Source organism: Typopeltis vanoorti, chromosome 13, assembly GCF_054136105.1.
Source record: "Typopeltis vanoorti isolate ZY-2024b chromosome 13, IOZ_Tvanoo_1.0, whole genome shotgun sequence".
Lineage (NCBI taxonomy): Eukaryota > Metazoa > Arthropoda > Arachnida > Uropygi > Thelyphonidae > Typopeltis > Typopeltis vanoorti.
In genome coordinates this window covers 66,780,242-67,068,599 of record NC_143561.1, presented here as the reverse complement: position 1 = coordinate 67,068,599, position 288,358 = coordinate 66,780,242, and the positions used below count along the sequence as shown (strand labels likewise).

The 288,358-nt window shown below is 34.8% G+C and overlaps 2 protein-coding genes across 5 annotated transcripts; one reads left to right on the top strand and one right to left on the bottom strand.

Moving 5' to 3' along the window:
* Window positions 1-97,538: 97,538 nt before the first annotated feature.
* LOC150100243 (tyrosine-protein kinase Btk-like) lies at window positions 97,539-250,483 on the bottom strand. 4 transcript variants are annotated; one of them, XM_090402576.1, is made up of 18 exons: window positions 250,432-250,483; window positions 234,897-235,133; window positions 226,782-226,877; window positions 210,952-211,033; window positions 196,402-196,593; window positions 184,792-184,835; window positions 183,462-183,542; window positions 166,463-166,527; window positions 160,963-161,028; window positions 158,488-158,616; window positions 146,310-146,506; window positions 135,624-135,688; window positions 132,442-132,548; window positions 128,443-128,531; window positions 120,869-121,067; window positions 113,745-113,863; window positions 106,428-106,585; window positions 97,539-97,658 (listed from the first exon to the last, which is right to left on the bottom strand). In XM_090402576.1, exons 2-18 carry the CDS (start codon window positions 235,104-235,106, stop codon window positions 97,584-97,586), a joined length of 1,974 nt encoding a protein of 657 aa, XP_090258702.1. In that variant the 5' UTR covers window positions 235,107-235,133; window positions 250,432-250,483; the 3' UTR covers window positions 97,539-97,583. The 4 variants fall into 4 exon arrangements, with proteins under 4 accessions (XP_090258702.1, XP_090258699.1, XP_090258700.1 ...); XM_090402573.1 differs by lacking the exon at window positions 250,432-250,483 and adding an exon at window positions 249,692-249,907; XM_090402574.1 differs by lacking the exon at window positions 250,432-250,483 and adding an exon at window positions 248,493-248,510.
* Window positions 250,484-250,580: 97 nt separating this feature from the next.
* On the top strand, window positions 250,581-281,903 carry MED7 (mediator complex subunit 7). The gene is made up of 2 exons (XM_090402884.1): window positions 250,581-250,765; window positions 280,451-281,903. Exon 2 carries the CDS (start codon window positions 280,562-280,564, stop codon window positions 281,213-281,215), a length of 654 nt encoding a protein of 217 aa, XP_090259010.1. The 5' UTR covers window positions 250,581-250,765; window positions 280,451-280,561; the 3' UTR covers window positions 281,216-281,903.
* Window positions 281,904-288,358: the final 6,455 nt, after the last annotated feature.

The following is a 288,358-nucleotide window of genomic DNA, read 5'->3' as shown; positions in this document are numbered from 1 at the left end:
AAGTCTTGATGACACTGTATCTTTAAGAAGGGAGCCGGTATGTAGATGAATGATATACCTGTTAACATACGTTTTCGATACACGAAAGCCAAAAATGAGCAGTTTAGGTTCACTTTGGTTGTGAACATCAACAAAAGAAATAATAATTTAAAATTTGCATTTCTTTTCCAAGGTAAAATGATTCTAAGATAAATACAATTGATTTTTATAGAAACACGTTGAGTTCCATTTATGCATTCTTTCAAATTGCGAAAACGTCATCGACATAACGGGGTACATCTGGATAACTGAAGACGAATGGACTGGGATAACAGTTCTATGTGTTAGGTATATTAGATAGTATTTGGCTGGTGCGCGGGAAGGTGGGGGGTAGGGGTGGACAGTAGGATGCCCACTGCAAAATTCTCTCATATTTTTGTTTATTTTTTCATGTAAAATAACCTGACAAACTTTAAAATATTTAATATGTGCATAGAAAAATCTTCAGATAAAAATTTTTCAAAGCATTTCCCAGAGATATATGAGTGAAAAAAACAGAGGCGATAAACAAGTCTATTTTTAAAAAAAAATTCTATGCTACAATTGCAATTCTTTATTATGTGTGCATGTCTTTATTACTACAATACGCAAAATAGTTATTTGAAACATTAGGAAATTGGGGAACATAATTTCGTAATAGTGTATATTGGTTTAATCTACTATATTGCCTTGCATCTGGTGATATCCATTGTTTGCGTGTAAATTATATTCGATTACTTTTGATTGTTTAACCTTTCTTCTCGATGCTGATGATTCTATGCGAGATTGGCTATACATGCCAAAAATTACAGCGTGTTTATTGACACGTTGGCTCGTTTGTTTGCTTATATTTTAAATTCTATTTGGTCCGATTTTTCTGGTACAAATTCCTGATTGAAATTAATTGAAACTGTAAACCGTTCGACTTATTTTAATATGAATCTTGAATACTAAATTTCATTAAATTTTGAGCTAGTACCGAATTATTAATACGAGTTTGAGCATCTCTTCAATGAAATTGAATCGATTGAAACCAAGGACTCATTGCGAGAGGGCATTGTACTCTACTACTACACTACACATAGCTCATCGTCTCCGCTACCTAATTCTTCAACTATAAATAACGTCATATACCCCCCCCCCCCCACACACACACCACCACAACACTATTTTTGTCTGTAAAGTGCTTGTGTTCTAATGGGCGATTTGTCTGTATGCTGGATGAAAAATGAGTTTCATCCAGCATACATAATTTTTTTCTCCCGAAACATAATGAGTTTCGGGAGAAAAAAACATCCAGCTATCGAACTTAGGTCTTTTCCAATTGAAGGGCGCAATTTACCATCGTTCTAATTGCGCTACGGAGGCACCAATTTCCACACTTTGCTCCTTTGTGTCTCTGTGAATTGTCTGAGTGAAACAAAATGATGAATGGATCGACAAAATTTTGAAAGGATTCCAAATCTCAAATTTCAATAAAAGTTTTCCAGACAGAATTTATGGATATATAGACAAAACGAATTCAATATGCACTTATGCATTTTGCTAAATGTATCTGGAGTGATGGAGTCTATTAAAAAAAATCAGCTAATGTCTTTTATTCTCGCATAGAGAGAGTAGGCGAGACCGTTTTAGCCCTGTTTAACTTTTGGAGACTGAATCTATTAATGTTTTATTATATTAAATGAAGTAATGATTATTAAAGTAATAAAAGGTGCAATTCGAGTTAGTGATTTGTATTATTGACGAATTTTGACTTCTTCTTCTTCTTCTTCATCTGCAGCTTCGCCCACTTAAGTGGGGGTCACTGTTGATAATGAGTCTCCTCCACATCCTCCTGTCTTGGGCTGTCACCACATACAAGTTCTTCATCCTCAAGTCCTCTTCTACCAGCTCCCTCTATCTCTTCTTTGGCTGCCCACGCTTCCTCCTTCCTTGCACATCCATCTGCATGACTCTTCTTCCCACATATTCGTCCTCCCTCCTCATCACATGACCAAACCATCTCAACCTTGCCTCCTGTATTTTCGCTCCTAAGTTCGTAACTTTCACTGTACCCCTGACATAGTCATTTCTCAGATGATCCTTTCTGGTCACACCACACATCCACCTAAGCATTCTCATCTCTGCTACTTCCATCCTGCTGATGTTATTTTTCCTCAGGGCCACAGTTTCTATAGCATATGTCATAGCTGGCCTCACTACTGTCCTATAGATTTTGCCTTTCAGATTGATCGGTACCCTCTTATCGCATAACACTCCAGCCATCTCCCTCAGTTCCTCCAACCCGCTTGTATCCTGCATCCCACTTACTTCTCAGCTCCTCCATCTTCCACTGTTCAACCTAAGTATCTAAAGTCTCTCACCTTCCTGATGACATTTCCTTCCAGCTCCAGATATGTCTCCTGTCAGCCGTCCACTGTGCAACACATATACTCTGTCTTACTTCTACTCAGTCTCATACCTCTCTCTTCCAGTACTTTTCTCCATCTTTCCAGTTTAGTTCCCGCTTCTTCTCTTGAATCTGCACACAGCAAGATGTCATCTGCATATAACATTGTCCAAGGCGCATCTTCTCTCACCTCCTCTGTTACCACCTCCATCACAATATTAAACAGAAACGGATTTAATGCTGACCCTTGATGCAAGCCAACTGTTACTTGAAAACTTTCTGTCCGTCCCAGACAGGTCCGAACACTTGTCTTCACATTTCCCGCACCAACCTGACATATTTCTCCTGAATCTTCTTCTTCCTCACACACCTCCAGACTTCTTGCCTTGGCACTCTATCGTATGCTTTCTCCAGATCAATAAATGCCAGATGCAGCTCCCTTTGTTTCTCTCGATACTTTTATTGACGAATTTTGACGAATTTCAAAATATAATTTTCATAAATATTTAATAAGAGATCGTTAGCAATACCGGTTCTCAGATGACATTTCAAATGTTGAATCGCAGTCATTTATATTTCTGTCACGAACGTCTTTAATCTGAACTTTTAAATGCATTGCAGTTTTCATTTTCCACTTCATTACACCGAACTAAATACAGGAAACTTCATTTAACGAAGCGGAAAGAGATTAAAAGGAAATATCTGTTTCAGATAGATAATGTAGTGTATTCTCCCAGCAAAAGCAGATTCACTTTCTCATCGTATTTAATTAATCCTCTAGTTTATCGAAAGAATGTTAAAGAAGTAAGGAATTCAACTTTCTGATTAAAATTCTTATCAAAATAAAAATTTTGCTACCATCGCAACTATTATTTAAATCTTCGAAGAGCTTAGTCAGTTTCATGCGAAAACCAGACGAAATTTAATTACGAATTCTGAAACCACTGCAACGCTCCCTCCCGGGAATTCAGTAAACAAAGGAATTACTTATGAAAAATTATTGTTTTTAATTAATAAACTCTGGTAACTAAATAAAATTTTATTTGAACGATCGCCTGTAGATTTTCAACATACGAACATGTTAATAATGAAACATGAGTGTGACAAATAACAAGGAAACACAGGATAAAACTGACTGTATAAGTTTTGTTATTTTTTCTATTATCTGATTGTATAATAAAGAATATCAAAGAATAATAAACGTTAGTGCAATAAATATCATAAAGTTAGATAAGGTATATCCCTTATCTAACTTTATGATAAAGGTGTATTACTAATTAAGTTTAATAAATTAAACTTAATTAGCAATAATTTAATTTTTTTTTCAAATCTACGAAAATACATGCATTAAATTTGCCCTCAAAATATGTAAGTAATTCCATCCCTAAAAATACCTGGGTTTTTAACCCCACAACTGGACAAAATCTAATTTTGTAATATTACCAAAATAGTAGTCAGGATTAGGAACTTTATCGCTTTATTAGGAACTTTATTAGTAACTAGAATTTCGCAGAAATACAATTAACTGCAGCGATGATGAAAAGGGAAAACAATTGCCTACCCTCAAAGAGTTAGGCTTATACAATGCCAGATCCCTTTTGGGAATTAAAATATATTAGACGATTTATTTATTATTAATATAGTGTAATATAAAGATAATGTATAATATTTTCTAATCATTTCGGATTTTTTTAGTTTATTTTGGTAAAATTATTTCTTGCTATTAAGTTTATAAGGTCACTAAATTACAGCACTTGAACAAGCTGTCACTTCTTTGGCTGTGAGATAGTTGGAGGTATAATGAAGGCAACTCCGCGGAGAATCCAAAAGCCCTTATAAATGTGTGGTTAATGGGATTACATTTCTATTTCGATAAGAATAATTTCTCTACCTTGGAATGGTTTCTGCACAGATGTCATTAAGCACCCTGTTTGATCTCAAGCATTTCTACGTTCAGCTGTTGTCCATATTACTGTTGATATCTGATATAGCTGGAATTTGAAGAATGTGAATCTTCTCTAAATAAAAGAATTGTGATAAAGCTACTATAGAAAATAATCTTAAAATAATGGTAATAGTCACAGAGCAAAAGAGCCTGACAAAGGAATTCTTGTATGACTGTATTCAAGGAACTGGAAAGTGTTGCTTGGGAACTTTTCCATTAAGAAAGAGGAAGAATAATTATGGCAGGTTGACACTGGTAGATAATTATGGCAGCAGAGTGAGTGTTGCAAAGGATATTGTGGAATTATTGAATGATCACTTTATCAGTTTACATCGTAATGGTGTGAATGATGCTGCACAACATGTAGAAGGGGTCAAGAATTAGGAGAATTAAAGGTGAGAGAATCACATATATCAAGTATTGCTTGGGTTAGATGTTATGTTAATAAGGATGTGAGATCGGATGACATATCACTTCGTATTTGTGAGAAATGTGCCTAGACCTTTTTTGCAGTGGATAAGGGTCCTAAGGAGGCAAAATAGTGCCACTCCACAAGCATGGTTCTAGAAGTTTCCCATTATAAATAACTGCAGTTGAAGTCAATGTGTTGGAGATGAAAGAATACAAGATTCAGTTGATGGACATAGTCTTCTTTATAATAGTCAGCATGGATTTGTAAAGGGTAAGTCCTGTTTCGGTAATTTATTTGCATTTTATGATAAGGTGACAAGTGTGTTAGATAAGGGAGAATCACATACAGTGATATTCTTGGACTCTGCAAAAGCGTTTGGTAGATTACCACATGATAAGTTGGTGTACAAGCTGCAGAGGATGGTAACTGATAGTATTTTGGTTAGATGGATTGGAGATTGGCTCTCTGAACGATACCAGCAAGTTGCGTATGACAGAGCAGAGTGTCAAAAAAGGAGGGTAACCAATGGCGTTCCCCAGGGCTTTCTTCTTGAGCCCCCTGCTGTTTAACTTTGCATATCAGCAAACAACTGAAGATCCCCCAGTCGGTCCACATGAATTAAAGTTGGGGAGAATTATAAGTAGCACTGCTGATGTTAATTCCCTTCAGGAAGATTTGAATAGACTTTTGACTTGAACAAAGGAGTAGGGTTGTAGTTTTAATATTAATGAGTACAAGATGTTTGGAGTGCAGATATATAAGGCTGTGTACTATATTGATGGAGCTGTACTACAGATAGTTGATGAGATTCGAATTTTAGGAATGATGGTTGACAGTAGATTGAAGTTTAAAGGGCATATTGCAAGTACTGCAAAGACATCGTAGTGTTGCAATGATAAATACACTAACATGTAGCGATAAGGAGGTGGTTGTGCTACTGTATAAAGCACTGGTTAGACCACACCTGGACTATTGTGCTCAGATTTGGTCACCCAATTTACATTGTAAGAGGGTCTAAAGAAGAATGAATTAAATAGTATCATGAATCTGGAATGCTGGCTATGGAGAGTGGTTGAAGAAATGTGGATTGCAGAGTTTGGGGGGGGGGATTTTATCAGATTAATCCAGAGGGGGGGGATTATGAAAAGAGCAGAAGGCGAGAGGGGAAGAACCAGAGGTCATCCCTATAAGTTATGTAATAGTCTGTTGAAGAGGGGAGTGAGGAGTAGATTTTTATATGAAGAATTGTGATTGAATAGAACGCATTACCTGAATATATTGATAACGCATGAAGTGTTAAGGATTTTAAGATTCAATATGATACTGTATGTTGTCAGTTGAATAAACCTCCTACGATGAGTCTGCCAAATATATGGAAGGTGTAATAGTAATAGTAATAATAAAATATTTATTGAAGACAACAAAACAGGGTACAGTATATTATTTCACGAAACGTGCAAATACCAGTGAAGAAATAACGGCATTCTATCGGTTTAGCATTTATTATTCAAACTCAGAAACAGCAGAAACGATAATTAAATCGTAATCATTTGCTGTTTGTTGTTGTTGTTGTTCTTCCTAGGTAACAGTGTCGCAGTTAGAAAACCGAAATGCAAATTCGAGAGATAAGAATTTAAATCACGGTAAAGATCCAAAGGATTATTTTTTTGGCATTTCATTCTAATTGCAAGTGGTCGATCACAGCTAATGGCGGAAGGTTTTTTTGTGGTGCAGAATAAAAAGATAAGGCTGAGAATATACTCATTTAACAGCATAATGATGAATCGTGGAATCCGATGCCTTAGCAGTAATTCTGAGCATCCCACCTCATCTATAAATAGTGATGGTTTTACTTATTCAAGCCATAGTTCAGAAATCAAAAGCCACTGGCTCTCAAGCGATTCCCTCATTTGCATTGCTTTCAAGCACCACTTCCTTAGTACATCAGAAGGGCATTTCTTTACGTGCTTATTACATTTATTAAATGGAAAAATCCGGGTTTGAATTCGTATAGGGGTATCCCCGAGGAGTTTTTATATTTAATGAAGACTGACCCAGTGCCATGGTTTTTGTCTCTGAAACTCGTGTTTTCCCAGCCTGAGAATACGTGTAACTAAGACGCTGAATCCTCGTAATGGTATGCCGGCTTATTTATTTTATTTTTTATTTTTTTTAAAAGTAGCAAACTACTATTTTGCAACATTATCCACAAGAGAACAAATGTACACTAATATCGCCGATCCTAAATTGTGCCAGTGAAGCATAATCGACAGGTTATCACAGCAGTGCTCAACTGTTGTCATTTCGATGATCCAGAGAATTTCTACCAAGCCATATAAAATAAACCCATTTACGAAATCTCCTAGAAAACAAGCCAGTTTAAACAAAAGCAAAGAAATAAGAAATCAACTTGATGTTTTATGAAATAAAAACAAAAGAAAAAAAAAAGAAAGAAAGAATAGAAAAGAAATAAGAAACCAGTTTGAACCACTATTTTAGGATATGCGTAAAAACATCGACTTCGTCAAACCAACAAACAAACATCACCACAGAAGAAACAAGAAAGAGCCACCATAATAATATCACGCCATAAAAAAAACTGAAATATTAGCTAACGAATAAATAAAAAAAATTTTTTTAAAGCTTCATATGTTGCTATCGTGAAAATCAAAACATGACAAAGCGCCAGCTTTTTTTGCATAGAATATGTCAGTGCAGTAGCTTCCTCATTAAAGGCTCTGTTTCATTGCTGTGGTCCCAAGCGCACTCGGATTTAGCTGAACTGGGAAACATGCAAACTTTTAGTAACCTAATTAGTGACCTGAAACTCAATCGCCTACAACGCAAACAAGATGAAGATAATAAAACTGTAGAATGACCACATTCATGCCATCGTCCTTTAGAAAAATAAATTATTTGCTAATTAATTAATAACATATATGTTTTCTTTATTATTAGTTTTGTATTTGACTTATAGAGGATCTATTGGAATGCTCTGCGAATTGATTTTAATTCTGAGTGACATGAAGAGTTTCCACACTGAAAATATTATTATTTAACACAAAACAAACTTTGGGTACTCATGTCTTTTTGTCACGAATCGCTATTTCTCAATCCAAAATTATTAAGTTCTGCAGAAAAATGCAATCAGATACAAATTGTCAAGACATTTTGTTGTCAGATACTAATTGAAATATGACATATATATATATATATGGCAGGTTATTTATTTATTTTTTTCGTTTTGAGCTAACACTATGATTGCATTAAAAAAATATTTTTACAAATATGCAGCAGCATTCTTTCCTATTTATTTCACATTCTGTAGCCATTAATTCTGAACAAATTCATGGGGAAATTTTTTTCCCTTGGGCAAGCTGGGAATTAGGTAATCCCGAAACACTGCTTTAGACGACGAATGGAACTTTTAAAGCCACTTGAGACTTCCAATAAAAAGAACAACTTACTCGATCTTTCAAGTATCGCCTAGAAACGTAATATTTGACGATCTCTATTTCAAAATTGTATAGTATCTGTATGCAAATTAGACTACACAGAGAGACCTCAAACATATCTGAAAAATAAAGGAAAAAGTTATGAAAAGTCACTCCACCATTTGGAGACCTGCCAATTATAATTAGCTTTCACCGATGTGGATTACATTGTCTGGCTCAATAGCAGATCTCTTCGCCAACATTAGTGACTTTTGGACACATGCCATGGACAGGTTTAGAGAAACCCCTGTGGTCACTGTGAAAATTCCAGACATTTGATTGGGTCCGGTATAGAAGCCCATTTACTAAACTGCCATCTTATAGTCTGCCTTCCATCTATTGAAAATTTGATGGTCGTTATCTATATGGGTCATTCATCTCCATAGTATAATCGCAAGGACCCCCCCGAGACATACTAATCATACTCAAGTATGAGACTGGTTTAACTCACTATTATTTGTTTTAATCTGTCTTATACTTGAGTAGAAGAATTTTACTCCTGGAAACTCCGTTTTTCATCCTGTAAATCAGAATACATATCTATCTTTATTCATATTGTTTATATGATTATACTGTAATTTAAATTTATATTATTATGATTAATAATAATGATTATTAATATTATAATTATTTGTTTATTTACGTTAAAGTAGGTGGTAACTTTCATACCGTAAAAGCTGCGGCTTCTATAAACTAGTAAAGAACTGTGACTTGTAAATATCAAAATACTGTGACTAACTACTTAGTGGGAATACTCAAGTTCCAATTTCTTTCCCCTCAAATGTTTGATTTATAGATTATGTTCGAAAGTCATTTGGGGATTTGAATTAATAACCCAAAATATTTGCGTGAATATTTGGTTTCACTTAGGTTTAGTTTGCTAGTCGATCATAACTGTCGCTTTGAAACCATTCGGTGGCATCTCGCAAAGCACCACCACTAAAAATTTAGCATATCGGGGAGTAACAATCCGTATGCAAAATATAAGCTTATTTGAAAGTGAACATGCTGATCGTACAGATAACTCATTTGTTACATTGTTTCAAAGTGTGCTAACTGAAAACTGCATAAAAATGTTGATTTATAGGCATATGTAGATTTTAGTGCATTATTTATTTAAAACAAAACTTCCTTTATTGTTTTTCGTTGTGTAACTACAAGTATTGTTTTTATTCAGTTTACCCATTAATTAGTTGGCTGAGTGGATCGAGCATCCGCTATCAACAGATTCCGGTTTCGAATTTCACAATGGCAATATTTGTGAATGTCTAAACATGAATTTTGTCGTGCTGTGTAAGATCACCTTCTTTACCAAAGGCGTGAAGTTGCTTGAAAAGTTTCGTGTGTGTGTGTGTGTGTGTGTGTGTGTGTGTGTGTGTGTGTGTGTGTGTGTGTGTGTGCGTGCTATACAGACCACACTATTGGTATTGGTACCACACTATTGGTATTGGTACAGATATTGGTACCTTTATCATGTTGAAATGCTTCGTGTACAAGTTTTGTAAATTTTATCAGGCCAACTCGATTCAATAATGAGAATGATAGTGTATCAAACTAACTTCTAAGTAAACCTTAAACTCTGTTTTAATTCATATTCTGTATTAATATATTTATAAATAATGTTACTGCAGTAATATTGTTTGGATTCAGTGACCCAGTAAAATCTTCTCAAATTAGAGGTGGTGACGTTGGAATGAGAAACGATCTAATTTTTATAAACTGCTAAAAAAATGGGGTGGAAGAATTCTGTAACGTTCCTTATAGCCTTACGTTAGGCAATTTCGAATGGGCGTTTGCATGAATATATTACAGGTTAGGAGTTTTAATCACTCTCCTCTGCATGTCCTTCATGAACATTACCCAACAAGATGCGGTCTTTACTATAGACATATGTAATTCATCTTCTCAAATCCTCTGGACGAGTAACACATTTCACAGCAATGACCAGATAAATGAACAGCATTGCAGCATCAGAGTTCGCGATGCGTAAAGAAGCTCTGTGGCACCAAGTGGTCTGGCTCCCGTTAAACGTAATGATATCTCTCTGGATGCGGTTCAGGTGGTAGCTGTGGCGTTTTATGAGGAGATTTTATCGACCTATTTTGAAGCAAATGCTCCCTGAGATACTTCACCCACCGTATTCTGTGATGCTAGGTTTCCGAAACTAAACAAGCAATGATACTCTACACATCAAGAGATATCTGATATCGGATGCCAATGCTGGAAGGCTAAAAGTTTTATTAGTAATCCAGGAAACTATTCTAGTGAATTACCCTTCCTGGAATACTACACATATCGTGACCAAATAACAATATAACATTCAATGGAGACTGGAGAAAAATCCGTTAATTTGAAGAAATAACGGTATAGTTTTTCAAATATTGGTGATCCAAATCTCAATAACAGTCCTTGAGTATTGGACCTTTCTTTACAGAATATAGAAGTCCTTATTCATGTAGGGGTTACGTTTATTTATTTCTACTTATATTTGGCATCTTTATTTATCTTTTGCCTATTTTATTGGTGATGTGGTATTATAAGTTTAAATTATTCTGCATACTAATTAATATAGTATGCGAGTATCCGCATTGTATTTTGTGTGAATTATAAAATTTGTATTTTTATAAGCCATTTTATTCGATCCTTTATGAGCGCCAGTTAAATTCCATTATACGTGTCTTATCCCTGGAGTTTTTGCCTCATGACAAGTTTCATTCATTGCCGATCGCTGTTCTAAGTACTTTCTTTAACATATGGCTTTTCCATTTCCCCTTTAAATATCGGCCTGTCACAGCCGAGTAACTTGGCTTCTTTGAAACCTAATTAATGCTCTGACGTAGAGGTTAATTTTTGTCATTGTCAAAGCTGATAGAAAGGTTCTTCGTTTCCTAGACCGTATTCGAACTAGATCTTTCCGAGTAAAGGGCGTTATTTATCGGAACTAACTGAGCTAGGGAAACACCATATTGTTTCTCAGATAAGGATGTCATAGTTATATATCCGCCACTGTTTTACACAAATAAATAATATTTTTTATGTTCTCAACATAAAAATATTTCTGCTTGTTTGCAGAAACAATGTCTGCAAACAAGCAGAACTCCATTTTACAGTTCTAGATATCTAACAATCCTAGATTATCCAAATGAAGTGTGGCATACCACGCGTCGCACATATACCTGACTTGCAGAATACCACAGGCAACTTTTATTGCGTCTGTTATATGCATTGTCACTATACAAGTTTACCCTTTTTATACCTATTGTTGTTGTGTCCTCCCTCCCATAAGTTCGTTTTTGTAATTTTCCTGAAAAAGGTAATTGGAATCTGGATGTCTGTCGAAACGTAGAAAATAAATTTGATTTAAAAATTTGAACCGCAGCCTGTTGGTTTGAGAGTGCATACGCTAACTGCTAGCCAGTTAGGCTGGCTACGATTAAATGATGATGAGATCTACTTATCCAGTTTTATCTCAAATCATAGGGAATAAAATTAAATTCCAAAAAATACAAGTTATTAAAAATCTTTCAATAATTAAAATATTAAGGCATATTTTATCAATAGTGTAATGTCTTATTAATAATTTTTGTATATGCTGATATTTACTGAAATAGCGATATTAATTATTATATAATAAGAAAAATTTATCGATATAATTAATCTTATCAGTCTTAATCTTGGACTCAAGATTAAAATACTATGGCAGTAGCACATCAGGAATACTTTTTTTTCGGGGGGGATCTTAGAGTCTAATAAAATAATTTTTATTTTTCAAAGGCCTTTTCTGGAAAAAAGAGCACCTGAATTAAAGAGTCTGGCAAATTAATATACGAAATAATCCAATACTGAAAGATATCACTACGTCAGTACTCTTCAGAGCCTAACTCGGTTACATCTCCCAACCTCAAGAACTTTTCGCAGTCAAAACTTAACGCACATCACGTGGGTTTTCATTTTCTTTCTTTGCGCTTCACGTTACGATAATTACATGAAACTTTCGTAGGGGCCACTTAACCCATTATTAATCCCGCCGCTGTTTTCTAGTAATCCTGGTTGCCACGTTTGTAGCTTGACTCATTAGCGAGGTTATCAAACAGGATTTCGATTGTGTGTGTTCTCCCGCGCGAATTGGGATTCCTTCTCTCATGAAGAAATTAATTAAACTCGGAAAATGGTTGCTATGCAACTGTTTAATGGGGTAAACCCTAATTAGCCGTGTTACTTTCCACCACTGTCTATCCCCGAGAACTAATTATCTTCTAGTTCCTGGAGTGGATTTTTAAAGCTATACAAAAGGGCTAATAATCGCCTTTGGTTCATCAGTGGGTAGAAAATGCCCACGTCCCCAGAAATGTAAGTAATTAGAACCTCCTCTCAGGTGCTTACCGAATGGGAACGACTACAGAAAATTTTCCCGAGGTGTTTACAATTATTACAGCAGTTTATTTTTAAAAAGACGGTTCTAGAAACGACACTTTTATCTATTATGTAGTTTCACTGCAGTATTTTAAAACACTACAATACTTTTGCAATTTTTAATACAGTTTATACGCCACACCATTGAGCATGCGACGATTCTGGAATTATGCACATGTGAATGACGTGATTGAAAGAAACTGTGCAAACGCACCGCTTTTATCAGCCACCTCGTCTATCGTTCTTTTTATCTCGCGCACATTGCTGTAATAAGTGTGTGTTAACTCCGATTACAATATGGTGTATTTTTATTGTTTTATATTCGTTAAATTGGTTAACTCGGTAGCAATGTCGTTCTTTGGTTGAAAAAGATGGGTTAGAACCCCATCTAGGATTCGTCGAGCATTTATAAGGACCTTCCATCTGAAGGTTTATCATAAAAGTGTTTTCCTCCAAGAATCTAGAGGATTTTTGTTTTCAAAAAAAAAACTCTCTAGACTCTTGGAGGATAAATAGATAAATGGGTCCAAAAATTCATGCACTGACAGATATAGCAAACTGTGAAGATAAGATTTAAATACCCTGTGATTACGAGAATTAAGTTCAAGAAATGGATTGTTGTTGTTACTTTACTTACGGCCGAAGCATAGTGTGTGTGTGTGTGTGTGTGTGTGTGTGTGTGTGTGTGTGTGTGTGTGTGTGTGTGTGTGTGTGTGTGTGTGTGTGTGTGTGTGTGTGTGTGTGTGTGTGTGTGTGTGTGCGTGCGTGTGTGCGTGCGTGCGCGCGTGCCTTTCTGGTTTGTCTGTCTTCTTGGATGAAACATCCGATTTTCCAGATAAAAAAAAAAAAAAAATACCATTATATTAGACTGCCGGGAATGATGGAATTGGAGATGATATATACTTATCCAATGAGAAGTCCCCGAATTCAGAAGGGACTGTATTCCGAAGTTAGGTTAGTAAATCTTCAGAACAAGGCCTATGTAGCTCAGTGGAAATGGCATTTTCTTTCTAGTCGCCGACTTGAGGAAGTTTTTTTTCTAAGTCTTTCTTCGACCGGTTCCCGAGTTAGTCGATCTCTGGCACGGGGAAACGGTTTTTTTTTCTCTCCCGGAAACTTGGGCTTTTCGTCCGTAAACTCAAGAAAATCTACCATAGAACTCACACCATTTCAGACAATAACATATCGTGTTAAAGACCACGAGATGACAGCACTTGTTTGTTAGTCTCTCCACTGGATTCCGATTAAAATTAATGATAGTCTTGGACCAGCTATCTCTGATTGGCTACCGGTGGAGATTGAACTGCCCCATCAGCCTTCAAAAGTGAGATAGGACTTAAACAGTCTCGCCTACTCCCTATCAAGGAATAAAAGGAATTAACTGATTTTTTAGTTAGTAAATCTCTGAATTTGAAAGTCAGTTTTCCGTGGAAATAATGTTAAGAATGGAATTAGGTTCTCAGACCAGCCTACAGAAACCTAACACATAATTTGAGCTTAAACAGTATATATTCGTGATAAATAATAGTAGAAAGCACCTTGTTAATAACGGGAAAAAAGACAAAGCAAACCGAATAAAAAAATGCTGTTTAGGTGCGTTCGTAGCGAACAGACCTATAAACGTCGCCCGTCTGTCTGCTCGTCCGTCATAGAACAACTAGAGAATGGAAGAAGGTGATTATGATTTCCCCTATGAGAATTTCCCTCTGAGTGTGATGTTCCACGTAGCAAAAAGTGCCCTTAGGCTCCGATCATTTTAATCACATCCAGTGAATATAATATCATTCTGTGCTTCTTGCTTTTTGTTTAAGTATTAAATGACACTGTAACATATCTTAATGTGTTGCACTCACTTATTAATTATTATTTTTAGAATAAAATAATAATTAACAAGCCGGAGGGATAAACATATAAAAGGGGAACTTCTGTGTATGTTCGTAAAAGTATAATGGTCTTTTCTTTTAAATATATTTATAGGAACTTAGATCTTGAACAACCGAGATCTTAAACATTCAATGCTGAGCAAAATTATAGCTTCCTTTTCTTAAACTTTTCATATCTTTATATGCATGTCAGTATTAGTGAGATTATCTCACTAACTGACCACAGCCTGCGCCTTATATTTCACAAACAGCAAAACAAAATGCCAGTCTTGTTTTGTGTCGGAGACATTGGGCTAACAAGATGGCGCACATGGACGTATAGCTTGAACGACGAGTACCTAAAAAATAACTTAAAGAAAACTCACTCACCGATCCCTCGTAACAAGCTTCAATTTCCTTTTCCAGGGTTTCGGAAGCTCATAACAGGGCTTCCAGCCAACTTTTCATAATCTTCTAATTAGATTGGACTATGTCTACCATATGAGCAATAAGTGAGTAAATTATTCACCATAGAAGGTCTTCTATGATGAAGACGAATGCAGAACAGTCTGCATATTTTCTATTCGGCAAAGAAAGACAAATCAGAGAGAGGAGGAGGGAATTCAGATATTTTAATTGACATTAACCATAAACTTTATGAAAACAGTTTTTGCTCGTTTTCTTCGATTAATGTAGAATTCGTGACATCAGAGATGAAAGGATACACCGAAATCGGGCTTGAATCGCTGTCACCAAAGATGGACTTGTAAACAACACCAGAAGCTATAATCAAAAGCATTCATCTTTCCTCATCAGGGCCACACACAACGAGCAGTGTATCGCATTTTCACTCGGCGTCGCTTCTTGTTTTCGCTGACCTATTTTTGTTCAGTGAGCTGTAAAACTCCGACTGACAACAAAGAAGACGATTACTTACATCTGCCTCATTCTGGTTGCAATTAAGTGACAAAGAAATCTCGTCAAACAGAAACATTGTTTGTCACACAAGTCAGCGATCCTCTGACTATGCGCAGTAAGCAGAGAAATCCAATAGACAAAAATGCATTTACTGCGCAACCCTACGATTTCAACTTAAACTCTCCCCTTCCCCCCCCTCTCCCGTTTTTTTTTTTTTTTTTTTTTTTTTTTGTTCCTTTTCTTTTCTGTTCGGGTACGGGAAATTCCCACGGTGTCCATTTCATACAGCTCTTTCGATCGTGGAGGCCTTTCTTTAAGTCAGCTTTCCTATTTTACTGGTGGAGTGGGCGTTAGGTGTTCGCTGAGAAAACCAAGCAAAAACTAATAAAAATAAAAATAAAGAAAGAAAAAAAAAACTGAGTACGTAAAGAGAACGTAGATGGCCTTAGAGAGCTCTGCTTCTACTCCGTCGGTTCGCTTGCACGTTTTCTATTGATTACTCTGGGCAGCGGGTCATGAAATGTTTCTTATTTGTGTTCGTTCTTACGTGTTTGTTAGACTGAGTGCACGTTTTGTTCATTGGAGAAATGTAAACGTGAAAAATGATGTTGCTTGTCTTGCAGCGGGTACAAAAGATGGCGTTAAGAATATCAATGCGGTGAATATGATCGTATTATGCCAGAGGTGGGCATTAAATAAACAATTATATTATATTTGTTGAAAGAAATTTGCTATTTCTGTCCTCAAACTCGTCAGTCCCTGTAGATATATTGCAAGTTATTATTATTGAATTAAAGTGGCTCATAGATGGCGCCATTCGTCATAACAATAAATCTAACTCCCGTATGTTCTACTCAGCTGCGTTTGTGATAATATTCTGATACGTTTACGGTTTCTAAAAATGAGGTGAATAATACGCTTTATAACGGCCCTTCCTTACTCCCAGACTACGGCTGGTGTGTAGCGCGCAAATGCATTATTTATTTGCTCATTCACACTATAATGTCGAAAACAAGAGTTGCATATCCATATTATATGGAAGAGAAGCTAAATCGTAACTCACGTTTTTCATCCCTCATACAGAAAAATCGATTAGAGAATACACGTAATTAACAGGAATACAATTAGTGGGTGGTAGTAGCGTGTTGTGTAGATGATGATAGATAGCGGCGCACTGTGTACATAAAGTAACTGTGTATTTGTTTTGTGTATATTCCATGCTATTACAACTGGATAAATAATAATTACGCATTTTCTGTTTAATTGCATTTTTCTTTTATTGCTCGATTTTCTTCTATTGACAGTTCACGTGCTGTAGGTGAAGTTTTCTATTTTCTGAGGATCCGTAATTATCCTCCCTTCCCAAATCCAAGAATCGCCCATGGACACACTTTGCGGAACGCTAGTCTAATTCATGTTTGTTTTTATACCCACATTAACTAAAACAAAACAAAACAAAAATTCTTTTGTTTGCTAAACATGAATAAAACTTCTTCCATTGTGATATACACTATGTTGACAAAAGTATTTGAACACCTTACGTGCTATGCAAATTTCGAATGTTAACTATATGCAGATATTTAGGGAGTGTCTCCTTAAGTCTAGTAATAAAAGGTGGGATGTGCTGCATGTTTTGCGCTGTTCTCGATGTCAAAATGCCACGTACGTTCAGCTGAACTGATAGACTTCTAACGTAGGATGGTAGTTGGGTGTCACATCAATAGTTTTTCTGTCCGTGGCATTGCTACCCATCTCAGTACACCGAAATCCACCGTTGATTATGTCATTCGTAGATAAAAAGTTGATGGTGCTACCATAGCAGGAAAACGCACTGGGAGGCCACTAATACTCATTGACCAAGATCGACGAGCTCTGTCTCGGAATGTTCAAGCATCCCGCGGAGGGCCTCGCAGTCAACCTGGAAAATGCTGCAGGGACATCTGTCAGCACTAGAACTGTCTGTCCCCTTAACGCAGGGGTCGGCAACCTTTTTGGATTGAAGAGCCATTTTTAAAATTATATCTGTTAAAAAAAATTTTAGGGAGCCGAGCCGCACGCAGTGATGAGCAACCAATGGTCCGCGGGTTGCATGTGGCCTTCTCAGATTTTTTGTGCAGTCCACGGTGTTCGTTTTGTGCTGCAGATTTAGTATATTTTAATTAAAAATCTATTTTATGAATGTTGATTTTTACATGGGGATTTATTTGTGCAGGTTAAAAAATTAATAGCTAAATAATGGAAAATAAATTAATACTTTCTTATCAAAGAAAAAGAAAATATTCTTTATGTGGATCGAACCGAGTATTTGATTTACTATTTAATTGATTGCTCATCACTGCTTTAAATTTAGAAACTACATTGAAAAACACAGGGGTGGCATGTTCACACGAAATTATATGATATTTTTAAATATTAAATAATGAAACAAAGATTTGCTCCTCCTTACAAAAACATATGCATAAAATCCAATGACATACCTATTTCTTTAATTTTTTTTTTTAATTTAAAATATCTTCTTAGTGCGACTTTTGCTGTTGAACTTCTTGGGATAGTTTCTCAATATGCGGCGAATACGCCGTAATTTTCATTTTCAAACATGACGAAAGACTCACGTTGTTTAGTAGGTTTCTCAACTTACTTTTAATAAAATTCATTTCAGAAAATATTTGCTCACAGAAATATGTCAATCCGAAAATCGATAGAAGCCCAAATGCGTATGTTTGAAATCACTGAATGCAAGTGTCCGGTAAACAATTCCATGTCAAATACAATCTGATCTTGCTTTTTAAGATCTTCTATTTCAGACCTTTTTTTTTTTTTTGTATTACAACGGTAGATTTTTGTCTTTCCAACTCCTCCAGGTCAGCTTTAAGATTTCTAAATTGTGAATTCCACAAATCCTGGGTTTTCAGGTCCTCTAACTGAAGTTGAAATGCAGCCTCATCAATTCCAGCAGAAGGTGAAAAATTTAATTCGGCAGGATTAATTTCAAGCGGTCGCAATAAAAATGACATAGTTGTCTTGTTCTTTCTAAATTCCTCAAATCTCCCATTAAATGCAGATCGCATATTTACCACAATTTCTTTGAAAAAGGTTAAATTTATGGAATTATTATCAGCTTGTTATTGTTGATATTTCTTCAACGTAGGAAAATGTAATAATGTGCCTTTCTCTAAGTCTGTCGCAAACAAATATAATTTTTGTTCAAACGAAATCACTTCTTCTAAAAGCAAACTGCTGTATTTCCTTTTGCCTGTAGTTTCTTATTTAGTGCGTTTAAATGAGAAGTCATATCCACCATAAAGTAGAATTTTTGTAAAATAGAATGTAAAGAAGGATTATCGCGTATGATTTCAAAGAGTTCAAACATGAAAGTGTTAAATTTTTCAGCATCGCATGTACTGTTTTCGATTGTAAAATATCCTTGACTTAATGTAAAATGTCCTTAATTTATTGCAAATGCTAAATTTAGGGTTTTTAGTTTCTAATTTAATAAATAACATTAATTTTGCATTATTCGAAAATAGATTGTTTAATAACGAAAAGAGCCGCAATTATTCATTCAAAGAACCGCAGGTTGCCGACCCCTGCCTCAACTCCAAACGATTTGGACTGGTGACCAGGCTCGGCCCGAGGCAGGGGAGGAATGGGCGAATGCCGCAGGCGGAAAACTTAGAGTTTATGCTACAATGATACTGGAGGCAGAAAAAATTTTTAAAAATATTAAACTTATATATACATATTTATAAAGATAATTATATTTCATTCTAATTATATAAGCTCCAAATAATTATTTTTATTTTGATAATCCCTGGAACCAGTACCGTCGACAGGGTGTAGTATGCAGGCAGCCTGCCTCATGGCTCTGCTTGACACTCGGGCGCTCGCATCTGATCTGACAGATACATGCTAATTGTTCACATGAATATTCTTTAACCTATCTATTGTATAGGTTGAAGGTCATGAGTAGCTGCGCGTGAGTATATTACGAGTACTATTTTGCACTTTTGTTGCTGTCAGTTTGGTTTAACACGTATTATGCAAAGATTTGACCTTGCAGAGGTCCCGGCAGTTCTGATAGATACTTGCTAATTGACATAGATATTTTATTGTATAGGTCATGACTAGCTGCGCATGCGTATGTTACGAGTGATATTCCGCACTTTTTTCTTTTTTTCTTTTTTTTTTGCTATCAGTTTGGTTGAACACGTTTTTTTTGTAAAGGTTTGTGATGTTTGATAATAAATTGTATCTGAGAGATACTGCGAGCTCCGATGTCAGTATAGCTCATAAATATAAATATAAATGGTCAGATTATTCATATGCTGAACAACAATATGAAAATACGGCGCAGAATATTTATTAGAAATCTCGTAATGCTTTTAGTGTCAAAACAAATAAAAAGGCGTTCAGAAATCTCTACAGGTGTGAATAGGCCTTTACACCTGAAACTTCATCAATTTCAGACACAATTTGAAGGAAATTGTGTCTGAAATTGACAAAAAAAAAAAGATGTTTTATGTGCTATGCATCCAAAACGAGTCGCTTATCAAAATATTCTTGCAAGCATTGTAAAAAGCATTACGCTTTCAGCATAGCAATATTGTTTGCGATGACTGTTATGACAGTTTTGTAAATCCAACTATTGAAGATTCTAATTAATTAATGTTAAATGCATTTGTTTAGTTTTATTTTCTTTCATTATCGATGTTTGCGTTATTTTGTAACAAAAATTTTTATTCTTTATATTTCTTTGTTTCAATAATTTCTAGATTGTACTGAAAATAAATAAACCATCATGTATTACTGAAATAGAGACCCAAAGGCTTATTTATCATATATGTCCTCTAGAACAGCGCTTTCCAAACTGTGGGCCGCTATCCCCTTGGTGGCCGCAAGTTTTGTTGAGGGATAATGAAAACAAATTTTAAATGTTTTAAGACTAAGTAGTTCTTTTTTTTTTTAATCTTAAAAGAAACGCATTTAATTTTTATTATTTATTATTTTTTTATGTTATTTTGTTATATTTTAATGGAAAAAATCACATATTGGTGTTCTTTCACAAATTTTGCTTCCTGCGTATTTCGGTGCTTAATGAATATTAGTAAATATACGCTTATTCATATAAGTTTCATTTCAAAGGTATTGATAAGAAGCACAAAAAAAGCTTACAAACGCAAAATCTTGAATATAAACTGTGTTGAATATAAATACAATAAATATAATAATAATATATGTCTGTATTACGATTTTTTTTTTCGATGGGGGCGTGAAATATTTTAATTTTTCCAATGGGAGGGGCCTTTACATCCATAAGTTTGGGAAGCATTGCTCTAGAAGATTTGCTTTACATTTATGGAAAATACTATATAATATTTGGTCTGGGGCTTGCTCAACCTTTACTACGAGTTTCCCATAAGGCACTACTTATACTTGCATCCGCCGAAACTTTTAGTTTCTATATATTCGGCATCAAATTCTTGTAGTTTCTATATTCGGCTATGAAATAATGTTGGATTCAATATTCACTTAATTTGTATCATCATGTATTATATTTGCAGTGTTATTTCTTTATGTTTTTTTGCATTTTAGCACATACTAGTAATGAACGTATCTCTCAGATATACCCGCGTCGTACGCTGCAAAATTACTGCGAGCTCCTGAGTGTTAATAAGGGCACTCGTTCAGCCGTACGAGTGCCCTTATTAACATTCCATACGAGTGCCCTAATTATCACTCGTTCGGCAACAATATTTTACAGAAATACAGCATTTAGTTTACTAAATAAAAAAGGCGCCATTTCTCATTAACAGTTAAATATGTGCTTATTATATTTTATTAATGAAAAAATTATAGTCACATACTAAAACTAAACATTTTAGAACCCACTTATTAGATACTGAAGGAAACAACCCATAAAGTATCATACGAGTGAATCTCATAAGCTTTTATAGTCTATATATATATATATATATATATATATATATATATATATATATATATATATATATATATATATATATATATATATATATTAAATTATATTATATTATGCAAGAATTCTCCTCGCTCCCTGCAGTAAACAATATGCCCTCCACAACAGCAACTATACAGAAACAAGAAAAACAATTACTTTTATTATGTCACTGAATAAGGTTCACAGACATCTGCAGACTGTGTAATATATTTCTCAACAAATAGTGCAATTACAGACAACTGGGAATATAAACACTAACTAATGAATTACATCTCCCCTCCAAAAGAAACTGCTATATAGACCCAAGCAAAACCACATGTTGCCGATGCAACATCAGGTTTTGCTTGACTACTACCCCGACATGAACGTGTTAAAACTAAGAAATATATAGTGAATGCATTTCGGATATTATGGAAATCGGTTTAAGAGAATTAGCATTTCCATTCAATTGTTGCTTTTTGTTTGGGTCGCGCGCGATCTTTTGTTAATACCGTACCAATCATATGCACTTCTTAATAACTGCTTTTTCTCTATTGGCCTACAATCACGCACATCTTTCACTTCTCATTAGTAATTTGTCAAGGATTGTTCATTACGTATCTCAAGTCTTAAAATACTGTCTTAAATTTTGTCTTAAATAAAGTCTTAAATTTTGGTAATTTTTGCTTGATATAATGGGAAAGAAGATGTCTCTATTTGGATAGATAATTTTGACGTTGTGCATAAGGAACTGCTCTTGAGGACAGAAGAAGTGATGGAGAATAGAAGCTTCTTGGTAAGTCATACTCATTTTCAGTTTTCTTTTCTGAAGTGTTTAAGCGTATTTTGATAAGGTACTTGGTAATAATGAAAATTAAAGAAGGGGTACACGGATATCTGAAGTTTCAGAACACTGATCTATCCAAATATTTAGTCTGAAATATTTGGATTGTGTATATTACGCTGTTCGTTTTCTTAAATTCTGATTCAAATTTGGACAGACGAAACAGCGTGATATGCAGTTACATTTTTTTTCAGCGTCATTTCAATTTTGAATGTGAAACATATTGAGTGTATTGTGTATTCTTTGTTTAAGTGACTTTGGACCATTTTTCACTTTGTTTTTAATTGTGTACTTATTTTCGATTTTTGATAGACATAAAATTTTAAAGATAATAGTTTATAATTGTAAACATATTAATCAGAGGAGCATTTTTCTAAAATGCCAAAATCGCTCGTGGTAGCATACTTTACGTCTTACATTGCCCTCAATAATTATAGTTTACCTTTAATTATCAAATTTTCAAATTATTGTATAAATTAATTTTTTTGTAGTAAAAATCCGTAGAAGGCAACTGTTTTAAATCGATTTTTTTTAAAATAAGATTTAAAATCAAAACAAATCATTAATATATTGAGTAATGAAATTAAAAAAAAAAGTATCTAAAATAATGAATACTAAGTATTTTTCAATAATTGTTGATTGCACCACTGATATTTCGCGGCAGGAGCAAATGTCCTTAATTGTAAGATATGTTTCTATAAAAGAAAAAAATGAAGAAACCCAAGATATTATACAAATAGAGGAAAGATTTCTAGATTTTATTAAAATTAATAATACAACAGGAAGTGGTATGGCTGAAGTAATTTTAAAATTATTAGAAGAAAAAAACTTAAATATTTAAAATATCCGTGGTCAGGGGACAACGGGTCAAATATGAGTGGGAAGAATGCAGGGGTACAAGCACTTTTAAGGAACAAAAATCCTAAAGCATTTTTTGTTCCCTGTTGTACGCATTCCTTGAACTTGGTATTGAGCGATGCAGCAAGCTGCAATGTAGATAGGGTTTTATTTTTTCACATTATTCAGTTAATCTATAATTTCTTTTCTTCATCGAATCATCGATGTGAAGTTCTTCTAAACCACGTCCAACATTTTACTTTAAAACCTTTATGTACGACGTGATGGGGAAGTCGCGTTGAAGCGCTGTAAAAGCAATACGAAATCAAGTAAAAAAAATACAAAAAATCATGAAGCTTTAATTTTCATCACAGAAGATGACAGCTTAATTGGGCAACAAGGCATTAAAACAAAATTGGAAGCTAGTTCGTTAGCAAAAAAAAAATAATTCTTTCAAGTTTATATTTGGCACATTTGTTTGGTATGACATTCCAAGTGAAGTCAGTGCATCTAGCAAACAATTGTAAAGTATCTCTTGCAATATTATGGAAACAATGAAATCATTAGATGTCACGAAAAAATTCTTGACGTCATACAGAAGCGAAAATAATTTTTTGAAAGTTAGCACCAAGCCCATAACTTTGCTCTAAATATTGGACTAAATGCTGATTTCCCAACTAACGACAGCACACGAACTCGACATGAAAAAACTCAATTTGATTATGTATGTCCTGACGAATCAATTATTAATTTTGAGCGACATTTTCAGATTATTTTTTTTAATGTAATTCTTGATTCAGCAATAACATCAATTACTGAGAGATTTGAACAGCTAAATAAATATGAATCAATTTTTGGATTTCTTTTTAACATTGGTAACTTAAAATTTGATAATGATACAGTAAAAAAAAGCTTATTTCGACTTAGAAATTGTTCTGTCTGATGGTGATCAAAAAGATATTTCAGCAATAGATTTATTAGATGAATTAAAAATATTGTCTCGGAAGATATCATATAATTATTCTCCCAAAGAAGTATTAAATCATATTAGTGCAAATAACTGCATAAGTCTTTTTCCTAATATGTGCACATCACTACGAAGCAAGTGCAGAGCGCAGTTTTTCTAAATTAAGACTTATTAAAAATTATTTGAGGTCCGTAATGTCCCAAGAGAGAGAGAGATTAGATGGCTTAGCCACTTTATCTATTGAAAGTGACATAGTCAAGACATTAGATCTAAAAGAAGTAGTAAAGTCTTTTGCCGAAATTAAGGCTAGAAAGGTTTCTTTTTTTTTTAAATAATTAAAATTGTTAATTCTTAATTTAGATTTCTTCATATTTGTTTTGTCATATTTAATGTGATTTATGTAATATTTATAAATCACATTAAATATGATTTATATTTAATAGGCACATTAAATATAAAAATATACGATTTATATTTTTTTATTTATTATTATTTTTTATTTATTCACTATATATATATAATTTTTATGTATACATATACAATTTCGACCGAAGGGCGGGGAAAAAAAAATCTTGCCCACACTCAAAAATTTGCTCGCGCCGACGCTGCTGGTGACTTTTTCACACCGTTCCTGAACCGTAGATGATTGGTAAAGGGTTCTGTAGAACGACGAATCATGCTTCCAAATGTTTCATTCTTTGAATTTGGAAATTACCTGGGGAACGGTTCCGGCAGGACTGCATCGTTCCAACTGTCAAGTTTGGCGGAGGCTCGGCATTGGTATGGGGGTGTTTCAGCTGGATAGGGCTTGGACTTGGCGGACGTGCCCAAAACCATGATGTCTGATGGCTATCTGAACATCCTAGATAACTTGATGCTTCCGATGCCGTGGAAGTGCTTCGGCAGTGACTATTGCATGTTTCAGCACGTAAATGCTCCATGCCATATTGCACTGCGTGTCCGAGACTGCTTTCCATAAAACAGTGTTGAAGTGTTGGACTGGTCGGTTCAGAATCCAGACTTCAAACCCATCGAACATCTTTGGGGCAAATTAGAACGTCGAATTCGCTCCAGATCACAGCGGCCGTCATCAGCATCAGCAATGGGAGTAGCTTTGCACGAAGAATGGAAAAATATTTCTGTTGCGACGTATCAAAAATTGGTTGAAATCATTCCCCGAAGGGTAGTTGCTGTCATTCAGGCCAAAGGTGGTCCCACTCGGTATCAGAAATGTAATTAAAACGCATATTTTACCACAACTAGGTGTCCAAATACTTTTCTCAACATAGTGTATAGTTCCTCAGAATACTTTATCTTTTAATGAATGAAATGTGTATAAAAATTCTTTCGATCCGTAATAGATTTCGGGGGTTGGAAACTCCAAAATCAATATGGCAATGTCCCAAGCTGCCCACTTTTGAGTGATGATTTTTTTCTGCAAAATATATTCTACATTTTCGTTTATTGATTTAAACACTATCGAAATTGCTCATTGGATAATCCCATGAATAAATGCATATTAATTCCGTTTAATATTAGTGTCCCTATGAACGACAATAATGTTGTGCCTTTTACTAAACACGCTGTGCCTTTTACTAAGCATATCCTCATGGTAATGTTATAGTTTCATTTCTCCGATAATGAGACGAGCCAAAACCCAGACAAATTCAGTTCTGATAAAGTATGAAATATATGAATATTATATACTCGTGAGAATGTTAATGCTCGGCCATAGTTTTTACTCTATAACTGTACAACACTACTAGGAATTATGTGCAGTTTTCTAAAGCGGAAATTTATCGCATACTGCATTAATATAAATGAATCGGTCTGTTCTGTTCCTGATCAGAGGATTCAGCAAACGATTTGTGTGAATCCAGCGCAATTTACTCCGCCATACTCGTGCCTGAAACCTTTAATGATTAATCTAAACTCTTGAAGAACTCAGATTTATTCCAACGAGGCAGTACTTGTTTAAAACTGCCAAACTCTGTTTCTGTACGTTTGTTAAAGATATGTTAAACAACAGCTTGACTAGTCGAAAAACCTGAACTTCCCTTCTCATTCTGAGTTTCTTGCTTTGGAGTTTTATGAAGATGAAACTGTAAAATCTAGTTTCGAATCTCATAAATAACATTCCACATTCCATAAATAACATTCCTTCTGCATGAATGTATCAATCATTCTTTATCTTTTTTTTTTATCTGGAAGATTTCTCCGACGTATTTATTGACATGGGATGTTCTTTCTGACTATGTAGTGAATGCAAACGAGACTTTACCGTTTTTTTCGATCTACATCAACCTTCGGATATATTGAAAAGTATGCGCGATGATATATTATGTAATATTTTCCCCTCGGATGACAAATTCAAGTTATACTTTTATTACCGCTAGCCACATCATCTTGTGGCTGTCATCTAGATTCACTGATGACGTCATCCGTCTATTTTCGCACTCAAACGGGAAAAAAGCGAAGATTCCTGAATGCTGTTGTTTTACTCGACAATATACCATAACTGCAACGAAAATATTTCTGCAGCATTGTGATTACAATATTCAATACCGATTTTCTTATACGTAAAATAATTTTAAAATATGAAGTAATAAAAAAGTCATTACATGGACTGCAATTCGATTTTTTACGTATCTTAATATTTACAATTATAAATATCTGTCTTTTCTAAATAGATTCACAATGAATAACAACACTGCACTACTCGAGAGAAAAATTTGCCAACAATAGGATGACGACAAGATCTGTGTCAGATAAAGTAAAATCGGTCGCTTACAGCGCCACCTCACTGGTTTAGTTATATATTCATTCGCTTTAATTTACGTATAAAAATAGATGTTGGTGTCAAAAGACTCAAGTGTCACTCTAGTGCAGACTTTGATGGAGTAGTCACTCCGGGAGCAGTGGAAATTACTTTACAACTTGTGGTGGTGACGTTTTAAAAATTTTTCCGGTAACATTAATAAGGTGAAATATAAAGCCCGGGCAAGTAGCTGCTTTTGTCCGTGTCGATAAAGGGAAAAGTCTGTCAACTACACAAAATGTTCGCCGAGCGCTTTCATTAACCCAGACAGACGCGATCTGTTCGCCTTCATATATAGCTTACCAAGGCAATAATATATCATTAAGAACCTTCATCTTTCTTCGTCATCTTGTGTCACTGAAATAACGAATGAACTAAGACGTTGTTTCCGCCTGATGTCCCTTTTTGTTCCAAGGCAACGCACGAAGATTTTCTCTCACCCGTAAAAGCGGTAGAAGGAAAATAACATCAGGTTTACCCTGCATCTGACACGCTATTAGTGTAGCCTTAACAATCGCCCGTTACTATCCACCAGGCACCAGGAGACATCATTAAAATTGTCTGCATCTTTAGAGATTGTCTTGCATTCATTAAGAATGCCTTTTGGCCTCAAACTTCACTGTTTTGTTTAATCTTTTCTTAGGCTTATCTTGGTTCGATTAATATCCCGTTTGCAGCTAAAGTAGACTTGACTCGGAGTTTGTCGCATTGGAGGTTAAAGAGAACCATTACGCTATAAAGTGGGAGGACGAGTTGATGATAAATGTGACAGCTCCAGCTGTTTGATCAGTGTTTATCTGAAGCAAGGAGTGTATCACTCATGGGTAGCGGATGTCCTCGGATAGGGGTTGTCACTTCGGGATCATATAATAAATGGAGGGGGGGTCTTTCTTTAGATTCCTTCTCGCTAGCGGAAAGAAACACATTCGGTTACAACGCATGCAGAAAGAAGAAGGAAAGAAGAAGAAGAGAAAAAAAACTAGTGTTGCTCTGTGATTTAATCTGTTGTGTGTCAGAGTGATGTATCACACTTTTGGGCTATGAGGTCCCGATAGACTGGGTTTTTATCCCTTTTGACACTAAATATGCATGATTTCGGACGTGCATAAAACAAAAACAGGACTCACATATTCACATACGATGAACTATTTTATTAGGAATCCACATGTCCACGAATACAACTCTTGGAATGAAGCGTTGTCGAATTTATTGTGATGGCGATAGTTGTCGCCATCCGGCTAAGTGCATCAACTCGATCCATAGAACTGAATGTCTTTAACGATGTCAGTAATGTTGCCTATTACTCTGCTACTTTGCCTAATTTGCCGCGCAAGTATAGAAACTAATAGAATTACTGATTCCACCATATTTTTTTTTTCAAATTGGTAGTTTTGTTATAAGTGAACAACAACATTGCTTTCAAACCTTTCAAAAGTATTTTTTGAACTACAAATCGTGACTATTTATTTTTAATTGCATTTATAATCAGTTGTAAACCATATCAAGCAAGACGCACCTTTGCATGCCTCTCTGTCGTTCATGTGCATCTTTCAACAAACTTTTTTTGTCTTTGTAGTGACTGAATGTTTTCAAATTAGATATGATCAATATATTTCCTCAGAGGCTCACTTTAGTGAGTACGGGCGTGGCAAACTCGAGGTACCTGATGCTGAACCATGCCTTACTTCATGTAATATACATCTGTTATATTATCTGTAGACTGGTCCCTCCTCTTCCTCCCTTGCTTCTTTCTTTCTTCTCTTCTTGCTCCTTCCCCCGAATGCTATTAGAGTATTCGAGGGGAATCTTTCCTATTTTGCTGTGTCATTTCGTCTTGTGCTAACAGGACATTATCAAACACTAACATGATCAGGCCATCAAAAAATGTTCATACCGCATCGTCCGTCGCGCGGGTTACCAAGGGACGCGTTCGGGTTTTAGGCTGAGGGACCCGTTCGAAAAATATGTTACAGTCTCCATTAGACACCACTCCTCAGCACTCTGCTAGAGGAAACTCCATCAATGGGCCCGCTACCCGTTTGGGGAAGCGCAAAGAAATGGTTCTGCAAAAGGACAGAAATGGCAACGACAACGGCACCAAACTATAGCTTTAGGCAACTGGAACATCTTCTCTCTGACAGGGAAGGAGTTGGATCTGGTCGAGAAAGCCAAGAGCTACCGGCTAGACTTAGCCGGGCTTTCTTTGACCAAGAGGAGAGGCTCTGGAACTGTCGAGACCTGAAGGGGTGGAAGCTCTACTACTCTGGTGCGAGCCCGACAATGTCTGCTCAGGCGGGTGTGGGGGATACTCACAAGCCCCCAGCTGTCAGACTGTGTTGGTGAGTGGATCCCATTGGGGAGACGGGTATGTGTGTTAAGGCTTCAGATGAAAAACCATGATTTGGCTGTGGTGCAAGCCTATGCACCTAATCTGGAGTCAGAATATTCTGCCTTCCTAGAGGGAGTAGATGCTGCTTTTGACAGGGTGGCAGACATGGAATCAGTCCTGCTAATGGGTGACTTTAATGCACATGTTGGAACAGATGACCAGACATGGAGGGGTGTGGTTGGGAGGAACGGCGTCCCTGACCTTAACGCGAATGGGTTGAAATTATTGGACTTCTGCTGTACTAATGGCTTGTCCATAATAAATTCCTTCTTCCAGCACCGAGAAGTCCATAAGTATAACTGGTACAGGGCTACACTAGAACAAAGGTCTATGATTGACTTCTTTGTAGTCTCAGCAGACCTATTTTCCTCAGTGTTGGACGTTCGCGTGCCAGATGCTACCATCAACGCTGGTAGGCCTAAGCAGCTATATCACATGAAATGGGAGGCATTGGAAAATGAGGCTGTGAGGAAGAATTTTGAGATGACATTTTCTCCAGGTTCAAAGAGATTCCCAAGCATACTGCAGATGTTGAGGAGGAGTGGAAGCTGTTCAGAACAGCTGTCACTGCCTCTGCACTCATGCTGTGGCAGAAAGCGGCTCGGCGTGGCAACGGGCAGTGAGAAAAGGACACCTTGGTGGAACCAAGAAGTCCAAAAAACTGTCCAGGCAAAAAAGGAGTCCTACCTAACATGGCTTAGGGTCAGGTCACCTGAGATGCGTTTGCGGTATGCTGAGGCACGAAAAGCTGCTGCTGAGGCAGTAAAGACAGCAAAGCAGAAGGCTTGGGAATCCTTTGGAGAAAGATTAGACTCATCCTATGCAAATGCAAACACAGTTTTCTGGCAGACTATCCGCCGCTTTCGAGGGAGGAAATCGTGCACAGCAAGGGCAATTAAGGTGCACTTTTAACAACCGAGAAGAATATCCTCCATAGATGGAGGGAATGCTTTGAGAGCCTTCTTAACCCGGATGACCCAGCAGTTGTGGACATCCAAGAGGTGCAGATCGGGGCAATGGCTAGTCTCACAGCAGAAGAGGTCCATTTAACAATAAAATCGCTAAAATCGGGCAAGGCTGCTGGCGATGATGAAATACGGCCCGAAATGCTAAAAGCCTTAAATTGAGACGGTATTCTCTGGCTGACTCGAGTGTGTCAGGCTGGTTGGATATCTGGGCGAGCACCAAAGCAATGGCAGACAGGCATAATAATAATAATAATAATACCAGTCTTCAAGAATGGAGACCAGAAGGATTGCAGTAACTATTGTGGAATCTCTCTCTGCTCATCCTGCCTGGGAAAGTGTACGCTAGGTGCTTGGAAAGACGGTGCAGGAGCATAGTTGAGTCAAAGTTCCAGGAAGAACAATGTGGCTTTCGTCCTGGTAGAAGCACAACTGACCAAATTTTCACTTTAAGGCAAGTCGTTGAGAAATCTTGGGAGTATGCCAAGAATGTCTACACATGTTTTGTGGACTTGAAGAAAGCATATGACCGGGTTCCTCGGAATAAGCGTTGGCAAGTATTACAGGAGTATGGAGTGGTTGGCCAACTATTAGTTGCCATCAAGTCCCTGTATGAATGCCCAGAGTTTTGTGTCAGGGTAAACAGCGCGAGGTCTGAACCTTTCACAATCTCCGTTGGCCTCCATCAAGGGTGTGTTCTGTCACCCCTCCTTTTCATAATATTTATGGACTGGATTGATAGGCACAGTCGAGGCAGTGAGTGTGTCAGAATTGGAAGATGTAGCATTGGACGTCTGCTTTTTGCAGATGACCTAGTTCTGCTTAGCTCTTACATAGATGACCTCCAGCGTACCCTGGATAGGTTTGTAACTGTTTGTTCAGACGCCGGAATGAAGATCAGTGTGCCCAAAACTGAAACATTTGCGGTCTCAAGACAACCATCCGAGTGCACTCTACATGTAAGTGGAATCCCAATCAGGCAAGTGGAGAAGTTTAAGTACCTTGGGTCCATATTCATGAATGATGGAAAATGGGACGTAGAGCTAGATACTCGAATTGGCTTAGCAAGCTCAATATTGCAGGAGCTTGGCCGTTCGGTAGTATTGAAGCGGGAGTTAAGCCAGAAGGCAAAACTGGCTGTATTCAATGCAGTCTATGTCCCCATTCTCACCTATGGTCGTGAGAGTTGGGTAATGACCGAAAGAATGCGGACACGAATCCAATCGGCTGAAAAGAGGTTCCTTCGAGGGGTTGCGGGGCTGACAAGACTCGACAGAGTCAGAAGCTCTGCATTTCGGGAAATCCTGAATACTCAACTGCTGCTTCTCCGTGTTGAGAAATCACAGTTACGTTGGTACGGGCACCTGGTCAGAATGCCACAAGAGAGGCTCCATCAGCAGACCCTCTTTGCCCAGCCAGAGGGTGGGAGGCCACGTGGAAAGCCAATGACTCGCTGGATAGATTATATCCAAAACCTTGGATGGACGCGTTTGGGAATCCCACCAGAACACCTGAGCTTGGTTGCAGAGGATGGTGACCATTGGAAGTTCCTCTTGCAGCTGTTTCCCCCCCCCCACAACCCAATTAGGAAAGGTGGGCCTTGAAGATGATATAAATACATACATACATACATATGTATGTATGTATGTATGTATATGATCAATATGTCAACTGGAGAAGGTACTGTGAGCCTGGTTCCCTGCGCGGGTTGCTTGACTAGAAAAGTTCTGATAGCCCCCCCCCCCTTTTTTTTTCTTTTGAAACACCAATCAGTTTTCGCCGATTGCAGCATGGTTTTCTCCAAAAATTAAAAAATAACGACAGAATTTTGAAATAATTTTTGACCAGTCTTAGACAACATATGTAACCACTTTCGTCCAAGAAACGTCCGTTATTGCCGATAAAATAATTTTAATTAAATATTATAATATTAAAATTTGGATAACTTAAATATAAAGAGCCAATAGGCTTCATTTCGGCGAAATAAATATTATTTAAATTAAGGGGATATTAAATCCCACATTGTTTTAAAACCGAATAAGAAACTCAAAGATTGCAATCAGAGTTTCATGCCGATTATTTCCATAATGTAAAAACACATTGCCTAGGAAATGTATGCTGTTATTACATTATGGTGGGAGGTCACTACCGAGACCGGTTTCAGCCTTATGAATAAGTAAAGCCGTCTCTAAAAATTCGAACGATTCCTAGGCCACTCAATTGTGGGCGAAAGACCGTCCATCTCAGCGTTGGCTCCACTCAGTGATGGCCTTCCACCAACCACCACCACCACCACCGAGCAGAACCGCTCATATTTCGAAGAAAAACATTCGCCGACAAAGCCCCTCACCGGGCCGGGCCGGACAACACCTTCACCGGAGACTCAAATTGCTCCCTTAAGGCAAAAACCTTAAGAGAGTGAACTCATATTAGCCCTCCACCGGTTTCAGCCTTATGTGTAAATAAAGCCGGTTCTAAAAATTCGGACGATCCCTAGGCCACTCAATAGTGGGCGAAAGACCGTCCATCTCAGCGTTGGCTCCACTCAGTGATGGCCTTCCACCAACCACCACCACCACCACCGAGCAGAACCGCTCATATTTCGAAGAAAAACATTCGCCGACAAAGCCCCTCACCGGGCCGGGCCGGACAACACCTTCACCGGAGACTCAAATTGCTCCCTTAAAGCAAAAACCTTAAGAGAGCGAACTCATAATAGCCCCCCCCACCGGTTTCTTTATTGAGGCTTCATCAGTGAGTAGCTAGAACAAATTAATACCAAAAGGTATAGCGAAGAGAACTTATGTACCCTGCTATACGAGTTGTCAAACAGGTGCACCCATTAAGTCTTAAATATAAAGAGCCAACAGGCTTCATTTCGATGATATAAACATTATTTAAATGTTTGAATTGAATTTAAATTTTTAAATTGAAACTCTCTGATTCCAGTCTTTGAGTTTCTTATTCGGTTTTAAAACAATGTGGGATTTAATATTCCCTTAATTTAAATAAAATTAAAATTTGTAGCAAGTTTAAATTATTATAGATACGTAATACACGTAAAATAAGAAAATTTAATGGATATTTGGTCTAAATAATGTATTGTTATTATAGTTGTAAATGTGGAAAAGGCGCTGATTGTTTAGCGAACCAATAAAAATGTCGTTAACTTTACTCTTCAAAGCAAAACAAAATTTGTGTGTGTGTGTGTGTGTGTGTGTGTGTGTGTGTGTGTGTGTGTGTGTGTGTGTGTGTGTGTGTGTGTGTGTGTGTGTGTGTGTGTGTGTGTGTGTGTGTGTGTGTGTGTGTGTGTGTGTGTGTGTGTGTGTGTGTGTGTGTGTGTGTGTGTGTGTGTTTCTTTTTGGGCAATTTCATTTTGGTGAAAGGCCCAGGTATGGATTTGTTTACTGTTGAGAAAAAATTAACCTCCTTTCACGTGATAGGCTGCGATATAGCTTTGTGTGAAAGAAAAGTTTGACGCTATTTGAATATGATGGAATTTTAATATCTGAGAAACTTTGACATTAAAATGACACACATCAACAGTAATACTTCGCAAGCCACAAAATACTAATATTTCTTGTATGATGTCTGGGAACAAATTGGCGCAAGTTTCTCTTCGTGTCACACTATGAGAGGTTAGTCTACGTCTTGGCGAATTCATTTAATGTGTGCATTTAGTCTCCGTTGAATTTCACAAAAAAAAAAAAAAAAAATACATACACGTTTACTGAAGGTTAGTCATCGTTTTCGGGAAACTTAAAAAATTCTCAGAATTTAAATTCCTTTTTTTTTTTAAATTCGTTTAATTTATTTACCTCTGGAAAAATTAAGCAAAACACGTAAGTAAAATGTCAATAACAAAAAAAGTGTTCTTTAACATTAAAAAACTTTTTTTTAAAAAATGTATGGTAATTTCAAACAGTAAAGATTAATAAACCTATATAGTACTCGTAGTAATTTGTGTGTTCGTTATGGACTCCCCCATTAAGGGATTGTAAACCTATGGTACAGTGGGCTAAGTGTTTTTTTATTACTTTTTTATTTATTTTACATAATCTGGAATTCCTACTCCAAAGACCAAACATGGAACTTTTTGCAAGTTTGAGGTCTCCAGTAAGAGGGGTGGTGAGTAGGGAAATAAGCATTTCCATTTCTTCTTTTCTAAAGTTTCAAAACAGTCTATTCCGACATCCCATCCTCCAGATAGCATACTGGAACGAATCTAATAGTAATACTATATTTAAAAGGCCTCCAGGTCAGCTTTGAAATAATTGGCAACCTGTTCTTCCGTAGTATACCCGAACGACTCTGATTTGGCTTCCTGTTATAAAATCGAGTGATATTCATCACTTAAGGATTGGTAAAGAATTCTTTACTGTATATTCCATGTTCTTCCCAATTTCAAATTACGTTAAACAAATAACCATTCAAAATTTGATCACAATAACAAATTAAGCCAAGAGAAACAGATTACACGTGGAGAAGAAAGAAAAAAAAAAGTGCAAATCTTCCAAAAACTTTTACATTCACTTCGCAAATATATGCGCTGCAATTTGCAGAATCATACCTAACAGAAATACAACTATCCCTTCTTTAGTCACTCTTAATCGCACTTTTATCAATGGAAATCCCATCAGAAAGATTCCAACCTAGAAACTCTTTCTTCATCATCTAGGAGTAAAAATCTTTTTTTTGTGCCATCGTATTAGATTCTTTTGAATTCCTTATCGCTCTCCTAATGCTACCAAGTGTTGTGAAAATGTTGATTTCTTTTCTTTTTTAAAATCGAAAATGCTGAAGAATTATCCATTACGATTGCACATAAATTGTTCACTTGCTTACTAAAGGAATAAAAACACTACTCTCTAAACATCCCCTGTCTCTTTCTCACCAGCAATCCTGTTAATTATAGAATGAATTCTTCTCGAATGGAGATAACACTTACATGGCTACTCTTAGTCACGTGTTGTATGACATTATAAAATTGTGAAGTGACCTTTGCAATAATGTTTTTGCATTATGGGACACTTAAGGCAATTAATGTGAAATGATTAGCCCTTATATACAAGCAACCTAATCGTGAAGATACCTCAGGCGTAGACTTTTGTTTACCCTATTAGTATAGGATTAAAACAAAATATAGTTTATCGTCAAATATAATTACGAATTTGCTAAAAGCACCTAAAAAGGAATGACTCTGTATTTTATTGTAAAGTTTACATTATTGTGAAGTAAAAAGACACTAACTGCAGTTCGCTGATCTACTACATATAAATTCGTGGTTACCATACTATTTTGTTCATGTTATATCTTAATCGATTTTTGCAGTATGTTACTCGTCTTGCTAGTACTGACATATCAGACTGATATCAGCTGGGGCTCACACAGGGCATCGCGGATATTAGAATGGCCGTTTCATGCGGGCAGTTACCAATCCTTTCAGTATACTGTATAATACTTGTTGATGCATACACAGGGCCCGTTCAATCTGTCCAAATTAAAAGCAGTTAGCAGATAATAGTGCAAAATTAATTACTTTGATCCATTTAATTAATCAGATTAAAATCCCTTACGAAAATAAAATTCACTGTACCCCCTCTCACTTGGAAAGGGGGGGGGGGCTTACTAGAAGAGACCCTAAGATCTTTTGGCATATTTCTTGATCAATGAAACCTGTATCGGAAACTTTGCATAATTTATTTAAACGCACAACTTTTCAAATTTTCTTACACATGATAAGATTATACATCCATACTTTAATAATCTTTCGTGCTTGTGTGATTACACTATCTACGAAAAATTAATATTTATGCAGGCTTCATTGTACACAAAATAAATGTCGCACAGCTTGGATAATTACTTCTTCCTAAGTAAAATTAATCGCTGCTGATATCCTCATGTATTCCCTAAGCCTTTAAACCGAAGTGGAGAGTGAAGATCTGTTTAATTAATAGCGTCGACTTATTTCTGTCGGAGGTCTCTTTAAAATGCAACAATTTAAAATATTAAGTGAACTCTTTGTTTAATTGGTGTTTTTAAAATAAAAAAAAAACGAAGAAAATAGACATAAACTGGTCATATTTATAGCACATCAATAATGACATTTTCCCCGATATATTTGTTTGTAAATTAGCAAGAGAACCCGAACATTCATTGACTCCTTATAGCAATCTTTTAAGTAGTCATTAATTTTATATGAAATTGCGCTATAGAAATGGTGAACTAATGATCTCGCGACTGTGCCAGAGAGAGAATGGAAAAGCTGCGAGTGTATGAACACTTTCTCCTCAAAACAGTCAATTAGTGGCGGCAGGTTCTCAGTTTAATCTGTTCATTAACGACACCTATGGTCTCTAGAGGGCACAATATTCTCACTTAACGGAACCAACTGTCATTTCAGCTAATAGGATATAGCAGACGAGAATGCCACCGGTCGCCTTGGTTACACGAGTGTCTTGTGTAGTTAGGTGAATATTATCAGCAAAGCAGGTGTCATAATTAATGTTGCGGAAGTCCAGCAATCCAGCTATTAAAGTTCCAGCAATGAAAATGGTACGATCTTTTCTTACAATAAATCGAAGATGGAACCAGAATTCTAGTCGGTCGTTATAGGCTGAGAGACACCGAAAAAAGAAAGCTAGGAAACATGTAAGGAGATTTACAGTTTAGTATGCACACAGTGAGAGGTATTGCAAACTAATTGCGCTTTTTTTATAGTTTTATATATGAGTTTTCCTTTCAAATTTGCTCATTCAAGCAGTAAAGTAACTGCGTATGACAAAATAAGGGTTAAAATCAAAATGCAGTTTTGAACTCTGTAAAATAGAGTAGTTTCGATTTTTTTTTTTTTTTCTGCATTGATAGATTACACAACCTCCAATAGATGAACATAAAATATTGCGAGTATTACGCGCTATTAAAATATAAAGAAAAGCTTGTAACGTGAATTTAGAATAAATAGCTGACAGGTGCGGTAAGTAAATTTATTACTTTATTGAGACGTATATATGGAATATGGAGAATACTGACGGGATTGGTCACGTGTTTTTTTTTTTTTTTTTTTTTTTTTTGGATCGATGAGATTGTCTGCTGCCAATACTTTGAAGTAGTGTGTGTTCAGCTTCCAGTTTAGCCAAAAGAAAGAAAAAAAAAATGATAGATAGGCAAAATCCTTTTAGAGAACCTTCATCAACACAACCCGTGTATTTACCGATTCATCTCCTAAATCATTCCGGATAGCCCTTTTGTGAACTAACCATCTGCTTCCCTGTGAACAAAGTGAATGTCTAAACCCAGAAATGAGAGTGCTCGCTGAAACACATCTCAAGAAATCGATGTGAAGCTCATATCCTGCTATTGTCTCACCAAAAAAGTATAATCTGCTTTTATGGTTTCTTGTATCCATGTCTTCGTAGCCGCGCGCGCGGCACAATTTCAACCCACACGTGAGAAACTCGATGAGAAAATTTATTGACTTACACGAAACCACTGCTCGAGACACGACATTACCCTAAACTATGGGACTTGTGTTTAATATAATTTTAAGCATTGGCCACTTCCTGCACCGTCTGTAATGTCGCTCCGGACTCACTGCAGGATCGTAAAAAACCAGACGAGCTTATAGCTGTGCAAACAGTATTACGGAATGCCTTCGGTAATGGGGTCGAATTTATGAGCGAAGGAGAAACCTATCCCGTGGGTGAGGCGTGTTCAGGCTATTCATCACACGTGCGTCATGAAAATCGCATATGACTATAGCTACACAAATGCTAAGGGCTAAAGCTTGTTTCATTAGTACGCATGTGCGAGTCAGAATTGTCATAAAGAGAAATGTGAATATTTCCAATTCTTCTTTCAGTTTTTATTTTATCTGAACTGTCGTTTCGTAGACGCAAATATGCAGAATATGGGAGGACGAGAAGAGGCGTGTTTGTAACTTACTTTTTCGTTTATACCAGAGTTTGAAAACTAGGCCCACGGGCCATATCTGGTTTTGTAAAGCTAAGTATGGCTAGTTGAAGACTAATATTTTTCTGATGTACATATTCTTTGTATTTTAAATGTAATTTGAAAATAAATATTGGTTTGCATAGTAGGGTTTATTTCAAATAGTTTTTAATTCGAAGTTACTTCTACCCTAAGTAACATCCAATACAAAAAATTAAAGAAATTTCGATATTTTTTAATTTCTTCTTCGTCCCGTCAGATATTAGGCCTAGTGACCTGTTACGGAGCTATCTTTAGCCCTATCGAGGAGGGTGTGGCGAGAGCTGCGTGTATTCACGGGACCAGTTTTCCTGTTTGCGGGAGGAAAACCCCAGATAAACTGAGGAGAAAAACTCTTCTGTCTACGCCCAAGACCGGCTAACTTGGCTATGTCTGAAAAAGATCCTTAGCTCCTCACGTCGGCGACGGGAATCGAACCCAGGACACTCTTTCGCAGCCCAGGCATACGATTGCGAAGCGCATAGGACATTTCTTGATTTATGTTATATAATTTAAAGTATATTGGAGTCGAGATTAAACACCTTTCGGTGATTGCCATTCAGTTGTCGTGGCACCTGATGTAAATAGAAGGAGGCTATCTGATGTGATGGAATAACTGCTGCTGAAAAAATCAACCAAATTTATATAGGTCTAAGTATGTTTCGCTGTAATTTTAATTATAAACAGTTAGAAGTAAGCAGATGTTCATTGCTCTCGGGTCTTGATGTTTTTTTAATTTTTTAAAATGTAATTCTTTGTATTTAGTGAAGCTAAAAATGTCAAAAAATAATTTACTACGAAACGCATTGGAATTATATTGAAGTATCGATTTGATTATTTCATGTGCGTATGATACATCTTTTTATATAAAATGCTAATTCTTCTGGGGATAATTTACCTGTTTTATGCTCTTCTTGTTGAGGAGGTTATAGGTCTTTTTTTTCTTTTTCATTCTGTCTTTTTTTTTTTTCCTCGCTTGGACAGCAAAGCGAAAAAAAATGTACTTTTGTCATTTGCAAAATCTTATGCTAAAAATACTTAAGATTTCTCGTAAAATTCGAAAATTCCTAGTAAAAGATACCTTAAATCCTTTTAAAAATTGAGAAGAACCGACTTAAAGTGTGTTTATTACAAAAAAAAAAAGAGTTAAGGATTCGAATGGCAGCATTAATTTAATATAACTGAAAATTGCATTCAGGGATAGTAGTCTTCTTCAAGGATAGCTTTCTTCAACCGTTATTGACTCACAGAAACATATTAAATAAGTAACAGCGAAAACATTCAAGCCAAAACACATACTGATATTTCAAAAAAAAAAAAAAAAGCGTCTCATCCCTCACTCAAAAATACATGGGTAAGTTTCTGATATAAATCATAATAAGAATAATCGACTGGTTTTAAATAATTCATTTCATAGGCGAAATGGTTGTGTTTTGTAGCTATGTAGGAAATCAGTATGTGCTGGATGTTGTATACTTCGCAATATTAGATTACGCCTTATAACAGCAGCTCTACCTATCGATCTATTTTCCTGCCTTTTAAAGAGCAGACCCTTTTCGTATTCCCGACACATACACACGCACACAACGAACTCTTCACACAGAAAGGGAAAACTTTGCACCTGTTATATTATTATTATCTTTCATGCTAGTTCCTTGCATCGACAAATCATATTAGACCATCGTAACACAACGTAGCGTTGCCTTTCTGTCCTCTCAAAATACAGTGTTTACTTGCAAAGATAATGGACTTTGGTAAACACAACATGAGATTAAAGAAAGCGATCTTCTTTTTCCGAGAAAACAAACGCACACACACACATTGTAAGTTTTTGAAAGAGAGTTTGAGAGAGACGTGGAACTACATCGGCTCTTAAAAGATTTCTTGGAAAAAATAAATAATTTAGAAACATTTACGGAATTTCCGATGGGTTTTTATTTTAGCAGATAGAATGAAAACCTGAAAATACTGTAGAATGTAGCATGAATATGCTACATTCTACAACACAAAGCAGTCTCGTACATATTGCATGATAGTAATTAACTTACTAGAGAAACCAGGTTGTGTTTTCATTGGCTCGGCTCTGCATTGATTCATTTGATACCGCTTAGTATTGTTTTCTTTGTTGACGGATTACCATGTTTTTTTTTTTCTAACGTTGACCAACAGTTCGTTATTCTGTTGATAATTAATCTTACAATCGTACCTTATTTTGATAAATGTTCACACATTAAAATTCACTTGTGGTGGAAGGAAAAAATAAAGAGTGGTGAGGGAAGGAAATATTGGTGAGACTGCACATTGCAAGTTCGTGATTTTCGTCTTGTTACGCCCAACATATAACACAAGTTGGTTGCATGATTTTCTGTTTTAATTTTCAATTGAATTGCATTTCATTCGCACAACTAGAATTTAAATCAGGAATAATCCTGAAAAATGAAAGTTGGACTGACTTTTGCGCTAAGAAGAAGAATGTTATATCACGTGCTTGTGGTTTCCGTGGCAACATTAGAGTCTGCGCATATCCATCTGCGCAACACGATCATCGGAAAATATCGTTGATAAGTTTTTTGTTTTTTTTTTTAATGTTTACTATTCTGAGCTTGCTGATTGATAGTAAATTAAGTAATTATTTTATTTTTGCTATTCGGTAATATTTGCTAATGTGTAAGCGTCAAAAATTGTCCTTTCAGCGCATAGCCGCAGTTTATCAAGTTTAAGCACCTCACACCTCACACACACCGTCTTTATACCTCTTTGTTAGAAAGTATTACAGCGTTCTAAACGGGGGGTGGGGGAAGGTTGAACTTAAACCACTAATGATGTTGACTTTAGTGTGAGTAGTAACAGAAACTAGTATTAAATAATCTTAAAATTGACAGGCTTTGATTTTGAATAGTGCGAACTAATATAAACATGATATCACTTGTATTATTGAAGTATCCTATATATCGAAATCAGATCTATTGTCCAATTTTGAACAATAATATGCAGTACTTTTATATCGCCACATGTTTCAAAAGCTGAGAGCGAGGCTATTTAATTTCTTAAGCAAAAATTGTGGTACAATAATCTAGTCGCTTCAGAAAAATTGTGGATAATTTGATAGCTTGCATAAACAAATGCAGGTACAGTAATTTAAATTACAATTTGGATAGCCAAAGTGCATTAAGATGATACTTTTTGAAGAAGCTCTCTCTGCTTTCCAGTAGCAAAAGTCTTCGGAAGATAATATTTCTGATATGCAGGCCAAAGTAAGTGACTTATTTACATTTAGATTGCTACTCGAACTAAGCTTACGATTAAGATGTTAATTCCGTTCTTCAAGAGTAAACGTTATTTTAACTTTTTTTTTTTTTTTTTTTTTGCTGCTTTCAAAAGCCTTTTTTTAAGAAAATGGTAGTCCGAGTATCAAGTTCAATCCTTTCTTCTCGTTAAGCAAAGCAATTTTCACAGTATTAAAGTCGTTTTAATCTTTACGCAAGTTACCCAAGCGGAATAAAGAAATTCTGATTAACCTGGCGATTACTGCGGTGATCACAAGGTTAAAAAAAATAGTGGTAACGGTGCGTTTTGGAAAGTATCAGCAGTCAAACTTTGAATGGAGTTGGTTTTTCTAATTTTAGAATAAATTTTCAAATGAGAATTGCAGCATTTTAGATTTCTAAAATTTTATTGTTGGAATATCGTCCTAAATTGCTCAACTATGCAACACAAACTTCAAGTAATGCAATAGATAGCTTCGATATTTCAAATAGTTAATTTGTTTACTCGCAGACATTAAATTGGGAAATGTCTATAAACGTTTATTATTATTATTATTATTATTATTTCTTTCAGAAGATTTATTTGGCTTTAATTTAAAAACAATAGTTTCCTTTGCTTAATTGCATATTATTGATATTTTTATTCCCTTCAAAGTTGAAAATATGCTTTCGGCGTTCCTAAAATTGCCAGTATATTAGCGACGAAATATTTTACATTCGAGGAAGTGTTCAGATTTGTCTGCTAAATAAGTCTTATTTAATTAAAATCTAAAAATTTAAATATAAACAGATCACGCAAGTAACAAATCAAAAAATTACTAATATTTTATTAACTAAAATTTAAATAAATTCAGTTGTTAATAATAACTAGATTTAATAGTTGACAGTATCCATTCAAATTATTTAATAATGAATGAGTCGTAACTTGAATATACTTCACACTCTTCGTGACACAGCTTCGCATCCCATACTTTGTAAACCACCACGTAATCTATCTTAAGATAGGGAGATGATGGGAATTAGCAACGCATGCATTCGTAGCGCCTTATCTATATAATTTTCATACAGTAACGTGAATTCATTATTACAACATAAATTAAAATTAATCTTGATTAGACGTATGTCTCAACCAGCGACATTTGTGGCTAGATGGATGCAGTTCTGCCATTTTACGTAATCTACTGCATGCAGTCCAAGCAAAATATAAATTATATAATAATTATTAAATAAAAGAACAAGTTAACTGGCTGTACCCGATAAATCAGATCATTTCAATATGACATAAACGAAAAGACATAATATAATCGACGAAATAATAATGTTCTATAATCATCATTTCTATAGCTTTTGTTCGTTCACCAACAGCATGGTTCGAATTCATGTTTTTGGCTTTTTTTTCCTCCCTAATTCAGAATATTAGTGGCACCAAACTAGTCTGTATACAAGGTAGTATCATTTGTGCATTGAGCACGCTCTGCATTCATCCCAGCACATGGAGCTGTGTTTACGTAGCGCTTAGCCCATGCCTTTGTTTGTTCGTAGATTAATAGTGAACTGTTTACTTTCGTTTCCCTGGGATTTCTACCTGCACGATTAAACTGTGCAGGAAAACACATCGAGGAACCGAGGCCCATTGGGAGCTCGCTTCATTGCCAGAGAAACCTTTCATTTGTAACCCACAAGAGTAAAACAAAACAGATCGATGAAAATCCGTCTCTGTTTTAGGGGGATACCGCTGTCTTCATAAATAATAAGGAAGTTTTCTTCCTATTTGGTGTATTTTAAAAGAAGAGACTGCCTTTAAAAATAGCTACAATAAAGCAATATTTTGATTACGGTTTTTAGTTTTGTTTTTCATGTGGCAGTTCATCTTCTTTTAAGTACATGCATTAAAAATAATCTCTCGATTTTTTAATTAGTGAACCTTTATTTGCATTTTTTTTTTTTAATGAAATATGTGTATTTTTTCTTTTGGTTATTTGAAACCGACCAAACGTGCCTTGTTCAAAATAAGCATTCTGTGTATTGTCACAAATAAGTCTGTTGATAACCTTTAAGTTTGATTCAGAATTTGATTTTTATAAATTTTACACGTGTGTAAACAAATTCTATTTTTTAACTTTCGTCATGGAGAAAAGTTAAACCTGGAAATTTTTTTAAAATAAGGAGCTAGTTATATAATTACAACATAGATGGCAGCACGCTACTAATACAAATTAGAGTTCGGCTCGTAGGTTTGTAACTGCTAACTTAATATATAAATTTGAGGTTCACTCATGCGACATCCACATGCAAAGCCGCTTATATTTTTATTTCCAAGAAAACAAAATTTTCGAACAGCCAGGTTACTCAACCTACATGCGGGAGGGTACAGAACCTACAACGCATTAAGCGCCTTGTACTACTACTAATTATAGTATGTATGTTAAAGATACCAAGCAATTTTATAAACTTGATTTTAATCCTTTTTCCAAGTAAGCAAACAAGCATGTAAGTCAAGTTCGCGCCTAAAGTATTTTCAGGTCTGAGGCAACTCGTGATCACTTTCCTTAGTATCTCCCATAATGCAAAGCACATCTCCTTGCGGACATGTATGATGCTATGCATTAAGGAAAGGCCACAACCCAGGCCGGTTTCGACCTTTATTGAGGTCTCATTAGTGGGAGCCAGACCCTGAGATGCCAAGGTTGAAGTAATGCAGAACTTATTAATTTTACCTATACAAGTTGCCACAAGGTACTTTGACCTTATTAAATAACAATCTCAGGATGAGAGAAAAATGTAGAAAGTTTTTTAAGTTCTGCATTACTTCAACGTTGATTGGCACTACCATGATTTGCCTAGACTTGCACTACGTGCAGGCGCAAACTTGACATACTTGTCTGTTTGCTTACTTGGGAAATAGGATTAAAAACCAAGTTTATATAAAATTACTTGGTATCTTGAATATATAATATACCCAAGTTAAAAACTTTCTACATATACAGGGTGTTCGGGATAAATTTGACATATTTATAATTAATTATATTTTTCCGTAAGTTACATGTATTAACACACACTTCTCTTCATTTAAAAGTTTGGACCCTTCTTCATTCATATACAAGATGTCAGAAAGGATGGATAGCTGGAACCCACCTGAATCATGGAAGAGAATAACTTGTATCATGATGATTCGTGCCCGCCATCAAAATAAGGATATTACGACTGCTGCCCAATGCTCCCTGAATACAGTAAAAACAATCAGGCATGAACTAGAGACTTGCAATGGTGACTACAAGGATGTAGCAAGAAGAAAGATCCCTAGCAGACGATCTGATTGCGTTCGTACAGCAGAATTCCTCGCAAATCTGCAGGAACAGGTGTTGAAGAACCCTGGCATTGGAATTCGGGCTTTGTTCGTGGAGTTGCTAACTGTAGTCAAGCCCTGGATAACAAGGGTAGCCAATGGTAGGCCGTATGTATGGCAGCAGGATTCGGCCCCTTGCCACACCTCTGGGAAAAGTCAAAAATGGTTGTCTGAAAATTTCTACGACTTCACCAGTCCAAATGTTTGGCCTCCAAACTCCCCAGACCTTAACCCCATGGATTATTTTGTATGGGGCGCAGTTGAAAAAGACACCAATCGCACTTCCAGTAATACAAAAGCCCAGTTAATGGATAAAATTAAAACAGTTTTTGCGGCCCTTCCCAGGGAGACTGTAGCATCAGCTTGTTCGAGGTTCCGAAGCAGAATTGAAGCTGTGATCGATGCTAATGGTGGTTATTTTGAGTAAATCTTGTTGATAGTATTGTAATTAACTCTGCCTGTAATGTTTTTTTGTCAATTCATTAAATTTAATAGATACAAAGAAGATTTTCTTTTTCCTTACGAAACTGTCAAATTTATCCCGAACACCCTGTGTGTATATATATATATATATATATATATATATACACACACGGTGTATATAATTATTATTACGTGACACCTCCAAGGACTCATTGTGGGAAGACACACTACTCCACAACACAGTTCACCGTCCCCTCTACTACGCTACTGCCATCAACACACAACGCCATCTACCGGCCGCCACCAACAGTATTTTTTGTTTGTAATTGCGCGTGTTCTCACGGCCAATTTGCCTGTATGTGGAATGAAAAATCCTGCTGTATATCAATAATTGTCTAATTATATGTCTAATACAAATTAGTTTACATTTCTGTATTATTAGCTAAGTTCGGAAAAAACTATTTAGAGCAAAACAAAATGAAGTAGATGGAATATATACCATATATTCCATCATCTTCGAAGCTGCTAGAATAAATTTTATGAAGAGAGCAAGATTAACGGTTATTCTTTTTGTTTTGGTGGATATCATAAATGCTATTTTCCATTTAATCTCTCGGGCATTTGATCTTGTTCAGCGGTCTGTTTTGTGAGGATGTACTGTGGTAATGGTGCATTTTCCACAATTCGTATTTTAGTGTTTGGTCGCTGTTTAGATATTTTACGTTCGCGCGGAAGGTTATAGAGCAGTGAAAGTATGAGATGCGCTCTCATAGCTAGACTGTATGAGTTGTTGAAGCGCTTTACTGCGTAGAAGTTCCCAAAGTGTGGGCGCTTGTGGTTTATGAGGAGGAGATGTTGTGAGAGAGTTTTCTGTTTTAAATTTAATTGCCATCGAATTCAAGCTCATGGAGTATTCGCGGTTTTAGAACGTAAACAACAGTATACGTTGTTTACGTTCTAAACAACGCATACTGTTGGATAAGGAGGTTTTCGACTAATAAGTATAATTAGAAATAAACTGAGTTTTTTATTTGGTCGTAACTGACCACAAAGATAATGAAACCTACGAGTTTCGCCACTAAAACTTGTGGCTTCTTCTGGGTAAAAAATAAATAAATAAATAAATAAAAATAAAGGCAAACATCACGTTACTAAAACAAGCTATGTAAGAACCGTTATAATCCAAATTTATAATTTATGTGTTTTTCCCCGGAAGAAGAACTATGAGTTTTAGTGGCGAAACGAGCAGGTTTCGTCAACTTTGTAGTTAGTTACGACCAAATAAAAACTGACTTTATTTCTAATGTTTAAGGGGTGTATAAGGTATGAAAGTGTGGGTACCTTTTGATGTAGAGAGTTGAGGAAGATCACATTGAGTGTAAGGTTGCCAGACGACTTTTATTTCAAACAATCCTTTATTTTAGTCAAACCGTCCTTTTCTTTTATTGAAAAGAGAAAATGATACAATTTGTCCTTTTTCATTTTTCACTGCCTGTGCCTCGTAATGGTAGTGGCGGATTTCAGTAATAGGATTCCAAAAAAGTAGTACAGAATATGTTCAATGTTTATGATTTTTAGCCATTCAACGAGTACGGTTTTTTTTTTTTCTTCTGTTTTTCTCCTACCTAAAATTGCTTTAACTTGTTGTCAATCAATGTACTAAACTTGCATTAAAATATTTGGATCAATTGATGTTTTTTTATTATTCATATCATTATCATTCATCATCCTTATATATATTAATCCATAAAGGCCGTAGTTTACCATTAAATAGTTTAAATTCTAAATTAAACTAAAATTTGTAAATATTTATAGCCAATATGAAAACTATAATTTTAAACGGAAAAATAAACGTGAGATTACCTTTTTTTTTTTTTTTTTTTTTGAAACAGTGTTTTCAGCAATAATGCGAAGATTTTATGAAGGGTGTTTAAGGTGGCAATCTATAAAGCCCAGATATATTTAGTGCATGATAGTTTTGCTTGCTACAATGACAGTTTCCATCGTCGTGAATTCAGTGATATTGTATTGATGGTGCAGAATGTGCGATTCCGCGCGATTTTGATTAATTAGCATTTTTTCTGTTTTGGTGTTATTTATTATGATTGAATTAGTGTAGAAATAAATCATTAAGAGACGCCGTTTGTATATTCATGTATCATGGCTTTACATGGAGAAGCTTGAATATATTCAGATAAACACGAATGATATATGTGGCTCTTCTTAAGTTTTATTGCGGCTCAACTAACAAATAAAAAATATTTATAATTTTTCTTAATTTTCTAGCAGACATGGGGCAATCACCTAATAAAGTTTTTCTGAACGATGATAATAATGCAAAAAAAAAATCTAGGCAAAGCCAAATAAAGGGGAAAAAAAGCGATGTTTTTCTCTAAAAATCATCGATGTTTGTTTTCCATCCCTAATAATTTTGCTGCTCGAGTGGTCAATGTTTTTAAGTGACTTGATAAAATTTGCTGTTCATATGCTGTTCGGCAATGTAGTTATATTTATATTACTTGTCATAAAATTTAAAAAGATACATTACTGAATTTCGTACGTCTTATATTAATAAAAAGGTAATAATTTAAATATTAATATTTTATTTTTAAAATTTTATTTTTAAAATTTTATTTTAGAATATTTTGCAGCATGACTCTTGAAAATAAATAGAAGCTGAAGTATAATGACGAACATAGAAATTTTAAGGAAGAATGGGAAGAAGAAGACTATGCTTTTATTGAGAAAAATGGTAAAGCTTTTTGCCTCATCTGTAGTTCAGTGAGCAATTTCAAAGTAGGGAATTTAAAACGTCATTATGAAAAATTGCATGACGAGTTTTCGTCTCAATATCCAGAAAAATCTGAAATACGAATTAAAAAGCTTAAATCGTTGAAATCTTCAGTTAATAACCAAATTAACTTCATGACAAAAAAAAAAATACTGAAGAATCTAAAACTGTAATAGAGGCTAGTTTTAAATGATCATGGAACATCGCACGTGTAAAACGGTCTTATACCGAAGGAGAATTTATTAAGCAAAACATTCTTGATACAATTGAGTCACTGGACCCTAATAATTCAAAACTTTTAAAGTTCATTACCGACATTCGTACCTCAGGACATACAATTGAACGTCGAATTTCAGAAATAAACGTTGATTTATTATCAAAATTAGAAAACGATATAAAAGATTGTATAGCATTTAGTTTGGCGCTTGACGAATCAACTGACTTTACGGATCAACCACAATTAGCAATTTTTATTCGTTTCGTTCTTGAAGACGGAGTGACGCGAGAATAATTATTAGATTTAATAGCATTAAAAGATAGTACTCGTGGCGTTGATATTAAAGAAGCTTTTGATGTTGCCCTTAAAAAATGTTCCAAAAAGTAAATTAGTAAGTGTGGCTACTGATGGAGCAGCAGCAATGGTGGGTAAGAATGTAGGATTAATTGGACTTTTAAAAAAAAAAGATGAAAGCATTCCCGATTTCATTCCAATCCATTGTGTTTTGCATCGAGAACATCTTGTTGCAAAACACTTTAATTTTGAACATGTGTTTACACTACTCATAAAAATCGTAAATTTCATTTGGACCAATGCAAAAAAAAAACCACCGTCAGTTTCGAAATTTTATTGATGAACTTGATTTGAATGAACAAATAAATAATTTATCGTTGTACTGCATAGTGAGATGGTTATCTACGTACGATGTATCGAACAAATTTGTAGCTTTATTGGAATCTATTGTCGAATTCCTAGATATAAAAAGCAATCATATCCACAATTAAAAAACAATGAATGGATCCAGGACTTAATGTTTTTACCGATATAATGGAACATTTACAAAATTTCAATGTGTCGCTGCAAGGCAAATACAAGAATATTTCAGAATTGAGTCAGAGCATTTTTAGTTAAAAAAATTACAACTTTTTTCAAAAAAATATAAGCGAAAAGACATTCAATCACTTTCCACGTTTGAAAAAAGCGACTTCAGGATGTGATACTCTTCCTACAGCCATCAGTAACTATCGAGCAAAATTAAACAACCTGTTGAACGATTTTGAAGAACGATTTGTAGAATTACAAGAATTAAAACCATCTATCGCATTTCTATTAAATCCATTTGAGATTGATGTAATTAACAACGGTCTCCCGCTTTTAAAAAGCTTACTTCCTGGAACAGCATCAAGAGAAATGGAGTTAATAGAAATGCAAGAAGACGAAGGTCTTAAAATGTTACATAAATCAGTAAATTCAATCAATGAATTTTGGAAATGTGTACCTACCATAAAGTACAGCCATTTAAAAAAAGGCTGCATATCGTTTATTATCAATTTTTGGATCGACGTATGATGTTGAATCACTGTACTCAACAATGAAATTTGTAAAATCCAAGTATCGTTCTCAATTAACAAAACAACATTTGAAAGAATTAATAAGAAGTATAATTACTAATTACAAACAAAATTATGAAAAATTAGTTGCGAACTTAGAAATCCATAAACCTTCTACTAGTAAAGAGTAAATAAAAAAATGTAAATACATGTAAAAAAAAAATGTAATAATAAATATAATGTTTCAAAAACTCTTTTTTCCTTATTTCTTATAAACGATATTGTATTTATATGTGTACGTATATGACTGACATAGACCTTTTGGGATGTGGCTCTTAACGTAAGGTAACTAGGGCTCTTGCTGCAAAAACTCTGACCACCCCTGATATATAACATTCGTGTTTATCTGAATTCGTCATTACCAACTGAACTACGGCGATTCATCTATTCGGATAATATGGTTCTATTTGACAGATAGTTCATGAACCAATATAACTTCCATCCCATCCCATTGGAATACAATTTGTGGGCAGTATTGATGTTAACGTGTGTTCTGGTTAGATCTAATAATAATAAGGATTCTATAGTTCGCCTACCGTTTGTAGGTTCCTGCTTCGCGTCTTTCCAAGAATAGTCGATTCGTGCTGAAGGGGCGAAAGAAATGAAGGACGTCCGAATTGGTCGCCAACACGCGAAATCACGTGCTTTATAGGTCAAATTTTCCACCTGTTATACAAGTAGCATAGTTAACTACAATAATCATAAAAGAGAAGTTAATTTTCCGACCGATAATAATAAACAACTCATCCAACTATACGGACTGATTACCCTATTATCGGAATGGATTCTCCTTTCTCTGAGATGCGCAGAAGTGTCGAAGGATCCCTAATCGGTGGGCGAACTATACTTCTGCTACTACTACTTGATCAACGAGCTGTGGAGGAGTTAACCCTCACCATTAGTACTACCAACAGTATTAAAATAGGCTGTAGAAAAATAGACTTTCTTAAAGTGAACTGACGGGAAAAAAATCAGTTTTAATGCAGTTGGACGATTTTATGTGCCATGTTACGTAACTCTATCCCATGAAGTGCCCATTTAAGTGTAATGCACTTAGACTTATTATTTAATGCAATTAAAATCGCATATTCTTTTTTTTTTACCGTATTTTGTAGTAAAGTACAAGGTTCAACTGATAGGTTTGGAGTGGAGGAACTGTGTGTGTGTGTGTGTGTGTGTGTGTGTGTGTGTGTGTGTGTGTGTGTGTGTGTGTGTGTGTGTGTGTGTGTGTGCGTGCGCGCGCTTAAAACTGTATATTTTGAATTTAGCAGAATCAACGCTTGTTCAATATTAAATCAACAAGCGGCCCACAGAACTTTCTGAATTGTATGAAGAATATTTCAATCTTCAGCTAAACGTGATCTGAACTAATTTTTAAGTGTTATAGGTAATTTAAAAATGGCTTAAATCAACCACTTTTGATGCGAATAATTTCACAATCTGTTGGGTGGGATAATATTAAAATAATTTTGATTTTATTTTAATTTTAAAAATAATAAAATCGAACAGCTGCAAACAGATTAGCACGTACTACGGTTTAAAAAAAAAAATCGTAGAGGGGGCTGCATAAAGTGAACTTGAGGATCCCAGAGTTTCCGATTCTTCAGTTGAGAGATATATAATTCCTAAGAAATTAAAATTATCCAAAAAATTAAAGAAAAGAGAAAGAAAACTGTTCTTGTTTAAAAATCTTGCTTTATCAAAAGTCGATTGGAGGTACAAGTTCTATTTCGAGTAAAACAACAATTCACGCAAGAATGTTTTACTCGAAAACATTCTTGCGTGAATGAGTGAGTTTAGTAAAAGATAGGTTATCTGTTTTTTTCACCGAAACAGGAGGTGGTGGTTTTAAGAATTTTATGTTTGTGAAGTGCAAGATTTCTTAAAATTGAGCGACAGATAGAGATTCATTTTGGGGGAATATATGGTTCATTAGTTTACAGAAATTTACAAACAAACCCTTTAGTTTTTATTTTTAATACGATCCGCTTTTTGCTGTAAATCCATTGTAATTGGAAAAAAATATTGGGATCAAAAAAGAAAAAAAAAAAAGAACTCATCACCAGGCTATCGTAAACGTTAAAGCTTGGTAAAACTTAACCACTGGGATAGGATAGGAGAAACTAATACGAACATAACTTTGAGCTGCACTTGTTTCTTAACACTGCCCAGGGAATATGTAAGGGTTTCTTATATTGTGTATTCTTTAGTCTTCCTCATTTACACCCACAACATGAACAGAAGGAGAAAGTTCCGAGGTTTATTGGTAACATGATCACGTAGATGTAGAAAGCAACAGAAAAATATATTTAAAAAAAAATACATTTGTTTTCTCTTGAGAAGGATGCTTTAGTATTCTGGTCGAGTGTCTTGTTTTCTGGAGCAGCACCTGCCACTAGGTGCTCGAAAAGATGTTTTCTTGTTTCTTGTCTTAACTCTCTCATACGGTAGATTGTTTGTTAAATAGAAACGCATTTCCAAGTTCTCTTGTTTTAATCAGTCTCCTAATCGGTGTGCATTTGCGATCTTTCACAGTTCCATGGAAAGTAATGGAGTTTAAGTGCAAGACATTAGTTGGTGTATATCTGGCCGGGAGATTTTGGTAATGACGAAATGATGTAGATCGAAGAGTTTGATTTATTAAGAAAAGCCCTACATTTACTTGTCTGAATATTCATTGAGCAATCCATAAAAACGCGCTTCAGTAAAGTAAAAAACAAATAAAAAATAAATATAATGCATTTCGTATCGTTACGTGTTTTTTTTTAAAATTAATTTATTTATTATTGTGCTTGGTCTGCTAGTCGTGTGTATTTGCTACTTGATTTATTAAACGTTTTCGCTTGGCACAACTTGGAGAAAATATCTATCGATTAGGAACTAATTAAGCCACCAACCACGTTATAGGAACGCATCCGTAATTCCAAATAAAGAATATAAATAATCACCTGATCTCGTCTTGCAACCACGAGTGAAATTAATAGAACAAACAAACCATGTTAGTTCTATAACGAACATAATTTCCAGTTTCGTAGCCAAAAATATTAGCATCAATCACATAGATATATGGTTGAAAAAGAAAAAAAAAAAAACTTATAAAGATGTCCACATTATATAGAAATATTCATTATAATTGCACAGAAAAACATAGTCCGATTCACAGATGCGAGAACCCTGGCTGGCACAGTGCCAAGAAGAGTCAATTCATGTTGAAGGGGGAGAAAGGAATAAGACAATGTACGAATTCGTCACCAACACGCTAAATCACGTGCTTTATACATAAAATTTTCCAACTGTTGTACAAGCAAAATAGTTACCACTTTAAAAACTAGAATTTTTATAAAAGAAAAGCTAATTTTCTGACGTATAATAATAAATACTCATCATTGATTACCCTATTATCGTGATGGATTCGTCTTCTTCTGCCATGCGCAGAAGTGTCGAGGGGTCTCGCATCTGTGGTCGGACAGTACCAAATATATGATTATACTTGAATCACGAAAAATGTTTAATCCAAAATCAATCTTATTTCGAAACGGGTTCGTTTATTATTACTCTCTGAGCTCATGAAAGGACGCCGCTGTTAGATTATTTTTTTAGATTTTGAACTTAAAAGAATATGATCTTCTTTGAATTAAAATTGGACTTTATCTCAGCTGAGAGTCCATATGGGAAGATTTGCCGACATCTCTTATCGCATCTTTGGTTGCAAAGATCTAGATTCCAATCCCGTCTATTACTCAAGAACCTTTTATTAGGACTTTTCAATCCATGGTGAGTTGGCCAGTCTCATACGGAGGTGGAGAGTTGTTCTCCCAGAAACTAGGGTTTTTTTGTCCCTCAAAATAGGGAAATCGGCCCCGTAAACACACATAGAATAGTGTGTGTGTTTACGGGGAAAGGACAAGGAAAGTGATAGGAAACCACCTGGTTCTATAATAATTCTTTAGTGAAGTATCATTGCTACCCAACTAACCATTGGCCTGAGGGAAAACATACAAACCAGCCCGAGAACGCACAGTTTACAAACAAGAAAACCTGAGTTTCCGCGAAAGGGGAACCTTTCCATCTTCGCGATAGATCCGATACATCCCCTTCTCCAGAGAAATGCTTATAAAGTTTTCTTGCATAATGCGACGTAAATAGAAATCCAGGTCTTACCATTCAGTTGGCTTCTTTGCTAACAGTGGTAGGGAAGAACACAACTTTTGGTATCCCGAGTACAAATAAGGCGATCCGTTTGTTGTTATTCCTTTATTTGTAACTTGGTTTGTTTTTATTTTGTAGAATGCAAATATTTGAAACATAAATACAACAATGAAAAGAAATTTAATACAGTGACATTTGTGTAATATTTTTGTCATATGCTCTTTAAAAAAAAAGAAACTAGGTCCATTGTTGAGGTCCCTTTTCCTACTTCATTGATATTATTGACAATTGTGTCTTATTTTTCGGCTAGAAACGGGAAAAAAAAATTCATATTTTCTTTCTTTCCGAACCAGTCAGAAGATTTCATATCAGTTGGATTCTGGGTGGAAGGGGGAAGTAATTCATGTAGGAAATCGGAAAGCTATGTTGTGAATTTTCAGTTTAATAACAAACTGTTTTTGTGTATATTTTGCCTGTTTTTTTTTTAAGTGTTGAAAATTAAAAGTTTGAAATAAATTTTATGAATGAAGTAAAGTACATTAAAATGCAACGCCATTTATGCCCTTGAAGATTTAGTTTTCCAAGAAACTGAAATAAGTTTCTCATTAGAAAATTGCGTAAACCTTGGAACAACTTACTTCCGATTAATATTTTCTCTGAGCTCGAGCGGTGACAACTGCTTGCTCTGCTTTCCTTCCATTCATCCTCCTCAAATCTACAGCGGTAAAGAGCTTAATTTCATTGCAGTTTTTATTTTCTGACTTAATGTATTTTAAATCAACTTTAAGCCTTAAAACTGTGATGCTGTTTGAATTTGTTAATAGGTTTTATTTTTATTTGCGTTTAAAATCGAGTTTAAATAAAGTTATAAAGTGGGATTAAATTTGAAGCCTGTGGATTATTTATTTCCGTTGGTGCTAATTATTTAAAGAGAAAAATTCTTAGAAAAAAAAATATAGGAAGAGAAACCGGAAAGGATTTACTTGCAACGTCAAATCAAGTTAATAATTCAAGATTTGTTCCTTATTTAGAGACTTTTTACTACTAAGTTAACCTATTTCGAGAGTTCCGGTTGTTTGTTGAAATCTCAGCGAAGATCGAAATGTTCCCACAAGTAGTGAAACTCTTAAAATCGTCATTGTTCTTGTTTTTAAGTTAAACACAATGCGGCTAGTATAGCGTGTTTGTCTCTTAATGGTTTTTCTGAGCCTTTTGCCTGTTTTGTAGAAGAGAAAAACTAGCTTCCAAGTACTGTGCTGAATTGGAAGCTAGTTTTTCTCAGGACTTTTCATTCAAAGGTGAGTTGGCCAGTCTCATACGGCGGGGGTGGTGAGGTTTTTCCTCCCAGAAACGAGGGTTTTTCGTTCCTCAAAATAGGTAAACCGTCAATATTTAACTATCTCTCTTAAAATAAAATTCCCTTAGGTACTCTATATTCATTGAAGTTAGCCGTTCTTTCGGAGATGGCATGGTTTTTCTTCCTCCGGATACTTTTTTTTTCATCCCCCCCCCCCCAAAGAGCAAACCTGAACAGATGCAATTTACCAACAAAATATACTGGCTTCATAGCCCTAGTTGCTCTGGCTGTAACCCAAACCAGCCCAGTCAAAAAGATTTATTCTCTATATAAATGATCTATCTTGAAGATTACTCGCAGGCCTTGGACGACTGTAAGTCAAACAGGAAAATCTCGCACGACACAGATACGAGAGGAAGGAACTAATGAATGCAGAAAAAAACGACGTGTCCTTCAGTGATTTTGCAGATTAGCCTGACTTGCAGTGAGTAGAAAGTTAGCAAATGTGTAGAAAGGATGTCCTGCGTAAGAACGAATGGAGTTAAGATATTTTATCAACTACTCAAGTGAGATGAGTCTGATGTAAACAGCAGTTTAACTCGGATCTACTAGAGGTGGACCACTTATTGAACAATTACAGATACCAAGCTCGTCTTTAATATTTTCGCTAAATATGAACAACTATTTTGGTTCTTCCGCTAAAATGGCAGTCAGTTCGATCTTTTTTTCAAAAAAAAAAAAAAAAAAATGATGTGTAGGTTTCATATAGGATTAATTGTCAATAATTATTTATGGTAAATGCTTCAGCATCGCCTTTCGTTCAGCCAGTGATTTGCAGCAGAGAAAATGGAGATTCTGGAATGAAAGTCGAATACTTTTAAAGTAATCGTTTAGAGTTTGAAAGCCATAGTGACAGCAATTGAATTTGACAGAGTGAAATAACAAAACTTTATACTAAAAACGGTAGAAATAGAGAAGTGAAGTATATGAATAAGATGTCAAGTTTAGATGACATATAGCACATGCAGTATATAGTCATTTGTGTGGTCCTCGAAACGGATATAATATAAATCCACTAATGTCTTTATTTCACTAAAGGAAATAGGTGATGATATTCTTTTAATTTTCTTCTTCTTTTTCTTCCTTTCCAGGCTTATAGGCCAAGTGGCCTGTTCCGGACTCAATTCTATCTTTTTAAGGGTTTTCCTCTGCATCGAGTACCTTTTGGGTGGTAATTTAGAATTTGTTTAGGTATTCTGCTTCTATTCATTCTTAGTATGTGTTCTTTCCATTTTTCTCTATAGCAAATAACTGTTTCATTTAGGTTGTTTTGTAATTCCAAGTTTTTTTTCTGATTTCGCTGCTTTTCATTTTATCGATTATTGTGACTCCTTCAGCTCTGCGCAGAAATTTCATTTCGGATGATTCCATTCTTCTTTCATCTGCTTTTTTTATTGTCCATATCTCACTGCCATAAAGTAAGGTTGGTTTAGCTACAGTATTGTAGATTCTTATTCGTATGTGTTTGTGTACATAATTGGGTTAAAATTTTTATTTATAATGTCTGTTACTTTTAAAAAGTTTGATAGTTTCGGTTCTATATTAGCTCCATTTTCATATGACATCGTGCATCCTAAATATTTGAATGTATTTACTTGCTCTATTATTTTGTTGTTTTATTGCTATTTTGCTTCTTATTGGATTGGCACGTTTGAAGCCATGACTTTTGTTTGTTGAAATTTCCATGTCATGTGTTTTTATCATATTATTTAAACTGTATGATGGTTTTTGTAGTTCATCTTCATTGTTTCCAAAGATTATTTGATCATCAGCAAAAAGTGGAGTAGCTTATATATTGTTACGATTAATTTTGAATCCTCCTCCAGTAGTTATCTTCCATTCTTTTATGATTTTATCTATGTATATATTATTTTATTATCTTGATATATGTTAAATAAGGCTTTAGAGAGTGGGTTTGGTACTTCATATTATTCCAGGATTTGCCATAGTTTTTTTCTAATAATTTTATCAAATGCTTGGGTGTAAGCTATAAAAGTTATGTGTGTTTCTATGTTCACTTCTCTGTGTTTTTCGATTAGCAATTTTAACGTAAATGCAGAGTCTATGCAAGACCTGCCTTTTCTGAATCCATTTTGTTCTAAATTTTGGATCTACCATAAGTTTAAGTTTATATGCTAAGATTTTGCGTACACTTCATAACAGGTAATAAGTAAGCTGATGCCACGATTGTTACAATCAGATTTGTGTCCTTTTTTGTAGATGGGGATAACTATTGGTTTTGTCCAATCTTGTGAGCATTTTCCTTCTTTCCAGATCATATTATAAAAGTTAAGTAACCTGAGCGAGAATTCAAGTCCCGCATATTTAATAAGTTACAAGTTTATATTATCTTCTCCAGGAGCTTTCCTGTTTTGCTTTGGATTGATGGTTCTGCTAATTCTTCTTGAGTGATGTTTTCCAAGTTGGTTACAAAGGGTGGTTCTCTGTTTTGGATATTTTCATCATACCATAAATCTTGCTAGTAATTTTGTCATGTTTCTATTTTAATAGTATTAATATCTGCTTTTTCTCTAATTTCATTATTTAAATCTTTAAGGATTTTATATGCATTGGGTCTTTTGAACGTACAGTCTCTCTCTCTAATTTTGTTACAAAATTGTTCCATCTGTTTCTGTTTATTCTCCTGCATGCTGCTTTTGCTATTGCTTTTTTTTCTGCTGTATTCGATTTTTGATTCTATTGTTTTCAGGTTGAGCCAGTTTTTATATGCTTTTTTATTTTCTTCAATGATGCATTTAATTTCGTCATCCCAGTCCCTAAGGCCTCTTTTTCTTTTCCACTTTTCCTTTGTCCTTAAACTTTCTTTTGCGGCTTTTGTCATTATGATTTTTAGGTTTGATCATTCTTCTTCTATGTTCTGATTTTCTTTTATACTTAATATCTAGTTCTTTATTCTTTTTCGGTACAAGTCTTTAATACCATTGTCGTCTAAAAGTAACTTTGAAGGATTCAAAATTTCTATTTTCCTTGTACTTTTTTGTTGTTTTTCATCTTGGTTTCCATTTTCTCTTTTAATTTTAACTATTTCAAATCAGAAGGTATTCAGTTTAGTACTTCTGTTACATTTTGGAAGAGAAGCGAACAACAAGATATCAGACAACTGCCTTCGTATGCATTCCTTACGTATTTATTTGCATGTGTTTATGTGAATTCTATCGATTTTGTTGTTTCGGGATTAAAAACCCAAGTTCCATTTCAGAAGGTTAGGGCTGCACCAAAGATTGACTTAACTCTGGAATCGGGGAAAAATATACCATCAAGCTACGTAAGCACTCTGAATTCAATGGATATAAAAAAAAAATTCTCTTTTTGCAAGGAGTGTTTTCTTTTGTTGGTTTTGTGGGGAATCGTACTAAAAGAAAGATTTAGGTAGCGATGATATTGCAGGCCAGTTAATGACACACAGTCTGGCACAGTTAGAAATTCTCTGGAAGCTTCACAGATCCTTGCCCTGGATTACTTACCGGATCCCTACATTTGTTGTGTTGTTGTTTTTGGAATTCATGTCGAAACAACTAAGGCTATGAGATCGGTGTATTATGTCACGTAATGCGTATATTTTTTGGCCGCTTCCACTGTTTTACAGGATGAAAATTGAAACTTTGAGCCCAGAGATTCGGAATCAAAGCTTACTACCTGAATATGATTTTCCGAGTAACTCACCGATCTCCATAGTAAACATGTTCGTAATATCCTTGAAGGATACTGCTCTACCTGCAAGAAAAAGGTAGAGATAGTGAAGGTGGATCTTTTCTCTTGAGGCCAAACTTGGATTATTCATTTCAGGCCTACGAAAAGCAGATTTGTCAATTATGGCTTGATCAAATTTGGCATTCCCTCCAACTAAGTAGGAAATATCATTTACTATAGTCTCTCTAATATGATCTTGTATATTGCGCTTCATTTTTCATTTGTAATCCACTTAACGTTTGTATATGATGATATTAGTTTTTCTTGACTATTATTATTATATGACCGTATTGGAGGCCGGAGATGCATTGCAGGGGGCAGTGAATAGCACAAAGTCTACCGTAACACTACTTAAACTCATTTACCATCTGCATATTTAGCATTCTTTAATGATGCCAAAGAGTGCAGATGATAAATTTTCACTTCGCTCCTCTGCCCAACTTCCAGGAACGGCTCTTAGTTCTACTCTTTGGAAAATCTCTCTCCAGTCTAGCAAATACCTCTCATCAACTTATGCGTTAAAGCCATATTATCCCTCCTTCTGTTCAAATTCGGTGTATCCACATAGCCGACACTCTACACCCTCGATATCATTTTTGATATCCACATCTGTACCCTCTTTAGAGTTTCCTTATCCCTTCGAAATTCAGGCGACTCGATCTGTGCAAAATTGTCCAGAGTGGTCTAGTTACAGCCGAACTGCTGCATCGTTATCTCTGCTAGTCAGTCATCTACTCACAATTGGAGTAGTCATCTGGGTTATCTTCAATACTTTGCGGTGATCTTTAACTTTCATTACCGTACTTCCAGAGAATTTAAACATAGTATAACCTTCCATCTGTGGATCGTATTCTCTTAAAGTGCTAGTACATCTCTACCATTCTAATATTCCACTCACCTGCAAAGAACACTCTAGCTGCACTTCATTTACAGTATCGATGTTAAGATTGAAGTGTAAGGATAAAGTACTGGGTGTTGGAGTTTCTTTGTAACCATTTGCCTCCTTGATACTGCTCTCCCCATACACACCACTTGATATCTTTCAGAAGCGAATTTCCAATCCGATCAGCAGCCTGATATCTAAACCCATTTATTGCAAGGCAGATATCAACTTTGACGCAGCGATCTGTCAAATGCTTTTGCCAAGTCCAGAAACCTCACTGCATATGCATTTTCTTCTTTATCAGTCATTCTTATTACATTGAAATTGCTAAAACAAGACCACGGTTACCAAATTCACGTTATCCTCTATAAATAATGCTACCTTTATCGGCTCAATTCTGAATAAGACGTACTAATTTCTTTAAAATGTTTCCCATGCTGAGTGGTAAATAGTTAAAAGCTTTCACTGTATCTCTTATTTTATCCTCTTTATGCTTCAGCGGGAGTCATTGATTTACAAGACTTGCAGTGAGCAACTAGGTGATTGTCACAATCAGATCCTTAGTACATTCCTTCAAAACACCATACATTCGTATGAAGCCCGCCGCCTTGTTAATATCAGAATACTTAGTTTTCGAAATACACCCATTTCATCCACTTCCGGTCTCTCTCTCTCTCTCAATCCTCTCCACTCCCTCCAGGTGTAAACCTGTTTCTCCAATCAGAAAGGTGATTCATCCAGTCATTTCTCTTTCTGGTAACCACATAACAGAACTCCGTGGGATTTTACTTGGCTGCAGTGCTAATCTCTTCTCTTAGCTTCAGCCTTATATTCTGCATTGTAGCTGCTCTCCACATCTCTCTTTATACTTTTTTTCATAGCTGACTCATAAACTATTAATTTTTCTCCCTTCATGTTTCAGCTTTCCAGCTTCTGTGTTATCCCAACCTGACATCATCAACCTGGCTCCTTCGCAATTCCACACAGATCCTTTTCTCCTTGAGAGTGTTGCATGCCTGCTTATCTCCCATGTCAAGACTACTTTATCATTCTCACAAACACGGAATAAGGATGGCATCTCGTCACATCTGTTGCCACAATCAAGGTCCAAACTCTTGATCCTCATACTATGGTGGACACGAGAGATTTTTCAGATATGGAAAATAAGGAAGGTACAATAACACCCTTGGAAACTGTGCAAGGCAGTGGTGAATAAGACGGTGAGAAGTATTTTTTTTTTATGTGGAGATTGATGGGTGAGCGAAATGCATTATGCTGTGAATGAGTTTAAGCTTCTGAGTCTAAGTTGCAGGTAGGAGAGATTTTCCGTTAAGTCTGTGGACTTTTGTAATATACGTGTGTATACTTCTTTCACATTCCACAGAGGTTTTATGTTCATCAACTCTGCGTTTGGTTTGGTTTTCAGAACATAGACTAGTCGTTTATGCATTAAATTCAAATGAAATAAAACAAAATTCTTTAAATATCCATTAGCGTTATTAGGTAATATTCAGTTTTTCTCATTCAGAAATTTCCAGTAAATGTTTTGGCCAACTGGCTATTTGTGTGCTAAATTCGCAGTTAACAGACTGCTATCTCTTAGCTGCCGACCTTCATTACTGTATTTGACACATACAGTAAACACAGTCGTTATAGGTGGATCGGATCGTTTACATCGAAGTCTCCAGTGACTGGTGTTTACTGCGGCATGTAGATACATTGATAATCCTGAGAAGAAAACAGAATTAAGTGGTGATTATATATTTGTATGCGAGTAGCTACGATAAGTAGGAGTGTGCAAGCGCAAAAAAAGTATTTCTTCTTTTTTTCGCAGGGAACAATGTAGTTCCCCTGCGAGTGGAACAATGCAGCTAATTTATATAAATCAGTATCTTTTGTGTTAGCTTGAAAACAGTATTTCTTCAATTATTTTTCAATAGTGCTTTGAAAGTGTCATGTGCAGTGGAATGGATACGTGGATTGAATCGTGAAAATATCAGGTATTTACTAATTGTTAATACAATCGGGTTTTTTTTAAATATTTTACTAAGTCTTAGTCATTCTTGTGTATTATTTATTCGTTAGTTTCAAAACTCTCTGCTTTTAATGATTTCATTTTTACATTACCGAGAAATTTTAATATAATTGTTTTGATGGCGTAAATGATCGAGGTCAGTATTAGTTATGAGCAAGATACATTGCTTTAAAACCAAACTATAAGATAATATACTTTATTGATGGGTGAATTTGTGTGACTTCAAATTTGGCAACAACCAGCCATGCTGACTATTCTAGAACCCAACAGAAAGTAATAAAAATAATGCGTTATATGCATTTCTACCCGGTCCGTGAAAATTGACTTCTTGTATTTGGGCACGATTTTTGCCAACATATATATATATATATATATATATATTTTTTTTTTTTTTTTTTTTTTTGTGGTTGTTTCCTCTGTGATCACATTACCAGTCGCTCAATTTCATTCCTTCCTGCTACAGTACTTTCCATTAGGTTAGCGTAGTATTTAGTTTTTGTAAATGAACACGCTATCTGTCACTGACATTTTCAAGTTGTCTGTGGCATTGGCCTGTCTAAGGAAGATCGTGGTACGGTGGCATGTTCACTGTTGAGCATGCCACTTTTTCCCGATGAAATATCTGAACTGCGGTCATGTTGCTAACCGTGAAATAGCCTGAATGTAACTATGGTTGAATGAGTTTCGTAGTGGATGCTGTGGAAATTGTAAGAATTCGTATCGGCTTCCGTGAGAAGAAAAGTAAATTGATCAAATCTTGATGTATTACGGTGCAGTTCATTCCCTGGATCGTCCCTCACAACTATTTCATAACCCCGTCGTCACTTCACTACTTTTTTGGACCTAAGCCAGTCATGCATTCCATCACACTTCCTCTCCTCCCCCCTCCAAAAAAAATCTAAATGACGGTCTTTGTTACAGCAACAGATTCCGTATAATCAGGGGTTTTATACATCAGATAAACGACATTTTTGTGCTACTTGTCGACATCCTAATAACAGAAAACAATTTATTATTTTCGGAGCCATTACAATGTTTCTACTTAAATCTTTTGTTCGTAATCGCCGAAGAATTTTGATCTCTTCTTCATATTTTCTTACAAGACGAGCATTTTTCCATTTTCGCATTCCAACAGAGCTCTACGTTTTTAGAATATTGAACTGTTTTCATTAGGAAAAAGAAAACCAGAACGTTCTCTTAAACGATTCAACGATGACTTCTAAGGCCGGAACAGGCCACGCTAGGCCTAAATCCTTGATACGTATGATGATGATGAACTGTTTTCATTACTCCTCTACTTGCAAACCAAGTCTGTTCAAATCCTACTGTGGAGACACTACATCATTCGCTTTTTCCTTTTGAGATTTACTTCACTGTCAGGCAACTAAATATTTTTCCCTGTATCGTTAATATATAAACTAGAAAAACAGCTGGACAACCCCCTTCGACTTCATATTTCCCCCTTCCTGATAAAGGAACCTTTAACGATGTCATGTTTAAGTCTCATCTGAAATCTTATTCAGTTATGACTTTTGGAAACTTTTGGCTTCCAATACTGAGTAAGCATCTGGAAAAATGCCGAAATCTGATTTTTTTTTTTTTGTCGTCAACGTGCATTTAAGCTGCACTTACATACGCTACTGCAATCATCACATGTGAGATGGAATGGGCACTGCAACTGACTGTCGTGTCTTCGATTGTCGAACTTGATGCTGGAATTACATTTTTTTTTTTTTTTTAAGTTATAACGAAATAACTTTAATAACAATAAGTTTCTCATTGTTCATTGCATGTCAATAGACATGCATGCAATGAACAATGAGAAACTTATTTCGGTCCCCTTTACTGCATTGGTCCATATCGTCAATATTGATCTGTTATAATTTGATAAATATGGACAAAAACTATTCGTAAACAACGACCTTATTCTAAAGTGCGTTCTCGTTGATCTGAAAATAAATAATTTTGCCTGTCACTCACTGCTAAGAGGCGGCGGCGGGGGGAGGGGACTGTCTCCTGCGTCTGAATTTTTCATGTTATTGATGGAATGTTTGATACTTTTCTTTGTAGTCTATCTGGTAAACATACATTTTCTCCCTCTCCCGGTGTGTAAGTTGACCATGAGTTGCAAAGGTAGCGACTTGTTAATATCACGATAAAGAAAGAATGCTTAATAATGAAAAAAAGAAGAAAAAAAACTGACGGTATTACTTAACTAGTCTGTAAGAATGGATCAGAATACGAAGTGATTTCAGCTGCTGTCTCCGTGTTTGTTTGTTTTTTTTTGTCACAAAATTGATAGTATTTGCCACATACTTCCCTTTCGAAACTAGATTGTCGAACATTGTACATGGAGAAATTGGCGAATACCGTTTTAGTTCCGAAAATCGTGCACGCTTCATCTGTCAATTTTGAAATGCGATTTTCATACTTCCGAGATGATGTTCCTCAATTAAACTATAAGATTGATCTTGCTAAGGCCTGGAATTCCTGCCCAATTCATGGTGTGTGAAGAGAGGGTTCATTTATTGATTTGTGAGCACATTTGGGTTTTTTTTTTTTTTTTTTCTGATTTCATCTTTCATATTGCAGTCTTTATAGATTTGCATTGAAATTCAGAGAACGTTCATAAGATTCCACATGAGGGTGGGGGTCTCAGTACAACAGATTTGTAATAGCAGGATGTAATGTTGAAAATGCATTATTATTGAAAAGTAGTGCGGAACTCGCGTGTTATTTACACATGCCCTGCATCGTCCACGAGATTCGCATAGCCTTGAAATGCTCTGCCAACAAAAATTTCTTTCGGCATGTTTTGAACAACAGTTGGGATTGGCATTCGCTGCTAAAGCTATGCTTAACATGCTCTGTAATGGATTAAAATTGGATATGAGATTTCTACAAGACGACGTTGAAAGTTCCCTTGTGAAAATGTCTTCATCATTGACTAAACTTCTTAACCTTAATTTAAACCAGTCTCCATTCAAACTGCCAGTTTTTTGTTAAACCAGGTGGCAGTATCTGCGTAAAATCAACAATCTTGCGTTACCACATTCAAGAAGTCGCTGCCTTTTTTAAAAACTTGGAATCCCGCCTATGAGCAGTTGAAAACCTACAGTATATTACTCATGGATGGACCAACGGCTAGTTATCCCAGTACACTTGCTCTTGACATCAAACAAGGAACTTTTATTAAATCGCTTCAGGCTTCCTCTAGTAAGCTGAGTGGCAGTCTCAAACTGGGCAGTAACATTTCTCTGTCACACGAAGACGTTTACAAACAAGCATGATGAGATTAGAATACACAGCCTTGTGGCTAGACAGTGCGTACGCTATCCACTTCACAACCACTGAAAAAATAATCTCCCCCTTAACACTCACCTGCCAGTTTCTACAGATTACCTACTTTTGTATTCTGCTTCTAGCTAAGTGTCTTTTATAATGTGCCAATTACGATAATTACTTAAATATCCTGCCACTGAGGTCCTACCGATAACGTTTCCTTGGCAAACTGCCCCAGTGCCAAAGCGTTTCTGCTCCTCTGCATCTGTCTTTGCTCCACTCTTCTAAAATGCACTGTATCCCCCCCAAAAAAAAACATACTAATCAATGAGTACACTAATTAATAGGCATTTTCCTCATGTTAACTGCCTCTGAATCAATCCCGAATAACTAAGGCGATGAGGTATTACGTCATCTGTTAATTATATGGAGTGTTAATGATAAACACCCACTTTTTACGTTCAGGGTTGCTATCATCATTTGGTAACTTCATTACGATTTCCTCTTCTGTTACCAAAGCGAACGCTTTATCTTTGTGCTGCCTCTTATATAACCATCTTAAAGATCTTACGATAATCGATACTCTTAATCTAGAAAGCATTTGAAGTTTCATTTCATTTGTGATATTTTTGCAAACATTATCGAACAGGAGCTTAATCGCAGCGTTATAAGGAAATTATCGTATTTCTATAATTTATAAAAAACGAAATATGCTTGTGTTTTTTTTTTCTTTTTTCCTTTTCATTCTTCGCCGTCTAGGTAACGTTATACAATTAATCCTGAGCATAAATTTGTTGCATTATTTTGCGAGAAATAGCGCATAACAACATAGAATAATTTAGTAGGTGTTGTTCAGTTATGAATTACTTCGCGACAGAGAAAATCATATTAATCGTTTGCCTGCTTCTGCGTCTTTTATTGCGTCATTAATAATAGATTAGCACGCATTTCACCTGTCGCTAATTAAAGAATGCTATCTCGCTAATGTTGCGCTTCAAGAAATAATCACCAGCCTTTTTCCCTTATCCGCTTGTCATTCTACTCGAATAAAATATTCAAAATTATACTTACAAAAGAACACACTTTGTCTTTTACTGATGGATACTGAACAAAATCGTACATAATTTATTAATATGCATTACTTGTAGAATCATTTCAGGCTCATTAATCCTTAACAAACATTAATTTTTTACGATCGTTAAATTGTCAACAATTGTTAAAAATAAATAAAAGATCGTGTTTGCTCGTGACGCTATACATATGAATATTGAACAGTATCGGTTAAATACAAACTAGCGGAAATCCATGCATAGTGAATAACATTTCTATTACTGAAAGCATTGGTACTTTAAAACTAGCGAAACAATTGCGTATTGGAAGTTATGGTTATAAATGTATCCAAGATGTTACATTTTTTCTCCTCTAAAGGCAAACTATTCCACACACTCACTGCTCTCTGGGAGAAGAACCTAGCTCTTACCTCTTTGTTGACTGTGAATAACCTTAACTTCCATGGAATGCTCCCCGTGTTCTCTCCGCACCTTCCATATAATGAAAAATTTCATCAGGCGATAACCTGTAACACCCATTCAAAAGTTTATAGGCCCCTATCATATCACCCCTCTTTCTCCTGTTAACCAGAGTCTGTAATCCACATGCTCGTAATCTTTCCTCATAATCTAAATCCCATAATCCGGATATAATCTTTGTAACTCTTCTTTGCACCCTTTCCACGGCTTCTTTATCCCCTTGGAACCCAGGAGACCAAATTTGCACACAATAATCCAGGTGTGGTCTTATCAAAGCCTTAAAGAGGCAAAATGACTTCCTTATCCTTACATGCGAAGGTTCGCTTCAACATCGCAATTATCCTCTGAGTTGCATTTGCAACATTTGCTATGTGACCTTTTGAACTTCAAATTCCTATCCATCATTACGTAAAGATCCTTAGCCTCATCAGTTTCTTGTAGCATAACCCCCACTATAATAGTAAAATAACGTTGCAAATATCATCACGCCGAAGTGCATAACTTCACACTTACTAACATTAAACTGATGACCACTTTCATTTGCCCAAATTTCCAGCCTATTCAAATCATTTTATAATTGCTGAATATCAGTAGCATCCCTGATTGCCCTGCCTATATTCACATCATCTGCAAACAATTAAACATAACCCGTTAGATCCCTTCTAATGTCATTAATGTATTTTAATGCCCAAATTACGTTTTAGACTCGTTACTCTGAGTCGAGGTTTTGACTTGTATGTAATCTGAATAGAGAACACTTTAGAAAATTGACTGTTTAAAAAAGGTATATTAAATCCAACATCATTTCAAAGCCGAATACAGAAACTATAAAAGTTTCGTGGGAAAATTGACCAGCGAGTTTGCGGGGATAGACTGCCGCCATCCTACGAGTTGCCTTAGCCGCAAGCTCTCTGGTCAATTTTCGGACGAAACTTTTATAGTTTCTGTATTCGGCTTTGAAATGATGTTGGATTTAATTTATGTAATTTTGCATCGCCGAAATGAAGCCTTTTTGGCTCTTTATTTTAGTAAATATTTAAAGGAAGTTTTAAAAGGTTTTTAAAATTTTCGTGACCAAGACAACTTTATGGAATATAACTTTGGTATAATAGTTGTGTTAATATTGCACCGCTTTTAAAACGACGAACTCGACCCAGGCAGGTATATGTTTTATTGGTACTTTTTATAGTTTCACTAGTCTGACAGAACTGTTTCTCAGACCAGGTAAAAATCATTTCAATATTATGGAATCTGATGTTTGAAAATTGTATTTTCGAGACTTAAGTTTTTAAAGGCAAACTTTGTTTTTGCGTTTGGCTATAAAACAATGGATATTATCCTATATTTTAAATCTTCGATACCAATTGTGAAGCCATTTTAGTCTGGGTATGAATAATTTTTTTTCTTTATATTTTTTCATAAACGCTCAAAAGGGACTGTTTAGAACCTTATATTTAATTTAACTCCCCCTTCCCTCTTTTAATAAAATGAGGCGAAATCACTAAACACCGTCTTTATTATTCTTTAGAATGGTTTACGTACTTGTTTACTTTTTTTACAGCCATATACCGACGAAAGGTTACGCTTGTAGTTGTTTGGTCTGGTCTATTCTACTCTGCCCCAACAAATGAACTGGAAATCTTGTCCAGAAAGCAAACGTGACTATGCAACTCCACTCGTGCATACCGCCCTGTCACGCTACGAAATAGATTGGAATTTATTTTGAAAACTAATACGATTAATGTAAGACTAACCCTTCATGACAGAACCAGATGTCGTCATTTGTAGATCCCATCATCCCATGCAATCCCGTAATGCACTGGAAGAACAAGGCATGCCGTTTGGTTGGAAGAACTTTCATTTGATTTCCTTTAGAGGAGCATTGCAGAGCATTATCAACTAAGTTGAGTAGGTCTTATAGAGGTAGAAAGGTTTTTTCACGGAGCTTCCTTCCCTGAGAAACAGTGGCGAAAATATGCAGTTGATAGCCCTTGCATAGTAAAGTTCAACTTTCGTCGTATTTTACTTGGATCTTTTGACCTCAGACTTAGTAACACACGCCTGGCGTTGGTACTCAACTGGATTTGGATCTTTCAATATCTGAAGCATATAAACACTCAATACGTATACTGTAATTCATTCATAGCAACTATGCGACGCGTCAAAGTTGAATGCTACTCAAAGAGGTGGTGGGGGGGGAACGATGATCACAGTCATTGCAGACTTATTTTGCAGCGAATTTATAATTTTTCAATTGAGTAATTAAGCTCTCACCAGATACTACGCACCACTCCGCTCCCAGATAACTTGAACACCTGATGAGGTACGTTTTTTATGGTATTTCCCTAAAACTTGGGCAGTTACCACTCTTGCCTCCCCACAAATTAAGGTTCAGACTATTTATCCGCTAACATTATAGCAAACATATCTTTTAACATGTCGCTATTTGCTTATTTGTAATATTAAAATCGTTTACCCTCCTTGAAGAGTTTTTTTACCCATTTCTCATGTTCACTCCTTCATGATCGGTGTTGGGTCCTGTTACAGGTGGTTTTTTTTGGAACTAGCACAGCAGTTTGGATAATGATTTGATATTTGTAGAGCAATGAAGGTGATGGCGGGAGAGCGTAGTTTTTCGTTGATTGGCAATTATGGTTTCATATTCATCGATACAATTATATCTTTGACATTAAGATTATAGTAAGCGCAGTTTTTTGTATTTATAATTGAGGGAAGAAACTTTGCTCTTGTAATATAACTCTTCCATCCTCGCCGACATAAGACTAGAAAATATTTTTCCTTTCAATATTTTTATTAATTTCTATTTAAATTAAGCCTCGATGGTTACGATGCACGCTAAATAAAGCCTACTTCCTAAATCAGCTACTTCATTTGCGTAATATATATATATATATATATATATAATAAAGTGGGCCTTCCAGTAGTATGTTGGGCTTTGTTTGCTATTACAGAGCACTCTTTGGGCTGAAGTTCACGGCACACCAGTGGCATCACCTCTCTGCTGGTAAACTGATTTATGAGAACGCGTGAGTTGACTAGCTGATCCTTTCTGACATCCGAAGATGCATCTCGAATACGGAAGTCAAAGCGAAGAAGGTAAACATCAGTGGAAATCGAGTCACACGTGTCTTAAGAACGTACACACGTGACGAAAGTGCAAAATACAAGAAAACACTTGAGGGATTGTAGCAGTTAGCGTTGTGTGGACAACAGAAAATGAATCATTCTGAAAATATCACCAAAATGGAATTTTTGACGTGTCTTAGACAAATGTTCGGTTTCTTTCACTGTTCAGATGTTAAAATGAATTTCGGTTATTATTTTTTAAGTGTTCGTTTCTAAACATGAATGGCGCTGCATGAAAGTGAGAATTATACAATTGATAATGCAAGATTTCAAGAAAGTAGTTTTTTCTTCAAGACGGCTATTAAAGGAACATCTCTCTTGATTTGCCTAGAACATACACAAAGAATTCGGTTTTTGTCCTCAGTAGGAGTAGTTCGGTAACAGATCATTTTCCTTTTCATATTTTCGTAGCGGTTGAATCTTCGTCTGTGGCATTTATTAAGTCACACCCATGCTAAGAGAAACCAAGTCTCGCAGACAAATGTTTCAGAATAATCTCGAGTGCGATTTGATTTAGAGTGCTGAGGTAAGAAAAGAGAACTCGAATATTCACGAATGAATCGATATTGACAGATTTATAGTAAATCAGTTTAGTCCGAAACCGATTATTAGCGTGAGTGCTTTTTAATACGTGTGTTGTCATGCTCTTTCCTATAATACTTGGAAAAACGATTGTGTTTAAAGATAAATGCTTTGAAAAACGTCGCAGTGAAACCATAAAAAATAATAAAAAAAAAAAACCATCGGTAACATTGACCGAATAAATAATTTAACTGGAAAAATTACTTCAAATTTGGTCGAAGAAACAAGTGATCATGCTACCGATGATCACTTGTTTCCTCGATCGCTTTTTTTCGACTACACAGGAGTTAACCAATCCCACAGTAGCAAGATATTTTGCATATAAACCTTGCTGCTGTATGATACCGATTAATCATCTCTCATAACGTGTGCAGATCAGCAAAAGACTTGCAATTTAACATTCAGTCGTCTTCATATGCTTCTATATAATGTAAACAACCAACCACTCTTAAAATCGATGGCTATTGGCGTGTTTCGAAATACAGCTGACCCTTGAACAACGCGAGGGTTAGGGGCTCCGATCCCCCGCGTTGTTCGAAAATCCACGTATACCTTTTGACTCTCCAAAAACTATCGAAAACATAAACAGCGATTAACACATATTTTACATGGTATGTATGTATTATATACTGTATTCATACAATAAAGTAAGGTAGACCGTAAGATGGATCGTATATCTGTCAGTACCTACATGAGTATTGTCTTATATGACACAAAACACTGTAGATGCTATACGTATTACTAATAGTAGACATAAAAAAATGAAAAGATAATGTGAAATTCATATTTATTTACATGTATTAACGATTCATGCATTGATAACGAAGAAGCAGCAATTGGATTGCTTTATGGTAGGCTAGTGAACTCGATACGATTGCTTCACGATAGCCTAGCCTATATACTAATGGATGAATCGTTATAAAATTTTTATTTTATGCTAATTAAACTAATTAATAAGTTAATTTTATGCAGTTATGATTTAATACTTCATCTTACATTTCTCTCGATTGCAAATGACCATGTACGTGTTTCTTTGCGTAAGTTTTGATAAATTTTAACTTTTTTTTTTTATAATATATTTGTATGGTAGTAAATGATAAAATAGACTGCTGGCTACATATATTTTATGCATTCATGACAAACCTAACTTTTATCTTATTTTTTTCGAAATTTCTAGGCTACGCGGTTCTTCTGCGAGTTTTTTTTTTTTTTTTTTTTTTTAATTGTCACAAATCTCCAAAAATGTTCCCAATATATATTTATTCAAAATAAAATAAAACAAATATAAAAAAAAACGCGTATAATTGAAACCGCACAGTTCAAACCCGGGTCTTCAAGGATCAACTGTATATTCGTTTTTGTCTAACTAAAATGTGTTTTAGTTAAGATTCGAAAATGTGTTTGAACCTTTTGTTGGTGGACCAAAAAAAAAAGCGTGCATACGCTAGGTTGAATTGTTTTAATCAACGATCATTTTCCATATGCATCGCTGATTAATTTAATTTTCTGGGGTTTTTGTCGTGTTTTATTTAGAATTTTAATTCTATTGATTAATACAAAAAAAGACGGTTAGCACAAAGTGTTAACTTAAATCTGCAAATTTTTGCCTAGAACCTGTTAGTATTTATCTGTCATAAAGCGTGTGAAAATACATAGCCAGATTCGTTTCACTCTTGTTTTTTTTCTCTTCTTCTTCTTCGTCTATGGAATGAAGTAATTCTTGTACACCCTTAAAATCCCTCAGTACAAATCTTCGTGCAAATATCCTCGTGTCACTGACTTCTCTTGACAGATTATCAGGGTGTAAAAATTAATCACAAATATTGCCGAAATGAAATTCCTGGGAGGTAATGGCTTCCTCATGCCGTAAAATGTTTCAATCATTTCAATCCCGTAAAATATGCAGCAGCTTGAAAGACAAATGATGATGTCCACTACAATTTAGCGTTTTAAATATTTCTATAATGAAGACAGTTCAAATATTGGATTCGCTGTTTAAAACGGCTCAATCATAAACTTTTCTAAGCTCAATTCAGAATAGCTGAATAATCTGTACAAAAAAAAAAAAAAAAAAAATTAAAAAAAAACCTCTACCGGTTCTCATCATGAGAAACAGTAGTATCCTATCCCATTCGAATAAAGCGATTAGTTGTTTACGCCAGCAAGAACTATAGAAATATTTATTACGTGACAGAAAACCAATTGGTAAATACGGTCTGCAGATGTATAAGATGGCTTTGTCGGTATCAAAGCTGCACACGTTCCGAGAATACCATTCGGCCAAGCAAGGATGTCGTAATGGCGCATGGTTTGGACATGCGGTATTTTGTGTTTGGCACAACGATCGTAAATAATCGTCCCCAGAACATCGGGCAGATATAAAGGAGCGAGCAGTGCGGAAGTAATACCCTTCTCAGCTGTCATCGAGAGCATCGCACTTCGCTAGACAGGAAAAGTTCGTGCAAGAGCTCAACTCGACGGAAGATTTTCCGGATAATTTCTAAGACGAGACTCAACAGAATGTGCGAGAATTTCCCCCCGTTCTGTAAGAAGAACACGGACGAACTCTGTTTCTTCCCGACGTCGTACATGTGTTCCGTTAATTGGCGATTCGGATTAGTTTCAAGCGAAGTTTATTTTTAATTAACACGCTGGTGACTTTTAATAATGCTGACACGTTGACTCGTGCGTTTTGCAGACTAAGAGTGAAACTTATTTTGGAGCAGAGACAAAGAAAGAACATTCAGTTATCACAAGCGTTGATGCAAAGTACGTTAATCAATAGCGTTAACGAATTATTCCAGAAATGGAGGAACAGTGTAGGTTGCAGCGTCAAGTGAGGAGATTTTATAGGTAGATATGGGAGAAATTTTTCAGTACATAGTGGGAAGGGGAAGAACAAGAGGTAATTCGTGGAAGTTGAATAAGATTTTGGCCAACAGAGGAGGTGAGGAACAGATTTTTCTCATGGAGAGCGGGATGAGTTTTAGGAGATGATGTAGTGCGATGGATTATCCCTGAAAATTGTTTCTTAAGTGTAAATAAGTCCATGTAGTAATATGATTTTTTTGTAAATTTAGTTAGTAGTAATGTTATTTGTCATCACAAAAAACCAGTGATTACTGTTTTTTCTCTTTTTCTTGATTTGTGTAAGCAAAAAATATTTTTGTTTGAAACTCCATTCCCCCTTTCAGATTCAAAACTAACTGGGAGTGAAGCCTGAGAAATTCCCTGTCAATAAATACTTTTGTTTCTAGTCAAAGACTGATGTCAATATTCTCGTGACAATAAGTTTGGTTTTGCTCACGTCATTAATATCGATTGGTAACTCAGAGATAAAATGATCGCCACTACTTGGATGCAAACATCTTCATCTGTATCCAAGACGGCTTGCTACAGGCCTATAGTTCTGCGTCCCTTTACCCACAACTCATTGTAGAGCACATTTTCAGTGGTGTACAAGTATCCATAAATATTGGATACTTTTACATTTCATCTTGTCCAATTTTTATGTATCCATAAAAATTGGACAAGACACCAAGGGCTAATGTACTCTTTACAGATGAGTTTTAGTTTTTCTTCCTATTCTAAACTAGAAAAAAGGGGATTGTAACTGGAGAACGATATTGCAACATAGTTCTTCAATGTCATGTTCGATTGTTATGTGGTGTTGTAGGCAAAAAAATTGATTTTATTGATACAGTGCCATGCCACATCGTACATGAGCAGTGGAGATACTTCTGGAGACCAAGGATATTAATCGAATCGAGTGACCAGCACTCTTCCCAAATTTCAATCCCGTAAAACATATGGGACACAATAGAGAGACACATTGCTGCTCAAAAAACAAGGCCTTATCCTTGCTCTGAAAGAGGAGTGAGCCAGTTTGCCTCAAGAACTCGGGAAATATTGATAGGAAATGCAAGCACTAGAAACTGTGCAGAAGAGAATGAAATGGGACAAGGCATTAATCAGTCTCAACACTTTCCTCTATACCGAGTTGAGAATTTTTAGGGACTCTTAAGGATATCACACCAAAAAGTGAGCGTGGCATTTTAATAGTTACACAAATTTCTGATTTTTGTTGAGTTACTAGCAATTACAAAGCAACATAATGCCTTGGATGAAAGAACTTAATTTCTTGGATGCTAAAGAGAGTTTGGCTCTTGTGCCCACCTTTATTGATAATCTCCCAAGCTCACATTTTATCTTCATGACTTCTTGAGAAGATACTCTTCCCGTTTTTAATCCAATCCAAAAATAACATCATTTTTTATATTTTGTGTTTTTCTTCTTATCTAGTGGTTCCTCAAATTATGTTTTTGTAGCATATCCTGCAAGATACATCAAAATGATCTGCAGCTGAATTATGGATGTTTTCAGAAAATATCTAAAATTTTGTTGCTGTCCGAATTTTTAACTTCTGCTGTACTGGAAAACATCGGTAAATGAGTCTGCCACATAAAATCAAACTACTGGTTTGCACTAAATCAGAAATTGGAATCCAATTAAGACTTTCAGGATGGGATTAATCATCTCATTGCTGTGCTTCTGTTTTTGAATCATGATTATTGTACAAATAATTGATTCAATTAAGTTTAAAGTATTCTTTTTAATATTATGTTTAAATCTATGCCCATTTACATTAATTTTCCTTAGTTATATTGTAATTCATATGGTGGTACAGAAAAAGTAATTCTAGTATTCTACTTTTCATAATCCTCTAGCCACTCTTCACTTTGGGATTTTTCTTTTCTTCAATCCAGTATTACTTGATTTTCTCTTTTGAGCCATTCATTACTTTTTTGATCCCCTTTTCTGCCCTAAGACCCTAAAGCAGTTTATTTTATAGCACTGAAAATTAAACACTCTCCATCTGAATCATGGCCTGTGTTGCTTAAGCGAAGTAAGATAACCAAATTACCATTCACCTGTTTAACTTCACCATATTAACCCTTTAGGGATTTCTTTTACTCATTCTACATTTACCCACCATTCATAAATTTCTGAAGCAGTGAGCAAAGACATTCATTACAGCTTCTTCCTGGGATTATTTATGTAATTGCCTTATTTCCATCATTCATTGATGCATCCTCTAAAACAGCATTTCTCAAAGTTGTGGTCCGTGTCCACAAGAGACACGGACCACAAAAGAATTTTATTGGTAAATATTTTTTTTTTTACTTTCTAAATTTTTAGATATGGTTTAGAGTATGATATATTAAAAATCATATTAATTAAAAATTCGTTCATTATAGTTTATTTAATTTCAATATAATATGCATAATACTCTGCCACATGCTATATATCTTGCCATGCAAAGATACTATTATTATATGGACATTTCCATGGAGTCTGAAGACTCATTGCGGGAGACCCAATCTATCCACACAATATCTACTGTACCTCTCCTTGAACCCATTAACAGACAAAGCACTCACAACTGACTCTGACAACCCATTGCACTCATTCACAACTCTCCAAGCAAAAAATCTAGTTCTTATTAACCATACCTTTATTCAACTTCCAGGGATGACCCCTTTGTTCTGGTCCCTCTAGCCAAGTGCTGAAACAGTTTCCTCTGCATCAAATCTATAAAACCCTTTAAGCAACTTAAATGTTTCTATCATATCCCCTCTTTTTCTCTTATCAACCAACTTCTGCAATCAATCCATCCTCATAGAGAACATTCCAAGGTCACTCACCTCTGATGCAATCTACACATCTTCAATCTATCCTCATAGGGCACATTCCACAGGCCACTCACCATCTTAGTCACTCTCCTCAGAATCCTCTCCACTACTTCCTCATCCCCAAGAAACTCAGGGGACAAGACTTGAGCACAGTAATCCAGATATGGGCATATCAAAACTTACAAAGAGGAATAAAAACTTCTTCCTTATCTCTACTTGTTAATGTATTCTTCAATAGCCAAGTAATCTTATGTGCTACCTTAAGCAATATGTCCTCTAAAATTTAGCTGTACACCACCCCTAAATCTCTAGCTTCATCTATTTCCTGAAGTATAGTGCCATCAATGTGATGTACGGCTTGTAATCTATTTATCCCAAAATGCATAACTTTACATTTCTCGGAATTAAACTGACACCCATTAACTTTCGCCCATACTAACAGCCTATTTAAATCGTAATGCAAACTTTCCACATTGCTTTAACTATTACTCTACCTAATTTGCATCATCAGCAAACAATTGAATATTTCCTTTCAGGTTATTTCCTATATCATTTATGTATAAATTAAACAGCAATGGTCCCAGCACTGAACCTTGTAAAACACCACTAGTCACCTCGATTCTTCCCCTCCATATATGACTTTTTGATATCTGTCCAGCAGCCACCCTCTTATCCACTTAATCAGTATCACATCCATCCCCCATTTGTTCTAATTTTGTGTAGCAGTTTCGTGTTAGTCTGTTAAATGCCTTTACAAAATTATTGTGTAGCAGTTTCCTTTATCCAACTGAGCTGTTATTCTATTATTATAAAAAGTTAGTAAATTATTAAGGCATGACTAAGCCTTCACAAAGCCATGTTGACCATCATACAGTATCATATTTTTATCTACCAATTCTTGAACTCTTTTTTACCGATTTTTCTAGTACTTTTACCACATCTGAGATACTGATTGGTCTATAATTTGCTACTGCAACCTTAGAACCTCCCTTATGCAAAGGAATTATTTTGCCCTCTTTCCATTTCCCTTGCACATTCCCACAGACCCCTAGCTGATATCCCATCTAATTCCATAGCTGCATTTACATTGAGATTCTGCAATATCCTAAGAACCTCCAATTCATCCACCTCTCTTCCCACATTAGTGTCTGTCACATAGGTTAAAGCAGCAACCCCACTAGAGTGATATACCCTTGCAAAGTGGTCACTCAGTAACTCGATTGTTTTGTCTGCTTCTGTCTCCTCGTGACCATCATCATTAATTAAGATTAATTTTTCATAGCCATTCTTCCTCTTCTAATTTGAAGAAGAAGAAGAAGAGGAAGAATTCCTATGAAAAATTACTCTTAATTAATGATTAGTGATAACCTTGGGCCATCTATCTCTGATTGGGCACCAGTGGAGATTGAACTGCCCACTCAGTCTCCAAAAATTAGATAGGGCTAAATGGCCTCGCCTACTCCCGTATACGGGAATTAAAAGGCGTCAGCTGGTTTTTTTTATTTTTTTTTTATTCTTCCTCTTGCTTGCTACGTAACAAAAGAACTCTTTGGGATTTCCTTTGGCCTGCTCAGCTAGGTTCTTCTCATAATCTGATTTTGCCTTCCTTGCCATGATAGTCACCTTTCTGTTTATATACAGTCCACAGCATTTTCTTCTTCTGCAGCTTGTGCTTGATATTATTCATCCATCTAACTCCTACATGATTAACCATCCTTGTCTTAGGTATACAATTTAATACTGCTTGCTTTAGATGACTCTTAACTATATTCCATTCACTACTAACATCCTTATCCTGCAGCATTTTATGCCTTGGTATAGATTTAAGCTTTTTCCTAAGCATGCCATAATCACCTGCCTTGTAGTTCCACAAATACCCTTTCTTGATAGAATATTCCTCAAAACAATCTTCCAAGTGAAGACTACATGGTCACTTTCACCAAATGGAGGGAACGTTGTTGCCTTGGTTATGGATAGCTCTTTTGATCCTATGACCAGGTTCAATACTTTATCACTTCTAGTCCCCTCCATCACAGGCTGCCTTAAGTAATTATTTCTTAGCAGGTGTATAAATTCTATATCCTTCCTGCTATGTGATCTTTCTTCCTTCAAGTCTCTATCTTCATAGTTGAAGTTCCCCATAATAATCACTTGACCCATGCTCATTGTACTAATTTGGCAATGCATGTCTTCCAGATCATCTGTGGAACTCCCTGCCTTATAGCAACAACAACTGTATATTTTGTCATACTGGCCTTAATCTCACACCAGATTGCTTCAAATGAACAGTCGTCCTCCTGCCTGTCTCCTATTTTTTTTTGGCTGCAATTCATCTGCTATTATCAACATTAATCTTTCCCCATTCTATCTTCTGTATCTTCCCTGAAAATACTAAACCCTTCAACATTCAATTCCTGCGACTTTCTGGTGTTAGCCAAGTCTCACTAATGCTTATAACGTTTGATACAGCTGCATTAACCAATGCCAAAAACTCTTTCTGATACTTCTGGCATTAGTATACAGAAACTGTAGTTTTTATATACTAATTCAATTTTACTTTCTGAATTGACTACCCTATTCATTATTTTTGCTTGAGAGACTAGATTCCTCACTTGGTCATTCTCATGCTCACTCTGTATTCTGAGAAATGCTGCTCTAGAGGATTATTTTTAAATGAGAGATATGAACCTCATGTGAAAAAGGTATTTACAGATTTTCCATTTCCCCCCAAAAAATCTTAACCCCGAATTTGATTCTTCCATAGGACACATGATTTAATATGCTAACATTGAAAATATAGGAATATAGTGAGTAAGAATTCTCAGCCTGTAGAAATATAGTGGTACATAAATCAGTTAAACTGAGAAATGCACCAAAAAATCTTATCCTAATTTTCCACTGAAAAAGATTAAGGTTGTATATGTTGTGTCAGTTATTCCACAATTTTGCACTAAGAGGTGGCATATGAAGGTTTGCCTCTGGTTAGGACATGTGACCTATTGGTAATGGATAGGATGTAGAGACCATTGGGCCACCTATGTGGGCTGTAGCCAAAAAAAGTGAGAAATGCTACTCTAGAGCAGTGGTCTCCAAACTTTTTTGATCGTGTACCCCCAAGACAGAAAAAATAAATGGCACATACCCCCAATTGATTGAGCAAAAATCTATTGTAATAAGTATTATAAAGAGGAAATATGCCTTGTATCATCATATAATAATTAAACACGCTAGCTATTTTTACACATTCTTTTTATTATTAACAGCTTACATAGTTATTACAATATTTAATGTGAACAATGGCCTTGCATTTCTTTCATAATTTCTTGAAATTCTAGTTTGATGGCTTCTGATACTGCGGTACATTGCTGCTTTAAATTATCTGCAATGATTTCTATACATCTACCAATAGTATTTGCTGATAAGGGAATACATTTTAGTTTATCTGCATATTCTTTTCCATGGATTATTTCTACCATTTTTATACCAGTTGGGAGTACAAGTGTTTTCCCCAATGGTGTGTGGCTTTTGGTCTTTTGCAATTAAGAATTCAACCTCAAGAGATGTCTCCAAATATTTATTGTTAATTTTAGTGAATTTTTTAAGTTGTTGGATTGAGAATTAAGTCTTCAAACATCTTTCAAAGAATTGCAAAGATTTGTGTTCATGTTCAGGATGTTTAGTTTTTAAGTGTCTTACTAATAATGATGGTTTCATACTTCCATTACATAGCATCTCATGACACAATAGACATGTAGGACGAGGTTCATTGTTGACTATCGTCGATGCAAATCCCCATTTCAAGTAGTCTTCTTGATAATTTCGAACTTTCTTGGGCAAGGTTTTGTTAAGTGTCAGATTAATGTTTTTATCACTTAATTTGACTGATAACGAACTTGTTTGAATAGAAGAATCAATCCTATCTTTTCCTTGTTGTTCATCTGACGTAGAAGTACTATCATAATTATCTTGAATTCAGTTTCTTTGGAGGAAATTTTTTTTAACCATTTATCCATTTTGTGAAGGTTAATTTTATAAAATTTAATTTTGTAAAATTTAAATATAATTCATTTACTACTGATAATATCAAACACTTTTTAAAAAAAAAAAATGTAAGCAATTTTGATAATATTGATTCACCATTTCTAGTGTAAACGTAAAAGCACAAAAAGGCATTGGAATTGCACAGAAACAATATATATATATATATATATATATATATATATACTAAAAAATCGTTGAACTTACTACTAATAGTCAAATAATTAATACAACTTGGTGTCATCTGTAGATAGCAGGATAACTAAGCAATTTTCCTTCTCTAGTTGGGCTTGTCAACACTAGGATGCTCTACAAACAGTGGCAATGATAAGAAGTAAGAGATTTACTCCCTAGCTTTAAAAAACATGACAGCTTTGCCACGGACAATTGTGTGTGCAAAGTCGCCCAATGTGCACTACTTGCAAATTTAAGTTTACAGGATCTTTATAACATCTTTGTCTATATTAGATATATGTTTAATTGATGAAAGAAAGTAATATTCTTTATCTTTAATTAATTAATTTTTTTCCTATCAATATAACTTTTTTTGACATACTCCCCCACGTATCGACTCCCGTACCACACTTTGGAGACCACTGCTCTAGAGGATCAGTATTTTTAAATGAGAGATACGAACTTCCTGTGGAAAAAAGTATTTACAGATTTTCCATGTCCCAAAAAAAAAAAAAATCTTTCCCTGAATTTATCCTAATTTTCCACTGAAAAAGATTAAGGTTGTGTATGTTGTGCCAGTTATTCCACAATTTTGCACTAAGGGGTGGCATATGAAGGTTTGCCTCTGGTTAGGACATGTGTCCTATGAAAAATCTTTCATAGGACACGATTCAGTAGGCTAAATGAAAATATAGGAAAAATGTGGTCCTAGTGTTTTTGAATTCTGAACTGTCAGAGCTTATTTTTACAAAGTTTTGTTTACATAGCAGAACGACTCATTTCCAAAAAAAGGAGTTGTAAACAATGTACTGATTATAAGCTCATGACACAATTAAATTTTATAAATGATTTAAAGATCTTCTCTTCAATGATTATGCATTTACCTGTTTCGGCTTCACTGATCTTCCTCATTCTCTATTTTCACCTCTTTTGGTAGCCGATATCTTTCCATCCTAGATGTTTTTTTCCCATTTCTCTCTGTATTCCTTGATATTTTCCATTTATGTTATAAATACTATCTATCTAGTTCTTTTCTGATGTCTTCCTTTTTTATATGGTCCAATTTTGTGCATCCTTTGTTTTTGAAAATCTCATTCTCTGCAACTTGTATTTTACTTTCATCTTTCTTTTTAATCATCCATGTTTCTGATCAAAGCCTGTGTAGCTCAGTGGATGTGGCGTTTGCACACCACCACGCTAGGCCGCACGAAGGAAGTCTTGGTTTCGAGTCTAGTCGGCGACTAGAGGAAATTTTTTTAACCTTTTTTCGACCGGTTCCCGAGTTAGTCGATCTCTGGCACGGGCAAGCAGGTTTTTCCTCCCGGAAACTCGGGTTTTTCGTCCTGTAAACTCAAGAAAATCGACCGTAGAACCCACATTATTTCAGACATTAAATATATTTTGTTAGGGTTAGAGACCACGAGATGGCGGCACATTTGAGCCGTCTCTCTTCACTGCATACCGCTTAATTAGTGATAGCCTTGGGCCATCTGTCTCTGATTGGGTACCAGTGGAGATTGAACTGCCCACTCAGTCTCCAAAAGTTAGATAGGGCTAAATGGCCTCGCCTACTCCCGTATATACGGGAATAAAAAGGCGTTAGCTGAGCTGATGTTTCTGATCTAGCTAATATAATAGTGGCCATTACTTCGTAAAAGTTTAGTTGTTTCTTGTATTGTTTTTTTTTTTTTTATTCAGTGTCGTTTTAATTATTCCAGATTTTATGAAATTACTTTATATTTTAGATATATTATTATTCAGCCTAAATAATTACTGTGTCATCTGTTCTGTTTTATTTTCTATAACTATTTTTGATCTAACATGATCCTGACCTTTAAATGCTATGACGATTGTTTTCTTTTGTGAAAGTTGTTGGCTTATTTTGTTTAATTCGTAAACTAATTTCTGAAGGTAATCTTCATTGTCTTGTAATATAATCTGATCATCTGCATACAGCATTGTATTGATAAGTTCTTCTGGTTAACTGGATACCTTGTTTTATTGTTTTAATAATCTGATCTATATATTGTTACACCTGATATCTTAAGAATGTAGAATTCTCAGCTATCATGTTGTAACATGAAAAGAAATAAATTAAAAACCCTGCAAAAAAAGCTAATAGCTAATTTAAATGAATTATCTAAAAGAAAAGGAAATATTCTTGCATCCAATAAAATATAAAGGTGTTTGGTTGAACTAACTAACAAAAAGAAAGAATATATTAATGTTGTAATATGATATAAAAGAGAAAATTTATCTAAGTAAGACAGAAAAGGATTAGTCATAAGAAATGGTATGTGAGAGGCTAGAGATTAAATTCATAGAAAAATTTTGGAAAGGGGACTAAATTAGATGCTAGCACAAGAAAAGCAACAGACAATCGCTTAGGGTCAATTCCCGGATTGAGACTTCGTTACAGGCTCGCCGATCAAATGACGTTTGGCAGAAAAAAATGCCACCCTAATTGGTCGGTGAAGTAAAAACAAGTAGGGGGCGGAGAAAAGAAGTTAAAGAGGGTGCCGTTAGGAGAGCAAGTATAAAAGGGTTGGAACCCCCCCCCCCATAGGGCTTTTTGGTTTTTGTTTTGGTTCTGTTCCCGAGGAGTTCTCTACGAGCTCCGTGGCATAGGTTTCACGCGGTTTTCCTGAGTGGAGATTGGGGTTATATCTCCGTCGTCACAACATGGAAACAAAAGTGAGCGGGATTTCGATTTCCAGATTTCCTATGTAAGAAGCGAAGAATGCCATAGAGTCAAAGAAAAGGAAACATATTCTTTATGTTTCAACTTCAGTGACAACCACAAGAAAGGGAAAGCTATAAAGATATCGATATCCACGTCGCGAGTCGCACAGCCGTCATATAGATGATTCAAAGTGTGTCCTGAATTACGAAAGTTTAAGACTGTGTAAGCATAGTTCAACTCCAAAAGGAACGTAGGAGTAGCAGATTATCGGAGAGGTTATACCAAGCTAGTTCAATCAGAAAAAGGTAAAGGCCCATATGAAAAACTCAAGAAAGAAAGGTACTGTAAAATATATCTAATGTTAACAAAAATTTGTCTGTAATAAGTATCATTATTCTAATATGGAACTGTTGAAGTGACCAAGGAAAATTTATACTAGGACTTTAGTATCTGACAGAATATATTAAAAGTAAGCTGGCTAGTGTTAATGTTATGTGAATAATTAAGTGTCCTGAGAATCTTGCATGTCTATTGTAATGTATAGGAAAGTTAAAATGTCATAGTTGTGTGTTTAGTGCAGAAAAAGGTTTAATCTACTTAAGTATGAATAGTTAAATAGTGTGAATTAATCTTATTTGTCTATGTCAAATGAATATACGTGTTGAATGTGTATGGCGGCATGATCGTAATACTAGTTGTGTTAGTGCAGTAAATGGTTTAGTTAATCTACTTAAGTTTGAATAGTTAAATAGTGTGAATTTATGTGTTGAATTGTTATGGCAGCATGATCGTAATACCCATTATAGGATCATAGCCTAATTACTTGTAATAAGCTAATGTTAGTTTGTAAGTATTTAGTTTAGCATTAAATTGAGTAATCACAAAAATTGAATTGTACCATGTTAAGGAATTTGATAAAAGAGTTGTCTGAAATTGCTGTCCAATGCACCACTTGAAAAATACGAACCTAATCACGCAGGAAATTAATGTGTTAAGAAACGAGATAAAGTGTCACGACTGCAACATTGTTTCACTTTCAGACATATTTTAGTTCTTTCTCCTTGTTTTTGTATATAATATCTCAAACTAAATATCCCAAAAGGCACAGTATAAATAAATACGAATATTAGGGGTACTAAGGGGAGAAATAAGTATTAGTAAAATTTTTGGTGATATCTTGTGCGTAGATAATAGAAGAACATAGATAAGAGGAAATTACTAGATAGAATAAAAATCATAAATTGGGACACAACAATATATATATATTGAACAGACTTGGAGATAAGCTACATCCCTGTCTGACACCCTGATTTATTCAATCTCCTCTGTGAATTTATTACCTAACTGTATTTTTGTATCTTTAGCTAAACTTTGCATAGCTTGGATACCAAATGCATTGGTATCCTTGTTGTTTCATTATATTCCATAGTTTTTCTGTGTATTTTATCAAAAGCATTCCTATAATCTATAAAGGCCATATGAGTCTAAATTAAATTCTTGTCTTTTTTTTCAATAATTTTGTTTTGGCACATAAATAATGTCTATACATGATCTTCCTTGTCTGAAACATTTTGTTCTTCTGAGAGTAGATTGTTTGCAATACTTCTAAGTCTTTTATTCAGATTTTACTGTAAATTTTGTAACATGTGTTTAATAAACTTATTCCTCTGTCACCTTGCTTAAATATAGATATAATTGTAGCTTTTAACCAATCTGATGAAACCTCACATTTCCTCCAACAGTTATTTATTAATTTTAAGATTCTGTGATGTAAATCCAACATATTTCCAGAGCTGTGTTTACGCTATCTAATCTGGTTGATTTTCTATTTTTTGGTACCTTTTTATTGCTTCATCATCAGTGCTTATTTCATTATTTTCTGTTATTAAATTTGGGTCATACCATAAATTCTTATGTTCTATCCATTTTCTGTTGATTTGTGCTGTATCTCTTTCTTCATTGTTTAATTTCCTTAATATTTTGTAGGCTGTCTTGTCTTCCATATATGTCTTCAATTTTATTAATAAATCTGTCCCAAGAATCTCGGTGAGAGTTTGTACTATGGTTTTAGCTATGTTTCTTTTGTTTCCTTTGTATGTTTTTGAAGGAGTGATATGTATGCCATTTGTTTTTCTTCTATTCCTTTTTCTATATTTGTGTTCCATATTTTAAATATATTTTTATTTCCAAGTATTTCAAAGACTGCTTTATAGATCATCTTTATTGAAGTTTTCCATTCTTCTATATCTTCACTGATTTGGGCTTCTTTTAGGTAATCTGTTAATCATGACTGATATAGCATTCTAAAGCTTTCTTCTTGTAATAGATATACTTTGTATACTTGCTTTCTTGTTTTTTTTTCTTATTTACTTCCTTATGCAAATATGCTTTGCTGGATTTCAAACCAACACCTTCAGGACAAAACATGATACAGTTTGCTTGCAACAATTCAAATTTTAACAGACAAAAGATTTAAATCCTAATTTGGCACCCTCTAATATTGTTATAAAAGACAGTTGTGTAGGAGTTGATCTTAAGATGAGTCTTCCGAATTTTTGGCAGATTAATGTGGCCATACTTGTTAAGGTCATGAGAATGCTTCATAGCCATCACTGACTCTAAAAATGGTATTTCTGACCTGTAATGAATTCTGTGTAGCACATTTAGTTTTCTTCCATCTAATCCTGTGTGATAGGATGTTATAGCATCATTTGCCAATCCTGAGTTGCCATAATAATGGTAGCACATTTTTAAACAGATCTGTCTGTCCATAGTAAGGTCAGTCACAAGAAACTTCATACACTTCAGGTTATGCTATAGGATGGAGGTTGTTCTTAGGAGAGCAGATCAACATTCTACTTTGAATGTGATATAAAACTTACATATATTCTAATAATATATATATTATTAGAACTTGGCTATCTTTTCAGATGTACCTTGAATATATGGAATGGTGTTTTGTTTCTGTTTGTCTGGAAAGGGACATGTAGTATTTCATCTGTTTTCGTGGGAGCTGGCTATTGAATAAGAAAGTGTGGCAAATATAGTTGAATTCTTTTAAATAAATTTTATAATACCAGAATTAACTCAACTAAAATATTATTTTGTAGTATAATTTTTCACCTGAGTATCAAAGGCATCTTCAATTGTGTGTGTGTATATATATATCTTATTTTTTAATAAGTTAGGAAATTTAATGACTTTGTAAGTTATCTTACATGAGCTAATTAAGTGGCACCTTTTGGAATTGTCAGTTATTGTTCTATTAGCTTAGTACTGAAGGTGCCTTTTGATACTCAGGTGAAAATTATACTAATAAATAATACTTTACGTGAGTTAATTCTGGTATTATAATTTATTTACGTGTGTAGAGGCTTAAGTGCTGTGAGGAGGACATCATGTTGGAGGCTTAATGGATTTTTTACAACATTCAAAAAGAATTAAAATAGAATTTAATGCTTCCTATGTTTCGTCCTAGTCACTAGGACATCTACGGGGATTACAAAAACACTTAATGTAACATATACACAAATAACAAACAATACTAAGCCCAATCACGTGGGTGACACTAAAGTCCTACATAGGTAGAGCGCCCTCTAAGGGCAGTAGTAGGTGGCCTGGAATGTAAGGTGGGAACTCTGGTGATGAGTGTTTCCCAAATCTTCGGAAGCTTAATGCAACCGTATTTATTGAGAGTTGCTGCTGCTTCTAAGAAAAGTCTCTCTTTCTTGAATTTGCTGTGGTGGAGTATGGTGGTTTTCTTCCATGATACGCTGTGGGTGGTGTCCAAAACATGGTCAGCCAAGCCTGAATGGCCATAGTTGTGTTTGAAGATGTAAGACTTGTGTTCCTCCAGACGGATGGATGCTGATCTGCCTGTCTGTCCAAAGTACGCCAGCTTACAGGAACAGGGTACTTTGTAAACTCCAGGCAGAGAGAGAGGAGGGAGCTGATCTGTCGTAGAACAGATAAGGGTAGCAAGTTTGCGGTGGGGCTTATATGTTGTGTGTAGGTTGTACTGTTTTAGTATCTTGGCTATTTTTTCGGATGTGCCACGGATGTAGGGTATGGTGATGGCATTTTTAAAATCTTGTTGACGAGAAGGATGGGGAATAGGGGAGGAGTTGATTATTTTTTTGATACTGTGATCGCTGTAGCCATTGGAGAGGAAAGTGCTGTGTATGTGGTTAAGCTCAGTAGTGAGGGCGATTCCACTGGAACAAAGATTGTGGGCTCTCTTGGTAAGAGTTTTAATAATGCCATATTGTTGAGAGGGGTGGTGGTGGGAGAGTTTGTGAATGTATCTGCCTGTGTGTGTGTGGGTTTTCTGTATACGGTGAAGGTAAGTGTATCATTAGGCAGGCGTGTGACTAAGGTGTCTAGGAAGGGTAAACAATTGTTCTTTTCCTTTTCCATAGTGAACTGGATTCTTGGATGTAGACTATTGAGATGACCGAGGAAGGAGTCTAACATGTCTGGGCCATGAGGCCAAATAGAGAACACATCATCTACATATCTTAGACAGATAGAAGGTTTGAGTGGGGCTGAGTCTATGGCTCGTTTTTCGAAATCTTCCATATAGAAATTGGCAAGAGGGGGGGGGGGGAGGGAACCCATGGCAGTTCCCTCTATCTGCTTGTAGATTTTGTTGTTCCAAGAGAAATACCCAGAGTTAATGGCAAAGGAAAAGAGATGTAAGATGTCAGAGGGAAAAATGTTTTCTAAGAGAGATAAGGTGTCAATTAAGGGAATATTGGTAAACAAAGAGGAGATATCAAAGCTTGCCAATATGTCTGTCTTATTCAAGGTTAAATTTTCTGTGAGGGCTTTAAAGTGGGTCGAGTTTTTTATATAGGAAGGGGACCTTCTGGTGAGGGGGATCAGAGAGTTGGCCAGCTGTTTAGATAGTCTATAGCAAGGTGCATTGGTGGCATCTACTATAGGCCTGAGTGGGGAATTGGGTTTGTGGATTTTTGGTAAACCGTATATTCGGGGTGGAACAGGAGTGGAAAGGTTTAAGTTTTTTTGTGACGTCAGGGGGCCAGGAAGATACTTTTTTGAGTAAGATTTTTAGTTTCTTGTGTTTTTGTGGGGTCGTGTTCTAGCGGGATGTAGGTAGCGCGATCGCGGAGGATAATGTTCATTTTACGATTGTATTCGCTGGTATTAAGAACGACTGTGGCATTACCCTTATCCGCTCTGGTGATGACGATACTTTTTTCTTTACGTAGTTTCAGGAGAGCCGTGCGTTGGGCATATGATAAATTACTTTTTGGCGGCGAAGAATGCGCGAGGATGTTGGCTACGTCAAGTCTGATGTTGTTAGCTATCTCAGACGGTAAGCGACCGATTCCATGTTCGATGTTCACCATTACGTCAAGCACCGGCACTTCCTTCGGAGGGACGGCAAAATTATGGCCAAGGCAAAGGGCGCTGATGGCATCGTCGTTGAACCTTTTGGAAGAGAGGTTTATTACTGTCTGGAGCGGTTGAATTTGTGGTTGTGGTTTGTTTTTCACAAGGTTGCTATATTTCTTGATGTGTTTATTTTTTATTTTTTGGAATTCTCTCTGTGCGGAAGTTTCCGAAATGCCAGAGAGAATCGACCAAAGTTCAGGGTTAAGAACAGTGGAGAGCTCTGAATGTAAGGAGCCAATGGCAGCGTTCGTCACTGCGAGGGTAGCACGTGTAGAGGCAATTTGCTCGCGGAGTAATGCCCAGCTGGCACGGTTATATATACGAAGTGCTTTTTTGGAATGGAAATTAATCTTCATTTTAACGCAGTTTGGTATCACTCTTGTATCCGGACATCGTTTTAAAAAGGCCAGCCTATTTAGTTGCCTAGATAGTCGTAGTTTTGACTTACCGTATTGCTTGGATTTGCGTGCTAATTCTTCTCCATGGATGATTAGAATACGTGTGTAGAGGCTTAAGTGCTGTGAGGACATCATGTTGAAGGCTTAATGGATTTTTTTACAACACTCAAAAAGAATTAAAATAGAATTTAATACTTCTTATATTTCGTCCTAGTCACTAGGACATCTACGGGGATTACAAAAACAATTAATGTAACATATACACAAATAACAAACAATACTAAGCCCAATCACGTGGGTGACACTAAAGTCCTATCTAGGTAGAGCGCCCTCTAAGGGCAGTAGTAGGTGGCCTGCAATGTAAGGTGGGAACTCTGGTGTTTCCCAAATCTTCGGAAGCTTAATGCAACCGTATTTATTGAGATTTGGTTGGTTTTTGGGAGTTGCTGCTGCTTCTAAGAAAAGTCTCTCTTTCTTGAATTTGCTGTGGTGGAGCATGGTTTTCTTCCATGATACCCTGTGGGTGGTGTCCAAAACATGGTCAGCCAAGCCTGAATGGCCATAGTTGTGTTTGAAGATGTAAGACTTGTGTTCCTCTAGATGGATGGATGCTGATCTGCCCGTCTGTCCAAAGTACGCCAGCTTACAGGAACAGGGTACTTTGTAAACTCCAGGCAGAGAGAGCTGATCTTTCGTAGAATATAAGAAGGTAATGCCACAGTCGTTCTTAATACCAGTGAATACAATCGTAAAATGAACATTATTCTCCGAGATCGCGCTACCTACATCCTGCTAGAACACGACCCCACAAAAACACAAGTTAAGAAACTAAAAATCTTACTCAAAAAAGTATCTTCCTGGTCCCCTGACGTCACGAAAAAACTTAAACCTTTCTGCTCCCGTCCCCCCCGAATATACGGTTTACCAAAAATCCACAAACCCAATTCCCCACTCAAGCCTATAGTAGATGCCACCAATGCACCTTGCTATAGACTATCTAAACAGCTGGCCAACTATCTGATCCCCCTCACCAGAAGGTCCCCTTCCTATATAAAAAACTCGACCCACTTTAAAGCCCTCACAGAAAATTTAACCTTGAATAAGACAGACATATTGGTAAGCTTTGATATCTCCTCTTTGTTTACCAATATTCCCTTAATTGACACCTTATCTCTCTTAGAAAACATTTTTCCCTCTGACATCTTAGATCTCTTTTCCTTTGCCATTAACTCTGGGTATTTCCCTTGGAACAACAAAATCTACAAGCAGATAGAGGGAACTGCCATGGGTTCCCTCCCCCCCCCCCCCTCTTGCCAATTTCTATATGGAAGATTTCGAAAAAACGAGCCATAGACTCAGCCCCACTCAAACCTTCTATCTGGCTAAGATATGTAGATGATGTGTTCTCTATTTGGCCTCATGGCCCAGACACGTTAGACTCCTTCCTCGGTCATCTCAATAGTCTACATCCAAGAATCCAGTTCACTATGGAAAAGGAAAAGAACAATTGTTTACCCTTCCTAGACACCTTAGTCACACGCCTGCCTAATGATACACTTACCTTCACCGTATACAGAAAACCCACACACACAGGCAGATACATTCACAAACTCTCCCACCACCACCCCTCTCAACAATATGGCATTATTAAAACTCTTACCAAGAGAGCCCACAATCTTTGTTCCAGTGGAATCGCCCTCACTACTGAGCTTAACCACATACACAGCACTTTCCTCTCCAATGGCTACAGCGATCACAGTATCAAAAAAATAATCAACTCCTCCCCCATTCCCCGTCAACAAGATTTTAAAAATGCCATCACCATACCCTACATCTGTGGCACATCCAAAAAAATAGCCAAGATATTAAAACAGTACAACCTACACACAGCATATAAGCCCCACCGCAAACTTGCTACCCTTATCCGTTCTACGAAAGATCAGCTCCCTCCTCTCTCTCTGCCTGGAGTTTACAAAGTACCCTGTTCCTGTAAGCTGGCGTACTTTGGACAGACAGGCAGATCAGCATCCATCTGTCTAGAGGAACACAAGTCTTACATCTTCAAACACAACTATGGCCATTCAGGCTTGGTTGACCATGTTTTGGACACCACCCACAGGGTATCATGGAAGAAAACCACCATGCTCCACCACAGCAAATTCAAGAAAGAGAGACTTTTCTTAGAAGCAGCAGCAACTCTCAAAAACCAACCAAATCTCAATAAATACGGTTGCATTAAGCTTCCGAAGATTTGGGAAACACTCGTCACCAGAGTTCCCACCTTACATTCCAGGCCACCTACTACTGCCCTTAGAAGGCGCTCTACCTATATAGGTCTTTAGTGTCACCCACGTGATTGGGCTTAGTATTATTTGTTATTTGTGTATGTTACATTAATTGTTTTTGTAATCCCTGTAGATGTCCTAAGTGACTAGGATGAAATATAGGAAGTATTAAATTCTTTTTGAGTGTTGTAAAAAATCCATTAAGCCTCCAACATGATATAATTTATTTAAATATGTCTGCTCATGGTATTTCCTTATTGAAACACATAGTTGAATTTTGTGAAAAATGCTGCACCATTAAAACAAATAGTCCTGGCTCTATGTGCAAGTGTTTTTAGAATTCCATACTCTTCGGATGGATGATGTGATTGTTTATATAGATATCTTCCCTAAATGTGTTGGCTTTCTATAAATAGAAAGATAGTGAACTATCTGAAAGGTGCATGGCTGACATGTCAAAAAAAGGCAAACAGTTACTTGATTTCTTTTTCTAATGTTAAGTGAATTTTGGGATGTTGGCTGTTAAGATAAGTTACAAAAGACTCCCGAGTATCTCATGGGGACAAATGGAAAACACTTCATCAGCAAAGCATAATCACCCAGAGCATAACAAGTAAAATCTATTTGCACTGCCATTAATTTGTTTGTAGATTTTTCTTTGCCAAATAAAGTACCATACATACATAGTAAATTTGAATAATTCAAAGATGTCAATGGGGAAAGTTTGACTTCATTAAACCAAGAGTGTCTGTTATTGGTACATTAGTAAATAAGGAAGTGACATCAAAACTAACCATTGTTTGAATTTACTAGTGATATGAAATGGCTGCATTAATCTGCCAAAAATGTGGAAGACTGTCATCTTAAGATGAACTCCTACACAACATTTGCAATATTTCTTTTATGCAACATTAGAGTCCCAAATTAGGACTTCCTGTATGTGTTGGCTTTCTATAAACAGAAAGATAGTGAACTGACTAACATGTCAAGAAAAAGCAAACAGTTACTTGAATCTTTTTCTAATGTTAAGCAAATTTTGGGATATTGTCATGTAAACTGTTTTGTTCTGAGGATGCTGATTTAAAATCGAGCAAAAATATAAAACAGTTAATAAACATGTTTTTATAATTTTTGTAATACTGTTTCAAAAAAAGTTATGCATTTGCTGTGTACATTGGTCAGGTTTCCTTATCTGTATTCTTAGAGATAATTCATTTTGTGGTTTGCAAAACAAAAAGCAACACACATTACCTTTTTATTCCCCTGCATATTACTGTAGATGCAGGCATTCCATCTTATCCTATTTTAGAGTTGCTGTGTATGACCACATACATGTCATTCATTTGCACCAATTTTTGCTCTAATGTAATAATGAGCTTCTGCTTTTTTGTGCTCATAATGTTTTATCTCCTTTTGTCCATTTTGTTAAGGGCACTTTTTAAAGTCTAGCATCTATATTCGGTTGTATTTATATGTGAAACCAAAATTCAAAATCAACTTTGGTGCAATAAACAAAAGACGTGTCACAGATGTCTTTGTATGTTAAGGGGTTAACAGCAGAGTAGGAATGATTAAAACAAATCATGAAAACTAACATGTATTACAGCAGGCAACAGCATGTGCTCACACAAAGATAAATAAACAAGTGCAGACTGAAGTAGCAGCATCTAAAATCCTAATAGTAACCTCAACTGCAGCCTCATATTAACTGCATTTTGGTTCGCATTAAACGTGACCTGGTATTGCTGTATGATTTGCGCAAAATCAAATATTGTATTATTTGAACTTACATTAATCACAACTACTGTTTTTTTTTTTCAAGGGTTAAAATTAGCATTATGAATGTATTTGAAATGTTAATCTTTTTTTCTCATGTGTAATGTTTTTCTTATCTAATCAAAAGATGCTTAAAAAAACAAAACTACACTTATTTTCATGTTTATTATACATAATGCATAGAAAAATTTTATAAACAGATATAAAAAAAGAGTACAAAGTGCAACCCTAACCTTTCCACTTTGTGCTCTAAAACTGGTGACTTTGTACTATAAGAAACATTTTTATACAAATGTATAGCGACCTGAAAAAATACATTTTTAAAAATCATCTGCACAAAATATTACCATATACAAATGTACACTTCTCTATAAGGAATGATTTCAAAAGTAAAAGTAAAAACAAATAATACTAAAGCATTAATTTATATTTCAACTTGTTAAGAAACAACAGACTTCTCTAAAATACTTTTAGTTAAAATGTATTATTTCCCATGGAAAATATTAAATTATTTTTGATAAAATTAACATTTTTAATGGATTCATATTTCACATTTAAAATTAACTTAAAAAATGCAATAGCTCTTTATATTTTTGATACAAGATTCCAAAACCTTCATAATAAAAACTTCTAAAAATATCATCTGGAGGCACTGAATGGGGATGAATATAGCACCATAATATTTGTGAAAAGTTTTTTTTTTTTTTTTTTTTAATTTACTTATAGCTATGCTTTAAAACTGGGAGCATGATTTTTGAATGGAACAATTTTATGAATAAAATTTTGTACTAAGAGAGAGAGAGTAAAACAAACTGCTTGCCTTACTATATAAATCCTAAACAACATTAGTTAGCTTTTTCACAGATTTTTGACCAATAACTAGAAAATGTTTTGGGCAAGCAGTTTTATTCGCATTTATTATTGCCAAGCTGAACAGGCTGCATTATTCTGTTTTAAAAATTAGTTATCCTCATGGATTTATTATTACATCATTATTTCCCAAAGCTAAAAAATGATAAATCTTCCAGTTTGACTGTTTTCTATGTCTGTCTGCTGTAGATTAGACTGCATGAGTAAAAAATTTTGTAGATGGTTTATATAATTGTCTGAATATGTCATTAACCAGATTTGCAATCAATATGTTGGAGATGTAATGTGTGCATACAAAGGAATAAATAAATCCCATTACCATCCTAGTGGATGGTAATGGGATTTAGTTATGTTTAGTTATACAGGCAGCAGCAGCATCATATATATGGATGGACCTCGAGTACCATGTAGTTGGGTGTAATTACATCCTTTCATGAATTAGATGTCCAGAAACAATCGTGGCAGTTTTGATTTGATTCAATCATAGTTATCTGTATATTTGCTCAAGGAAGCAAGATTGTTGATGAAGAGTGCATTTTTATAAATAGCAGGATAATCTTGTGATGAGATGACAAGATTATCCTGCTGTTGTATCCTCTCCCTCCTCTCCACAAAAAAAAAAAAAAAAAAAAAAAAAAAAACTTAAGTTTGAATGTGTAATGTCTACATTTTTAACCAAATGGTTGACACAGGTCTGCTAAAGCAAGATATGATGAAGATCCTATTCATAAATGTAAGAATGGTCATTGCAAAACCATTTACAGTAGAATGCAATAAAAGTTGGAAATGTTGAGAATTGAATTACTTTAATTCTCAACAGCCACAAGAAAACTGTGCTATTCCACTACTGATAATGTTAATTTGATTTGAATTAGACTATTGAAAAACAACCTTAATTGTATTCATTTAAAATGGTAGCACTTCTAGAAGAAACGAGTACAACTCATATCCTTGGCAACAGACAATTAGTTGTATAACATGGAACCTAAAAAAAAAAAAAAAAATGCAAAATTCCATGCTAATATCTTAATTGCTCAAATGAACAGGAACCTGTTATTATCAGACTGGAATTTGAAAAATACAATATATAAAACTCAAACATGCAGAAAGTGATCACTGCAAAAAAATTCAGTGAAACAAGTTGAACACAACAAGATTGATTATTAATGAATTGCTTGCAAGTGTCTTTCAAAAAAGCTGAATTGTTATAGCAAAACAATTGGCATTTATTTTTTATTAGTATTGAGTGTGAATTTATATGAAATGCCTGCGTACATAAGAAAAACATGCAACTTTCGCATAGGCTTCAAATAAGCTTTTTTTCTCAGCGTTTTGTTTTCAGATGAAAGCAGTACCATATTTCCATGTATCACATTCATTACAAGAATATTCAATTGCTGTACTAGTCTGAAGACAATCACGTTCAATTCGCCAAAGCCTATTGTTCATATATTTACAGTATATGAATAATGGCTGAACTGGTCTACTTTGGTTAGTAGGATAAAAGTAAATGATATTAAGAACAATAGATGATGAATGCTCCCAAATCACCATTCTCTTGTTTTTAATGACATAATTGTGTATTTAGCACACTGAAGAGCTAGTATAATATATCCAAAATACTTATAAATACTAGATTATACTGTACAATAATTAATGTTTTAGATATTCTGAATTGTATGTACAGGTTTTGTATAACAGAGAAAAATAGCAAAAATCTGAGCAGTTAAGTGTTCAGATTTAAAAAAAAAAAAAAAATGCAACTATTTTTAAAGTTAACGTGAGTTATCAAATTGCTAACAAATACACATTTCATCATAAAAATAAATAAAATACCACAAGTACTCGTCATAAATATTTCATAATTACTGTAGTTCACATTAACAGAATGACATAAAATCATTCTCCTTCTTTCAATAATACACGTTAACATGATTTGAGTACAGAATATGGAGTACATAAATTTAAAAAATATATTTGCAATCACAATTTCTCCAAAGCCTATATTAAACTATGATTAATGGCTAACTAATCTACTGCCAACATTGGTTAATATGAAGAAACATTAAAACATACTTTATCAAATAAATTGAGCACTGTATCACAGTTGTAAAAAAAAATAAAAAAAGAGTATTTATGGAGGAGAAAAATGCATCGTAACTATAAAAATGACTTAAAATATAGTGACTGAAGTGGAATATATTTAAGTTTTTATATTTTCATTTAAAATTCATGAAGCAATGCTTTAACTGTGACTTCAGACATATTTACAAGTGATAATAAGTAATACTATTAATTTGCAAATTAGTATAACATAAGATGCAGCTGTATTTACACTTTTTCAACAATTATCATTCACAAAAGTAAACTAACATTTTGTAGTTCTATTACATAAAACATGTTTATGAATCAGAAGTTATTCATGACTTACATATTAAAAAATAACTTGTTTCTCCCTCCTCCAACACAGTGGGAATGCTTAAAGTTTGTCCATAAATACATTAACTTTCATTGCAGAACTCAAGACCTCAGGAATAGTTTATAGTGTATAATTTGGCTATAGTGAATTTTTAAAATAACAGTCTAGAGGACTTTCACCAGGACTTAAGTGTGATGATATAATCACATTTGCTATAGTGAATTAAACAGAACTTCAGGTATGTTGTGTAATTGAAAATATTCTAAATGTTGAATTTCTTTTAAATATAAATATATAATGAAGGATGAGTATAAATTGCTTTTCATTAAGAAAGAAATGAGTATTTTCAAATATGAATGTGAGAATTTTCTATTTGAGTAAAACATACAGAGCCTACCATAATTAGCATAATCAAACAAGGTTGAACAATCTATTCTTATAAGAATACACACACACTAAGAATGTCATGAAACCAATTAAAAATTATTGCAAGTTGGCTTTTTAATTAATATATATTTAAAAATGTGCCTTTTTTTTTTTACCTGTAAACTATACTAATTAGAAATTTTATTTCAACAGGTATCTATTTGTATGCCACAAATTTTACTGTGTAACTTGCATTATATTTTAGATATTTTTGCAAAATATGCCAAAGGAAGTGCAGGGTGATATGTAAGAGATGCTAACTGGGACACCCCCCCCATACTAATCAATACTTGCTGACGAGAATCCATTTTAAACGATTGCTTACTGAATGTGCATTTGATCCCATATGCAACTATGAGTGGGATCAAATTATAATCCTGCTCTAGAAACATATGTACTATATATGGAACTCTTCAAGTATCCACTGAGTGTGGGTGTAGTTGAGTATTGGCTATTCAAGATTTTTTTTTTTATTAAGGCATAAGTCAGCACCATAATAAAATGAAATAATTATGAATTATTTAATAAATTCAGTACATTATTTCATCTTATTATGGCATGAGTTAATACTGTCAACACAAATATCATTAATTACACTTTTTTTGATGAATATACACTGAAGAATCAATTAATTAGTTTGGCAAATTAATATTAGGAAGAATCTTTGTTTGGATACCACAATATTAAAATTACTTCAAATGTGTAACACAAAGATTTAAATAATTCTAGAAAAATAAAGTATAACTTCAATGTTATTAAGCTTGTGATTTTTAAGTAGAGATATAAGAAATATTTATTGGTCCTATTTACAACCGTTAGCAAAAGCCCTGTGCTTTAATCTTCCCATCTATCATAATAATTTCTCAAACAAGACATTCAAAGTCTTGTTGCGCTTCAGTCTTAAAACAAACCTTATTTAAAAACAAACAAAATGAATATTTTTCTGTATACCAAAGCATGGCCACCATTTACACTACTTGGCTAAATTATCTGCATTAATTTATCACGACATCAAATAGGAATAAAATCCAGTCTGTTCTTGTTTGAATTTCATATTTTAGAGTGAGTAAATTTTTCAACCATCTTTATCTTCTAGGATCTTCTCTAATTGATACTTCAGATTGCGAAAGGAAGGCCTATCATCAGGATGCTATATTAAAGATAACATCAATATAGTTTAGTGTTTCTCAAACTTCAGATATCCATGTACCCCCTTCTTTACCAAAATAATAAATAAATTAAAAATATATTTTATTTGAAGTTAGATTAACATGTAAACAAAAAAATGGTTTATTTTTAATGGAACAAAATTTACAATGATACTATAAATTTTTACTTAATTTAAATAATTTTTCATCAATGAGAGAAGTGAAATTGCTTACGGTAGGATAAAATTAAAGCATAATTTGGCTCTCTAGTTAATTTCAATCTCAGATGCGATTCGGCATCTAGAATGTGGTTCCTCCTCTTTGTCTTAATATCTTCAAGGGCAGAAAATCCAACTTTGCATAGATATGAACTTGGAAATGGAAAATTGTCTGCTAATTCAGGTAATTAATTCTGTATTTGTAGCCAAAATGATGGTAACTTATTTTCGTTGTATTTATTTTTTTAGGACACCATCAAAGCAAGTTCTAAAAGTTGTTCTTCTATTAGTGACAGACCATTTTAGTCTAAATTTGTTAATATTGAAAGGGTATCTTATCCTTCAATATTAATGTCCAATTCAGGGAAATACTTTTCTAGATTCATTTGTAAGCTTTGTAAATACTGATTTACAAAGCTTACTGATAGTAATTTTCACATAATCAATTTGTTCATTTGAACTTGCCAGCAATTCGTGAAGAGATAGAAACGCATCAAATTCTCCCTTACCAACCCACTTTTGCCATAACTTCATCTTAGACATGAAATATAGAAATTTCCTTGCCTTGTAAAGACAAATTAAGATTATTTAATACAGTAAATATATCTGCCTATGCTGACAGCAATTTCCAATTATATTCAATTCAAATATTTTCAATTCAAACTTTTCAAGAAAAACTTGTAGTTCATTCAGACGTTCAAATGAACAAGTAAGGACTTTCCACGAGAAAGCCAACAAACATTGGTACAGAAAAGAAGTGGAGTATGATTACTTCCCATATCTTTGCAAAGTTGAGAAAAAAAGTCTGTCAATTAGAGGACTGCTTTTAATATAATTTATGATATTTACAGCTTCATCCAGAACTTTTCTTAGGTCTGTAGACACCATATGTGTAGCCAACGCCTGTCGCTGTGTATGCAGTACTGTGTAGACTTTGCATCTGGTGCAACAGCTTGAATTCTTGATACAAGCCTTTTTTTTTTTAGATTCAACTGTGGATTTCACTCCATCCAGGCATCTTTCAACACATAAATGTATTTATATTGTTAAATATTTCTTCTCCTGTTGTATGTTCTGGCAAGGGCTAATAAAAAATAAAAGGTTGTCATGAAGTTTTTGATTTTTTTTTCGTACCTGACGAATACTAATGATTTGCAAAATTTGTAATTGCAGTGGATTCATCGACTTAACGCATAATAACGACTCTTACGTATATCAGATAATAATGTTTGTTTTATATTTTCAGCTATTTCAGTAATTCTTCGATGAACAGTATTATTTGAAAGGCAAATCCGATCAAAAGATCATTTTGCATTATCTCCGTTCATAATTTCTGCTTATATTTTTGCTGCAGGCTTGACCAAGTTTCACCAATTGTTTCCACTGCCCCACTAAAGATTTCTTATTTTCAACTTCTGACATGACCAGCATCATTTTTTGAGATTCTTTTAAATTTTTTAGTTGGAAAAAATTCTACAGCTTTGTCCTTATATTCGTTGTTTTGATTCAAAATGGTGATTTAAATTAGATGGTTTCATGCTTTCATTTTTAAAAGATTCGCAACAAATGACACATAATGGAATAGGTTCCGCTTCATTTCCTGTCCATGAAAATCCACATTTCAAGTAATTCATATCGTACTTACGAAGTTTTTTCATCTTCTTTCTAGTTGGTTTTTTAGAGATGTCAGACAACACACCCTTATCAATTTCATTTGATCTAGATACAATATCTATGTTTTATTGTTGCTTTTAGATACTTGTATCTGCTGTATTGCTCTCTTCTTTGCATTTTATAAATCCATACTTAAGAATTTGAAAGCGAAAAAAATTATAATCTTTATTATAGGTATTATAATTTCCATACATTATATCACTGTAAAAGTAGTGCAAACCTATTACTCGTTATTTGAAATATGATCAAATAATGAAGCACACTGATTAATATCTTCTTAACTGTCTGAATTACATCTACTAATGATTCATATAATTACTTTTTTTTTTTTTTTTTTTTATCAGTGGCTATCGTATGCTCTTCGCATTGTTGCAGGCTCGCAATGTACATTCATATACAAAGATTCACGAGTGATCACCTGCGAATTTGCAAACTATTCAAATGAAGCAATTATCACAATCTGAGTAGGAGAATTCGTACATAATATATAATTAAGAAATATATACATTTAAAATTCTTTTTTCTTAATAATTCCATGCATTAATGATGCATAGCTGAAAATTCCTAGAGTTTCTTACAGATGTTAATTTGTTTTTGAGTGATGAACTGAAGAGAAATAAGAATCATATTTTCTACTTGGCGGACTTATTTTCAAAATTTAATGACGTACAGACTGTCTACAAGGTAAAGATACAAGCAAATAGAAGAAATGAGTGGAAGGAGGGTGATTATTATGGGAGATTTCAACTATGGTCGCATTGATTGGAGTGAGGAGAGGACACACGGGAGGAAGGAATTGGATTTTATGCGGTTATTAAGGGATAACTATCTGCGACAGCATGTAATGGAAAATACTAGGGGTCAGAGAGTGCTTGACCTAGTAATTACATCTGAGGATTTGGCTGTAACAAATATGACCACATTGCCACCAATCGGTGAGAGTGATAATAGGGTCTTGACTTGGGAGGGGGCTAAAGGTGTAGAATTTTCAATTAAGACAGGGTACATGTGGAATTATCAGGCTGGAAAGTATGACAAGCTTAGGAGTTTGATTGGCTCAGTGCCATGGCATGTACAACTGCAAGGACTAGAAGTTGATAGTGCATGGGAGGTAGTTAAGAAGTGCTTGCATGAAGCAATGGCTGACTGTATACCTAGAGTCCGAATAATAAATCAAGTAGGGGTTAAATGGATGAATAACACCATTAAGCTTGAGCTGCAAAAAAAGAAACAACTATGAAGGGAATTTAAGGAGAAAGGTGACCGGCAGGCACATGAACGGTATAAAGCGCAGGCCAGAAGGGTGACGAGTGTGGTAAGAAAAGCAAAAAAGGATTACGAAAGAACATTAGCCATGCAGGCTAAAGAGAATCCTAAACAGTTTTTTAGATATGTAGCAAGTAAAAGGAAAAATGTACATGGCAGAATGATTTTAAAGAATGCCGATGGTAGGGAGGTAACTCAATCAGTTGAGATAGCTGAGTTGCAAAGTGCTCACTCAGTAAGAATATATCATCCAGGTGGTGACATTGCAGAAACGAATAAACCAGTAGATTATACGGGAATTGTGGTGAATGAAGTGGAGGTGAGTAGTCTATTGCATAACCTCAATGTCAATACATCTGTGGGATTGGATGGTATACCAGCTCGTGTAGTACGAGAAGCAGCTAAAGAATTGTCAGTACCCTTGACCATTTTGTTTAATTTGAGTCTCAGGTCTGGGTTAGTCCCGAGCGGGTGGAAGGAAGGGAAAATAGTTCCACTGCATAAAGGTGGTTCCAAGACTGCTGTTGTAAATTACCGACCGATTAGCATATCAGGAATCATTGTCAAGGTCTTAGAGAAATTAGTCAAGAAAAGAATACAGGATTGGATAGATGAAAATAGGATATTGTATGGGGGACAACATGGTTTTGTGAAGGGTAGATCATGCCTCAGTAACTTGCTCACGTTTTATAACACAGTGACACAGTGACAGCTGAACTGGATAGGGGTAATGGGTTTAGTGATACTACTGGACCTTGCCAAGGCCTTTGACAGGATACCACATGGAACCCTAATCAGTAAACTGGAGCAGATGGGGATAGATATAAGGTTGGTAAGATGGATAGGAGGGTGGTTGAAGGAGAGATACCAGAGAGTGGAGTCAAAAAGACGTCTTGTGACTAGTGGAGTGCCGCAGGGCTCTGTTCTTGGACCACTGCTTTTCAATTTGTTCATCAATGATGTTGGAAAGGATTTGAGAGGAAGTGTTCACTTGTTTGCTGATGATGCAAAGTTGGGTAGAGCAATTGTGAGTGCACAGGATGTCAAAATTTTACAGGATGATTTGGAGGACTGGGCTAGGAAAAATGGATGTCAGTTTAATGTGGCAAAGTGTAAGGTTATGCACTTTGGGGTGAAAAGAATAGCAGCAGTATATCGCATAGGTGGAACCGTACTCCAGGAGATTGATGAGGCCAGGGATTTGGAAGTACTGGTGGATAGGGAGTTGAAGTTTAGGGGGCACATTGCAAAAGTAACTAAAACAGCTCACCAAATCACTTGGCTTATGAAAAATACTTTAACATGCAGAGAGAAGCAAGTTGTTGTTCCTCTGTATCGAGCCTTGATAAGACCCCATCTGGACTTCTGTGCCCAGTTATTGGCACCAGGGTTTCTTCGTGATAGGGAGGAAGTGGAGAGGATCCAGAGACGAGTGACCAAGATGATAGCAGGTCTGTGGAATGAACCTTATGAGAATAGGTTGAGGATTTGTGGGTTGCAGAAATTGGACGATAGGCGAAGTGATATGATTGAGACATTCAAATTACTGAAGGGTTTTTATAAGATTGATCCAGAAGATATTTTTGAAAATATGACTGGTGTTGGTGGGAGGACTAGGGGCCATGCATGGAAGCTGGGCAAGAGCATGGTTGACAAGGGTGTTAGAGCTAGGTTTTTTACTTGGAGAGTGGTGAATGAGTGGAATAAGCTTCCAGAGTCTGTTGTGGGTGCTATGACCGTGAATGAGTTCAAGGCAAGATATGATAGATACTGTGTAAATGTTGAATAGTTTCCAGACATGATGTTAGGGCCTCCCTCGATGAGTCTGTCGACTCCTTGGAGTTTCCCGGAACAATAATAATAATAAAAAAAGATGTTGAGACTATTCAAGCTCGGACGATTCTTTTAGGTTTCCAAGCTAAATTAGCGTTATTTAAACCATCATTGTTACGAAAAGATTTTCAGTACTATTTAATCTACGGCAATTGGAAGTAAAAGATGAATTTAGAAATATACACAAAACATCTTCAAAATTTGAGCGATTATTTTAAATTGCACTTTGCAGATTTTGAAAACATGCAACTTTGGGTTATCACGCCATTTTCTGCAGATATTGAAAATATCGAATGTAACTTATTGAATTGTCAGTTGATCTTGAAGCTAAGACTCATTTTAAAAATAAGATTTTAAGTTACTTTTGGATGAATATAAATGTTGTAGAAAAATATCCAAAACTTTCTGAGGTGGTACTCCTCTTTTTGCTTGCATTTCCAAGCTCGTACATGGTTGAAGCTGGTTTCAGCTTTAACCATGTACGATATAGTTTGCTGATGATACAGCATTAGTATACACCAAAATGACCCTTGAGGATCTAGAAAATTGGATTAACCATGATATGTTGAAACTAAATAAGTGGTTTAGCAACCATGGTCTTAAAATTAATACCAATAAAACGAGATATATGTATTTCATGTTAACAGATAAACTAGATCACAATATAGCCATAAAATAAAATAGTGATATCCAAAACTGTAGCTTAGTAAAAAAAAAAAAAAAAAAAAAAAAAGCCTTTGGGCTTCCACACAATAGTGATCTGAAATTGAACTCTCATATCACATTTTTTTAACAAATAATTTGAGGTTTGTGATTAACAGAATATATTATGTTAAAAAATTTGTAAATGCAGCATTCATAAGATGCTTATACTATTCTTGGGTAAATTCCTCACTGCAATATGGTATCCAATGGTATGTTAGTACCCAAGGCAAACAAAGAAATTTTTCATAAATCCTTAAATGCTTTGAATACTTAGCAATATGCAGCTACAGTAAACTCCCAAATGAAATAAAATCAATAACTTCAGAAAAACATCAGGACTAAATAATGTTGACAAATTTAATTTTCTAGTAAACAGTATGGCTACAGCCATTGGTTACACACAAAATAATTGTAAAAACTCACTTATTTTAAACCATGAAAACTATCTGATTCTATTGTATGTATGTATATATATATAGGAAAATATTTTTATTTTTCTATAACAAAATAATCAGCCCAAAATAAATGTGATATGTAAAAATGAACAGAAAATATGATAGTAATATGGTCTGGACACAGTTGAGAAAACCTTACCTGGCACAATGCTAAGAAGAGTCAATTCATGTTGAAGGGGAGAAAAGAATAGGATGATGTACGAATTCATCACCAATATGAGAAATCACGTGCTTTATTACATAAAATTTTTCGATTGTTATACAACCAAAATACTTGCCACTTTCAAAACCAGAATGTTCATAAAAGAAAAGCTAATTTTTCTACCCGTACACCCTCTGTCCAAAAAGAAACTGAACTTTTGATAGAAAATAACACACAGGCCAATTATAATTATTCAAATCAATATACTCTCCCTCAGCTTCGACACAGCATTTGGCATGGTCAATTAATTTGTTAAATGAGTTTTTATATCGGTTTTTGGGATACTGTTGAGGATCGTGGTTACTGCCACTTTTCTTTCCTTTCATCGGCAAATGAAGTCGGGGGAAGAGAAAGAAGTCACAGGGTGCTAAATCAGGTGAATATGGCAAGTGATCCAACACATAAACTTGGTTTTTGCTCAAAAACTGTTTCACAATGTTTGAATGATGAGATGGTGCATTATCATGCAAAAGTAACCAGCTGCCCGCATCACTATATTCATGCTGTACGTGACGAATTCTTGCTATCAATCGCTTCAAAACGTCGAGATAAAACTCACCATTGACGGTTTGGCCAGGCAGAACAAATTCTTTGTGGATAATGCCCTTGGAATCGTAGAAACAAGTCAGCATAGTCTTTAATTTAGACTTCTCCAAGCGACTTTTTTTCGGATGCCCCTCTTCTGGTGATCTCCGTCAGCAACTCTGGTGCATTGTTTCGGACTCGTCACCAGTAACGATCATTTCAAGGAGGTTTAAGTCCTTACGAGCAGTTTTAATCAGGTTCTTGCAATGCTCAATTCGATACATTTTTTGGTCATCAGTCAACTTCTGGATAACAAATCACAAATTCAATTTACAAAGGCCCAAACTCTCAGTCAAAATGTTGTGCACAGTTGATTTTGGAATCCCCAATTCATCTTCAATCAATCTCATGGACAATTTCGGGTTTTCTTTGATGAAATCACACACTTTTTGGATGTTAACTTCGCTCAGTCCAGTTTTTGGATTGCCCTGCTTTTCATCATCCTCAAGCGCCTCACGACCACTTTGAAATCACTTAAACCACTCGTAAACTTGAGTACGGGATTAAGCATTCATCACTGTATGCTTTTTGAAGCATTTGATGCATTTCAGTAAAACGTTTACCAAGTTTAACAAAACACACTGTCAGTCATAAACAGTTGACACAACACTAATGAAGGTTGCCGTTTTCGACAAGGTGGCGCCACTAGTTCTATTTTTGAAAAGCCCTGTTTATAACAGAGGATGTAATAATAACAAATTCATCCTATTATCGGAATGGATTCGCCTTCTTCTGACATCTGCAGAAGTGTCAAGGGGTCTCTGCGGTCGAACAATACTTGAAATGTATATTTATAAATATTTTGCATAGGTGATGAGATATTCAGTTGTTTGCTGATGATTCAAAGTTGGGTAGAGTAATAGTTAATCAAGGTTATGTAGAGAGCTTGCAGGATAATTTAAATCGGCTGATAGTATGGTCATTTGCTAAAGTAGTGAGGGGTATCTCACAGAATTACTTGTTTATTGAAGAATACAATAACAAGCAGATATAAGTTATCATTCCACTTCATAAAGCTTTGATATGACCACATCTGGATGACTATGCTGAGGTCTGGTCTCCTGGGGATGAATGAGGACATGGTGAAGAGGATTCAGAGGCGAGTGATCTGTGGAATGCTCTCTGAATATTGCAAGAGTTGGTTGACAGGTGGGGGATATAACAGAAACATCTAAGTTACTTAAAGGATTTTATAGGATCGATGCAGGAGAAATGTTTCAACACTTCTCTAGAGAGAGCAAAAAATCTGGTCCTCACACCCTTGCTAACCCAACTTCCATCCCTGGAAGTTGGGTTAGCAAGGGTATGAGGACCAGATTTTTTGCTTGGAGAATGAATGGAATGGGTTGCTTGAGTCAGTTATAAGTGCTTTGTCTGTTAATGGTTTCAAAGAGAGGTACAATAAATATTGTCGTGATAGGACTCCCTGGAGGTGCCCATGCAATAATAATATACTTTCAACCATCTGGTGGGAAAGAACTTATCAGAGGATTATCAAATATATCAAAGGATTCCTTCTTTCCTCTTACCCATACATGTATTGTAGGTAGGAGGAAAGAAGGAATCCTTTGATATATTCTTGAACAGCTGAAGGTTGTTGTAGTTTTTGAAGAAGCCAGCATTGTTACAAATGCAAAAAAGTTAGCCTGTTTTTTTTTTTAATAATTAAATATGCACAAAAAAGACTAACAGCATCTTTTCTAATTATTAGATCTGAAGAGCTGGCTGAGAACATGAGTATTTTAAAATTTTGATTCTAATTGATCTAAAACACTATGTAATTCAGAAAAAAATAATCATAATAAAACATGGGTAATAATTATAGCTATTTACCTTTTCCCAACAAGATTTCATTGTAATATAAACTTCTCTAGGACAAATCTTAGGTCGTTCTAATCTCTGGCCTCTTTGGACTTGTTCCACAACTTCAGCATTGTTTGCACGACCATATGGCATTTTACCACAGGTAAATACCTCCCACATGAGAACACCTTTCAAAAGAAAAAAGAAAAAAATCATTGTACAGAAATAATTTCTGCAGTAATGAACAGATTTGAAATGCTTTAGATGTTATAACTAAGTATCTACTGCTGACTTCTCATTTAAACCAAAATCAATTTGAAGCTGAAATGGGTAAACATCATTCTCATGGTTGTCATGTTAAGTAGAGAGTGGAATAATCTAATTTCTCAGTTTTGCACTCATGTTTATAAGCTACTAAGATCCTTAGGACTGCAAGAGTTTTTTAAACTACTTTTTCTACTTTGCTTATGTTGTAAGCAAATTAGAAAAGTCTGCACTCTGCAACAGGGTCATTCCATTGTGATATCATAATAAAATTAAAAGCTTTGAAATTTGGTATTTTGAAAATAAGTTACTTGGATATGTTTAGATGAAAGAATCCCCCCCCCCAGCATCTCATTAATTATGGTCATTTTTATTTGGTGGATCAAGAGAATTTTTATAATTTCAAAGGGTTTAAAAATTAATCACAGCTTATTTCCAGATTGTCCAATTTCTGATTTTACTGCTATTTTAGTGTTCAAGGTGTGTATGTATTTTAAGACAACCTAACTGTTTTTTAAAGATGGCTCCACCTGTTTTAGGTGTTCTGATGTTCCTTTTTTCCACATTTTGTACTCAACTCCACAGGCCCCAGGTTGAATCCAAAAGTCTGATTTTATATATGCATGCCCAAACTCACTTTGACTAAAGCATTTCTTCTATAGAAAAAAAGTTCCCCAAAGTTTGCAAAAACTTAAAAATGGCTGACTTTTGAAGCCAAAACTGATAATTGAGAGACCAAATAAAAATTTGAATGAGAGCTGCTCTTAATAGGCAGTTATAAAGCAAAATTTATTTGTTTTCATCCTTCCAGCCTAAACTGCCTTTTGAAAATGAAGAAAACTGTAATTTTTGTTACATCTTTAGTAAATCCACCTATTAACTTTTTTTAAGGATCACAAATGGTGTGTCATGTGACAATAGCAAATGATAAAGTAAAAAACTGCATGAATGCTTTGCTTAAAAAGAAAATATCAACATTTATTATTATTTATGGGCACCTCTGTAGAGTCCAAAGACTCATCATGGGAGACCCAATCTATCATAACTCTCCTTGAACCCATTTACAGAAAAAGTACTCACAATTGACTCTGACAACCCACTCCATTCATCCATTCATGAGTTTGCCTGACAAACAGAAACCAAGCATGTTAGGAGATATTGATAACTTCCAATCATAGATGATAAATCCCTGGTTCCTACTGAAGGAGAGACATGCAAGTGAATAACTGATGGTTCCTTGATATGATAGCAAGTTGCCTTTCATATAAACATAATTTCTGTATCCCAGTCTATGTTGATATGTGGCAAATGAATGAATGATATTTCTTATCAGATCCCCCCCCCCTTTTGTGTGTGTGTGTGTGTGTGTCAGTATCGCATCACTAAGATATTCTTCCTTATTTCAAAACTTTTGATAGTCTAACATATGTGCAGTAACCACATGAACAAGAAATTCTGTACAGGAAGAAAGGGCAATCAAAAACTTTACACGAGGAAATACAGACGTTAGAATACCTGATATTTGAGAATGTGCATATATAGATCTATAATAGTTTTTACAATGGCTACATGCACAATTCAGAAGGCATGATCATAAGGTAGAATTCTGGATGACTGGAGTAGAGCTCTTTCCTATCTATAAAAAAAAAAGGGAAATAAAATAAACAATGTGATAATTAGAGGAATACCTTTAAGTGTACTGTAGAAATTGATCTATATTCAAATACTGACGACTTGCACCAATTATGTTTCTGAATAATCATGCTATAGATTAAGCCATCTATTCTTCTCCCCTAATTTTACAGTTCTATCTCCATACCTATATATTTAGTGTTTCATTATGCTATATAATTTTCAAATAAGTTTCTTTACATATATAAAAGTGGGGCTTAAGGGTCAAAGCTGTATAACTGAGAGGAGACATCCACATAGCCTTTAAAGGAATGAGGAGAACCAACCAGGGCTTCTGACCTAATGTCCAATCCTCACCTTCTCGTGGTGCACCCTGTTGGGTATCTACCTGGATACTGAATGAACGTGGGCTGGCAATTTGGGATTTAGCCGACCAAATTGTATCCTTATCGGCTTAAACCAATATAGAAAATGATGGTACAACATGACAAAATTTCATGCCGACTGGGGTGTCGCCCGGTTAAACAAGGCCCCCGTTGTTTTCGCCAGGGAACCAGGCCGAACAGCGAAAAGTCAGCTACTGGAACAAATCTGAAAACCCACCCCAACTCAACATCACCAGAGTTAAAGATCGGTACTATCAACATAAGAAGCCAGAATGGCAAAGAAATGCAGCTAGCTGAGGAATTAGATAAGTACCAGATCGACATAATAAGGGTGACTGAAACAAAAGACCAAAACTGGTGAGATCTTTCAGAGCAATAAATACAAAATGTTATATTCAGGCAATCAAGGAAAAGAAGGAGTAGCCATAGTATTCATCAAAAAATACGAGACTAATCTTCTTTGAATGGCAGGCAGTCTCAAATAGAGTGATGTGGGCAAATATCAGAATGGGGAATTGGACAATGAGATTATTTGTGCCTATGGTCCCACAGAAGGGTCTACGAAGGTAGAAGTGGAGGAATTTTTTGATGCTTTAAAAAAAAGCAACTGACACAATGAAAAAGGAAAAGTTGGTCCTTGTTAGGGATCTAAATAGCAGAGTAGGAAATGACTGTGAGACATAGAAAAATATTTTGGAGAAAAGAGTAAAGCTAATAATAATAATGGCAAATACCTGTTGGATTTCTGCTCAGGACATGGATTGGTTATTACTAACACCATGTTCCAACATAAAAATGTGCAGAAATTCACATGGAGAGAAGAGGCAAGGAATAAGAAAGTCTCATTGACTATGTTATTGTTGATAGTGATGTTTTCTCCCTGGTGCAGAACACCAGAGTGTACAGAGGATTTGAAATTGGAAGTGATCACTATTTAGTCTTGAGCAGGATAAAATCTAATTTCATATTGAAAAGAATAACATGTAAGAAAGTTTTAAAGCAAATAAAAGTTGAGCAGCTCTCAGATGTGAACTGTAGACTAAAATACAAAGATTATTGACGAAAAAATTAAAGAGTTTGAGAACAGAAACCAAACCTTGAAGATTCAGTGGCAATCCTTGAAGAAAACCCTGATTGATTCAGCCAGAGAGGTATGTGGTGAGGTTGTCTGCAAGGATAGAAAAATCAGAACTCCATGGTGGACACAGGAAGTTAAAGAGGCAGTGAAGGAAAAGAAGAAAGCATATCAAAAGTTCCTGGCAAATAAGTCAGCTTGTGCTATTAGAGAATACAGAGACAAATGTAAGAAAGTGAAACACTGTGTAAAACTAGCTAAACAAAAGTCATGGGAAGAATTTGGCAAGAACATAGAAAATAAATATCAAGAAGGTGGTAAGATATTCTGGAGGTTGTTGAAGAAGCTTAGAAATGGAGGAAAGAGTGCTATAAAAGGAGTTAGAAATGATAAAGGTGATATGAAAACAGGAGAAAAAGATATCCTTGAAGTATGAATTACTTTGAAAAACTGCTAAAAGAAACAAGCAGTGATGATAGCACACTGGCAAAAAAACACTGACCATGCATGCAATCAGGAATACATATCTATACTTGAAGTAGAAAAAGCCATCAAAAGCTTGAAATGTGGAAAGGCAGCAAGAGAAGATGATAATTCAACCAGATATGCTGAAGTATGGTGGTAAAGAAGTCTCACAGTGGCTGCACTGCATAGTTCAGAAAGCCTAGACAGAGGGATGAATTCTTGATGATTGGAGTGGAGTTCTAATAGTACCCATATATAAAAAGGGAAATAAAACTGAATGTGAGAATTACAGAGGTATTTCCCTACTGAGTGTTCCTGGCAAGATCCTTGTGGAAGAAAAGCTTGGTGAAGAACAAGCTGGATTCAGGTCAATTAGAGGCTGTCAGGATCAGATCTTCACTTTACGACAAATCGTTGAGAAAGCATGGGAATATAACAAAGATCTGTATTTAAGTTTTGTCGATCTGGAAAAGGCATATGACAAGGTGCCAAGAGAGAAGTTATTCAATACTCTACAGTTATATAGTGTCAATGGGCATTATATCAAGCAATACTTAGTCTTTATTTGAGTTGTAAGTCAGTAGTTAAAATTGAAGGAAGTACAGGAAGATGGTTTAATGTTAAATCTGGTGTGAGACAAGGATGTACATTATCTCCTCTGTTATTCATTATCTATATGGATCACATTATGAAGGAAAGTGGTATTAAACATGATATCAGAATTGGAGATGTTAATGTCAGCTCTTTGCTCTATGTGAAAAATGTTATATTTCTAAATAAATCTACTACAAGTTTACAAGATTCCCTGACTAAATTGAATAACTGCTGTAATAGATATGGTATGAAAGTTGGCATTAAAAAGACAAAGACAATGAAAATAGGTAGAATTGTTGAAAATGTCAACTGTGTTGTGAACGGGGAACCTGTGGAACAAGTAAAACATTTCAGTTACTTAGGCACGATTTTTACTAAAGATGGTAAATTAAATATAGAAATAGACAACAGAATCAGCAAAGCTGGTATGGTGGGAAGTCAATTGAATAAATTCATATGGAATAAGAGAGAAATTAGTCAGAACACAAGACAGTTTCAAACCAGTTTTAACTTATGGATCTGAGAGCTGGGTCAGAAGTAAAACACTTGACCAAAGACTAGAGACCGCAGATATGAGAGGCGTGAACAGATGGCATCAATTGCAATATCATATTAAAAACGAGGATATTAGGAAAGACCTTGACATTGTCAGCATCCAGGAATGCATTAGCAGAGCTAATCTCAGGTGGTATGGTCACTTAAACAGAATGGGCGAAGAAAGATTAGCAAAACAAGTAATCTCTGCCAGGCTGGCAGGAAAATGACCCAGAGGAAGGCCAAGATATAGATGGATTGATACGGTACAAAGTGCCTTAGACGATAGAAATATAAGATCTGATAATGTTGGAGTCTTGACAAGTAACAGACTGATTTGGAGGAAAATTGTAGATAGGAAGTTAGTAATGATGTAAATTTTTCATGTAGTACATGTAGTACTATCATATCCTGTATACCCCTTGAGGGTACATATCAGGAATTTGATGATGACATATATAATATTAGTGATCCTTCTGCTTCCTCACACACACTTTCATAACCTTAAAACATGAGGTCAAATTTTTTCTGACATTAATTACAAAATATTTGCAAAGGCAGAACCTAACATATTTCAGTCAGAGATTCAGACATGCCAGAAAACTTGGAATCTTGTTCTGGAAGGTCAAAATATATCTTCCCCATTAATCAAGTTATGTTTTGATTTAATAGCAGTGCTGTAAGGGGAAACAGCGGCAACAAATTTCCTCGGCTACAATCACACAAGAAATTACTATTCATACCTATATATTGTTTTTTTTTTATTATGGCTAGTACCAAAAACAGCAGTTTACTTCATAAGTTTAAACTGTCCAGCACTGAAATAGAATACAACCATTTTTGGAATGTTCCTGTGTTTTTTACTTGATAACAATCAGTTCCATAAACACTAGAACTGACTAGTCAATCAAATAAAAAACAAAAATCAACAGTGAAGATATACACTAACTTCTCAACAGGAACTTAAACAAATAATTAATCCACTGAAAATTACCATTTGTTCCTTATACTTATTTTCTTTTTCTTAAGGGAATAATTTACAACTCCCTCCCCCCTCCCTTTCTATCCTTTTCCTTTTTACAATAACTCTCTCTCTATGTATTCTTTCTCATGACTGCTTCATATCACAATAGAGCATACACTGTATTCTGTGATTTGTGAATGACATGACAACAACAAAAGAAATTTTCAGTAATGATAGACTGGATGTTTATTAGTAGTGTGATACAGTTTTTCTTTTCCGCTTGATGACTATTTCATGTATTTAGTATTAAAAAAACTTAAAAAGGTATTTTAATTCCAACAATGTAAGAAGGCATGTATGTTTTCCAATTATATTCTTGTTGCTATTAAATGAAAGCTGTTTTCTTTTCTTCTGTGAAATAACTGAGGTGTAGTTGGGCTGAACAGCCTTACTAGTAATTTATCAGTAGCAAAACTACAAACACTGCTGCTATATTTTTCTTGCATCAGCATATCATGTTAACAATTATCAACATAATAATTGCACACAACTTTTTTATTTTATTCCTTAACTTTAATTCCTTGAGAAGAGGCTAAGGAAAATTGTGGAAGAGATACTGAAAGAACAAGCTAAGTTCAAGCCAAATAGGGGTTGTGAGGATCAGATTTTCAATTAACTACAAACTGTTGAGAAATTTCATGAATATGATGAATCTGTACTTAACTTTTGTAGATCTGAAAAAAGCATATGGCAATGTGCCAAGAGAAAAGCTTTTCAAAAACACTACAATTATACAGAGTAATACATGGTCTATATTTAAGTCAGCAGTTAGAAATAAAGTGCTTCAATGTGAAAGCAGGTGTAAGACAAAGGTGTACACAATCTCCACTCTTATTCATTATCTACAAGGATCACATTATAAAAGCTGTGTGCATTATGCAGATGCTGTACTTCTAAACAAATCTAGTACAAGGTTTCAGATTCTTTAACTAAATTGAATAACAGCTGCAATAAATCTGGTATGAAAATCAGCAATAAAAAGCCAAAATTATGAAAATTAATAGGAACATCAACTGCATTCACCATCACTGGCCTTATGTTTAATATATTTTAGGGAGAGTGGATCAAAGGTTAGTAACTTTCTGAATTTCTAACCTCCACTAAAAATCATTCAGAAATGACTTCTCTTAGCAGATGGATATTAGATTTCAGGACCACTAAGCTTTGATACTGGTAAGGGTTACACAGCAAGCACCACACATTAACACTAGATTTGAAATATGGTACCAATAAAATTAATTCTCTCTCATTTTCTGAAGTTAAATTTGGAGAAATTCTCTTTTAAATCCACAGAATATGTTACTTGACATTTTAAAATCTTTGTTAGATTCCAGTAGAGAATAACAGATAAGATGCAAATCTACTGAACTTACCATATGCCCAAACATCAGACTTGCTACTAAATCTTGTATAGCCTAGGACTTCTGGTGGTGCCCACTTGATAGGAAACTTGGTTCCTCCAGAACTTGTATATTCATCATCTATTACATACCTATCAAATAACAATCACAGAAAAATGGAAACTTCTGTAGTCTTTAAAAAAAAAATTTTTTTTTTGAAAGCATTATGGAATCAATGATTTTCTATTTTAAACTACTTAACTAAGAAATGATTAAACAAGTAGAAAAATATTTAATCATAAACTATTAGAACCATAAAACATTTTTTTTAAAATTATTATTACAGGACTGGTCTGAATGGTATTTGTTCATATGGCAGAGACACTAAACCATCGAAATCAACATTCTGGAACTTCTTAGCTCAAAAAACCCTCCATCCTCCATTACACAGGACCTCTGGTTACACATTTCTTGGTGGAAATGCATCAACTATATGGAATAAACCTGATACTTAGCAAACTAAACTGTATTTTGCACTAACTTACAGTGCGCACAAATATGACCTAATTTTATCATGTCCTACTGAATAGGGTACTGCCTAATTAAAGTCTCCTGTTTTTATCATGGATACCAGGGTACATTATGGAAAAACTGCTACTGGAACAAACTTGTATTGTTCTAACAGACTAATGGAACAATACAAGAAGGCATCAATGGAAGGATGGAGCTAGCAGAGGCATTGCAGCAATGCCATATTGACATGATAGATACCAAGATAGACTAAAACAGATAAGAAACTTCTAAATAATAACTAAATGATGAAAGGAAGTGAATGTAGTATTCCACTTGAAGACTGGAAAAGCAGACAATTTCAAGCAGAATGAAATACGCATTTGAACAATAAGACTTATTTGTGCCCCTTCAGTAGTAAGTATTATTTTAAGTATATAGGAATTTTTTTAAAAAGAACTGCTGATAATTCTTGAACAGCTGAAAAAATTGCTTGTTAAAAAAACAGAAATAAAATGAATCAAATGAATTTATATAGAAAGTTCTTGAAAATTTTCAAAAAAATAAAAAATAAACAGCAAAGCTAATCATGATAAGATGCTTATGCATAAATTTATCTACTCTATAATATAAAATGATAAGCTTTCAAGGAGAACCGGCCAACCAATCAGGAACTGGGGGGGGAGGGAGGCAGACCCCCTTTCGAGTGTTCAAAATATGAGTCATCAGAATTCAAGGAGAACCGGCCTACCAGTCTGGAACGGGGTGGGGGGGGCACTGTAGGGTGGTCCTCCTTAGAGTTTTCAAAATTCGAGTCATCAGAATTCAAGGAGAACTGGCCTATAGTCCAGAACTCGAGGGGAGGGGGAGGCAGCATCCCCTTTGAGTCATCAGAATTCAAGGAGAACCGGCCTACCAGTCCAGAACTCAGGGGAAGGGGGCAGAGTTCCCCTAGTTAAACTATAAATTGCTATCCAACCAGCATTTTTCAGAACACAAATTACAGCTATTGTAAAACATACAATTCAGTTGTTGCAAAAACAATTCAAACTAACAGAAAAGAGCTAATATCCTATTGTGGCACTCTAGGGACTAGATAAAATGAAGTTAATACAGAGAAGTCATGCTATACAATCCAATATTCGCTTGCTTTGGACAGAAAAACGATATGTTAATCTGCCTTGAAGATAAAAACTACATTTGCTATCATTAGTATGGCAAGTCACAACTGGCAGACCATGCTCTGAGATTAAAGGGAAGAAAACTGCTACACAAAGTCACAATTCTGAAAGGCTATATTTTTAGAATCAGTACAGCAATGAAGCACCCACTTAACCTCAATAAGTATAGCTGCATTAATTTGCCAAAGACTTGGGAGGCAGCATTCCAAGACATTTATCCTGACTTCTCTCATCCAGCCTCAAGCACATACCATGATACAACACTAGTACCTTTCCAGTTACATTTTGAACTGTTTCTGCAGCAATCTAATAGTGCTGTGTTTTAGTGCTCTGATTAGGACATGAGCATGTCATTACTAATATGTTCTGACATAATTGTGAATTTATGCATATGGAGAATACACACAAGAAAGGTTACATTGATGGTAAAATTTTTGGACTGGTTCAGAATACTTAAAGTTATTTGAAGTGGTAAGTGATTATCATTTGGTTTTGAGCAGAAATAAAAATCAGTATCATATTAAAAAAACAAGGAATGTTTTAATAATAAAGTAGAGAAGATTTCAGAAATGTATTTACTCAAGTATTAGGGGTTGGGGGGGGGAGAATCTTCAAGGATAGAAAAATTGAAACTCTGTGGTGCACTCAAAAAGCTGAAGCAGTGTCAGGAAAGAAGAAACCACATTAAGAATTCCTTGGCAAGAAAGTCAGCATGTGTATTTAGAAAACACAGAACAAAAAATGTAAAGAAAGCTGACTTATGTGCAAAATTGCTAAACAAAAGTCATAGGAAAAAAATATAGAAGATAAATATCAGGAAGGTAGCAAAATGTTCTGGGGGGAGGGGGTTGAAAAAGAAAAGAGCATGGTATATAATCTTTCCTCCTCATTGTAAAAAGAATCGGTTGAGATGACATAAAAGCTGAAGAAATGGATATTTAAAAAATTATTAAATGAGACAAGTCCATTAAGTGTGTCTTAAACTGTGTTTCAAAATGCTATAGTGTTCCATGAAAACTTGGGTTCAGAAGAGCAAGCATATAACCATTTATAACATGTATTAGCCCTATTCACTGAAAATACCTTTCGTGAATAGGGAAAATACTGTTTAACAAAAGTGTGTGCATGTGTTGCAAGTCTAGCATTGCTAGAGAACCATGACTCACTCACCAGTTATGGCAAAGTGAAGGCATTAGCATTCACTGTAATTATTAAATTTATTTACCAAAATATGAGTAAATACAGAAAGTTATATTTTTTAAAAACAACAGAATTTAGTGCATTACCGAGCATACACCATCAATGAGTGATCGAAGTATGAATGTAACTACTACAGCTTGAAAGTGCAGAGAAAATTTCATGTAAGAATATCAGAAGATTGCAATTAAATTTGTGTTTAAGGAGAATAACTTAAGATCTTTGAAAACACTGACATGGGTAATGAAAATGGGTTAGTTCTTAAAGCATCATTTTTGAAATCCCTTTGCACTGTAAAAAAAAAAAAAAGCTCTATAGAAAAGGCTTGTTATGCCTTGCAATGTTGGAGACATGCTGTATAATGTTAAGAGATAAATTTGCTAAGATAACAAAAATATCCTTTTCTTCAAAAACATAATTAGAACATGAAATTATTTTATCTTGTCATTTTATTATAACTGACAATATTAAGCTATTATAATTAAAACAGGAGGATAAAAAAACTCTTCAGATGCAAAGAATTGAAAATGACTGCTATAATATGTTAATGGATCAAATGAATGAGTCGGAGAAGAGGAATGAAAATTACAGTTCTAACCAATATAAAAATTGATTAGATTGATCACTTGAAAAGATTGTTACTGATTTGATTACTATTTTGCTTCAAGCTGTATCTTTTCAGTTTCATCAGTATAACAATCTTCTATCTATGAATGAAGATGTCTTGGCAAATCTTTCCATAAACACAATATTGAAAAATTTCATTAACAATTTATCACTTGATAAATTTTGGATAAAAATTCAAAGCAAATACAGGCCTGTAAGCGAAACAGCAATCAGGATCCCACTCTCTCTTTTCCTTCAACATACTTATCCATAATTGGATGCTCAATAGCAATGCAATCGTAATGAATCAGCAAAATAGGTTGAATTTGATGCCAATTTAAGAATGTAACAAACATTACACCAAACATCGATAATCCATGTTGTTTATTTTTATTAACATTTATGTATTTAGTAATTAATATTTTTGATTCACTTATTTTTAGAACAGTTATTTTACTTTATTATTTGTAATATTATGTACCATATGTTTTCTTGATTCTCTTCTGGTAATTTTTTAATGAAAATTCTAATAGTGATCCCATGAAAAATAAAGTTTTATGTAGAGTTCTGCAATCTCAGAAAGTTTATGGAATAGCGAGATAAACAATAACAGAAAAGTGATGAAAAGTGTGCTGGGATAATGAAGCCATGAGGGCATTTCAGTATAGGAGGTAAAAATGACAGGGCTGTGAGAAATCTCAAATGTGGAAAGGCAGCTGGAGTAGGTGATATTCAACCTGATAAGTGGCAATATGAAAGTTCTATGGTAGCTACACTGCATAATTGGAGATTGCACAGATGGTTGGAGGAGAGCTCTTGCTGTCATGGTAACATCTATAAAAAGGGAAATAAAACAAAGTGGCAAGATTAGTGCAAGTATAATTGAAGATGCTTAAAAAATAGGAGGAAAAACTTGGAAGAACAAGCTGGATTTACACCAAATAGATTGTTAGGACCAGGTTTTTACTTTGACAAATAGTCTTAAACCACAAACAATATGATGATACGTGGTGAACCACGTAATGTAAACTTCAGTTTTTATGTTAAACAAGTGTAGACTTTGATAGTCCTGCCTCTGGAAGATGATTAAGCCATAGCACATATGACCATAGGTTGGATGATTAAGGAGCATTTCCTCAATTAGTGACTATCTAGACATGACTTTCAATGCACAAACACCATCATCTTACTTACTTACTGGAGATGATGGGCATGTTATCAAATAATATGCCCATCATCCAGAGAAGATACTACAGGTCTCCAGAGAAGAGTCTGTAGTATCATCTTTCCCACCATCTTCATACATGTAATGCAGCTGACAGGTATTATGTGAAACAATTAACAAAGGAACCAGTACCTGCTCCATTTTTAGGTACAACAGTAAAGCAGTTCTATATGCTGGTCACTAGTATGTTGAACCAAACCTGATAGTAATACATCCCATAATCGATTCCTGGTTACCTAGTAAATAATCCTGCTGCTGCTGCCACTTACTCTGCCAAATATGCTTTCAGAGAACGAGAGTATAGTGATATGCAAGAGAGGCACTGTTGGGACCAAGATTAGACAAGACTGGATATTAACTGTGTAGGAAGTGATGTAAAAATAATCATATTAAAAATTCTGAATATTTTTACGTATTAATTTTGCTTGTTAGTTTTTGTTTTCATACACGCAGTGTCTGCACTTGTGATGTGCTCGTTACGAAAATAATATGTAAAGAAGTAAAAATATTTAAGTACTTACTAAATTGATTATTTGTATTATTTATAAGAAAGTTTGTTGTGTTTTTAAATGTTGAATTTTGTGTTTATGAAAGACTTTCTTCAGCGCTGGTGGATACAGCGAGTCAGCCATATTTATACAATGCGTAGTTTCTGACGTTGTTGAAGTGCGCATGCTCCCGGAGTGAACTTGATGTTTGATTGACAGCTGACAAGAAAAGCGTTGCGTATCCAAGTTACAGTGGTAAACAAGAGAGCGTTCGGAAAGTTTTATAAACTGGCCGAGGAATATTCAAGTTGGGAGGAACTTGATTTTTTGTGTGCGGCAGTTAAAAGGAAATTTTATATTGTATTCCGAAAAAGGAATAGTGGAAATAATATGTTTCAAGAAGGAATAAGTACAGAAGAAAAAGGAAATCTTGAAACTAAGTTTTTATAAACTGGCCGAGGAATATTCAAGTTGGAAGGAACTTGAGTTTTTTGTGTGCGGCAGTCAAAAGGAAATTTCATGTTGTATTCCGAAAAAGGAATAGTGGAAATAATATGTTTCAAGAAGGAATAAGTACAGAAGAAAAAGGAAATCTTGAAACTAAGTTTTTATACACTGGCCGAGGAATATTCAAGTTGGGAGGAACTTGATTTTTTGTGTGCGGCAGTTAAAAGGAAATTTCATATTGTATTCCGAAAAAGGAATAGTGGAAATAATATGTTTCAAGAAAGAATAAGTACAGAAGAAAAAGGAAATCTTGAAACTAAGTTTTTATAAACTGGCCAAGATATATTCAAGTAGGAAGGAACTTGATTTTGTTTTGTGTGTTTAAAAGGAATTTTAAAGGGATCCTAAGAAAATGAAGTACAGAATCTTGTAACTTCTGGAAAAGAGCCCCCCCCCCGCCACTGAAGGTGAATTAGCTAGTCTCAGGTGAAGGTGTTTTCCTTTCCAGAAATTCAGGTTTTTTTCATCCTGCAATAGGCAAAGCAAACCAGAACAGCACCTGCAACTTAGAAGCATAATATACTGGTTTCATTTTTAGCCGCTTTAGTTATAATTCCCAAAACAACCATCAGCCTGACAGACTAATTCTGTAGATGTAATTGTATTGTGTTGTTACTTATTCAGATTTTATTATATAGCAGGCCCCTGAATTAAAGACGAAAAATTTCTGTCTTAAAGGAAAAATTGCAACTTTTTTTTTTTTCAATTCATGAATTCGAGCACACCAGCAAGGAATTAACACCTCTCTCTCTCTCTGACTCTGAAAATTGCATTTTTTTTTTGTATGTTTTTTTATTCAATGGAGTTTAAAATTTTTAAAGTATTTTTTCCCTTTAAAATGGATTTAAATAAAAATTTAAAAAAAAACTAATATTAACATTCAAAATAACACTGTGTGAGCTTTAAGAAAAAAACTTTTTAAAAAAGTGGAGGAAACAACTCCAATTACACTGTATAGTTTTAGATATGTATGGTTTCTCTCATAAATTTATTTTTTATTTTAACAGATGTTTTAGTGGCATGTATAAATTACTCAGTGTACATTATAATATTTTATTCATACTTATACATTATAATAATATGTTAATACATCATGTCCATTGTAAGTTTGTTATTAATATATGTTTTTAAAATACTATTTAATGGACTTTCTGCAACAGCAGAAGCCCCATCCCCCAATTAGTCCGTTAAATCGAGGGCCTACTGTACTGTACACTGATAAGGGTAAATAATATGATGGGGTGGTGTGTTACTCACCCATCCACACACACACACACACACACAGTACATCTGTATGTGTGGGTGAGTATACCCCAGGTCTGATCAAACCTTTGTTCCATTCAACTAACAAGCTTAGTGCATTTCACTTGAGTAAATATTTTTTATAAAAATTAATTGATCAAAGCACCACATAAGTCAGCAAGAGTGGGAATAATTAGTTACCTGGCTAAACCAAAATCTGCAACTTTGACTAAATTTCCTTCTCCCACTAGGCAGTTCCGAGCAGCTAAATCTCTGTGAATATAATTATGTTGCTCTAGATGTGCCATCCCACTACATACTTGGATACACATATCTAAAAGGACTGCAGGCTTAAGACAAAGCCTTGCTTCATTTTTTCGTAAATAATTCAATAAGGAACCTGAAAAGAAATTTTAGCATCATATAAATGAAAAAGTACTGTTTTATTAAAAAAATCTTAAAACATGAGAAGATTCTAAATACTATAAATGAAGAATACACATTTCTGAATAGCTTTTCATATTAGTATTCTAGCTCTTCTACAATTACTGATTTATGTATTTAGTTGAATAAAAATATTTAATAACCAAATAGAAGGTTGATTTTCTTAGAAGGACTAACATTACAACAATGTTGCTTTGCTAATCCTCATTACTGTAATCTTTCCCCCTCCTGTTTGTTTTGTGATGCAAGGAATACATCACTCTGAGGGCCTATTTTATGTAATTTCCCGTTACTCATCTACTCTGACAAGCAGGTAAGCATTATTACCATTGCAAATAATAAAATACTTCCCAATAAAAAACATTTTTTATATTACAAGAGGGAATGAAAATTAATTGTTTTGACTATATTTTCTTTTATTGTAAGATAGTTTTTTCAAGCTACTGTTGAGCTATAAAGAATAGTAGTGCCTTTCGCATATACAGGGTGTTCGGGATAAATTTGACATATTTATAATTAATTATATTTTTCCGTAAGTTACATGTATTAACACACACTTCTCTTCATTTAAAAGTTTGGACCCTTCTTCATTCATATACAAGATGTCAGAAAGGATGGATAGCTGGAACCCACCTGAATCATGGAAGAGAATAACTTGTATCATGATGATTCGTGCCCGCCATCAAAATAAGGATATTACGACTGCTGCCCAATGCTCCCTGAATACAGTAAAAACAATCAGGCATGAACTAGAGACTTGCAATGGTGACTACGAGGATGTAGCAAGAAGAAAGATCCCTAGCAGACGATCTGATTGCGTTCGTACAGCAGAATTCCTCGCAAATCTGCAGGAACAGGTGTTGAAGAACCCTGGCATTGGAATTCGGGCTTTGTTCGTGGAGTTGCTAACTGTAGTCAAGCCCTGGATAACAAGGGTAGCCAATGGTAGGCCGTATGTATGGCAGCAGGATTCGGCCCTTAACCCCATGGATTATTTTGTATGGGGCGCAGTTGAAAAAGACACCAATCGCACTTCCAGTAATACAAAAGCCCAGTTAATGGATAAAATTAAAACAGTTTTTGCGGCCCTTCCCAGGGAGACTGTAGCATCAGCTTGTTCGAGGTTCCGAAGCAGAATTGAAGCTGTGATCGATGCTAATGGTGGTTATTTTGAGTAAATCTTGTTGATAGTATTGTAATTAACTCTGCCTGTAATGTTTTTTTGTCAATTCATTAAATTTAATAGATACAAAGAAGATTTTCTTTTTCCTTACGAAACTGTCAAATTTATCCCGAACACCCTGTATACTGCAATACTGAGACAACTTATTTTGAAGTTAGGCCCAGTTTGTGAGAAGCAACTATAATGACTGTGTTAAAATAAGATTTTTATCCCACTTGTCTGAAATAAGCATTTTGACAATAGGTGTGACTTATTACTGTATTATAGAAAGAAAATTATTCAGAAATTAAACAGGTGGGTTTCGACTCTTTAAAAATTTTATGATAAGGCTAAGAAATTTTATAACAAAGCATCACAATAAGTTATCCTAACATTTTACTACAGTACATTAAAGTTATCTAGTGAACCCAAAATAAGTAAAGGCTTATGTATTGGCAGCCACCTATTGTTTGATAAAGAGAGAGAGAGAAAACAAGTATTAATTCGATCTTAAAATGACCGTTTCTCAGATCTTTGGTAAATTGATATAGCCATACTTGTTGAGGTTTGGTGAATGTTTTAATGCTGCTGATTCCTAAAACAATCTTTCTGACTTATGATTTCTATGTAGCACTCGTGTTTTTTCCCATCATCCTGTGTGAACAGGGGGGGGGGTATCCTAGGCACTGTTTGCCAGTCCCAACTTGCCATAACAATAATGGCAAATGTATATATATATATATATATATATATATATTTTTTTTTTATGTTCTCCAAGGTGGATGTCAACAGTTAGCCAGGTCACAAGTACAAAACACTTCATATACTCCTGGATGTAATAAAGGAGAGAGTTTGTCCTTAGGTGAACAGATGAGAGTTGCCAATTTGACATATGGTTGGCTATTTAAATGCACTAAAAAGACACACATTAGATATTAAATACATTTTTAGTGCATTTAAATAGCCAACGCCCTAAAATCCACTTCACAATGGAACATGAAACTAACCAATGCCTCCTACCCTTCCTAGATACACTAATCATTTTATGCCTTCCTGATGGTTCATTATCTTTTTCTGTTTATAGAAAATCCATATACAGGAAGCTATTTGCACAATCAATCACACCATCATCCAACTCAAAAAATATGGTATCCTAAAAACACTAACACCAGAGATATCTGTTCCAATGAAAATGCTCTTACTACTGAACTTGCTTACTTGAGTCACTTTTTCAGCCAATGGCTATAATCCCCAAAGATTAGAAAAATACTAAATTCTCTCCAGAAATCTCCTCCATTACCTAATACACCAGACTTACAGTAAAACTATTATCATCCCATACATTCAGGGCAACTCCAAAAAGTGTCTAGTGCTTAATAAATATCAGCTCTGTACCACAATTAAACCATATGTCAAATTGGCAACTCTCACCTGTTCACCTAAGGATAAATTCTCTCCATTATCACATCCAGGATATATGAAGTGCTCTTTACTTGGGAGCTGGCTTACCATGGACAGACAGGAAGAATTGCTGACATCCACCTTGGAGAACATAAAAAAAAAAAAAAAAAAACATTCGCTAACCTTTTGCTGTTGTTATGGCAAACAGTTTCATGTCGTTGGTTTTTTGGTTATATTTTATTAATTTGTTATGGTTTAAATTCTTTCAAAATTAAATCCTTTCTTATTTAATTACTCCAATTAGAATCTTATCTGCTGTGCCTATGTTATGACTTGCGTGGCTTCTCCTTCAATCGAAAATGTGCGCAAATCCTTCAAACAAAGAGAAGTGCCTCAGCGTAGAGCCAAATTCTCCCTGATTGAGAATTTGAAGTCAGATCCTTTTCGCAATTAAGAAAATTTATTTGTTTTGCTGCGCCATCTTAATTCCTATACAAGAAAATTAATCTTGTCAGAGAGTTGACTTAGTTGACTAACAATATAAATAAATTCTTACTATACTTGTTTCAGACTAGATTGCAGTCGTAGCCCGTTCTTATCTTAAACTCCTGCGCTTCAACTTATTCAGGTTCTGTTTTTAAGCAAGTGGTGCATTGACTTGAAATATCAGACACATATTTTTGGTAAATAAAACAGGAATGTTTATTCTCACTAAGACATGATACATGTTAATCAAACTAAATGCTAGGTCCCAAAATTGCAATACTACACAAGCAGACAAAGTCTATTTTACAATCAACATATCATGTGGAAGACATTAGACAGAGACAAGCAATCTTATTCCCATTCACTTAACACAACTTTGTAGATTATTATCTCTCTCTCCTCTTAGATGTTAAAATACGACACTCTAGATTAGACTATAACAACATCTGGAACAACTTCTAGAATTAACACAATTCCTTACTGGAGGATTAATCTCTAAAGTCCTATGATATATCAACAGGTCCGATTATTAGAAATTTAGTACTTTCATTCATAGTGGTCTAAGAATACAATACAATGATATAAAAGCTTAACATTACCGACCGGCTTAGACATTCAAGAGATTCTTCTTTATCTAATCCTATTTTAGGCTTTCTTCGAGTAGGTGCCTTGCTTGTCTTGAGATCGGTCGTCCTCCGTTTCAATTTTTGCTGTCGATACGGTCACGATTCACTTAAACCTCTCGTGCTCAGAACTCTTCTAACGGAGCGGTACGGCTGGAGCTCCGAGAATTTTGGCATTCTTTGGTTATCTCTTTGCATTGAAGAAAATGCTCAGACAGAACCGCTACTAGACCATATCATCACCGCAGACCATTTTTGCCCACTCTACGATCTACACTCGAACACAAATAAAAAAAAAAACTAGAGAGAGAGAGAATTCTGCTCGTGCCGCCACTTCCTTTTATACTCACAGTGTCTGCTCTCCCTATTACGTCACCTAAGCCTTTTCTGCACACAGCACCTTCTCTGTCCGATAGCATCCCCGCGTAGGTATAACGCATGTGTCCCAACTTTGCATGGCGACCACCTGGGGTTATGTTTACAATTCGGTTAATTTATCTATACTTTGCTCTGACTTACGTAATACAACATAATCTAAACAATGTTTTGTTTCCTGCCCGCTGTTTATAGGACCATTTATGAAATAATACATAGAAAAATACCAAAATTATTATTAGCATATTTACAATTACTATTTTTGCCTATTTACAAGCATTTTTTCTTTTGAAATTTTGCAACTCAGTTAAATCCTGCATGAAATGCTTATGAGTAAATTAAGCTTTTCATTCCAGATTTAACAACAGCACCTGGGATATCCCTTCACACGGGATCAGATGGGGGAAAACAAAAGTGCTACACAGAAGTTATTATAAGCCAGAAAGATTGTTTTTGGAATCCGCAATAGCATTAAAGCATTCTCCAAACTTTAATAAGAATGGCTGCATCAATTCACTAAAGATCTGGGAGACAGTCTTTTGATGTGTAGCACTTTTGATCTGGGAGTGTAGCACTTTTGTTTTCCTCCATCTGATCCCGTGTGAAGGAGTATCCCAGGTGCTGTTGTTAAACACAAGAAACTAAAGTCTTGAAGACTTTAGTTTCTTGTGTTGTCCATTTTTGTTTAAACTAGTTCCACTGTTATACCAAATGGTTGCAAGTTTATTTTTCACTTGGTTAGAGTATAATAAATTTAGTTTAATCCTTTATCCAAGTGTGAGCAAACAGGGTTTGCGCCTGAAATTGTCTTCAGGACTGGGGTAAGGTGGTACAACACCAGGGCAACTCCTTGCTTAAGGGAAGGGCCACAACCCAGACTAGTTTCAACCTTTATTGAGGTCTCTTCAGTGGGAGCCAAGGTGGTACAACACCAGGGCAACTCCTTGCAAAGGTGGAGCAAGCTACCAATACTCCTGTCTCAGTATCTCCCATAATGCAAAACACATCTCCTTGTGGATATGCCTGATGTTATGCATTAAGGGAAGGGCCACAACCCACACTAGTTTCGACCTTTATTGAGGTCTCTTCAGTGGGAGCCAGGCCCAAGTGGAGATACCAGGCAAAAAAGCATTAGCATGTCATCTCTACCTATAGGATTTGCCAAATGGTGTGCCACCCTTTTTTAATAAATTACTCTGGATTTAGAGAAAGATGTTGAAAGTTTATTTTTCACTTGGTTAGAGTATAATAAATTTAGTTTAATCCTTTAAACTAAATTTAAATTTAAATAAAACTAAAAAAATAAAACTAAATTTATTATACTCTAACCAAGTGAAAAATAAAAAAATAAAACTAAATTTATTATACTCTAACCAAGTGAAAAATAAACTTTCAACATCTTTCTCTAAATCCAGAGTAATTTATTAAAAAAGGGTGGAACACCATTTGGCAAATCCTATAGGTAGAGATGACATGCTAATGCTTCTGCCTGGTATCTCCACTTGGGCCTGGCTCCCACTGAGGAGACCTCAATAAAGGTCGAAACTAGTCTGGGTTGTGGCCCTTCCCTTAATGCATAACATTAGACATATCCACAAGGAGATGTGTTTTGCATTATGGGAGATACTGAGACAGGAGTGTTGGTAGCTTGCTCCACCTTTGCAAGGAGTTGTCCTAGTGTTGTACCACCTTACCCCAGTCCTGAAGATACTTTCAGGCGCAAACCCTGTTTGCTCACACTTGGATAAAGGATTAAACTAAATTTATTATACAAATGGTTGCAGTTTTGTGTACTGTGACAAACTGTGTTTGCTCTGAAAATGCTGGATATAATACCATCAAAATATTAGCAAATAGTTTAAATAAATAATAATTATTTTCTTATTCTGTGTTGTGAATTAATACCAATATCTGCAAACAATCACAAAGATGAACTTTTCATACTCTTCTAGTTCTACCTTATATCTTCCATTTTTGTCTGAATTTGTACTTTTCATGTAATTTTGTGTGCTTTATATGTGATTCTTGTCTTTCCTTTGTTCTATTTCCTGTGATTTCTTCTTTATGGTGTGGGTGTTTTGGGGAAGGATAAATCACTATTTTTCCCCCCTAAATTCACTATTAGTGAACTCTGTACAATCAACTATCTCTGGTCCCTAGAGGTTCCATATGGTATGAGTGCTAGCAATCAGCACGTAAGCCTTTATATATATATATATATATATATATATATATATATATACACATACATACACACACACACACACACACACACACACACATTTATAGTTTCTCTTCTTTTTAATATTTTTTTTTAAATTTAAATTGCACAATGTATACAGTGCAAACTTCTTAGCTGAATTACTGTCAAGCATCTAGCCTACTTATCTAATAATAATATTAAAATCTTGCCATCTGAAATGCATTGCAGGAAAAAAGAGTCAATCCCAAAATTCCTTTCATGATCCATCTCTTTATGAGCATGTTTTTTTTTTTAGTAAATGTATAGTCCGTGTAAGTATTCTATAGTGATTATGATTGTAACATATTTTTAAATCAGTTCTTAATCTACGTCTAGAAACTGAGATAGGGATTAAAATTCTGCAGTTTTAATTGTTTGAAAACATTTACATAACACCAAGTTTGCTGGCACAGTTACTTGGCTGGATGAGTGGTTAGTGGTCAGTCATCTTAACAAATGCAAAGTTGCAGTGCATGGTACTGTTCCAGAGGAGTCAGATAACATGCAGTTAACCAGTCTCTGAAAGTTAGATAATTAAAAACTCACAATATTTCAAAAGATAAACAGAAAGTATGCAGTACTATCTGTTCTGCATTATTTCAATATCAAATTAAATGGATATTGCTGTTTTCAGTTTGGCAGCAGACAATGAATAAAATACAATAGCAATATACCTTTAATTACCAACTCATAAAATATCTAATAACTTGTTCTGTATATATAACATACATTGCCTTAGTTCAAAGGTTTATTATTTTCCTCATAAACTGGAGAGCACTGGTTTATTCTACGAAAATACACTAGGAAAAAAGAGTCAATCCCAGAATTCCTTTCATGATCCATCTCAATGGATTTCAATACAAGTGATTATCAATAAAACACCAATTTATTTCATCATACGTACTGAAATCTTATAAGATTTCAGAGTTATGGAGGTAATAATTTACCTTTTGAGTTAATGTTTATAAGGCAAGATCAGGACCGCATAATTTGCATTTAAAAATCACACCAAGAAAGAGTGATAGTAATAATGGTTCCTTACCATATTTCATATATTCTGTAACAATAAAAATTGGCCTATGTTTACTGCAAACACCATAGAGTTGAACCAGATTTGGATGTTGAAGCTTTCTGCAATAAAATAAAACATTTCTAATATCATTACATTTCTGATGTTTAAAGAAAAATATTTCTAATCCAGAATATTAAATCTTCTGTACACACAGCCAATACTTTGACATCCACAAGGAACTTTTTCTTGTAGTGCCATTTTTATTTCTAGATACTGAAGTTCTAGCTATTTGATTAATGTAATTCAGAAACATGAACTTACTACTATACTTATAAAATTACACAAAGAAAAATAAAGCATTTAATATAAAACATTTCATGACCAGTATCTCACTGCATCATCAGATGTGAACACATTTAAAAAAAAAAAAAAAAAGGACAGTTATGAAGCAAGAATAGAATGATGGACATCAGGGCGCTTTCTTTCTACTGCTCGCTCCAGCCAGTCACATGATACTGTTAGGAATCTGTAGACGGTTATAAATAGTCATTAACACAGCTATAAAAAAACTCGGGCAAAGCAGTGCAAGACTCGATACAGGCTGTAAAGTATATGTAATGATAATGAGAAAATTTAAAAAAAGAAAAATTTACTAAATTAATAAAAATGGATCTATAATATTCCCTATTTCTATTTTTTTAAAAAAATTGCATACACATTGCAAATTAACATTAGATTATTAGCAAAAGAACAATTCATCCCTTCCCAGAATTTTGCAATTTTTATGCAAATCGTTTTTTTGTTTTTTAGTGTGTGTATACACTGAGTTGGCTTTGCATTAGGACACCCACCTAATAATGCATTGGTCCATGACTCGCAGATGCCTAGGAACAAATTTGACAAGGTTGAACATCCTCCATGCATCACTCGACCCATGTCTGCTGCAGCGACTTCGTCAGTTCATGCTCATTCTGTGGAGGAGGATAAGCAGTTCTCACAATCTTTTCTCACACAATCAGGGAAGTTTGGAGGCCAAGGTAATGTGGTGAATTCGTTGTCATGTTCCTTCAACCACTCAGTAGTGTATGAGCACAATGACAAGGTGCATTTTCCTGTTGAAAGATGGCACTGTGGTTGGGATAGACCTCTTGCAGATATGGATGGCTAACAGGTCCCTGTAGCATCATTCAGTGTTTGTGGGATGATAAACAGACCTAAGGTGTGTCAGGAAAAAGCTCCTCAGGCCATAACATCACCTCTACGGGCCAGTTGAATCCCAACTGTGTAACCAAGGGGGAATAGGGATTCATGCTGTTTACACCAAATGTGAACCCGGCCATCATCATGGACAGTAGGAAATGGGACATTTTTCTGAGGATGCATTTAAGGTTATCATCAGCTAGCATTGGTATTCTATTCTTGCATGCAAACTTGTTCAGACACATGCAATGCCAGTCACTACTCTTTCACATTTTCAACTCCAAACTCGCAAAAATTTTGTTCTTTCTTATTCTCTACTGCTGCTCTTTAGAAAAAGACAAAAGAAGATGCTCCAATGAGTATAATCTGTAGGTTCTTCAAATCTAATGTTAACAGGTTTATTCTTAACTTCCTGAAGAACCACAGTGCTAATGTCCGTACACAAAGATATACCTCTTGTATGAATGATCACCATAAACTCGGAAGAACAATCCTGAGTTAGCATCTGGTTTCCCTGTATACATCCATCACAAAACATTCTGATCATCTTCCTGGATATATACTGACTGGGACTTGTGATCTTGAAAGGAAATGGCTGGTGAGTCACTGGATCTAGTATTGATGTTTAGGAACCATAGTATATATTTGAACAGGCCCTGGAATTTTATATAGAGTTATGCATGGGAGAAAGGGTAGTTGAAAGTGGTTGCAGACTGGTAGGTTTATAGTGAATTTTGAATTTCAGAGAGGTTTTGTTTATGCTTGCATGCTGATAAAGTTACAGCAGTCTGATTTACTCTGTGTACATGTTGAACTTCTTGAATCTGAAATTGTATATATTATAAAAGTAAGAGCAGCAGGTGATATTGTGGGGCTTAGGACAAAAGTGGTTCAGCAATTTTCCTTCAAATAAGTATCACTTATCGACATCTCTAATATCATTAATCCACCTAGATCTTGGTTTTCCTCTTTTTTTTTTCACCATCTTGGCATAAACACCTTCCTTTTCTCATATATCTTCACTTTTAATATGATTCTGCCATTCTGTTCAGTCCCCTATTTTTATTCAGAACTGTCTGTGGTCAGTAGTTTTTGATCAACTGCTTTATTTATAACCCAACTCTTAGATCCATAAATTACAGTTGGTTTTAACACTGTCTTGTATACTGCTAGTTTAGATTTGCTAATTTTCCTCTTTCATCATATAAATTTATTCAAGTAGTTCCACACCATACCAGCTTTACTTGTTCTGTTATCCTGCCATAATTAGTTTGTCATTTTTACTAACCTGGGGCTAAATATCTGAAATATTTTAATTGTTCTATAATTTCTCCAGTGAGGATGCAGTTTTCTATGTTCTTGTCTATTTTGATAGTTTTAGTTCTTCATGCCAAATTTATTACAGCTGTTCAGTTTAAAGAATGCTCGAAGACTTGCACTGGATATTTACTTCGGACCTGCATCATCTACTTACAGCAGAGAGCTGTTTGATATTTCTAATTCTGAGATCAGGTTTAATACCACTATTACATAATGTGATCCATATAGATGATTGAATAACAGTGGAGATAAGTGCACCCCCTTGTCATACACTCGATTTTACATCACACCACCTTCCTGTACTTTCTTCAATTTTAACTGCTGACTTACAATTTAAATATTGACTATGTATTATTCTGTATAATGTTCTACTTGTTGCATTTTGAAAATGCTTTTCTCTTGGTGCATTGTCATATGCTTTTTCTAGATCTACAAAACTTAGGTAGAGATCCATGTTATTCCCATGATTTCTCAACTATTTGTCATAATAGTGAAAATTATGGCTGAAGCCACTAAGGAAGATGATGCTGTTGACAGAAGGATTTTAAAAATTCATGTCAAATTCATGAAATTGTGTGATCTGGACTTGCCAGAATATATCATTACTTACAACTATGATGTGAACACTGCTTTCACAGCAGACTGGACTAAAATCCAAGTTAGTGATATGCATCACCATAGTCCAGATCCATACAAAAGAATAGAATCTCTTGCTTGTCACTCACAAGCAAATCAACTCTCACATGCATAGTCTAAATCTTCATAAGTACAGGTTGCAAGTGTAGTTTTATAGCTTATAAGCATGATTTAGCAATTTCATTTCCATTATTAATAAATGATCTGGCAATATATTACATTTGACATCTCAGCATTTTGGAATGCAAAAGCACAAACTGAAATAATAGTGATATCATATGATGTGTTCCTTTTCATGAGCCATCTCAGCATTGCATTACTTACGTGCAGTCTTTAAGAGTATGCAATAGTGTCACAGTAAATTCAATATTTAAAACAGGTACACTCTATAACTAGCCAGGTTATGTGATGTCACTTACATGGAATCTGACAGATTTCAGGTGACCCTCACTGCATTACACATTTGAGTAAGCTTACTGCAACAGCACTTAATGTAGTAGTTCAAAATTTTGTGCAAATTTAATGCCTTGACTAATTATCAATGATCCAAACATTTTTTTTTTTTTTAAATGACCGAACAAGCCAGCTTGAGCAGAAGTCTTTAGTTACAACAAAATGATACATAAACCAGAAAATGGTAGTATAGAATATTTGTTTTAATGAAAAATTGAGATTGGATGAGAAGTGTAATAAGGCTAATGATCAAACTGAGAATTATGCAGTGTTATCCTACAAGTGTGCATATCGTGTATTTCATTTTTATTGCATAAACTAGCTCTAGCAGCTCAACTCTGGCCATTCTTGCCTTTTTTTCCATCAGTTAGTCCAACCTTGTATTAAAAAAAATTATTTTTTAAAGTTTGGACAACTTACGTCATGACTTTTGCCTCATCAATAAAATCATCTTCAGACATAGTGCCTTCTTTCATCATCTTCACAGCAACATCAATACTTCCCCGCCATTTTCCTTTCCTTACAACCTGTACAAAGAAAATTTTGCAATGAAATTTCTTTAAAAAAATAATTTTTACAAGTGTATCTGACTTATTTGCATGAATTTAATTTATATAAATAAAAAATTACATACCAACACAGCATAAGAACATCAAACCAAAAAGAAAGAAAATCTGAAAGCATGCTCCTGTAGCTCACTCAGTAATGATCACATTTAGCTAGATATAACCAGGTTTGAATCCAGTTCCAGGATGTGAAGAACCATTATAAGAGGTTTTTTTTTTTTTTTTTTTTTTTTTTAAACTAAGCTAGCCAGTCACATGGAAGTAGCATGGTCATCCCTCACGGAAACTTTGGTTTTCCATCTCAAAAGAAACTGGCCAGGGAATACAACCAATTTATAGACATACCAGACTATGTATATAGCAGTAATTGCTCTAGCCTAACATTAATTAAATTTATATGAAGCCAAATTACATGGTCCTTAACATGTTAAGATGCTAAACGTAATGTGCTAAGGAGAAGGAAGATGAAGTAGATAATTAGGAAACTTAATATGAAAAAGAAAAAAATAAAATCATAAAGACTATGACCAGTATAGATAAATTCCATCATATCAACTAGAAATACAAAGTGCATGAAATAAAACTCCAACAGATGTCCTAGTCCAGTTTTCTTCTAAGCATCCTCTTTTTTTTAATAACCATTTTGAGTTATAGGCCTTCCCTATTTGTCTCTGCTGTTCTTCCTGATGACAACATTGTTCAGCCATCTCCACTAGGTTATCCTTCCAAGTTCTCTCTGGTCATCTCTAGGCATTCATCTTCCTTCACAATCACACAGTGGCAGTCTTATCCAGGCAGCATATCCTGCTATTTTAATTTTAAAATCTCTTCTATGCCCAGTTTCTCATTCTGGCTATTGATCATTCTCTGATCTCATATGTCATAAACAACATAGCACAGTGGCTGAAAGGTCTGGCTCTGTTTTCAGGTTTCATTATTTTATTTATCAAATGCTGCCTGGATAAGTCTTATCCAGGCAGCATATCCTGCTATTTTAATTTTAAAATCTCTTCTATGCCCAGTTTCTCATTCTGGCTATTGATCATTCTCTGATCTCATATGTCATAAACAACATAGCACAGTGGCTGAAAGGTCTGGCTCTGTTTTCAGGTTTCATTATTTTATTTATCAAATTTTATCCAGTAAAGCTATAAATTAAAAATTCCCTTTTTATACAAAAAGGAATGTTTGTTTTTTAAATTTTATTTTGCAGTTCTAAACTGTCCACTTTTATAACTATTAGCAAAAAATATTTAATATAATGAATTTTGTCCATTATAATCAGTTTATTACACATGCAGGTTGTTGCTTCATCTTTTTCAGCTTTGCCTAATCAATAATGAAAACAAAGGCACACTGCTTTGAAATTTAGATGAATTCCAGGATGCTTATTGGATGTTTTGAGGTAGCTTGAAAAAAAAAGTTCTATATTTAATCTCCAGAGGGATTTCCAGATTATTTAATCTTTAGTTCATCCTTGGTAGTTATTAATATCCCATTTCCCTTTGTCATCCATCCCTTAGAATAGGAAGATTTCCCTAATGAGAGGTTCATGAATTTTATGACTCGTCATAAACTGTAGATCCATATGTATTTATAGGGCCAGTTTGCCTGTTCTGAGGAACAAAAAACCCGAGTTTCTGGGTGAAAAAACTCTACTTCGATATGAGACCGGCTAACTCACCAAGTTAGCCAGTCGAAAAAAGATACCAGATAAAAGTTCCTCCAGTCATGGACGGGAATCGAACCCAGGTCTTTCTGACCAAAAGGTTTCGTCTGTACCAACTGAGCTAAAGATGCTCCATTTACTAATATATGATAGGTTTACAAACTTTTGTAGGCGAGATTCGCATTTAAAAAAAATGACACTGAACAATAACCCTTCCCACTGGAAAGTGCTGCTCACTTCTGTAAACTTGCTTTTAACCAAATTTTTACATATCTGATGCAGATTATATTATACAGGAAGATAATCCACACATTTTTATTAACAGTATTGATAGCCTCACCAATAATGATAGTGGAAGTTTAGAATCTGCAAATGCATACAGTAAGGAATGCTTCCTTTCTGTGACTTGCTACTGGCATGCCAGTGATGAAGAAGTCATACATGCTAAACGTCTTCTGGAATACATGATATTTTTTTATAGAATATTAACATGAATTTTAATGTCTCATTGTCTATGAAATTGTAAAATAAATTTAGAAAAGGATCATAGCAAAATAAAGACAAAAGTTTGTACCAAGAAACTAATTTTTGATAGCCAAGTAAGCATGTGTTTTAACATTCAGACAACAGAAAACCAGAATCCTAGAATATCAAATGGGAATATAAATAGTCTAAATGTTTGCTATCAACCTGAAAAAATATTATTTGGCCAAGAAACATGTATTTTTTAATACTTTTAGATTCTTTCTTAAATGATTTTCTATGAGACATTTTCTCATAAAAAAAATTTAAGTTGTCATTAAATATTCTGGGTTTCTACTTAAGAAAATATTCTATGAGAATTCTTTCAAGAACATGAATAACTCACAAAAGGTAAGCCATGTGTTCTTTCACTACTTTCTTTTTTTTTTCTTCACTTAAAAAAAAAAAAAAAAAATTTGTTTGTGATGAAATTCATTCAACTATTTCTTGAAAATTGATAATCAGAACAACTTCAGTAATTGCTATGGAATAATATTACTTTTTTGCAATGAAGTGAATGAGTACTATATTATTATTATTACTACATAACACCTCTAGGGAGTCCAAAGACTCATCGAGGGAGGGTACCTACTCTACAACTGTCATCTACACCAACGCCATCTATCGCCGACCACCACTATGACCCACAGACAAACATCCATGCCCGTTGTGGGATTCGAACCTGCAGCCTTTTGGCTGGAGTGCAGATAATATATAAATATATATAAATGCAAATGTTTATTAATTGAAGCATTAAAAATTATGCAGATATAGTGCTAAAATTTAGCTATAAATTATCAAAGAGTAATCAAATGCATAATGAAGATACAAAAAATGTGACTTACTCCAAACTGACCACTTCCAAGTTCTTCTAATAATGTTAACTCAGACGGATCAATTTCCCACTTGTCTGAAATAAACAAATTTGCAACTTCAAATGACAGAACTTTATAAAAATATTAATAGCACAGCTGTTTTTTTTATTGGCATTTTATTAGAACTGTGGTAATTTATAAATTCACTAGTACTGGAATGTGTACTGCTTAAGTAATTGTTTTTTGTTCTGGCAGAACAAAAAACAACAACAACAAACACTATGAAGGTCTGACATTTTCAATATGCTACCATAAGCATAAATATTCAAAAGAGCATTAAACATAGTTTAAACTTTAAAAGAGATGGAGACCTCAAACCGCAAGTTTTTTTTGTAACAATACAGAATATGATCATATTTCCAGCCAAATTATGGAAAACTTAAAAAATAAAATAAATAATAATCAGTAAAGGCAAATTAGGTTACTTAAACAAAAAGTTAACAAAAGAAAAAAAATAAGCATACACCGTAATAAAAAAAAGTATATACAAGGACAAGCAAAAAATGAATGTAAATGACCATGCTTTTATTTTGCCTCACAAAATAAGTTAGGAAACTTTATTTTTGTGATAATGTTTACATAGAATTTTGTCATTTTATGAAAGAACAAACCATTTCACAAATTATACCAGTCTATAATCAGTGAGCACCTGCAGGGTAGAATTTTGACCAGAGGACCTGACATTCATAAATGCTACACCAATGTCAAATGTTGCTGTTGCAAGTCATACCACTGCTTCCATCTAAAAATTCCTTCATAATCTTAGAATTAGACATTAGTAATTTATGGTTGTTGCCATTACTTTTTATTAAACCCTTAAAAAACATGAGTTCATGAATATAACTAATTATTTTCCAGATGGTCTGGTAATTTCAAGCAGTATTCATAGTACAATTCGCAATAAGCAGGAGGGGGGAAATGGGGGGTGATCCATTTAAGGAAATACATAACTACAAAAAAGATTGCAGTTAAAACCAATGTTGATTCACTAAATTCAGTTCATAATTTTAAGTTGACACTTGCTGGTTCAGTGAATGAAAATATAAATTAACATTACACATAAAATATATAACCCTGATTACCATTTCTAAATGTCACAAAGTAGTAATGGCTAATTAGGAAGACGAGAGAGATAAACATGATTTCAGGACTTATTATCCCTGATAAAGAAGGTTGTCGACTGGTAGAGCCTCTGCTACTAATGGCTCATGCAAAAAGTTAAGCAAGTTTGAGCACGGTTAGTAGTTGGAAGAGAATCAATCATTCGCTGCTGTTGGCACACTCTTCCTAGATGAGTCTTTGGACTCCCTGGAGGTGTCAAATAATAAAATGGAGATAGCCTGAAATAATGTACTTAAATTTTAAAACTTCTTGGTTTAATCAATCCAGTATTTTCTGTAAGAGAAATCATTAGGAATACAATATAAGAATCTTAACATATAAGCACCACAAAAAAAGTGTGATCAAATTTAGACTTAGAGCCTTAGGCGGGACATCCTCTTGGGTGCAGACTGAAAATTAGCAGTTTCCCGCAATCATGTTCATGGAGGCTGGATTGGTTTTTAAGATATGCAGATTCCAAAGTCAGCATATCTTAAAAACCAGTTTAAAAAAATCCTTTTTTAATCCTTTACATCTCCTGAGGATGCATATTAGGAATTTGATGATGATGATAAAAAAAAAAATGTTTGTTTCCCCAATTGATTCTATGCAGAGGTTTCCATTATACGATTTACTACATCTGATCAACCATAATTATGACAGCAGATGTATTTATGCTTTTCCAGACAGATGATGACAGATCTTTGTCTATAATCAGGTTGCAGGTACAACCTGATATACATTTGGAATTGAGAATGGAGGGAGTTTGTATAAAGATTTGAAAGCAGTGTAGAGATTATAAACTTTAACTCTGTTCCACTATAGCTTTTCAAGTCTCCAGCCTCAATGAAGCAAATTCCCACTGAAATACATAACCTTATACTTGGCAACACTGAAGTCACATTTACTGTCACTTGCTCATAACAAGTATGTTCAAGTTGACTTGCAGGGATTCTGTATCAGCTCTGTCCCTTATCACTCTCCCCTAACTTAGTTCATCAGCAAATAACTAGATATTTCCCTAGGCTCGATATGATTAATAAAATTGAACAATGGCCCATCCACAGAACCCTGTGATACCACAGATCATTTTCTTTTAGACGTTCTGATACCTATCATAAAGACAAAAGTAAATTTGCAAAAGTGGTCACTGAACTCCATTAGAAAATAGCACTTAAAGAAGAACATACCTGTCAAGAAGCCGTGACCCTCCAATTTGTTTTAACAGTGTAGTTTGCATCCCTATTCCTTTGCATTTGTACAGAAACCTGTGGAATCCTGTCAAATGCCTTAACAAAATCTAGGAGTATAATGGCAAACTTATCTTTAAACCATGCTGTCTGTAGAGGCTATTTCTACCTACCTTTGGATATAATTACAAACAAGCATTTCCAATAGCTTGACCACCAGCTATATACTCATTAGTCCCACTGCATTCAGTCTAATTTTGTATAACTCTTGTATAATGGAATTAACATGCTCTCCTTCCAACTCAGGAATCATGCATTTGCTGAAACGTTAATTGAGCAATAAAGTCAGGACTGCTAATTCTCTTGCACATTCTTCCAGCACCCATGTTAATATCTCATCCAATCCCATTTTATTTGAATTAAGTCCTTGTAATAGCTTTAACACCTAACTCATCTATCTCCATTTTGTCCAGTTCTCCCTCAGCATCCTGAGAGCTAATGGGTCTGCCTAGAATGTATACCTTCCTACCATCCAAATTCACTAAGGTTTTTACTTGTTACATAGCCACAAAATTCTCTGACATTTCCTTTGGCCTATTCAGCTACCTTCTTTTCGTAATCCAATTTTACTTTCTCACCATGGCTCACTTTTTAGCTTGCCCTTTGTACTGCTTCAACACATCTTCATTACTATTCTTATGATAAGTCCACAAGATTCCTTTTTTTTTTCCCTAGTTAACTCCAATGCAATTTATTTTCTTAACTCTAGGGATGCAGCCAGATATCACCTCCTTCTGACACTTTTTGACTTCTTCCTACATGCACGTTGATTCCTCTACTGTGCAGTGTCTCACTGAGGTACTGCCTTATTAGTTTATTAAAATCACCTGCCTTACAGTTCCACATATGCTCTTTTATTAGGCATAGCTCTCACATGGTCATCTTCCAAGTTAAAATTGCATGATCATTCTCACCAATCAGAGGAATAAGAGTCACCTCATTTATAGATTCTGACACAAGATCCAATGTTCTTGCATGTCCCTTTCATGTGCTACTTAAGACTGCTATTCCTTAGTATATGTATGAATTCTTTCCTTGACCTTATATGCTTTCTTCTCCTTCCAGTCTATATCTCCCATAATGTGATAGTTCTCATATCCATAAGATTTATTTGATTAAGTTCAGTCTGTACTCATATGATCCTAGTATGTAATCTGATCCTGGTCTATTAACAGCACTCAATTTGTATTTTGTTTGGATAACTTAATCTCACACCAAACAGCCTTGTACGCACTGCCTGTATCACTCTTACTATCATCACCAGAGATTTCTATTCTAGTTAGATTTAATTCCTCTGCAATCATTAGAAATACTTTCCTGTCTTGTTACCTTTTGTCCTTTTTATTTCCTTGCAAAATTCACAATCTGTTGCATTCTATTCCTGTAATCATATCCTACTCTATTAGCAATGTCTCACCTGATGCCAGTAATTTTAATAGTTCTGATTCATATCCAAAATGTATTTGGATGGTAAAAATTCATTCAAATAGATTAAATACAATTTTTGCTCTACTTCTCTGCACTAATAAAGACTGTCAAGGTGAACTTGGTGTGCTGAGGGTTGGATGTAGAGTTGGTTTACCAAAAATTTAATAGTAGGGATGTAATTTCAAGATTTCTACATGCACACACCTCATTTTAGTCTCCATATAAGCCTAAAATATAGATGATAAATATTTGAATTGCTCTGAATATCTTGTGGGTGGTACAAAAAACCATTTGAAGGCTGGATCTGGACACCACTGCTGCCTTATCATATGGCTTACAACAAAGCTTAAATGTTTGAAATATCTCATCATCTTCCTTTCTCTCTTTTACCTTGCGGTGTCAAGGGTTCATTAATCATCAGACCTCAAACCGTTCACAGGATAAGGTGGTCAGCCCTACTCCCCAGTGTATCCTATGTCCATAGTGTTGAGTTCTAAAGTTTTGAAATATAATTTGTTTGAAATATAAATAATTTAAACTGTAGGATTACTGAATTACAGTACAATCTTATGTTCCATTAAAACAGATGGTAACACAATCTTATTATTATGCATATTTGCAATCTCACACTATATCGTGCAGACAGAAATCCGGTGAATATTCACAATTCAGTTTGCCCCTACTGTCAGAAGAACAGCCAGTTTCTAGGACCTTACTTAACCTGGTTAACTTAGCATCAGTTGAAGTCTTTATAAAGGTTCCTTTATAAAGACTTCAAGGTTCATAAGGTTTGGAGTCTTTTCCACCAAAGCATGCATGTCATACTGTTCTTAATCTGACTTAACTAATGAGGTACTACTACTACCAGTGTCTCATTAGTGAAGTCAGATTAAGAATAAGCTAGTTTAGATACACTGCAGTGGAGATAATAAGAAAACCATTTAACTTCCATATGACATAGGGAAGATCATTACTTGGTATTACCATTCTAGATAGAAAACACAATACTTGGGTCAGAGCTCAGAATAGAATGAGAGACATTACAACAGCCATTAAAAGCTCCAAATGGCAATGGGCAAGCCATATTGAAAGAAGTAACATTCAAAAATGAACAAAGTTGATATCAGAATGGTATCCCAGAAATGGAAAGAGAGCCACAGGAAGACCAAAGAGATGGTGGGAGGATAAATTAAAGCAACTACAAGAACTCAGTGACATAGAAAAAGTGAAGATAGAACTGAATGGAGGATCTTGAGGAAGGCCTTCATCAAGCAGTGGACAGAAAATGGCTGATGAAGATAGCTACAAACTATTCAAGTTATAACTCAAGTTTTATTTTATATTAATGCAATTTTGTTCTTTTTTTTTTTTTTTCATATTTTTCAGAAGTCAATAATGCATACAAAATATTCAAAATTGAGTATTCACGAGTATGTTAAACGTTGCTACTACTTAGATATGCCATAACAGAAGATAAATATCCTATGTTCAATTACTTTAATTTTTCCTATCAGAAATAGGAATTGCATGATAAGCAAATTTTGTGGATAAACTATGTATGCTTGGGAGGGGGTTACTGGAGATTAGCACATGATCTTCAGTAATCGCTGGAGTCAGTCAATGAAAGCATTTTTCCTTATAAAAGATGGAAAAATAAAAGTATCTGGCAATCAGATATCCATAATATGGAACTTCGACTGATAATTAATTGTTGTAATTACCTACATTACTCAGAAAGGAGATAATTTACAAATATTTTATGCACATTTACCTACTGCATATGAAATCAATAAATTTCATAAGCTAAAAACTGCTCACAAGAAAACTTTCTACAAAGGTGTATGGACAAGACATAACTGTTAAAGAATATATTTATTTAATTTTTTTTATTAATTTAATATGAACTTGATAAGCATTTTAACCATTGTAAAACATTCAGAAGGATGGGGAATGGAAGAAGAAACAAAAAGCATACCTTTATCACAAAGATGTGCTTCAGTGCTGCATGAAAATTAAATAAATGTCATAAATTAACTTGTTTAAAAAACTTAAAACTAATTGCTTTATTCAAAATTTAAATACTGTTTTCAGCCCTTTAGCATGGAAATCTTATCTAGAATGGATGAATACTAAAATAAGTATTCATTATATAAAAGCACAAAGAGTGCTTCCATCTTTATATATATATTCCTGAAGCATAAAATGCTTATGCAATGATATATGTATACAATTATGCTGAAAAGTTGTGACAATCATCTTGAAGGAATTAAGGTAATGATGTCTTCTCACATATCCTAAAAGGAAAAGGGAAAAAAAAAAAAAAAAATTATTACAATTGGATGAAACATGGGGATTAACGGGTTTCGAGATATGTTCTTTCTTATGGTTATATCAGTTGCTTAATATCAATTTTGTTCTAGGTGTTTATCAGAACTTTTCAGCCCCCCCATCTCTATATACTCCACACTGATAGGTTAATATTCAAACTTCTTTCAGAAACATATTTTACTATTTTCATAGAGATCGTAACCATTACAAATCTGGAAAATATAGCCAGCATAATAAGCTATTCAAAAATAAATTAAACTACTAGAAATTTAATCAAGAAACTAATTTTAATTTCTTCCTACATACATATTATGAACATGTTACTCACATTTTACATGCAAGTATAACATCAAACCAAAATCTACTGTTAAATGAAGCTACTAAGAGATAATTACCTGAATCTCAAGTTTGGGAATGCAAAATCTCGTAATAGAGGATTTGCATGTTATAGATATATGGAGAGAATTTGATAGACAAGAACTTAATTAGAAATTATATTCTTATTTAATCCTTCACCTAAATGTGACTTCTGCATTAATTCAACCTTGGCATCTTCTTGGGTCTGGTTCCCACTGATGAGACCTCAATAAAAAATAGAAACCAGTACCAGTCTGAGTGGTGACCCTTCCCATAATAATTCACAGTAATGGGCACATCCAAAAGGAAGTATGTTTTGCATAATGGGATATTAAGACAACTGATGTGAAGTCAACAGCAAGTATATACAAGTAGCCTAGACATGAAGATACTTCATGCAAAAAAAAACTTAAGTGTTTCAAACCTCAGACCTCCACTAAGTCTCCAACGTAATAATGGACAGTACTATCAGAAGGTCACACACATCTAAGCCAGTTTATCACATTTCTCAAAGACTATGTTAAAACATCTCTTCTCAGTCATCTATGACGAATCCTGTATAACCAACACATAATGCTAAATATGCATTTAATCGTGTACCTCAGTTGAGTCTGGTTTTGTATCAGTTCACAGTAGCAGAATTTTTTTTTTAACTAACTTTGTATCTAATTTTCTATCAATCAGAATATGAGACTTTTTAATTTTTCAAAAATTTAAAAATAAAATAGTAAATAATAAATTCAAAAAATGAGAACTTTATGTTAAAAAACGTTTAATTTTCTTGACCAAAAAGCTCTGGAAAGACTTAATGGGATTATATTGATCAAGTGCATATAATAAATAACTAAGTTACAGCCAACTAAGGCTGTTGGCATCCTCAGGGTACATAACTGATGTAAGGCACTAAAAAGTAAAGAACTGTTACAAACTATAATCAACCGATTCCAATTATATTAAACAAAGAACAGAGCGTACAATACATTCATAGAGCGTGGATGATATCACTTGTTATTTAGGAACGTTCTATAGTTGGCACTATAATTCAGTTCTGGAGAGTTGAAGGATCTGATAAGGGTCTTCCAGATCACGGGCAAGATTAGTCCTTGGTTCCTGTTAAGGTTTTGTATAGAGTGGGCAAGTGCATGGTGGAGATACGTGGACGATATCTTTATCGTTTGGAACCACACAAAAAAGGACCTTTTCGACTTTCTTAACAAAATCAACTCTCTACACCACACAATCAAATTCACTCTAGAACTTGAAAAAGATAACCAATTATCATTTCTGGACACTTTAATTAAGAAGCTTCCAAATGGTGGTATCAACCTCTCAGTTTACCGCAAACCTACCAACAGGACGTTATTTACATTTCACTTCCTGCCACCACATTTCTCAGAAACTTAGTATTGTACACATGTTGAAGAACCACGCCTCTCTCCTTATAACAGATCAACAAGACCTCCAGGAAGAACTATCCCTGATACCCACCAACCTTACCATGAATGGATTTCCTCAAAGACTCATCCACAAGGTACTTTTCTCTGAACCCCGACAAAGACAACAAGATGATGTACATTATATTTCTACCATCGTCATTCCATACTTAGGGACAGTTTCCAATAAGATTGCTAGACTCCTTAGACCACATAAAATAAGAGTGGCTTTAAACCCACAGAAACGATTAGACAATTCTTAAGATCTCCAAAAGATAGCCATCCTTTCTCCAAATATGCTGGAGTTTATAACATACCCTGCTCGTGTGGCTTGAATTACATCGGCCAAACTTCAAGGAGCCTTGAAATTAGGCAAAAAGAACACATAAGTGACGTCAATAATAACAGAAAAGAAAAATCGGGGTTAGCTTTTCATTTCTCAAGAACGAACCATACCATAGAGTGGGATAGAAGCACAATTCCTTACATGGAGGAGGACTTCTGCTCCCGAATTTTTAAGGAGGCCACAACAGTTACCCGCTGTATACAAAACATTAACAGGAACCAAGGACTAATCTTGCCCGTGATCTGGAAGACCCTTATCAGATCCTTCAACTCTCCAGAACTGAATTATAGTGCCTACTATAGAACGTTCCTAAATAACAAGTGATATCATCCATGCTCTATGAATGTATTGTATGCTCTGTTCTTTGTTTAATATAATTGGAATTGGCTGATTATAGTTTGTAACAGTTTTTTACTTTTTAGTGCCTTACATCAGTTATGTACCCTGAAGATGCCAACAGCTTTAGTTGGTGAAACTAATTGGTATAACTTAGTTGTTTATTATATGCACTTGATCAATATAATCCCATTAAAAGTCTTTCCAAGGAGAACTTTAGTTATGTCCTAAAAAATTTCACTGGGATGCAGATGCTTCTTTTGCCATAAATCCAGATTTTGAATAATCCTTGCTTACTAGAAAGTGATTTCTTGTTTTTGCACAGTTGAAGTCAAATTTTCTATAACATTCTTTGCTTAACAAAAAATTGCTCTTGTGCTTCTTGAGTTTTGGCTAATATTTTACCTTTATTCTACAACCAGCTCTCACAGAACAAGTTGAGAGTCTGACCAATAACCATTTGTACAATTTCAGAAAGTGTTCTTTAGGTTCTGGAATAACTTTTCCTAGTTTCAACTTTGAAAAATCAATGTTTTGTAAGCCAAGCCCTAATTAAACAAATTGTGTGCACTTTTTTTAGCTAGTAAGATATTGAATTGTTTGTTCAAGACAACTGCACTATTGAAAATATAAGATATACAGTGAACAGTTAGTATGTTTTAAAATGCATTATTAAAAAAAATTGATCAACCAGAATACCTATTCTGGTTGATCAATTATATGTAACAGTTTTGAAGTTATCAAAACATCTATATGTGTAATTAACTGTTAATAGACTTTTGTTGTGTAAAACTTCTCTGTACCAGTATCCCTGATGATGCAAGTCTTACAACTTACAAAACTTGTCGGATTTTAATTGCTTATTTTTATTACTAGAGACCACATTATTTACATAATAATGTGATCTCAATACCAAATACTACCCACAGAAATGTATTATTTTGTTTTATCATCATAACATTTAATTTTTTAAACCTACCAACACCTTCATTGAGTAAAATTTTTTTTTTGTGGCTGCTGCTTCTGCAGCTTATCCCACTTAAGTAGGGTCACTGTTTTTAACAAGTCTCCTCCACATCCTCCTATCTTGGGCTGTAACCACATCCAAGTTCTTCATCAAGTCCTCCTCCACTAGCTCCCTCCATCTCTTCTTTGGCCACCCATGCTTCCTCCTCTGCACATCCATCTGCGTGACCTTTCTTCCCACATACTCATCCTCCCTCCTCACCACATGACCAAACCATCTCAACCTTACCTCCTGTATCTTCACTCCTAAGTTTGTAACTTTCACCGTTCCCCTTATAGTAATTTCTCAGATGATCCTTTCTGGTCACACTGCACATCCACCTAAGCATTCTCATCTCTGCTACCTCCATCCTGCTAATGTTATTTTTCTTCAACCACAGTTTCCATTGCATATGTCATAGCTGGTCTCACTATTACTACTGTAGATTTTGCCTTTCATATTGATCAGCACCCTCTTATCGCATAGCACTCCAGCCATCTCTCTCTCTCTCTCTCCAGTTCCTCCATCCAGCTTGTATCCTGCACCCCACTTCCTTCTCAGCCTCTCCATCCTCTTTCACTGTTGAACTTAAGTATCTAAAATCCCTAAACTTCCTGATGACATTTCCTTCCAGCTCCGTCTCTCGACTGTCATCGACTTGCAACACACATACTCTGTCTTACTTCTGCTCAGCCTCATACCTCTCTCTCTCTTCCAGTACTTTCCTCCATCTTTCCAGTTCAGCTGCCACTTCTCTTGATTCTGCATGCAGCACAATGTCATCTGCATCCAACATTGTCCAAGGCACATCTTCTCTCACCTCCTCCATCACAATATTAAACAAAAATGGACTTAATGCAAATCAACTGTGACTTGAGTAAAAAAAATTTTTGTGGCTAGTAGGATTAAATTTGTATTTCAGGAGTCACACACACGTGTGTGTGTGCATATTCTTTATATATTGTAATGTATTTAAATTTAAAATGTCATATATTATGAGCTTTTGTAAACAGAAAACAACAAATGAAAGTAATAAAAAAATAAATTTAGATGCATTGCACAATAACTAACCATGGCTTAGTCCTGCAGTAGTAGGTGTAGTTCTTGCTTGACATGTAGGGGGCTGTTTTAATCTCGTGGCCAAACCTGCACTATTGTGTTTGTGATAATATATAAGTTCTTGTATAGTAGGAAAAATATGCTTCTCTGATAAATAATATCCACCTTCTTTCATTTTTATGTGATAATGTTTCACCTGAGGCTGTGGACTGGAAATAGAATAAAGTCTGTTTGTAGTTTATAAATTAGTATAGAAATAATGATTTTCAACACAAAAAAAAAAAAAAAAAATCAGTAGTTTCATGAAATGATTGAAAAAATTTAAGGAGAATTTCTACTTAGAGACAAGGAGATCCAATCTTGGATCAAATATATACAGTATATATTTGACTAAAACTACAATTTTTTTCAGCAAATATTAACATCACAAATCAAAATATATAACATATTTGAATACTAAAGATTGTACTTTGTGCATTATTTAAATGTCTGAATGTTATACAGTTATAGTCATAAATGAATCTGCAAAACATACCACACACACAAAAAAAACATTTTTTGTCATATTCTTGTCAATCAAAAGCAGTATTTGAAAGCTGATCAAAAATATCAATCAAGGAGTTTACTAGAGAAACTAATAATATCGAAGTGGCACCTGTATAGAATATACGATTATTGTTACATGGGGTTGTTGCAAGGAACAATCCCACGCATCCTAAAACATGGTCAATAAACAAGAAGTAATTAGCAATTTGCGTTGGTTTCAATCCTCCTGCTTTCAGGTAGTGTGAAATATCAAAGATGCAATATAATTTTAGGAAGTATAGACATGATAGGGTGGGAGGGGGGGGCATGCTGCTAATGATATCAAATGTCTTGAATCCACTTAGAGTTGAGACCTATGACTGCAATACTAATAACAATTTTTCATGTAGCAGTGAGTTTGAAGTTATTGAAGTCATCTGGTGTGAGGTGGAGTCTAACAATATTAAATACACAGTGGGTTGTTACAGACCTGTGGATTGGTTGCTGGTGATGAAGAAATGCATCAACAAATAAAAATGGGGTACTTGAATTAGATAGCTATGAAATCACATGAGAAGAATGAAACTGAATTTATTGAGCTGTTGCAAGACAACTTCCTCAAGAAGCATGTGACAGAAGGAACTTGAGGTAAAAGAGTGTTAGATCTGATTACAGTGTCAGGGGATGTTTCAGTTAAAGACAACCATTCTGCCTCTGACAGTGATCATGCAGTACTCACTTCAGAAGTGGCTAAGTTTATGAATGTTCCATTCAGAAAAGATTATATACTGAACTATAAAACAGGAAATTATGACCACCTGAGGGGTATGCTGGGTTCTGCGCCATGGTTATCGGATGGAAAGGATACTGACAGTGCATGGGAAGTGTTTAAAAAATACTTAAATGATGCGATATCAGAATGCGTCCCACGAGTTCGAAGAATAAATAGGGTAGGAGTAAAGTTGATATGTAATCTTATCAAGCAAGAGATTCATAAGAAAAGGTTGATGTAGAAGGAATGCTGTAGAAGATGTAGAAAGGCTGTGTGCATAAGGATGATGTCCGATATGAAAATTATAAGCGGCAAGTCAGAAGAGTCGCAAGTGTTGTACAGAAAGCTAAGTCTGAGTATGAAAAGAAACTGCCTCTGCAAGCTAAAGACAACCCCCAAAGCATTCTATTAATATGCTGCAAGCAAAAAGAAACAATGAATTTGAAAGAATAACTCTACTGAATGCAGGTGACTGATGCAGAAGTGACTGTTCAACTAATTAGCAGCCATTTTGCTAAAAGTTATCAACCTGGTATATGCAACATTGAACTCACTGCTACCTCTTCATTGGATGAGGAAATACTAGAGCTGTTACACAAACTGAATAAGAATTCTGCATTAGGAATTGATGGGATGTCAGCATGGATGCTAAAAGAGAGTTCAGCTGAACTGCCTATTCCCTTGACAATGCTATATAATTTTTTGAGTCTCAAAACAGAGAAGATTCTACAGGAATGCAGTGGGATTACTGTATGGTAATCCCACTGCACTAGGGTTGTGCAAAGACTGATGTATCCAATTATTGCCCAATCAGTATCTCAGGAGTAATGGTGAAGATTTTGGAAAAGTTGGTTAGGGCTAGCATTCAGAAATGAGTTGACAGAGAATCTCTACTTTGCAATGAACAGCATGGGTTTACTAAGGAAAGGTCATGTTTTAGCAACTTGCTCATAATAATGTTACTGCTGAGTTGCACAAGGAAAATGGATAAACCATGATACTTTTGGATTTTGCTAAGGCTTTTGACAGAATGCGGCATGAAATACTGTTGCATAAATTGGAGAATATGGGATTGATTATAAACTATTGGCATGGATAAGAGGATGGATGACTAACAGATATCAAAAAGTCGTATATGGGGGCATGAATCCGCAAGATTCAAAGTAACCAGTAGTGTGTCTCAAGGATCAAGTCCTTGCTCCATTATTATTCAATCTGTACATTAATGACATTGGGAAGGATTTGACATGTGACATACAGCTATTTGTTGATGATATAAATATAGATAGGGTAATCAGGAGTGCTGCTGATATGCAGTACTTGCAGAATGATTTGAATAGGCTGGAATTGTGGGCATGCAAAAATGGCTGTCATTTCAATGTTAATAAATGTAAACTCATGCACTTCGGTGTGATTAGATATCCAATGTTGCATTATATTGGTGGGATTATGCTTGAAGAAACTGATGAGGCTAAGGATCTTGGAGTTTTAGTAGATAGGAAGTTGAAGTTCTGGAGTCATGTAGCAAAGATTGCAAATACAACTCAAAAGATAACTGCAATGCTGAAATGAACTTTAACATGTAAATATAAAGAAGTTATTTTGCTTCTTTACAAGGCCTTGATAAGGACCTCACTTGGACTACTGCATGCAGGTCTGGTCCTCTGGTGATTCTGATACATTGGAAAGAGTGCACAAAGGAGAGTGTCAAAAATGATATTGGAATTATGGAATACAGAGTATGAAGACAGATTGAGAATTTGTAGGCTGCAGACACTAGCAAACAGGAGAAAGATGGGTGATATTATTGAGACTTAAACTTCTGAAAGAGTAGATGGAATTTTCCATTTTATGGAGGATGAGGAAAGGATGCGAGAACATCCATGGAAGTTGAGAATGACTGCCATCAAGAGGGAGGGGGTCTAAATTTTTCTGATAGAGAAGTGCATGACTGGAGTGGATTGCCATTGGATGTTGCGTGTGCAAGCAGCGTGAATGAATTCAAGAGCAAGTATGATAGCATGTAATATGTGGCCTCTCTTGATGAGTCCCTGACTCCCTGGAGGTCTCTCATAATAATAATAAACCTGTATAATTGTTCCACAGCCAAAAGATACTATCTTGAGTGTTTTCTATTCTTATAGAAACTATCATACTACCTAATATTGTAACACAATTTAGTTACATTACAAATTGCAAGATTAGACAGACTCTTGCAGCATGTTTATATGAGTTCATCTAAAGCAGTATTTCTCAAAACTAGATAACATCTTTCATTCTGAAGGATGTCACATTTTAGAACATCTTATGTTTCATGCAAATGTTTAATAAACATTCAAACAAAAATAAATTTATTTATTCAAAAGTAGCAGTTGCAACTTTTGAATTGTTCCCATGGCCCTCGAGTTGCAACTCGAGGGCCATGGGGTCTTTTCATTTCTGGCCTTACAACTATGCCCTCTCTATAAGCCTTACTATAATTCTTCTATAATCTACTCTTCTCCCCCTTCAATATACCCTATTCCTCCTATGGGTTTAAATTCGGAAGAAGACTAGTTCAGAAGCCTAAAGGTAGCAGCCCTACCACTGAACTATTCCATCATCAGGCTAGTCCCCTGACATGGAGAACATAATTCTACTAGTAAGCTGACAGAAAAAGATAATTGGATTGAATCTATGGGAAATGACCCCTGGAATGGAAAAGGTAAAACAAAAATGGAAACGACAAAATATAATACACATAGCAAACTGGAATGCAAGAGGAATAGCATATAAAGAAATAGAATTAGACCAATTATTAAATGAAAGAAATTTTAAAATAGCAGTAATCACTGAAACAAAAAAGAAATTAAAAGGAACCATGAGAACTGAAAATTTTAATGTGATATACAGTGGAGTCGACAGAGACCAAAGAGCACAAGCAGGAGTCATGATTTGGATTCATAACTCCCTTTCAAAACAGTTAAAACATTATAAACTATGGAATGAAAGAATAATAGAAGCTAGAATAAAAATAGATAGAGGCTATTTAACAATAATTGGTTTATATGCCCCAGAAGAGGGAAGATAACAGGATAATATTGATTTTTATAATCAGCTACAAAACATATATAATAAAATAAATAAAAATGATTACATAATTTTAGCAGGAGACTTAAATGCAAGAATTGGAAACACGAAAATTAATAATAATATAGAAATACATGGAGAACATACTCTAAACAGGAATGGTAAAAAATTGATTGACTTTGTAGTTTATAATAACCTAAAAATAATGAATTCCTTCTATAAACATAAAGACATAAATATACTTGGGCAGCAAGAGGATGGAAATCAATATTAGATTACTTTATATTAAATGAAAAGACATCAAAATTTTCACTAGATGTTAGAGTTCACAGAGGATATGAAATAAGCAGTGACCACTTCCTTGTTAAAATAAAATTAAGATTACCACCTAAATGGCTACAAGTAACAAGAACAGAAAGAAAAATTGAAACATTTGTTTATAAAACTAGACTACTGAATGACACACAAATGTACAATAGCTATATGAACAAAGAATTAACCAATATCTAGATAAAATAAAACAAAATAAAGAAATAGAAATAGAATGGCTTAAAACTAGACTACAGATGAAATCTACCTTAGGAATCTGTTGAGGAGTTATTGCATAGGCATAGTTGAAACCTTTGTTGAGAATATCAATTTCAGGTTTCTTTAAGATGTGATTTGAGAAATTAAGAATAACTTGGTTGTCTGGTAGAGAAGGTTTAGACTCATTGTGGTATAAAGGTAGATTATACCACCCACAATGAGTTAATCTGGGTCTGTCTGCTTTTGTTAAATTCTTTGGTGAAACTGGTATTAATCATTTTATCTAAGACTTGCCAAATTTCCTCATCTAAAGAGTTGGAGAGATCCATGAACAGTTCATAACATTGTGAGTCAATTTGACTAAGCAAAAATCATGTGTGATGTAACCTTTCACGAATGAGTAACATCGATGTCTTGAAATAAATATTTTTAGCTTGTCTAGTATTGAAAAGAAGTTTAAGAAGTAAGAACTTAGGAATTATGCAGTTATCTCAGTAACGTTTTAGCACTTGAAACCCAGAGAACTGAGAATCCATATATTGAAACACTAAAACATATTTACAATAATGCAACTTCTGTAATTAAATTATATAAAAACAATGAAAAGTTCCCAATACAAAAAGGCATCCGGCAAGGAGACATCATATCTCCCATATTATTTACAGCTGCACTACAGGTTTAGAAGCCTTGATTGGGAAACAAAAGGAATAAACATAAATGGAGAAAGGCTGCATCATCTGAAATTTGCAGATGATATTGTCCTAATAGCAGATAATCTTGAAGATCTGGAAGAAAGGCTAAATCAGTTAAATGAAGCCTCCAGAGAAACTGGATTAAAAATAAATACAGAAAAAACAAAAATAATGATGAATAAATACATAAACCATAGAACAATCAAAGTTGAAAACCATGAAATAGAACAAGTTACTTCATATGTATATTTGGGCCAATTGTTATCCTTTGAGGAGTGCCAAAGAAAAGAGACTGAACGAAGAATTCACCTTTGATGGATGGCTTATGGGAAAATGAGAGACATATTCAAAAGTGAAATCCCTATGAGTCTAAAAAGGAAAGCTTTCGACCATGCATACTTCCTGTCCTAACATATGGAGGAGAAACATAGACTTTAACAGAAGCCCTAAACAAAAAGCTGAGAACAACACAACATCGCATGGAAAGAAGTATGCTAAAAATAACATTAAGAGATACGAAGACAAATATGTGGATAAGATCTCAAACAGGTGTCATGGATATTGTAAAATACATTAAACAGGCTAAGTGAAGATAGGCTGGCCATATTGCCAGATGCAGTGATGGGAGATGGACTAGAAAAACAACAGAGTGGAGACCAATGGATGGAGCAAGACAAAGAGGAAGACCCAAAAGAAGGTGGAGAGATGAACTGGAACAAATTGCAGGAGTGAGATGGATGGGAGAGGCAGAAAACAGAGTGATCTGGAAAATCATGGGGAAAGACCTTCATCCAGCAGTGGACAGAACCAGAAGGTTGAAGAAGACTCTTACTTCAGTTCTTTCATCATCATCAAATTCCAGCCATGTACAGGATATGATAGTACTACATGAAAAATTTACATCATTACTAACTTCCTATCTACAATTTTCTTCCAAATCAGTCTGTTACTTGTCAAGACTCCAACATTATTAGATCTTATATTTCTATCGTATAAGGCACTTTGTACACTTCGTTTTCCTACCAACCTGGCAGAGAACACTTGTTTTGCTAATCTTTCCTCACTCATTCTATTTAAGTGACCATACCACCTGAGATTAGCTCTGCTAACACATTCCTGGATGCTGACAATGTCAAGTTCTTTCCTAATATCCTTGTTTTTAATATGATATTGCCATTGATGCCATCTGTTCACGCCTCTAATCTTTCTCAGGACTCTCATATCTGCGATCTCTAGTCTTTGATCAAGAGTTTTACTTCTGACCCAGCTCTCAGATTCATGAGTTAAAACTGGTTTGAACACTGTCTTGTATACAGCTAATTTAGTGTTCCGACTAATTTCTCTCTTATACCAAATGAATTTATTCAAACTTCCTACATACCAGCTTTGTTGATTCTGTTGTCTATTTCCATATTTAATTTACCATCTTCACTAAAAATCGTGCCTAAGTAGCTGAAATGTTTTACTTGTTCCACAAGTTCTCCGTTCACAACGCAGTTGACATTTTCAGCAATTCTGCCTATTTTCATTGTCTTTTCTTTTTATTGTTGACCTTCATACCATAATCTATTACAACAGTTATTCGATTTAGTCAGGGAATCTTGCAGATTTGTAGCGGATTTATTTAGAAGTATAACATCGTCTGCATAAAGCAAAGAGCTGACGTTAACAGCTCCAATTTCAATATCATGTTTAATACCACTTTCCTTCATAATGTGATCCATATAGATAATGAATAACATAGGGGGGATAATGTATATCCTTGTCTCACACCAGATTTAACATTAAACCATCTTCCTGTACTTCCTTCAATTCTAACTACTGATTTACATCCCAAATAAAGACTAAGTATTGCTTGATATAATGCCCCATTAACACCATACAACTGTAGCATTTGGAATAGCTTCTCTCTTGGAACCTTGTCATATGCCTTTTCCAGATTAACAAAACTTAAATACAGATATCAAAATTGGAGATGTTAATGTCAGCTCTTTGCTTTATGCGGATGATGTTATACTTCTAAATAAATCCGCTACAAGTCTGCAAGATTCTCTGACTAAATTGAATAGCTGTTGTAATAGATATGGTATGAAGGTCAGCAATAAAAAGACAAAGACAATGAAAATAGGCAGAATCATTGAAAATGTCAACTGTGTTGTGAATAGAGACCCTGTGGAACAAGTAAAACATTTCAGCTATTTAGGCACGATTTTTACTGAAGATGGTAAATTAAATATAGAAATAGACAACAGAATCAGCAAAGCTGGTATGGTGGGAAGTCAATTGAATAAATTCATATGGAATAAGAGAGAAATTAGTCGGAACACTATATTAGCTGTATACAAGACAGTGATCAAACCAGTTTTAACTTATGGATCTGAGAGCTGGGTCAGAAGTAAAATACTTGACCAAAGACTAGAGACCACAGATATGAGAGTCCTGAGAAAGATTATAGGTGTGAACAGATGGCATCAATGGCAATATCATATTAAAAACGAGGATATTAGGAAAGGACTTGACATTGTCAGCATCCAGGAATTCGTTAGTAGAGCTAATCTCAGGTGGTATATGGTCACTTAAACAGAATGGGCGAGGAAAGATTAGCAAAACAAGTGTTCTCTGCCAGGTTGGCAGAAAAATAACCCAGAGGAAGACCAAGATATAGGTGGATTGATACGGTGCAAAGTGCTTTAGACGATAGAAATATAAGATCTGATAATACTGGAGTCTTGACAAGTAACAGACTGATTTGGAGGAAAATTGTAGATAGGAAATTAATAATGATGTAATTTTTTTCATGTAGTACTATCATATCCTGTACACCCCCTTGAGGATACATGGCAGGAATTTGATGATGATGATGAATACAGATCTTTGTTATATTCCCATGATTTCTCAACTTTGTCGTAAAGTGAAGATCTGATCCTGACAGCCTCTATTTGGCCTGAATCCAGCTTGTTCTTCACCAAGCTTTTCTTCTCAACCATTTCTCAAGTGTACTTGCATAAATCTTACCAGGAACATCAGTAGGGAAATGCCTCTGTAATTCTCACATTGAGTTTCATTTCCCTTTTTATATATGGGTACTATGAGAGCTCTACTTCAATCATCTTGAATTCATCCCTCTGTCCAGACCCTCTGAATTATGCAGTGCAGCCACTGTAAGACATATCTCCATACTTTAGCATTTCTAGTCGAATATCATCTATTCCTCCTGCTTTCCACATTTCAGGCTTTTGATGGCTTTTTCTACTTCAAATATCGATATGTATTCCTGACTGCATCCCTGTTGAGTGTTTTTTTTACCAGTGTGCTATCACTGACTGTTTCATTTAGCAATTTTTTGAAGTAATTACTCCATACTTCAAGGATATATATTTCTCCTGTTATCATGTCACCTTTATCATCTCTAATTCTTTTTATGGCACTCTTTCCTCCATTTCTGAGCTTCTTCAACAACCTCCAGAACATCTTACCAGAATATCTTTGTTTAGCTAGTTTACACATTGTTTAGCTTTCTTACAACTGTCTCTGTATTCTCTAAGAGCACAAGCTGACTTATTTGCCAGGAACTTTTGATATCCTTCCTTTATTGCCTCCTTAACTTCCTGTGTCCAAAATGGAGTTCTGATATTTCTATCCTTCCAGACAACCTCACCACATGTCCTCTCTGGCTGAATCAAACAGTGTTTTCTTCAGGACTTACCACTGAATCTCCAAGGTTTGGTTGCTGTTCTCAAACTCTTTCATTTTTTCTTCAATAATCTTTGTGTATTTTAGTCTATAGTTCACATCTTAGAGCTGCTCAACTTTTATTCGCTTTAAAACTTTCTTACATCTTATTCTTTTCAATATGAAATTAGATTTTATCTTGCTCAATACTAAATAGTCATCACTTCCAATTTCAAATCCTCTGTAAACTCTGGTGTCCTGCACCAGGCAAGAAAACATCACTATTGACAATAACATAGTCAATGACACTGTTCTTATTCCTTGCCTCTTCTCTCCATGTGAATTTGTGCACATTTTTATGTTGGAACATGGTGTTAGTAATAACCAGTGTCCATGTCCTGAGCAGAAATCCAACAGGTATTTGCCATTTGTATTAGCTTTGCTCTTTTCTCCAAAATTTCCCAAAATATTTTTTGTATTCTGCTATTTAGATCCCCAACAAGGACCAACTTTTCCTTTTTCATTGTGTCAGTTGCTCTCTCTAAAAGCCTCAAAAAATTCCTCCACTTGCTACCTTAGTAGAACCTTCTGTGGGACCATAGGCACAAATAAGTCTCATTGTCCAGTTCCCCACATCACTCTACTTGAAACTGCCTGCCATTCAAGAAGATTAACCTCGTATTTAGTGTTGAATACTATGGCTACTCCTTTTCCTTGATTGTTATTGCATGAATATTACATTTTGTATTTATTGCTCAGAAAGATCTCGCCAGTTTTTTTTTTTTTTTTTTTTGTTTTTGTTTCAGTCACTCCTATTATGTCGATCTGGTACTTATTGAATTCCTCAGCTAGCTCCATTTCTTCACCATTCAGGCTTCTTATGTTAATAGTACCAATCTTGAACTCTGGTGATGTTGAGTTGGGGTATATTTTAGGATTTGTTCTAGTAGTTGCCTTTTCGCTGTTCATACTGGTTCCCTGGCGAAAACAACGGGGGGGGGGGGCTTTGTTTAACCAGGTAACGCCCCAGCCGGCATGAAATTCTGTCATGTTGTACCATCATTATATATTTTGGTTTAAACCAATAAGAATACAATTTGGTCGGCTAAATCCCAAATTGCTAGCCCATCCTTGTTCGTTCAGTATCCAGGTAGATACCTAACAGGGTGCATCACAAGAAGGTGAGGATTGGACATTGTGTCAGAAGCCAGGTTTGTTCTCCACATTCCTTTAAAGGCTATGTGGAGGTCTCCTATCAGTTATACAGTTTTGACTCGTAAGCACCCCCTCTTTCAAATATCTAATCTTCAAATAGCTAAAGTCCCATTTAACCAACCTTTGAATGGATTAGCATATCAACTGACTGCCTGTATAGTATAGTATAGTACTGTGTAAAGGAACCTTTGGTTAACCAAACCGTCAAATGGAGAAATGAGGCAGAATTATGCTTGTAGTAAGCTATTATGCTTGTCAATCGGATTGGCCAAATAGACATTCTCTGCTCTCTAGCCAACATAGCATGTGTTGGAATCTCAATGTGACATAGATGATTTTCATTGCCTGGTGTAAGACCCCCACCCCTCCAAGCAGCCTGAAAAAAGTGGTTAGTCTGTAGTTTCCAAATTATCTAACATGTGCTCACCCATGATAATAAAATCAGTTCCACCTTGTAGATGGAACTGATTTTTAAAAAAATATTAACTTGCCATTTACCCTTTTCCTAAAACTCAGAGAACATAGTACACATTATATTTATCATTATGTATCAAATTTTGATACATAAGGATAAAAAAAATTAGTGGCATTTATATAAATTAAAATGATAACTGTTCACAAAAATTAATTTTTCAGCAATTTTGCATGTACAATCAATGCAATGTTTAAATATATTAATATTTTCCAGTCGTAATGAAAGCATTATTTTCACTACAATAAACACTGCAGTTCTTCCTAAATAATGCAATCTGCCAATGTGGATAATCATTTGTGCTCAACTGCAATAGCTTGTTGATTAACAATTAAAGTTAACATGAAATTATAGCAAACTCATTATCAATCAACTCGAATCAAAAAAATAAACACTAATAAATTATAGTATGATTATTTTTGACTCATTTGATTTTACTCTTTTCACTTGTTCATCTTGCACCATCAAATTAATGTTGAATTTCTGCAATGGTCTGATTTTCTTTTCTTTCTTCATGCAGCCTATCAAATTATTACAGTGAAGTAATAACTTTGTATACATGTTAAAATATATTTTGACATATCCTATTCAAGTGCTTAATATAAAGCAGTTGAATGGAATAGGAGTTAGTAGCAAATACTACATAAGCAACTACTCATTTCCACTAATTTTCTAAAATTTTTTTCCAGTTTAATTTAAATTACTGCACCAATATAAATTATGCAAAATAAATTATATTGTTTGCAATTTGATTTGGGAATTTTTTTTATCTTTCTAGGTATTTAACTAGTTATGAGAATCATTGGTAATAAATTTTTCGATGATTCCAAATGTCCATTATAAATAAAATGAGGAGGAAGAAGAAACAGCCTAACTGCATAAAATAGTTGCTACTTGAGGCAACTAAGGAGTAGTCTTAAAGTTCAAAAATCAATGTGTCACTATTTTTACTCAGGTGGGAAGAATTCTTGATCTTGCTTTACTGCTAACACCAGAGAAGTGCTGATGTTATTCTTGATAAAGTAACAAATTCATAACAAGAATTACATATGAAAATAATGATTCTTGCTACATATATAGTTAATTCTGTGTCTGCTATCAATTTACAACTAAAATAGAATGAATAATATAGAACACATTGAAAAATTTCTGGAAGACAAAATTCTGAACTGGACTAGAATGACAAAAATGGGGACCTGTAAATTATATATGAAAATATACTAAGAAAGAAAAAAAAATACTTACACTTTAGTAAACAATGACAAAGTAATCAGTCCTTTAGTTGAAGAATTACGAACCACAAATGTACCTTCTTTATTTTCAGTCCGCAGAAGCAACTCACACCGTTGCCGTGACATGTCTCCTGCATACCAACTAAAATAACATTGATTTATTAAGGGAGCTCAAATTTACATAGTCACTGATATAAGTATTAAACATATAGTTCAACATGATTTACTTTAAAACTGACAGACACAGTAAGAATATTTTTTTGATTTACATTAAAAAAAAAAAAAAAAATTTTTCTCAATTTATGATAAATTTCTAAACAATCATTCAACACCTTCCATTAGGGCATAACTAAAGCCCTGTTATGAGTAAGTAATTTGGAGTACAATAAACCAAATTTTAATAGAGCATTTAATCTATTCATGCTCTATTTTAAATATTTACATATTAAACATACTATAATAAATTATAGTATGTTTATTTTTGACTTCATTTGATTTTACTCTTTTCACTTGTTCATCTTGCACCATCAAATTAATGTTGAATTTCTGCAATGGTCTGATTTTCTTTTCTTTCTTCATGCAGCCTATCAAATTATTACAGTGAAGTAATAACTTTGTATACATGTTAAAATATATTTTGACATATCCTATTCAAGTGCTTAATATAAAGCAGTTGAATGGAATAGGAGTTAGTAGCAAATACTACATAAGCAACTACTCATTTCCACTAATTTTCTAAAATTTTTTTCCAGTTTAATTTAAATTACTGCACCAATATAAATTATGTGAAATAAATTATATTGCCATGAAAATACACGAGAATGCTCTCTCTACAAAATTCTAAGTTTTTTTTTTTTCAGGGAAAAAATTCTCAAGTTAACATCTGCAAATCGCAAACTAACAAAGTTTATTAGGGTGAAAGTTTGCTGCAATATAAATTACCAAAAATCTGCAATTAATACATACACACTACTTTAAGCTATAAATATGAAAGGAATGAAACAGTATCAAACTCCTTTGTCAATGTTTTTCATTGGATTGCCTGATCATTTTGTCAACAGAAAATAATCCATAGAAGTTTACTCACAGATCTTTGTTGTGGAAATTTTCTATGGAGATTTTGGCTGTTAACACCTTAAATTTTTATATTACAGTCAAACTACGAAGTTAGGCGGTAGGTGGAACCAACAAAAAGCGCGTAAGTCGAATTCGCGTAACTCGGGGTATAATTTTGCATGTAATTTATATATACAAACATACAATTGGGACCAAAGGTTTACAAAAACACCTATATTTTTTAAGAAATATAATCATAATTGTAGTTTTTCATACATAAAAAAAAGAAAGTTATTTCGATGTCGATGGTTTCATAAAATCTAATAGATTCGTCTGATGGCATAATGTCTTTTTCTTGTCACGCAAAATTTCTTCATAGCAAGCTAATGATTTTTTTATTCCTTGCCTTGTGGCTACAATTCATCCCTCATTAGAATCTATGTCCTCCAAAATCTGTAAACCTTTCTTTTATGATTGTTCTCACTGTGGATTCCTCTAGATCAAACTTCTTTGCTAACTCACAAATTTTCATTCTGCCTTCAAAATCCTTAATAATGTTGAGTTTTGTTTCCAAAGTCAATGTTTTTCTTTTCTTGCTAGCAGTAGAAGAATCAGACTTGCTTCTTTTGGATGACATTATTATTTTTTATATGATAAAATTTTTATCAAGAATATAACATTAAGCAATCGCAAGGTTTGTAGACTATAAAAATCATGTATGAACAGAGACTGCACGAAACACGACAGTGCTTGTTCACAGCATGTTTGACACTGGCGAATGTGGCCGGCACCTGAAAGATACGACTAGTGGTGAGGCGTGAAGCGGTACGGGAATAAGACAATTCAGACAATGAAAAATGAAGACATTAGTTTTGGGAACATAATACACATTATGAGCTTTGTGTTGCATTTGCTCACTAAAGATTAGTGTAATTTGACAATGTTAATGTGAGAAAAGATGAAAATTAATGTGTAAGTAAGCTATTTTAATCAAGCTAAATAGTTATGGATAGTTAGCATGAAACAAGTACAAGAGGGTCAATTTTAACTCAGACATTTGATTAATGTCATCTCACCATGAGTGGCCTTTTTTTATATATAATATTTTAAATATTTTTATATTTTTTATATTCACCCAAGATTAGAGAATATGTCAAATTAAATGTAGAGGGTTCAAACCCAGATCTTCCCAATTCACTACTGCTACTGACTATTATGGAGAGTGGTACGATCACTCAACCAAAATATACAATGCTCTAAGTAGTGAAATAATGAAATTCACAAATATCCAAACTCAAGTGTGTAGCAATGCATGTAAGGGGGATAGGGGAATATATATATATATATATATAGTTAATACCATTCCAAAAATGAACAGAAGCTAATTAATAACAAATATAAAAATTGCTAGAAATGTTTCTGTAATACTTACTCATACTGAAGCAAACCCATAGAAGCTTTTTCCTCCACATAATTACTCGGAATGTATCCAATTTCACTGTAACATGAAAAAGTGTCATTTCTATTATTACAAGAAATGTCAAAGAAATATACATCTTAAAAAAAATTCAACAAAATTCCAGAGAGGAAGAGAAGAAAGCTGATGATATATGAGCAGAGAAAAAAGGAGATGAGGTTATACTCAAAAATGAAGAGAAATAATTAAGGAGCTGATATTCAAAATATTTATTCTTATAATATTTTGAATATCAGCATAGCATAGATTTGTGAAGAGCAGGTCTTGCCTTAGTAATTTACATTCTATAATAAAGTGACAGCTGATATGGGTAATAGAATGGATGCATCATGATACTGCTCAACTTTGCAAAGGCATCTGACAAATGGAGATGAATAGAAATCTGGTTACATGAATTAAAATGGAGGCAGATGGACAGACATCAAAAAGTAGCATTTACATATATCACTCCCAGACACACGAGAAACTTCAAGGCCTATATAGTAAATAAATGCTATGTGTGTACATATATGGCAGAATCAGAGAGAGGGTAGGTCGCTAGTGGTGTGACACAGGGCTATTTAATTTATGCATTCACGATACTTAGAATAATTTGAGAAGATATATCCAGTTATTTGCATATGCTCTGAAACTTATGGAAAGAGGGGGGGGGGGGGAAAACAATAGTTAACAAAAATGATACATAGATCCTCCATGATGATGTAAACAGGCAGACTACTGACTGACTAAATGATAATGGTTGCTAATTCAAAGTGTAAAGCAAAATGCATGCTGGAACTGGGCTGCAAGAAATTGACAGGGATTTGTTGAGTGATGGTGAACAAAGTACTGTTGAGAAATTAAGACATTGCAAATGTAAGCAAAATAAAGGTCACTTGAATGTAGTGGATAAGTGATCCACTACTCTTCAATGCAATCCTAGAGATGGGGGAGGGGGGCAAAGAATTACTGATTGCAATGACTACCTTTGTTTCTTTTTGATGTCGGACAACACACAGTGGTATAATCATAAAACAGAATCACTATATACTTCACTTATCACAGAAACCAACCCATTCATATGTTCATATAATGCATATTTTTAAAAGGAAATGTTACATTTATAAACTCAAAATAAGAAACATTACTTTTGAGATATTTTCTACACCATGAAGAAAGTTCATAAATAGTTTTAAACAAAAATTCTGAAAAAAAACCTTGGAATTAACATGCTATATATCCACACACATACTGCTTGGAAAGAAGTTAATGGACACCATAGCGTGAGGAACAAAAAAAAAAGTCCTAGGGCACCCCCTGTCTGCAGCAATCCTATGGGGCATACTTTACACAAGCATATGATAAGCAATCAATTAGAATTTTGGACCATTTTTCATGTAAGCATGTAACGAGGTCCTGGACTGTTGTGGGGCAGACATCCCTTAACCTCACTCGATGCTCCAGTTAATCCCACAGATGTTCAATAGGGTTGAGATCAGGACTCTGTGGAGGCAAGTCAAGTGTGGTGACATTCATGTCAACAAACCAATTACAGCAGCAGCCTCATGACATGGTGCATTGTCTTGCTGGAAGAGACAATGGTCGGTTACATAGAAACGCCACAAAGCAGGAAGCATTGCATTGTCCAGAATGTTCAGATAACTCTCAGTGTTCAATGTTCGTGGCACCATAAACAGGGGTCCAAGGCCAAACCAGAAAAAAACAGGACCACACCATCACACTGCCATCTTGGACAACATAAGGACCTAAAGTCCTAAATGACATCCTCTATTCTTCCTCTATTCTTGGATAAAGAGAGATTTGCAAGTATTCGTTTTATTTTAAAATGACTGTTATAGCCATAACTTGAGGTTTTTGGAGGTTTTATAGCTGCTGGAAGAGTTTTATAGTTACACGTCTCTTTGACTTGTAATTACTTTATATAGCACTTTCCTATGTGCTACATTCCTATGTGAAAGGGGGTTGAGACTGGCAGATCATGTTTAGATGCCCCTTCACACAGGATTAGATGGAAAAAAACCAGTGTATACTACATAGTCATTACAAGCAGAGAGACTGTTTTTGTAATCAGCAGCAGCTATAAAACATTCCAAAAATCTCTATCAATTTACTAAAAATCTGGGAGACATTCATTTTAAATGCAAATTAATATTTTAAAATCACACTGTATATCACTAAATGGCACCAGATCACACTTTTGTTCTTTCTGCTGTCGGTAACAATTTTAAACCATTCCCACTATTCACTAATTGTTGCTGTTTGCATACTGTGCTCTGAAGATGTTGAATATAAAAAATCAGCAAAATGTCAACAACTAAGTAAATAAATATATTACTAAAATAAAGAGCCAAAAGGCATCAGTTCGGTGATGCAAAATGACATAAGCAAATGGATATCAGATCCAACATTATTTCAAAGCCAAATGTAGAAACCATGCGAGTTTCGTAAGTTGACCAGAGAGCTTGCGGAATACATTCCTCGACATTCACGAGTTGCCTTAGTGCGAACTACTCAAAAGACATAGGTGCCACCCAAGCGTCTATATACAGTAAAACCCTTTTTTTTTACACTTTTCAGGGGACTGATGAAAAAAAGTGTAAATAGTAGGAAATGTAAAAAAACATTAAAAAAAGGCTAAAAAATGACTTACTGCTATCTGAGTCTACATACTAGATTACAAAATTTAATAACTGAAAATAAATGAATTTACAATTACATTTATCTATTTAAAAAAATATTTAATTGTTGATTGTTTTTGCTTTTCATTCTTTTTGACACAGCATCAGATTGCTTTGCATTGAGTTCAATGCTTGACCTGTTTTTTTACTATCGTGTTCAAAGTGGATACGGAGAGTCCAAGATCTTTTGCTAAATGCACACGTGTTCCTGCATGCCAATCTACACGTCACAGAATTATCATCTTTTCTTCTACCGAAATACATTTTCTGTCTTTTTTCTCCATGTTACTAACATGGATAATCCACCACCGCAACTTGAAAGCAACTTTCACACGCTAAATTACGTAGCAGAAATTCTGCAATATCAATTCGTGCTGTGAGTGAAAAATCACGGTATCACTCATCACTACTGCAAGCGTGCAAGTCACCGTGATGGCGGAAACAAAACTACAGCCGAAAGCAACGCCATCTGGGGACAGAAATGCGCAGATTTCTGCAGAAATCTATTCGAAAATCAGTATTGCTACCCGAGAAAAAAACGCAAATCACGGGAAATAACATTCACATCAACTTGTTAATGGCGGGAAAACAATATATCGTAAGAATGGGCCTTAAGAAGGGACCAATGGAAAATGACGTAAATGGCAGGAAAACGTAAATTGAGGGAACATAAAAACGGGGTTTTACTGTATTTGCCTTTCATTAGTCCATGGCTCTTCAAGATTCTTCATGTGAAATCATCTATATGATGTCTGATATATTACAAGACATCCAAGTTTGCAACTTTATTCCTTCAACAAAAAGAGCTTCCTTGAAACACAATTCACTTAGCACAGCCTTTTGCCTTTTATCCTGTTGAGTGCTACCATGTGACCCTTTGCAATTGATTTGAAAATTTGAATGTGTTCCCACTTTCTACTAGAAATTATTAGTTATACAAATTGCCACAAACTGATTCATCTAAATTTGCAGTTGTAATCTTCAGAAATAAAAATCACTATAGAAATCAAATAGAAATCTACCACCCTTTAGTGTACCACTAAAGGGCAGTAGATGTCATAGTGTGCAGATCACGGATTATGTAACTCTCCTGCAATGAGCCCTTAGAAGTGCAACATAAGTTAAACTTCCTTATAATCAATTTAAAATCCATCTTCAAAATGTTCTAATTTCCAGTTAGCTTTCACATTATATAATCAAAATAAACAGTTCTTTAAGTTTAATAACTATTTTTTTTGCAATAACAATTTTTATTTGTTATGCAGAGATATGTTTCAACCCATTTTGTGTATGGTCTGAATGAATGAATGTCCACAGTGTAATTTTTAATCATTTCTTAATTTCTCTTTCATTTTTAATATTATAATTTATGATCAGCTTTTGCTAATTTTTTCCCTTATTTTCTTCCATGATATTTGAAACAAATCAATAACTTAATACAGGGTCCTTATTAGACAAGCTTTTGCCTTGACATTATGTTTTAATAATCAGAAAGACATTAAGATTTTATGTAATTTTATTACATTACAGAATAAGCTAAACATTCTAAGAAAAGAAAAGCTGGCATTTAAATTCTGTATGGAAATAGACTTAGATTTGGTTCAGACTTATATAGTAAATGAAAATCTATTTAGCTAAACATGTAAAATATTTCCAGTAAGCTGTCTGAATAACTAAGTCTCATTCTGGATGAAAGTGTACACTTCCTCCAATCCAAAACATCAAAACTAAAATTTTATAACAGAAAAAAACTAACCTTAGTAGATTGCTATTTAGCACTGTTAAAAAAATCATTGCTATTTCCATTTTGTTTCATTATATCCATTTATTTCAAAATCTGACAGCCATTTCCTTCAGTCTTCCACTAGGAATAGATCTATTTCTAATTTCTATCCAATGTCTGTCTGTCTGTCACAGAGTGTTAGTTCCATTATCATAATTCCTGAGATACTACTGACTGGGTTTAGTAACCCAACATTAGAAAAATAAAATGACTGATGAGAGACTCAATCAAATGTGATTAAAATCCAATTACTTTTAAACACAGATGCAAGAAGTACTTTCTCCTTATAATGTAAGGCAGTACTTCCCAAACTTATAGATGTAAAGGTCCCTTTGGAAAAACTAAAATATTTTATGGCCCCCATCGAGAAAAAAAAAAATCTTAATACAGACATATATTATTATAATATTTATTGTATTTATATTCAATACAAAACATACACAGTGAATATTGCAAAAATCAAATGCAAATATTAGATTTTTAGCATCTTACATACACATTTGACATGGTACATTATCTTATATTTTTTATATAGATAGATATATTTTGAAATGAAACTTATATCAATAAGCATATATTTACTAATATTCATTACGCGCCGAAATATGCAGGAAGCAAAATTTGTGAACTAACACCAATGTGGGATTTATTCCATTAAAATATAAAAAAATAATAATAAAATACGTTTCTTTTAAGATGAAAAAAATCTACTTAGTCTTAAACATTTTAAATTTGTTTTCATTATTTCACGTCCCCCCCCCCCAAGGGAGCTGCAGCCCACAGTTTGGGAAGCGCTGATGTAAGGGAACAAAAACTGTAATAATTATGTTGTTACTGAGCACAAAAACAATTAAAAAATTATTGCTTTTTTTTTTTTTTTTTTTAATGTGACATGCTTTTGCACAATAAAAAAAAAAAAAGTGTTATATCTGAAAAATAACCAGTTGTCCTATATACAGTACAACAAAACTATTTTGAAAATGTTCAAACTCACTTAAATTTGTTTTTCACTTGCCACCAGTGTTCCCGTGAATCATCGATAACTTCATACTCCTCTCCCTAAAATAACATACAATATATTACATGGTAACATAGAAACCTTTAACAGCTAACATAGTGAAGTTTATTTTTTTAATTACACCTCAGTAGATATGAAGTATTACTTAGCCAAAGCCGATGTTTAAACATTTATATTTAACATCTGGACACGTTAAAATCCCATTAATGACTCGCAGATTAAACTTTCTTCAAAAATCAAACATTTTTGAAAAAAGTTAAAAGAAAAAAATGGCTAAAAATTATAATATTTTGCTTAGAGATGATGGGTCAGAATTTAGAATATGCTGTTCCTTTAAAAATGCTATCATTTAGAATCCTTTAAAAATGTCAGCTTTTTATTATTTTTTAAAGAGTTATTTTGATGAAATAAAACAGAAACAATGTTTATTAAAAATTTAACAGCTAATATTTCTCTAATGTAACATGATCATCAGAACACAATAAATAAGCAAACCATTAAGGAACACTCTGAAAGGTAATTATATAAATAAGCAAACCATTTTGAAAGGTAATTATATAAATACATTGGAAATGAAGAGCAACCTTTTTTCTTTTAAAAAAAGTGTGTATAAAATTGTTTGAACATAGTATAAATTTATATATGCTATATGACCTATTTTAAGAACAAACTAATTATTCATCTTTCAGATAATTATTTCCCAAGTAATGCAAGAAATCAACAACAAATCAAGCCTGTTCACATTTGACACAACAAAGCCTTCATAAATTTCTTGAATCCAATCTCACAAATTTAAAAGAACTGCAGCAGAGCAGTATCATTTGTTCTATGGTAGTCAGTAGTTATGCAGTGGTCACTCAATCCAGCCATCCTATGCAAGTTTGGAGCCTGCTGTAATTCTGTTAATGTCCTTACCTTAGCAAGGAATCTTATATATATCACAAGGCTACCAGGGATGTCTTTTCTGAACAGGAGAGGAGGAGATAGTTGAATTTGCATGATGGGAGCAATTTTTTCAAAAAGAAACACTTTGGACCTAAATTTCATTCTCAGCAGAGAGTTATTTAGTGTCTTATTAATAAAATATATTATAGTCATTTAAAGGTAGTCATTTAATGAAGATCTGATCATATATGATCAGATCTTCATTAGAGCAAATGGAATGGATTCCATGGACAAGGGTTTGGATGTCACCACACTTCTGGCTAAATGGATGAAGGCTACAGATTCACATGAAACATCCATCCATCAGGAAGACAATATAAGACAGCTCAGAAAATTAAGGAGATTATAAAAATCAAGTGGATATTAAATCCAACATTATTTCAAAGCTGAATACAGAAACTATAAAAGCTTCGTATAAAATTTGACCGGAGAGCTTACAGGAATACACTTGCCGGCATTTATGAGTTGCCCTAGCCAGACCTTATAGGAGAGATGATCGCTATGCCCAAGCATCCATATGTTCCGCTCCTATTGGTTCATTTTGTAAAATTTCACTGGCCTGACAGCTGTTTCAAACTGGCTGGTTTTCATCAGAGACCAGGCAGAAACCTTAAAAGAGCAAAAAACTCTCTTTCAATACTAATACTGATGAAAACCAACCAATTTGAAACAGCTGTCAGGCCAGTGAAATCTTATCAAAATGGACCGATATGAAAGGAATATATATGGATGCTTGCGCATAGCAATCATCTCTCCTATAAGCTCTGGCTAGGGCAACTCTTAAATGCCGGCAAGTGTATTCCCATAAGCTCTCTGGTCAAATTTCATATGAAACTTTTATCAAATTCCTGACATTTATCTTCATACAGTGTACAGGATATGATAGTACTACATGAAAAATTTACATCATTACCAACTTCCTATCTACAATTTTCCTCCAAATCAATCTATTACCTGTCAAGACTCCAACATTAACAGATCTTAGAAATTAAAGGGATAAAAATCCCTTGTTGTTTTATAGCCAGTAAGCGAAACTTCAGATCGCGAACTACGATCTATGAGTTTCATGCCGAAAAACTATCGGCGTAGGCAATTCGAAGCAAAGGTGGAACAAGCTCCCTCCCTCACTATTCTTGATATTTTCTCACAATGTAAAACACAGCTCCTAAGAGATGTAATACTTCATTACATTATGAGGAGAGGTCACTACCCACACCGGTTTCAACCTTTTTGGAGGTCTCATCAGTGAGTAGGTAGACCTGGAAGATATCAAAGCTTAGTGAAAAGAACTTGCATACCTTCACTATACGAATGCCATAAAGGTGTATTAATATTTATAGTTAAGATAAAAAGCCAAACGGCTAGTTTTCTGGCAACCATAGATCGTAGTTCGCGATCTTAAGTTTCGCTTACTGGCCATAAAACAACAAGGGATTTTTATCCCCGTAATTTCTATTAAGGTTGCCAGAAAACTAGCCGTTTGACTTTTTATCTTAACTATAAATATTAATACACCTTTATGGCATTCGTATAGTGAAGGTATGCAAGTTCTTTTCACTAAGCTTTGATATCTTCCAGGTCTACCTACTCACTGATGAGACCTCCAAAAAGGTTGAAACCGGTCTGGGTAGTGACCTCTCCTCATAATGTAATGACAGTATTACATCTCCTAGGAGTTGTGTTTTACACTGTGAGAAAATATCAAGAATAGTGAGGGATCTTGCTCCACCTTTGCTTCGAATTGCCTACGCCGATAGTTTTTTGGAATGAAACTCATAGATCGTAGTTCGCAATGCAATCTTAAGTTTCACTTACTGGCTATAAAACAACACGGGATTTTTATCCCGTTAATTTCTATTAAGGTTGCCAGAAAACTAGCCGTTTGGCTTTTTATCTTAACTATTATCAGATCTTATATTTCTATCTTCTAAGTCACTTTTTACCGTATCAATCCACCTATGTCTTGGTCTTCCTCTAGGTCTTTTTCCTGCCAACCTGGCAGAGAACAGTTGTTTTGCTAATCTTTCCTCTCCCATTCTGTTTAAGTGACCATACCACCTGAGATTAGCTCTGCTAACGCATTCCTGAATGCTGACAATGTCAAGTTCTTTCCTAATATCCTCGTTTTTAATATCCTATTGCCATTCATGCCATCTGTTCAGGCCCCTAATCTTTCTCAGGATTCTCATATCTGTGGTCTCTAGTCTTTGGTCAAGTGTTTTACTTCTGACACAGCTCTCAGATCTATAAGTTAAAATTGGTTTGAACACTGTCTTGTATATAGCTAATTTAGTGTTTTGACTAATTTCTCTCTTATTCCATATAAATTTACTCAATTGGCTTCTTACCATATCAGCTTTGTTGATTCCATGGTCTATTTCCATATTTAAGTTACCAAAAATTTAAGTCACTAAAAATCATGCCTAAGTAGCTAAAATGTTTTACTTGTACTATAGGTTCTCCATTCATGATGGAGTTGATATTTTCAAGGCTTCTGCCTATTTTCTTTGTCTTTGTCTTGTTACTGCTGATCTTCATACCATATCTATTACAACAGTTATTCAATTTAGTCAGGGAATCTTGCAGACTTGTAGCGGATTTATTTAGAAATATAACATCTGCATAAAGCAAAGAGCTGACATTAACATCTCTAATTTTGATATCAGATTTAATACCACTTTCCTTCATAATGTGATCCATATAGATAATAAATAAGAGAGGGGATAATGTGTACATCCTTGTCTGACACCAGATTTAAACATTAAACCATCTTCCTGTAATTCCTTCAATTCTAACTGCTGACTTACAACTCAAATAAAGACTAAGTATTGCTTGATATAATGCCCCACCGACACCATACAAACTGTTGCGTTTTGAATAGCTTCTTTCTTGGCACCTTGTCATATGCTTTTTCCAGAGCTACAAAAGTTAAATACAGATCTTTGTTATATTCCCATGATTTCTCAACTATTTGTCATAAAGTGAAAATCTGATCCTGACAGCCTCTATTTGGCCTTAATCCAGCTTGTTCTTCACCAAGCTTCTCTTCCACAATCCTTTTCAAGCGTTTCTAAAGTATATTGGCATAACAAGTTCCACAACACAAGTTCCTGACATAAATCCTACCAGAAATACTCAGTAGAGAAATGTGAGAATGTGAATATTACCTCTGTAATTCTCATATTCAGTTTTATTTCCCTTTTTATGTATGATTACTATGAGAGCTCTACTCCAATCATCTGGAATTCATCCCTCTGAACTATACAGTGCAACTACTGTAAGACATATCTCCATACTATAGCATTTCTGGTCGAATATCATCTACTCCTCCTGGCTTTCCACATTTTCAGACTTTTAATGACTTTTTCTACTTTAAGTATGGATATATATTTCTGATTGCATGCCTGGTCAGTGTTTTTTTTTTTTTTTTTATCACTATGCTATCATCACCACTACTTTCATTTAGCAATTTTTCGAAGTAATTACTCCATACTTCAAGGATATCTTTTTCTCCAGTTTTCATATCACCTTAATCATCTCTAATTCTTTTTACAGCACTCTTCCTTCCATTTCTGAGCTTTATCAACAACCTCCAGAATACCTTGCCACCTTCTTGATATTTATTTTCTATGTTCTTACCAAAGTCTTCCCATGACTTTTTTAGCTAGTTTTACACAGTGTTTAGCTTTCTTACATTTGTTTCTGTATTCTCTAAGAGCACAAGTTCCTGACTTATTTGCCAGGAACCTTTGATATGATTTCTTTTCTTTTACTGCCTCCTTAACTTCCTGTGTCCACCATGGAGTTCTGATTTTTCTATCCTTCCAGACAATCTCACCACATGCCTCTCTGACTGAATCAAACAGTGTTTTTCTTCAGGACTTACCACTGAATCTTTGGTTTGATTGCTGTTCTCAAACTCTTTCATTTTTTCTTGAATAATGTTTGTATATTTCAGTCTACAGTTCACATCTGAGAGGCTGTTCAACTTTTATTCGCTTTAAAACTTTTTTACATATTCTTCTTTTCAATATGAAATTCAATTTTATCGAGACTAAATGGTGGTCATTTCCAATTTCAAATCCTCTGTACACTCTAGTGTCTTGCACCAATCAGAAACATCACTATAAACAATAACATAGCCAATGAGACTTTTCTTATTCCTTGCGTCTTCTCTCCATGTGAATTTGTGCACATTTTTATGTTGGAACATGGCGTTAGTAATAACCAATCCATGTCCTGAGCAGAAATCCAACAAGTAGTTGCCATTATTATTAGCTTTGCTCTTTTCTCCAAATTTTCCCAAAATATTTTTGTAAGTCTGAACAATCATTTCCTACTCTGCTGGGCACAAATAAGTCTCATTGTCCAGTTCCCCATTCTGATATTTGCCCACATCACTCTACCTGAAATTGCCTCGTATTTAGTGTTGAATACTATGGCTACTGTTTCTTTTTCTTGATTGTCATTGCCTGAATATAACATTCTGTATTTATTGCTCAGAAAGATCTCACCAGTTTTTGCCTTTTTTATTTCAGTCATCCCTATTATATCAATCTGGTACTTATCCATTTCCTCAGCTAGCTCCATTTCTTTGCCATTCAGGCTTCTTATGTTGATAGTACCAATCTTGAACTCTGGTGATGTTGAGTTTGGGATGTGTGTTAGGATTTGTTCCAGTAGCTGACTTTTCACTGTTAGCCCTAGTTCCCTGGCAAAAACAACGGGGGCCTTGTTTAACCAGGCGATGCCCCAGCCGGCACGAGTTTCTGTATTTGGCTTTGAAATAATGCTGGATTTAATATCCACTTTTTTTTTTTTATCATTTTTGTATCACTTGAAATGAAGTTTTTTGGCTCTTTATTTTAGAAAATGTTGAGAGATTTAAAAAATATATATATATATTAAAGGTAAACTAAACCGATGTGCAGATGGCTATTATATATTGATCTTGTTAAAAGTCATCTGAGTTTATTCATTTTTAGAGCCACACTTAATGGCAAATGTACTGACAACAAAATGGTACTAAGCATGAGGTTGTAGAAATGCAATAAGTTGGTTCTTTAAAGTGAACCAACGGAAATATGCTAGTTTAGCGAGGCAGTGCTATCTGTAGCTGTTCTCTTCTTGTTGGTGAAATGTTTCTCTGTATGTGAGCTAAATTATAACACAATTTGTGTTTTACAACATCTGGAGAAAACTGCTTCATTAATGTTAAGGTATCTTGGAATGATATACTAATTAACAGTGACGCAACATCAGTGCTCATCATTATTATGTCATTATGGGTTACTTTTGCATCTTTAATTTTAGAAATAAAATATTTTTGATATAAGAGGGATATGTTCCATACAACAAGAATATGAATGCAGATATTAACTTCAACATGCCCAAGCTAAATGGGGGAGGGGGGGATTTAGCAAATAGGGCTAACAACCTGCTTGTATGATGGAAAAATTAAAATACTCACAGAAACAATACAAGACGCAGCTGGACTATCCAGATGGATCTAATTAGGAAAGAACAAAGAAAAGATACTGGAAATGGAACACATTAAGGATTGGAACACTCATTCCTTAAAGCAAAAATAAGTTTGCAGGCAAAATGACTTGCATATCAGAAACAAAAAAGAAATTTAAAGGAATGTATAAATTAAAAGAGAAAGACAGTAGAGAGAGCTAAAGCAGGTGTAGAAATAATAATAAATATATGAAGGAATACTGAAAATAAAAATAAAATTGCAAAGAAACAAAAACTAAATATAATCAGTGCCTATAGCACTGAAAAAAGAAAACCAAAAATAGAAATTGAAGAATTTTATAAAATGCTACAGAAAACTGCTGAATTGATAATACTGGCAGGAGACTTAAATGGCAAGGATAGAAAAAAAAAAAAAAATGAATACTAGGCACATGCCAAAGATTCAATGAAACAACTCAAACGGAATAAGATTATTCCAGTTTCATGCATATAAAAAAAATTTAGGATAAATAATACTTTATTTATCCAAAATATCACAATACCAATATAATCACAAGTCAATACAAAGTAATATGGAGAAATAACAGAGAACAAATGTCCACCATAGATTGTATAATAACAAATACAACAATGAAACAGGATGAAATATTGGATTGAGTTGTAACATCTGTAGACACTGGAAATGATCATGGATTATTCATGGGAAAATTTAGATTACAACAAAATCTAAATAAAGTGAAAAAGCTAAACAAAGAAATAAATTTAAGGTTGAATTATTACAAGAAGACAGTATAAAAACTATTTTACTAAAATAGGCTAAAAGAGCAATTTAAAAAAAATGTTACCAGTAATGAAGATATAATTAGAAAAAATTCAAAATGACTGTTAAACAGCATATGAAGCACTGGGACAGAAGCAAACTGGAAAATCAAAACTGCATTTAATAAATATGTACAAGATAAAACTAATATAGCCAAATATGAATAAATAACAAAATAACTCAAAGCAAAAATATTGGGAAAGTTATCCTAAATAACTGGAATATGACTTTCAAGGAGCACGGAAACAAGTATGGAGAATGATGTGAAATCTTATCAAATTATATGAAGGCAAAGAAGAAATAAATGTCTGAAATACTACAACCAGAAAACACAGATGCAATTGAAATAAATAATAATTTAATAGAATCAGTCATCTCAAAATTGAGAAATAGGAAGTCATCTGGAACTGGTGGAATTTATAATGAAATGCTAAAGTATGGATGTAAAGAAATGACTGAAAACATGAGAAATTTAATTAAACATCTATGAGAAAAGACAGATTCCCAGCAATTGGTGAATGAATATTACAATACCAATATTTAAAAAGGGAACAGAATCTGAATAAATCAGAACAAAATACTATCAAGGAATAAACTTATTATGCACTACCCTAAAAATATATACAAGAATTATTATTATTATTAACATTTGACCTCCATGGGAGGTTCACACTATTGCACACAATGCTCATCCAACTGTGCTTTAAACTGATTCAATGTGAATCAGTAAAAAGAACCTACTCCTCTGCTCTCACCATCCTTATAGTTTTCAGCAATAGCCTCTTGTTCTCCCCCCCCCTCCCCATCTATGAAAAATCTCTTCCATGTCAAGCTGATAACAACCCCTGACTAGCTTATGTCTCAATCGTATCTGTCCCCTCCCCTATTCCTCCTATTTACGAGGCTTTGCAACTTGCATTCTTTCAATCTGTCCTCTTACTCCACATTCCAAAAACCACTGACTATCTCTGTGAATGTTCTCTGGACCCTTTCCAACATATCCTCGTCACCATGAAAACCCGGCGACCAAATCTCAGCACAATAATCCATATAAGGCCTTATACAATGGCATCATAATAACCTCTCTATTTCTGCATTCAGGGTCTCCACATCATTGCCATTATCCGATGTGATGTCTTCACAACTTGTGCAATGTGGCCCCTGAATTTCAGGTCCTTGTCCACCACTACTCCAAGATCTTTCACATCTCCTCTACTTCCTTTAAACTTTCCCCAGAAAGTGTATACCAAATCTCAAACCCTACACTTTGCAACCTTGAACTGACAGTTCCACTTATCTGCCCATTCACAATCTATTCAAGTCCTCTTGTAAGGCCATAACATCTGCTTGACTCTGCATTGCACTCCCCAGCTTTGTATCATCTGCAAACTCTAGTTAAACCCATTCCAATAGCCTTTGCAAAATCCAAGTACACTTGTATATGCATCTCCCCTGTCCAAGGTATTTTCACCTTCTTAAGTAAGTTAGTGAAATATGATCTCCCCTTAACAAACCCATGCTGATAACCACAGAAAATACTGCTGTTATCAACCCATTTCTGTATCCTGCCTCTCACCAATCTCTCCAGTACCTTCACCACAACTCCAGATATACAGACTGGCCTATAATTTGCCTTATCACCACATTTATACAGTGGAACAATTTTTCCCTCCTTCCACTCCCTTGGAACCTGTGCTGTTGTAAGACTTTTATTAAACAGACATGCCAATGATACTGCCAATTCCCTGAAACATTCCCTTAAGATGCATAGTGATATGTCATCGAATCCTATCACCTTGTTGACATCAAGTTTATTTATTATCAAAGAAGGATTAGAATCAAAACTAAATTATAGTGATGAACAACAAGGATTCCGTAAGGGAAGAACAATATTTCGTACTGATGCTGCATTTGTTATTGAGCAAATAAATGAAAAGCAATAGAATTTCACAAACCAATATTTATGTGTAATTGACTCAGAGAAGGCTTTTGACAAATTCAGATTACAGAATGCTCTTAAAGTACTAGCATCAAAAAAGATACCACTGAAAATTATCAAAAATGATCAAAGATATATATATATACACAAAAAATGTGTAATAAGATATCAGAATGCAAATACACAGAAAATATAATGAAAGGGATCAAACAAGATCATTCTTCAAGTCCATGTTTATTTAACATAATCATGGATGAAATAACAGCAGAATTTAAGAAACAGAAATTAAATAGAATAAAAATCAAAAAAGAAAATTTTAATTTGGTTGGATATGCACATGGTGTGGCCTTACTTGCAGAAGATAAATATGATCTCCAAAAGAAATAATTCAAACTCCAACAGATATGCAGCAATTTTAACATGCAAATATCAACAGAGAAATCAAAAACAATGGCAAATGCATAAGAATCAATCATATGTAAATTAGAACTAAATGAAAAAATACTGGAACAAATAATGAAATTTAAATACCTAGGAATAACTGTGAACAGTGAAAATGTAACACAGGATTGAATAAAAGAACAATCCTTGAAGGCTAATAAAATAATTTTGGGATATTTAAATTCAACTATATGAAAAAATATAGATCTAACAAAATAAACAAAAGTAAGAATATATAAATCAGCAGTCTGACCAACATTAGCATATGCATGCAAAACAAGAATAGAAACATCAAAAATACAACACGCAAAATGAAAATGTTAAGAAAAATAGTTAATAAAAAAAAAAAAATCCAAAGATTATGAAGTATGCCAACTATAAATGATAAGAAAGAGAAGATCAGAATGAATCTGGAATCAACACGTTAATAGGATGGACCCAAAAAGAACAGGTAAACTAACAAGAGACTGGAAACCAAATATGAAAAGACCAGTTGGCAGACCAAAAATATGATGGACAGACTGCCTGAATATGGAATCCATAATTCTAAGAGACCTCCCATGAAAGGTATAAAGTTGAGTCAAAGAATCTTTATTCTAATTTTTTAGCCCAACTTTGTACCTTTCATTTAAGTTTTTGTATTCTGACTTCTTTAATATATGGACAATATATTCAATTAATTATATTAAATTTCCATCAACTAAAAGAATAGGAAGGTTTCAGAACATCGTTCTCAAATTTAGATCATCTACCAGCAAATAATGGGGAAAAAAACGACTAAAGAATATAATATAACAATTTCCATGGCCTTCATAAATTATGAAAGCCTTTGACTCAATAGACCTTATGTAAAATGCTAGAAGCTTTTCACTTATTAAGTCATACAATATGAGATAGGATCAGCAGTAATAAATTTAGATAGAAAAGAAATAAACAGAAATAAAAAGGGAAGAGGGTCAGACAAAGAGAGTCCCTTTCACTCAAATTATTTGGTGAAATGCAGTCTCCTGTTTTGCCAAATGGGATAACTCTTGAATATCATCATCAGTGCCCATTGATGTCTAATGCTTGTTTCACCATTCTTTGCCATTTCTCTGTCCATTGCCAGGTGACAGAAATCCTGAAAACTTTCCACGCCACTCTTTTACACCATCTACCCACTCTGCTTTGGCCATCCTCTTAAATATGCCAAGAGAAAACTGAATTAGGAAAAAATAAGATTAAATGGTAGATGGGGGAATAAATAGCATCACCACCAAAAGAGATGGAACACATTTATAAATTAAATGGAGTCTATTTGTAGGCCTATCAAACATAACAGAAATAAATCAAAAACAGATTGAAATAAAAATCCCTACCACTTCATGTAGCTGACAAAATCAGACCAAGTAGCCTATTAAGAAATGGAAGCATCAAGCACTCCTTGCAGCCCCTCTTTACATCCCAGGCTACCTGTAAATGTCCATAGAGGGCACATCACCAAGATAAGACTTTAGTTTCACTTTGTATTGTATTTGTGTGTTGTTACAAAAAGTTTTTGTAATCCCCGAAGATGTCTCTGTGACGGAGACGAAATACGTACTCCTTGCAGAAATTTAACCAAGGAAGATAAAAATGAATACAGAATGAATAAAGAATTAATCATCACAAAAACAATGCAACAATCATCCTAAACAGAAAAAAATTACATATAAAAGATTAACCTATTAGTATCTGATACTTACAAAGCAGTCAATTACAACCCCACAAAGGGATTCAAAAAAGAAAGAAAAAAAAATTACTGGAAGAGGTCATATCCTGGCTGTCTGAAGGTTGTGAAAAAATGAATACCATACTATTCTAGATCATCAAAAATCTAGGGAATTCTCAAAATCCCCAAAGTAGCATACCACTGAGATTGGTAGTGGAAGGAATTGACAGTCTTACATATTACCCAGTCAAGAAATTACCAACAACATTGGTAGGTCTTTTCCCTCATCTTATATAAAAAAGTCAATATTTTATTACCAAAATTAAGGACCATATTTTAGATAAACAGGAACTCTTAGTCAGCTTTGACATCACTGCTCTCTTTACAAGCATCCTCGTTGATGACACAATTTTCCATCTACAAAGCAAATTTCCACCTGACATTATGGCCCTCTTTGCTTGCATGTTATGCTCAGGTTACTTCATGTGGTAAAGCAATTTCTACCTTCAAAAAGAAGTGGCAGCCATGGGCTTGCCACTCTCCCCCATTGCAAACTTCTTTATTGAAACTTTCAAGCAGAAAGCTCTTGAATCTGGAAATTTAAAACCAATGGTCTGGCTTAAATACATTAACGTATTTATAATTTGACCATACAGCCACCAAAATCTTGAATGCTTTACTCAGCCATTTAACAACACAAACACTTACACTTCACAACAGAAATAGAAAAACAAAATTTCTTAACATTCTTGGATATACACTGATAACTTGTTTTTTGTTAGCTGTCTCCCATTTAGTGTTTATTGCAAACCTAGAACATACCAGTCAGTTTGTACATATAGATGCATACCACCAGCTTACACAAAAATCAGGAATGATAAATCTTTAAAAAGGTACCTGTGGCATGACTATAAACAAAAAAATTACATGATAACCGCAGTAATTAACTTGAATGAAATGAAAGTACAGATATTTCGTACTGAAAATAACAGCACATCATCAGTGCATAGAAACAAGCAAATCAAACAAATGGTAATATAAGGTACATACAACAATCTGTTTACCAATTAAAAACTGTTGCCACATGCTAAAAATTAATATATATTAATAAATAATATTATTAAAACTATTTTTGATGGTTACATAAAATGAGAATCTCCCAAACTTTGGGGGGGGGGGAGAGAGAGAGAGACAATCGTTCCAATTCAGATTTGGCCAATGTAAAAGGGCTTTGCAACTTTCTTTGAAAAGGCATTCACATTTAAAACTGCTTCTCTGGAGAAGACAAGCTTCATCCAACCAGACACTGTGTTTAGTGTCAATACTACGTTGTGCCAGACCAGACTTTTGAGGTGGTGTTATATATTCAATATAATACTGATGTTCATTAATTTTTTTCTGCAGAATGGCTTGTCTGCCCAAAGTATATCAGATTACATTCACAAGCTATCTGGTAAATACCAGCCATTGAGAGTGATATTTTAATGGCAACAGATGATAAATTTTGTTGATAGGAAAATATGTGGGAATAAGGTGATATTTCTTCACAATTCTACCAATAGGTTCAGAGATACCAGAAATATAAAGGATTGGAACCCTGCAGTCTGTTGATAAATCCTGAGGTATTGGAACATAGGAGTCAATTATCTGCTGGATTTTATTAGGATTATAACCATTAAATTCCATTAAAGTTTTGAAAGTGACAGTTCTTACTGTAAGCTTTAGGGAGAGGAGCAGACGTTATGTGATCTATTAATTAATTAAAGACTTGATAACACCAATTTTTTGAGAGGTGTAATGGGCAGACTTTTGGTCAATGTATCTGTCAGTAAAAAGGTAGGTTTTTGATAAACATTGGTTGATAGACTGTGCACGTAAAAAGAGATGTCCAAAAATGGTAGACTACCCAGCCTTTTCTTTTTCCATGGTGAATTGAATGCATGGATGAAGATAATTGATCTGTAGTAGGAAAATGTTAAGTTTATTTTCAGAATGAGGCCAAACAGCAAAACAGTCAATACTGTTTGCTGAGTGTATGAAGTTCCTTGTGACTGTGACTTGGCCTACTATAGGCAGATCTGTTAACATCCACCTGGAAGAACATGAAAAATACATTCGCTGCCATGTTATGGCAAGTCAGAACTAGCAGACCATGCTTTGGACACCCCTTCACACAGGATTAGATGGAAGAAAACTAATGTGCTTATTTAGAAATCATTACAGATCTGAAAGATTATTTTCTGAGTCAGCCATGGCTATGAAGAATTCTACAAACATGACCAAATATGGTTCCATTAATTTGCCAAAAATTTGGGAAACTTATCTTAAGAGCAACTCCCACATAGCTGTTATTTATTTTTTTTAACATTAGAGAGGGCACAATGGTATTGTTTCACTTACTCACTGTCGTGTATACATGCTGTGCTAAGCTCTGATGATGCTGATTTGAAATTGCAAAATATAAGCAAGTTAATAAAACATCTTTTTTATAAGATAGTTTGTTTGGTGTTGTTAATACCGTTCAAAATAAGTCATGAATAACCATCAACACCTAAATTTATCTGTTAGATTGTAAAGTAAATAGGTAAGGTAAAAGTTAATAAGTGGTGCATGTGGTGAGAATGCCTGATAACAGATGGACAAAGAGAACAACAGAATGGACACCAAGAACTGGACATCAAAGACCACACAAGCCAGCAGTAAGATGGGACAAAAGCTGCTGCTGATGATGATGATTCTGGGTTCTGGTTGATCTCTGACTATGGTCTGTCTGGTAACGGAAAATTTGCTATGCTGTAAGCCACACAACAGTCAGTCAATTAACAAAACGAAATATATTAAATTTTTAAAAAACCAACAAGTCAGGACTGGCAGATCATAAATCTCCAATCTAGCCACAGAATCAATTAGTAAAACAAATTCAACTGAGAAAGTGATTTCATACTTAAAGTAAATTCTCATCTGCATAAATCGAACTCTTACTTGATCATGTGAATATAAGTAGTTTAAAGAAAATGAACAAATGAAACACTTTTCTGAATTTCAAATATTTAAAATGCCTACATTTTTCAAAATCTATTGCTGTGTCAAATTTATAAAAATCTCTAGATTTTTATAAATTACTTGATGTGGAAAAATCCATTAAATATTATACAGGTAACTCTTGTTATACGTGTTTCGATATCTGTATTTTTGCATATATGCCATTTTATTATCATGGTACACAGCGCCGGCACCTAATATTTTTCTTGTGTGTGCGATTAATGTTTGGCACTTTTCCAAAAAAGTTTTTTTTGGATAAAGTGTGAATAAAACGAACAGGAAATGAAAAACAAATGAAAACTGCTTTACGGTATAATGTTACCTACGGATTAGTCCTGCTTATACAAATTTTTTTTTACACGGACCTCAACAATTATAAGTTGATTTATAATACATCAAAAAATAAAGAACTATTTTAGGTATATTTTCGTAAATTTTAATCAGCGGCGCCTGTGTATATTGCACACTTTGCACACGCCACTAGCCGGGCCTGATGGTACATAAGGACTATTGCAGTTTCCTCTACATGGGCAGCTTTCTGCACATGCACCTTGTCTATTCCATCCACTGTGTTCAGTGGCTCAGTGTCCATTTTGTGTCCCTATTTTCTTATTGGTCTATGTAGTATTTGCCTTTATCTGTAAAGAACTTCTGCACAAGAAATTATTTACAGATATTTTTCTTCCTTTGAGAAAGATATCTGGCAAGAAACAAACAAAGGAAACTAAGAGTGAAAAAAAATGTGAATAAAGATGAAGTGAAGAAACGGCCTAGGAAATCCAATTCTTCAGAGGTGAAGCTGGAAGTTCTGATTTGGTTTGATATAGGTGAACATAACATTGACATTCAAACAACCACAGGAATGAGTGATTCTATGGTGATAATGGCTTGATACAATGCACACAGAACTCAGTTGCCCACGATTACTAATGAAATATCGATGCCATGCAATTGAAAAAACAGGAAAGATGCCTGCTAGCTAGATGGATTGAGCATCAGAACCAGAATAACATGCCTTTGTCTGGGACAACATTCGAGAGCAGGCAAAAAATTTGTATGAAAAGCAGCTGACCTTTTGCTGCAAGTTGTGGGTGGTTCGACTGCTAGAAGAGTCACTATGTGTTCCTCAATCTCAACATGACTGGAGAGGCAGCAGCTCATGTTGTTACTGAACAATTTCATAAATTTCTCTTCAAAGTAAAGAGAAAAGAAGGAAGTTAAACACACTGAGAAGTTACAATCAGAAGTAGAAAAATTTCAGGTCAGGTTTCTGTTGAGGGATTCTTAGAGTGGACTTCAGTTTCCTATGACTGTTCAAACTTCAGTATGCCAGATAAAGAAGATGTGATTAAAATGTGGTTATGATGTATTAATTGTGAAAATAAAGAACTATTTTAATAATTATTTGTTTTATGCATACCAAATATTTTATTTACTACTCTTATGCCTTAATTATAAATTTATAATCTTGCTTGCTTGATTGGAAATGCAACCTTTATTATACAATGTTATAAGCCTCCCATTTAATGCATTTTCAACATACACAGCGATTCTCAAAAATGCAATCCCGCATATAACGAGAGTTACCTGTATTAATAAAAAATGAAATAAACATAAAATCATTCATATCTCATTCTGCTGAAAAAACAGTTTTAATATGGTATTATTATGAAACAAAAAATGAAAATACATTATAAAGACAAAAACTAAAACTAAAAGCTGACATGTATGTGCAGAACACCAATCGTGTAAAATAATTTTATTTTTTATCTATTAATAGATATTATGCGCACCTGCGTAGCACAATTGGAAGAAAGACAGTATGTTGCAACTTCGACTGGAAAAAGCTATGTTCAATTCTTGTCATGACGAGAGGAATCTTTATATGGGTTTTTTCAAATGAAGATGAGTTAGCCGATCTCATACAGAGGTAGCACGGTTTTTTCTCCTGGAAACTGAAACTCTGGTTTTTTTATCCTGCATACAGGCAAATTGGCTTCAGAACACAAGCATTTTACAGACAAAAAATACTAGTGGTGGTGGACATGGGTATAGATGATGATGCTAGCGAGGGTTAGGTGTAGTTGGTGGATTATGTGGTGAAGGGTAGTAGAGTTATGAAATGGAGAGTTGTAGAGTAAGTGCCCTCCCTTGATGAGGGCACAAAATAATAATAATTAATCTATATGAAATTCCATTCCATCCTTCTTTATATATGTTAGAGATGGAAATTAATGCCATCTTCATGGTGTGCACTATCTGTCAATCGGCATGTAAAAACTTCAGAGGAAAAACTATTTTTGTATGAGGCCAGCTAACTTCACCATCAGTTGAAATTCTCTTTTTTGAATCCTGGACAGGATTACAATTCAGACAAAAGACATCACTGTTGCTGACTGAACTATAAAGGCAATCTGAAGGAATCATTATGATTTACATTCCAAACGATCTGTATTATTTCAGCTTCTGTACACACATGTATTTGTATCTATGGTTAATCGTCTTTCTATAATTCACTGTGATACAGATAACATACTTTGCTACACCTGACTAATCAAAAACATTATTTATTAATATGGCTAATTTTCAATATATAGATAACAGAAAAAATTCTAACCTTTTCTAAGGAAAGATCTCCTTCTTCAATAGCTTGAAAAGGATATAAAGCAACAACAACTTTTGGTCCACTGGATTTATTCTTTAAAGAGAAAAAAAAAAAATTCTGAAATCAACCAAATAAAATTGGAATGATTGTTAAAGAAGATACGTCTTTTGATTTCCTATACTTCCTGAATATCACAAGAAACTCATATCATTTCATTATTAAGAAAAATATTTCTATATTTTCCAGAAAACAAAATTTATGAAATGACAGTAGTGGTATGCAAAATAAAAATACTAAAACATCAATTTAGAGTGTTCTGATTAATACAATAAGATCATTCTCTCTCTCTCTCTTTTTTTTTTTTTTTTTTTTTTTTTTTTTGTGTCTAGCATCACCTATTTAACATCCACATAACAAGTGCATATAAACTGAGAATATTAAAAAAATATTTCTTTTTATGTCTTAAAATGTGTGTTTAAAACAAAATTTTTTTTAGCACTATTTTTAAGTATCATAATGCATTCTACCTAGTTTGTGAATCATTGTTTTAACCAATGAAAAAATTTGGAAATTCTCTTTTGTAACAAGTAAAGCATGCAGGTTACATTAAAAAATGTTTAGACAGCAAAGGTTGGTCGATTGGTAGAGCCCTCTGCTACTAATAGCTTAAGCAAGTTTGAGCGCAGTTAGTAGTTGGACAGGGATCAATCGATCGATGCTGTTGGCACACTCTCCCTCGATGAGTCCTAGGACTCCCTGGAGGTGTCACATAATAATAATAAAATCAAAAATAAAAATAATTTATTCTGAACATATTTTCAACATGTTCAGAATAATTTTTTTGGTTTTGTTATTAATTACCATTAAAATACAAAGGAATACTAGATTATTTTTACTTCCTGCTGTTGATTTAATGTCTTAATTTTAAGGCTTATCAAACTATCAAGCATGGCAAGTTCAGTAACTATATCACTACATTACTTTTAAATAGAATTGATGTGTGGAAATTGCAAGCACACACAGAACACTGTATAATGAAGCACATGCTTGATTTGCTATATGATCTTCCTGTTCTGCAATAATGCATAAACAATGGTCAGCTAATCAAGATGGAGATCTAAACAAGATGCCACTGGCTGAGGCATATAACTTCACATCTGTGGATTTTTCCAATAAAGATGCCACTAACAGATGAAAATGCCTTGCAAATTTCAACTGGCAAAATAATGATATATTTGCTTTTACATATGAACAAACTATTAATGTAATAAATGAAAGTAAAATTTTAAAAAAATAAAAATTTCTTGTAATTAAATTCTAATGAAACAAATTATTTACTTACCATGGCTTTTACAGTAGATGGAGGTGTACTACTTGCCACAGTTCCTTTAAAAAAATAATAATAAATAAATAAATAAAAAATAACATAAGTAGAGCAGATATGCTTTTTTGATATAATCACAATTTAATACAGTTCAAATTTGGTCTACAGTACTTAAATCATCAAAATAAAATATGTGAAATCAGCAATGTTGAACCTTAGTTCAGGTTCCAAAAGAACCTGAATTAAGAATTCAGGTTCTTTTGGAATCTCTAAAATCATTAAATAATTTAAACCTTATTAATAAGGCTTGAAATAACTTTTGTCAAGTAAACAACACTGTTTCTATTTCACTCATTAAATCATGAAAAGTATCATGTGCAATTGTGACATAATGTGACTAATTTTTTATGGTGATCCTACAAAAAATTATTCAGCCTACAGTAGGTGGTTTCAAAGGGCAGTAGAAACGAATGAGGAGGAAGAAAAATTTGTTCCCTGAATTTGGAGTCTAACTTGAAGGATAATGACAAGATAGTGCATATCTTAACAGATTTAGAGGAGAGTGGAATTACTAATGTCAAATGTGATGAACAATGACCACAGCCATCTGTACAGAATATGCACAAAGCAAAAAATGAATGTCTATGTGAGAGAAAGTAGAGGGAATCAGTGAAAGGCAGATCACTACTCAATGTAACTGCTTTTCTTTTGTATCAAATTAAGAAATCTTAGAAAGATCTTAGAAGCACCACTCCAAATGTCAAAATAGTATTCAGTGATTGGACATACCTGTAGTTTATAGAATGTTAAGTCATTTGAAGATAAAGTAACACCCAGAGTGAAAGAGAGAGAACCTAATTCTTGAATGTCCAGAAGACAATTCTTGTGATATTAATTAAACTTAATATGGATTGTACTTGCATAAATTTTATTAGCATGGAATTTTCATCCTGGTGTTGAAGGCATCTGCTGTATGACTTTCAAATTAAATGAGAACAGAAACCATAAAGATTCAATAATGAAAATGCATGAACTACACATACGTGATATAGTGACACAGTATGAATACATTAAGATTCTAATAAAATAACTGTAACAAGAGATCAATAATTAATTATATATATTAAAAAAATCAGGGAGGTGTTGGGCTACCCACCTTATCCTCGAGTTACGGTTGTGAAGTCGAAGAATACTTGGAAAGGTCATGGGCACTAAGTGCTTGTTAAGGCCACTGATAGAATAGGAAAGAAATCAATTATTTCCAGAACTTGTGTATAAGTACTATTTCCCATAAAAGGGATAGTTTCAGTGCATTACTTCTGTTTAGATTTGGATAATGTAGCAAGGCTTCACAGCTTTATTTATATAAAGCATTCCATAAGATAATTATCTTTATGGAGAACCTTAATCCCCTTCCAAAGGATTCTATGTTTGGTGAATATAGCATGTTCTATAAATCCCCATGGAATTTAATATGGCCTAAATGATCATCATGATGCACAGCTATCAATCTATTTGTTTGACCAAAATAACCCAAACTGGTGGAGCCTCCAGTGTGGCTCAAAGGCAGAAGTTTATCTTCTTCCAAAGATTTCTACTTTTCCAAGAAAAAAAGAAATCTTAAATTTAAGAGCTTTGGGAGACCAAAAGGTTTCTTTTAACTTGCATTAGGTCAGTATTACCTAAGCCTCTCTCTAGATCTTTACAATAATCTAACTGATTAGATAGCACATTTCGCATGTTTAACTAAAAGCTTTGAAGTAGCTACAAAGCTATGGAGAGATAGCTACAATGATTTGAAGCTACCTCTCCATAAAGCTCAGCAATAACTTGAACTGGAATGTAAGTCCTAATAATTAATTAAACTTAATACAGATTTTATTTACATAAATTTTATTAGACTAGAAGTTTTGCCTAGTGTTTCAAATAGCACAAATCTTTTTCAAGTCCAAGCTTCCACTTACAAATTTGTCTTTCTCTCAAATGAAGACTTTATTCTCTCTCTACAGAGGAACAACAATTTTATTATTACTAAAGCAGATAAGGTAAAGCATTAATAATTCAAGATCGAAATGAATAGTACAGAAAATTAATCTTCATGCTATGTCACATATGTTTTCTTGCCTAATGATCCTATGTCTACCCAGATTAGGAAATTAAACTCACTTATTAATAAGTGAAACCTAAATTTAAACTTAAAATTTAAAAAAAAGCAGTTAGATTGAGTAGCGATCTGCCTTTCACTGATTCCCTCCACTGTCTCTCACATAGATATGGTTATTATTCATCATAGTTGACATAAACTTAAAACCAAGAAGAAACTGAAATGCTACCATTGGCATCCTGCTCATTTGTATGGACTTCTAAAAGTCCACAAAATAAATATTCCATTACATCCTGTGGTGGACTGCATTAGCTATCCTTACTATAAAATTGCTAAACACCTTTCTAAATTACTTTTGGCATTCACAGGAAAGTTCTCTTCATTTATCAAGAACAGTGCTCATTTCAAAGCAGAGATATCAGAGTTTTATCTTCGCCCAGGTGATCTCCTTTTCAGCTTAATTGGGTCTTTGTTCACAAATGTTCCCTTAGATGAAATACATGACTTCAATCAAAACTTTCTGGCAGATATTGTTGTTCTATTTGACTATCATCACTCTGGCTAAGTCACATGCCAGAATAAGATTTATCAACAAATTGAGGGTACATTAATTGACAGTCCTCTTTCTCCTATACTTGAAAACTACTTAATGAACAGCATCTTTCCTAAAACATCCTTATGGTGCAGATAGGTAGATGATATTCTTGTGTCCAGTTCACTTTACTTCATCAACCAGATGGTAACCTTCAATTCAAAGTTTTTAGGAAGAAAACCCATACTGGACTTTGCATTCATACCTTCCACACCATCTGGTACATTGAACCCACTCTCTCTGCTCTAATGAAAAGCTGCTCTCTCAGGAAATAAATCATAAGTCCAACTTGACTGCTAATGGCTTTACCAAATCTTATGTCAATAAAATCATTAACAGTTATACAGCTGTCATCTGTCTCTCATTGTGGTGGTGATACAGAGGTAGTCCATTCTGTTATCATTCCTTATGTTAAAAGTGTCTCTGAAAGTACAGCCAAACTACTTTTTTTGGCTGTACTTTCAGAGCCTACAAGTGTCCTTTTATCCTATTAACTAATTAAAAGAAGATCTGTCTTTGACCCCCCCCCCCCTAGAGACTATCAAATTCCTTGCTGACACCTTTCTAAATTACTTTTGGCATTCACAGGAAATGGGTTATCACATTTTAGCATGAAGACTGGTGGCTGTGCACCATGTTAAATTCCACTAGCCTGAACAGTTGGGACTTGCAGAATATACCATCTCCATCAAACATAGAATCCTTTGGAAGGAGAAGAAGGTTCTCCATAAAAGTAATTATCTCGTGGAATACTTCATATAAATAAAGCAAATTGTGAAACTTTGCTGCACTGTCCAAATCTAAATATAACTGATGGACTGAAATTATCCCTTTATGGGAAATAGTACTTCTACACAAGTTCTGGAAATAATTAATTTTTTAATTATTTCCAGAATTATATATAATTAATGATCTATTGTTAGTTATTTTATTAGAATCTTAATGTATTTAGACTGTCATTCTGTATCATGTACGTGTAGTTCATGCATTGTTGAATCTTCTGGTTCTTCATCATCAAATTCCTGCCATGTACCCTCAAGGGGGTGTACAGGATATGACAGTACTACATGAAAAATTTACATCATTACTAACTTCCTATCTACAATTTTCCTCCAAATCAGTCTGTTACTTGTCAAGACTCCAACATTATCAGATCTTATATTTCTATCGTCTAAGGCACTTTGTACCGTATCAATCCACCTATATCTTGGTCTCCCTCTGGGTCGTTTTCCTGCCAACCTGGCAGAGAACACTTGTTTTGCAAATCTTTCCTCTCCCATTCTATTTAAGTGACCATACCACCTGAGATTAGCTCTGCTACCATATTCCTGGATGCTGACAATGTCAAGTTCTTTCCTAATATCCTCATTTTTAATATGATATTGCCATTGATGCCATCTGTTCACGCCTCTAATCTTTCTCAGGACTCTCATATCTGCGGTCTCTAGTCATTGGTCAAGAGTTTTACTTCCGACCCAGCTCTCAGAAACATAAGTTAAAACTGGTTTGAACACTGTCTTGTATACAGCTAATTTAGTGTTCTGACTAATTTCTCTCTTATTCCATATGAATTTATTCAATTGACTTCCCACCATACCAGCTTTGCTGATTCTGTTGTCTATTTCTAGATTTAATTTACCATCTTCAGTAAAAATCGTGCCTAAGTAACTGAAATGTTTTACTTGTTCAACGGGTTCTCCATTCACAACACAGTTGACATTTTCAATGATTGCCTATTTTCATTGTCTTTATCTTTTTATTGCTGACCTTCATACCATATCTATTACAACAGCTATTCAATTTAGTCAGAGAATCTTGCAGACTTGTAGCGGATTTATTTAGAAGTATAACATCATCCGCATAAAGCAAAGAGCTGACATTAACATCTCCAATTTTGATATTAGGTTTAATACCACTTTCCTTCATAATGTGATTCATATAGATAATGAATAATAGAGAGGATAATGTACATCCTTGTCTCACACCAGATTTAACATTAAACCATCTTCCTGTACTTCCTTCAATTCTAACTGCTGACTTACAACTCAAATAAAGACTAAGTATTGCTTGATATAATGTCCCATTGACACCATATAACTGCAGCGTATTGAATAGCTTCTCTCTTGGCACCTTGTGATATGCCTTTTCCAAATCGACAAAACTTAAATACAGATCTTTGTTATATTCCCATGCTTTCTCGACTATTTGTCGTAAAGTGAAGATCTGATCCTGACAGCCTCTATTTGGCCTGAATCCAGCTTGTTCTTCACCAAGCTTTTCTTCCATAATTCTTCTCAACCGTTTCTCAAGTATACTTGCATAGATCTTGCCAGGAAATCTTTTGGTTCTAGTTGTTTAATTTGAAAGTCATACTGAAGATGCCCTCAACACACTAGGATGAAAATTCTATTTTAAGTTTAATAATTATAATGGTTTATATTTTCATTTATCAAGTTATACTTGTGATATGTTCATGCAAAAAATAAAAAATTAGCAGTTCAAGTTATCACAAGAAGAAAAATCCAATCTTGTCTTTAGAAACTAGACGGAATTTGGGTATTGTCAAAAGTAAAACGGCTAAAAAACTATCTTGCAGAAAGAAATAGGCTAAGAATGAATTTTACTAGTACTGAAGTTAGCAACATTATTAAACTGCATGGGGAAAATGGTAGTGATTATTTAGGGATGTAGAATTATACATTCAAAATAAAAGTTTTGATTTTTGTAGTACAGTATTTGTCAGACTGTGAGCCCAATGTGTCATCAGTAAAACTATTGAAAGGATGTGTATCACTTGGAGAAAGTCACTGATGTGCAGAAGGAAGAGAGTAAGTAAAAGACTGAAACATCTTAGAATTAACTGCAAAGTGTGATGATAAAATGTCAATCACCTCACATAATGTGCAACCAGAAAGTAGACAAGATTGAATATGATTTAGTTATTTTATAACCCACTGTGTCAAGTCTGATTATAAGCTTTAGGAAAACCATTAAATAAATATCCATAGTATTTGTCTAATGTCTAAAGGAGAAATAAGCAAAGAACAAAACTTTATGTAAGCATAAAAGAACAAATCTGAAAACACACCCTAACTCAACATCACCAGAGTTAAGATCAGTACTATCAACATAAGAAGCCTGAATGGCAAAAAAATCGAGCTAGCTGAGTAATTAGATAAGTATCAGATCGACATAATAGGGGTGACTGAAACAAAAAAGACAAAAACTGGTGAGATCTTTCTGAGCAATAAATACAAAATGTTATATTCGGGCAATAACAATCAAGGAAAAGAAGGAGTAGCCATAGAATTCAACACTAATTACGAGGATAATCTTCTTGAATGGTTGGGCAGTCTCAAGTAGAGTGATGTCGGCAAATATCAGAATGGGGGAACTGGACAATGAGACTTATTTGTGCCTATGGTCCCACAGAAGGTTCTGCTAAGGTAGAAGTGGAAGAATTTTTTGAGGCTTTGGAAAAAGCAACTGACACAATGAAAAAGGAAAAGTTGGTCCTTGTTGGGGATCTAAATAGCAGAGTAGGAAATGACTGTGAGACATACAAAAATGTTTTGGGAAAATTTGGAGAAAAGAGCAAAGCTAATAATAATGGCAAATACCCGTTGGATTTCTGTTCAGGACATGGACTACTTATTACTAACACCATGTTCCAACACAAAAATGTGCACAAATTCACATGGAGGGAAGAGGCAAGGAATAAGAAAAGTCTCACTGACTACGTTATTGTTGATAGTGATGTTTTCTCCCTGGTGCAGGACACCAGAGTGTACAGAGGATTTGAAATTGGAAGTGATCACTATTTAGTCTTGAGCAGAATAAAATTGAATTTCATATTGAAAAGAATAACATCTAAGAAAGTTTTAAAGCGAATAAAAGTTGAACAGCTCTCAGACGTGAACTGTAGACTAAAATACACAAATATTATTGAAGAAAAAATGAAAGAGTTTGAGAACAGCAATCAAACCAAAGATTCAGTGGTAAGTCCTGAAGAAAAACACTGTTTGATTCAGTCAGAGAGGCATGTGGTGAGGTTGTCTGGAAGGATAGAAAAATCAGAACTCCATGGTGGACACAGGAAGTTAAAGAGGCAGTGAAGGAAAATAAGAAAGCATATCAAAAGTTCCTGGCAAATAAGTCAGCTTGTGCTCTTAGAGAATACAGAGACAAATGTAAGAAAGCTAAACACTGTGTAAAACTAGCTAAACAAAAGTCATGGGAGGACTTTGGCAAGAACATAGAAAATAAATATCAAGCAGGTGGCAAAATATTCTGGAAGTTGTTGAAGAAGCTTAGAAATGAAGGAAAGGATGCTGTAAAAGGAGTTAAAGATGATAAAGGTGACATGAAAATGGGAGAAAAAGATATCATTGAAGTATGGAGTAATTGCTTCGAAAAATTGCTAAATGAAACAAGCAGTGGTAGCACAGTGGCAAAAAACACTCAACAGGCATACAGTCAGGAATACATATCCATACTTGAAGCAGAAAAAAGCCATCAAAGGCTTGAAATGTGGAAAAGCAGCAGGAGTAGATGATATTTGACCAGAAACTGAAGTATGGTGGTATAAAAGTCTTACAGTGGCTGCACTGCATAGTTCAGAAAGCCTGGACAGAGGGACAAATTCCTGATGATTGGAGTAGAGCTCTCATAGTGCATATTAAAAAAGAGAAATAAAACTTAATGTGAAAATCACAGAGGTATTTCCCTACTGTGTGTTCCTGGCAAGATTTATGCAAGTATACTTGAGAAATAGTTGACAAGAAAAGCTTGGTGAAGAACAAGCTGGATTCAGGCCAAATAGAGACTGTCAGGATCAGATCTTCACTTTACAACAAATAGTTGAGAAAGCATGGGAATATAACAAAGATCTATGTTTAAGTTTTGTCAATCTGGAAAGGCATATGACAAGGTGCCAAGAGAGAAGCTATTCAATATGCTACAGTTGTATGGTGTCAATGAGGCATTATATCAAGCAATACTAGTCTTTATTTGAGTTGTAAGTCAGCAGTTAGAATTGAAGGAAGTACAGGAAGATGGTTTAATGTTAAATCTGGTGTGAGACAAGTATGTGATCCATATAGATAATGAATAACAGAGGGGATAATTCATTATCTATATGGATCACATTATGAAGGAAAGTGGTATTAAACGTGATATCAAAATTGGAGATGTTAATGTCAGCTTTATGCAGACAATGTAATACTACTAAATAAATCCGCTACAGGTCTGCAAGATTCCCTGACTAACTGTTGTAATAGATTATGGTATGAAGGTCAGCAATAAAAAGACAAAGACAATGAAAATAGGCAGAATTGCTGAAAATGTCACCTGCTTTGTGAATGGAGAACCTGTGGAACAAGTAAAACATTTCACCTACTTAGGCACAATTTTTAGTGAAGATGATAAATTAAATATGGAAATAGAACAACAGAATCAACAAAGCTAGTATGGTGGGAAGTCAACTGAATAAATTCATATGGAATAAGAAAGAAATTAGTCGGAACACTAAATTAGCTGTATACAAGACTGTGTTCAAACCAATTTTAACTTATGGATCTGAGAGCTGGGTCAGAAGTAAAACACTTGACCAAAGACTAGAGACCGCAGATATGAGAGTCCTGAGAAAGATTAGAGGCGTGAACAGATGGCATCAATGGCATTATCATATTAAAAATGAGGATATTAGGAAAGAATTTGACATTGTCAGCATCCAGGAATGCGTTAGCAGAGCTAATCTCAGATGGTATGGTCACTTAAATAGAATGGGAGAGGAAAGATTAGCAAAGCAAGTGTTCTCTGCCAGGTTGGCAGGAAAACGATCCAGAGGAAGACCAAGATATAGGTGGATTGATATGGTACAAAGTGCCTTAGACGATAGAAATATAAGATCTGATAATGATAATATTGGAGTCTTGACAAGTAATAGACTGATTTGGAGGAAAATTGTAGATAGAAAGTTAGTAATGATGTAATTTTTTCATGTAGTACTATCATATCCTGTACACCCCTGGAGGGTACATGGCAGGAATTTGATGATGATATTTATTATTTAGATATATTTCACCTTTCAGTTTTCTTTGTCTCAGTAACACTAGTCAAATCAATGTGGTATTTTTGCAATTCCTCTGCTAGCACTACATCTTTTCCATTGTAACTTCATAAGCTGATAGTTCCTATCTTCAATTCTGTTGCGTGAGATGTTTCAGTAGCTGACTTTTTACTGTTTGCCCTTATTCCTGGACGGATGCAAATGCACGCGCACACACACATAAAGCAGGGGCACTGTTTAACCAGGCAATTCTCCCAGCTGGCATAACATCGGCTTAAACCACACATGATGGATGTGTGGTTTAAGCCAATCCAGAATAAAATTTGGTCAAGTATGTCCAAACTGTCAAACCCATCTTTATATTCTAAATCATAGAATAGACAAAGAAAGGTAAGGAGTGAATATTGTCAAACATTTCAGTCGATTCTGCAAATTCTTTATAGGCCTGGTTATTTAGATTTGGTCCTTAAGCAATCTGTGTGTAATTGACATATAGTGTAATGCAAGCATACACTATATGTCAATTTATGCACATTTATGTTGGAAAATAAATTTTTTTGTGAATTCAATGATACCAGTTTATGTCAACAACATATTTCTTAAGTTCCTTTGCTAGTTCCAACTCTTTTCCACTGAAGCATAATGAGGTTCTATTTTAAATTCTGTTCAGAATGTTCCAGGAGTTGAATTCACAATATTCACATTAGTTTCCTGATGAAAGCAACAAGGGGCTATATGCATGTGGGGCACACCCTAGTTAGCAAGATGTTTGATTGCTATACCACAAAATTTGTTGTACAAATTCTGTGGTACAAAATTTCTAAATTACTTTTGTTCATTCACCATCTAAAGAGTGAACTAGTACTGGGTACATACCACAGGAAGGTGAGGACTGAACAATGGGTTAAGCTACGGTCAATTCTTTGCATTCTTATAGGCCATATGGAGCTTTTCTCATTCCTCATAGTTATCTGACTGTCACCCTTATGTGACTCCTTTATTATCTGTTGTCTCTAATTTGATTAATCTCTTACTTTTCTAAAGCTGTCCCAATTAAATTCATCCAGCTATAGCTTTATTTTTCTTAAGGTTTTTCCTACTAGTTTGAGAGTGTTCTGTTACCAACGTCACCAAATCTGTAAATGACAATACCACCTTAGATTAGCTCTCCTTACAAGTGACTGAATATTAATAATATTATGTTCTTTTCTTATATTTTCTTTTTTAATAATTTTGTCAGTGATGCTAGCTATTCACTTCTAAGTTTTTCTCCTAACTCACATATCCATGGTCTCTAGTCTTTAATGAGCTGTCTTATTTGTTACTCAGGTTTCAGAGCCATTATGTTAAAATTGGTTTCAATACTTTCTTATATACTGAAAAATTACCTAACTACCTAGAATGGCATTATGGCTGATGTCTTTCTTTTGACATAATGTTATTCAATTTGTTCCTCTCACCAGCCTTGCTTATTCTACTAAATATGGTTATCCATTTACTTAAATATAAAGAGCCAATGGGCTTCACTTCGGCAACGTAACATTATTTAAATTAAGGGGATATTAAATCCCACATTGTTTCAAAACCAAATAAGAAACTCAAAGATCGGAATCAAAGAGTTTCATGCCGAATATAGTAAACTATAAAAGTATTGGCAGATACTAGCTAAGCTAAAGTACGTAGTACAAACTAGGGCAACTCGTAGCAAAGATGGGTAAAGCTCTGATCACTATTCTTAGTATTTCCCATAATGTAAAACACATATCCTAGGAGATGTATGATGTTATACATTATGGTGGAAGGTCACTACCGAGACCGGTTTCGACCTTTATTGAGATCTTTGAGTTTCTTATTCGGTTTTGAAACAATGTGGGATTTAATATCCCCTTAATTTAGATAATGCTTATCCATATTTAATTTACTATCTATACAAAAAACTGTGTCTAAGCAACTAAAATGTGCTAGGTTTTCCACATGTTCACTATCAGCAAGTACTAATGGACTTGAAATGTTTTTTTTTGTTTTGTTTTCCTGTTTAAGCACTTTATGATATAAAAATTTGGCAGTTTTTATGTTAAATTTTATGTGGTTTTATCGGTTATAAAATAAAAATGGATTTCTGATAACATTTTGTTTAAGTAACTACCATATTGAAGTCTTTAGGCTCTTCTTTCAATCATCATAGTGTTTATGATTTCTTGCCGATTTTCATACCAGATTTAACACAACTATTATTTGGTTGTTCAAAAAGTTTTGAACATTTAGAAGATTTATTTACAAGGATAACATCACTTTTTACAAGGATCACTGGCATAGAATAAAAAGCTTAACATCTTATGTTTTGACATGATCAGGTTTAGTAACCCTTTCCTTAATGATGTACAAAGATGTACAAAGAACTCCATATACAAAGAACTCTCACTATACCAAACACCATTATTTTCATTTTTAGCTCATATACCATATAGAAACCAAAGGCAAAAATGTTGTGAAATAGTTTCACCATGAAAACAAATGTTGATGTTATGAAACTGTCACTTGTTTATATTCACTGCTATCAGGCAAGTTTTATTTCCTTTTATTTACAACTTCTTCAAGAGAAAGGAATTAGAATGCCAAATATCTACTCATCTCCTTGTGACAGCAGCACTACAAAAGCTTATTAACTAACAATAAGATGTACTCTCAAAACCCATTAACTACCATTCTGCTAATAAATATAACATTCTGAAAAAGTGATATTTCATATTCTATATAGAATACACAATTCCAGGACACTGCTTTTGTACTCTTATAGTGTAGATGACTGATATACACAAAAACAGCTTATTACATGTATATATATATTTTAAAATGTCTTACCTGCATTAAGAGGATTATGAGAACCATGATGATTATGTTCAGCAGAAGATGAATGTGTGACCTGATCAGCAACTATCAGTGTGTTCAGACATCCAGAACCATAACGAGAAATATGTCCACAGCATATCCAATGTCTTCCTGACCAAATTCCTGGATGATATTTGTCTGAGAGGCACAAATTTTTGGCACATACTAATAAAATTTTAAAAATAACTCTGTCACATCATCTGGTAACAAAAAGTTTAATAAGTAAATAAAAATACTTTTGCAAGCTGAGATAGAAAAATAAAACTGAAGAAAAATTTCAACAAGATAGCTCTCGTTATTTAATATTTTCCATATTTTTCAATTCCTATTCGTGAAAATAAGTGTATTTAAATAAACTGCAACTACTCCCACTTTTTCCAGTATATCTTATTTAAACAACATGCCCTTACAACTAAGATACATTTCTTAGTTGTAAGGCATTTTGGCAATTATTTTCTTTAATTAATTTAATAAATTAAAATTTTCTTTAATAAATTAAAGTAATAAGCATTACTTTACTTACATAATGATATGTAAGTAAAGTAATGCTTACAAATTAGGCATAATCAAAAAATAGAAAAAAAATTGGAACTAACGAAGAAGCAAACGTCTCTAAAAAAGTATAATTAAAACATTTAAATATATAAATTTTCCATTACACAGGTGTGGTTGGTTGAGTGTACAATATCTCTAATCCCCATCCTACAGAGAGTTCAAATTCCACTGCAGCATTGTGAATGTCTTTAGATGGAGGATGATTGTCACTGCCACGTGAAGAGCTTCATCTAATTCATTTAAACATATAATTTCATCTCCATAAGTGACAATTCTCACATTATCTCTCATCCAAGCTAATGATTACACAAACCTATTGACAACTGACTCTCACTGTAGCAAACTATTGAAAAATCCTTAACCAAAGCCCATAGGTAGAATGTTTTGCAAAAAGAAATTCACTATATCAAAACTATCTGCTTTAACAAACTACTTTATCACAGTTGTAGAAAGTTTTTCATTCTGGTTACAAAGTAAATTATACTAGACAAGAAATTATATTTTAGTTTTAATCCTTTGCCCAAGCATAAAGCAAACAAAGTCTGCACACAAAGTACAGTCTCTTCATGGCTGGGCTACTCAACTACTTTCCTAGATCAGGCTCCCAACTGAGGATAGCTCAATAAAGATTGAAACTGATCTGGGTAGTGATGTTTTTCCATAATCTATACCAATAGACATGTCCAAAAGGAAATATGCTGTGCATTATGGGATAATGAGGCAACTGATGTGAAGACAACAGCCTCAATATACAAACAGCCCAGACATGAAAATACTGCACATGCAAAATGTTTCTTATGCTTGGTTAAAGAAACTAAAATAAGAATACCATTTTGCAGAAAAGAGCAAAGCAAACAATAATGGTAAGGTACCTACTAGATTTCTGTTAAGAGCATGCACTAATCGCAATTAAAACTACATTACAACATACATGTGCACAAATTCTCATTGAGAAAAGATGCAAGAAACAAGAAAAGCTTTATTATGATATCTTAATGTTTGTTCAGGACACAATTATACAGGGAATTTCAAAGAGGAAGTGATTACATTTAGGTTTTGAGCAGAATAAAATTGCATATCATATTGAAAACATACGTGTGCAAGAAAGTTATAAAAAATCAAAAGTTAAGCAGATTTCAGAGGCAAATATGGATTAAATATACAAATATCATTCGAACCCATGGAATCCTGCATTTGGCTAAGAATTTCTAGAACTTAGAACTGCACACCATTCAACAAGATTGGTTTGCTTTCTTCAAAAAAAAGTTGATAATTGCATTTTCTACTGTGATAACATTATTTTTTTTTCCCCCTCCAGCATTAATCAAATCCAAGAAACCAAGAACACATTTTAGTGATACAGTTGGGCTAAGATTAAGTAATCTGTAAATCAAATTTTTTTAAGCCACTTCAGTTCATGAAGTAGCTGCAGAAAGAACATGGAAACCAAACTTTTGTAACACAGTAAATGGAAATAATTTGTGAGAGTGAGGATTTTCAATTGGCTAAATTGCTCTCATTTGGACAACATTAAGGACTTTTCAAAAAAAAAAAAAATAATAATAAATGCTAACATTTACAAACCATATTATGCAACAGAATAAACAATGTAATTAATTATTTAATTTACTTGCAAACTCCTCTGGTAGCATGTGTGTGCTATGAGGAGTGTGCATACACGTGTTGTTCCTGGAATTGTGGGAGGTGATAGTCTTGGTCATCAATGCAGAAGTTGGAAGAGAAGTGATGACAAGACATTAGTGCCATCCAGATTAGAGAGAGAGAGAGAGAGAGAGAGAGAGAGATAGGTGGGAGTATAGATGGATAAAAAAGGTATTCAGTGAACAATCCCCAAATGTGTGAAATCAATATTCTAAGGTTGGGTAAATTTGGAATTTGTATAGAGCAGTAACTGAACAGGTAAAACGTAATCTTGAGCAAAAAAAAGAATGGTCTTTTTGAAGGCTGGCAATACTAAGAAATAATGTGTTTGTGCTAGAAGTCAGAGTTCGGTATCAGTCTGAGAAAATAGATTTTTTTTTTTTTTGAATGGGCTGAATATGGTCTTGCTTTCATGTTCTAGGTGGATGTTTAGATGATAAAGGACAGCTGTTAGTTCAGGAGTACATATGTTAAGTATAACTGGAGGAGAAATATCATCAGGACCAGAAGACTTTTTGATATCTAGGTAGACAGACTCATCTATCTTTCTTGTGGAATGTTGGGGGTAGGGGTACAGTGTGGTGTTCCTGGAATTGTGAGAGGCGATTGTCTTGGTCATCTAGCCACTAGTTGGAAGACAAATGATGCCAAGAGGTCAGTATCACCTGGATTAGAGAGAGATAGGCAGGAGAATAAATGGGTAGAAACTAAACCCAACAGTCTGAAAAGTACCAGAAGGCATAATTGTCATTTGTGCTTCTTGGAGAGTTTCTGCATTTAGCTCACTCATAGGATTTCTTAATGTTGCTGTGCCATTACTGCATGCTTCAGTGTAAGCTGAGAATACAGCTGGAGTTTTTGTTTTTTAAAAAAACTGTTAGGTATTGTAGATGAACAACTTGTTTTGTTTACAGCAAATTCATCTTCAATTTCAACTTGATCAGTTACGCTGGAAAAAGGAAGCCAGCTGGAGTTGTGTATAGTCGCTAAAGTAGAGTACTTCAAAAAATAACCAAAGAGATCAGAGTGATTTTCAGAATTAGGATACAGTACAGAACAAAGATAAATGACACATAATGAGATAAAGAAGGTCAAAAATAGGATATTAAAGATTAAACATCCTCTGGCAAAAAAATATCAGACTGCACAAAAACATGTGTGTGCACTTTGTGGCAAAAGCAAGCATATTTAGTATGAGGTGGAACTGTGATTGTAACTCTGATTTGGAGTTTGGTTATAAACAGGAGATTGGGTTTGAATGCCTATATGAGGGTGATCTGAAAAGTTCTAGGTCTTGACCATAGATGGCAACACTATCGGCAAGATTTGTTTTTTCTAAGCTGGTACATCTGTCATAAGCATCCATGTGAAATTGCAAGTCATTCCATCAAATACTGTTTTATACAGCTGCCTTAGGAAGCAAAAGTGTTGTCTGTATAGCTTGAAATGGATAAAATTAAGTATCGTGCAGTTATAAAATTCTTTGTAAAAGAAGGTTTAACAGCATAAGAAATTCATTCAAAGTTTCATAAAATTTATGGGCACCCTTCTCCATTTTCAACTATTAAGAAATGGGCTGCCGAGTTTAAACGTTGCTGTACCAGCCTTGAAGATGATCCATGTGAAGGATGTCCAAAAAGTGTAACAACACCAGAAATTGTTGATCAAGTGCACGATATGGTATTGGATGACCGCCAAGTCAAAGTGCATGAAATTGCTGAGACTATAGGCATTTCAAAAGAACGTGTAGGATATATTTTGCATGAAGAATTGCAAATGAAAAAGCTTTGTGCAAAATGGGTGGTGCGCTTGTTCACAGCACATCAAAACGCACTCGCACGAAAATCTCTGAACAGTGCTTGGAGCATTTTAACAAGAATAAAACTGATTTTGTGCATCGATTTATTAATAAGGATGAGACTTGGATTCACCATTACACACCAGAATCCAAACGGCAGTCAAAACAGTGGACAGAAGCCAGTTGTTCAGGGACAAAGAAGACAAAGTCGGTTCCATCAGCAGGAAAGGTCATGACATTAGTGCTTTGGGATGCTAAAGGCATTTGGTTTATTAATTATCTTGAAAAGGGTAAAACAATAACCAGAGAATATTATTCCGATCTTTTAACCAGACTAGACGAAACAATTCGTGAGAAAAGACCCAGTTTGTGGAAGAAAAAAATAATCTTTCATCAGGACAATACACCTGCCCACAAAGGTGTTTTGGAAATGGGAAAATTAAGGGATCTGTTGGAACATCCACCTTATTCCCCAGATTTGGCTCCCTCTGACCTCTATCTCTTCCCAAAACTAAAACTCTTCCTCGCTGGTCAGTGTGTCTCTTCGAATCAAGAAGTGATTGCAGCTGTAGAGGAGTATTTTGCAGATCTTACGGAAAACCACTACAAGGATGGGATAATGGTGCTAGAGCATAGCTGGAATAAATGCATTAGTCTTAAGGGAGATTATGTTGAAAAATAACTTTGAAATTATAAATTCGTTTTTTCATTGTTAGGCCGAGAACTTTTCAGACCACCATCTTTTGCTTCCATATTTTGTTTTGCAACCAGTCTAAATGGAAACTGAAACGCTTTCACAAATCTTAACAGATACCTTAACTACCAAATTTCATATAATTTCATCTAATCAGTATAGAATGGTTAATATCAGTTCGAAGAATTTTGCCAATAGAAATAATCCAGTTCTATTGGCAAATAAAACAATAATATGAACAAAATTAATAACGGAAAAAAACTCGCATACAAAGATTATTTAATAGTATAATTTTTGCCTGTGTGTCACAGGCATCTTCAGTACATTAAGCTCAAATTAAACAATAACTGACAATTCCAAAAAGCGCCACCTAAGTAGCTGGTGTAAGATAACTAAAAAGGTCAATAACTTTCTTTAAAAAAAAAAAAAATTTTTTTTAAATAAAATAAAATAAATAAATAAATAAATAACATAAATACAATAAAAAGTTAGGAAAGATTAGCTGATTTGTAAAGTACTATCTCCCATAAAGGTGATAGACGTAAGCCGTCGGATCTGTTTAAGTTAGGAGAATGAAGTAGAGTTTCACATGTTTCTTTATAAAGGCGTTCCATGAGAAACTGACTTTTGTGAAGAACTCACTCTTGTCTTTCTCCAATGAACTCTGTGTCTAGTGAAGATGGCATGTTCTGCAGGTCCAGACTTTTCAGGTTTAAAGTATTCAATATAAGATTGGTGTTCTTCTAGCCGAATAGAGGCAGATCTTCCCGTTTGTCCGAAATAAGATAATCCACAATAGCATGGAATCTGGTAGACACCTGGATGATTAAGATGTGGAAGCTTGTCCTTTGGAGAAGTTAGAAAGCTGGAGATTTTTCTAAATGGTCGAAAGGCAACAAAAATATTCAGTGGTTTTAAAACTTTTGCTATACGTTCACTGATGCCTTGTACATAAGGGATAGTAATGCGCGTTATTTCTTCTATGTTTGAAGAGGAAGACATATTAAAACTACTCAAAGTTCTTTTAATGAAGCAATTCTTATAACCATTAAATAGTAAGGAAGAAGTTATATATCATCCAGGTGTCTACCAGATTCCGAGTTCTTGTGGATTATCTTATTTCGGACAAATGGGAAGATCTGCCTCTATTCGGCTAGAAAAACACCAATCTTATATTGAATACTTAAACCTGAAAAGTCTGGACTTGCAGAACATGCCATCTTCACTAGACACAGAGTTCATTGGAGAAAGATAAGAGTTCTTCACAAAAGTCAGTTTCTCATGGAACGCCTTTATAAAGAAACATGTGAAACTCTACTTCATTCTCCTAACTTAAACAGATCCAATGGCTTACGTCTATCCCCTTTATGGGAGATAGTACTTTATAAATCAGCTAATCTTTCCTAACTTTTTATTGTATTGTTATTGTTTTTTATTATTGTATTATATAGTTTTTTTTATTTATTTATTTTTATTTATTTTATTTTTAGGAAAGATATTGACCTTTTTAGTTATCTTACACCAGCTACTTAGGTGATGCTTTTTGGAATTGTCAGTTATTGTTTAATTTGAGCTTAATGTACTGAAGATGCCTGTGACACACAGGCGAAAATTATACTATTAAATAATCTTTGTATGCGAGTTTTTTTAATTATTAATTTTGTATCGATATGTCTACTCACGGTATACCTCTTTTAAAACTTATTGCTAGACTTCACGAAGAGTCTATTTCCAAACAATCTGCTAGATACGGTAAAGTATTGGTAAAAAAGGCCAAATGCATTAACAGATTAATATTCCTTAAACGATGCAAGATGGCCCAGGTTATTCCAACCTGTTGTAAAATAAAAGAAGTTTTTAAGTCCCCAAAAGACTTAAAAACTTGAAGTAGATCCCATCGGATCTACTTCAAAGCTAGTAAGTCTCTTTTAAATAATCAGCTTCACGAAGCTAAAAAATCTCTTGCCTTCTTAAATAGAGAAATTATGGATATAAAAAATGCTCTGGAATCAGTTTTAACGGTTGAAATGTTTAATACTGTAATGTGCATATCTTCGAGTTCTTACTTAAAGGTCTTTAATGATTCTCGTGACAAGCTAAAATGCAAATTTGAATCACTGGTCAGCATACCTAGATCCAGTAATAATATTACTGATATAGATAAAGTAGTTAAATGTTTCCGGATGTCCACTAACAGACTGTGAACATTTTGTTTTATCAAAAGGACATGATTTCGCTGTTACGCTGAATAAGGTGCCACTTATGAATTTTTTTCATAACATAGACAGGGGGGTATTCGATCCTTATCCCAAAAAACAGCCAACAGATTACGTTTTGAATGTGCACAAATTCTTTTTCATACGAAGCCTTCTCGTCCTAATCTTTCTTACTCTGAGTTTAAAGCATTGAAATCACTGAAGAATAACAATAATTTTTTATTACAAAAGCTGATAAGGGGAAGGCTGTAGTGATTCAAGATAGGAAGGAATATGAGAGAAAAATGTCTCTTTTACTTCGCGACTATTCAACTTATAGGCCTCTTACATCGGATCCTACCCGCAGTCAATCGAAGAGACTTAATTCTCTTATAGATAATGTATCTACATGGAATGAAGATCAAAAGAAAAAAACTTAAAACCTTCTTCGGTCATCCACCTAGATTGTATGGTCTTCTAAAAGTTCATAAACCAGGCATTCCGTTAAGACCAGTCGTAGATTGTATAGGTTGCCCCACTTACAAAATCTCAAAATTTTTATCAAATTTACTCTCCTCTTCAACTAGAAGAACTGATACTTATATAAAAAATACTTGGATTTCGAAAATAAAATTTCAGATCTTCATTTGGACGTTTCTGATATCATGATCAGTTTAGATGTTGTTTCTTTATTTACAAATGTGCCTCTTTTGGAAAGCATCGAATTACTACAACAGGAATTTCCTTCAGACATTGTAAATGTATTTGATTTTTTAATAAATTCTGGTTATTTTTCCTTTAAAAATAAGTTGTATCAACAAATTGAAGGAACAGCAATGGGTAATCCTCTTTCTCCTGCTATCTCCAATTTCTTTATGGAACATTTTGAAAAATGTATCTTTGACAACATTTCTCCCAGACCTACTCATTGGTTCGAATATGTCGATGACATTTTTGCTGTATGGAATGGCTCTTCGGATGAACTTCAATAATTTCTCACTAAGTTAAAAGCATTTCATCCTGGGATCAAGTTTACCCTTGAAGTAGAATCAAATAAGCAGTTACCCTTTTTAGATCTTCTAATTCTTCGCCAACCAGATGGTAACTTACATTTCTCAGTTTATAGAAAGTAGACTCATACAGGCCATTATATCCATGCGGAATCTCATCACCATCCCAGTCAAAAGGCAGGAACTATTAAAACACTGGTTCATCGGGCCCACTCCTTTTATTCTTCAGACGATCTTTTACAGAAAGAACTACAATATATAACTTCTTCCTTTCTATCTAATGGTTAGAAGAATTGCTTCATTAAAAGAACTTTGAGTAGTTTTAATATGTCTTCCTCTTCAAACACAGAAGAAATAACGAACATTACTATCCCTTATGTACAAGGCATCAGTGAACGTATAGCAAAAGTTTTAAAACCACTGAATATTTTTGTTGCCTTTCAACCGTTTAGAAAAATCTCCACCTTTCTAACTTCTCCTAAGGACAAGCTTCCACATCTTAATCATCCAGGTGTCTACCAGATTCCGTGCTATTGTGAATTATCTCATTTCGGACAAATGGGAAGATCTGCCTCTATTCGGCTAGAAGAACACCAATCTTATATTGAATACTTTAAACCTGAAAAGTCTGGACTTGCAGAACATGCCATCTTCACTAGACACAGAGTTCATTGGAGAAAGACAAGAGTGAGTTCTTCACAAAAGTCAGTTTCTCATGGAACGCCTTTATAAAGAAACATGTGAAACTCTACTTCATTCTCCTAACTTAAACAGATCCGATGGCTTACGTCTATCCCCTTTATGGGAGATAGTACTTTACAAATCAGCTAATCTTTCCTAACTTTTTATTGTATTAATTTTTTTATTTATTTATTTTTATTTATTTTATTTTTAGGAAAGTTATTGACCTTTTTAGTTATCTTACACCAGCTACTTAGGTGACGCTTTTTGGAATTGTCAATTATTGTTTAATTTGAGCGTGATGTACCGAAGATGCCTGTGACACACAGGCGAAAATTATACTATTAAATAATCTTTGTATGCAAGTTTTTTTTTCGTTATTAATTTTGTATCGATCGATATGTCTACTCACGGTATACCTCTTTTAAAACTTAATATGAACATTCTGTTATGTTCATTTTAAATTTTATCAATTTCCATTCAGAATGGAATTACTGCAAATATATATTTTAGCAACCTTTATCCCTTTACCCCTGCAAATGATCTGACTGAAATGGTAAGAACTCCGAAAACCAAATTTGAATAAAATTCATCCAGAATAACCTGCATACTGATGGACAGGAAAAATAAATTTGAATGCGCAACAAATTCAAGAAGTTTTTTCAGTTAGTCTTTGAGAACTTCAAGTCTAAATTCAGAACAACAAAGCTTAAAAAAATCCCCCACACACACACAAGAGTTAAGAATTTATAGCATATCAGTGCTGTGTGTGTGTGTGGTACACATTAAGGGTTGTAAAAGAAGAAACCTATTGTCATCAATAGGTTAAAACTGTTGAATAAAATCAGTGTGCCTAACCATCCTTCACCTTCTCCTTAATCTGTTAGGCACAATGGGCAAATCATGGCCAATTAACTTGGTTTCATACAAACATAGCAGGATGATTAATTCTACCTGCATAGTCTGCTCCAAGTATGTATGCCCTCACCAATCTGCCTTTGTTATAGGATAAAAAAAATTCTCAAGAGACAAAAACCACTTCTACATATCAAGCCAGCCAATTTATCTTCAATTGAAAAACCTTTATAAAAGGTTAATCATATGATAGACAGTATTCATACTCAAGTTCTTCTAAAGCACTGTTCATACCAGATGAATTATAGAGGCTCTTAAACTGATTCATAAAAATCTTTAGTATATATAATTAAACTTTAAACAATTCTGTACTATTGGCAAGACTGATGGATTCAGTCTCTTGTGATTATAGTGTCTAGTACTTCTATTTTGTTCTTTATTTCTATTTTGAATAAGATAACAATTGCCAAACCTTGTATCTTGTATTTCCTTACATGTGTTTAATGGCAATATAAGTTAAGGTTTCAAACAACTGTTTGAAAAACAAAATGGTAGTTCAACACCTATAGCTGGCTTCTCCTTAAGTTCATCTCTATCATTTTGTTTCTGACATTATCTCCTCTACTAAAAGTAGATATCTCATTTGTAATTATTTTTATACTTTTATAATATTATATAGATACCCTTTGATAATCCAATGATTTCTGTAATTATGGCACTCCAGTGATTTCTGAAATTCTCTATAAATTTTTAGCTGAAGAAAAAAATTATAGAAAGAGTAGTCTACTACTTGAAAGTTACTCCATCCCAAAACAAGGTATTGGTTTTTTGTTTTACACAGAGAACATGCAATCATCTCAGATGATCCCTAATTTATACAATTTCCTTTGAAATGCCTTGATACAAAGAGGGAAGGGTTCAGTTTTCTTCTTCTTTTGGATAGATCATGTTGTGGGCTATCCTAAGGTGAAAGAGTGCACTCTTCATTCCTATCCATAAATCCTCCATGAACTCTACAACAAGAATAGCCCTCACTGCTAGCATCTTGATAAATTCGTCATCTTCATTAATGAGCATGCAGTGGACTCATATTCTAACTAGATATGATAATGAGTATTATTTTTCTCATCAAAAAGGATCTTTTATAATTTTCCTTACACATCATTAAAACAGACTTGATTTAAACTATTTCTGTATGCTGTTTCCACATAAGAAACTACTGCTTTATTTTTTTTTCATCTCCAGATTCCTACTGAAATATCTATATAGCCAATTTTAGAATTTTCTTCATTTAAAATTTTTCTACTTCAAATGAATTTCAAATACAGGTAACCCTCGTATAACACGGTACTTATACAATGCGGTTTACAAATTGTAGTATCCCTTGTTCAACGCGGTTTCGATATAACGCGGTCTATAATTTCTAGTAACCATTTATTTTATTTTATTATTTTTTTTTTTTTCATATTTTTCACCGTGGGACTTAAAAATCAAATTTTATCTTCGTTAAATTTGTGTCTGTCCGTATCGTGCAAGTAGTTATAAGTATTGAATTTAGTTTTATTGTATCACTGAATAAGGTACTGTACAGAGGCTTTTGCAGTCTCTATTATTCTCAACAAATAGTGCAATTAGAGACAGATGGAATAAAAACGGCACTAACTAATAAATCACATGTCCCTTCTCACAGAAACTATGATGTATAGACTTGAGAAAAACCATATGTTGCACCGAAACACAGTATCCAACTAAAAACAATTGTCCAATTTTTCAATTATGAAATAAGTGTTTGTTTTATTGCATTTGAAATTCTCGATGTCATTATGACAGATCACAAAGGCTAACTTCAAATAAAAGGCTACTAAGAATTGAAACATGCCATATAATGAATGTGTGAGTTTGCCTTTAAGAAACCATAAAATTCAACCAAGGCCTGAAACATTTGTGCGAGTTGAGCCAGTCAGTAATGAGAAGTTCCATCGGAATGATAAATGACACCCTGTTGCGAATGTGTTAAAACTAGTGAATGTTGTTATGACAGTTTCAGATGTTATGGAATTCGATTGAAGAGAATTAGCATTTCAACTCAACACTTGTCGGTTGCTTTTGTCTTTGGATTACGTGATCTTTTGTTAATACCGCACCAATCATATGCACATCTTTATAGCTGCTGTCTTGTGTAAAGCAAAATTCAGCTTGTACATATTGTAACAATTAAAAAAAAAAAAAAAAACTTGAATAATTTATAAACGTATAAAAGGATATCACCTGTAAATCGTTGACATGCCAGCAAAATTCTCAGATGTGCCACCTCTGGCACGAGTGCCACAGGCTCGCCATCTAGGGTTTACTGTATAAAGTGTTATTGTTGAAAATTGTCTTCATTTTCTGCCAGGAAAGCGCATTTAAAATCATAAGTGTGTTATCCTCAAGCTGAGCAGTTTATTTTCTAGTGAGTTATATATATATATGTAATGCTTTTTTTTTTTTTTTTTTTATGTAAAAGTTTATTTTTATTGTAATGGCCACTAAAACTGCAACAAAAGGGAAAAACCAACATTGAAGAAAATTAAAATCTTGGATCGTTTGCAAATTGGAGAAAAACCAGGAGTTGTTGCAAGGACTCTGAATTTAAATGAATCAACAATTCGAATAATCAAACAAAATGAACATAAAATCTGAGAAAGTGTTATTGCTGGGTCAACGGTAAGTGCAAAGTGCGTTGCTCATGTTTGCGATATTCTAATAAAAAAAATGGAGAAATCTAATGATTTGGATAGAGGATTGCACTCAAAAGAAAATTCCTTTGGATGGACACCTTATTAAGCTAAAAGCTCTCAAAGTTTATAAACATTTAAAAGAACTTGATCAAGATTCTTCAGAAGAAATCTCTCAGCATGGATTTTCTGCCAGTAAGGGCTGGTTCGAAAACTTTAAAAAGGGGTTTTCTTTGTATAATCTTAAAATCCAGGGAGAATCAGCATCAGCAGACATTGAAGCTGCCCGGAAATACCCAGCAGAACTTTTAAAAATCATTAAAGAAGGTGGTTACAATGCAGACCAGGTGTTCAATGCGGATGAATCTGGGTTATATTGGAAAAAAATGCCAAAACACGCCTATATTTCGAAAAATGAAAGATCAGCTCCTGGATTCAAAGTTTCTAAAGACAGAATTACTCTACTGTTTTGTAGTAATGCATCAGGTAATTACATGACAAAATCAATGTTTATTAACCGATCTGCAAATCCTTGTACGATGAAAGGGCTTGACAATTTCACCCTATCTGTTTATTGGCGGGCCAACAAAAAAAAGGCATGGGTTACAGCTAACATGTTTGAAAATTGGTTTTTCAAGTGTTTTGTACCCGATGTAGAAAGTTACACAAAGAAAAAGAATATGAACTTCAAAATTCTACTAATTTTAGATAACGCACCAAGCCACTCAACAAATTTAAGCCATCTGAATATTAAAATAACTTTTTTGCCGCCTAATACCACTTCACTTATTCAACCACTCGACCAAGAAATAATAATCAACATTTAAGTCATATTATATTCGGCAAACATTTTATTGAACAATTGAACAAATTTCAATTAATTTTGGAAAAATTTGAATCTAATCCAAACATGACACTGCCTCAAGAGTGGAAAGAGTTTTCAATATTGAATTGTGTAAAAATTATTTCTCTGTCCATCAAGGAATTACAGCCCTCTATGCTGAATGCTTGCTGGAAAAGAATATGGCCTGAAACCGTTCTGGAACAAAATTTTGTACCTCCAGTGGATGCAGAGCTAAGTCATAATAAACATCGCACACATTTTTGGTGGAGAGTGCTTTTGCGATATGGTTGAAAACGAAATTAGTGAATTAACTGATGCAGAAACAGATTTAAATGAGGAGGAACTGGTACAATTAATAGATGATGGCGAACCAAATGGTGGGAAAGTTCTTCCAAAAATTCTGATTGTGATGAATCCGTTAAAGAATTCAGTTTAAAGAAATTAGCAGAAGGATTGGACTTGGCAAGAAAGTTAGGAAGTTATTTTATGGATAGTGATCCCTCAATGGAGCACTCAGGAAAATTGATGAGACAATTGGATATTTGTTTAGCACCATATTATGAACTTAATAAAAAAATTGCAGCATAGTGGAAAGCAAAGTCTTATTACTGACTTCTTGATGCCTAAACCAGCCGAAGTATGCAATGAGAATTATACAAATGATGTCCAAGAGATTTCAAGTGGTGATGACCTCCAGCCACTTAAAGAACATCTACAAAATGTTATTTCTGAAGACAGTGATGACGATTAAAATATGCACTTTATTTTACTGTGTCTAAAACATTTATGCAGTATGTGCAATGAAATTTATGTACAATTTGTAATTTTTATAATTTTATACTACATATTTGTCTCATAGTTTATGTTTTCTTTACTTACATGAATTAAATAAAAAATATATTTTTGTTGGATATATCATTGTTGTTTATATAATTAAAAAAAAAAAAAACGATTTCGGAACCTGACCCTACTTTTTCTAGGTGATCTAAGTCTCATATAACGCGGCATTTCTATGGAACCTAACATCTGCGTTATACGAAGGTTACCTGTATTATTAATGAGAAGAAATATGAAAACCACATGCATGCACGAAAATCTTGGTCAGTTAAATCATTAGCTTAACTAGTTACAACTTGCTTGGAATTATTTGAAAAATGATTCAGAAATAAAAAATTATAAATTTATAGTTTATATAAACAATTAAACATAACTAATTAAACACATTCTCTTAGCAAAACCTCAAAAAACAAAATATATAATGTAAGAACTATTAATGCATGAAGAAAGTTCTTTATTTATAAATTTATTTACAAGTATCTTTCGTCAAATAATGACAAAAACTAGTTGATAGATTGGATAATGTTTCTGCTATTGAACAAATAGGCTATAGGTTGGAACAGTACACACCAAAAGATTCCTGCCAACCAGAAAGCTGTTTTACATCTGACCATATACACACCTAAAAAAAAACTCCACGTATTAATTATTAAGCTATACATTCAAAATACCTACATTCTCTAAGGGTGTTGATCCAATCATCACGCTGTTCAGAAGAAGAAGCAATGATGTACAACTGATAATCACTGTATCCAATCTGTTAAAAAGAATTGAATAAATCAGTAAAATATATAAACCTAAAGTAAAGCTATCGTGAAAAGAATCAGCCATAATGAAAATAAAAGTTCCTTCAATAAAGATCGAAAAAAAATTGCATTTTTTTTTTTAAATAAAATTAAAATGTTTATTATTATTAAGAAGAAAAAAATTATATAAACATGCAGACACTCTGCTGTTGCAGAGTGTCTGCATGCAATATATGGTTAATTAGTAAATCCTATCAACTGCCACTACATCTATGAGGGAAAACCAAAGAAAATCATAGGTTTACCATAATGCATTTCCTTTAAGAACAACGTTGATGTTATAAGGAATTTGGCCAGAAACTTTGGGTACATTTGTTACAATAAGTGAATAAGTTTGTTCTATTGGTGTTGCTAAAGTGAAAATTGACTGTAAATGGATGTTTTATATTGCATTGCCAGCTATAAGTTGTTCACATACAACTGATCAAATTTATTTTCATGCTAAGAGAGCAAATGAATTTTTCTTCCTCTAAAGTCCAATGTCTGATACAGTCAACTAAATTTGCTTCTTATAAACCTAATTCTGGTTGAATCTCACCTGCAAAACTATAGTACATTTATCACCATTGGGTGAACTAAAAACCAGAAAGTCACCTTCTCCAATAGTTATTGTGTAAGACTACTGGTATGTGTAATTAGATATTTATTCAAAAAAAGTTTCCAGTTTTTTGAATAACATTTGATAAGTGAAACGGAATGAGGTTAATATAAATAATACCTGAGTAATTATAAAAAAATGTGGTGTATATAATATTCTCAAGCTGAAAATTATTTACTGTCATTGATGTTTATTAAAACATTTAGCTTTACTATTAATACACATCAAACATAATGAAACAAATGAAAAATATTTGTATGTTTTTGCAGGATCACTCATACCAGTAAGAAAATGGCAATTTTTTTTTTAAATTTATTTTTAATCTATATTTTTGACCAGGGGATATGTACATACCATATTTGAATCAACTCCAATTCTGATATCAGGTTTTCATAATGTGATCGAAAAAGATGAATAATAGTGGAAATAATGTGCACTACTGTCTGACACGTGATATAAAATCAAGTGTTAGACAATAGTTATATCAAGCAATATATCAATATACAGTAACCTCCCCCCCTTTTTTTAACACTTTTCAGGGGACTGATGGAAAAAAGTGTAAATAGCAGGAAATGTAAAAAAAACATTTAAAAAATGCTAAAATATGACTTACTGCTAGTATGCAAGTCTACATACTCGATTACAAAATTTAGTAACTGAAAATAAACGATTTTACAATTACTTACATTTATCTATTTAAAAAAATCTTTAATTATTGATTGTGTTTGCTTTTCATTTTTTTTTTTTTTTTGACATAGTGCTAGATTGCTTTGCATTGAGTTCAATGCTTGACCTGTTTTTTACTGTCGTGTTCAATGTGGACACGGAGAGTCCAAGATCTTTTGCTAAATGCACACACGTGTTCCGGCATGCCAAGCTACACGTAATCTGCCACCGCAACTTGAAAGCAACTTTCACACGCTAAATTATGTAGCAGAAATTCTACAATATCAATTCGTACCGTGATTGAAAAATCATGGTATTGCTCATGACTACATTACTGCTTTAAGCGTGCAGGTCACCATGATGGCAGAAGCGAAACTACAGCTGAAAGCAATGCCATCTGGGAACAGAAATACGCAGATTTCTGCAGAAATTGATTCAAAAATCAGTATTGCCACCCGAGAAAAAAACGTAAATCACGGGAAATAACATCCACGCAGGAAAATGTAAAAACGGGGTTTTATTGTATACTGCTTGATATAATGTCCCATTTACACCACATGATTATAGAATTATTGAAAAGACGTTCTCTTGGCACCTTGTCATATGCATTTATTTATCATCTACAAGATTTAAATACAGATCCTTATGTTTAAATGATGACTCAAATGTTTGCCTTAAACTGAAAATTTAAAACTTATTCTCTTCAAGTATGCCTGCATAAGTTTATTGGAACACTCAGAAATTCCTCTAATTCTCGCATTTTTCCTTTTTATAGATGAGTTTTACTCCCATCATCATGAATTCAACCTTTATACTATGCCTTCTAAATTAAGCACCGCAGCCACTGTAAAACCTTTATACCTCAATATTGATCATTTCTGGTCAAATAACTACCTCAGCTACCTTTTCACATCATGTTTTTGACAGCTCTTTTAACTTCAAGTATTGACATGACTCCTGAATGCATTCCTCTAATATTTTCTTCCACTGTTCTGTCACTTCTTGTTTAACTTAACAATCTTTCAAAATGATTACTTCAAACATATAGAATAACTTCCATTTTGATATCACCTATAACATTTAGGATTTCTTTTATACTCTTTCCTCCATTTCTAAGCTTCTTCAATAACCTCCAGAACATTTTGTCAGCCATTTTCCATTGCATGTTAGACTCAGTAGCTGTCACAGTCAAGTAACTTGGCTACTTTGAAACCTCACTGATGGGACAGTTAATCCTATCTACATAGTATATTATGACTGTCAACAGTGTGTGTTCTTTTGACTAGTTGGTCAAATTTGTGGGATGAAAAACCCTGCAACCTCCTTATCAGGATAGCTAACTCATCTTCATTTGAACTGATAAATGTTTTTCATATCCTAGATGGGAATTGAACCCAGGTCTTTCCAATGAAAAAGGCACCAGTGAAACCGAATGAGTTAAAGAGGCTCTTTTCAAAAAAAACTTTGCAAAGAAGTCAAAAACTTTTGTAAGAATAAAGATATTTTACTTGCTATTCATATTATAAATATTATACTTAATATTTACTTGCTAAGAACTTAAAATACACTTTCTTCTTTTCCATGACTGTCTCTTTACCTTTCTGAGTAATAGTGTTCTGATTTTTTTTTATCCATCCAGTTTGCCACATGCCTCTATGGCTGAATGTTTTTTTTTTTAAATATATATATATATATATATATATATATATATATATAGTTTACACAGACTACTACTGAATCTCTAAGGTTTAATTATTGTTTTTAAGCAATTCCCCCCCCCACACACACACCAATATTTCTTTATAAGTTTACATTACCTCCATGAAAGTTCCTCAGAGAGAGAGAGAGAGAGATGCATTAAAACCTTCTTATATTTATTTTCAATATGATATTCATTTTTATCTTTCTCAAAACTAAATTATGATCTCTTCCTATATCAAATCCTTTTACTTGGTTCGCTTATATATATACTCTTGTATCCTTAACCAGCATGAAGATATCATTATCAGCAATAACATAGTTAACAAGAATTCTCTTATTTTTTGTGTCTTCTTTCCATGTGAATTTATGAATATATCTTTATGATGTAACATTGTGCTTGTGATGGCTAGTTTCATGTCTTGAACAGAAATCCAGCAAGAACTTATACTGTTATTATTAGTTACTGTTGTTATACTGTTATTATTAGCTCTACTCATTTGCCTAAATTTTTCTGTTATATTTGGTATTCATTTCCTACTCTTCTTAACAAGAAAGAATTATTGTTTTCAAAGAAAAAAATTTTAAATTTTAAATGTAAAGTTTTTTCACTTGGTTAAACTATAAATTAACATGTTCGCTGCCACATTCCTCAGGCATAGTTTGTTCTCGCATGCCAAGAGCTTTCGCGTCTTCAAGGTCACTATGAGTAATCTCGTAACACTTCCACCTATATATTACATGCGCTGATGATGGTGTTTATTGCGTCTAGTCTCTGAGAACCTTCAATTTCGCCACGGCCAGTAAAAGAATACTTACTGATATAGAAGTAGAAGATTATGCTAATATGAGCGATGATGAATTTCATGAAATATTTGGTTCCGATTCCGAAGATGATCCTACAGACGACTCTAGCGGTGACTCAGATGATGAAGAAACTTTTGAAGATGAAGTTAGCATCCAGCCAAATACATCAACATCTACTTATTGGGAAAATTCAGAACAAGAGCCCCCCCCCCCATAAGAGATACAAAAGTACCGAGTTAAGAAGGGCTATGATAGCAGAAAAGATTTGTATAAGAGAGATGACCTAAACATGAATGGATTTGGCATAATGAGCCTGGATAAATTTGTGGCAAGTAATACAGAGTCAGAGGAAACCATACTCATGGGAAGGAATGGTAAGAGTATGTGTGCAAGTGCAACTAAGGTATGCAAATGTGATAGAGATATAAATGTCAACAAGCATGGTTATGAATCTGGTGAAGAGGTAGACCTTGAATGGATATACTGGTAGACTTTTTGAGTGCACAGAGATGGGAAGAGAAAGTTTTCCAACTGGGCAAAGCAGACTGTAGATGTAAAATACAAAAAAGCAGGAGCATCAACAGGAGATTGTTTCTTGATGAATGTGCTATGGCTTAAGATTGTCAGCAATGAAATTTGGCTCTCAGAATCAGACACCAACTGGAATCAAGTATAAAGAATATAGTATCTTTTAGGAAGGACAAAAGAGGAGTGTGAGAGATACTGCTAATGGTATAAGAGAATTTTAATAAATCCAGTTAGGGGTAGAAATTCAAGAAAGCAATAAGAGTAATAATGTTCCATGCAGCAGTGAGTTTTGAGGCTATTTGATGTGAAGTTTAGGCTAATGCAATGATATATATATATATATATATATATATATATGGGGGGGGGGCTACAGACCCAACAGTTCAGTTGGTGGGAATGATGAAATGCATCTCCAAATTGTCCTGATATTATATAATAGCTGACTAAAATAACCTTGGAAGTAATTAGGAGTATATGGATGATTCAATTAGGAAAGGTTACATTCTGAACTACAAAGCTGGAAATTATGACAAACTCAAGAGAATACTGCGTTCAGTCCAATGGTATCAGCTACCGTTGGACTCACTGGAAAGGATAGCAACAGCATATAGAAAATTCTGAAAAGATGAATAAATGCTGTAGTATCTGAATGTGTCCCTAAAATTCTAAAATCAAAGTCAGGAATGAAACAGATGTGCAACGTTATTAAGAGATTCATAAGAAGATAATTATGTGAAAGGGATATCGTGAGAATAAGAATTAGAGAAGTTATGGAATATACGAGAGCTGTTCAATAAATAATGAGACTAATTTTACTGTCGCAAAACCACTCATCACAATATTAATTTCTGTGGAATAAAGAAATGTTGCTGTTTGTATTAACAAAAGAGGTTGATAGATGGCGTATATGAGCTGATGTGCCAGTGTCATGTGACTAAATGCAAGCTTGTTTCGGCGTGCCTACGAGCTGCGACCAGTGGTCGAAATGGAAGCGTCCTTGGAACAGCGTTATGCGATTAAATTTTGTGTGCGTTTGCAAAAATTGGCATCGGACACTTTTAACATGATACGCGAAGCATTCCACGATGAAGCAATGTCGAGGACAAGTGTTTTTCGCTGGCATAAAACTTTTAAGGAAGGAAGGGAAAATGTGGAAGATCTTGAACGTGAGGGAAGACCTTCAATGTCCATCACAGAGACAATGATCAACACAGCAGCAATTATAATCAAGGGGGATCACAGAATTACAGTACGCCAGCTGCATGTTGTCCTGAATATTTCTGTGGGAAGCGTTCACTCAATCATGGCCAAACATTTGGGACTGAAACGTGTTTGCGCCTGATGGATTCCCAAACTCTTGACACCGGAGCAAATGCAGCATCGAGTGGATGTGTGCACAGAATGGAAAGAAAGACTGAAACAAGAAGGCGACAACTTCTTAAAACGCATCATTACAGCAGATGAAGCTTGGTTGTATCACCATGACCCTACAATGAAACAACAAAGCAGTGAATGGAAGCATCCGTCTTCGCCTACCCCCAAGAAAGCAAAAACTGTAAAATCAGCTGGTAAAGTTATGACCATAATGTTTTTTGACTACAAAGGCATTGTTTACCAACACGCTGTAGAATCTGGGAATACTGTAAACGGCTCATACTATGTGGATGTTTTACGGACAATGGTACAGCACGTCAAAAGGAAGCATCCATTGCTGAAGAATGGCTTCTTATTGCACCACGATAATGCAAGGCCACATATTGCTGGTTGTGTAGTGGACGTTTTGCAGAAGAACAACATAGATATCCTACCAGACCCTCCATACAGTCCTGATCTCGCACCATGCAATTTCTGGCTGTTTCCTCAGCTCAAGAAACAACTAAGAGTCTGCCATTTCGAAAGCAACAAAGCATGTGTAAAAGCTGCAGAGGCAGTTTTGAAAGAACTCTCAAAAAACGGACTTTCACATGTGTTTAAGAAGTGGACGCAACGTTGGGACAAATGCATAGAGTCTCACGGTAGTTACTTCGAAAAAGACCATGTAAATGATGATGATTAAAGGTAATCTGTTTTCTGTATAAATATAGTCTTATAACTTATTGAACAGACTACGTATAAAGCGCAATCCAGAAAAGTATAAAGCAATGTACAGAAAGCAAAGTCAGTAGGTAGGTTAGAGGAAACCCAAAAGAATTTTATTATTATACTTCAAGTAAAAGAAACAATGAATGGGAAAGAATCACTTTAATAATTTAATTATTTAAAAATCATTTAATCATTTGTGTCAGAAGCAGTGCAATTGTTCAGATAATGCATCTAGTTTCACTAAGATGTATCAACATGGTATATGAAACATGGTGCACTGCTATAGCCAGGACTCAAGAAATCTACTCGCCCACAGGCAAGTTATCAGAGACAAGTGAATTTTCAGCCTGGTTTTAAATACATTCAAAATGTATTTTCTTTGCATAATTTACATCCCCCCCCCCATTTTAAAGCATCTCATCCACTGTCAAGTTTTTTGATTAGGGGTGGTTCTCAACGAATTTATTAAAAAAAAGTTTAATTTCCAAACAGGAGATAGCATCTTATGTAATTAGGAAAGAATTAACTTAAAATAATTTAGATAGTGCCAAAGTGACGTCAGTTATTGCTGATACTATTAAACAAGAATTAGTTAAGGAAATTAAAGACTTCAATAGTGATTGAGGTGGTCACCAATCTCCGATAGGAGATGGCACTCAAAGAAGAAGAATAGAGTGAGTCTTCTTCTAGGTGCTTCTATAGACATTTCAAATGAGGAGAAATCTGTCCATTACATGAGCCTCTGTAGCTCAGTCAGTATACTAAGCACTTTGGTTGAAAAGACCTAGGTTTGAATTCCATCTAGGACATAAAGAACCTTCATTAGGGCTTTTCAACTGAAGGTGAATTAGCCATTTCATACAGAGACAGAGGGTTTTTCCCTCCCAGAAACTCTGGTTTTTTTTGTCCCTCAGAAAAAGCAAACTGGCTATTAGAACACACATGCAATTAACATACACAATACTCTGTAGGAGACAACAGTTGGCCCCCTGCTGAGGTGCCATAAAATCAGACAAGAAACCAATGGGAGCCAGTCCCATCCAGGCACTAGCTACAGATAAAAAATAAAATAAAAATGAGACACATAGATAAAAATAGGAAACTGAAAGAGGCTTTTTTATTTTATCTAATTCCTCTGCAAAACTCAATACCTGCAAGGTACTCTAATACATAAGAGAACGAAATGAACAAGTTATTCTTGTCATGGAAGAACTTGGAATTGATTAATAGGCACTGGGAACATATGGAGGAGGCAACAAGCTAGTAAAAAATAATGGACTAGTAGCAAAATTAAAGAGAGATGTGCATGCCAGATTTTATATCAACACACTATATTGAACATAATTTGAATATGGCTCTCTCTATTAATGATGTTCCTTTTGTTGCTGATATTGAAACAGTAGCAAAAAAAAAAAATCATCTTTTTATCAGAATTCTAAAAATATTGATGAAAACTGAGAGAAGCAGCAGCCATGTTACAAACAAAAATCCTGAAGTTCAAGCATCTGTATTCAGTAAAATGGGTGTCTAATAGTGGGGAACTGACTGTACTTATTAACCCCCCAACCGGCCGCGACATCTATAGACGTCGAGATAAATCTGGATATGAAGCTCTAAAACCCATTGAATAACATGGATAAGAAGTGCAATTTGGTGTCACTATTTCATCCACATTTGCCAGTAGGGAGGTTAAGAGCCACTCTGCAATGGCAATGCATTTGGAGGAAATAGGCACTAGAAAAGGTGATGATGCTATAACATCAAAAGGCTTGTTAAAGAAAATGAAAACATATAATCATTCAAATAATGTGTGCAAAGAGAGATGTTCGAATGCCGAACAAAAAAAATCTAATACACGAAGGAATATTTGATAAAAAGATTTAATGAAAATAATCTGATACTGCTACAGCTGTCTCAAATTTACCTAGCCTGAATATCTAGAAGATGTAGGGTAAAGAAGAAATTAATATTTTGGGTAAATATTTCAGCAAATATCTCATTGATAATGAAGAAACAGTCTCAGTAATTTGGGGAACAAGTGATAACGACAAAGTGTGGGAAAGCATTTAAATATACAACCTTTTTGAAAGAACAATGAGCAATAGGAACAAGTTTCCATTTCTCTCAAAACTGGCTCAAATTATAGCCCTTGACCAACACATCATTATGTGAATGAGATTTAAGTCAAATGAATCTAATAAAAGGAAAGTTGAGGTCATCACAATGAATCACTCCACCCTGAATGATTTATTGATGATACATATGAATGGCTACTCTCTGTAAGGCTTTATTCAAGAAAAGGAACACTAGAGAACACATGAAACCTTTATGTAAATAGACAGTAAGTGTTAGTGGTGCACATTTTAAACCCATATGGAAAGGCACTGTATAATTACATGTAATGTGTAGTAAGAATTAAATTATTATTTTGTCATCATAACATTTAGTTTTTTAAATACCAATTATAACAATATTTATATACAAAGTAGACCGATACCTTGAGTGAGTAACATTTTTTTGGGGATTAGTAGATTTAAGTTGTATTTCTGGAGCCCACTACAATGGATGAAGAGACTGAGGCACATAAGGAAGTTCTAGAGCTGTTCAATAACTGAGATAAGAATTCAGCAAAAGGAACAGATGCAATATGTGTGCATGCTAAAGAAATATTCAGTTTAACTGGTTACCCTTGACCTGGTTGTATAATTTGAGTCTCAGCTCAAGAAAGATCCCACAGGTATGGAAAGAATATATATGATAGTCTCCTTGTACAAGGATGCAAAAACTGATGTATCTAACTGCCCACTAATCAGTATCTCTCTCAAGTGGTGGTGATGAAGATTTTAGAGAAGTTAGTAAAAACTTTCATATAGAAATAGGTTGAACAGACAAGCTATTCTTTTCAAGGAACATCACAGGTTTACTAAAGGGAGGTAGGTCATGTCTGGGTAATTTCCTCATATTTTATAATAATGTTACAGCTGAGCCAGATAAAGGGAATGAATCCACTATGATACCATCAGACTTTGCTAAGGCATTTAACAGGATACACGAAAGGCTGTTGTATAAATTGGATGATGTGGAATTAGAATATAAGCTGTTGACTTGAATAAGTGGATGGCTGAGAGTCAGATATCAGAAAAAAAGTACATCGGCAGAGGGAGGGGGGAGATTTAAGCTGACCAATTGTGTTACTCCCAGGATTAGTCCTTGGACCATTATTGTTCAATCCATACATTAATGATATTAGGAAGGACCTGAAAGGAAATGTTCAATTGTTTGCTGATGATGCAAAGGCAAGGCAATAGGGATATGTAGCACTTTCAAAATGACTTGACTGGTTAGAACTCTGAGTGATTGATAATGACTGACAGTTCAATGTTAGCAAGTGCAAAGTTATGCACTTTGGCATGATGAGACTTCCAATGGCATATTTTACTGGTGAGATTATGCCTGGATATGAATTTAAAGTTCAAAGGTCATAACAAAATTTGCAAGTACAGCTCTGAGGATAACTACAATGCTGAAATGAACATTGACATGTAAGGATAAGGAAGCCAGTTTCCTCTTTACAAGGTCTTGATATGACTGTGCCTGGAGGACTTTGTGCAGATTTTGTCTCCTAGGTTCTGAGGAGATGAAGAAGCTATGGAAAGAGTACAGAGAAAAAGTTACAAAAATGAGATGAGGATTATGGAAGGTAGATTATGAGAACAGATAGATAGTGGGTGGACTGTAGACTGGCAAACAGGAGAAAGAGGCGATATGATAGAGGTATATAAACTTCTGAAAAGGTGTCATAAGACATCGGCTGATGAAATTTTTAGTTATATGAAAGATGGGAAGCATGAAAGTTAAGCCTGTGTGTGTGTGTGGTTAAGAAAGGGATGACAGCTAGAATTTTCTCTCACAGAGCAGTGAGTGAAATAGCTTGCCTATTGAAATGATAAGTGCATCAAGTGCAAATGATTTTAAGAGACGGTATGGGTGATATATAGCTTCATTGAAGAAGTCAACTTCCTGGAGATTTCTGATGATGATAATTTTAAATAATTTTGCAAATAAAATGGAATTATAAGCACTTATCATACAGTCTTGAACCTAGAACTATTTTATCAAAACACTACCATTGCATATTTCTTAAGCATCCTCTATAAAATCCCTTTAGTAACTCATGTTTCTATCATATTCACGCTTCTGTAACCCAAAACAGCAATTGCATTTTGAGCAATCACCTATGAATCTCTTCAACTATTTTCCCATCCAAAAAAAAACTCAAATGACCAAATTTGTGTACAACAATTTAGATGTGTTGTATCAGTCTTATAAAGAGGAATAAGAAGAGACTTTTTTTTTTTTCTGTACTTGTCAGTGTGATTTTTTAAAATCCAATTGAACCTTTGGCCCAGGAGCTGTTCTGCCCACTTCTGCAATGTCTTCTGAACTTTTTTTTTTTATCTCTATGAATTCAGGAATAATAATGGACAGAAAAACTTTGTCCACCATTATCAAAAACTTCACCGAAACCTTACTCCAAATCTTTTCAAGTGCAATCCATCAAAAGCATTTAATTCCTTTCATCCATCAAATTCACTCCAAACATTTAAAAACATGATACTATTCTTCCTACACAAATGCTCGTTTGCAATGATCATTCTCAATTCACATTTAAATTCAATCAATGACAGGGTTAGTTTAAGCACGATTCACTCTTGCTTGTCCTTTTTGCCTCTTCCAGCAATTCTTTCACATCTCCTTACATTCAATACTTTTAAATCGTTTATTTAGCTATGCTCGTTAATTCTTATTTTTCCTTTTCTGAAATCTGATCACATCACTAATACAGTATCTTTAAGCTATGCACCAGGAAAGCATGATTTCATCATGAACTCATCGGGTACACAGCCCTAATCATGAAATCACCATGCAATATTGTCTCTTTACAATTTTTGTTTGTACTAATGTACAATTTCTGCAGTACTAATTGTAATTCCATCTCCAAATGCACTAGCTAAAATTTTGTCCTATGAAAGACTTCAAGTAAATACACATGCTATTTCACTCATTAAAGCCACTTACTATTCTCCTAAACTTTTTTCACTTCTTATGTTATCATTCTTCTGACTTCACTGAGTTTCATTTATTTCTATATTTCACCTTTTTTTTTTCCACTGACATTCATCACGCTGCTATTTCCCTTCTGATATTTATGTAACACTTCTGACAGATTGTTTCACTATTTTCACTGATCCCACTATAAATCACTTATTTTTGATAGCAAATCCATTGCTTGCATATGCACACCTTAAATATCAAATTTCATGAAGTTCCATCCAGCCAATGTGGAATTTTAATATCAGTTAAATTTTAATGTCTTACTATATTTTTTCCTTCCTTCTTATCAAACAAACATTTTTGGTATGAAAAATTCTGCCACATTTATGTGAAACCAGTTAAACTTCCATGAGAGGAGACCTTATAAAGGCTCTAACAATGTAGAAAGGATTCAAATCCTGGTTTTTCCAACAGAAAAGGGCAGTACTACTAACAAAATGAGCTGCATGAGCTTTTTAAAGGAATATATACTTTTTAATAATCAATATATTGGTACCACAATGACATCTTTATTAAATAATTTATGTATCTTTTAATCGTAGAACTTCTTTATCATTTGGGTTTTTATGCTGTTGTTGCCCCTTCATACATATACAGTATGGCAGAAAAAAATAAAATAAAAATGGAAAAAACAAGTGCTGAATAACTATATATGTTATGGAATAAATGGGTTTATTGTTTACACATGATGATATATACATCTAGAACTATCAGCGGAATCTTGGATGAATAAAGCATTAACAATGGCAGATTATGTGATAGAACCTATCTTAAGACAGGTTCCATAGCAGATGTGAAGGTTCTCTGTCATCTGGAGAACAAGGGGTCAGGACATCTACTGCATATATCATGTAATTTTATCCCTTAGTTCATCAAGGTTTGAAGGAGAGTCATGGTGGAATACCCATTCCTTCAACATACTCTCCAAACAAAGGCATTAAGTAATGTGACATCAGGGGAACATGAAGGGTACAGGAATTCTGAGAACGTCGAAATGAGCCCAGGGAAGTGTTCTGATAAATAGGTTCTAGAGCCACGTGATGTGCGACAGGTTGCTCTGTCCTGTTAGAATACCTGTGCAAGAAATGGAATGTTTTTTGCACGACACATCCTATGCAAATCCTGGGTGAATGGAACTAACACATTCTTGATGTAGTGTTCACTATTAAAGGTAACACCACCCTCTTCAATGAAGTAGGACACAATTATGCTATAGCAGCAAACCACACACACCATGCGGTGACTTCGCTGTGAAGAGGTTTCTCTTGGACAAATTCAAGTCTCAAGAAACTTGTATGTTCTGTTTACATGACCACTTAGATGGAAATGTGCTTCATCCAAGAACCAGACAGTATGGAGGAAAGACAGATCTTCGTAGACATTGGCCGGCATGCATGCACAGTATTACTGCTGTGCAGCATAATCTGTTGCTGTTAAACACTGACCCACCTGAATGACATATGAAAAGGCACCTAGCTCCTTAAGGATTCTCTGTAGTTATCACCTCGGTATCCCAAGTTTTACCACTTTTCAGCATTGACTGCGTTTTCGAGACTGTAGCACTTGCCCCATCACATGCCTGTGATTCTCATTTGTGTTAACAGTTTGTGGTCTCCCTAAATTCCCTTGCATTGCAGCAGAACACTCCAAGCATGTTGGAAGTCTCGATTAAGGTGATGACACTATTGCTTGGGTGCGCACTTATGGACACGATGAATAAACTGCTCATAAACATGTTGTGGGCTTGAACCATTTGTTATACCAACTCTGTATGAACAAAAATAATGCTCAACAATAAACGGCTTTTCTTCCAATGTCAACATCATTGCTATGGCTAAATGTAATAGCAAAGCTTCTACACATTCTCTTCCATTAATGTTCATGCAGTCGAACAGCATATCTCGCACATGTAAATGAGAGGGAGATGTCAAAGTTCAGTTTTTTTTTTGCATTATACCATATTTATAGATTTTTGTTCCTCCTTTTCCCATTCTGCCATTGCTGTTCAAGTTTCTTAAGAATGGATTCTGCTAGCTTACTGTCATTTCATGTGTTACTTATTTAGCATATTCATTCCTCAGGACAAGCTTAAAATGAGAATTGAAACAGCGAGAAATTATTAATTTATATTTCCCTAAAATGATAGTTTATCTAATAAGTTAACTCATGAGAGCATCTTATATCTGTCTTGTGTGTGTGTGTGTGTGTGTGTGTGTGTGTGTGTGTGTGTGTGTGTGTGTGTGTGTGTGTGTGTGTGTGTGTGTGTGAAAGCACGCGCGCACACACAAGACAGAAAAAAAAATTTATTTTTCTTATAATAAAAAGAAAAATATTTTATTTAGTCACAGAGCCTGATTCTTGACTTGCATCATGTTTATACTGCATATTCAAAAACAAATTACTGTGCCTACTACTACTACTATTGGGCAAACAGTGGCAAGTCAATTACTGGAGCAACTTCAAGAGAATTGAAGATAGACACTATCAACACATGATGTATCAATGGAAAAGTGATAAAGCTAACAGAAGAATTGCAAAAACACCATGCTGACATAACTGTTGACACATAAAATCTCTCTAAATAATAAAGCAATTTTTTTTCAGCCAATGGTCATCACCGAAAGAAGAACTGATAATAGTATTCATCACGAAACACAAAAATAAACTTCTTAAATGCATGGAAAAATGGAGTAAGTTTATATAGCACAAGAGAAATTGCCCAAAACACTAAACTAGCAGTATACAAGAAGACAATATCCAAACCAATTTTACTTTATAAATGGAGAACTGGGTTAGAAATTATATAGCTGATCAAAGACTAGACACCACAGTTATGAGACCATAGTTCTCAGAAAAATCAGAGGAGTGAACAGATGACATCAATGGCAGAATCATATGAAAAAATAAAGATATTAAGAAGGAACCTAACATTGTTAGCATTCTAGAATATGTGAGTAGAGGTAATCCAAGTGGTATGTGAGTCAATTAAACAGAATGGGAAAGTTATCAAAACAGATTTCATGCCAAAATAAAGACCGAGAGACCTAGGCAGACTGAATGCTCACAAACATGTGAGCATCAGTTTTTTGCAGAAGACTGCAAAAAAATAAGATCAGACAATATTAGTCTTCACAAGTGAGAGACTAATTTAAAGGAAAATTGTTGATAGGAGATTGATAATAATGTAAACTTCATTATGCAGTACTATTCTGGTTTCTTTATACATCCCTTGAAGATGTACAATCAGAAATTTGATGATGATGAAAGTAGAAAACATTTGGAAAGTATGACTCATATAGCCTGTGGCTGCATTAAAGATGCCATCGTAAACAAATTCCTTGAGTCACCAGAGAAGGCAGCTGCCAGAAGAAAAAAGAAAACTGATTCTTATTGGAGACTTAAAGAAGAGCAGGATATTAATCACAAATGTATGGAAGTGTTATGAAAAAATTTAGAGAAAGACAAGGATAATAATAATGCTGCATATCTGCTGGATTTCTGCTCAGGACATTAACTAGGTGACCACTAAAATCACATTCCAGCACAGTGTGCATAAATTCACATGGAGAGAACATACAAGACCTCACTAGTGAAAGGTTTTTAGTATTCATGGATGAGTAGGAGTTAGATAATCTGGAAACTCTGCTCTAGAGACCATGCATGGAACTTTTTCAAGCCACTTCCGGCATGAATAAGCAACATGGTGCTTTTACACTGAGGAATAAAAATCATCTAAAGACATTCATAAACATCCATGCCATAGTGTAATTTGAACCAACAGCCTTTAAGTGGTAGAGGCTGTCTACTCAATCAACCAGGCCAACATCAACTTATCTATAAAGCAAGAAGAATGCCAAACTTCTGCACAAGTAAGAGAAAGGAAAGGCAAAGATTTCAAAATGTTTCAGTTGTCACACCTGCAAGCCTATAAAAACATGCTTAGCAGTACATTTACTCATGCTCAATATTTTAATAAAAGCATACGGTGTGTCACAAATCAAATGTGTTTAAAACTAATTTATAAATTAAAATGAACAGGCATTAACTCTAAGCATGCCATAATAAGAAAATCTTCCTTTATTTTCAAATGGAAACAAAAGCTAACAATAGGTTTAATGCAAACATATAATAATCATTCTTCTAAAAATCAGAATTTATAAGCTTATTTATAAATTCATAAATTGTTTATTTAGAAATTATCATACCTGAAATGCATTTTTCTTATCCAATGCATCATCACTAAGATACTCGACAAATCTCACAGTTCTTAGATCAATACGACCTTTCACTTTACCTCTTTTCTATTAAAGAAAAATGCAAATAACATGCAGTATTCATATTATTGGCTTAAAAATTAAAATTAACACATTAAACGATTTTAAAACCGGTTTTGCAATGAATTGCTATTTCAAAGTAATCAATGAATTGGCATTTCATATGAAGAATAGAAATGTTTCTTCTAGATTCAATAATATATATGTTAGTCACAAAAAAGAAAAAATTAATACATTTAATTTAGTGACATCAGACATGGCCAGTTGAAGATTCTCTTCAACTTTCACTTTAGCTTTTCATCCTTGTCCTAATATACTACCTTAATTTCTGAAATCAGAAAGGATATACTAAATACTGAACCAACTGCATTGAAAAATTAATTTGCAGGTTGGTTAATTGAGTTTATGATTAACAGTATGTATAGTTACATAGTGCTATTCCAGAACTTAAATGGATTAGCATGACAGAAGTCATTAGTAATTTTACTCCAGTCTCATTACACCAGCTGAGGTTAGATTAGCCATAAGTGAATTAAAACTTCATAAATCATGTGGATATGATGCGATTACTACAGAAATGCTAAAAGGAGTAGAAAGAGTATAGTGTGTGTGTGTGTGTGTGTGTAGGGAGACTGAGTTTCTGAATGTTTTCTATCAAAGGGAGAAAGTTCCCAGAAACTTCACTAGAACGTGAAGTTTCTGGGAACTTTTATAATAGTGCCCATTTTTAAGAAGGAGGAGATTGCACAGTGAGAATTATGGAAGAATCAGCTTAATGTGTATTCCAAGAAGGTCCTCTGCATTAATTATATTCAACAGAATAAAGGACTTGGTTGGCAAGCAACTTAGAAATGAGCAAGGTGGATTCAGAAAGGGAAAAAGTTGTACAGACCAAATATTTACACTGAAACAGATCCTTAAGAAATGGTTAGAATTTCAGAAACCTGTGATGTTTTGTTGATTTTAAAAAGGCTTTTGATTTGGTTGATAGACAAAATTTATTGAAGATCAAATGCTTATAGAATACCTGACAATGAGACTTTAAATTTTAGCATTATGACTGCTTTATATGATAACAGTGAAGAAGGCTTGTGCTAAAAATAATGCATATAGTGAATGATTTAAAATAACTTGTATAAAATAGGTGTGTGTGTCCTGTCACCTTTTCCATTTAGTGTTGTAATTGATTTTGTGATGAACAAGACTGCAAGGGAAAAATTGGGGATTAAAATGGTCTAAGAACATTAGAACATCTGATCAGGATTAGTGATGATTTTGCCTTATTCACAAAGAATGTGGGAGAAATGATCTCCTTTACTTCTGTAACTGATGATGCTGGAAGCGAACTAAGATTATCAATATGGAGGAACAAAAGGTAATGAACACAGGCGATGAGTCCTGTCTTTCTTAAAGGATGTCTGTATTATAAAGCACTTTTCTCATTTCATAATTATCTTGGTAGCTGTGTCACTTCACCAATTACGATATTGGCAAAGTGATGAAGGATAGAAGATTAGGGATAGCCTTTGGAGTATTCAAAAAAAATTATGAAAAACATTTCGAAAGACAGTAGAATGTCAGTAAATACAAAACTTAAAATCGACAATAGTCTGGTTCTCTCTGTTTATGGAGCTGAGACAGATATTGTGTAAGAGTGATAATCAAAGACCTGATGTTTTTGATTTGGGAGTAAAATGATTTGACTTTGTGAATAATGATGAGAGATGTCAGAAGAGTGGTCAGCCACCTCTTATCACTATCTTATGTAAAAAAAAAAAAAAATACAATGGCTCAGCAGGTTGTCAGAATGCAGGACATTTGGTTGGTCAACAAGATTATGTTGAGTGATCCAGAAAGTGTTAGAAAAAGAAATGGGGCCCAAATGAGATAGACTGACAATATCAGAGAATACTGAAATAATTAGCATTCAGTGGCATGAAACAGCAGCGTATGCTCAGGACAGACACACTGGAGTAGGAAACTATTCAATCAAGTCAGGCTTCTGTTACTGTTGGTTGCTTAAGAAATTTTTATGTGTGTATGTATGTATATGAGGTCTATGTAGCCCTGTGGAAATGGCAATGGCATTTGTATCCATAGTACTTGGCTGCCCAAAGGACTGTTCTAAGTTCATTTTTGGTGATGGATAAAAATTTTTTCTAAACCGTGGACAAGTTTCTTAGTTAGCAAGTAGGTTTTTTCCTCCTCAAAAGTCAGGTTTTTAATCCCACATCTCAATAAAACCTACTAGAATTCTATTTCAGACAATAGTATATTACTGTTTGGGACTACAAGATGGTGGCAGTTGTCTGCCAAACTACTTTTCCAGATGTCAATTAAAATCAACTGATAGCCTTGAGACAGCTATCTATGATTGGCTTCCCCAAGTTTCCAAAAAGTTAGAGCTAAACAACCTCAATTACTTACTCCTTTGGGGGGAATAAAATGTGTTAGCAGATTTTTTTAAAATCTAGATATTTATATTTTTATATAACTCCCACCCATGAAAAGTTGTAAACCTAAATACTTAGGTTTACAACTTTTCATGGGTGGGAGTTATATAAAAATATAAATATCTAGATTATGATTAGGGCAAGATTTTTTTTTACTATTTTTATTAATTTTTATGCACTGCTTGTATTGTTATTTATATTTTGCATAATCGAAATTTACAACTTTTCAAGCCTCTAAGTGGTGGTCTCTCTGATTGATGAAATTTATCTCTCTCCTAGATAAAAACATTCCTGCCCATGGTACTATTTTAACCCACTAAAAATGGTCTACGTCATAGGTGGCCAACAGCAGACCCACAGACCGCATGCTGCCCATAACGCGATTTTGTGCAGCCCGTAGAGCAGGATAAAAACTATATTAAATTATATGTATCAATTTAGCTATTAGTTTTCACTGCACATTTTCTGATTGATATACTAGTTATATTCATTATTTCTGATGATGGAAACAATTTATATTCTCAATACGGAATGACCATCTTCAGAATTTGTTACGAATATCGTCATCATTGAAAATCGACTTTGATGAACTTGTTGCCGCATATGAATGCCCACAGTGTTCTCATTAAGTTGTGTTACATGTAAAAAAATAGAAATATGTAATTAAATTTAATTTAACAAGTTATATTTAAATCAATCAAGTATTTTATATTGTTCTCCCAGTAGTAAAATGATTTAACAAATATAGTAATTCAATACTATATTTGTATTGAATTACTATATTTGTTAAATCATTGGGTGTTTAATGGTCAAAGCTGTATAACTGAGAGGAGACCTCCACATAACCTTTAAAGGAATGCAGAGAACCGACCAGGGCTTCTGACCTAATGTCCAGTCCTCACCTTCTCGCAGTGCACCCTATTGAGTATCTGCATTGATACTGAACGAATGAGGATGGGCTGGCAATTTGGGATTTAGCTGACCAAATTGTATTCATATTGGCTAAACCAAAATAAAAAATGATGGTACAACATGACAAAATTTCATGCCAGCTGGGTTGTCGCCTGGTTAAACAAAGCCCCCCCTGTTGTTTTCGCCAGGGAACCAGGGTGAACAGCAAAAAGTCAGCTACTGGAACAAATTTGAAAACACACCCCAACTCAACATCACCAGAGTTAAAGATCGGTACTATCAACATAAGAAGCCAGAATCGCAAAGAAATGGAGCTAGCTGAGGAATTAGATAAGCACCAGATCGACATAATAGGGGTGACTGAAACAAAAAAGACAAAAACTGGTAAGATCTTTCTGATCAATAAATACAAAATGTTATATTCAGGCAATGACAATCAAGGAAAAGAAGGAGTAGCCATAGTATTCAACACAAAATATGAGGCTAATCTTCTTGAATAGCAGTCAGTCTCAAGTAGAGTAATGTGGGCAAATATCAGAATGGGGAACTGGACAATGAGACTTATTTGTGCCTATAGTCCCACAGAAGGTTCTACTAAGGTAGAAGTGGAGGAATTTTTTGAAGCTTTAGAAAAAGCAAGTGACACAATGAAAGAGGAAAAGTTGGTCCCTGTTGGGAATCTAAATAGCAGAGTAGGAAATGATTGTGAGACATACAAAAATATTTTGGGAAAATTTGGAGAAAAGAGCAAAGCTAATAATAATGGCAAATATCTGCTCAGGACATGGACTGGTTATTACTAACACCATGTTCCAACATAAAAATGTGCAAAAATTCACATGGAGAGAAGAGGCAAGGAATAAGAAAAGTTTCATTGACTATGTTATTGTTGATAGTAATGTTTTCTCCATTTGAAATTTGAAAAGAGGATTTGAAATTAGAAGTGATCACTAGTTAGTCTTGAGCAGGATAAAATTGAATTTCATATTCAAAAGAATAACATGTAAAAAAGTTTTAAAGCGAATAAAAGTTGAGCAGCTCTCAGATGTGAACTGTAGACTAAAATACACAAAGATTATTGAAGAAAAAATGAAGGGGTTTGAGAACAGCAACCAAACCTTGGAGATTCAATGGCAAGCCTTGAAGAAAGCCCTGATTGATTCAGCTAGAGAGGCATGTGGTGAAGTTGTCTGCAAGGATAGAAAAATTAGAACTCCATGGTGGACACAAGAAGTTAAAGAGGCAGCAAAAGAAAAGAAGAAAGCATATCAAAAGTTCCTGGCAAATAAATCAGCTTGTGCTCTTAGAGAATACAGAGACAAATGCAAGAATGCTAAATAATGTGTAAAACTAACTAAACAAAAGTTATGGGAGGACTTTGGCAAGAATATAGAATATAAATATCAAGAAGGTGGCAAAATATTCTGGAGGTTGTTGAAGAAGCTTAGGAATGGATGAAAGAGTGCTGTAAAAGGAGTGAGAGATGATAAAGGTGACATGAAAGCAGAAGAAAAAGATACCCTTGAAGTATGGAGTAATTATTTTGAAAAACTGCTAAATGAAACGAGCAGTGATGATAGCACAGTGGTAAAAAACACTGACCAGGCATGCAGTCAGGAATACATATCCATACTTGAAGTAGAAAAAGCCATCAAAGGCTTAAAATGTGGAAAGGCAGCAGGAGTAGATGATATTCGACCAGAAATACTGAAGTATGGTGGTATAAAGTCTTACAGTGGCTGCACTGCATAGTTTAGAAAGCCTGGACAGAGGGATGAATTCCTGATGATTGGAGTAGAGCTCTAATAGTACCCATATATAAAAAGGGAAATAAAACTGAATGTGAGAATTAAAGAGGTATTTCCCTACTAAGTGTTCCTGGCAAGATCTATGCAAGTATACTTGAGAAACGATTTAGAAGAATTGTGGGAGAAAAGCTGGGTAAAGAACAAGCTGGATTCAGGCCAAATAGAGGCTGTCAGGATCAGATCTTCACTTTATGTCAAATAGAATAGAAAGAATGGGAATATAACAAAGATCTGTATTTAAGTTTTGTCGATTTGGAAAAGGCATATGACAAGGTGCCAAGAGAGAAGCTATTCAATAGGCTACAGTTATATGGTGTCAGTGGGGCATTATATCAAGCAATACTTAGTCTTTGAGTTGTAAGTCAGCAATTAGAATTGAAGGAAGTACAGGTAGATGGTTTAATGTTAAATCTGGTGTGAGACAAGGATGTACATTATCTCCTCTGTTATTCATTATCTATATGGATCACATGTGAAGGAAAGTGGTATTAAAAATGATATCAAAATTGGAGATGTTAATGTCAGCTCTTTGCTTTATGCAGATGATGTTATACTTCTAAATAAATCTGCTACAAGTCTGCAAGATTCTCTGACTAAATTGAATAACTGTTGTAATGGATATGGTATGAAGGTCAGCAATAAAAAGACAAAGACAATGAAAATAGGCAGAATTGCTGAAAATGTCAACTGCTTTGTGAACGGAGAACTTGTGGAACAAGTAAAACATTTCACCTACTTAGGCACAATTTTTAGTGAAGATGATAAATTAAATATGGAAATAGACAACAGAATCAACAAAGCTGGTATTGGTGGGAAGTCAATTGAATAAATGCATATGGAATAAGAGAGAAATTAGTCGGAACACTAAATTAGCTGTATACAAGACAGTGTTCAAACTAGTTTTAACTTATAGATCTGAGAGCTGGGTCAGAAGTAAAACACTTGACCAAAGACTAGAGACCGCAGATATGAGAGTCCTGAGAAAGATTAGAGGCGTGAACAGATGGCATCAATGGCAATATCATATTAAAAACGAGGATATTAGGATAGAACTTGACATTGTCAGCATCCAGGAATTCGTTAGCAGAGCTCATCTCAGGTGGTATGGTCACTTAAATAGATTGGGAGAGGAAAGATTAGCAAAGCAAGTGTTCTCTGCCAGGTTGGCAGGAAAACGATCCAGAGGAAGACCAAGATATAGGTGGATTGATATGGTACAAAGTGCCTTAGACGATAATAATATAAGATCTGATAATGTTGGAGTCTTGACAAGTAACAGACTGATTTGGAGGAAAATTGTAGATAGGAAGTTAGTAATGATGTAATTTTTTTCATGTAGTACTATCATATCCTGTACACCCCTTGAGGGTATATGGCAGGAATTTGATAATGATGATGAGTAATTCAATACATATAACTATTGCCCTGAAAAAAAAAGCAGTTTATTTCTATTTAAGTTCTGTCTAAAAGTGTGCAGCCCATGATGCTACTACTCATCATATATTGGCCCTTGTATAGAATGAAGTTGGCCACGCCTGGTCTATGTAATGTACTATAGGCTTACATGGATGTTAGCAAATGTCATTAGAACCTTAATGCATACTGTGGATGAACTAAGGTACTAATGACACTCACAAACATCCATGCTCACAATGATACTGGAACCTAGTCTGTTAGTTGGAGAGTAAAGATGCCAGCATGCAGCCAATCGTTAGCTATTTGACCTGTATATTAAGAAGTCAATTAGAATGAGATTGAAGACCATAAAAAGGTATTTTCAATATAGTATAAGTAAATTATTGACCTGAATAATGTATCAGTGCCTCCATTTTTGCTTAAAACAGAACTACTACAATCTTTTGAACTAATAATTTGAAAATGCACATTAGTTAGAGAATCTGAACTTGTTAATGCAAAGCAGATGTTGAGAGATCTATCAATATCTATTTTGGAAAGCACAAGAATTACATATGCCACCACAATTATGGTCACTCAGCCTAGCTGAGCAAGCCTTCAATACCTTGTACAGAATCAAATGGAAGAAAACTACTATGCTTCACTGCAGCAAGTAAAAACTTTTTTTTTTTTTTTTTTTACAATCAACAGACTTAAAAAAACAACCTAATCTAAATAAATATGGTTGTGTGAAACTTCCTAAGATTTGCAAAACCATTCTTAGACCTACCCAACAGCAACCATAGGTATACCTTATAGCTTCTAGTCTAACTTCTTCCACTTTGTGTGTGTGTGTGTGTGTGTGTGTGTGTGTGTGTGTGTGTGTGTGTGTGTGTGTGGTTTACAATTTTTATATCTTATTCCTGAAGATGTCTCTGTGACAGAAGAAATATTGGAATGATTAAACCTAATTATGAACTTGAAGGTACAAATTATTCATAAGGGCAAAGAAAATTACTAAATAACCCAAGTATGAAATTTTCACAACATTCTTCAATGAAATAAAAAAAAATTTTTTTTTTCAGTGAAAATGTGCTAGATTTACATTTGATCTTACATAATACAGTAGGAATCTGCTGATTATTCGGCAACCATCCCAGAAGCTTGTTTATTAAAACACTCATTATTAGCTAATGGGCTGTCTTAAAGAAACAACATACCTTTTTAAATAATTTATTTTTTGTAACCACTGCTTTTGTCACATTCAACCCAAGTCAAGATAACTGACTTGGATTGGATGTGACAAAACGCAATTAATCGAATGCAGACTGATACTTAATAATCAAAAAGTTACTATAATTTTTTTTAACCTTTTTGATAGGGCAATAGATTTTCTTATCTTGCCTTCCTTAAATATCATTCTAAATCTCTTGAATGAATATAAATATCCATAAGTATTTCTATAGCAAGAAACTTACCTCCACAGTGCCATCATAGTAGGAAAGTGTTGTTGAAGTGAGTATAAACCAACGGGATTTATAATTAACTGGGCCTAATCTTTTTTTATTTTGGGAACGCTTTACCATAAATGCCTGTTTTATGATTTCATCCTCTCTTCCAGCCATTGTTGCACTCCTACCACAGTTAATCCAGGTAATCAGCGGATTCCATCTCTTTACAGCTTCCATGAGTACACATTCTGATTATCTACATTCCTAAAATATTATAAAAGCAGCATGCAACTAGATGTTAGTACATATTCAATTACTAGTTTAACAAATGTAGAGAATAGAAACAGGAAATGAGATGAAAATCATGCAAAGGAAACAAAAAAAAAAAAACTTTAAATTCTTATATAAAACATGTTCAAGGGGGGAAAAAATAGCACTATTTAAAGAGGCTAATATAATTATACCTCTTAATCAGTAGTGAACATATATACCAGTTTTGCAGCTGTAAGCCATTATATATGTGTCTGTGTATGTCTCTTAAATTCCCATATTTTGCACATCACATCCACAGGCTCTTCAGCCTCTAGTGGAAAAAAATAAAATAAAATAAACTGTCATTTCCACTCAATTATACTATTTCTCACCTGTTCGATATAAGTAGTTATACATTGCTTGGAAAGAAGTTGATGGATACCACCATGGGCAAGGTGCATCGTGCCATGTAACAAGTCACATGTTTGTAGTCTGTATAAAATAGAGGGATGTGATGCTCCTAAGTCAGTGCAATTGAGTCCAGGTGAAATGGCTGTGAGAATGGAACTAATGGAGTTTAATAGAGGTGCAGGAGGTCAACTACAAGTGCTACCTGAACTGGATGGCTCACCACACTCACTGAATATAACCGTAGGGCGCTATGAAGGATAATATGAAAAAACCATCATTCGTTGGCTGACACATTGAATGTGGAGTTCTAGGCATCGACTGGAACATGAATCTGCACAAAAATACTCTGAACCAATGCTCACAACATGGATTTCAATGGCAGGACCGCAATATGCAAGTCCCACATTACCCAAATCAACACGCATCATCTTCAGTGATGCAAAAAGCGTGACATGAAAGCTTGGGAAGCTGTTATAGAGTGACAAATCACACTACATCTTCTACCAAGCAGATGGATGGGTGTGGTGGATGCCTGGTGAATGTCTCTTACCAAAGTGCATAACCCTAAATATGAAATTCGGAGGTAGCGGTGTGATGGTATGGTCCTGTTTTTCCTGGTTTGACCTTGGATCTCTGTGGTGCCACAAACATTAAACTCCTAGAGGTATATGAATATTTTGGGCAATGCAATGCTTTCTACTTTGTGGTGTTCCTATTGAACTGACCATTGTCCTTTTCAGCAAAAACAATGCACCATGTCATAAGGCTGTTGCTTTAACTATGTGGTTTGTTGACACGAGTATCCCCACACTTGACCGGTCTCCGCAGAGCCCCCAATGTTAACCATATTGAACATCTATGTGATGAACTGGAGCATCAGGTGAGGTTAAGGAATGTCTGCCTCACAACAGTCCAGGACCTCATTACATGCCTACAGGAAGAATGGTCCAAAATTTCCATTGATTGCTAATGCACACTTGTGCAAAGTATGCTTTGTAGGATTGCATCTTCTTAAGGCGAACACCATAGCCGTTTATTCATCACACTATGGTGTCTGTTGACTTCTTTCCAAGTAATGTTTGTACTTAAACAATTAAATCCTAGATCCAATCTCAGAATGCTGTTTTCACATTTGGGGTAGTGCACTCTTCCCCCCCCCCTAAAATGCTTGATGTCATCCAGAAGAGGGCAAACTGCTTAGATGATGCATTCCACAAACTTACTTCAGTCATCTCACTCCATGTTTAGTTTCTATTCTATATCTTTTTTTTATAGGTATTCTCATGGGTAATGTTCCACAATTGGTGACAATTATTTCTCCATTTTCCTCTAAGCATGCAAAAACATGAGTAGATACTAGTCAGTCCTTACACAGTTCAGCTCTTCTGACTTACTGAATCAACTTCTAATCTTCTTTCATTCCATTTATCCCTTTCTTTGGAGCAGCCATTCTTCACATCATTGTCCACAAGGACTATAACCTCAAGATACACTTGAATATCTCATGTGTTATAAAATTTGACTAGGAGTAGGAGCTGAATACAGACATATACAAGCAATATACTGTTTCAAGCCACATCAGGCCTCGAATAAACAGGACTATGGCCTAAGATAATGAAAATAATCTCTCAATTAAATCTCTTGCCACTCATGGCACTAAGAACTGTCAAATCAACTGAGGTTGAGATTATATATAAAACAAAGCTAAATTCACTCTAGATTTTGAGAATGATTTTTATGTTATAAAAATGACAAAAAAGCATACTGCTACTAATAATAATTTATGTTATCTAACAATTTTAAAGTACAAAAGCAAATTCTTTGTCATGTTGTACCATCATTTTTTATTCTGGTTTAACCAATAAGAATACAATTTGGTCAGCTAAATCCCAAATTGCCAGCCCATCCTTGTTCGCTCAGTATCCAAGTAGATACCCAACAGGGTGCACCACGAGAAGGTGAGGATTGGACATTAGGTCAGAAGCCCTGGTCGGTTCTCCGCATTCCTTTAAAGGCTATGTGGAGGTCTCCTCTCAGTTATACAGCTTTGACCCTTAGGCAGGAATTTGATGATGATGAGCAAATTCTTTACATATATATTTCATTTTATCAAATGATTAGATTTCGTCACATGCTATTTCAAACCAATATGAAAATTTTTTACCAAATTCTCCAAGTTTGAAGTTTTGAGACTTATTGCATATAATCCTCTTATTACATAAAAAATTTCAAAATTTCTGCAGTCAAGAAGTGCCTGAGGAATTTTAAAAACGTATGTGACTATATATGGATTAAGGCATTTATTATTATTATTATTATTATCCCAAGACCACATGGAGTCAAAAAGACTCATCTGGGAGGTCCTTTTATTACACACATACATCTCATCATACCGTGTCTTAAACACACTCAAACTCCTTGCAGACACCACACTCTTGGGCAAGGCATTCCAATCATTCACAACTCTGCACGGAAAAAACCTGCCTCTCACTCCCATACTCACACCCTCTTTATACAGTTTCCAGGGATGACCTCTGGTTCTCCCCTGATCTCCCACTAGTCTCTGTAGAACTTCTCCACCACTGATCCTATAACAATCCCTTACCAGCTTGTAAGTCTATCATATCTCCCCTCTTCCTCCTGTCCACCAGACTCTGCAATTACATCTTCTCAATCTTTCCTTATACTCGACATTCCAGAGGTCAGAAACTACCTTAGTCAGTCGCCTTTGGACCCTTTCCAACATCTCTTCATCCTTCTGAAAACCCAGTGATCAAATCTGGGCACAATAGTCCATGTGTGGCCTAATGAAAACTTTATACAATGGAACAAGAATCTCCCTACTTCTACATGTCAGTGTCCTCTGCATCATTCTCAGAAGACTGTGTGTTGTCTTCACAATTTTGGCAATGTGTCCCCTAAATTTTAGATCCTTATCCACTATCACCCCAAGATCTCTTATTTCCTCTACCTCCAACAATATATTCTCACCAAGCATAAATTCTGTATCCCATCTTTGTTTTCCAAATTTTAAAACCTTACATTTTGCAACATTGAACTCGCATCCCCATTTCTGTGCCCAATCGCTCAATTTATTCAAGTCTTCTTGTAAGGCCGCAACATCTTCGCTACTCTTTATGGTTCGACCCAATTTTGCATCATCTGCAAACAACTGAATATCTCCATCCAAATCTTCGCCAATATCATTAATATACAAATTAAAGTAATGGCCCTAAAACAGACCTCTGAAGCACTCCACTAGTGACTTTCCTTTTCCTGGATATTGCACCCCATACACAACTTGTTGATACCTATCAGATAGCCAGTCTCCAATCCAATGCACTAATCTAATATCCAACCCCATCTGCTCTAGTTTATTATTGAAAAAATATCCAGATATCCAAATTCAGTTGGTAAATACATGATTAAATACAAACTGCCAAAATAAAGAACACTATGTACATTTATAAAAGGTGGGTCTTTATATTTTCTGTGTTGTCCCCTATAACTGTTACTCACAAGGACATAACAGATTCCCTAGAATTTAACGGTCAATGAGGCAAATCTGGTGTCAGATAGAGGCAAACAGAACAAATTCTGTTTGCCTCTATCTGACATCAGATGGGCAGGATATGCAAAGGAAGATGTGGATAGTATGCATTACATATAAGTTCAATGAGTGGAGAATAAGTTATTATAGGGACTTCAACTGGGAACATGGATTGAAGGAAGAAAGGATACACAGGCAGAAGCAAACAGAATTTACAATAATTAAGGAAGAATTACCTGAAGCAGCATGTGATGGTAGGTACCAGAGTGAATCTAGTAAGTGCATCAGAGGAATTGTCTGTAACAACGATGACCACACTGCTGCCAACTGGTGAGAGTGATCATGCAATCTCAACCTGGAAGTTGTAAATGTTACAGGCTTAACAGAGTGAAACAGCATTGAGAAAGGATTAAAAATAATATTTAATTCTTCCAATATTTTATCTCAGTCACTAAGACAGTCAGGGAGTGCAATATAACACACACACACAGAATCAGTAGCATCTATCATAGGTCTTCGGGAAGAACTGGGTTTGTAGATTTTTGGTAAACCATATTATCTGGAGGGCAAAGAACTGATGGTTTGGGTTATTTTGCGATTTCAGGAGGCCAGGAAGAAACTTTTTGAACAGACTTTAATCCTTTGATCTGAGATTTAGTGGAACTGTAATCTAAAGATATATAAGTAGAGCATATATCTGAGAACAATATCCATTTTTCTATTGTATTCACAGGCATTAAGAATAACAGTAGGACTTCCCTTCTCAGCTCTGGTGATGAATATACTGTTTCTTGATATCACTGGACTGGCAGGATGATAAGATTTCTTTTAGGAGGAGAAGATATAAAAAAGAATCCTGGTGATGTCAAAGCCTAATGTTGCTAGCAATTTCTGATACAAAGTTATGGATATTGCATTCAATACTGAACATTAGGTCTAGTGCTGGCTTGTTTCGGTGCAATAGCAAAATTGTGGCCAAGACTTAGGGCACTGATGACAGCTTTGCAAAGCTTTTTTTTGACAACAGGTTAACTACTATATAAGACATGAGTTTAGAAGAAAGACTGTTTTTAGAATCTGTAGCTGCTCTCAAAAATCAGCTTAATTTAAATACATATGGTTGCATAAAACTTCACAAAATATGGGAAACAGTAATACTCTGAGATCACAGTTTACATCCTAGTGAAATTGTTGCCTTTGAGTGTGTGTGTGTGTGTTACAAGTCTCATATTGTGCTTCCCAACAATTATCAGTGACTGAGATGAAATATTGGAAGAATAAAATATTTTTTAATCCTTTCTCAGTGCTGTTTTGTTGCATTAAGCCTCTGACATGAGTTTCTCCCAGCACTTAAGCCTTAACGCACTGAGATGTAAATGTGTGGAATCTTCATTAAGAAAATTTCATTAATAAGAGCCTACAGGGTGGATATTGATAATGCATGGAAAAATGGTAAAAAGTTATTTGAAGGAAATAGTAACAGGATGCATGGCTAGAGCTGAGGATAAATCAAGTAGGAGTTAAATGGATGAGCAGCATCATTATGCAGGAGCTGTAAAAAAAAAAAAGGAAAGTCTGTTGAGGAAATTTAAAGAGAAAGCTGATCAGTAAGCACACGAACATATAAAGCACAGGCCGGAAAGGTGACAGTATAGTAAGGAAGCTGAAATAAAAGGAAATCAGTTGTGCAAGCCAAAAAGTAATCCCAAAGAGTAGAATGATTTTGATGGTAGAGATAAGTGAAGCAGATGAAATAGTTGAATTACTGAATGATCACTTTGCAAAAGGTATATCATTCAGGTGGAAATACTAGTAGTAACAAAAGGTGGCAGGGTCTAATGTGGAAATAGAGGTAGAATTCGAGTTGCATACATGTGGGATTAGATGATTTATTGCATCACATTAACAAGAATGTGCTAGATAACTGCAGATAATGCCTTTGACTAAATGTCTCAGCCATGGAGGGGGGGGGTCAACAGAGGGGAGAATAGTTCCACTGCATAAAGAAAACTCCAAGACTAATGGAGTAAATTACTGACTGATCAGCATCTCAGGAGTAGTGGTCAATGTACTGGAGAAGTTGGTTAAGAGAAAAATCCAGGAAAGAATACGTAGAAATGGGATACTATATAGTTGAAGCATGGTTTGAGATGGGTAAGTCATGTCTCAGTAACTTAAAATAAAGTGTAACAACTGATATGGATAAAGGTTATGGCTAACACAGTGACAGTGCTTAACTTTGCTAATGCATTTGATAAGATTCTGCATGGTGTTCTGTTGAATAAATTGCAACAAAGAGGGATGTGGATAAGAGGGTGGCTGAACAGAGATATTAGATAGTTTATTCATGAGTGGAGTATAGGTGAAGAAAAGTGACTAATTTGTGTGCCCTATCCAAAGTTCTGCTGGTTAATTTTTATAATAATGATAGAGGAAATGATCTGAGGTGAAATATTCAGTTGTTTGTTGATTATGCAAAACTAGGTGGAGCAATAACTAATAAAAGTGATGTAAAAATATTGCAGATTGATTTAAATGGAACTGGCACTGGCACTATAAGGGGAATGGCTGTCAGTGTAGTGTGAAAAAACATAAGATTATGCATTTTAGAATGTAAAGATTACCAACTGTGTACTACAACGATGGAACTATACTCCAGGAAATTGATGAAGCTAAAGAGGTAAAGTGCTATCACAAAAGTGGCTAAAATACCTCATATTATTACCAGAGACCTCCAGGGAGTCAGCGTCTCATCAAGGAAGGCACATATCCCCACATTAGTTGTAATATGTTTTCTTGAACTGATTCACTTTACATGCACTCACCTCCAAAGTCAAGTTATCTCAATCATGCACTACACTGGATTCTTCTCAGCCTCCATAAAATGAAAAATTTCATCTACCAGTATTCTAGCCCTTTCAGAAATTTGTAGGTCCTATCACATCACTCCTCTTTCTCTGTTTGCTAGTGTCAGAAGTACACACATTCTCAGTCTTCAATCTACATTCCACAATCTCAATATAATTTTTCTTTAACAGTCTTCTTTGTCTTATCTCCACTGTATCTGCATCATGTCAGAAACCAGAGAACTACATATAATAGCTGATATGAAGTCATATCAATGTTTTGTAAAGAAATAAAAAAGTATGTCCTTATCCTTACCTGTCAATGTTCATTTCAGCATTAAAGTTTTCCTCCAAGTTGTATTTTCAATCTTTGCTATATTGATCCTGAACTTCAACTTCCTCTCTACTATAATTTCCAGATCCCTAGAATGATCAGTTTTTTCCTAGCATAATCCTACTAATATAATATGACACTGGATATTTCAACACACCAAAATGCATAACTTTACATTTACCAACATTGAACTGACAGTCATTTTTATATGCCCACAATTCCCTATTTAATTATTTTGCAAGTGCTGCATGTCAGTCACATTCCTGATTATCCTGCCTATCTTTGCATCATCAGCAAAAAGGCATGTCTCCTGTCAAATCCTTCTCAATGTCATAAATATAAAGACTGAATAACAATTGACCAAGGACTGATCCCTGAGATACACTACTAGTTACTGAAAATCTTGCAGACACATAAAAAAAAAAGAAAAAAAAAAAGACATATCCTTCATACACCATTTTTTGATATCTGTCATCTTCTTATCTAAGCTAACAGCTTATTATCCAATCCCATATCCCCAACTCATGTAACAGTCTTGTATGTTGTATCCTGTCAAAAGCCTTAGCAAAGTTCAAAGATATCATTGTGTATCCATTCCCCTTGTCTAACAATCACAACATTATTAAAATATGTGATAATGTTACTCAAACATGACTTTCCCTTAGTAAACCCATGCTGTTCATTGCAAAGTACAGGTATGCCTGCAGATACAGAACCTATCAGTATCTCTGTATATTATAGTAGTCTTTGTACCAACTATGTGTAATGGGGTTATAATATATTTTTTCCACTTGAATTTTCCCTGTGTTGAGACTCAAGTTATTCAGCAGGCCAAAGTCACAGCCAGTTTACTGAACACACTTCTGGCATCTGTGTTGATATCCCATCAACCCCCTATTGCTAAATTCTTATTCAATTTAGGCAACAGCTCTAATACCTCCTTGTCATACACCAGAGTTTCTTCATTCATTGTAAAAGTAGCATTAAGCTCGATGTTACATATACCAGGTTGGCAGCTCTAAACAGAATAGGCGCTCATTAGTTGAACAATCTCTTCTGCATCTATCACTTTTGAAGAAGATTCTGACAAATAAAGATAAGACAATTATTATATCTTTGAATACTGATCACAGATCTGGTTGCCTTGGTTTCCAAAAAAGAAAAGAAAAAAATAAGATAGCAAATACAGATTACTTAAAGGTGTTTATAGGATTGATGGAGAGTAAATTTTTCAGTACAGAAAATCTATCTCTGAAAACTGAGCAAGAGTGTAGGGACTAAATTTTTAGATAGGAAAGTGGTGTATGAGTGGTGGTTGAGGCTATTCGGAGTGCCCTCCCATTACTGAATGAGTTAAGTGAAGTATGACATTGTGCAAATGTTGGTTAGTGCTTGGTGAAATGTTTAATGCCTACCTCAATGAGTTTGTGGAGCCCATGGAGTTGCCGATGTAATAATAATATAATATTCCACCAATATTTCAGTAATGTTTCAGCATCTATTATCAAGGTACAAGCAACCAACTTTAGGAGCAACAGTTGAAAATAACTGCATGAGAGTAGAAGTTATTACTAGTACATCAATATTGTGCAATGAAGTTCGCTGACAATATAAAACAGAACATCTATAGACACATCATCAGAGAAATAATATCAATTTAAAATAGGGTCAACACCTGATTCCAGTTTTGCTAATGGATCAATGCACTGTAGCTTTCTTTCAATTCCTAACTTTAAGCCTGTCACTGATCCAGATATGAATTCTATGTCTTGAAAAATGAATATAATCTAAATATTGATCATAAGAATACAGAATCCTGCACATAATAGCACACAACAATGGTTCTACTATTACACCTTAAGGATGAAAAACAAAAAAAGCAAATGTGGATGAGGTAAAAGCTACTACATTTGCTAAGGATCTGTGCAATTCTTTACAAAATTAGTCTGAAACTATAAAGATCAATAATTAACAAAACACTCCCCCCCCCCCATCTGCCATAGTAACCTCTCCTTACAGAACAAAGCATAGCTATAGCTGTGCACTTGTTATCCTGCAGCTAATTTTTACATTTAAGAAGAAAGCTTTAAACTCAGAACTAAAATCTGGCTTATATATTGATGTCACATTTGTGATTGGCTAGAAGGGATAGTGATACCATTAATTTTCTCATCAGAGAAAAATGAGGACACGCACAGCTCATTATTACATTGGACTTGATCTAACTAACCATTTTCTATAAATGGTTTTTTGAATGGTAGTATCCAATTCTTGCTGAAAGAATGAATCAGTGAAACACACAGAGTGTCACTGATTCATTCACACATTGAAACATATTGGCAATTTTATTTATTTGATATATGGATAACTACTACACATGTTACCATCAAGCCGCTTATTAATAAGATATCAAAAAAGGAGAAGTTTCCATCCTTTTCAATTTCTGTAAACTTGATACTAGGACGTAAACTGAATGTTTACCATTAGTTCTGGGAGGAGAGCCCAACAGAAAATGTTATCAGCATATGATACCAAACTATGAATAGGAAATGGGGGGGGGGGGGGCAGTGGAAGTAACCCACATTCCCCGTGTAGATATGCATGGTGATGGACCAGTTTGCTTGTTTTGAGGGATGAAAAACCCAAGTTTCTGGCAGAAAACTCCTCACTTCCATGACTGGCTAACTCATGTTTACTATACACACGTATTCACAAATTTTATTACTACAAATATTTCAACCAGAAACTAACTGGCCCTCAGTGTATTAGCATAATCACAAGGTGAAACTACAAAGAATGTTAATCCTATTTATACAGTTCAGCTACATGCCACCTACATTACAATAAAATAACATTACGATGAAGGCCCAAATTTAAAAATAAGTGATTTGAAATAAAATTAAATTAGATAATGAAATGACACAGCATTATTAATTAAAAAGAGAGAACATTATTGCTTGTCATTTATTAGGATAAGACTCTCCCAAATCTTGGCAATAGAGAGGCAATCATTCCAATTTAAATTTGGGTAGTGTAGGGAAAGCTTCAGCATTCTTTAAAAATAAATGCTCAAGCCTAAATCTGCACTGGTGTAAAAGGCAAGTATTGGACCATTGTATATTGTGGTCAAAGTCCACTCCATGCTGAGCAAGGCCAAATTTTTCAGGTTTCTTGTTGTTAATATAACATTGATGTTCTTGTAATATTTTTCAACAGAATGTCCTATTTGTCCAAAGTACAAACAGAAGCACTCACACTGAACTTGGCAAACAGCAGGGAGGAAGAAGAGAAGGACTGTTTATCTTTTGTGGATGGCAACCAAAAGGAGATTTTGTTGATAGGGAAAAAAGTAGGAAGTAAATTACATCTTTTCAGGATCTTAGCAATCATCTAAGATATGCCTGTGATATATAGGTTCAGGGTGTTTGGAAATGGGCTTGTAAGAGTCCAAGGTGCATTTAAACTTTCATGAGGTGAAATAATTTTCTAATAAGATACAATGGATAGTGCTCAATTTTTGTTGGAGAGCTTGCAAATTGGAGCAGATAACATGCTTTGCTGAGCAAAGATTTGAAGATGCCTTTTTTTTTAGATGGATGATGTGCTGAATCTTGCTGTATATAGTAGCCTGTGAAGGTAGGTTTACAGTGAATAGAAGTAGCAAGTATTTTCAGAAAGGATGTCAAGAAGGCAAATTATCCATCCTTTTTCTTTTTCCATAATGAAGTTGATGCATGGGTGTAGGCTGTTAATTTTGGTTAAAAAGGTAAGTAGAGATTCTTCGGAGTCTGGCCAGATGGCAATCACATCTTCTACACACTGAACCCCAAAACGAATGCAGTTGCATTGAAGAGAATAGAGATTCTTCAAGATGCTCTAAGTATAAATTAGCAAGTGTAGGTAGCAAGGGACTTTCCATGGCAGTTCCTTTAATCTGTTTGTAGAATTGGTTCCTGCAGATGAAATAGCCTGAGTGATGACAAAGTCAAACAGTTCAATTATGTCTGGAGGAAACTCATCTGATAACAGTTGGAGAGTATCAGGTAGAGGTAGAAGTACACTAGTAAATAAGGATATCAAAGCTAATCATGAGGTCTGTAGGTTGAAGGGTTAATTTTTTTTTTTTTCTTAAAAAAATCTGATGAATTCATTGGTATTTGTGTGTAGCCAGTGCAAGAACTTAAAAGACAAGCTAGGAATTTGGCTAAGTAATAGGTGGGAGAGTCTTTAGTCAAAAAGACCAGCTAAAGATTCCCCTGCATCATAGGGAGTAATCAAAGAAAAACCTAGATCTATCTGACCAAAGGAATTTGTCTATACAGATTGAGCTGCGAAGGCTCCATTTCCCCATTAATAAATCTATATCATCCATTACTATAAAATAAAAATTAAGAACAAAATTTAGGTTTATTCCTTAATAAGCTTTAAGATGGATCACAAGAGTTTGAAACTATAAGATCAATAATTGACAAAACAAAAACACCCCTCTTGCCATCTGCCACATTAAACTCTCCTTACAGAACAAAGCACATCTACAGCTCTGCATTTTTTTATCCTGCAGCTAATTTTTTGCATTTAAGAAGAAAGCTTTAAATTCAAAACTAAGCATTTGGCTCAGATATTGAGATGTCACATTTATGATTTGGTTACATGGCTCCTGGATCCTTCAAATATAGACTACTGCAATGCAATTTTTTTTTTCCTTGCGCTTATCTCACAAAGGAGTAGTCTATACTTGTTTTGCTTATAATGTCACTCTTTACTGTTTACTTTCCAATCAGCACCCTTCTTGGTACTTTCAAATGATGTTTGGTTGTATGGATTGCTTGTGGCATCTTATTACAGCTCAGTTTAGCACCAATCATAACAAGCTGGGCCTTGTCTCACAACAAGAGATCTATATCAACAAATTTTCTTTTGTTTTCAAAATATGCAGTCTTTCAAGATTTTTTTTTTTTTTTGTAAACAGAATAGATTATCATCTCAGACCACTGAACTATAAGTTAACAAATGTCTGATCCTGATTTTCAGTCTCTCCATGAAATTATTAGACCCAACACAAATCCCCCTATTTTAAATGTAACAATACCTATCATGCTCTCATCTTGAACTGTCTCAAATGTCAATATACTTAATTACACATTAATGCAAAGAATTTACTTCTCACCACCTTGCTCACAACATCTTCATAGGGCTTCCAGAGATGGCTTCTTATTCTACCATCATCCAGCACCTTGTAGAACTCCTATACATCTATCTGATAAGCTCCTCTCACCATTTTACATCACAATCATATCTCCTTCCTATTTGCAAAGCTCCAGAAACCATATATTTCCTCAATCTCTTCTTATACTCAACACTGCATACAACCTGATGGATCTTCTACACCTCCCAGATATTCAGAGTATCTGATTTGTACACTGTAGTGTATCAAAATATTTTATGCAACAATCTACTTGTCAATGTCCATCCCAATATATATATATATATTTTTTTTAAAGTCCACCCTTCAAAGAATTGCAAACCTACAGCAATATTAGTGCTATAGGTATAATGGTTAAATAATCCAGAAATTCTGCCCAAGAGACCAAATATGAAACTTCTCAAATCACTTTAGGTCTCCAAAAAGCAGGATGGTGGTCTTTTTGTGGGCGGGAAGCACATAAAAAAAAAATTTAAACATCCTGATCTCTATTTGTCAGTATGCTATGACTTGCAGTGTACCACCTGAACAAGGTTAATAGGTGCACTTTCCCTTATTAATCTTGTTATATGCACTTATTTTAGGTATCTGCTCTCTCGTTGGTAATTCTGATCACAATCTTATTCAAGTCAAGAATTACAGTTCGTCCTGTTCCCAGCCAATCTCAGCCTCATACCCTATGACACTATAATTGTACCAACTGAGATGACCTCCAGAATTTTTATGCTGCTTTTCCATGGTCAGTTTACTGCTTTCAATATCCTGATCCAAATATCTGCCCTGAACTAATAACTGAAATAATCCTCACTGGAATGGGAGCCTTCATTCCTTACTCCACTGCACACCCCCTGACCTATATCCAAGCTCTGGTTCTGAAAAAAAAAAAAAAAAAATGCAGCTTATGTTCAATGGCTTAAATTAAAAATGACAACTTCTCATTCAGCTTACACAACAGCCAGAAACGTGTAAAAAAAGTTATCAATGATTCCAAAGCAGACTTCATATGAATGAAATGCAAAAAACTTACCTCCTGCTCAACTGGCAGTCAAGCCTCCTAATCCCTTGCTAAGCTGTTGGATGTAACTAATGCCCTTCCCTGTTGCCACCTCTTTTGCATCCTGATGGCAATATGGCAACCTCACCCAAGCAACTTGCACTTCTTTACTTTCACAAACTGCCCACTGCAAGCCTCCTCTGAGCTTTCACCAAAAGGGCATAAAAAAAAAAACTCATTAATCTTGATACTAATAAGGCTCCTGGACCAGAGGATATGAACCTCTATGAACTTTGATCTATTCTAGTTTATATTTATTCTCTTTGACATGGACATCATATTTTAAATGACTAAAAATTCCCTGTATAATGTGTTGCTTCCATAATGCAATCAGAAGAATAATATGTTACTGGGTTTTAAAGGGCAACGTTTGAATTCCACAATGTTGCAAAGATGTTTTTGCTACTGGACTTTCTGAGGTAGCAAAGAACATTGGCCCCAGGCCTTTGAAAGAGAAGTTAACGCTCGGTTGTAAAAAATTATAGAAATCCATCCTTAGTAGCGAGATTTTTTCTGCGACCAAACAAATCAATCAATCCCCAAACATATTTAACTCCTTTATAATGTTAGTTGCCAATAATTCTAAACAACCAAATCCAATACTCTGCAATACACATTACCTAAAAATTGGTGCTTTTTTGGGAACAGTACAGCATACTGGCACCTTTATTAATAGTGACACATGGATGCAGTATCATTCTATTCAACTTTTCCTGCTATCAAGGAAAGTGTACCAGCACTTACTGTTTTCAAAAAAATAAAAATAAAAATAAATAACTGGAAGAACAGAACACTGCACCCTTCGATTGGAAAAGACACAAGTTTCATTCTCATCATGATGAGGATTCTTTATATGTTTTTTTCCAACTGAAGACGAGTTACCTGATCTCATACATAGGTAGCAGGAAAAATCAGCCAAGAGAACACATTCAATTCACAGACAAAAAATACTATTGGTGGTAAGCAGTAGATAGTGTTATGTGTTGGTGGTGTTGTGAGTAGGAGATTGCAAGTTTTGTGTAGTAGAGCAGCTTGATGAGTCCTTGGAGGTATCACATGACAACCTTAATTTTTGGTGTAGGAGGTTTACTTTTTTTCCTACACAAAGTCAAGAACTTCAATTTTCTCTAGACGGTATTCTTAAATAGAACGAGAAAAATTTCGCTGCCTACCTGAGCTCACGAATCATCCAGCGATGCGAGTGGTCCGCAGCAGCAGCTTAGGGTAGACCCAATTATAACTCATAGGACTCAACAAAAAGCGCTGGCAAGAGTACCTAGGAATGCTTGCCGTAGGGAATTCTATACTCATGGTGAAGTAAAGCTACACGGCGACATCATTAATTCAGAACTCACTAATTCCGATAACCTATTTCAATGTTTGAAAAACATTGAAATAGGTTATGTTTAACGCAAAGTCTGAGACTTAGACGTCAACCGAATCAAATGTATTGGGTCTATAAGAAACAAACACCTGGATATCCAATGCGTGTTTATGAACAAGTTAAGACAACTACTGTATTTACCTGGTTAAATCAAAACGTTTGCCAACCTACGTGCAATAATGCAAAAGAAAAAGAAGCAAACAAACAAATAAAAAAAAAAACCAAATGAATTCCTACACAATAACATTCATCACATACACTAACAAAATCATATATGTCAGCTATGTATATCAAAGAATCGCCTTCCCAGCTGCAAAAAAATATTTCCAAGTTTTAAATGCTACTTCAACTTTTTCACAAATAACATTTTAATACTTTACAGCAACTTTTCAAAGGTCATGGGGAAAAACTTTAAAAAGTACATTCTGCCTTATGTAAATAAATCTTCTTCTTCACATTTAATGATACAGTGGTACTAGGAACGGAAAATGAAATTTCCGAAACAAGAAATAAAACATATAATCTTACCTTTTTTAAAATTTTTTCAACTACACGTTTTTATATGGTATTCCTTTCAAGTCACTAATATCACGAACCGGAAAGGGAACTCCGTTCACTAATGCCCCTGGTGGTGGATATTTTCTTCTTGATGTAGGCTTAACGTGCTAAAGAAACAACTCTTATTGGATATATTTTAAAATTATTCGTGCCGTGGGAGTAAGTAAGTGTATAACGTGTTTCTTATGGCAAATGTTTTATGTTGCCACAACATATATCTAAAGTTGTAGATATGTCAGTAAAATGTAATTAAATCCAAAGTAGCAGCATTCATCAATTAAAAAATTAATTTGGTGTTTCACAGGTGAGTAATTTTTGGAATATTATGAAACTGTGTACATTCTTACTAGCTCTACTGAACGTCGAGACAGGGACAGCTGTAATAAAATTTATTTCTTCTTGTAATTTGTTGTTCTTAAAATGAATTAAATCGTCGTAGTTGCATATTTTTCAGTGAAATATACTGGCGCGTAGCGGAATTCAAACTTGGGAAACTGAGAATAAACTAGCTAGTTTAATGAAATATCGAATGGCTTCATTTCAGTAAACTCGGAAATAGAATACAAATTATATTCAGTAAATTCTAGTTTGTTTGTTTTTTTTCCCCAAGTTGCCATCAAAAACTGGATAACAAATTGTCTGATTCTTCGGAAAAGTTCACCGTATCATTGCCTAGCACAGGTTTATGCAATTGAAGAATCATGGATACTCTCCTTAAAAAAATGATTGATTCTTATTAGTAATTCGAAAATAAGAAGTTAACAGTTTAAATTATTCAGAACCTTTTATTGTAACCTTTTGGAAAAGGTACATATTCTTAGGATCCGCATTGACGAATAAAATTGCTATGCAAAACTGTCGGCATCTAAGAATGTGAATTATTTGTTGTGTTGTTATTTCAGATATGGCCCAATGAGTCCTTAGATCTAACGCATCATTATCGTAATCTGCATTGTGGAATGTTGTTTTATGTGTGGTTTTTGTATTATTGCAACTTGGTTGTAATATAACGAGAAAAATATGCGGATGTTAATGATATTTACCAAAGTGGCCAATATCAATTTAAATGTACAAAAAGCTCCTGAAAAGAACATCAAAAAAACTCAAAAGGCGAGCTTTAAAAAAATCTGATGCAACTAAGGTGTTGTAATATTTAAGATAAATGGAATGCATAGTAATCCTGAATGAACACACACTGGTTGTGATAAAAAATAAAATAACAGAATTGTTTAATTCTCTGGTGTTGAACTTAATTTTGATTAGCATACTATTAGTGTTGTGTGTGTGGCGGAATTTTTTTTTATGTGACTCTCGCCCATTAGAAGTTGCAAACTTATTAACCTGAAAAAGATAAGGATTTTTTTTAGTTATATTTATTTTTTACATAATCTGAAATCCCTGCTCTAGAGACTAAATGTGGAACTTCAAGTTGCTTCCAATGAGTGAGACAGTGATCTCACACTAGGCAGTAGGATTCAAATCTGCATCCTCATGGTTGGAGGATGGGTACATTAATTACTTGTCCAATTAAGCTGGTATATTATTGAGCAGCATTTCTTGATAACGAGTATCCTGAATCTCTGCATATATATCAGATATCCTATTTTTTTTAAGCAAATAGTGCAACCAATGTTTCAGTCAGAATATCAGTTTTCAAACAATATTGTGATATAAACTACCTTTGCACTGCCCAAAAACTGAGAATGCAAAACAACTCAGTATGTAATTGCAAGGCCTTTGATATTAATTTTCTTTTATATATTAATCCCATACACAAGTTTGCAGGCTCTATAGCAATTACTGCTGTGTTGGCAAGGGTTAAGAGAAGGGAACCTATTGGTTTTTTTTCCTTGAAAAGCTGAAGGTTGTATCTATTTTCAAAGATGGAAAGCAGAAACAGACCATCACTGATAATAGATGAAATCAGTCAGTGAGAGAAGGGTCATCAATTAGCCACACTGCTATCTTCTGAATAACTTAAAAAGTTTTTGGTGCTCCACCCCAAATATGAGAATGATACTGAGTAACAGTAATCACTTTAGGTAGATTTTGGATTTAAACAGAGTTAGTAGTAGGATAAGTGGAAAGTAGCACCTTGGACAGAAAAAGATTCAGGATTTTTTCTAAAGGCTGAGGAAACTAGTGTGACATAACATGTTTATGATAGGGAAGGCTAGAGATAAATGATCCAAGAAGAAAGATCTGTAAATGGGTCCATAGGAAGATGTACAGTATGGCAAAAAAAAAAAACAGTACTGAATAACTACAATGATATGTTATGGAGTAAATGGGTAATTTAACAAAGAAATATATCAATTACCATATTTGCTGGCGTATAAGATGCACACCCTTTTTTGTACACATTTTTTAGGGAAAAAACTTTATCACTGAATATTATAATGAATTTACAGTATTTCAAATATAAAGTAATAAGTAGATCTATTTTCAACAAATACATAATCTAACTAGGAAAGAGTACCCATCTTTTAATCTTCTTCGTCAAAACCCAGAAATTCATCTCCAGAGCTAAATGAAGAGACACTTAAAACCTCTTCTAAATCAGAATCTGAGTCCTCATACAACAAATTGTCCTCTGTACCATTCTTAAATGATTTAACCACTTTCTCCGTTTTCACCGCATCCCATGAAGCTTTGACCCACTTACAAACTTGTAAAACGCTAGGCTTCTTCCTGATGGCGTAACCTCCAAATCTTAACACTGCATCCAGCTATTCCACTTCTCCTTCATAAATCCCTTAAATGGTCTATTAATACTGACATCTAAATGTTGAAGCTGACTAGTTAAACCTCCTGGAATAACTGAGTTTTCAATTCCTTGAGTTTATTTTTAACATCTTCTGTTCTGTGAGAATGAAACTGATCCCATACTAGCAGGGCAGGCTTCTTCAACAGTCCACCAGGGCGCCTAGACCAAATTTTATCTATCCATGATTTCATTCCTCCTCCACCCATCCAGCCTTTTGCGTGAACATGTACAAACACTCCTTTAAGTAGCTTCTTCCTTTTAAAAATCAATAATGGCGGCAATTTTGTCCTATCAGCACAGCAGGATAGAACAACCCAATCGTGTAGTGAGTGTTTTTCTGCCCCGAAGTTTTAACAGTAACACTTTTTGTGCCCTTGGAATCTACAGTTTTGTTTGAGGGCACATCAAAAGTCTGCGGAACCTCGTCCATGTTTCCTATTTGTGCAAGTTCAAAATTTTCTCGTTTCCTTGTGTTAATGATAAATCGATGAAATTCAATAATTTTTTCTTCATATTCAGCTGCATCTCTTGTGATATTTTTGTTTTAGTCTGCATACATAGCTGGTTTCTCTTCATGAATCTTGAACACTGTTGGTGATCCTTCTGTTAGTGGCTATCACTTTTGCTTGATGAATAATGAATAATGAAAAATTTTGTAGACGCTGAAAGTCCCGCTTTTCTGTGATCTAAAATCCAAGTATTCAGTTCTGTCTCAAGTTCTGCACATTTTGCAGTTCCACTTCATAGGTTATGTTTACTGTGAGTTGCTTTTTTTAGATCCTCTTCCTGATTCTGCCAAGTTCTTATCAATTTCTCAGTTTGGGAATGAAATGCCTCTCTGCAGCCCTGTTTCCATGTTCTTTAGCATAGAAACAGGGATACAGAGAGGCATTTGCCAAGAAATTTAGAGAAAATTTAACGGCGGAAATTTATCACCATTCACAACAACTGCGACAACATTTGGAAAGTTTAAACGAACAGGAACACAGCTGTGATCGTCGATGACAGCACATGTGCATTCACTGAACTCTATGTAATTGGAATGCTCTCACACACCGCAAGGAAGAAATCGCGTAACTCGGAACAGAGAAAATTTCCAGAATTGAAAGTAAAAAAAAAAACTGAGTATTGGCATATAAGACGCACCCTGTTTTTCAGACCTATTTTCAAAGAAAAATAGTGCGTCTTATACACCAGCAAATATGGTATATATTTGGTTTGATCCTTTATCCAGGTGTAAGCAAACAAAGTTTGTGCCTGAAGTATTTTTAGGACTGGGGCAACTCATGGCAAATGTGGTATAACTTCTCATCACTTGCCTTAGTATCCCATAATGCAAAGCACATCTCCTTGCAGACATGTATAATGCTATGCATTAAGGGTCACTACCCAGACCGTTTCGATCTTTATTGAGGTCTCATCAGTGGGAGCCAGACCAAGAGGCTATGCTACCAATTATGTATTTGGTTTAATCCTTTATCCAAGTGTAAGCAAACAAAGTTTGCACCTGAAGTATTTTCAGGACTGTGGCAAAAGTGGTATAACTTCTCATCACTTGCCTTAGTATGCCATAATGCAAAGCACATCTCCTTGCAGACATGTATAATGCTATGCATTAAGGGAAGGGTCACTACCCAGACCATTTCGATCTTTATTGCAGTCTCATCAGTGGGAGCCAGACCAAGAGGCTATGCTACCAATTATGTATTTGGTTTAATCCTTTATCCAAGTGTAAGCAAACAAAGTTTGCACCTGAAGTATTTTCAGGACTGTGGCAAAAGTGGTATAACTTCTCATCACTTGCCTTAGTATGCCATAATGCAAAGCACATCTCCTTGCAGACGTGTATAATGTCTGCAAGGAGATGTCTGAGTAGTGACTACTCAAACTGGTTTTGACCTTTATTGAGGTCTCATCAGTGGGAGCCAGACCCAGAGGTGGTGATACTAAGGTGGAAGTAATGGAAAAGTCATATTTCCATATACAAGTTGCCAAAAGGTGTCACACCTTATTATTGAAATTCTTTGGATTAGAGATAGTCGATGGAAGTTTTTTCACACAAGTAGTCCCAGTCCTGAAAATACTTCAGGCACAAACTTTGTTTGCTTACACTTGGATAAAGGATTAAACCAAATATATAATTGGTAGCATAGCCAAGTGAAAAAACTTCCGTCAACTATCTCTAATCCAGAGAATTTTAATAATAAGGTGTGACACCTTTTGGCAACTCATATATGGAAATATGACTTCTCCATTACTTCCACCTTAGTATCACCACCTTTGGTCTGGCTCCCCACTGATGAGACCTCAATAAAGGTCGAAACCGGTCTGGGTAGTGACCCTCCCCTTAATGCATGGCATTATACATGTCTGCAAGGAGATGTGCTTTGCATTATAGGATACTAAGGCAAGTGATGAGAAGGTATACCACCTTTGCCATGAGTTGCCCCAGTCCTGAAAATACTTCAGGTGCAAACTTTATTTGCTTACACTTGGATAAAGGATTAAACCAAATATATAATTGGTAGCATAGCCAAGTGAAGAAATGTCCATTAACTATCTCTAAAGAAATACAGGTATCCCTTGATTAAACTGATTAATTAATCCCTCGATGTTACCACTTATATCAAAATCGGTTAATCAAATATAATAATCAATGGTAAAAATTACAATTCGACCATGATAGGTTACTGTATTAATAATTTGTTTTATATGGTACTCCTTTAGGATAGATAAAAAATGTATGCAAAGTAAATGTTTAATAAGTTCTTGTATAATACCTACATTAGTTACTGCAAATTGTTATCAAAAAAGTTATCAAGAGTCATTTGGACAGTTTTAGTTTTTTTTCCTATCAGCATAAATTCTATGATAACAAGCAAAATGACTCTCTCTAGACCTCGGCAAACAAGCATTCTTCGATTAACATCTGGATCCATATCCATTAGTTGCTGTCTAATCGATTCTAAACTGTGAAATATTCCATCCATTTCTTTATTCTCCTTTGGAACCTCATCTTCACATTCCATTTGTTTGTTGTCTTCATATGCGTGTTGTTCAATTTCAAGAAGATCACTGTCACTGAAATCTTTTTTAATTTGAATCCAATTTGAATCCAATTCTTTAACATCTTCTGTATCAACACTATCAAAACCAAGATCTTCACCAATTGCAACAATTTCTTCAACCACATTGTTCACAGGATTTTGAAAACTACCTAAATCATTAGCACATTAAAAGTTTTTTCCAACCAGTTTTCATGCAGCTAGAAGACACTTGTCTTCTTCTAACTCCCATGAGTCATGATTGTTTTCAATTGTGTGTTTAAAGTTAAAATTTTTCCAAATTCTTGTAGCATAATCGCATTTTCTCCCATTGTTGTTTCTACTGCCTTTGAGGATGTCTTTTTAAGACAATAAGCTTTGAAAGTTTCAATGACGTCGTATTTGGTGAAAAAATAAAACTTTTATATTCTTACACAGATCAATAAGAGAATTTGGATGAAATTCTTTTTTGGAAGAAAAAAATTGCAGAGAACGTAATTTGTAAATACAGCAGAACAATTAGAGTTTATAATACACCCACTCTTAATGAAAATGACATCATGCCCAAGACCTTCCTTCTTCCTCTCAGAAACTCTTAGAGGCTTGCATGTTTCTGCGTAAATTTAAAGGCACGTTAATTAAAACTCTTGCCGCGTATATAAAGGGAGCGTCTCAATTAATTTCGCTGTGTTAATCAAATCCCACATTAAGCAAAAGGGATACGATACCCGTATATGTTTTCACATGATGATATGTACGTCCACATCTATCAGTGAAATCTTGGTTGAATAAAGTATTCATGATTGTAGATTACATGCTCAAAATGGGCACCTTTTCTTTCAAGACAGGCTTTGTAATGGATCCAAAAGTTCTCTGTCATCTTGGAGAACGGGGGTTGCGACGTCTGCTGGACATATCGTGTGATTTTATCACTTAGTTCATCAAAGTTTGAAGGTGGGTCATGGTGGAAAACCCATTCCTACCCCAAATGAAGGTATCACATGATGTGACATCAGAACATGAAGGGTACAGGAATTCTGTGAACTTCAAAACAAGCCTCCCAGGGAAATGTTCTGATAAATAGGCTCTAGAACCATGTGATGTGCGACAGGTTGCTCTGTCCTGTTGGAATACCTCTACACAAAATGAATATTTTTTGTCCAACACATCCTATGCAAATCAATACTGGGTGAATGGAACCAACACATTCTCAGTGTAGCATTCGCTATTCAAAGTCACAGTTACACCACCCTCTTCAATGACGTAGGGCTCAACGTGGTCGCCGCACACCATGCGGCGACCACGCTGTGAAGATGTTTCTCTTAGACAAATTCAGGTCTCGAGAAACCAAGAAACCTGTAGATTCGTCTGTTCACATGACTGCTTAGATGGAAATGCACTTTGTTTGAGAACCAGACATTATGGAGGAAGGATGGATCTTCACAAACATTGGCAAGCACATGTGCACAGCATTCCTGCTGTGCAGTGTAATCTGTTGCTGTTAAACACTGACCCACCTGAATGATGTACGAAAAAGCACCTAGCTCCTTAAGGATTCTCAGTAGTGATCACCTCAGTATCTCAAGTGTTACAGCTGCTCAGTATTGACTGCATTTCAGAACTGTAACACTTGCTCCAGCATATGCCCGTGATTCACATTTGTGTGAACAGTTTGTTATCTCCCCAAATGCTTTAGTATTGTGGCAAAACACTGCCGTATGTCGGATCCTCTCAATTTAGGCAATGATGACACTATTGTTTGGGGCATGCTTACAGAAACAATGAAAAAATGCTCACAAACATGTCATTGGCTTGAGTCATTGCTCTACCAACTCCATGTGAAGGAAAATAATGCTCAACAATAAGCGTCTTTTCTTCCAATGTACACAGATGTCAGTAGTACATGGGAAGTGGTCAGAGATTGTTTGAGAGAAGCAGTATCAGACTGCATACCTAAGAAAGGATTTACGTTGAACTATAAAGCTGGTAATTATGACATACTTAGGCGTCATCTTGGAACAGTGCAATGGCTTGAGAAGCTACAAGGAAAGAATGTCAGTAGTACATGGGAAGTGGTCAGAGATTGTTTAAGAGAAGCAGTATCAGACTGCATACCTAAGGTCTGGATGATAAACCAAGTGGGAATTAAGTGGATGAGTAGAGATATAAAGCAAGCGCTGCAAAAAAAGAAAACACTGTGGAAGGAATATAAAGCAAAAGATGATCAGGAGCAGTACAAAGTGCAAGCAAAATGGGTGACTAGTTTGGTAAAAAAAAAAAAAAAAAAAAAAAAAGTCAAATCAGATTTTGAGAAAAAATTAGCTGACAGGCCAAAGTAAACCCAAAAGAGCTTTTTCGTTGAATGACTATGGAAGGAAGACTTGAATCAATGAGGATGATAGAAAGGTCACAAGAGCAAAAATAAATAAATAATTAAAAATAAAAGTTGAGTTGCTAAGTGATCATTTTGCAAAGGTATATCATCCAGGTGGAGATTTTGTAGTTGCTGATTCGACAGAAATGCATATCAAAATTGAAGTAAATGAAGAGGAAGTATTCAGCATATTAAAGATGTCACAACAGAGCAGTGGGACTGGATGGCATTTCAGCCCATGTACTGCATGAATGTGCAAGAGAATTGGCACTGTCTCTGATGAAGTTGTTCAATCTAAATCTCAGCTCTTGCAGGGTTCCAGGGAAGTGGAATGAGGGTAAGGTAGTTCTATTGCATAAAGGTGGCTCCAAGATGGAAGTAGCAAACTGCAGACCAATTAATATATCAGAAGTGGTGGTTAAAGTATTGAAAAAGTTAAAGGTAAAATCCAACATTAGGTGGATAGGGATGCAATAATTTATAGTGGGCAGCATGGCTTTGTAAAGGGGTAGGTCCTGTCTAAATAATTTATTCACATTTTATAATAAATCGACAGCAGAATTGGATAAAGAAAAATTGGATTTTGCAAATTTTGACAGAATACCACATAGAAAACTATTATAACAGTTGGAGCAAAGGAATGGATATGAAGCTAGTAACATACGAGGGCTGTTCAATAAGTAATAAGACTAATTTTACTGTCGCGAAACCACTTATCACAATATTAATTTCTGTGGAATTGTCTGTATTAACAAAAGAGGTTGATAGATGGCGTATACAGGCTGATGTGCCAGAGTGACACGTGACTAAATGCAAGCTTGTTTCGGCATGCCTACGAGCCGCGACCAGTCGTCGAAATGGAAGCGACCTTGGAACAGCGTTATGCAATTAAATTTTGTGCGCGTTTGCAAAAATTGGCATCGGACACTTTTAACATGATACGCGAAGCTTTCCACGATGAAGCAATGTCGAGGGCAAGTGTTTTTCGCTGGCATAAAACTTTTAAGGAAGGAAGGCAAAATGTGGAAGACCTTCAACGTCCATCACAGAGACAATGATCAACACAGCAGCGATTATCATCAAGGAGGATTGCAGAATTACAGTATGCCAGCTGCATGTTGTCCTGAATATTTCTGTGGGAAGTGTTCACTCAATCATGGCCGAACATTTGACACTGAAACGTGTTTGCACCCGATGGATTCCCAAACTCTTGACACCAGAGCAAATGCAGCATTGAGTGAATGTGTGCACAGAATGGAAAGAAAGACTGGAACAAGAAGGCGACAACTTCTTAAAACGCATCATTACAGCAGATGAAGCTTGTTTGTATCACCATGACCCTACAATACAACAATAAAGCAGTGAATGGAAGCATCCATTTTCGCCTACCCCCAAGAAAGCAAAAACTGTAAAATCGGCTGGTAAAGTTATGACCATAATGTTTTTTGACTACAAAGGCATTGTTTACCAACACGCTGTAGAATCTGGGAATACTGTAAACGGCTCATACTATGTGGATGTTTTACGGACAATGGTACAGCACGTCAAAAGGAAGCGTCCATTGTTGAAGAATGGCTTCTTATTGCACCACGATAATGCAAGGCCACATATTGCTGGTTGTGTAGTAGGCATTTTGCAGAAGAACAACATAGATATCCTACCACACCCTCCATACAGTCCTGATCTTGCACCGTGCGATTTCTGGCAGTTTCCTCAGCTCAAGAAACCACTAAGAGGCCGCTATTTCGAAAGCAACAAAGCATCTGTAAAAGCTGCAGAGGCGGTTTTGAAAGAACTCTCAAAAAAACGGACTTTCACATGTGTTTAAGAAGCGGATGCAACGTTGACAAATGCATCACGGTAGTGATGTATTTGCTCAGCTGCATGTTGTAGTTACTTCGAAAAAGTAGTTACTCACAGTAGTTACTTCGAAAAAGACCATGTAAATGATGACGATTAAAGGTAATCTGTTTTCTGTACAAATATAGTCATAACTTATTGAACAGCCTCCGTAGATAGAGGTGGCTGATAGACAGACAGCAGGGAGTAGTATATGGTGGACTGGAATCTAGGAGACTGTGGGTGACTAGTGGAGTACCTCAGGGTTCTGTACTAGGGACACTACTCTTTAATTTGTATATCAATGATATAGGGAAAGGTTTAATCATTTTTTTTTTGTTTTATCATTTATTCTAGCCTGACCTCTGCTGAAAGAAAAATAATAATATACAGATGATAAAAAAAAAATCTCTACAGTCCTCCTATATTTAGGTTTTCTTGTGTTGGCGGTTTTGCCATCGTGTTCTAGATGCTGTATAGGTTGCAGATAGCCCTCCAGATTTTTGGAATTACAAATCCATCGTTCTCGATGAGATTTGAATGATGTTTAAACATTTCACAAGCTACATTTTCTTTGAAACCAGATTTTGGTGCAGTGTAGGGACTTAGTGCCTTTGCGGTTGATTTTTTTTTTTTTTTTTTTTAATTATCTATAGATCAACATCACCAGAGTTAAAGATCGGTACTATCAACATAAGAAGCCTGAATGGCAAAGAAATGGAGCTAGCTGAGAATTAGATAAGTACATAATAGGGGTGACTGAAACAAAAAAGACAAAAACTGATGAGATCTTTCTGAGCAATAAATACAAAATGATATATTCAGGCAATGACAATCAAGGAAAAGAAGGAGTAGCCATAGTATTCAACACAAAATACGAGGCTCATCTTCTTGAATGGCAGGCAGTGTCAAGTAGAGTGATTTTTGGGCAAATATCAGAATGGGAAATTAGACAATGAGACTTATTTGTACTTATGGTCCCACAGAAGGTTCTCCTAAAGTAGAAGTGGAGGAATTTTTTGATTCTTTAGAAAAAGCAACTGACACAATGAAAAAGGAAAAGTTGGTCCTTGTTGGGGATCTAAATAGCAGATTAGAAAATGATTGTCAGACATACAAAAATATTTGGGAAAATTTGGAGAAAAGAGCAAAGCTAATAATAATGGCAAATATCTGTTGGATTTCTGCTCAGAACATGGACTGGTTATTACAAACACCATGTTCCAATATAAAAATGTGCACAAATTCACATGGAGAGAAGAGGCAAGGAATATAAAAAGTCTCATTGACTATGTTATTGTTGATAGTGATGTTTTCTCCCTGGTGCAGTACACCAGAGTATACAGAGGATTTGAAATTGGAAGTGATCACTATTTAGTCTTGAGCAGGATAAAACCAAATTTCATATATTGAAAAGAATAACACGTAAGAAAGTTTTAAAGCAAATAAAAGTTGAGCAGCTCTCAGATGTGAACTGTAGACTAAAATACAAAAACATTTATTCAAGATAAAGAGTTTGAGAGCAGGAACCAAACCTTCAAGATTCAGTGGCAATCCTTGAAGAAAACCCTGATTGATTCAGCCAGAGAGGCATGTGGTGAGGTTGTCTGAAGGATAGAAAAAGCAGAACTCCATGGTGGACAGAGGAAGTTAAAGAGGCAGTGAAGAAAAGAAGAAAGCATATCAAAAGTTCCTGGCAAATAAGTCAGCTTGTGCTCTTAGAGAATACAGAGATAAATGTATTCTCTAAACACTCTGTAAAACTAGCTAATCAAAAGTCATGGGAGGACTTTGGCAAGAACATAGGAAATATTCTGGAGGTTGCTGAAGAAGTTCAGAAATGGAGGAAAGAGTGCTGTAAAAGGAATTAGAGATAATAAAGGTGACATGAAAACGGGAGAAAAAGATATCCTTGAAGTATGGAGTAATTGCTTTGAAAAATTGCTAAATGAAACAAGCAGTGGTAGCACAGTGGTAAAAATCACTCAACAGCCAGGAATACATATCCATACTTGAAGTAGAAAAAGCCATCAAAGACTTGAAATGTGGAAAGGCAGATGGAGTAAGATGTTATTCGACCAGAAATGCTGAAGTATGGTGGTATAAAAGTCTTACAGTGGCTGCACTCCATTTGAACTATAGCCTAGACAGAGTGGCTGCACTCTGTCTAGGCCATAGTTCAAAAGGCTTAGACAGAGGGACAAATTCCCGATGATTGGAGTAGAGCTCTCATAGTACCCATATATAAAAAGGGAAATAAAACTGAATGTGAGAATTAGAGGTCTTTCCCTACTGAGTGTTCCTGGCAAGATTTCTGCAAGTTTACTTGAGAAACGGTTCAGAAGAATTGTGGAAGGAAAGCTTGGTGAAGAACAAGCTGGATTTAGGCCAAATAGAGGCTATCTGGATCAGTTCTTCACTTTACGACAAATAGTTGAGAAAGCATGGGAATATAACAAAGAACTATATTTAAGTTTTGTAGATCTGGAAAAGGCATATGACAAGGTGCCAAGAGAGAAACTATTCAATACGCTACAGTTATATGGTGTTAATGGGGCATTATATCAAGCAATACTTAGTCTTTATTTGAGTTGTAAATCAGCAGTTAGAATTGAAGGAAGTACAGGAAGATGGTTTAAGGTTAAATCTGGTTTTGAGACAAGGATGTACATTATCCCCTCTGTTATTCATTATCTATATGGATCACATTATGAAGGAAAATGGCATTAAACATGATATCAAAATTGGAGATGTTAATGTCAGCTCTTTGCTTTATGCAGATCATGTTATACTTCTAAATAAAACCGCTACAAGTTTGCAAGATTCCCTGACTAAATTGAATAACTGTTGTAATAGATATGGTGTGAAGGTCAGCAATAAAAAGACAAAGACAATGAAAATAGGCAGAATCATTGAAAATGTCAACTGTGTTGTGAATGGAAAACCTGTGGAACAATTAAAACATTTCAGCTACTTAGGCACCATTTTTAGTGAAGTTGGTAAATGAAATATGGAAATAGACAACAGAATCAACAAACCTGGTGTGGTAGGAAGTCAATTGAATAAATTCATATGGAATAAGAGAGAAATTAGTCGGAACACTAAATTAGCTGTATACAAGACAGTGTTCAAACCAGTTTTAACTTATGTATCTGAGAGCTGGGTCAGAAGTAAAACACTTGACCAAAGACTAGAGACCGCAGATATGAGAGTCCTGAGAAAGATTAGAGGCGTGAACAGATGGCATCAATGGCAATATCATATTAAAAATGAGGATATTAGGAAAGAACTTCACATTGTCGGCATCTAGGAAACATTAGCAGAGCTAATCTCAGGTGGTATGGTCATTTAAATAGAATGGGCGAGGAAAGATTAGCAAAACGAGTGTTCTCTGCCAGTTTGGCAGGAAAACGACCCAGAGGAAGTTATAGGTGGATTGATATGGTACAAAGTGCCTTAGACAATAGAAATATAAGATCTGATAATTTTTCATGTAGTACTGTCATATCGTGTACACCCCTTGAGGGTACATGTCAGGAATTTGATGATGATTATCTATAGCTTTTAATTTTTCACAAAATGCCAGTGTATACTGGAATATTAATTAAAAACTTTAATCAATACCTTCCTGTATTTCGTTAATGCTATATTGCCATCTTCAGGGGATCGCAAAACAATGATATGTGCACGCAGGTACTAACACTAAGCAAATGAGGCTGAACAAAGGCAACTGAAGTAGAGTACTAAAGATGCCCTCTAGCAGACTAAATTGGATTGTCATGGCCATTGGGCTGAAGTTCTTAAAATGTAAGCTTCCCAAATTTGGGGCAGTTTCATGCACCTAAATTTGTTAAGGGTTGAGAAGTATTTTAAAGCTGAGGCTGATTCCAGGAATAATCTGTCATACTTGTACTTGTTGTGGTGTAATAAAGTGGCCTTCTTCTAGCGTATTTTGTGGTGAATGTCCAATGCATGGTCAGCAAGTCCTGAGTGGCTGTATTAGTGAAACCGGATGTAGTCCTTGTGTTTGGACATCCTGATATTGACTGTCCTGCCTGTTTGTCCGTAGTAGGACTGTTGCAACTGCAAGATATCTGGTATACTCCAGGTAGGACTAGGGCAAGTGGCTGGTCTTTGGTGGAGCGGATAAGAGATGACAATTTCTTATGTTGTTTGTTTAATTATCTGTGTATTATTATACTTATAGCTGCAATACCAGAAGTATTAAGATATGAAAGGCTTGCAGTGGCTACACTACATAGTTCAGAAGGCCTGGACAGAAGAATGAATTCCAGATGATCGGAGTAGAGCTCTCATATTACCCATATACAAAAAGGGAAATAAAACTGAATGTGAGAATTACAGAGGTATTTCCCTACTGAATTTTCCTGGTAAGATTTATGCAAGTATACTGGAGAAAAAGTTGAGAAGGATTGTAGAAGAGAAGCTTGGTGAAGAACAAGCTGGATTCAGGCCAGATAGAGGGCTCAGGATCAGATTTTCACTTTACAACAAATTGTTGAGAAATCATGGGAATATAACAAAGATCTGTATTTAAGTTTTGTAGACCTGCAAAAGGCATATAACAAGGTGCTAAGAGAAAGCTATTCAAAACGCTACAGTTATATGGTGTCAATGGGACATTATATCAAGCAATACTTAGTTTTTATTTGAGTTGTAAGTCAACAGTTAGAACTGAAGGATGTACAGGAAGATGGGTCAAGCACCTCTGTGGCACAATTGGAAGAACGATGGTATGTTGCGCCCTTCAATTGGAAAAGGCCTAAGCTCGAGTCTCGTCATGATGGGAGGAATCTTTATATGAAGTTTTTAAATCGAAGGTGAGTTAGCAGATCTCATACAGAGGTGGCAGGGTTTTTCATCCTGCATACAGACAAATTGGCCCTTCAGAACACACGCAATTTACAGACAAAAAATACTACCTGTGGTGTTGGTGGGCAGTAGATGGCGCTGATTGGTGGTAGAGGTTCAGTGTAGTGGTGGAGACGGAGAGTTGTACAATAAGTATCCTCCTGCAATGAGTCTTTGGACTCCTTGGAGGTGTCATGAATAATAATTAAATCTGGTGTCAGACAAGGATGTATCTTATCCCCTCTGTTATTCATTATCTATATTGATCACGTTATGAAGTAAAGTGGTATTAAACCTGATATCAAAATTGGAAATGTTAATCTCAGCTGTTTACTTTATGCAGATGATGTTATACTTTTAAATAAATCCAGTACAAGTCTACAAGATTCCCTGACTAAATTGAATAACTTGTAATAGATTTGATATGAAGGTCAGCAGTAACAAGACAAAGACAATGAAAATAGGCAGAAACATTTAAAATATCAACTGCATCGTGAATGGAGAACCTATAGAACAAGTAAAACATTTTAGCTGCTTAGGCACGATTTTTAGTGAAGATGATAAATTAATTATTATTATTCAGGCCTCCATGGAGTCAAAAGACTCATCTTGGGAGGTTCTTTCTAAGAAACACAAGTCTATCAAGACTCATCGAGGGAGGTCCCTCCTAGGAAACACAAAGTCTATCATACCACTCCTTAAACTCATTGACCGTTCTCGCTCTCACCACTCCATCAGGCAATGCATTCCATGGTTCAACCCCTCCATGCAAAGAAACCACTCCTCACCCTCTTTCTCTCAGTTTCTTTTCGTAACTTCCAGGGATGGCCCATTGTCATGACTCCTTCCCGCTGTTCAACCAAGCGAAAGAACTCCCTAGTGTCACCCCTGTAACCACCTCTCAACAGTTTAAAAGTCTCAATCATATCACCCCCTCCTTCTATCCACCAAACTCTGCAGTCCACACTCCTTCAGCCGATCCTCATAACTAACGTTGTACAGTCCCGACACCATCTTTGTTATCTGCCTTTCTACCCTTTCCACAGTTAATTTATCCCCTTCAAATCTTGGGGATCAGAGTCTTATACAATGGAATGATAACCATTTTATCTCTGCAGGTCAGTGTCCTTCTCATTATTGCAGCAATCTTCGGCGTTACCTTCACTACATTTGCAATATGTCCCCTAAATTTCAGGTTTCTATCAATCATTAAACCCAGATCTCTTGTCTCTCCTACTTCCTCCAGTTTAACTCCTCCCATAGAGTATGCAGCATCCCTTCGATGTGTCCCAAACCTCAAGACCTTACATTTTGCTGCATTAATAGTGCACATCTGCACTATTACTAATAACCCTTCCCAGCTTCGCATCATCCACAAACAACCGAATATCCCCTTGCAATCCACAGACAATGTCATTGATATAATGGTTAAACAATATAGGTCCCAGTACTGAGCCTTGTGGAACCCCACTTGTAACCTTCTGCCTCTTTGATATTGCTCCACCATATACAACTCTCTGATACCTATTGGACAGCCAATCCTGAATCCAGTTGACCAATCTGATATCCAGACCCATGTGCTGCAACTTGAATATCAGCTTATCATGTGGCACCCTGTCAAATACCTTTGCTAAGTCTAGGAAAATGGCAGTATATGCCTTTCCCTCATCTAATGCTCATGTAACTTTATCATAAAAGGCTAGCATATTGCTAAAACAAGAGTGCCCTTCAGAAATCCATGTTGACTCTCACTGATAACATTACCCTCATCTACCCAATGCTGTATATGGTCCCTCACTACTTTCTCCAAGATCTTACTAACTACTGATGATACACAAACTGGCCTATAATTAGACACTTCCGGTCTGCTACTGCTCTTATGCAATGCCACTATCTTACTTTCCTTCCATTCCATGGACACCTTTCCCGCAGCCAGACTTTCATTGAAAAGCCAGGTCAAGGGCACAGTCAATTCCTTGGCACATTCTCTCAAAACTAAATATGGAAATAGACAACAGAATAAACAAAGCTGGTATGGTAAGAAGTCAACTGAATAAATTTATATGGAATAAGAGAGAAATTAGCCATATACAAGACAGTATTCAAGCCAATTTTAACTTATGGATCTGAGAGCTTGGTCAGAAGTAAAACACTTGACTAAAGACCAGAGATATGAGAGTCCTTTGAAAGTTTAGGGGCATGAACAGATGGCATCGATGGCAATATCGTATTAAAAATGGGGATGTTAGGAAAGAACTCAACATTGTTAGCATCCAGGAATGTGCTTGCAGAGCTAATCTCGGGTGGTATGGTCACTTAAACAGAATGGGAAAGGAAAAATTAGCAAAACAAGTGTTCTCTTCCAGGTTGGCAGGAAAAAGACCAAGATATAGGTGGATTGATAAGTAAAAAATTGCCTGAGAAGACATAAATATAAGATCTGATAATGTTAGTCTTGACAGATAACAAATTGATTTGGATATGAAGTTAGGAAAATTGTTGATATGAAGTTAGTAATGATGTAAGCTTCACGTAGTACTATCATATCCTGTACACACCTTGAGGGTACATGTCAGGAATTTGATGATGATAATAGTATAAAAATTTATTTTATTTTGTTAATTTATATTTCTGTATAATTTTTATTATTTATTATTATTTTTTAACCAGAGGTCAGGCTAGGGTAAATGATTAACAAAACATTTAGATTTATCTTACTTTTGTGTAGTGTTACATAGCTTACGTCTTGTGCATATGTATCTTTTCCTGATGATGAACTCAATACTGAGGTTTGAAACATCGAGTGTTATTTTCATAATTAGAAGTAAAAGGGTCTTAGATACTAGGCTAAATATGAAGTATAGAGATGCTTTTTTAGCTATGAAAAAATTGGAAGAGAAGAATGATCAAGAAGTTTTTTTTTTTTTTTTTTTTTTTTAAACCATAGGTTAAAAAAAAAAAATTGGATTTAGATTTATATTAATTTTGTGTAGTGTCATGCATGTAGCTTATGTCTTGCACATATGTATGTTTTCCTGATGATGATCTCGATACTGTGGTTGAAACCAGTTCTACGGACTAGTTTTATCAGTGGAATTGGGAAAGGAGCTAGTTCGAGTTGTGGACATTAAGGAAGTTGACTGCACAATTTTAGTAGCTAACTGTTGGAAATAAGGCTTCAAGGGTAAGAAATGATTTCTTACCCTTGGTTGATTTTCAGAATTAATGGTATGATAGAGATAACAGATGAATGAATGATACATAGTGGGACAAAGAAGCCTTAAGCCAAGTTGTAAAGAGGAAATTAAAGATTTGTCATCTCCTCTGGCAAGGAATAGCAGATTGTGCAAGTGAACATTTGGCACTCTGATAGAAATAATCATACTGAGTAATGTGGACAGTTAAAATAGTTACTGTAGCTGCTCATTTTGGTTCAGTCGGAAAAAGGCAGCCTGATCTAGGTGTCTATTAAGTGGTGATGTACATCATTAAGTTTAGTTTCCACTTATTCCACAAATGATGGTGAAGCAGATGTCAGAGTAGGGTTTTTTGTAAGGATTTTTTTTAAACTGCAATAACACTATATTTGATTTACATTTGGGAGGTTTTTGAAGTTAAATGGAGTAGGGACATAATTGAAAAGAGATATTCTTAGACAGGACACCCATATAGAGAAAGCATCTAGTCTCTATACTATATAATATTGCTTACTGTGTCAGTCACCTGCATACCATACTGCCCTACCTCAGTCTCCCCCCCCCCCAAGGCACAAGCTGGCAGAGGATATGGCAGCACAATTATCACCAGCTGATCAGGTAGCTTTGCGATGAGTTTTCCATTGGATTTTTAATTCTCTGTACTGCCTACTGCCAGTCTGTGGATCATCCTAATGTGAGTAAAGCAGTTCTGCAGACCAGATGTTAGATAGTACATAGAGATGAACCTAATAGTAATGCAAGAGGTTCCCAATTGTGCATAGGTTTACCACATATACTTTGCCAGACTGTGGCTGGAGAAGGAAACACTGTGAAGGCTGCATCATAATAAGACTAATTGCTCTCGCTATGAATGACATATCCAAGTGTGTTTGTCTACGTTCAGTGCATGCCCCTAATATCCATTTGGTTATTTCCACACTGCATAATTCCTAGTTGGAGGAAAATGTCAACTAGACCTGCTTGGTGGTAGGTGACTTACTTTCATGACCCAGCAAAACACAACTACTTTGCTTTTTGTAGATTTGAAAATTGCTGAACAGTGTTTAGTCTCCAGAACAGGCCTGGTTCACCTTCTCCACTTTACCATCTGCCATACCCTTAAAAAACATCACTCACACCATATGTTGAATGGAAAAGGAATGGAAGTCAGAACTCCTGTTCTGGAGAATAAATATATCTGATTTCATGTTTAATCTCCAGAACAGGATGATGATGATGGTGTTACACCAGACAGAAAATTATCCACAATATGATAGGTCTAGTTGGCATTTTAGTAAGCAGCTTCTCTGAAATGTCTAAAAATATTATAAATAATACTAGCAACCAAGCAATAATAGATTTGCCTTCACAAGGAAAGACCGTCTTTCTTTCCTTGGACATAATAATGGACTTTTCCGCTGATAGGACTGCCGTTTGGTTTCAGAAACCTATAATCCAACTCTTATCGCCATGTTGGATAAGAAGTTTTGGCTTTTTCTAACACATTCTTGATGCAGACACAGAGGAACTGGACGTATGAGGCATAAATTTTGGACATGCAATTTATAACATGTTCAGAATTTACTCCTTAGACAGCCATAATGGACTTCTACTTTGTGGATAGTACAATGCTTGTTTTTGTGAATCAGTTTTTGACATTTTTTTATAATTACAACTTGTAGATGGACATCCTAAATACATGAAATCCTCTATTAGCACTTCATTTATCCATTCCTATACCTAGAAAACTTGAAATCTGTAGCCTTTGCACGTCTCCAAATATGCTGTTGGCACCATATAAAGAGTAATTCAAACAGTTTTTCTTTCATATCACTCATTTTGGAAATTGCAGAGCACAATAAACAAGCAATTAACCGCACTTACATGAAAAACAGAAAACAACAGTTGAGAGACTAACTCACAGAGAAGCAATACAACAATACGTAGTAGTAGTAGCAAGCCTTAAGTACCACTTGTGCCCAGTCTGGTAAGTTTGGGGTAGCACTTAATGAAAACCCTTTAGCTGTAATCATGTTGAGACCAACACTAAGTAGTTTTATTAGTCAAATTTAAAATAATGTTCATTATAAAGCAAATGAAAGAGTATTTTATTACAATTGCTTATAATTTTTTTTCATTTATGACACTGGACATTATTCTGAAATGTAATGTTTTGGTTTCATCCTCTCTCAAACAGATAGTCTTTTTGCTCTCATTTAGCAATTGCCCCTGAAACAATAGAACACTTAGCTAACTCCATCTGAAAGATGAGACATTCTTCTTCTTGCTAAAGAGGCTGTTTGTCTTCAAATGAAATAGTGGCATTATTTGTCACATCCATGAAATTCAAAAGCCATGTGAATGAAAAGTTAATAATATTGGTGACTACATTGATAGCTCTCACTTTCTGATATCTGCTGTACCAAATAAAGTTCATCAAATAAAGTGATGAACTTGCTATATTTTGGGATTAATGTTTTAGTCAAATGTTTATAAATTTTAAAACACTATCCTTTGAATGAATAGAAAAGAAAAAAAGCAAATGAGCCATATGAAATTAGTGTTTTATTTATTTTGCAGATTAATAATTTAATCTGCAAAATTTGCAGAGTAACAATTGTTTGAAATATTAAGGTGCATACTTTTTAAGAACTTGGAAGATATAGTATGTCTTGATAGTAATGGGAATAATCTAGCATCCAGGCTGAGCATTGCATTTGAAGAGATAATCTTGCATTATTGATATTGAGGAATTTGTTACTTTGAAGGTAATGGATATTTTATGCATTGCATATTGTCATCAGACATGTAAAAGTATGGCTCCTAAATTAATATTATATTTGTCTGTGGATGCATTCTCCTTTTTCCCTTTATTATCATTATTATTATTTCCTGACACCTCCAAGGAATCCAAAGACTCATCGAGGGAGGGTACCTACTCTACAACTCTCCATCTCCATCATCTACACTATGCCATCTACTGCTCACCACTACCGCTAGTATTTTTTGTCTGTAAATTGTGTGTCCCCTAAAGGCCGATTATTTCTCTGTGTGCAAGATGAAAAACCCGAGTTTCCGGGAGAGAAAACCCTGGCTACATGATATGAGATCAGCTCACTGACCTTCAATTGAAAAAAAAAAAAAAAAAAACATATATAAAGATTCCTCCCATCATGACAAGAATCAAACTTAGGGCTTTTCCTTTCAAAGGGCACCATCATTCTTCCAATTGTGCTATGAAGGCACTTTATGGTTTAAGAACAAGCATATTAAATTGACTTTAGGATGCAGTTGTAAATTGCATTCCAAAGGTGCAAAAACTAATGATGTTAGTGAGGCTATTAGAGTGCAAAAGGATAAAATGAAAGAGTTGATTTTTTGGCTAGAATGAATTATTTGAAAGGAGAAAAGTATGGAATGAGGGCGGACATGAAAGAATTACTGGACGTAGCAAAAGAAAAGAGTGAGAGAGTTGAGATAGTGCATCCATTGACGTGGTATAACAGAGTGGAGCTGAGGAGGACCATAGTAGTGAATGACTCAATGCATAGGTTATTCAGCAGGAACATGGTGGATGTGTGAAGTGATTTGACGGGCAAAAGACTAATGCAAGAGGATGGTTTGCATCTGAATGAATTTAGTGTTCAGAGTCCAGAAAAAGTTTGTTGAATGAAGTGAAAGTGAATGTGCAAAATCAGGTAAACTAGAGCTTGCAGGGTGGGGGTAGTTCAGATATCAGTGAGGCAGTTGAGTGTAAGAATGTGCATAAAATGCCCAAATTAGTACCACTGGTAACAAACCAGAATGGGATAGTATAAAGCGGTGGGCCTAAGGGGCTTTTGCACTTTATGTACACTAATGCAGGAGCATTCAGAACAAGGGGGAGGAATTTTTGACTTTGGTTAGTTCATCCTGGCCAAAGTCATTGGCTTTAGTGAGACATAGCTGACAGAAGATGATATAGTTAGTGGGATAGAATGTGAAGGGTATAGTGTGGATGACAGAGAAAAGATTATGAGAGGTGGGGGGGGGGTTGATGATAGCCAATGAACTGCAACCAGAGAGAGTAGAGGTTCAACTGTCAACTGTAGGCCAGTGAAAATAGCACATATAAGGCTATCTGGTGTGAGATAGAGGCCAGTGGAACAAAATATTCAGTTGGATGCTTCTATAGACTGGGGATGGAAAAGATGATGGGGATAATATACATTGGCAAATAACCTAAATGGGTGGAGGGTGGGTAATTATTATGGGGGTAACTATGGGAACATAGATTGGAAGGAGGAGAGGACACGTGGGAAGAAGGAAATGGAATTTATGTAGTTACTAAAGAATACTTACCTGAGACAGCATGTGATGGAATATACTAGGAGTTTGAGAGTGCTCGATCTTGTAGTTGCATCTGAGAATTTGTCTATAACCAATGTGACCACTTTGCTGCCATTTGGTGAGAGTGATCATATGATCTTGACTTGGGAGGTGCTAAATGTAGAATTTTCAGTTAAGATGGAGTATATGTGAAATTACAGAGCTGGTAAGTATGACAAGCTTATGAGATTGCTTGGATCAGGTGCAATGGCATGTGAAACTGCAAGGACTGGATGTTGATAGTGCATGGGAAGTGGTAAGATTATTACCACTTCACATTACCTAGAATCAGGAGAATAAATCAAGTGGGACTTAAATGAATGGATATCATCATTAAGCTGAAGCCACAAAAAAAAAAAAAAAAAAAAAACTGTGGAGGGAATTCAAGGAAAAGGTGACCAGCAGGCACATGAGCAGTAAAAGTACAGGCAAGAAGAGTTACCAGTGTAGTAAAAAAGGCAAAAGCAGAGTATGAAAAAAAATTTTCAGACTAATTGAAACTTGATGAATGATGTTATCTATAAAAAAATTGGCTACAGACATAATCCTCCATGATCCCCTTTATTTATGTCCTATTGGACTGAAATAGCCATAAGAGCATAAACTGTATTCCAAATTGAGTCAAATGACTGAATGATGTGACCTCTCCTTCCTAATCTTCCCATTTTAATCTTATTAAACTGAATTTTTCACTGGACATGCAGTGAACTAATACATATCTATGTGCTAGATTTCATTGAAACCAGTGTAATGATGCAATCTGTAGAGATGTCCAGAAGAGGGGAAAACTTATGATATTTAAGGCATTTTTACTATTTTCAAAGTGCTCCAGTTTTTTTTTTTTTTTTTAACGTGTCAAGTTTGTCAGTCTGTGCTGTTTAAGCCACTATGGAATAAAAGTGAGGAATTGTAATATTTGACTTTAAATTGGAATTATAGCAGACTGAATTTTGACTCTAATTGTTCTTGTAAATAACAGTGGTTGCCGACTTGCTACAGTACTTTCACTTAAGATCTACCATGACTCATGATGTAAAAATAGTCTTCAAGTACCTTATCTAAATTTAAGCAGCCAGTACTAATATTTGGTCACAGCATCCTTTTTAGGGAACTTGTTTAGGTGGGATCACACTATTAATAATAATAATTGGGGGAAATTTTGTTAAGTAGAGGACTTTTCAAAAATTTTGTTTATATCACTCAGAAGAGAGCTACAACATAGTCTTTCTCAGTTGTCAGTATTGCTTCATTTTTGAAGAGTGATGGCAAGCATTAGTCTCAAGAATGTTATTAATCATGGTAGTAAGCCATTATGTTGGAGATTTTTAGGAGATACAGAGCTACAACCAAGATAGCAATGAGAACGGAGCCTTCCTACTCAAGCATGTAAACTTTGTATTTTCAAATTTTTTCAATCCATTTTTCTTTTCTTGCTTGGTTCAGTGATCGTTCAAGTTTTGTTTCTACTGAAGGCTCATCATTAGCAAAAGTATAGTCTTTCACTTTTCTCATTCCAACCAGGTACATTTTTTTTCTTTAAAGCTCTTGGAGGTGGTTCTTTTTTTAGGTATTTTTATTTCCACAAATCATATATGATTATGAGGATCTTTTATATATGGGCGGGGGAGGGGGGGGGGGTCTGGAAAGTTCTGATAAACACTTAGAACAAAAATGTCTTAATATAAAAAATGTTTCTTGAGAAAATATCTTTTCTTTTAGGATATATAAGAAGACATTAATTACTTTTTGTTCTAGGTTCTTATCAGAACTTTCCTGATATGTGGTCGCTTAAGGGTCAAAGCCAAATAACTGAAAGGAGACCTCCACATTGCCTTTCAGGAATTTAGAGAACTGACTGGGGCTTCTGACCCAATATCCAATCCTCACCTTTATGTGGTTCACCCCATTAGTATACTGGGTACTGAACGAATGAGAATGAGCTGGCAATTTGGGACTTAGCCGACCAAATTGCACTCTCTGTTGGCTTAAACTACAAATGCATATGTTAGTACAGCATGATGATATATATATATAACATAATTAATATTATACATCTAATATAAGAATTGGTTTGTTTTTCAAAAGATTTCCAATCTGAATTTAGAAATTATGCAGTAATAGGGATTTGAACTCCAAAGTGTAGGACTGGTGTGCATTTCCAAGTTGTAAGTTATTAAACAGTGATGATTCATGTCATTGATAGCAAATAATAACTATCTTCTAATAACTTTTTTACCTACCTGAAAAAGAATGCTTCAATATCTTTGGCATCCTAAAACAACAAAAGATTCTGCTTAACCATCCAGTCGATCAGTTTCTTACCATTCTGGTTGCAGTCATTATATCCTCAGAGTGTGCAGTGGCTATGAACTCTGCACACCTGTCAGTTTCTGATGAAAATCTACTATTTAAAGAGTTTCACAAACTTCCATGCCATATTGAGATTTGAACTCATGGCCTGGAATGTTGGTTATGAGAGAAGTTGATGTATGAATTGCAGTTTGTGGATAGGTAGTAAAGAGATAATATAATAAAACCATTAAATTGGTAAGGGGATTTTATAAAATTAATACCGAAGGATTATATATAGTGGAGGATGAGAATGAGAGGCCATCCTTGGAAGTCATGTAAAGTTGTTGTCTATCTAAGAATGCTACTAAATTTAGGAATCTAGGTCTGAGGAGTTGACTTTTTTTCTTTTTTAATATGGATGAGTGGAATGCATTTGCCATATAATGCATTCTGTTATTCACAAAGAATATATTGTGAACATCTTCTGATAAGAAAATTGATATAAAACTTTCACTGTCACTGGATAGTCAGAAAGGATATACCTTACATAAGAGGAAATGTGACATTTAGAATGATTAACCAAGGTAAATAATTTATGTGAAGGAATTTTGTCTCTCTTATAGATAGACAAAAGAAAATCTATTGAATATTCAGTAAGAACTTTTGCCAAAAAAAAAAAAAAAAAGTCTCCCTTTATTTACGGATACATTAAATTAAATGCTAGGTTAGCAGATCTGTAATATAAGACCTATTTTCCTTGAAGAATATCTCTGGGAAGAGCCCTTTGATATGTTTTGTTGAGTTTGGCTATGTCTCATAAGAGCAGGGCTATTTTGCATTAACCATGAAGTTTCACTAACCTCATTCTCTCTCCTTTACTCTTATGCAGTGTTAGCTCTCTCTCCAGAGAGAGAGCTTAATTTGTATAATCCCAAGCATCTAATGTATTTCTAAAGGGCAAAAAACTTTAAAGATTTCAGACTATCCATTTCAACAAAAACAGTTCATTGAAACTGGATATTACATTACAGCTGCATGCTTCAGAAATGAAATCTCTTTCACGGTAACAGGCCAAACCTAGTGTTGTGAGGAACTTAATTTTAAATGATTGACCAGTGTCAGAAGATTTATTAGCCTAATGAATCAAAATCCTGCTGGTCCACACTGTTTGTAAGAGAATAGTTGAAGATATCTGCATGAAACTTTGCAGTTACTGACGTGATGGGGGCTGGTGTGAGAATTGAAGTAAAACTGGTGGTGCTCAGCATATTGAAAAATATCAATGCGAATACAACAGTGAGACTGTGCAAGAAAACTGGTAGTGCTTCTGACAAACTTGTTTAATCTGTCTCAGCTCTTGCAAGGTTCCAGGGAAGTGGAACGAGGGTAAGGTAGTTCTATTGCATAAAGGCAGAAGTAGCAAATTACATACCAATTAATATCTCAGGAGAGGTGATTAAAGTATTGAAAAAGTTGGTTAAAGCTAAAATTCAGAAATGGATGGATAGACATGATAATCTACAGCAGATAGCTTTGTAAAAGCTAAGTCATGGATTAGTAATTTATCACTTTACTATAGTGACTGCAGAACTTTGCAAAGGCATTTGACAGAATGCTGCTTGGAAAATCATTATATTGGAGCAAATGAGAATGAACATGAAGCTGGCAGCATGAATTTGGGGGGTGGCAGGATAACTGGCAGATATCAGAGAGTAGCATGTGGTGGAGTGGAGTCAAGGCAAATGAGGGTGACTAGTGGGGTTCCTTGGTGTTCTTTATTACGGCCACTACTCTACAAATTATAGAGTAGTGGCCGTAATAAATTAATGATAGGAAATGATTGAAGGGAGAAAAATATTCAGTTGTTTGCTGACAATGAAAAACTGGGGAGGACAATAGCTGATAAAGGTGATGTAGATTTCCTGCTGGTTTATTGAAATAAATTGACAGTGGTTGTCAATTTAATGTTGCAAAATGAAAATAATTCACTCCGGGATGAAAAGGTTACCTACTTTGTATCATACAGATAATACTGGATTGCATGGATTTGGTAGTGATATTACAAGGAACGTCCAGAAAGTAAGTTCTGTTTTTAAATATTTTCACTGCAGTGCTGCGATATGTTCTGTTCTCATCTCATCTGTTCAAGCATCTGAAATCTTTCCTTGGTGGCCAGTGGTTTCAAGATGACAACGAGGTCAAAGAAGTAATCAATGTGGTTTGCATCATAGGTGACAACCTTCTACGACGAAGGTATACAACTCTTGGTGTCCTGTTATGATAAGTGCCTGAACAATGGCAAAAATTATGTAGAAAAGTAGTGATAGATGTCTACTTTAATTTCAAATAAAGTTGTTTGTATAAGTATATTTTTGTTTCTCTAACAGCCCATCGGAACTTTCTGGACATCCCTTGTACTTGGATGTAATTCAAAGGATTACTTGGATGTTGAAGAACACACTGATAAGTAAAAAGATAGGGATATAAGGTTATATATGATTCATGGCATCTTGACTACTGTGCACAGATTTGGTCTTCACTACCTCCTTTTGGAATCAGGATGTAGTGGAGAGGATTTGGAGATGAGTGACCAAGGTGGTGACAGGTCTGTGTCATGCTCCCAATGATGATGATAGGCATGTGGGTTGTAGAGTTTAGTTAACAGGTAGAGGAAAGGGAGCATTTAAAAGAATTCTATAAGATTGACACAAAACAAATTTTTCAGTATACAATCAGTAGGGAGAGAACAAGAAAACTTGTGTAAGTGTGGTTGTGGTTAGTAAGGATGTGCAGACTAGATTTTTTGCTTGGAGAATGGCAAAGGAGTTTAAGGAGAGAGAGAGAGATAATAGGTATTGTGTAAATAATGGTTAGTATGGGTCTCCTGCAACGAGTCTTTTGCTCTATGGAAATACCTGTATTATAATAATAGTAATAATAATAATAAACTTTGGATCCAGTATGCATTAATTATATATAGTTCGTGTTGGCAGCAAAATGTTGATTCTTCTTGTTGCATAGCCTCTAGCACACAAATCCTATCTCATGTGCAGCTTGCCAACACCACTCTCCATCAAGCTAAACAGGTTTGAAGTGGTTCATGGAATGTAAATCACTCTCAGACCTCTTTACATATCCAACATGACTCTGGCCATCATAATCATCAAACCAGAATCTGTTGTTGAACATGAGGAATATGCCTTAAGATACCTGGTACTTATCTCATTCTCTGACTTGTTACATGTATTTGGGAACAATCATAATTCTGAATGAACTTTTACAAGTTCATTCAGAAGAAGCTTTGCCATACCCAAAACCCATATTCTTGTTATTGCAATTTAGAAGTTACAGCTAGGGTGAAACTGAAAAATTATTTTTTCAGTATATTTTGTGTATGTATGTATGGCAAATTCAAGAATGAGAACAGGTGATACAAGCAAATTTCTAGCTAACACACAGCAGAACTCTGTGTATGGCAAGAATAGAACAAGGTTACTGAGATCATCAGCATGTTAAATCCTTATGGTATTGGAACATGGAATATGAGGATGCTGCTGCAGGTGACATACATAACTGGAGAACTTCAAATTTGAGATTATGAGAAACAAAACCAAAATTCTCGGTTTATGTGAAATAAGATGGAAAGAAGGAAAATTTTGGATTGATAAAATCAGAATAGTGTACAATAGATGCTAAAGGATCACAGTACACTGTGGAAAAGCTGAAACTAATATCCAACTACTTAACTGTAGATTAATGAAAATTAACATATCAACACTATCAGCTGATTTTACCATCATGCAAATATTACATATCCACAAAAGAATCATAATGAAATAGTGGAAACATATCAATTAGATGATGTCATACTAAAAAACAAACGTATTCTGATAATAATGAAATATTGGAATGATGTAGACAGAGATTAACAAGGGGGAATAGCAAGAAAATTTGCTCATTGCCAGTGTAATGAAAGAGGACAAAAGCTAATAAACATCTTCTTCATTCACTTCTAATCCTCTAACCTTCCCTGTACTTCTAGGAATAAAATCAAGATGGAACATCAGGATGAAACATGCCAATAAAGTGATTGTTAATCATCTGCATTGGTCACTATCTAACAAGTCCATTCATCTGCAGTCATTTCTTGTTGTACTGACTACATAGCAAAAAAATTCCTTCAGATTGTCCTTGGATCATAGTGCTTAGTCTCCTCATATTCTAATTTTTCTCTCTGTCTTTTATAACCTCTGTTTCATCTACAGTTCTTGTTTGAATTCCTTAATCATCTGTTTTACTCCAAAATGCGTAATCTTTTCACCTTAGAGTGTATGCATTGCTACTCTTTCTTCCTTCATATTCTTCCATCCATTGTATTTTACTGTGCTGTACTGTACCATGCTGGTCTCTTAGTCTATTATAGTCACTTGCCTTATTATTCCACATAAATTCCTTCCACCTTGATACTTTGCATACCTATTTATTCTCAAAGTCAAGATGGCATAGCCATCTCACTATCTCTTTTCACCAGGAAGTATACTACTGTGGCAGCATGGATGCAAGGACATCATAACATTTATCCTTCATTTGGAAAGACCTCGGTTCAAATCCTGTCTAAGTTATTAGGAACCTTATAAAATTTTTTTCAACTGACGATGAGTTACTTGGTCTCATATGGAAGTGGTAGAGTTTTTCATCATGCAAAATGGACTAACCAGAGAACACATACATTTAACAGACATAACATACTGGTGTTGCAGTTTTAGTTGGAAATATCAGGATTTGAATCCCATCTAGGATGTGATGAATCTTTCTAAGGACTTTTCAAGCAAAGGCAATTTAATCAGTATTGTATGAAAGTGTTTTTTTCCTATTAAACACACGGTCTGACCAGAATACGTGAAGTTTACATACACTAACCTTAGATGTTTTGGCCCTTATTTCAACCAACCTTGTTAACATAAGTGGCCTTTTTTTTTTTGTTTTTGTTTTTTAGAATGAAGTTGCCAATGTTCTGAGGGAACAGACTAAGACTAATGTCTTTTAATTTCATGTAATTGTATCATACAGTGGAATTTACAGTAGTACTCATTTATTATCATTACGCATGAATTTTGAAGTTATTAAATTTTATCAACTGAATTGCTGTTTTGAGGTTTTATAAATAAAAATATAAATATTTGTAAAATATATGATACTACACATTTAATTTGTTTTGTTTTTTTTGTTTTTTTAGGAAACATCAGTTTTTATATAAGAAGAGCCTATTACTTTTCAAAAGTCAGCTTATGCATATAATTATAAAATTTGGAACTAAATAATTTACTGGCAGTTCAAAAATATCACAATGTCTGAAGCAACCCAAGTGAGTTCGTTGCCCCTTCCTCCTATGCAGTATGTCAATTTATTTACAGATGAAAACATTCAAAAGGGGAGAGCTCCATCTCCCCCAAAACCAATCATGGACTCATATTCCATGTTTGGAGTACAATTTCACACAGATGACCAAATCATCAGGCCTCTTGAAAGCCAGGGTATTCGACGTCTGTATCCTCAAAATTATGATCATAAGCGAGAACTCAAGAAGTTAAATCATTCCATTTTAGTGAACTTTCTTGATCTGTTGGACATTTTGATTCGGTGTCCTGACACACCCAAGCGTGAAGAGAAGAAAGATGACATAAATCTCTTGTTTATTCATATCCACCATCTGATTAATGAATTTCGTCCTCATCAAGCACGTGAAACATTACGAGTAATGCTAGAAATGCAAAAGCGGCAACGTATGGAAACCACAGAGCGCTTCCAAAAGCAACTGGAAAAAGTTATGGATATTTTACAAAATACTCAGTCCAGCCTTCCTGATTCTGCAGATTTGGACTGCAGACTTTTGGTGCCCACAGAACTAATGGATATTTCAGAAATGGAAGAAAAGTGCGATGATATTGAAGACTGCCATGGCCTAGACAGGTTAATGTGTGATATTGTTGATGCACTGTAAATTAATACCTTATACTATTCCTACAAAATGAACTTTTGCCTCTGTTAAAAGCAGTTACAACAGAATTCTGTGATGAAATAAACTTTTAATCTTTCAACTATGCAGAAATGAACTCCACTACCAGTCAGATGGAAGTCAAAGCTCTTGTATGGAAATTTAAAGAAAAAAAAAATCCATAAGTGTAATAATCTTTGAATCCCAAGTAGATTAAACTTATAGTTAGCAACTGAAAATTTTACGTTATATAATAAAAATTACTTACACACACATAGTATGTATATACAATTTGTTTGTGATGCTTTATTTTAAAATCCTATAAAGCAAGAAACATTCCTTCTCATATTAAAAATTTGGTTTTGAGTCACATTTCTTAAATATTTTGAATTTAACAATAACATGATTTCATTAATAGTAGAAAGGTACTTTTTCCCCTCCTAGATTTTCTTGTAATATTTGAAAATTGCAATTTTTTTAAGTATTCTTTATTGTGTATATATATTTTGTACACAACAGTTTGGAGATATACCATATCAGTCCAGTCTGTTTATTTTCTTAAAACAGATGAGGATTATTCCTGTCATTGTAAGACAAAAATCAAATTCTATGTCTTTGTAAATGGTATTTATGTTACAATCTGAATAATACACTCTTTATCTGTTAATGATAATAAATCACTTTAATAACATAAGTTTTGCATTCATTTTTTATTTATTAACTGTAGAGCCAGATTTTAAAAGTGGATGTTTTGCTTTTATTATTTGCACGATGAAACAAACTGAAATATGCTGTTTTTAATAATTCAAACATTTCAGGTATATAACATCAAAACAAAGAAATGCAGGCCCAATGGCCTGTATTTGTCTTTATGCTTGATGTTATACTTGACATAATGTCTCACCTTATCCTTAATCCACTGTCAACTGTCAAAAAGACATGAGATTTGGAATCCTATCTAGGAACAAAAATAATTTATAAGTTCTTTATAAAGGCTTTTCAATTGTAGGTGAGTTATTTGGCCTTGTGTGGAAGTTCAGGATTTCCTTTTCTGGAAACCATCACAAAATAGGCAAAACAGTCAAGAACAGATAATTAACAGGCATTTATATTGGCCTCATTATCTTAGTTGCTTTGGTTGCAATTCCAAATACTAAATTCCAACTGTATTTAGTATTGTAGTTTTAAAACTGCATCTATCATTAATTTTTATATTTCACAATAGACATATTAAGATATCTGTTTATCATTATGGCATTTTGTTATTATGACATGTTATGCCCAGGAATTTCCACACTTATTAGAGGTGGATGCTTATGTACTTTGGTCTATTAATCCTGTTGATTCTCGGACACACAGTTAATAGACATTTGTATGCATTTTGGTAGGAATATTATTTTCATCCAAAAAGTTGTGATTCTTAATACCGAATCACAAATACTGAATGACATATGTCCTATAGTAATACAGAAATACTATAGGACATTTGTCATTGTAATCTATATTCCATAATATTATTATTATTAAGAGACCTCCAAGGAGTGAGGGACTCATCGAGGGAGGGCCACATTACTACATGCAACAGCTGTCATACTTGTTCTTGAATCATTCACACTGCTTGCACTTGACTTCCAAATGGCAATCCATTTCAGTCATGCACCACTCTATGAGAAAAAAATCTAGATCTCATCCCTTTCTTGATGGCATTCATTCTCAGCTCCCAAGGATTCCCTCTCATCCTTTCCCCCGCCCTCCATAAAATGAAAAATTCCATCAACTGAAATCTTATATGACCCTTTCAGAAGTTTAAGTCTCAATCATATCACCCCTCTTTTTCCTGTTTGCTAGTGTCTGCAGTCTACAAATTCTCAGTCTGTTTTTCATAATCAGTATTCCACAATCCTGATATCATTTTTAACACTCTCCTTTGCAGTCTCTCTCTCTCCACTGTATCAGAATCACAACGGAAATCAGGAGACCACACCTGCACACAATAGTCCAAGTGAAATCTTATCAAGGCCTAGTAAAGAGGCAAAATGACTCCTTATCTTTACATATGAAAGTTTGTTTCAGCATTGCAATTATCTTTTGAGTTGTATTTGCAATCTTTGCTACATGGCCTCTGACCTTCAACTTCCTGTCTACTAACATTCCAAAATCCCTAGCCTGATCAGTTTCTTCTAGCATAATCCCACCAATATAATATGACATTTGATATCTAATTATGCCAAAGTGCATGAATTTACATTTACTAACATCCATTTTCCCATGTCCACAATTTCAGCCTATTCAAATCATTCTGCAAGTACTGCATATCAGCAGCATTCATGATTACTCTACCTATCTTTGTATCATTAGCAATAGCAAATACTTGTATGTCATTTACCAATGTCGTTAACGTACAGATTGAAAATAGAATTATAGAATGAGCAAGTTGCTAAAACATGATCTTCCCTTAGTAAATCCATGCTGTTCATTGCAAAGTAGAGATTCTCTGTCTACCCATTTCTCTTCACACACCTGAGTTTCTCACCCAGTGAAGAGGTAGCATTGAGTACAATGTTGCATACCAAGTTGATAGCTTTTTAGCAAAATGGGCACATTATTAGCTGAACAACCTCTTCTGCATCTGTCACTCTTATGCTATCTGCATTCAGTAGAGTTATTCTTTCATATTTATTTTTCTTTTACTTGCAGCATAACAATAGAATTCTTTGGGATTGCCTTTAGCTTTCCTTATGCACACTGTATTCCTTTCAGATCATCCTTATCAGTAGCAACACCCTACCATGTATTTCATCCTGTCAGCCTGGACTTCAGACTAGATAGCCTCAAACTCATTGCTACATGGGACATTGTTGTTGTTGCTTTCATTAGCTGCTGTTGCTGGCATTTGTATATAGACATAAGTTATATCCTGGCTTTTTCATATATTTACATCTACAGTCTGCTTGACCTAGTTGGGCAACTTTCTTTTTTTCATTCCTAGACACTCAATGTCTGAATCTAAAGCATAAATTTCCATCCCTTCATCAGATTCATAACCATGATCAATGACATTCATATCATTGCTATATTTGCATACCATAGCTGAACTTACATTCTCACCATTTCTCTCATGATTTAGTTTCCCTAGCTCTGCATTAAGTTTGCAGATATGCTAAGTATCATAGTACAAGGAATTTGTCAGTTGTGATGGTTCAAAAACTTTCTATAATTGTATTAATGGAAAATTCTAACTCATAAGTATGTTTATCAGTTGTTACAAGAAATGAGCAGTTTTGAAAAATATTATTATTATTATTATTATTATTATTCCTGATACCTCCAAGGAGTCCGAAGACTCATCGCGGGAGGACATCTTCAACTGTCTCTACACCTTACCTCTACTACGAATCAACGCCATCTACCGCCCACCTCCAACACCACCACAACTAGTAATTTTTGTCTGTAAATTGCGTGTGTTCTGAAGGGCCGATTTGTATGTATGCGGGATGAAAAACCCGAGTTTCCGGGAGAAAAAACCCTGCTACCTCCGTATGAGATCGGCTAACTCACCATCGATTGAAATCGACCAGATAAAGATTCCTCCCGTCGCGACGAGAATCGAACTTAGGCCTATTCCAATCGAAGGGCGCAATGTACCGTCGTTCTTCCAATTGCGCTACGGAATATATATATAGAGTTTGTCCAAAAGTCATGAAGGGGTTTAAAAATTTAATAATTTTTTTATTTATTAATTATTTTTATACATAATGAATTACAGAAAGTTGAGATTTTTTATCAGTTATGAAAAACCACATCATGTAAATGCCTTTCATTTTCGGCTTCACAAAGATGAGCCTTTTCTATGTGACAACTGTTAATGTTTCTGGCTGCAGCACCCTAATTTCTACACGAATGTTCTCCTTCAACTGTTGGATTGTCGAGCTTGCTCACATACACTTTTTCCTTCAGGTAACTCCTATAGGAAGAAGTCAGATCTGGAGAGCATGATGGCTAATTAATTGCAGATCTTCACGAAATTATTTGCTCAAATAATCGAATGCTGATATTGATAATAAAATTGCACGATTTTGGTTCTCTGTCAGATTGTGAAGTTTTCCATGATTCATTTCCTAAATATTCCTTAGAATGTCTGGAAAAATATAATGAAAAAATTAATCATCAAAAAAGTTATTCACATTTTAAACCCTTTTGTGACTTATGGGCCTCATCAGGCACCATCCAAAACAACACTGAACACATTCATCAAGCTTTTCAGCACAGTTCAAAATGTTTTGTCTGAGAGGTTAATCATGCAGAGCAGTATGTGTACAACATGTGTCGTACAGTTTTACCTTCCCTGGCCAGGTTTCCTAATCTTAGGAACTCTCTGTAAACCTCTTCGAACGTTAGGGGCTTTTCCATGGTCTTGTTATTGCTAAGTTAAATATAGAATTGATTGCTACTTACCTTAGTAAGTTTTTCTGAGTTCTGGCACTCAGAAACGCTCCTGTAGTCCTTTTTGTAATAAGGTTCCAATACTTTTAGAATAATCCGTAATCCTAAGATACGAATATACACTCTTTTCATCAAAATATCAGTAAATCACTAACTCAATCAATCAAAACTCACTCGGTGTCACTTAATCACTCTTCCTTATCACTCAATCATCATGAGTTATATTCATTTTGCCGCTTGTTTTTATCGTATAATTATAATTTTTAATGCCAGCGTAAAATACGAAATCCTTTCATACTTTCTTCACTTCATATTGTATCACTTTGGAAGATCAATGTCACTATCAGTTTTTTTTTGCTGATTATTTTAACCGCCAATGCATTTTAAAATTCTCCAAGAACTTGATTGAAGATAATTATTTTTGGCAAACGATTATTTTATAAATGCATGAAAATCCGAATCTAAAAATGAATACAGTCTCCATCTGTTCCAAATTAAGTTTCCTATTTTATTCATAATCTTAGTTCGAAGGTTACTTATCATACGTAAATCTTGAATCATATCATGTAATGCATAATTTTTATAACGTAATCTGTTGGTTTTTGCATTTCAACTTTCTTGGTTTCCCCCTAATCACTCACTACAAATCAAAATAAACAGCAGTTATGAAGTCAACTGTTATGTACATATTTTCGGCTAATTTCTATATTATGCGGCAGTTTTGAAGTAGCGATATTTTTCCTACAGTTTATCTTTTGAAACATGTGTAGGTGCATGCATCAAAATGAAATTTTATTTCCAAAATTTTCATAATAGGAATAATTTGCCTTTAATGGCTACATTAAAATTATCACCACACCTCCCAAAATTATCACCCCCCCCCCACACACACACACAAATACTGCTAGGTAAGAACCGAGGTGACCCAGTTTGGTCACCTCGGTTCCTTCTTGATGGGGAGGAGGTGGAGAGGATCCAGAGGTGAGTGACTAAGATGATAACGGGTCTATGGAATGAACCATATGAGAACAGGTTGAAGATTTGTGGGTTGCAGAAACTAGTTGATAGGCGGAGGAGGGGAGATATGATTGAGACATTCAAATTGCTAAAGGGATTCTACAGGATTAATTCAGAGGATATTTTTGAGATCAGGACTGGTGGTGGGAGAACTAGGGGACACCTATGGAAGCTGGGCAAGAGTGTGGTTAGCAGGGGTGTTAGAGCTGGGTTCTTTACTTTTAGAGTGGTAAATGAGTGGAATAAGCTGCCAGAGTCTGTTGTGGGTGCTATGACGGTGAACGAGTTCAAGACAAGGTATGATAGATACTGTGAGAATGTAATTGCATAGTTGTGTGGACATGATGTTTAGGGCCTCCCTCGATGAGTCTAAGGACTCCTGGAGTCGCCCGAAATAATAATAATAATAACATATGCGCACTTTCTTTTTGTTTGAATTTGTTATTTTTCCAAAGTAAGTAATTGTACTGTTGCAGTTTTAAGCAAAAGACAAAGGCGTAGAATCTCTGATAAAATACCATTGGATATAAATTAAAAAGACTAGCAATCGGAAATCCCGAGTAATGCGGTTTAACACCCTTTGTTCATTTGTTCATTAAAAATAATAAAAAAATCGTTCCTAAAATTGAAATGTGCGACCCATATAATCTTATTTTGCAAGGAAAGGAAGCAAAATGTCATTTATTTCAATGTTATTTAAAAAATATAAATATTTGACATAATATTTCCAATGCAAACAAACATTTTGATTATTTATTTTCGCACATGTGAAATTCGTTTTTATTTGGGAAGAGACGCAATAAGTAAATTGTGCAGCAAAAAAGGGTCAATCCAAGAAATACAGTGAACATGACTACACTAACCCGTTAATGGGGGGGGGGGGGTAATTGCATTTTAACATAGAATGCTGATGAAGTTTCATCAGCATTCTGCTTTTTTATTAGGTCAAAGGGATTTTGAGTATATTTGCAAACAGATATATTCAACATAACTTAGCCAGTTTTGTTGTAAAAAGTGCCGCATTTAAAGAAATATTAGCGGAATAATAATAAAATAGCAAAATTCATAATGCTTCAGAATAACTTGATAATTTTGATAATACCAAAACAAGATGAGACACATCTGTAGAAATCTATTATTATTATTAGAGTCCTTTTAATTATGAACTCTATAAAGATATACTTAATAAATTTGTATTTTTAAATAAATAAACTAGTTTCATTTTGTCACAGATGGTTTTTGCTGGACTACCTGAACTTTTAGACTATTGTTCTTATCAATATTGTAAAAACTCGATTGTAGCTTAAATATTCCAAAGCACATTACATCGATTTTTTGCTTAGGTCAAGTCCCATAAGAATGTCGTAAAAAATAACCTTATTTGTCTCTGTATATTTTGTATTAGATATTTTTGTAAATAGCCCTTTGGAAATTAACTGTATATGCTTCTTTAATATGAATAGGTTAGAGTGTTAAAAACAAAGGCAATGTTTTTCGCTGGAGCTGTATGTAATAGATCTACATGGCGGCATTAGAAAGGTTGTTTATTAAATTTTGTGTGTATGAGAAAGGCTTACAAGCTCTGCACATAAACACCTCCGAAGTCAATCAGAAAGGTTCAAACAACTTTCCGATGATCGGCAACTTACAATCAAAAGAAGGCACAGAAGAGAACAAAGAGCGGGCTGA

Coding starts and splice junctions, on each gene's coding strand:
- LOC150100243 (XM_090402576.1), bottom strand. CDS start 235,106: ATGGAAGCTGTAAAGAGATGGAATCCGCTGATTACCTGGATTAACTGT. Junction 166,528..183,461: donor GAGATCTTTCCTTAGAAAAG/GTTAGAATTTTT, acceptor ATGTTATTTTAG/GGAGAGGAGTATGAAGTTAT. Junction 113,864..120,868: donor GCAGATTTTGGTTTAGCCAG/GTAACTAATTAT, acceptor GTTATTTGATAG/GTATGTAATAGATGATGAAT.
- MED7 (XM_090402884.1), top strand. CDS start 280,562: ATGTCTGAAGCAACCCAAGTGAGTTCGTTGCCCCTTCCTCCTATGCAG.